At 45.2% G+C, this 282,417-nt stretch overlaps 2 protein-coding genes across 3 annotated transcripts; both read left to right on the top strand.

Moving 5' to 3' along the window:
* Positions 1-54,292: 54,292 nt before the first annotated feature.
* LOC8038764 (histidine triad nucleotide-binding protein 1) lies at positions 54,293-64,369 on the top strand. The gene is made up of 3 exons (XM_029967491.4): positions 54,293-54,484; positions 57,592-57,696; positions 64,056-64,369. The coding sequence occupies exons 1-3, from the start codon at positions 54,299-54,301 to the stop codon at positions 64,218-64,220; spliced, it is 456 nt and encodes a 151-aa protein (XP_029823351.3). The 5' UTR covers positions 54,293-54,298; the 3' UTR covers positions 64,221-64,369.
* A 26,746-nt stretch (positions 64,370-91,115) lies between these two features.
* Positions 91,116-271,251, top strand: LOC8039313 (ras-related protein Rab-8A). 2 transcript variants are annotated; one of them, XM_042289998.1, is made up of 7 exons: positions 91,116-91,296; positions 120,430-120,490; positions 203,826-203,886; positions 243,650-243,727; positions 253,745-253,834; positions 256,721-256,834; positions 269,702-271,251. In XM_042289998.1, the coding sequence occupies exons 1-7, from the start codon at positions 91,173-91,175 to the stop codon at positions 269,798-269,800; spliced, it is 627 nt and encodes a 208-aa protein (XP_042145932.1). In that variant the 5' UTR covers positions 91,116-91,172; the 3' UTR covers positions 269,801-271,251. The 2 variants fall into 2 exon arrangements, with proteins under 2 accessions (XP_042145932.1, XP_042145929.1); XM_042289995.1 differs by having other exon boundaries at positions 256,721-256,852.
* The last annotated feature ends 11,166 nt before the right edge of the window (positions 271,252-282,417 follow it).

The raw sequence follows: 282,417 nt of genomic DNA, 5'->3' as shown, positions 1-282,417 counted from the left end.
TTGCTGGTTAACCCCAGCATGTTGCGGTTCCCCCAGGCTTTTCTTGGAGACATTGATTGCAACAAGACATGTCAAATGTTGGTAAACTTGATGAAAATGTCACATTTTCACATCCTCCTACTCGCATCCCACACACGTGTTCCCAGAAAAAACAAACACCTATTGGTGTCACTAGCGATGGGGCGTTCTAACTTTGAAATCAAAACTAGAAGTAAAAAAAAAAAAAAAAAAAAGAATTGCAAACTTAAAAAGTTATAAGATTAATAATAAAGTATTTATTTATTTATTTATACATATATATATATATAGATAAAGAGAGAGAGAGAGAAAACGCAGAGAAAGGACAACAAAAAATGAATAAGAGTAATATGAGTTCGCCAGTGAGCAGATTCCTTTGTTGACGTTCCCCGTAGAGCACTATATAGCTCCTTCGGAGCAGAGTAGCGCAATCTAGAATGCCGCCTCTCGGCGACTAGCGGCGAACGCCCGGAGGTTCCAACTGCGGTCAGAAATGCATGGAGAACGTGAGAAAATCGTTGTTTCTTCAGTGTTGTGGGAATATACGGAATCGCAATCGTTTTTGACATAGTAACGGAACACTTTAGAATAATTCACGCTAAGTTTTGTGCCCCGCAAGGACCTGACTTTTTTTAAAAAATTGCCTGAGCGGCATCATGCAGCAGACGACACAACGACGTCACACCATTCACGTGACCCGCTCCGGCCAACCCGAAAAGCCCATCTCCGCTGCGAGCAAAAATCGTCTGCTTCAAACGCCATTGCCTTGGAAATTGCCTTCTCAAAATTTGCACACGCATCCGATATTATTAAAACTTTGATAAAGAGTTTAGTGCTTTACTAACTTCATGACAGACTAGTTTTGAAAAGTGTGAACTCGCCGTTCATTTTTTAATCAGCCGTGTTGTGTCGATCTCCATGTATTCTCCCATAGGGCGGGCCGCCTCCTGGAACCCTGAGTACCACGTGACTCGCGCCGAGCCGCTCTGTCGGCCATGTTGTCGGCAAAACACGGGGTTCAAAGGATTGCGCTACTCTGCTCCGTAGGAGCTATATAGTGCTCTAGTTCCCCGCACCCTTGAAAAAAATTCCATATTTTATCCTAGAGTTTATTTTTGATTCAGAAGAGTAAGCTCACAATCTTTCACTGCCAAATTATTCTAGAGCTCCAATCTCCAAGAATCCAATTGGGATAACTCTCCCAATTGGTTGCTTAATACCAATTGGAAAATTAATTTCCAATTGGAATGGCCAATTGGTTGATTAATACCAATTGGAATATATATTTCCAATTGGAGTGACCAATTGGAAAAATGCATTCCAAGTGGAATGGCCAATTGGTTGTTTAATACCAATTGGAATATATATTTCCCATTGGAGTGACCAATTGGAAAAATGCATTCCAATTGGAACGGCCAATTGGTTGTCTTCATACAATTGGATCCCACTCATACCAATTGGTACCAGTTGAAATTCCAATTGGACTCAATGGGAATTTTTAACTGGGGGTTAAATGAACTACTGAGTGGAAAAGAGGGAGCGGGAGTGAGGCTTCATCTCAACTGAAGTGTTGCGCTATGCTTCGTTTTTCAGCCATTTTTTATCATTGTAAATGGAAATCTACTTTGACCTGAGTCTTGTTTCTAATAAGAAGGCTGTGTAGTTTGTTGCATCCTATCCACTCTTATTGCAAAAGGAAATAGGATAAATAATGTGCTTCAGTATCATTATCAATAGATGACCTCATTTAGCGATGCAGTCACTTTTTAATTTTGAGATGTGTGCTAACTTGATGTTGGCATCTGCTCCAAAAGTGTCATTGACTGCTCCAAACCAATATTTTGCCTTCTACAAAACTGCTACAAATGATTAAGTTCTGTTTTCATCACTGAGATATGTGTTTGAGAGGGTTCTATGAGCATCTAGGCTTTTCATTTTTCAAACTAAAGAAAAAGGAAAACCAACTTAATGTTCAGTTGGGCTAGTTGGTTCCTGACTGGATAGAAGGACGGGGACAAAGTAAAGGAGGTAACGACAACACGGAGCGAACACGAACAGCAACTGGACTTTACATACAGAGAAAAGGGGCCATTTCAGCAAGTATTTGCAATGTCAGAGACCTGCTCGGCTTACTATGAATGATCTAAGAACGATGAACTACTAGTTGAACTATAAATGTTGCGTTCTTCTCCCAGATGATCAGCTACTAGCACCCTCAGATTGATCAAATACCGTTGGGATCCTGTATAATTTGCTGACCTCTATTGAAATTAGTAAACACAACAGATATAGTCACCCACCCATCCGTCTGCTTTGATGAATGTTTTGCTCGCAGATCAGTATAGAATGGCAATGCATAATAAATTGTAGATGTCTATTGGTGGCTCCAGGGAAACTTTTCTACCTCCTTTCACAGTTTCATGCTTTGGCCACCAGGGGCTCTGAATTGTCTATGCGGTCACAAATAAACGGCTCTGCTTGTTTGGCACCTTACACTTTGGTCACTTTGTTCCATTACAGCTTCATGCAAAAACCAAGAAGATGAAAGGCAGAAATGTGGCAATGTTGCTTCTGCGCACACCACACTGCGATGGCTGGTGATGGGCTGGTTCTGAATCATGATGTAAAGTCCGTGCTCCTGTAAATCTTGTAAAAATACTTTCCTCGAGTTTAGATCTTGGTCAAGAAACTGGTTTTCATATAAACCGGGTTTGAGCCAATTTTTAGAAAACATAGAGTAAGATTGGGTTTTAGCCACAAACAATGAACCCTATCAACCAGTTTAATAGCCATCTGCAAATGGTGGATTTTGAGTTTGAATCAAATTCAAAGCAAATAGTGGTTTTGGCCAAATATTTCCTCATTGGATATTGAATAGTTTCTTTAAGCCTTTCATTACTGTTGTACCATGTTTGAACAAAAATCCAGCTGAACTCATGAAGGTTGTTCCCAAGTTTCCACTTGTCCATTTCTTAGCTAAGTTGAGTTTAATCTACCGTAATATCCCGAGAAATAGCCCACCTAAAAGCGAAAGCAAATCAGGTGAAATATGGAGTAAACTAACTTTCGGTGTGTAACCAAAAAAAGTTGTGAAACAATGCCAGCTTTAGATTCTGTGACCCGCAAAACTTGTGATTGCAGGGAGGGGCAATGACCCAAAAACTACTGTCCTTCCCAGTCAGCAATGTTTGTTTATCTCCCGTCGTGGCTAAGGAACACCATTTCTGCTGACGTCACCATTGGTCAGGGCCCTGCAATTATTAGAAGTGGGTTGTCTTTCTATGTTTACAAAAAATAGCAAATCCTGCCAAAAATAGGGGTGGATTATCTTTTGGGGGTGGGGCATCTCTTGAGATATTACAGTAATTATATTTATGAAGTCTGGACCCAGAAAGTCCAATGCCCACATTGTGATGGCTAGGAAACGACAAATTTCAGATAAAATTAAACCTATAGGGATGCCCAGCTATACCTAATTGAGGTGTTTTTTTTTTTATCAATCTTGCTATAAACAAATATCCTTTCTCCAATCTTGAATTTTTAAAAAAAAAAAGAAAGAAGGTTCTCGTGTGGTGAGCACAAGTTATTTGACCATCTGCCCGTATTTGGCCATCTGCTTGCATAATAGCCACAGTTAAGTTCTTAAAATTTTACTGCGATGCAAGTATTAAGGTTTACAAAATTTCCGCTTATTTTAAATACACCAGGTGTGTGCATGCACCATCCCCGTTTGAAGTGTGCTTTCTCCTATGCACACAACTGCGATATTTATGCTTTTTGGAGTGTTGATTGTGGCTGATTAGCCCCGTTAAGCGTGCTTCTTACCAAGCACCGGTGCACTGCGGAGAAGCAACACTTGCGGGGCTACCTTTCGCGGATATTGCTTGTCCACAGTGCACCCGTTCTCGGCAAGAAGCGTGCTCAATGGGGCTAATCCTCCGCGATCAGCACACTTAGAAAAATATGAATATCTCAGTTAGCCTTGAATCGAATATTGAATATCGTATTATTCGAGACTGCTATTAGAAAGTTGGAATATTTGCACAACACTACAGTTCAATCATTAAACAACTAGATCCCTTTCACATTAAACTGGTTGTGTATTTCTGATGCCATATGGGTATGTCATTTTCATTTGAAAGGCTTCATCACATCCAGTATTGCCATTAATCGCATTGGGCTGAAATATGTAGGTTTATGCGACTGTTTTGTGCAATTGTCGTGTGAATCACTATAATATAACATTTTCCTTTATGATTTCAGGCTCCCCTTTATTACCGGAAAGCCAACGCAGCCATCATTGTGTATGACATCACATCACCTAACAGCTTTGAAGCAATGAAACATTGGGTGACAGGTATGTGTACAAAAATTCTTTGCTATCTTTTCAGCAGGGTGGAGAACAAAAATCAGGGCGATTTAAATCGTGATTTTAATCACACAAGTTTTACAGTGGTAATTAAAATCAAATTTTTTCCCGCCAAAGTAATTGCCAAAATATTATTTAATGTCTAGCATTTTCTGCTTTCTGTGTACATTTGTTTTGTATTTAAATCAAATAATCATGAATCAGGGAAGATTTTTAGCAGGCTGAAGAGAAGCAGAAAGTGGTGCTATCAAATCGGAGTGTTTAGTTTTCTTTATAAATTCCACTTCATTTGTCAGTTGCATACCGTCCTCTGCAAGCAAATCAGAACGCAAAAGAAAAAAAAAATAATGTCCTGTAAATCAGAACATGAAAGAAAAAGCAAACAAAGCTTTTTTATTGACTAGAAGTATCGAACTGCTTTTGTTTTGGTATAGTGCTGTTTACATCAGTAAATTTTGTTAATCAAATTGTAATTTAAAGGTTTACATTTTAAGTAATTCTTTATTCCTTATTGTTTTCAGTGATTGGATGGATTGATCATCAACTTGCCATGTTAAAAAAATACATCTAGTGATAAAGAATTACTTGTGCCAGCCTATAGTGCTTTAAATCAAATTAATCTTATTTAAATCAAAGAAATTTGATATTTTTATGGATTTCTTCATGTATTTTTCCATTCTGCTTTTCAGTGCTTAAATCAATATTTAACTTTCCTATTAGAGGTATAGAATCTTCGTGTATTTCCAATTTATTTTTGAATTTCTGTAACTTGTAAATGGGCATGTGAGACTCTAGTAACCAAATAAAGAAATGATGGTTCAGCAGTTGGAGCGATTCAGAATGCTATAAGTGAAACTAGTTCCGAATCCCAAGTAACTTTTTTTATGTTGCTGATGCGGTCATATTAGGCCAACAGCAAAACCAAATTGGCCATGGTCTGCAGTCACCATAACTGGTGTTCGTTATGAGAGCCCAGAAGTTTTATTCAGATATGAGATGGGAACAGTCTACAGATTTATGGGGAGTGTGAGTGAGGTTCATTTGCGCTGAAGTACCAGAATGAGTCGCTTGCTCTTTTTCTGCCAGTTTGGACTCCAGGTGTCAGTGCTCTCACTGCCCAACTCTTTGCCAACACCATCATTATGAAATGCTCTTGTTAGGTCACTGATTGGCACTTCCTTTGAAGCAGTCTCATAGGTGCTCTGAAGAGCTTCTTCGTCTTTTTGTGACTCCAGCATGATCCATCCCAGGGATGGCAAAGCTGCACCTCGCAAGCCGCATGCAGCTCTTTGCGTGTTAAAGTGCGGCTCTCAACTCCCTCCCCAACCCCCCCTCCCCCTCCCTCGCCTCCCCCCTGTTCACACGAGCACTTCCTTAAAAAGAGAACTGGAACGCGTTTTAAATCAAAAGACAGGTTGCGGTTTGGTAGTCTTGTGCTACTGCTACTTTACTTGCAGTTGGACTGCTTTTGACTTAGATAGATTGAAAGTAGTTAGAGTTTCATTTATTCTCTGAACAAAAGGTTTGTCCCCCTCCCCGCAGCTCTTGGAACTTTCGAGGTTTTGTTTGCGGCTCTTAGGCCAGGTAAGCCTGGCCACCCCTGATCGATCCATTTCATGAAGTTCTGAAACTACATATTATCTGAGGCAGTTGTTGCTTCTATATTCAAAATCACCCTTCTGCAGCAACGAAGAGAAAGCTTGGGGGTTGTGGGTTAAGCGGAGCTAACAGCTTTTTATTATTGCAGCAAGCAGTTGTGGACTTTTACAGCAGAGCTGTTAAGGGCTACTTTCCCAAGGATTGTGTCCGTCAGCAAACAAATAATGATGCAGAACTCTGGACAGGTACTGCCATCTATGAGTGACTGCGGCAACCAGACTACCGGCTTGCCGGTTGTTTTGTTGCCGCCGTCGAGAAGAGACCTCCTGCTTTATGCTTTTTTTGTAAACTAACCGTTAAGCCAGTGGCATCTTTAGATTTGATTTGTTTATGTGTCTACTTTGGGCCCTAACTTGACAGGATAACAATAATTCAAATGACATCGTCCCGCCTTACTGTAAAATACTGGGCGAGTGCCCACTCGAAATTCCGAGATATTCATGAAAAAATGGAGGATGAGCGCTTGTCCGGTCATCAATTCTACATACCGTATTTACTCGCACAATGAATGCACTCGCGTAATGAACACACCCCCCAAGTCGGCTATCAAAATTTCGACTTTTTTTTTTTCACTCGCGTAATAAACGCACCCCTAACTCGGATGTCAAAATTTTGACCCCCTCCCCCCCCCCCCCCCCCCCCGCGCACGAAATGAACGCACTTTTTTATCCTGGTGCAGCGAGGTTGCGAATGCATGGGCAGCGTGGGCGAACAAAACGCCTTGTAAAAGGCGTTAAAAAAATTCTAAAAGATCCAACGGAAGCAAGAAAAAAGAACATGGAGAGGAGCTTTTTCTTTTTGCACGGCGCAATCTAGACTTTGGTGTCGCGCGCCGCCGCGCGCAAGGAGGTAAGAGCTTTGCTCTAAGCGAACGAAACAGCTTGCGAAAGGCGGCAAAAAGAAAAACCCACGGAACTAAGAGAAAACAAACACAAAGAGGAGCTTTTTTTTCTTCTTTTTTTTTTGCACAGCGCAGTTTGGTTACGGGGGGGGGGGGGGGGGGGGGGGGGGGGGGTTTCGAGCGAAAATGGATCGACGAAGCGAGATCACTATGACGCATGCCATTTCTAGCGCGTACCAGTGAGTTGCGGGCCACGTGTTCGAGACCCCGTGTACTAAAGTGTGTAAAACCGTCATTAATGGTGTCCTCTGCACTGTGTACTGGAATGATCTGTCAGGATTCCTTCGTTATATGGGAACAGTCCCTGTAAAGTTTAAGTTTTGGTTTCATTGAACATTGTAGCCCCGACAGTCTTGGAACTGTCGGGACGTGACTCCCGTAATGAAGGAAGACAAAGCCATTTGTACACAAAAAAAAAAAACTCTTTATTAACAAAAATTACCTAAAAAGGAAATACACTGCAGTAGAGAGAAAAAAAGATATATTCAGCTGAAAAGGGTTCACAATAACGGCACGGAATTCTGAAAGACATCCCAAAAGGAAACTCGTCAGTTCAAGAAGAAAATTGTCAGTTCACTGTCTTGCCGAGTGCTTGGGTGGTGAGGTGGCGACAAGCCTAGGGACAAGGTTGATGCCTGTGGTCCTGGGGTGGAGGTTGAGCAGCATTGGCAGTCGGAGTGGTGAGACAGGAGGACGGTGCTACCTCGATCTTGACAGGTATCCGCGAGAACACACACACACCAGCCTACTGCAGAGGTTCGCTACTTGGAAGAGCCGTAGACCCAGGCCAAGGAAAAATCGGGAGTCGCTCCGGTCTGTTGCCCGACAACCTTTTACTTTCGCAGCCTGCTGTCTCCGTCATGGTCTCGCTTCCCAAATGCTCTGAATGTCTGCTTTCCTCTCCCGCCGTCGCCTTCGCACATGCCGACTTCGGGGGGCACGTGTGGCACGTGCGTATTCAAAGCCACACACGTGTGACTCTCGCATACATTCACTCGCACAAAGGCCCAGGTCTGCCTAGCGAAAGTCCTGCAGCTGCTTAACAGTGCTTGTCGTCTGACTTTTGCATCCTCTCGTGTCTCGTGGCAGAGCTGCGGAGGAACGTGGAGGAAGCCATAGGAATCTTTATCGTGGGGAACAAGTGCGACCTTAGCAGCCACCGGACTGTCTCCCAGGAGGCTGCGCGCAAGTTTGCCGAATCCATCGGAGGGAACTTTTTTGAGTGCTCAGCACTGAGCAACGAGGGTAAGGGTCTTCTTTTTTTCTTCTTTAAAGATTATAAATGGGCTGTTGTCCCTAGCAGTGTGTTCATAAAATGCGATAGATTATGGAAGAACTAATCATGTCTTAGTATGAAGGTTTTCAAACTTTTCAATGCCTTCTCTGATAGTCGAGGAACCCTTCCCAGCCTCAGCATTGATGCATTGAAGCAGTTCGGAAGCTTACAGATCTTGTAAACAATGACAGACATACTAGGAAGTGTATGGCTTGTAGTTATGCAGTGATGGTGGCTTAGGTCTGCTAGCTCAGTGCTGAAAGGGCAACTCCGCTTTATTTTTGTAAATACAATGCAGTCCTTTTCTGTACCGCCTAGGAAAACCACAGGTCAAATATTACGACCTAGTTCTGTCTAAACGTCTCTTAAACGGTCCGGAAAACTTTGGAACATGCCAAGTTGCCGAAATTGACTGACTCTAGCTAGTGAATTGAAGCTTCTCCAGGCAAGCGTGACAGGTGACGTCAGCCAGGGGCTCCGGAAGACAATTCTGATGGGGGGGGCAGGGGTCAAGGCTCACATCCTTGCAGTGCAGATTCCCCTCCCCCCAACTTTGAAGATCGTACGCGCGGAAAAACCGAAATGGAGGAAGCGACCTTTGTTTAGCCGAAATCTTTTCTGAGTAACAAAAAGAGATCTTCAAAATCTCTAGCACGCAAGAGCGTTTCCGTGGCCTCTCCTGTCACACCGAAAAAAAGTATGAAAATGATTGACGGATGACAGAAATGCTTTTCGGGTCTAGGCGTCGTGCAGAAACTTCAAGGGGCACCTCCCATGCTAGGCCAGCTCTGAACCCTCTCCGGCCATTATGGGATCAGTGCGCTTAATTGGCACAGTATTGGCATGGCTGAGCTTGAAAGAGCCGATCCCAAGCAAAACTCGTCAAAGAGAGTGTGCAGTCCCTCCAAGGACTTATGCTCCGGACTGCTGTTCGTCGAAGCGCACTGCCAGAGACCAATTTCCCGCGGCAAGAGGTTTTACGGTTGGGGAGGCTTATGCAGAGCCAGAGGGAGGCCTCCTCCTTCTTTCCGATGACAAGGAATGGTAGAAAGGTGCCTTTCCTAAGCTGCCCCCATCCCGCTGCCAGTGACTAAGATGTGACCAATACGCGCGCCTCAAGGCTGGCTCAGACGAAACGTTTACTCCAGCACTTAACAGGGGTATCAGCTTTACTACCAATTCTCGTCCTGACAAAACGTCGCTGTCCTTTCTTATTCCGCTTCAAGCTTGGGAGGCGCGGTAGCATGTTGCTCTGAGTACATTAAGGGAGGGTTGTGGGTCGGCCTTCAGCGTCGGGGGGGCATGACCCCTACGAAAAAAACATGAGGGGGGCGGACGCCCCCCCCGGTTCCGGAGCCCCTGACGTCAGCATTTCCTCTCGGAGCTCAGTGGTGTCCATGCTATTGGTGTACGGCACCTGCGCAGCGCGTTTCTTGGGAGCCGTCCGGCCGTCCCACCGTTACCGCCATTTCCCGCATCACAACTGCCGTCATTGTCTCACTGCTTGTAATAATTGTCTCTTGGAGTTTCGTTCACACTATGTGCACAGACTGATGTGACAGTTATGCTGGCATCGTTGAATGTCTTAGACGCCAAAACGTGGTGAAGAGTGCAGTGCAGACGACACTTGCACCTGTCACTCGTCTGCTCCAATCTTGTCCGTCGTTGCGTAGAGGATCACGTGACTTCTTGTGCCACGTGACAGCCATGTTGTTGGCAGCCCGAGGCCAATGTTGCCAAACGGTGCTGAAGTTTCGGTTTCAATTTCTGCTCATGTTTAAAGTAAGATCTAACAATACTGTCGAGACCGGTTATAACGAAGTCAACGAGAGGCGGAAATCGCTTTGCTATGTCCGCTTCTTTGTTATACAGAAACTCATAAAAATAACATGGCAAAAAAAAAAAGATAACATGGACTTTTACAAGCACATGTCTATCGAGCCTGCAGATAGTGGTCGAGGCTTGCCTGCACATGTCCTCTGCGAGATCAAAGCCGCTTCTCGCCAACTGCGAGAAGTTCCGATCAAAAAAGTTCCTGCTATGTACGGACCATGCCGACAGCTAGCTGTGACGACCCCGTGGAGGACGCCAGCGGTGGACGACATTCTTCACGTTTATGCGCACTCTGTCAAGGAGGGCACGCTTTTGATTCAAGGAGCCTTCATCTTCCCCGTCAAGGTGCCGGCGGTGCCGGGACTCTCCATTGTTGAGTGGTGATGATTGGCCGAATCGGTGCTTGAGCGAAGTAGAGTTTCGCGCAAGAGAGACCTCACCAACCAGACGCTAACACGGATCCCGAAGCAAACAAAGAAGTGCGCATGGCACCGAGTTTGCGCTCAACCTTGTCTGTCGTCGGTACGGAGAGCCTTGATTAAAGAGATAAGGCAACTGCTCGGTCGGAGTCACGTGGTTTGCGGGCCACGTTTGCAAAACGAGCAGCTGCAGCATGCAAGGAGTCAAAACTCGAAAGCTTCTACAAACGTGTCCACCTCTCCGCCCAGTTTCCTCTCCACACTGGTCACGCAACAATCAAATGCAGGCGTACTTACTGTTCCCTCTCTTAAATTTAGGCTCTCTCCGTTACTAGCGCTCCGAACGCCCCTATCGGCATGCCACGACGGCTTCTCCGCGTGCTATGTGGTAAAGCCACTTCCCAGATAAGGAGCGGGACGCAGACAACGTTACAGAGACTGCCGCCGATGACCTCTCCAGCATCTTCTGCAGCCTGTTCTGGGTGGCTTCTTGGCCGTGGCAGTAAAGTGCAGCGGCCAAGTAGACCAAAGTATGTACAATCTTCGGCCTTAGGAGACCGAAGATTGTACATATTAAGGGGGGACACTACCTGGGAATGTTAACTTTTTAACCACTCACTCAATTGGCGTGATATTTGGAGGAAGTGTTTGTAGCCATATAGAAGGAGGGCATGCAAAGTTTCAGCCCTGTGAACCAATTTTAAGGGGGACTATAACCCCGAAACAAAGTAAAGCAGAAGCTTTGCATAGAATCTGCTCAATGAATCTATCATTGAGAAGTGGTGTTGATAACCAGACATTTCTCTGGTGGGTAACATACTGGAATACCTGTTGCCAGTTACTATGAAACAAAATTTTAAAAAATATGCATCGTTCAAATAAAAAAGAAAAATTTATGAAAGCATTTTTTTTAAAACATTTATTAAGTTTTGCAAATTACAATTTTTCATAATAAAGGAACATGAAAATGTAAAATCTAAGTTCATAGTAACAGGCTCAATAAAATTGTGGCATACAAGCCGCAAATATTAAGTCTCGATAGTTTCATACTGAAACGATAGTTTTATTAAGGTGGGATTTGCTGCCAAAAAGCTGAACTGAGAAAAACGCGTTTGAAATTTCAAATCCACTTTACTTAATTTTTTCAATTTCTTTCCTCAAAAGAAATGTCTGGGGTGTCTTCATGTGACCTAGAACTCTCCAGCTCCATATGCTGGCAATCCTCCTCTGCTCATTTGCGATGGCTTCGAGTTTGCGTTATTTCTGGGCAGTCTTAGAGATGCCCAGTGCCTTCACCTTGGCCTTCAGGATGTTCTGCTGGGTTGCCTTTCTGGTGTGCTCCTCGTGGTGGCTTTTGGGGCACATGTCCATCTTGTTGAGGATCCTCTCAAAGCCCATGGGCTCCAAGTTGTATGCGAGAACAGCCATGGCCACAGCAATCTCCACTGTCCTCAGCGATGCAAATTCCATCTTGGGGCATCTCTTCCAGATGAGTGCGTTGAATGACTTATTCGAGTTCTGAATCTTCTTAGCACTTTTGAAGCATGACAGCTGGTTGTAGATGGGTACCAACTCCTCTTCCCTCGTGAAGGCTGGGTGATACGGTTGTGGCACAGACGGTTTCCCAGCAGCAACCAGTGCGTTGTGGCAGTTGTAGTGGCACCACGAGTCTTCTCTGCTACGGCAAGCCACATGCCATGGTGCTTCATTGATAAGAGTATGAGTGCAAGAGACTTGCGTACACACCTTCCTGCATTTTGGTGATGTCAGGAGCGTTGTCTTTTAGAGCAGTCGCATAATAGTTTGTTAGCTTTCTCATTGCGACGTTAGTCAACTTCCCCTTCTCTCCAAGGCCTTTCTTGCTCTTCAACTTTTAATGCGAAAGCATTAGCTGTCCCATAAAGTGAAGCCGGCAAACGGCACCTAAATTCCCATTGGCTGCAACGTGTCATATGTGGCTCCACAACATAAACTTCATCGTTGCTAAGGGGCCAGCCGAGCAGCTGGCAGCGCAGTGCAAAGAGTAAAACACGTGAAAAATTTCTCAGGGAGGTATCTGTAAAGAAAGTAAATTAATGGCTTTGAAAAGAAAATTTCGTACATTTCAATTTGGATAAGAATCGAACCTGGACCTTCGAGTTGCGAGACGAGCATGCTTTCTCGACGCCACGGCGGCTCCACAGTTCCGGCTGACTACAGCTGTGCCTAGTGCGTACGTCATGCTTTCGCATTTCCACACATAAGCAGTCTTAAGTGTCTCTGCCAAATACTTTCCATGCTACTGTACATCCTCTTGGCCATGTGGTTGACACAGTCTTCCTTCTGAATGTTTTTGTCATAGAGGCCAAGACCAGCAATGTGCATACACGCCTTGCTGTCACCATCATTTAGCATGGTGAAATCCTTCAGCTTTCGGAGCTCCAAAGATTTGCTGAAAATGACTCCTGCAGCTGCAACCTCCATAGCGTTTGACGATCCTCCGAAGTTCTTTTGACAAACATAACCTTCTGCACCCTCCTTTGAACCCATGTTGCATCCGTGACAGTACTTGCTGTGAACGGAGAAGTCAAGCACCAAACCGGTTGTCACTTCAATGACTACGCTAACCCCGAAGTTCGACGTGTGGCCGCACTTCTGCCAGGTAGTGTCATAACTGTCGCAGGTTTCGAGCAAGTCATCTGCATTGTTGACATGGTCTTCTCCATCCTCAGACACTGAGCTCCTGTCACTGCTGTCGTTGCCTCCTGCATCACATCGCACACTGCTGCCATGGACAAGCCTCCTCTGCAGCCTTCTGATAGGTCTCTAGATGCATTGGCGATGGAGCATTCATGCCCCTGAAAAGGTTGTTCAGCTTTGTGAAGCTGATGCTGCAGTTGGTTCTGACGACACAAAGGCACGCGGGAAGCTTGCTCTGCCGTGTCTCTCCAATGGCCGCCGGCTGTGGCGTCGTCAGAATGTCCTTGCAAGCTCCGCATACGACGACAAACTGAAGATTGGCTCCAACGTCTCTTTCCTTCAAGTCCAGTTTATTTTCACAGCAATTGGGACACAGCAACGCGCTCACCAATGTCTTCACGGCAGGCACATCCACGAAACGATGCCCATCGAGCACCACGTCGCGAACTTCGTCAGCTGGTTTTGGCTAGTCGGCAGGTCGGTCCAAAAGCGTGATCTTCCGCTCGAAGGTCGTTAACTCATCTGCTTCCATCGATGCTGAACCACTTTCGGGATGTGGCGTAGAAGAAGAAGCCTCCAGAAACGGTGACAGGCAGGACGGACCGGGCGACATCGCCGACGGGGCCGCTTCAGGAGCTTTAGAACGTCAGCCAACGGCTGTGATTCTCGATTTCGTGAACCGAAAGCGTTTACCGAAGCTTCCGTGCACGTAAGCTTTACTCAGCAACATTTTCAGAACGAAAAAAGATAAGAAAGATTAAAGCGAAACAGCGAGATGTAGCAGATTCGACGATAAAACGTGGTCCGAAGCGTGACCGTTGCTAAGATCACGTGATGGCTGAAAAGCAATCGTGGCTCTAGTTCCTGCTTTTCGGTCAATAGGAAAATGAGTTCCATTAAATTCTATATTATTTTTCCCAAGAAGAAGCTTTCGCGACGGGGATCTTTTCGTGCACACATACCCTCAACCCGTGTTTACTACTTTACTAAAAAGTCAGAAAAACAACCTTTCCAACGAGGGTATGAATGCCACGCTAGGCATCGTAGGCACAGCGCTGTACCGTACCAAAAACCGGAGAAATGGTGCTTTTCTCACGTCCTTTGCGAGCGCGCCACACCTCAGAGCATCGTGGAGGCATTGAAAATGTTTATTTTCTCGGTAATTACAGCACGGAAGTTTACCGAATTTCGCCTACTGCTCATTAACAGTTAGAGGTGCCAAGACTGCAACATTCGAAAAACACATTTTTTTTGCCAAAAAACGGGCATTTTAGGGCAGTGTCCCCTCTTAAAGTACTTGGGCACATCTGGACCCTAAAATAAGTATGAAACATCCACCCAAAGTTTGCTAAAAATTCGAGCAACTTAAAAGCTCAGGTGCTCGTTCGGTTGGGCGGCAAATAGTGAGATAGCGACCGACAGTGCAACTTACAAAGTTAGAGTAGGGCTTGTTTGTTAAGAAAGCATCACATGTGTGAACTGTGACATATCCAGCTGTGTCTCATGAACCCAAAAAATCTTTTCTGTGCTACAAATTAAATTTTTATGAATGTCATTTTCTCGATTGTGCATCCCGAAACTGCAGAAGTTTACTCGAAAAGCTACTCCAACAAGTGAAGGCGTCACGGTGATAGCCCAGTGAGTGCAGGTGTTTACGCTCTGCTTCGACACGGCGAACCTCGCATTCCCTCTTTTCGGAAGGTGTCCCAACCTTGTGTGAGCTCAACATGTACTCGCACCACAGCCAGGGAAGCACCATAAGCTTCTCCAGCTATGCCACTGGATGTAGATGACCGATTCTGTGTCTCCACATTTTTGTGGAATGCTTCATTCGATTGGTACAGCTTTTAAGGAATACGCACAACTTACTTGTAGCACTCAAGGCATTGCGATTAAAGATACATTGGCCTCCTATTAAGATAAACACGAATTGTCCTTCAAAACTTGCTCAGCCAATCAGATGCTCAGCTTGACAGCTGTGAACGAACCATTGCCGCGTGCGTGGTGGAGTTGGCAATGCACGTGGCTACTACGCTGAGGGATATGATTGAAATCCCACTCGGTCCGTATCTTTCTTTTGATAATTCTGTGCTCTTCTGTAAAGTTCCAGCCCATTCTCAGCTGTCATCGAGTGTTCTGGTTCGCAAGATTCCTGAACATAGCGCGTGTACAAAGGCAGCAATAACGAGCTGCGCCGGGACAGTTGCCCTTCCGCCGCAGAAGTGTGGTAACTTTTCTCTTTAAGTTTTTAGGCGCAGGTTTGCTTCATTAAACTTTTGTTTCCAGGTTTACACTTGCCTACTCGTTTTATTCGTGACACTGTCAAGCTGGGTATATCCTAATTATGGTTGCATGATAAAAGCAGACTGAAAAAGCCCTAAAATGAAGATATTCTGTCACGCCCACTTGTAACTAGTGATGGACCGAATCTGCCGAACTTTTGCAGGAAAGTTCGGCAAAGATTCGGCAAAATTCGGCAAATGTCTGTGCACGCGCGAGAACGCGACGGAGCCTTGGATTGCAAATGGACGCTGTGCAGTCGTGCGGTTACTAGGTTACCATCGTGCAGTGTAGTTCAACCAGCGGTTACGGCGCGGTGTGGGGTAGGCAACACGGTAACTGTGCGTTTCTGAGCCAGTGTGGTTCTCTTCAACATTTTCTGCCTCAAGAATAGAAGATCGACCAGTAATTTACGCAGTCCTGGCAAGTGGCAAATGATGCGGTGAATTCTGAAACATTGAGACATTGACCAACAATTACTTTAAAGCACTCCTCGCAATTATAACAATTCTGTTTTCGGCTCAGAAGTACTGTGTTCCAAAACAAAATAATATTGCTTTTTCAATTAGTGTTACTTGTATTTCGCGATGTTCATGTATCTGCATAAAACTAAACAGAACTATAATGCTCGACGTTGCACATCCCACATTTACTCTCTCTATCTTCCGAAACGTTCGTGTGTGTCCTAACACCAGAAACAGGCATTTTAAAGGTTAAAAACGAGACCTTGCGAATATGGGACGCATACTTTCATGCAAAGCTGACGTCAAGTGACTCAAATCGAATAAAAAGCATATTTGCAATATTATTATTCTCTTTTCTGGTGAAGGCTCAGCAACCGTTGCATTCGTTTTCGCGCACAAAACGGTGACTCTTAGGGAAAGCAAGAACGCAGCGTTATTGCCTTCATTTTAGCAATGTACGCACTCATATGCAGGTTTGCGCTGATGATGCCTCAAAACCGAAACTCTCGTAGCGTGATTCGTGACTGTGCCACGGTTGCTTCTACCCAACCTCGTTGTCACGCCACTTCTGCAAGGAGCACTAAAATTGCCAGTAAACACAACAAAAATGACACCGATACAATTACCTTGCAAAATATCACCTTATTTAGTAAACATGTTGCATTTAAGTTAAGAAAAAAAGAAACATAAAACCTTTTCTTTTCGCCAGACAAAAACGAAATATCAACGAGTCTGGTAACAATGTATTTTTGCCGAATCTTTGCCGAATCTTTAGAAAAGTTCGGCAAAAGTTCGGCTTTGCCGAATCCCAAGATTCGGCACCGAACTTTCGATTCGGCAAAAGTTCGGCCCATCACTACTTGTAACGAAGTCGGTTATAACGAAATAAACGCTATAGCAAAGCGACCACGATTTAGTGAAGGAAATTGAGCGGCTCCTGCAGATATAGCGAAGATAAATATTGTTATGCAGTCAAATCTCATCATATTGAACATGGATATATAGAATTATTGCTTATATTGAATCGTTGTCGAACTATCATAGGAATTATGTGCATTCTACATTATTTTATATCGAACTGTCGGCTAAAAAAAATGGATATACCAAACTCGTCGGAAAGCGTGCGCTCCGGAGACAGGCGGCATGGCAGGCTTTCCCGTAACACGTCGGAGGATAGCAGTGGCGCAGCAGGCCTTTGCAGCTCTTACAAGCGCATGCCTATGGTGCCGGAAGCACCATTCAGACCCTGCATCATATGCAGACGGCTCAATTTCTCCGCAGTTTGTTCCGCCTCGGACAGGCTCAGTCGTACCTCTCTTTTCGTGCGCTTACAGACTCGACTCCTGCAGTCTTGCAATTTTGTTCCTCTGATGCTGTGTCAGCCGCGCGTGGCGTAGTGATGCCAACAAACGTGTAGAAACTTACGTCCCTGACGTTTGCAACAGCTTGAGATCATCTGCCGCGTTAAAAAAGGAGAAAAGTTCAGCATTGCCAAAGCGTACAACACACCGCGAAGCACTTTGAGCATACTACTGAAGACGAAAAGCGACATCAGCGCAAAGATTGAACGAAGCAAGCACTCCTACGCACGGCATGTTCGGACACCGGTCTTCGAAAACGTGGAAAGGTCACTGCAGAAATGGTTTATGGACACGAAGGCTCAGAACGTTCCGGTGTCAGGGCCAATGCTTCAACTGAAAGCAAAGGACTTCGCATTCGTCCATCGAGCAGAAATATTTACCACAAGTAGCGGGTGGCTACAACGACATTGTTGGGAAGACGGTCTCGGGAGGAAGCGCGGACGCCAATGTGGAAAACATAAAGGAGTGGCTCAAAAAAATTCCAGGAGGACGCTTAAGAATGCTTTTGTGTAGGAAAGCGTAAGCATTATAGTCCCACAAGAGAAATGTTTTCGAGTAATCTTTCTACGTGTGTTAAAGTTTATGACGACGTATACGACATGTCCAGGACGATATCCTAGAGATCGAGGCCAAGTACGGCATCTCGGACGACGTCAAGGACAACGTGAAGGACGACCTCTCAGACGGCCTCAGGGACGACTTCTAGGGCAACCACTAGGACGGTCTCGAGAAGGATGCCTAGAGGACGACGTTTAAGACGACGTCGAGAACAGCGCCTAGAGGATAACCTCTAGGATGACCTCTAGGACAATGTCTAGGACGACGTCGAGAACGACACCTAGGGGACGACGTCTATACCTTGTTTCACCTTATGTCCGAGCGCGGACGATGTTACGAGCCAAAGGGCCAACCAAACAGCGCACAAAGCGCAACATCATTGCGTGCTCTCTGCGCTTGATAGGACTAGCCGGTGGAGGAGCACTCACAGCGAGACGGCGAATACCCGCTAATCCTATCAACTGCAGAGAGCACGCCATGACGTTGTGCCTCTTTCTCTGTTTGATTGGCCCTTCGGCTCATAACATCGGCCGCGCTCGGACCTAAGCTGAAACAAAGTATAGGACGACCTCAAGGACGACGCCTAGAGGATGACGTTTAGGACGACCTCTAGGACGATACTAAGGCGTCGTCCTTGAGCATACGATTGAGCGGCACATACTTGATGACATATTTTTAAGGCCATCTTTCGGGCACAACGATACCGCTCTCGTAATGGGACAAGTAAGGCTTTCGCCTTAACAAGAGAGGCCCAAAATTCTCGCAAGATATGAGCAATGCAGATCCTCAACGCTGATGAGACAGGCCTGTTCTGGCAAGTGGTTCCGTGACAAATGCTCGACACCCGTGGGAAGAAGTGTTATGGCGGTAAGCAAAACGGAGCCCATACCACAGTTTTCTTGGCTGCCAACATGGAGGGCAGCACTAAACTGCCGTCCCTTGTCATCAGCAATTTTCAGACCCTCAACTGCATGCGCAACCGCAACAATATTCCTGTGATGTACACACAGAACAAGAAGTCATGGACGACGCACGATACCTATCAAAAATGGCTCGAGGATTGGGACGCGGAGCTTGCAGACAAGCATTTCAAGGCGTGCCTAATTGTTCGGCAGACCACACGAACGTGCCGCTCAAAAACATAGAGTTCAAGTTCCCACCGCTGAACACTACATCAAAACTACAGCCATTGAATCAGGGTATAATTTGGACGTTCAAGGCTATTTATAAGCGAAGCCTGATCAAAACGTTGCTCCTCATGCTGCAGATGAGCCAAGACCTCAAGGTCAACCTCTTAGGTGCCATCCAATTGCTTAAGGGGGGGACACTACCCAAAATGTGAATGTTTGAACCGCTTGTCTGATTTAAATGACATTTAAGGGTTTGTTTCTGTTGATTTTGAGAACATTTGTGCCAAATTTTGTTAACCTGAGTGAAGTAGAAAAACAAATCCAAATGTTCAAAAGTGAAAGTGGGTGTGTCTGCATAAAAAAAACTATTGTTTTGAAATTACTTATAAATTTGTTGTTTTCATGTGTTATATTGCTTTACAACAATTCAGAGCAGATAGCTATGGAGCCATATTTCTATATTATACCATCTTTCATGAACAAAAACCACATAGACACAAATACTGTTTTTTAGATTTCCATCCTTTGTCCAAAATTTTAGTTCTTGAGCACGAAAAATGACAAAAATAAAATATACTTGCTCATAGCTATCTTCCCCTTTGAATTTCACCCCAGAAAAACACATAACATTGAATCCAAGTTACATAATAACAAAACAATAGTTTTCCTAAAGTGAAATTTATGCAAAAAGTGGAATGTAGAAAAATGTGGTTAAAGTGCTTCAACCTCTACCTTTTCTTTAGCATCAGTGGGCCGAAAATAGTTTATAAAAAATTAACTATGCAGTGTAAACTAATGAAACTTTCTGGGAAGACCCTTTAGATGTTGGTGGATGTTGGTGGTGACAAATGACATTTGTCAAAATCAACTTTGTTTGCAGAAATTGTTTTTTTTTTTTTGGTGGAGGGGTAGTGTCCCCCCTTAAAGCAATGGTGAACCGAAATTTGGATTTTAAAAAAAAATGATGCTGGAGATGTAGGCGGAACGCTACAATCCCTACAACACTACTAGTAAGGCGATATCTCAAATGGACGGCCGTATTTTTGGAAAAAGAAGTCGAGATTGAACCAGGCCGACGAGGCGCGTGATGCCAAGATACCTAGTTTCCTCCTCTCTTCGCTTCGCTCTCTCAAGGCAGTGAGGCGGAGAAGACACGAGGCCGCTCCCTCTCCTTCTCTGAGAAACATGACGGCAACATTCCTGCCAAATGTGCCTCTTTTTTTTTTAAAATATGGTTATCCCTTTGAGATATCGCTGTATGAGTGATGTTTTGGTGTTTGTAGCATCCCGTTGCACGCTTTTGCCACGTGTTTTGGGGAATCCAGATTTCGGTTTAGCATCCCTTTAAGGCTGCATGGAAGAATGTAAAGCAAAAGACAATTGCCAACTGCTTTCGGCATGCTCAACGAAACGTGGAGCGAATTTTTATGTTTTGTGGGTGCTGTACCGGAGAACATGACCATCAACGATTTTGTCGGTAATGATGACAAAGCGGGGATCACGGCCGAACTACGGACGTGGAAATCAACGCAGAGGTCACCCGCGAGCTGGCTTTAGAGGGGATGGCTACTGAACCTGGCGCTTCGAACGCCCAGGGCCTTTCTTCGCTCCCGACTTCGAGCGAAGCTATGGCCGCTGTGTCACTTTTACGCTGCTACTGCAGCGCAATAGACGGTGCTTGTAGACTGCTTGGAAGCCATGGAGCAGGCCGTAATAAAGCATGGAGCAGGCCGTAATAAAGCATGCGGTCAACTCCAAGAAGCAGTCTATGCTGCGGCAGTTGTTTTTTTTTCGCCGGAAAAAAATAACTCATCTTAACGCTTCATGTGAGTAGGCATTTTGGCCGTTTGCATTTTAGTGATTAAATCGCGCGGCACTTCGACGCGTTTTTTGGTGTGATTTTATATATTGAATTTTGGTTACATTGAATTATTTCACGGTTCTCGCACTGTTTGATATAAACGAGGTTCGACTGTAATTAAAAAAAAGTAATTGAATTCAGAAAAGTTCCAAGTCGTAGAGCGCCGCACTTTGCTGCTGCGACCGAGCAGCTATAACAGGCAGGAGACAAAGCTGAAAGACTGCCGGCAGCAGCCTCTGCGTCGTCGTCTGCTCCCCACTCCTCACCTGGGAAGCGACTTTTCCGTAATGCACACCGAGATGCCGTCATGGCATTCCGATAGAGGTATTTGGAGCGCTAGCGACACAAGGGGCCGACGTAAAGGGTCTAGATTTAAAAAAAGGGAGCAACTCTAACTATGGAGAGCACTTACAATTTAATGCCAGGCACCTCCTGGGCAGATTGACGCAAGTGTGCTCGCATTGGGTTGTCTGGTGGCAAGAAAACCGAGCGGAGAGGCGGAGACGTTTGCGAACGATCAACGCTTTTGACTTCTTGCACCTCGTTTTGAAAACGCAACCCATAAACTATGTGACCCCAGCCAAGCTGTTGTCCCCTTTAAATCGACACTTTATACCAAAGAAATGCGGACTTGAGAACAAACTTTCTGCCGTGCGCACGTCTTTGTTTGCTTTGTGTTGTGCGTCGGCGTCGCTGGTCGGCGTAGTCGCTCTCTGAGCGAAAGTTTCTCTGCTTAAGCACCTGTAAAGCCAATTGCCGTCACTCAATGGCGAGTGCACCAAGTCCTGGCATTGCCGGCATTACGCAGAATAGTAAGGCAATCTCCTTGAAACATAAGCGCGCCATCCCCGATGGGGTGCGCATGTATGTAAAAAATGCCACCCCACTGCCGATGTCCTCTGCGGCGGCCATCGCAGCTATCGGCACGGTCCGTACGTAGCTCACAGGATCTTCTTTCAGTCAGGGCTTCTTTTCACAGTTGGTGAGAAACAGCTCTGATCTAGCAGAAAGTGCGTGCAGGGAAGCCTCAACCGATTTTTATAGTAACCCGTTTTTCTTTTTCTTTGTGTGTGTGTGTGTGTGTTACTTTTATGGAGTTTGATATAGCAAAGTGATTTCCGATTCCCGTTGACTTCGCTATAACCGGTCTCGATGGGACTTATAAAGAAACATTTACTTGCCATGCGAGAAACAAAATTAATTTTGTGTTTCATATGACTTCATATATGTGCATGTCATCACACATGCATTCTTGAAACATCGCGCATATTTGGTCTTCATTGAACCGGGAGCCCGAGTTATGTGTTCCTTTACAAAAGTTCATGTTCAGTTGTCGTCTAATGTCTTCGGCCTTGACACAAAAAACAGCCCCATTCATCAGGAAGTTGGCCTTCACACTTGTCATGCAAAAATTGTGCACCGCTGTATGCATTGTTTTTCGCTATTGTGCATTGTCACAATTGTTAAGCGTGTCCAGTATCTAGTACTTTCCACCTTTTACAGTGCCTGTCAATGCTCTCCTGGCAATTCTGAACTTCCGTTTCAAACTTTACTTTCAAAAGGGAGAGGCTGACATGTGCATCTTGACATCCTAGGTTCAGCTGTTGAGCATAGTCACGTATATATTGTAAAGCACATTAGAGCTTTAGTTAAAGCCTGCTCAAGCAGCGGGCAGCCAAGCAGCCAAAGCTTTGTTGCTTTGTTCCAAGTCTTAATCGGGTAGATCAGCGGCAGGTCATATCCTGTGGTAGCACAGATAGAGCAAAATTCAACCAAACATTCAAGGTTTGTTCAGCATGTTTTAGAATTTGGGTTAAGCAAGTTTAGCAGGAGCCTACTGTAGACCCTTCTCCTCTTTACTTGAGTGTTACTTTTTACATCTTCATAGTTATGGGTCTCTTTGTCGCTACAGTCCTCCTGTTCACGAACACTTTATAGAATGTCATCAGTCGTCGACTTTAGGGGCAAAGCTCCTTAGGGTCTAGCCTTGTCCGGTGTCCGTGCTCACATCGATCTTGCTCGTGTTCATGTAGGGCAAAAAAACAAAAACAAAAAAAATGATGAAAAAAAAAATGTTTGCTTAGTCGACAGGATTCGAACCTGTGCGGGGAGACCCCAATGGATTTCTAGTCCATTGCCTTAACCACTCGGCCACGACTGCGGGTCGAGTAGGGGGCTCTGAGATGTGGTAGTAACTCAAGAGCTGGGGATGTCATGGACGAAACCTTGCATGTAGCTGCTCAACGTCTATACAGGAAAGGGCGCTGCGGTCAAATTCGTATATAATCGCGTTTAACTTTGCATGCATTGGCTCAACGTTTATAGACGAGAGGGCACTGCGGTCAAATGCTTAAATGCTTATATAACAACATTCCATACCACAACTTCTCTTACTGATATGGATGAAAACGAACAAAAGGCTCGGCATGCTGCGGCTCAGCGTCTACGCAGACAAGCACCACCAGAGCTTCACCCCAATCAACATCATTCACCACGTGGAGATGCAGTCATTTTTTGTTGATGTCCACACTGCACATAGACCTTGTACGTCATTGAAGGGACCACGGGAAGCTTCTCGACAACTTCACCCCACAGCTTGCCTGCATAGCTTTCCTTTGGATGCTTTTAAAGTGCAGCTCTTAGGGGCCCGTTCCCGGCTTGAGCGGCGTCGGCGTTGTTGTGTCCAGAAGTAGACACACGGAACGACGAGGAAGAAGCGAGCTCGAGCGACCGACGCGAGCCAGCGAGCCAGCCGAACGCTGCCGTCTGCCGATACCGGAATCACCTTGATTGTAAATAGTTGTTCTATATGTACTAAAGGTTTATTCGTAACGGCTGCGAGTACTCCATGGTCTTAGAAACACAACAAAGTGGCGACGAGGAATCAACCTAGACCTGATCTACCAGGGCAAGAATCGACCGAACCAGGTACTGTGCATCATGGACGACCTATCGCGTTCGATTGGACCTTATGAGGAAGGAACAAGCTGGGACGAGTACGAGGAACGCCTTCAAGAGTATTTCGAGTTGCAAAAAGAAAACATCAAGACCAATCGGATGAAAGTTTCTGTTTTGATCACTGCCATCGGACAGAAAACTTACTCCAGACTTCGGGATCTTTCGTCTCCTGAGCAACCGAGCAAGAGGACTTATGAAGAGCTCGTACAACTCCTAAGTCGATTCTACTCGCCTAAGCGGTTAGTGATAGCCGAGCGCTTCAAATTTGGAAAGCGGGATCAAAGATCAGGTGAACCTTCAACCACGTATTTGGCAGAACTAAGACGGCTGGCGGAGACCTGTCAATTTGGAGACAAACTCGAGGAGCAACTGCGCGACCGATTTGTTTGTGGTCTCAATCACACGATGGCCCAGAAGCAGTGCCTGACAATTGAAAATCTGACTCTGACACGAGCTGTGGAATTAGTAGCGGGATTGGAAGCGGCTGAGGATCAAATGAAAATTCTCAAGGATGCGCGCGCCACCGCTGAAGACGAGGTGAAACAACTAGCAAGTACAAGCGCTGCCTGCTGGCGTTGTCTCAAAACCAACCACACTCCTCAAGATTGCCGCTACAAGGGCTACGACTGTGACGCATGTGGACAAAAGGGTCACCTGCGGAAAGCCTGCAAAAACAGCAGCGTGCAACAAAGAGGGAAAACGTCAAATCAGCGTGGAAAAGGCAAACGCAAGGGACCAGCCAAGAAAGGAAAAGGAGCGGTGCAACAGTTGAAAAAGGAAGAGAGAGCGGACGAATATTTAGTCCTGCGAACAAACGCGGAAATACTGACTGTACCACCCCTCAAGAAAAGCGTCTTTATTAATGAAGTGACTCTGGAGATGGAGGTGGACACCGGAGCTACGGTGACAGTGATTCCAAAGCGGCTGCAAGGAAAACTGAAGATTCGCACGCTGGAGCCTTTCAGGACCAAGCTTCGCACTTGCTCAGGACAAAGCTTGAACGTCTGTGGTACTGCGGATGTCCAGGTCACAAGCAATCAGAAGACCTGGACGCTGCCACTAGTCGTGATTAATGCAGAGGTGCCACCACTGTTGGGAAGAAATTGGATACAAGTCCTGGACGAGACATGGATGCCAGCACTCCAGGTGAATACTGTGAAAGATGCGCATTGCTTAGAAGGCATCCTGGCCGAGTGTCAAGAACTTTTCAAAGAGGAACTAGGGTGCTTCAAAGGAGTTGAAGTCAATCTGCAGCTGAAGCCAGACGCCCAACCAAAGTTCATGAAAAGCCGGAAAGTTCCCTATGCACTCCAGCATCTGATCGAAACACAGTTAGATGACATGGTAAAAAGAGACGTCATCGAGCCAATAAACTACAGTGAATGGGCAACGCCTACAGTCAACATTCCAAAGGGAGAAAAAGAGGTCCGGATCTGTGGCGACTACAAGCTCACGGTAAATCCACAACTTGAAGTGGACCAGTACACTCTGCCAACAGCCAGTGACTTGTTCACGACTTTGAACGGTGGGCAGAAGTTCACTAAGTTGGATTTAAGACACGCCTACGAGCAACTGGTGTTGAATGAGAAGTCTCGCCAGTACGTCACCATACACACGCATAAGGGACTCTACAGATACAAGCGTCTACCTTATGGGATCGCCTCCGCCCCTGCTATCTTCCAGAAACAAATGGAGATACTATTGGGAGGGATTCCAGGTGTCTGCGTGTTCCTGGACGACGTTTTGGTAACCGCAGAGGACGATACAACGCACTTAGAGAGACTGCACGAAGTACTAACGCGCATGAAGGATCGTGGACTTCGGCTAGCGAAAAAGAAGTGCCTGTTCATGAAAGACAAGGTGGACTACCTGGGACATACAGTTAGCGGTTCTGGAATAAGCACAATGAGGAAAAAGGTCCAGGCTGTACAGGAAGCACCGGTTCCCAAGAATGTGAGCGAGCTACGATCGTTCTTGGGACTTGTAAACTACTACGGACGTTTCGTGCCCAAGTTGTCTACGATTCTAAAGCCGCTCACGCTTCTGCTGCATGAAGACATGCCGTGGAACTGGTCACCAGAGTGCGACAGGAGATTCCAGGAACTCAAGGGAATCTTGAGCAGAGCCCCAGTGTTGGCTCACTATGATCCAGAGCTACCACTGATTTTGTCTTGCGACGCTTCCCCAGTAGGAGTTGGAGCCGTGTTAGCGCACGTGTATCCGGACAAGACAGAGCGTCCTATTGCTTATGCATCAAGGACACTTGCTCGAGCAGAGGAAAATTATGCTCAACTGGAGAAGGAAGCTCTAGCGATCGTCTTTGGAGTGAAGAGATTCCATGACTACATATATGGACGTAACTTCATCTTGGTAACCGACAACAAGCCGTTGGCAACCATCCTTGGACCCAAGAAAGGCATTCCAACAATAGCAGCTGCAAGATTGCAACGTTGGGCAATGCTTTTGTCAGCATACCAATATACAATGGTCTGCAAGAAATCAGAAGACAATCTCAACGCCGATGCCCTATCTCGCCTGCCAATTGATGGACAAGAAGAAAAGGTGAACGACTATGCCACAAGTTTTTACATGGGACAGCTAGACCTGTGTCCAGTAGACACGAAGACCCTGCAGGAGGCAGGAGAGAAAGACCAACTGTACACCAAGGCACTGAAATTCACTCAAACCGGATGGCCTGAGAACGTAAGTCCAGATATGGAAGTATACTTCAAGAGGAAGTTGGAACTTACGGTGGAGGAAGAATGCTTATTGTGGGGCCGAAGAGTTGTTATTCCAGAGGCATGCCGAGAAAGAGTACTGCACGAGCTTCATGCGGTACATGACGGCATTGTGCGCATGAAGAGTCTGGCAAGACTGCATGCTTGGTGGCCCAACATAGACAATGACATTGTCAGAACAGTCGAAGAGTGTTCTCTGTGTCAGAAGTTTCAGAACCAACCAGTTCAAGAGTATTTCCACTGGCCGACACCCGAACAACCCTGGGAAAGACTGCATATTGATTTTGCTGGCCCGTTCCTAGGGGAAAGGTTTCTAGTTGTCACCGACGCCTTTTCTAAGTGGCTAGAAGTGGAAATAATGTCGAGCACGATTGCGGAGAAAGTCGTGGAAGCTTTGCGGAAGTTGTTCGCACTGCATGGACTACCGCGAACTATTGTCTCGGACAATGGACCACCCTTTCATTCTGAGGTTTTCGAAGAATTTTTGAGGGGAAATGGAATCCAACACAAGTTTTGTGCTCCGTTTCATCCCGCAACGAATGGTGCAGCCGAACGAGCAGTACAAGTGCTCAAGCAAGGACTGCGGAAACAGACCGAAGGGTCATTACAAACGAAGCTTTCCCGAGTTCTGATGGCTTATCGTTGCACACCACACACATCCACTGGTTTCGCACCATCAGAACTGTTGTTCAAGCGGAGATTTAGAACGAGATTGGATCTACTTCACCCAGAGAAGTTATCGGAGTTTCAAGCTCAGAAAGAACCGAAAAGGAAGTTTGAAGAGGGAGACGGGGTTTTGGTGCGAGACTACCGAAAGGCAAAGAGAAGTTGGATTCCAGGCACGATTCTGAAGTGTCTTGGGAGAGCGCACTACAAGGTCAAGGTGTCCAACGGAGTTTGGAAACGACACGTCAACCAACTTCTTCGCCGACTAAGCCAAGTTGCAGGCACCGGGGAATCCGAGTCAGATACTCTGTTCAATCCCGAACCGGAGGAAAGTACATCAGCGGAACGTGGGAAACCAGATTTAAAAGCAACTGTCCCTTCTCCGGGTGCCCGAACAACGTCTGAAAGCGCGGAACGCCGATACCCCTCGAGAGCACGCAAGCCGGTGTCTCGGTACGGACTGTGATTAGTCTGAGGGAGTGTTGTGTCCAGAAGTAGACACACGGAACGACGAGGAAGAAGCGAGCTCGAGCGACCGACGCGAGCCAGCGAGCCAGCCGAACGCTGCCGTCTGCCGATACCGGAATCACCTTGATTGTAAATAGTTGTTCTATATGTACTAAAGGTTTATTCGTAACGGCTGCGAGTACTCCATGGTCTTAGAAACACAACAGGCGTAACCAAGGTCATCCCAAGGTCATGTGGCCCCCAAGGTCACGTGGCCCCCAAGGTCACGTGGCCCCCAAGGTCACGTGACCCCCCTGAAGTCACGTGACCCCCCCCCCCCCCCAGTCACGTGACACCCCCCAGGTCACGTGACCACCCCCAGGGTCACGTGACCCCCGCCGAGGTCACGTGACCTCCCCGATGACGTCATCGTCACTGATGAAGTCACCGGCATCCACATCGTCATCGTCATCATCGCTGATGACGTCATCAGTGACGTCACTGATAACGTCACCGGCATCCGCATCGTCATCGTCATCATCGCTGATGACGTCATCAGTGACGTCACCGGCATTCGCATCGTCATCGTCATCATCACTGATGACGTCACCGGCATCCGCATCGTCATTGTCATCACTGATGACGTCATCGGTACCCGCATCGTCATCGTTACTGATGACGTCATCGGCATCGTCATCGTCACGTGACCCCCCCCAAGGTCACTTGACCCCCCCCCCCCCCAGTACCCTTCCCTCCTCCTCCTCAAGAGCTGCGCTCTAATTCGGCGTTACAGGGAGTTGTAAACGGCTTTCACTTTTTTTTTGTTGTTTTTTTTGTCTTGTGGTTGGACCTGAATTAATGTTAGGAATGTGAAAATAATTGGAAAATAATAGTCCTCGATAGGAGCTTTTTTTTTTCGGAAAAGCAGTCTTCCTCTAGCAGTCTTGGATAGTAGTTGGTGAGACACTCTTCCAAGTCTCATGAAGTATTTCTGCCCTATTGGACATTGATTACAGTCCATGGCTTCAGTTGCATTTTAATCAGCCGTTGCTGAACATAGTGCTTCCGAAATTGCAACATTGCACTCTAAAGCCACGATCACATGAAGGAAGGGGCTGGACATCTTTGTTCGTCAGTACACGGAAAACACGTTTTCAGCACGATTCTGTCATTGAGGCAACAGCAACTGTCGGGAAACATGTTCTTGTTGTCCGGTAACCATCTTCATCGACTCGTTCTCCGACAGTCGGAAAACACCCTGTCATCTGCATTGACGGCACGGCAAACACGAGAAACACTCCGCCATCTTTATTTTTACTTCGTTCATGTGCGGTACGGCATCACTGAAAATGTGCCTCCACAAAGTGCTAGTGCATTCGAATGGCCAGAAATGACTACAGGACGGCATCAACTTAGAAATCTCGGCAGGGGAAGTGTTGTTCACCCTCTATTTTATCAGCATGCTCTTTATTCGCTGACGAAGCAGCTAGTCCTAACTGAGTAAGATGACATCAGTTATTTTTATGATCTACGCCACCATATGAAGTGGTTCTGCGTGTCATGCAATTCCCATTTCTAGGAAGGATTAGCACTGGTTGTTCCCCAAACTGGTTTTTGGAGTGCAGCATTTAGCTGAACTGACATTGTTTAAAAGCTGCAACACTGACACGGTTTGGAGTTCACAACGATCAGTAGAATAAACCTTTTTTTCAATGCTGTCTATTTGCTTTTTCCGCCTTCTTTGGGTTTGTTTCATTTCCTAAAACATCTGAAGATTTTGGTACAATTGGGGTGCCTAGCACTGGCCATTTTCAAGCTCCAAGCATCGTCAGTTGTGATCGTCAATGGCCATTTTTATGCCCCAAGTTGTGTATCACTCGCTTTCGTCATTGAGTTATGTTAACTTTTTAAGCTAGTGACAAGGCACGTAATTTTATTATTTTAGCTATAAAGTCAACTGGTCTGTCAGCAGTTTTAATTCCCACGACCGTTTGAATGTTCACGCCGTAACTGTGACCCTGTAAACAATTATCTCAGCTGCACACCACCTTCGAATATGGTTAAATACCATTTGCCAGGCATTTAATTAGTCAATTCTTAGAGGAAAAAAAAAACGCTGCTCAGTGAGCATTTTGTTGTCGAAGCTATCTGTGTTGTCGTGTTGTTGGCACCAATTCGCTCATACGCCGATCCGAAAAATGCATGTTGTCTAGGGTTACCAACTCTTCAATTGAGGAAGTCGGGACAAGGGGGGGGTGCAGGGTGCAGCGCGCAGCGCGAGGGAGGGGAAGGGAGATACAAAGCGGTTTATACAAACACGCGCCCGCCGCGATTTACAGCTTGCCATTGCTCTTGCTTGCTAAAGTGGCTAAATCCTCACAGCCGACACTAGACACCGCAGCATTGCTTCGTGTGAACTTCGTGTTTTGCAGCGTGGCGCGCATTGTTGGGCGTATGTTGGATCACATAAGATTTCTAACTGGACCGTCTGGGCCAAATCAGGGACATATAGCTGTCCCGACAGGGACGATGCGGGACTCAGGACGTTTTATGAGTCGGGACAGTCCCGCAAAATCCGGCACGGTTGGTAACCCTAATGTTGTCCAATGCAAGTTACAGCTGTTTTTGTTACCTAAAGCTGTCTCATTGAGGCAGCATTGCCACTGTTGCCTGTGTTGTGGTGATATTCTCACAATGCAACAAGTTTGTTGGGCAACAGAGCAATGGAGAATCAAGTTGACCAACTGTCGATGAACATATGTTGTTTTGATGTCTCCTCCGTGTTCCCTCAGTGTGACAGGTTCTTAATTGAAAGCAAGAAAATGCAATTAGGTGGCGAGGACTGCAAATGTACATTTGTCAGACATTGTCTGACAAATGTCGGACAGATGTCTGACAATAACTCTAGTATTATCCAAGCATGTGTGATTGTTCAGCAGCCACATGGCAGTGACACTACAGGGTAGTGCAAAAGCCTCCATTCACAGGTGATGTCATGAGTTGACACCAAAAACTACAGGAAATATTTTATATGTGTATAATATTGTCCATAATTCACTTTGCCACATGCGCCGACTAGTCATGACATACCATATCTTCTGGGCTACAGTCCGCAGGCTATACACTTTTCCAAGAAACGCTCGACCCCAGAGGCAACAAACCGTTTTTGAGCCCAGTCACTGGGTTTGAGGCTAGACTCTCACCAGCGTCCCTGCTAACCCTAACCGAGTGGACTGTGATTTCGATGGGTGCAGCCTGCATAAGCACAGTTTCAATCACTGCTGGTGGCTAAATTTTTGTTTTTTCCCGCTGTATTTTGTGTTTCATGATGTATGTATTTTTCTGGGGACATTGAGAAAGCATTGTAACACATTTGAAAATAACAAAAAAGCAAAAAAAAAAACTAAACTATTCCTGTTGGGTATGCATGTGATAGAATGAATGCACCTGGAATGTTAGTTCTCTTCTTTCTTTTTTCACTATAAGTTCTGATGGCGCCGTCCGATTAGCCGCGTGTCAAACAACAATGTGATCAGCTGTCGAAAATTATTTACAACAAAAGATAGCCGAAAGGCATGCATCTTTCACACTCATAATGTGTTTACTGATGGACAGGACACGAACAAACAATTTAGCAAATGTTAACATTCAAACAAGATATGGTACGTACCACACGAGGCAGCGTTATCTGAAAAGAATTTATTTGAGTAAGGTCTCAAATAACACAGTCACAGTTGACGACAGTCACATCTTGACGATTGGACGGAATCCAAGATGGCTCCGTTTTGGGGCACATTTTGGCGAGAGCAAGTGGAAACTTTCAAGAGGGGCCAAAAAGCGTTGAATGCATAACCGCAAAATATGGGTAGAGGATCGCGCTGGGCGGGTTTCCACAGTCCAAGGTAGTGGCAGAAAATTTCTAGCTGATAGGGGGCGCGAGAGTCGCACAGCCGCATCAGCATCAGCAACATGGCAGCGGCCTAGGAGCGTTTTTTGGAAAGGTGTATACATGTTTAAAAGTTAAAATTTCAGGCTGTGCGGACTATCTATGCATGCGGACTTTACAAGAACTTTGTTTTTCAAGATCTTTCATTATGACGAGACGTGATATATTTTCTGAATGGAAGAGTATGTTAATGATGATTTATGTATATAAATCAAGCTTTGTGAGCTAAGAAAGCAGACATTTGTCAAGGTGTGCCCTGTATAAAAAGATTTTTGTGTCGACTAAGCACCAGGTGCAAACTATCTAGGCAAAAACTTTTATTTTTGACCCCAAATTTGTCTCTGCAGCCTTTTTCCCGGAAAATATGGTGTATTCATTAACTTTGTAGATATTGTTCATTTAAAGGCTTTTAAGTAAACAACCTAGCTTACCTGAAACAAAAAAGGAAGATCATTATCATCTTACCTGGAAAGACTTTTGTGCCTGCATGTACAGTTAAAGTGACCACTTGTAAAACTTGCGCTACTTAAACAACAGCGTCATGCTTTCTTGTTGGCTGGTGTTTGCTGTTTCAACCGATTTGTTTTTGTTGCAAACCGTGCCAAATTGTTCTGCAAAATCGCATGCCGACTAGTACCAATTGCCATCCCGGCCTTGCTCTGCCAATATGTTACCTTGTATTGATTTGGCTTGGGTAGGCCTGAGTCAATCCTGACGCAAAACAAGGTTTCTAATATTGCTTGCCTTTGCAGGGAGTTTGAAGGGTTTAGAGCTCTTATGGAAAACTTCGGTAGATTGTTATCACCATCAAACAATGTTTTCAGTCTCCATGCCGCATTTTGCAAGGCACCTATGTTTTTACTTTTGCCTGTTTTGCGAGATTGCAAGCTGCAATATTAAACAGGAAGGGCTTTTTTTTCTTCTTTTTTTTTTTTCCTAGGTTAGTTGATTGATTTCAGTTCTTCTTTATGAAAACTTTTGTTGAAACTAAGTAGCATTCAAAAAGTTGTTCGTTGTGGAGAGAATTCTTATGCATTACCTTTTATGACTCGCTCATGGAAAACTGAGAATATTTACTGTAAAATACCGAGAGATAGCCCACCTAAAATCGAGAGCAAATCAAGTGAAAATATGACGTGGGCTAGCTTTCGGTGTTCAGTGAAAAAAAGTTGAGAAATGTATTCAGTATTCATTTCACACTGCTGCTGCTATATTTTCAATTTAATTTTAGCCCACTTTTAACAAATGCACAACTGCCTTGTGAGTATAACAAAAATAATTGCCACAAAGCTCAAATAAAATCTTGGGGAAAATTACCTAAAATTGATAACTCGGAATTTCAGCATTGCACGGATCATTTCGTTATCGGATAACTTTCTCCCATAAAGTTTGCGCTGCTACGTTCTCAGTGGATTCGGGTTTGCTGCATCACACGCTATGAGCGCACTTTGCTTGCTGAGCTTGCTTATGTGTGATCTTAACAACATTGCGGTTGAAGGGCAGAATGTGAGGAAAAATGGAAAGCTGCCATGGCTGGGCAAGATGTTGTGCCTTGCACCATCTGAGGGAAGCTTATGAAAAAATGTTTTATGTTCTTTAATGGGTGTTGCCATTGTGGAGCCAGGCAATGCATCTTCAAATCTGCGAACCTTGTCTTGATACTTACGAATTAGGCTTGAGGCAACTGATCCTGCTTCATCTGTAGAGTGTTGACTTAGGAGAACCTCATTTCACTATAACATGGGAATGACTTGTGAGAGGGTTGGGTAGCTGTCTCTGAACAGGTTAGCCGTGGCTTGCTCCAGAGATTGCAAGATTTTCACTGCTGCTGTCATAAGCCTGCACTCACACTGATGGCAAATTTGCGTGGTTCTCTCTGCACGCTCTCCAGCGCTCTTTCCAGGGTTGCGAGATCGGGTGATGGAAACGGAGTGTGGTGGCCTGATCGGCTGCTTTTTCCGAGGGTGCCCCTCCTGCTTAGAGCGCTCTCTAGCCGTCGGGAGTACAGAGTAGCGCAGGGATCACGTGGTTTTCTAGAGACTCGGCAATACCGTATTTACTTGAGTAATAGCCGCACTGTTTTTGAAGAAAACCTAAGAGTTTGCTTTTCCGCAGAGCACTCGGATTGCCAATCACCGCGATCGACAGCCTGACTCCAGCAGTTTACAGGAGAGAGATAACGTATTCCCGCGAAGATACCATCTATGAAGATTGCCTTTGTATGGAGAATCGTGTTCTCAATCTGGTTATTCGCTATGCTATTTATGTGCAACGCGATGATTGGCTGTATATGTGCTTTGCGGAAAAGTAGAAGCAAGGTCCTTGTTCATAAATAGTGTGGTTATTACTCGAGTAAATGCGGTACTTGCGCTGAGAGTTTCTACTGTGTAAAATCTCTCAGCTCAAGTTTCTGAGAGTTTCTACTGTGTTGAAACTCTTAGTTCCATGCTAACAAGCATGCAAAGCTTCCGCCGTTGTAGCGTGCTAGCTGTTCCAGCGTTTTGGCATGTTGTGCACAATTTCAAGTGGACCTAGGTTCCCATTCTTCGGAATGTCTATAGGCGATCACTGGCCTTTGCACTCCTTTTGATCGAGCAATAAGTGCTCTGGCTCTCGCACAAAGCCACGAGAATCCTACTACTCATTTCTTAGGCATCGCTGTTACACAACTGGAGTGTGTGTTTAAAGCACCGCACACTAGACCAGGGCAATTGTGCGAACGAAGAGGTGAAGTTTCTGGCACTATCAGTGACGACGTAAATCAGCATGGTACCTGGTGTTGGCAGCTCCTAATCCTCAATGACACTTTCGATGAACTGTGCCAGGTTTTTGGTCATGTGAGAAGCCATCATCTAAGTGAAAGCCAAAGCATGCACGCTTTGCAGCGGCAGTCTGCGGATGGCTCATTACAAAATATTAACCCATCTTGGACCTCCTGTACATGCTAAAGCCCCTCTATCCTGGGAAAAGTGGCACCATTCTTTGAACAAGCCGCCACGCACACTATTGGCCAGTCGTCACATGACATCTTGCTTTCGGTTTTGGACCTCCGGTCGCCGTTACTTTCCCAAGCTCTTGCTACGCTGCAGCTAACAGGCTGCCGCGCCTGTGGAAAAGTCGGTCGGAAAGCTTTTTAGTCTTCCCTCTGGAATGGAAAATGAACCTCGGAGGAAAATCTTGCTTCACCGAATCGGTTAAAAAGATTTCAACCCGACGGGAGCCGCAAAGTTATGCGATGTAGGTGCTCTCTATAAAGCTCACCAGAATGCAAAAAGTCAGCTGTTTAGAGTGAGTTATGCACTCCATTCCACCGTAAGCGCGAGTGATATAATAGCGATAGCCGCCTCGGTGGCTCCGAAGCGAGAGCGCCGGCCTACGGATCCCCAGGTGGCGGGTTCGAATCCCGACCGAGGTGCCCGCAATATGACGGAGGCTTATTGCGGAGAAGGCGCCGTGTAACCGAGCTTTCGGTTGCACGTCAAAAGATCCCCAGGTGGTCCAAATTAATCCTCAGTCCTCCGCTGCGGCGTGCCAGATGCCCGTCGTAGGTTTGGCACGTAAAACCCCCAAATTTGACTTTTGATATAATAGCGATCACAACACTGCCGACTTGGCATGCACGGTCGCCCGTCCCATGGAAGAAGTGTCGTTCATAACAGCCTGCTCCTGCTCGTGCTTGGATCATCGGTGTCGCTCCCACTCTTACCAGTGTGTGGGGAGGTGTGGGCCTACTCCTGCTGGTGCTTGAAGCATTGGTGTCGCTCCCACTTACAGGTGCGTGCGGAGGTGCAGAGTACGCTCACTCATCAAGTGTGGCGTACCTGCTCGCGTACCATGATTTGTTTCGCACAAGCTTCATAAGTTTGCAACGCTCTCGCGGCTGCGGATGCAAGCATGGGGATTTATCTGTACCCCGATTCAATATAAGTGCGAGCAAAGCCAGTGCGACAAGCACGAGTATGCTTTCTCTCTAGTTATTAAAAATAAGTAGTGAGTCATCTGAAATCATGGAGAATATAATTGCAGTTTGGCGGTTTGATATGATAAATAAAAACAATTTGAGATTCCTCTGAAGCCGAAGGAGCGGACAGGTGGCCATTGGACACTGACCTATAATGTAACTCGGTAGGGACGATTGGGACGATTATCCAAAGCACTTGGGATCTACGGCTGAACGAACAGATCTAAAGTGGCTTCAGGCCGGTCTCCACACGACCGGCATTGCACCGCTCCAGCTGACTGAGACATTGAGATGCTTGGGAGCATCCAGACGCTTGGGAACATCCAGAGGGTGCGTCCTTCGCAAACTGGAAGTTAGAGGTGGGGTAGGGAGGGTTTTTTTGGAGGAGGAGGGAAGGGAATGCGCCACTTTTCTTGGATATAGGGGCTTTAGTACGTTCCGCCTCGCGGCGCCCCACCGGCGGCCCAAGTGCACCCTAGCCCCTCTTTCCCCCACTGCATTTCGGTTGCTTGATGGTACGTCATGCCGCCGCTTCCTATATCCAGCCAATCCTGTGTGGCCGCTGTCTTTTATGCAGACACTAAGTGACCTTATCTGCCCGTCACATCGGGGAAAAGGGGAGTTTTGGGAATGTTCACCTCGTAAAGAAGTGCCGAGACGCTGCATTCACCGTCCTTTATTATATATAACCGCTGCCAGAAACACACATTTCTTCAAGAATCAGCGTGGCGGCAGCAGCAATTTGGGCCCATTTGTTTTTTTACTCGTAGAGATCCGGAGTGACTGTACGCAAGAAGGTCGTCCACGACAGCACGCTGTAGTTGAGCATGGCAAACCTCATTGTGTCAAGAAATCTTCCCTCTTCAACGGTGCTCTGCGGGTGCACTTTTTGGGCATTGAAGATGGAAATCATCTGCACCATTTGTTTTGCTTTAGAGAACATTGGTTTTGTTTTCAGCTTGCAACTTGGCTACCGACAGTTGTTAAAACTCGGTTTGCCCTCGTTCTTGTTTTTGACGGCATATTCACATTCATGACGCTCGTCCTCGAGTGCTTTGCACAAATCCACGTGCCTTTTTAGGCACGTCACGAGGATCATTGTCGCACCCATTGCAGTCTTCAGTGCTGCCTTGCATTTGATGCATCAAACTTTGGTTCCCATTGGTAGTTTTAAAAAATAGTTCCGTATTGGATTCCGGTGCACAATGCCATTGTTTTCATCGTTCACTGCCGCTGCCGTTGACACACCTACTATGTGGTCAAACACGGAGCACGTGCACAGTGATGCAAGCTTTCAAAGTTGAAGCCTAGAGTACCTTGTGCAGCTCTTAAACAATCTGGGCTGTTTTGAACCTTTTTTTTATGCTACTTATATCATGACTACTGCAGCAAACTCATTGAAACTGAAACTACTAGAAACAATAAAGCCTTAACTCCACTATCTGTTGGTGCCGAATACTTATAAATTTTCGAATGTCAGAAATTGGGCCTTAGCAAATATTCAATACTTTAATAGTATTAAATTGAAAATTCGATAAAATCTAATATTTGCACATGCCTAGGGGCTGTACAAGTGCTCACTGCTCATCTCGGAACTCAAAGCAGGGTGAACACTCTGTCTCCTGTACAACACTGTCGGCACAAACACAACATTTTTGATTTTACTTTGAAACAGAATTGACAGGTACCCAACATTACCCCTAGGTTAGTGCCCCGAATGAATACTTTCCACTATGCTAGTACTTTTGATGACAGCCTTCCTATTCTAAGCGAAAAACGGAGAAAACTGGCGACCGCTTTTTCATGCTAACAGTGTCATACTGTGGTCTGTACCCTTCATTTGATTTTCTATAGTAGTAGAATATATGACACCAAGGTTTTGTTGATTGGTTTTGCAGGTATTGATGACATCTTCAGGGAGCTTGCTCTCAGTATTGCAGAGGCAGAAGATAAGGCCAACACCACTGGGCAACTGATGAAGTGCTATTCACTGCCTCAAGAAGCCATGCTGAGTGGCTCTACCAGCGACAGCTTTGCGCTTTTAAAGACTATCAGGATAGACAAGCTTCCTCCCGAGTCTTCTGAACCAAAAGTATCACGCTGCTCTTGCTAACTCTGCAAAACGGTTATCTCGTGGTTTGGTTTTCTTGGGGTACATTTATTCACCACTGCTGAAACATTGCCTACTACAGGATTTGCCAGAATTTAGACTGCAATTCGTTGCCATGTGTATGTGGATTCCAACAGAGTTGTGGCGTGCACTCGGCTAAAAATGGGAAGAAGCTCAGAGAGCATTTCTACTTACTGGCATGCTCAACTAAGTAAATATTCTTGTTATAGAGAATGCCATATAGTAGATGGGGTTTACCTTAGCCATGTTTGTTTCATAAATTTTGTCTTCTGGGGGCCCATTTTTTTTATTGCAGTTGTTTTCTGCAAGGTTATCATAAAATTTGTTTGAGGGGCTGAATAATGAAGCCTCTAACGGGAGTCAAATAGCCTCATCTTCAACTGTGTTTGAGTGCAAATGCTTTTTTTATAAAAAGACTTGTTGACTGTCCTTGTAACATGGTGATCTCGGTATGTGTAGGCTCTATGAGGAATGAGCCCAGTTTCTGTATTATAAAATCTGTGGCAGGTTTTATTTTTAATTGTGTAAAGCTTATCATCATTCATATATGCAAAGATTAATTATGCTGAGGATGTTTGGATGTTACATATCTACTAGTAACATTTCGAAGTGCCTTGTTTACTTTCAAGATATGTAGATAACATTCTACTCTTGTAATTGTTACCTCGGTGTTAAGAGTGTGAGGACTTAACAATCATTTCACTTAGGGTGCGCCTTAAGAAAAACAATACATGCATAGTCTTTTTTTTTTTGCTATATCCAGTAAACAGTGGCAAGCGCGTGAAGATGCATGTATTTTCAGTTCACATTCTGTGCCATATTGTTGGATGTGGGTGTGTGAGGTGTGCTAGAGCGAATGAGGTGCACCTTTATGCTACATGTCTTTATCATGTTGTGTGACATGTTACACAAGGACATGCTTATGACAAACTATTTTGGTAATAACTTACAGTTTTAAAATAAAACATTTACCGTGAGATGTGTCTTGCATTTATATGATGGCCTTCAGTTTTGTGCTTTGTTTGTACATAGGCACTTTCCAAGTCAAGCCATCACAGTTTGAACAGTGCCTATAGTCAAATTATGGGTCTGACAGCTTTCACAAAATTATATAGCCTTATAACTAAACGTGCTCACAGCTTAGTACACAGGTGATAGAAAGGATGGGATAAGTTAAACATCAAACAACTAAGACATTTTCTGTTTATCTTTTCTGGTTAGTGTCAGGCAATGTCAAACATTGCAGATCACAGTCATTACAGCTGGTTGTCAGGCCTAAGTAAGCATCAAGACAACTTGTTTCACATTATCTACTTGCAGTTAATTTTTCTTGCACCATCTTAGCTAGGCAGTTAGCCACACCTATTAAGTGATATTTAAAACTTGTGCAAGCTCTTGTGTGTAGGCCTTTCGATAAAGAGAAACAGGTGTGGTTGGCCTCAAAGTAGTCACTTGATTATCTGATACCCTGTTTTCTCATCTGAGCAGATGCTTCTCACTGTTTCCAATCACAAGTCTTTAGCAGTTGCCAGTACTGTTCATATTCTTAATATTTTGTCATTATGCTGGTATATCATACCGAGAAAACATGTTGAACAGCGCAAAAAAATCTTGTTTTGTACACTGCAGGCGTGTGGTGCAGGTTGGAAATTTCTGAATTGTGGTTTTACCCTAGCTCCCGAGATTTCTATTTCACCAGAGCATAAATCTAATAATTTTAACCAATTGCAACTGTCCACCAGAAAAATGACCTAAGCTACAAATGAATATCGAAACCATTCTTTTAGATTCTGATGCTATGACCTGTTAGCATCTATTTTCTTCTGTCCATGTCTTTAAGCTTTTTTCTTCGAAAACATTGTTTTCCCCCTAGGTCTGAGGACAAAAGTTTTGCTATGCAACTCTGTGACAAAGTCAAGATTATCCAACTTGGTGGCATCTGCCCCTGACATTTTGAGACATTTCTAGTATACAATTCAAGGGAAGGAAAAGGAAATCCCCTTTCCATCTGCCGTTGCTTACCCTCTTTCACAAGATGTGTGCATTGCTATGAAAGGTACTGGTGAGAGCATAGCACCTGCAGTTGAAAAGCACTGAAAGGAGGATTTTCTTTAGAACAACAAACAAGATAACCACATTAAAGTGCTCCTTATTGAGCACCCCAAGTGTTGCTTTTGTACCCATTGGGAATTCTCAGCTCCCCCAGAATTTGTGCTACTTGTTACTACAGTTTTGCAGTGTCTCATATGTTTAAACATAATTATAATTATTGTTTAGGAAAATTGCTTGTACCTAGAACATGAATACCTTTATAGCTTTTGGCAGCTGAGAATAGCCCGCCAAAGAACTCTCGAATGCAGTAAAATTTTGCCAGCTTTTCGACTCTATCAGAAGAAAACTTGCCTCTGAGTTGTAAGCATATTGTTACCTTTTATAACACGTACTGGGTTAAAATAATTACTACAGTCCTCTTGTCATGTCTCCTACACACGGCGACAACTACAGGCACGGGTTCCCTCTCCCATTTTGAACACTGCATAGAGCTGTGCGCGTGCTTCTCCTCTCCACTGCATTGCCAAGAAACGTCGCCAAGTATAGCTAGCTGTTGACCCAACAAAACTGCGTTTAAACTTGATGTCAAGAACTTTAAAATTGTTCAAAGCTGTCCTCAGTTCGTTTTTATTTTGTTAAGAAACGGGGGTGGGGGAGTTCTGAAAAGGATAATATGCTACTGTCGAGAGCGGTTGTAACGAAGTCGGTTATAACGAAATAGCGGCTACAGCGAAGCGATCACAGTTGCCCATTCCCTTTTGCACTTTGTTATAACCTATGTCGGTTATAACGAAATAGCGGATATAGCGAAGCGATTTCCGATTCCCGTCGACTTCGTTATAACCAGTCTCGACAGTACTTTCGGGACCAACAATTCATTCTGAAAGTTTTTCTGTATATAGCCACCATTCCATCCCATTTGAAACTACCCTTGCATACATACATAAGTGTCTAGTTGGTTACCAAGTTTGACAAGCCTGTGTTTTACTTTAATTTTGTATAAGATTTAACTGACCTTATAAGCCGACTCCCCAGAAAGTCCGCTCCTTCTGGTTTATGTACAAGGTGCCACACCATAAATGGCTTTTTGAGCTGCTCAAGATCTCCCTAAAGTTGGCACCTGCATCATAAACTATCCCTTTCCTGAAATTTCATCTTCTCTACTTTCCTTTGGCACCAATGAGCAAAAGTTATTGGTGCTATCATCCATATTGATGCTCATGAATGCTTGCTTTCTATTTCTTAAGTTCACCTGAAGAGTTTCCTCTCTTTCAGGAGCATCAATTACCAATTACTGCACATTGAAGATCGTTGTGTCTGACCGTGTTCCTGGGAGTGGGCTTCCAATATCCTTGATAATGTGGATGCTTGGGCTAGTTGGTAATTCATGCTTGGATGGAACAGCGCGGATGAACAGTCACACTCGCAGGCAAACATGACACCCTCAACCATTAGGGTTGAGGGTGTCATTTTGCGTGCAACGCTAAAGACATTCACGAATGGAAATCCTGCAAAAGCTCGAACTGGTCAGTGCTGAGAGTGCATGTTTTGAGCCAGTGGGATTTTCAATATTGCGCTGGTGGTTCGAAGCCAGAGTGACATTTATCAGCCGGCCTCTGCGTCTACTAAAAAGTAACTATATATTGCTGTCGATCAAAAAACAAAAGATTTTCAAAAAAGTGGGCCAGGGACCAGTGTCGTAAAAAGTTAGAAAAAAAAACACAGACAGCCAAGTACAGCACGAGCAACTCGCTGTGTGCCAAGTTTGTCGTAATTTGATTTTTAGCACCCTGCCACTGTCATCTGCTAATATTGAATGTGTCGATTTGTGAGAAATGTTTGACCAACGTTGTGAAAGGAACAGGACTCTTAGTGGCAACCACTGGTCACATCACGGCGACTTAACTGTTAAGAAAGTGAGAAATAGCAGGAACCACGGAAATTCTGAGAAACGAAGATTAGCATCTATAGAAATAAGACATATTTTGCTACAGCTTTATTTTGTGTTGACCGAAAAAGCAGCCCGCTCCAACTGTCCGCAAGGCATGGGGGGCGGGGGGGGGGGGGGGGGGGGGGGGGGGGCGGGCGGGCAGGCATTGAGAATAGAGGAGTGAGGGGGGGGGGGGGGGGGTGTAGGGAAATCACTGCCGCAAGGATGCCGATTTTTTCAGGAATCGCATGCTCATTTACTTCTCTTGCCATTTAGCTCCATTACTTCCTTCACTGCATTGCGCAGCCACAGGTGGGGTGGAGGACGGAAGGAAATGAGCTTCCCAGTCACTTTGCCCAGGTGTTCGGTAATTTTGATGTATTGATGTTTATTGAAGAGGCACATCTTTGCAAGTTTTGTTGTGTTTCATTTAGTAAAGATTTAGAATATGGGGGCTCCAACACTCCCCCCGCACAGCTTGGTGTGTTGCACTGCGCAAGTGCTGAAATTCTGAATGTGCGCAGTGCGACACCCCAAGGTGTTCGGAGGACCCAAGGGCCCAAAGCGGGACCCCCTAGTCTAAGACTCTATTATTGCCAATGGTAAGGGCAGCAACACCGAATCCAGCTGAAGAAATATAATTTGATACGCGAGTTGTTGGGAATTCACTCAATGCTCGTGTCCGGATGCTTGGACTTTAAGAAAATTTGAAGTCTAAAAAAAGCAAAATTAACTCATAAATTTTAAATTTTCAACAAAAAAACCTTTGAAATACATCTCTAAAATTTCGATGGTAATGTAAAGGAGCAAGCGAGCTGGACAAGCACAAGTCACCTTACTCGCTCGCCTAGCTGTGTTTGGAGCTTTATGGTTGTCATTTGTCCCCCTTTTTCCCATTCTTCGGGGGCTATTATCGTCATTCGATAGTGTCCAGCTCGCTTGCACCTTTGTATTAATTGCATTATCATCATAACCTACTACTACTCAGCGTTAATTGTTGATGATTATGGGGGGTAGGGGGGGAGGGAGGAGGAGAGGGCCAATTGTGGATGCGCACCGGTTAAAATGCAGGCCGTTCACCCTTGGTGTTATTTTTGGCGGCAGCTGATAAAGTCTGTGTGCTCTACTGACGTCGCGAATCCCACCATGCAACACTGCGCGCGTTGCACGCTGGGAACCAATTGGTCAAGGATAGTGGAATGGCGTGGTTTCGGTTTCGATCAGACAGCCGCTGTCTGTACTCCTGCAGCCCAGCACGAACTTCGAAACCTGCATAGCTTCTTTACGCGCATGCGAACGTGCTTGCACGACCGGGGAACCAGCAGGGACGTTGTAATTCATCTTTCTACATTTGCCTACCTTTGCCCAAACCACGACCAACTCCCAAACTCTGGCACATCGGGAACCATGACGTACGACATTTTTGAAAACCGGAGACGACAGACGAAAAAGGGGATGACACACAAAACGTCTCAAATATGAGACGTTTTGTTTGTTGTCCCCTTTCTCGTCCGTCGTCTCCGGTTTTCAAAAATGTGTAACATCAACCAGCTCGCCTGCCTACTTACTTTATCTTCAACCACGTACGAAACAGTTTTTCTTTCGGTATCTCTCGGCAACGCCTACTGTATGTCTACTGTACTCGTGTAGGAAGTCGCAGCAATGAAAACGTAAGCAGCGTGTTCCGTCGCATGACAAAAACAAAGAAAAATGAAAGCTATTTACAACTCCCTGTAACGCCGAATTGGAACGCAGCTCTTAAGGAGGAGGAGAGAAGGGTACTGAAGGGAGGGTATACACCTTCTCCCTCGTGATCCTAACTGCTACTCCTCCCCTCATCCTCCTCCTCCACCTACTCCTTCACCTCCTGATCCTTCAACCTCCTCCCCTCGGCTCCTCCCACTCCTCCAGCTCCCTCCTACTGGGGCAACGCGCAACGTGACCTGGGGGGTCACGTGACTTGGGGTGGTCACGTGACCTGGGCCTTACGGTTACGCCGACGGCGACGCCGCTCAAGCCGGAAACGGGCGCCTAAGAGCTGCGCTCTAAAATTAAGTGGCAGCTGGTACCCAGAATTCTGCAGCACTCTCGCTGCAGCGAACAAGCGGGGTGTCGCGATTGGGTAGATCGCTCCACCGGAAATGGCGAGGTCCGTGGCCTTGGTTCAAGGAGGTTAGAGTACTAGGAAGGGGCACGTTGCAATATTGGTGAAGCCTAGTCATAAAAAGTTTAAACGATATTGTGCCCAGCATGACCGCAGATCTCTCTAGCGATTGGTGCGTGACAGGGCCGTAACCAGGGGGGGGGGGGATAGGGGGTTCTGACCCCCCCCCCCCCCCCGAAATTTTTTTCTGGGTACGGCCCTGGTCGGTGCACTTGCAGCCAGCCGATTTTAATCTCCACCACTGCGCACGCGCAGTGGTGCCGGTCGGCTACCGGATACCAAACCGGGACCGGTTCTCCGGTTTGCTGTAACTCTCCATTATATGCCACCGATGCACATGATTCATAGGCGAAAATAAGACAATAGACACTTTCAAAATGGCCGCCGTTGTCCCCGAAACCCCCCCCCCCCCCCCCCCGAAATTTTTTTCTGGGTACGGCCCTGGTGCGTGACATATGTCACGTGCGAGAGGGATGGTTGATTGTAGGAGGATTCCTTGCAGGCTTGCGCGCGCTCCGTCCGGTAGGTTTTATCAAATCGAAGGCTAGACGAAGGCTAGCGACGGTCACGTGATGTGGTCATGTTGGGCTGATAAGTGAGGAGAGTAAGGAGGAAAATGAGAAAGAGGCGAGGCGTCAAGGGAGCATGGCTTGTGGAGGCTATGCAGCTGACGTCATGCCCTCCTACCCTTCTATTCTCCATGCCCTGGTTCGATATCAGGACCATAGAGTTATTATAATGTACGCTAGAGGTTCAAGTGGCGCTAGTGTGCTGACGCAAATTGAAGCAGACAGCAACCAGTCGAAAATGTACTTCCGGTAATGCATTCCTTTGGGAAAAAGTGAGTGCATTTTCTCCCTGCGCTCGATCATAAGAGCAAATTTAATATCCCAAATAATTCGTACGTACTAGGTAGCTTGGAGCATTTCTCAGTCAGGCCGACAAAATAATTGATCAGTTACGGCGTTTTTCTTTCGAGTTCGTCGCATTAAAAACGGTGCTAAAACGGCTTCGTACGTGTATTTATGTGCAGTGTCGGACACTGTTAGTGCGAACGCGGCGTTGGCGATTTCCAGCATGGGGGTTAGGCGAACGAAGGACATCTGGAAAATCAAGAGCGGCGGCAAGAACTACGCAGTCACACTGGATCAGTAACTCGCAGTGCATGTACGATCAAAATAAATTGAAGGCCAAGTAATTTATTCCGATTTTAAATAAGTAAGTACCGCTTTATTCTTTCTGCCTTGGGCGAAGCTGCTTGTTTTCTGTTCAAAATATCACCCGCGCGCTCGATAGCTTTGAGAACAAGTGCACGATGAAAGCTGCCCGGCAGAGAAAACAATACGAAGAAACACCTTTCATAGCCCACGGACTTTATTCTCTACGTTTTGAAGGTTTTTTTGCGCTTATGCACGACGGGATCATTTTCATATGGTGACAGGACTGGTATATTATCAATATACAAGCGTCACCGGAATGCTGGCGACCCTTGAACATACTCTATGTTCGTTTCGATTGTAATTTTGCTTTGAATCGTCGCTTGTTTTTACACACCTGCTGCGGAACACGCGTGTCGGACTGAAATGTGATGAAGAAAAATGCGCTAACTAAAGCAATTACACTTTTACAGTGTTAATCAAGGTACATGCTATTCGGTACGACCCAAATAACCAAAGAGTTCCGTGTTATTTTCCGGCGAAGAGACAAAATGCACGCGCGTTTTCCCATAGGAATGCACAGGAGCACCGCAAAAGTAGACTGGTTGCTGTCTGCTTCAATTTGCGTCACGGAAGTCGCATAGACACTAGCGCCAGTTGAACCTCTAGCGTACATTATAATAACTCTATGATCAGGACCATGTAGATCTTTCCGGTCGCGCACCAGTCACCTAGCTGTGTTTGGAGATTTGTGTTTGCCCTTCGCCCGCTTGTTCTTCTTCGGGGATTATTATCGTTGAATCTCACCCGCTGAAACCACGAAAAACGAGCTCCGAAAATACGGAATCCTGAAACGGGTTCCACATTTCCAAGTCTCAAAAACACTGTTCTCATATAATAGAGATCAGTCGATCAGTGCTCAAAAACTTCACTGTTGTTGTCTCTCCTTCTCTTCTTTTTTTCTTTTGCTTCAGTAGGCGCGTTGTATATTTTTGTGACGTCAAAACACGGTTGCGGTCCTGTCCGGTCTGCTGGGATTTCTTGAATGTCCTAGAGCACTATATAGCTCCTTCGGAGCAGAGTAGCGTAGAGTAACTGTATATGCTCCGCTTCAAGCAGAGCCTATACAGTTACTCTAGAGTAGCGTAGAGTGCCTTCATACACACGCGCGCTTTTGCTTGAGTGGTGACATCTCAGCCATTTTTCCGCCCAATCGTTTTTTTTTATGCATTTTGAAGTGCGCGCAATCCGGTGTCACTCAGCTCGAGCGCGTAGCTTTGGTATGCATAGACGCCATCTTACCGCCCAAGTCACGCACCGAGTGCGCGAGAGCGTCACGCGCTGGCACATTCCGGACAACAATGGATGTCTTCACCCTGATACAGACAGACATCTAGGCACCCTAGAGTAGCGCAGAGCCGTTTATCGAGAGAGTTTGGCCATACATTGGTTTGAATAGGCGAGCATCTCGGGGCCAACCACAGGCCGCGAAACAGCCCCTAGCGGTGGTCGTGAGCTCTAAATTTGTGACACGACTAATTCAAGCCGTTTTAGCGTCGCTAGAGTTAAAAGGTGTAACTCTCAGTGACTGAAAACTTTGTGCGTGCGAGGTTTTCGTCACGCAATATTCAAGTGTAGAATAAACGAACGTGCGCTCCAAACCAGGGCCAACTTGCTAGAAACAGCGTCTCAGCTGAGACGGTGAAAGAAAGCACTGCCAAAGCCAGCGCACAAGCCGAGCGGGACACCGCGTCTCCAGGACGCTGTTCTAACAAGCCAACATCAGCAGTGCAGAGAAAGGCATGGACACGAACGCGTGGCTTTGGAAACTGGCTCCTACGCACGAGTTCACATACAAACAAAAGCGTTTTGCTGAGCTAGGTTCACGCGCCTGTACCTTTGTCTTCACTGCCGACATTTGTGAGATGGAACAGAGAGGCCGAGATTGAACGCCTCTATTTCACGCTTTGAATGTCGTTTGCAATATTCTGACGTCGCGGTCTCCTGATTGGTCGACGCTGTGTCACAAATTTAGTTTCCGCTCTAAGCGCGGGGGGGATATTTGGCGCTGGCGGCGGCCTTTGCTCCGCCTGTTGGCCAAACTCTCCCAATACACGGCTCTGGAGTAGCGCAATCTAGAACGCCGCCTCTCGGCGACTAGTGGCGAACGCCCGGAGGTTCCAACTGCGGTCAGAAATGCATGGAGAACGTGAGAAAATTGTTGTTTCTTCAGTATTGTGGGGATGTACGGAATGGCAATCGTTTTTGACATAATAATGGAACATTTTAGAATAACTTTCGCTAAGTTTTGTGCCCCACAAGGACGTGACTTTTTTTTAAAAATTGCCTGAGCGGCATCATGCAGCAGACGACACGGCGACGTCACACCATTCACGTGACCCGCTCCGGCCAACCCGAAAAGCCCATCTCCGCTGCGAGCAAAAATCGTCTGCTTCAAACGCCATTGCCTTGGAAATTGCGTTCTCAAAATTTTCACACGCATTCGATATTATTAAAATTTTGATAAAATGTTTAGTGCTTTACTAACTTCACGACAGACTAGTTATGAAAAGTGTGAACTCGCCGCTCATTTTTTAATCAGCCGTGTTGTGTCGATCTCCATGTATTCTCCCATAGGGCGGGCCGCCGCCTGGAACCCCGAGTACCACGTGACTCGCGCCGATCCGCTCTGTCGGCCATGTTGTCGGCAAAACACGGAGTTCAAAGGATTGCGCTACTCTGCTCCGTAGGAGCTATATAGTGCTCTAAGATGATGATGATGATGATGATGATGATGATGATGATGCGGCTTTTCCCTTTATACCGGGCGAGCTCGAAAAGTCTTCGTGCCCTAGCCAAAAAAAAAAAAACTATAAGCTATCTGTTCTAAATTTTCTTCCACCAGTGTTCCAGACGCGCTTTCGTCCTTCGCACGCACTGCATGGTAGAAATCTCATGCCTGTCTTGTGGAGGGTCGTCTGCTTCGCCCGTGTAGGGTTTGTTTGAGTCAGCCGTCGTTTTAAAGCCCAGTGCATATGCTAGCATCGCCTCTGAGTGAAGCCGGCGATCTACCAGTGGGGTTGGCAGCAGGCACTCACAGTAGAGCACTATGTGTTCAACTGTCTCAGGTTCTTCTCTGCACGCGCGGCACATCGTGGAAACCACCTTGGGGTCAAACCGCGCCCGGTATACCAGAGTTCGTAGAGCGCCCGCTCGCGCCTCGAACAGAAGGCGGCTGCCCAAGCTGTTGTCATAGAGCAGGGTTTCAGCCGCGATCAGTTGCTTGTTTTTACTGTACACCAGCAGCGTTGGCTTCGCTTGAGCGGCTTCAAACCACTGGAAGACTTCCCTCTCACGTACTCTGCTTCTCACTTTCGACTCCAACCTCTCGCCCGTCACTACCTCTAAGGGTTCTGTAAAGAAGCCATACTTTTTTTGGAGTTGATAAAGGCGCTTCTGCCACCTTGTTCTTGTCCCAGTCATGTGAGTGTATACAAAAAGTTTTTTGGCCCATCGGTTTCGATCCATGTGGCGGAGTCGTGTATCATAACTTATCTTGCTGGTGGCTTCCCTGGCTTCGAAGCTAGACCATCCTAGGTCTCCCTGGACGGCTTCGTTAGCCACATTTCCGTGGCAGGCCAGAGCCTGTCGTCCCACTGCTCGTTGTCGTCGCTCCAGAAATTCTCGTAATTCACCAGGGACGCACACTACAGCATTCGCGAAAGTCAAGCCTGGAACCATTACTGCCTTCCACACTTCCCGTGTAACTAGGAACCTATTGCAGCTCCAGAGACTTCTTTTTCGGAGGACGTTGGCCCCTCGCCCTGCTGACTGGCGAAGATGAGCGTAATGATCTCGAAGGTATTCCGGCGTATTGGCAAGGATGACACCCAAGTATTTGTACGAGTCCTCAAGTGGCACAACCTCGTCACCCAACTTAAGTGTGCAGCAAAGCGTGTCTTCGACCCCTGAGAACTGTACAAGCGCAGATTTTTTTGCGTTGAAGCCTAGGTGTCGCACAGCAGCCTCCGCAGTGCATATATCCAATAGCCGCTGCATATCTTCCGCTGTCTCAGCCATTAAAACGATGTCGTCGGCGAACGTGAGCCCTGGAAGCACCCAGTTCACCTCCTCGCCGTCCTCTAGGTGGGTTAAAGAGAAGCCCACTCTTGACTGAATTAGCCTCTCCTCCATCCCAGCCACGTAAAGCATGTAGAGGAGCGGGGAGAGTGGACACCCCTGTCGAAGTCCCCTAGTCACTATCACGTCTTCGGATTCTACCCCTTTCATTTCTGCCCTCACCTTATTGCCCTCATAAAGAGATTGGACGAGAGAAACACACTGTTGTGGCAGGTCTAGTTGTTCCAAACACTGAATGAGCAGTGAATGAGGGACACTGTCATATGCTTTGGCAATATCCAGAAAGCAGCACAGTAATTGTCTTTTCTCCTTTCTGGCTACCTCAATGCACTGAGTTATTGTGAACAGATTGTCCTCAAGTCGGCGCCCTCGACGAAAGCCTCCCTGTAGCTCAGTAAGGTGCCCAGCCTCTTCTGCCCATGCAACCATCCTCTCCTTGAGCATGTATGCGAATACTCTGTATATTGTGCTCGTCACCGTCAGAGGCCTGTAGCTGCGGAGATGTTGGCGATCGTTCCCTTTTTTCGGGATCAAGACCACCTTGCCGAGCCTCCAATCATCTGGTATAGATGCTGTGCCACAAAGGATGTCGTTTAGTATAGACGCGAGGTGTTGTCGGGCGTCCTTTCCTAGGGCTTTGAGTACCGTTGCCGGGACACCATCCAGGCCTTGGGAGGTGTTCTTCTTAAGGTGGATTAGTGCACGCACTACACTCACTTCACCGATTTCCCACCGGCTGCCGTCGGATGAGGACTCGGCTGTCCATTCGGCTTTTGTGGCAGTGGGCATGCACTCGGGAGAAAACATCTCTTTCAGGTACGTCGTGAGGTGTGCACCCAGGTCTTCTACTTCTTGCCCTGTGCACTCATCGAGGACGGGAGTCGATTGGTCTCGACCCTCCAGTGTACCCATGTAGCTCCAAAACTTCCTCGAAGCATCTTTTCCACTGGAGCGAATGTCAAGAACAGTACGTAGGTCCGCCGTCCTCATTTTTTCCTGGATGATCTGTTTGGCGTATTGCTTCCGCGTTTGATAGAGCTTCCAGTTTTGTGCGACCATGTGCTCATGCCCCATTCGAAGGGACTGGCGATGTTCCCTGTTTGCGGCCTGCCTAGCTTGAATCGCTGTCTTTACTTCAGTGTCCCACCAACGTTTCCTTCTTCTGCGTCCGTTGGGGCGCATTCTCGAATGCCGCTTGATAAGACGCTTAAGCACATTGACGTATCCTATGTAGCCTCCAGCCTTAATTCTTTCTTTGCTCTTCTCAAAAAGTTCCGCCACCTTTGCTGCAGCATCCTCGGTAAGGTAGGGCCGCATGGAGCTTGGCGGTATCTCCCTCTCCTTCTTCCAGATTGCCCTGCTGAAGACCAGCTTTAGACGATTGTGGTCGCTACTAACGCTGTGCTCCCCATCCTCGTCTATATGCACCTGCACAAGAAAACGTCCAATGCCCTGTGACACCAGGCAATAATCTATACAAGTTCTACTGCCTCTAGCACACCAGGTATATTGTCCTTCGCACATTTCCCGGAGGTTCACCACTTCCAACTGCAGCTCCTCCGCTAGCTTTTGTAACCGCCGTCCGTTGCCATCTTCCCACCCATCAAGCTCATAAATATGTCCGTTAAAATCACCCATGATGAGCACATCCTTGTCTTTTCCGACCTCCCGCACATCCCTTGCAACACAGTCCATGAGAGTTTCGTTCTCTATGTCTCGCGCACTTCCTACAGAGAGATATACCACACATAGCGCTACTGGCTTCTGTACCAGCTCGCCTGTCAGCCAGATGTGGTCTTGACACTTTCTGGGATCCCTGTGCCAAGGGGCCGCGCGGCGCCACAATGCTCCTACACCTCCTCCACGTCGCTGCCCCTCTTCACGATTGCACCCCTCCCAACACCAGCCCTGGTGCATCGGCGGTTCTTCGAAGTCCCGGAGGTGTGTTTCAGCCACGCCAAAAATGGTAATGTCTTCAGACTCGAGTGCGCTATACAATTCCTCCCACTTTTGTTCCCTCCTTGCTCCTTGGAGGTTTAAGAACCCCACTCTAACAGGTGTATGTTCGTCACGCTTGCGTCTCCGTCGTCTGCGCCTTACTCTATGACCCCGCTCCGCCCATTCCGCGTCTTCAACCACTTTGGATCGGAGTGGGCCAATGCCCCCTACCACTGTTCCCTGTCCCTCAGCTGTTGACGCACAATCTCTGTCACCATTGCCTGCAGGGCAGATGGGGACAGCGTCGGTCCACAAACTTGCCTGGTATGTTGCGTTGGTGGCGCTTGTGGTAGCATCGGCGTGATAAACCCCGGGAATCCGCCAGCTTCTTGTCGCGGTATCCTCGGCGAACACACTGACACCAGTTGGTCCATCAGTCTGGCGTGCGAGAATCCTTCCGGAGGCGGAAGCCTCTCTCTGCCAAGAAAGTGAGCTCGTGGCGGCGCTGCGTACCCATGTCCCCGGGAACAATCTGCTGAGCCGATGTCCTGCATCTGATGTCTTGGCCGTGGAGGCGCTGGCAATGCGCCCGTTGTAGAGAGGAAGAGAGTGCCATCCGGAACCCTTTGTTCGTGTAATGGAACCGGAGGCGCCCACGACATCGGTGCGACTCCTTGATGCTGCCATCTTTGATGGTGAGGCATTGACTTCGACTGATCTTGTGCACTCATCCTGCCTCTCGGCGTCTCGCTGGTTCCCTGCTCTTTTCCTCTTTGTTTTCCCGTATCGGCGTACCATCTCCCCCTTCGTCTGTCTAAAAAAAGGCTCGCCATCTCCGCTATGCGATGGCTTACTAGACTAATAACCTTATGCCCATAGAGCAGTTTGTCTTTCTGTAAGCCGTCGTTAGCAGCTACGTCCCTGCTGAGATCCACGAACTTAGCATGAATCTTTTTGCATAATACTTTTAGCTTGACGTTTAGCAACATCACGCTCGCTTGCACCACCTTGCCTTTGCTGGTGACTTCTGGGACAGAACAGATAGCCAGGGATGCTTTACGCCTGCTCCACTTCCTTCTGATGATTTCCACAACATGGTCAGGTTGGTCTCCTCGCAGTACATCATTCAGGCCAACGTGCAAAATATACATGCGGGAGACCATCCGCGCCTGGCGTTCGTATCCGGCAATCATGCTATGGGCATCCTCAGTTGTCGCCTTTCTGTTGAGCAACACCTCAACGCTTCGCTTATCGTCCATCTTTTCGATAAAAGCTTGGGCAATTCTCTCCACATTGCTGTCCCCCACAAGCAGGACTTCTCGTTTAACTCCGCGAGGAGGTCTGTCCTTCACTTTTCCAGCATTTGTCGTTCCCTTTGTCGCCGGGCTGCTTTTACTGCGCGAGCATGAGTTATCCTGCACTTCCTCTGATTCTCCTTGTTCCGAAGTTGTGACGTTTTCTGCACTTAGTTTGCAGACAGTCTGACTGCAGTCATCCACTGCTTCTGAACGTGTCCTGTTCACTATGTCCTGCTGTTTTCCATCCTTCCTGAGCAACAGCAAGTCTTTGTACTGTGTCAAAAATGCAAGGTCCTCCTGATCCTTCTTTCTTCTATTGTCTCCGGCGTCATGTTCACGGTTCTTTTCACAATTCACTGGAGTTGTAGTCAAACTAACCCCATCAAGAAGGCTGTCCAAGGCTTTTTGAAGCTCTTCCACGCGATGTTCTAATTCGGCCACTCGGTCTTGAAGTTTTCGAATTGTGGTTGTTTCATTTGGTTCACCTTGAGGAGTTGCACCCTCTAACCTCTGGATAATCCCGTTCACACTGTCTGCCAGCGCATCCATCCTTGTCCTGTGTGAATTGTGTATCTCATCTAAGGCCTTGCATGTTCTGCAAACAAAATGAGCATCTTCAATCTCTTCATGAGTTTCAAACTCAGTCTCTGAAATGTAGGCCCACCGTCCGCACCTGTCACAGCTTATGAGAGGATCCCCTTTCGTCGCACCTTTCAGCCAATTTAGTTGTGAAGCCTGCTTGGGGATCTCGTCATTCAGTCGACGCTGCGTCACCTCGACCATCGCCCGTTCTGAAGTAGATGGAAGCGGTCTGTCCTGAATCCCAGCAGAGGTAGACATTGTCTCTAGGGGTGTTGCAAACGCTCCCTCACAGTCATTGATCATGCTAGCACCAGCTTTGCCGTCGGTTGAGGTAGGTAGAAGGCCCACCGGCACCACCGCTTCTGCGCTCAGCTCGCCGTCGCTGTCCCGTGATGTCTCCTCCCACTGTACAGCTGTTAGCAGATCGTTGGAGACTTCTGTGGCGGCTTGTAGTCGCTCTAATAGCTCGTTTTTAGAACCAACCGTTGAAAGTCCCCTTGCTTTAAGCTCCTGTTTAAGATCTGCGACCTTCATCTTCATCTTCATAAGCCATAAGCTCTAAGTAGCGCAATCATGAACGCCGCCTCTCGGCGACTAGCGGCGAACGCCCGGAGGTTCCAACTGCGGTCAGAAATGCATGGAGAACGTGAGAAAATCGTTGTTTCTTCAGCATTGTGGGAATATACGGAATGGCAATCGTTTGTGACATAATAATGGAACATTTTAGAATAATTTGCGCTAAGTTTTGTGACCCGCAAGAACCTGACTTTTTTTTAAAAATTGCTTGAGCGGCATCATGCAGCAGACGACACGGCGACGTCACACCATTCACGTGACCCGCTCCGGCCAACCCGAAAAGCCCATCTCCGCTGCGAGCAAAAATCGTCTGCTTCAAACGCCATTGCCTTGGAAATTGCCTTCTCAAAATTTGCACACGCATCCGATATTATTAAAACTTTGACAAAGTGTTTAGTGCTTTACTAACTTCACGACAGACTAGTTTTGAAAAGTGTGAACTCGCCGTTCATTTTTTAATCAGCCGTGTTGTACCGATCTCCATGTATTCTCCCATAGGGCGGGCCGCCTCCTGGAACCCTGAGTACCACGTGACTCGCGCCGAGCCGCTCTGTCGGCCATCTTGTCGGCAAAACACGAGGTTCAAAGGATTGCGCTACTCTGCTCCGTAGGAGCTATATAGTGCTCTAGAATGTCCAAGACCGGCTTGGACATATGAATGTCCCGCCTATCCGTCCATTTTTAAACTTGCTCCAACAAATTGACTGGTGAAATTTTCACCTATCAATAAACGTCAACAACACAACACGGTTCTTTTTTTAAAACATCATTTGCGATTGTAGCGCCACGTATGCGAAACGTCGACCATGGGTAATTTTCTCGCAAGCTGTGCCGTTAGCTTAGCTGCCTTAGCATACTTTTTCCACGTTTTGTCGGTAGCCATGGCGTCTGAAGTTGAGAAGGCTCAGCGTGCTTCGAATACCGGCGACACTATATTTGGAAAAATTATCCGAGGTGAAATCCCAACTAAATTTATATACGAAGATGAACAGGTAAGAGGGTTGCGGAAAGCACAGTGGCAAATGCTTCTTGATGCGGAAACCCGTGAACCCCCTGTGAACGGGTCACGAACCGGTCCCTTTTTGCTTCGGTAGCTCACAGCTATTCTTCGGTTTCTTCTATCGATACAAATGCGTGGGTTGCAAACTAGCTTTGCAATTTATCAGTTTTGATTTTTGTGTGTGAGCGGTCTAACGTTCCAGAACTGAAGGAATTTAATCCGACTGGACTTTATCATTTGTGGTTTTTCGTTCTGAGCTTGCGTCACTGTTTAAAATGTCTTTTTTATTGCGAGATTTAAGTGTACTTCTTTAAAACAACCGGCAGATAGCCCATACACGTCCGTCGTCCCCCCTTTTAGCGTTTTGCTGTCATTTCCTTAACAAATAGTTCCTCTCACTTTGGCATGCCTTAGCAAGACTTAAAACGAAAGAAACACAAGAGGACGAAACAAACGCTAGAGCCTCACCCTCGTTGGTTCTGAGGGCCGGTCACTCAACCAAGATCACTTGTAGCTGGGGCGGATGTTCTACATAAAACGCTTTACTACATCTGCCCGTGCTACAGCTGTTACAAGCATTGCAGTTTAATTCTGACTAGTTTACTTTGCACTTGCGGTATCGTTTACTTGCTCCTTTTTTTATTTGTTTAGTACAGTACCCTCGGGCCCAGTGGGCATTACAAAGACGGTGAGTAGAAAGTATTAACAAAAAAAAAAAAAAAAAGAAAGCATAATCAAAGAATACAATATTCGAAGAAAGGTGTCCACTTGTGTCAGCCTTGAAGGATGAGACGTCTTCAGTGGAGGCGATTGAGGAGGGGAAAGGCGGTTCCACTCTGAGCTGAATGGCAACTTTATACTAGTGATCAATACGGGATGAAAGATGATCAGTGCAGGATGAATATCTCTTGAAGGGTTAGTCAATTGCCCATATTGAAGGCAAAATAAACATATAAAGTGTCCACGAAAAAAAAAAAAAAAAAGTGAGTGCTTTAGTCATTGCAGCATCGCCAAGTAGTAACCTAATGAAACTTTTCTTTTCTCGAATTTTGCTTTATTTTAAAAGTTATAGTCAAATTAAAATTATAAAAACAAGCAAAAAATAACCTCCTTCATGACGTCCTTGGTTGCTTAAAGGCTTATTCACACGATGCATCTTTTCAACGCGCCACAGTTTAGTGAAACCAAGATTTCGCGAAATCAGCCAGTTCACACGTGGAGTATGACGCGCGAAACCTGTGGCGTATTGACTCACGAGAATTTCGCCAAACCTTGTCATCTGCACCGGGAATACCAAGCGTTTCTCATCAAAATGATATGAAGTACGCACAGTGTGAAGAGACAGCCTGTTTTATTAATACCACTCAATGAACTTTGTCAGATTCGGCTCACTGGGTTTACTAGTCCTGCCAAACCCGGAAAAGACCGCGAACGTCAAAGAACAGGCAGATGATCTCGAAGCATTTCGGACATTTTTGCGCCGCTAATAAAGAAAGTTATTCCCAGTCACCAGGTTTATATCCGGTGCTTGCACTCGTCGCGACTATTGATGAATCTGTACCGCGCCACCAACCCGCACTCTAGGCGCCGTTCACACACCTGACGCTGAGTAGGACGTCGCCCGTACGCCCGTACGCACCGCTTCTCCGCTTGTCGCTCGCCATGTTTGTTTATTTTCTTTCGGCTTTGGCTCGGATACGGAATCGGCCGAAAATCAGACTCCTCCAAAAGCTCGCTCCTCCTCGAAGGTCAGACGTCATAGCAAAGTCGAGCGGCCATTGGCAGCGCCCGTGTTTCTCCTTCGGGTGATGGACAGGCCTCGGTGAGGTTTCAGCGAAAAATTGCTCCAGAAGCGAGGAAGACGCGCCACTTTTTTCGGAGGCGCGCCACTTTTTCGGTGGCGTTCAGACGGGGAATCTGTTTCCCGAAACCTAGTTTCGCGACACAAGATTCGCCAACAAGATGCATCGTGTGAATAGACCTTTAGTGGCCGTGAACTACGGGAGGGGTAGTGAGCTCAGCGAGCGCTTGCAGCTGCCGCACTCAGTGTTGACGGCGCAAGAGGGTGCCACTAAAGCATGTTCTGGATAGGCTGTATGCAGCAGGCAGCCAGTGCGGCTATCATTGCATTTGCTGCGCGATTAAACACTAATTCGGCATAACATTTCATTGGCCACAAACGACAGCAAACATGGGGTAAAGATCAGTTCAGAATGGGAGCCACTTCGCGCTGCCATACCGCGGAGCGGCCAAACCGCAAGACAAAGCTGTTTGCCGAAGGCCTTTGGAACGCTCGGAGCCAGTCGGATCCTCCAGTCGATACGACTGCAGCGCCGCCGCATACACCTGGGACCTTTCAGTGTCGGCGCTATCAGCGCCTGATCCCACTACTCTTTTCTAGTATGTGCCCATTTTTCCACCGCTTGGTGGCGGGTATGTCGATGGGTCATTTTTTGTTCCCGTACTTTATAAACTGCATTTGTTTCTTTTCTGATCTAAAATAGTGAACAAAAACTACCTTTATAAATAATTGAGATGGTTTGCGCCACTTATATTTTGTATTTTGACTAAAAAGAAGCTTTTAGCGGCTCTGAGCTGTAGTAAGCCTAGGACCAAAGACGTCACATATCGCACGCTTTCGGCACCGCGGGTCACCCCCGTCGGTGGAGGAGGTTTTTGTGTCGTCCGGTTAAAATATGATGCACTGATATTTAGTTACTGTATCCGTGCCCGCTGGCTTGTCCGAGCCCCAAGAGACGTGGAAACCGCAGAAAAGGTGGACGCTTCAGTATGATTGCAGGGCCCCTTTAAAACGAAAGAAACAAATAACACAGCTTTCGTCTCGTTTGAACAAGAGATGTTGGCCGTTTCTTTCAAATGCCCTGTTTTCGGCACTAGCTCCTTGCCTTCCATCAAGCTTTGGCTACGCGTGCACGCTCGAAACTCACGAGATGCCAACTTGTTATGGAAAGTAGGAGCCTTGCTCTGTGAGGACAACTGGGATACCTTCCTGTCATTCTTATTATGCCGATGACTTGAGCAACTTGACCGTATTGTTATTGTTGCAGCAGACTGTAATTGTGCTCATTTGTATTGCAGTGTGTTGCATTCAATGACATCAATCCTCAAGCCCCTGTGCACTTCCTTGTCATTCCTAAGAAGGCCATTTCTCAGCTGTCAACAGCAGCCGAAGCTGACAAGCCTGTGAGACACATTATTATTTATTTTTCCTTGGTGTTTCAACAATATGAAATTCTTCCCCCTAATTTTCAAGAAGTGCTTTTTGAGTGGGAAGTTTATTGCTCTGAATCCCGAACAAAAGTTCACTGGGTAGAATCTCACCAGGCAAAGGCTTACCCATTTTCCGCTCGTTCTCATTCTCATTCTCATTTCTCATTAACTCGGACGATAGCTTACAGGCCTAATAATGCACTGAAACAAATGTTCACCAGGCAGAATTGTTTTTTTGTTTTTTTAAATAACTTTTTGACATATTTACTGATTGTCTGTTTGTGGGGTCCCAAATATTATGGCGCCAGAAGAATCTGTTTGAACCATAGATTCTACCTTTGTTCTTATATCCCTCATGAGTAGGGTGACCAGATGTCCGGTTTTGGCCGAGACAGTCCTGTGGTCCGCTTCTGCCGTCCTGTCTTTTTGTCCCAACAAAGAATCATGTCCCGTTTTTGCAGGAGTGGATAGTTTCAAAATTGGCACCAAGCAATTTGAAGAAAACCAAAACTATGCCTAATCGTTACAAGTAGGGGTGTGCGAATACCGAATAGTAGTTCTCGAATCGAATACTGAATCGAATCAAGAAAAAAAAGCCGAATATTGAATCAAATGTCGAATAGTGATTTTATTTGTTGGAATTTTTCAGTGTGCTGAGAATGAGATTATCATGTGCGGAGTATGCACCTGTTGCAGAATATGCATCTTGCATGAAACAAAAGCCCTTGAATATATATATATATATATATATATATATATATATATATATATATATATATATATATATATACGTTATATATATGACCGAAACACATGTGTGTGTTCAATGAAGATCTTTGCAGGGGAAATATATTTAAAAAAGATTCTGGCGAGCGAAAAAAAAATAAAATAAAAGCAGTTGCTGTCGGATGTTGGGCACTAAAGATCCAGTTTTATGGCACAAATATCTATCTACCCTAAACGTCACAAAAAACCCAAAGTTACAGCCACGCATGCCTTTTTTTCTTCTTAAAAGCACAACCTAACACCGTGCCTTTTTTATTTTTTATAAGTATTTGTACATCTCAGAAAAGGGGCATTTTGCGATATTTGATTTTCATTTTAAGGAAGAAAAAGGGCACCCGGGATTTTATTTCACATAAATAAACAGATAGGTGTTAAATCAGAGTAAACAGGCTTAAGCAATATAATCTGAAGTAAGAAAAAAAAAAAAAAAAAACGTGGTTAGGTGGCGCAAGACACCGTCCAACTGCCGCTATGCATCCATTTTTCCGTCTATCCATCCTGTTCTAGAGAGCCTTGATTTAAAAGAGGGAGCAAGCGAAACTGAAACCTCAGAGACTGCTCCAGCGCAGATCGGTCGTAACTCGTAAGTGTGCATGTGTTGTGTTGTCGCGTGGAAAAAGGCAAGCAAACATAAGGGCGACGACGCCTGCCCTCCCTGCCCTGCCTGCCCGATCCCGATCGACGCTTTCGTCTTTTTGTCACCTTCTCGCAGTTCGTAATTCAAACGCGGCTATCGAACGGCTGGAAACTCTCTCGAATCTAGGCACACTATTTTTCCGTTCCGTTTCGTTCCGAATGAGAATTCGCGGCTTGCGGTTCCAAAAGAACGACGACGATAATTCGGCCACTCGGCTGGTTTCATCGGCGTGGTTAACGTGGTTTTCTTTCTGTCATCGTGCAGTCGCCAATTTCTGTGAGTGCGGCAAGTGTGTTTTACATCGGTGCTTCAATTTGAAACGAGGGGCTTTATTCGTGAAATGAATTAGGCATGGCGCGGGATTCCGGTCTCCCAACAATTCCTCTCTGGAAGCGGCGCAAACGGGATGTTTCGATTGTGATTCAAGGGTAGATTGTGTCACGATCGTGAGTAAATCTGCGTGCTATAAAGTTTGTGGCGTTCGTTACTTTTTTCTAACCTGTGCGTTAGATCTTTGTAGAATGGTAGGACCAAGAACTGTTTTTCGCATGGTCTGTCTAACATCACGGCGCTTACATCGAACATCACGGCGCTTACATCGGGAGAAAAAGGGCTTTTTTGTCAGCTCCGCGCCGACCGTGCGTCTTTGGCCGAATATATTGAATATTCGAGTGACCGAATACTAGGAATTCGATTTGCGAATCGAATTATTCGGGAACTTTCTATTCGATTCGAATTCGTATATTCGAGTATTCGCAAACCCCTAGTTACAAGTATATATTACAAAAATAACTGTAAGTACTTTAAGATATTTACCCAGAGGGTAAGATTTAAAACTGTTCTTGCCCACAAACACCTTTTCTCTATCAAAGACGCGTGCATAAAAATATTTTTTTGAGTTACTGGATATAGCACGCATGTAGAATCTCGGTTGGCAACACTACACTATTTTTCGATAATGGCGAAGAAACGCATGTCTGTGTTCAATGAAGATCTTTGCAATGAGTGTACGTTTCTAAGTTCAACAGAGTGTAACAGCAGAGTTATTTGTGAAATCTGTGGAACGTCTTTTGCTCTTGCGCACGGAGGCCGTAGCGACATCGGCCAGCACATCAGAACTCGGAAGCACAAGAACGCGTAGAAGATCAGGTCCGTGAGCGCCAGTGTTTCTTCGTCTTTCTTTCAATACTCTGATGGTGACAAAGTGACCACTGCGGAGGGGTTGTACGCCTACCACACCATCAGACACTGGCAGACATTTTGGTCTAATGACTGTACGTCGCAACTGACTAGAGAACTCTTCTAGCCCAAGTTCTCTAGTGCACATACAAAGTGCGAAGCTATAATCTGCAATGTCTTGGCACCCTTGTCGTTGGAAGAACTGACAGCAAGTTTCAACAATTGTTCCTACGTCACACTGAGTGTGGACGCGTTGAACAGGAAAGAGCTAAAGGTGTTTCCTGTGCTGGTGAGGTACTTTGATCTAACAAGTGGGGTACAAACAAGAGTGCTGGAGTTCTTTTTTCTCAGTGGCGAAACATCCGACCTCCAAACTTGGTATCTCAATTTGGTCAATGAGAAGTATTCCCTGCAGACCAAGGTTGCGGGAAACATGAACACAAACTTCGGTGGCACCAAGCTATTGGGACAGAACAATGTGTGGCGAAAGCTGCAGAGAGCTCTGGGGAGGAACGTTATTAGCATTGGCTGTGGTGCCTACATAGTGCACAACTGCCTGCAGTCTGGGGTGGATTGCTTGCCCTTCGACGTGGAGAGCTTCGCCGTAAAGATTTACAAGTATTTCCACATATACACCGTGAGAGTGGAAAAACTCAAGGAGTTCTGTGCATTTGCTGGCTTAGTGTATGCAGCGTCAATGGCAGCTGTGTGTTGACGTAGTATAGGATCTGGTCAGCGAATGGCACTTACATACAGCAAATAGTGTGGCAACATCCACTGAATAGGGCACCTAACATTTCAAACTCGAGAGGGGGGAGCCAGCAGTAGATGTTTAATATGTTATTCATATTAATTTTGGTGGCATAGCTACTCTTTTCCAGATGCCTTTTTAATTTCCATTCTTTTTGTTGAAGGCATCATTCTATGAGTAAAAAGCTGTAGAAAGAAAGCTGGGGTGGCTTGCTCAGAATGTGCAAGGTTTCCAGTAGGGTGCCCTAATTTGCTCGCTGGCTTACAGGGAAACTGAAGTGGTTCTGTATTTAAGTAAAACCACTAAAATCGTCTTTATTTGGCCTCAAGGATCACAAATATCAATATTATTTTTTGATTTGGTGCACAAAGGCTGCAGAAAGTCATTTTTAAAGTATCGCTTTTCGAAGCGTTACATAAAAGGAGTTTTCGGAATCTCTGCATTTGTGCATCTTCAGCGCCTATCAAAGCTATGCAAGCGCACACTTGCTATATTCAAACACGTTAGAAAAAAATCTTCACGACGGATGTCAGTGCAGGGAATATACCTGGCAAGCTTGCGATTGCACGCACTGCCCTCAAGAGGCACACACGCTTGGTGGCCAAAAGATCCTTTTATGATGTAACGACTGGTCGGAATTTTTTTTTCTTTTCTCACATTAGTTACATCTTTGGGGAAAATGAATGTGATGTTCAGATTTACTCAAAAATACTCTAAAATTCACCTCCACCTCCAGCTCGATTTTTTTTCAACAGCTTTCCTTTTAATCCATGGGCATTTCCATGCTCATCTCTTGCTCGCAGCCTTAGCAATCTGACCTTCATCCTCTATTTGAGAAAGTAACGCCCTGTACGGAGAGCATTCCGGTTTGTTTCAAGACAAATAACATTATCATCATCATCTATTTGTAAAACTTCTGATAATCCTTTGAGCTGTCCAAGCTTAGGTTGGGGACATTATTTGCAAGGTAAGAGGGAAGCTGCTAGCCTCTGGTGTGTTGCATTTGTAAAGTGCAGTCCCATTAACATTTACAAACGATTGCCAATCTTTTTATTTTTTTTTTAACTGAAAGTTGGCCATTAAAATAGTGCATTGGAAGGTGCTTATCTATGGCAACACCTTCTACAGTAAAATTGGTGTCTGTCCCAGCCTTGTGAGCAAAAGGCAAAAAAAAATCTAATCCTGTGCTTACTCGTGTGTCATGCAATGCGGCATTTCCATGGGCTGTAGTTCCAAAAATCTCCGCACACGCCACTGCACGTGTTGCATCATAGGGCCTTGTTGGCCATTGAGAGGATTGGAACAGTTTTGGTGTCAATCACCCCATTGATGAATTAGAGCATATCAGCACCACATGAAAATGAAGTGGACACTCTTGCATTGCACCCATTCATCTTTGTGAGAGCCCTTGCTGAAACCCACACCTCCAGTAGCCATAAGGACCTGTTTAGGCTTAGAAATGAGTAGGAGTATTTCCTGCTGCATCCCACACCTTTTTGGCAGCCTGCCTACCACTCCAGAGTGCAACATGGCCCTCCCAGCATGGAAAATTTAAAAAGCCTAAGACATTGAGGAGATGATGGGGAGCCAATTCTTTCATGTGCAGTCGTCCCACGTTTACCTGTGCACAAACTCCCGCATGCTGGGAGCCTGAAAAAAAATGGGCCCCAGAGTTCCCTTCGTATCTGTAGGTAACACCTACAGTATTATCAATGTAAGGAAAGTGGCCGATTCGAGAATGCAAGCACTGTATTTGTTCGTGACGGCATGTCGCGAAGTGAGGTTGACAAATCGAAACCGAAACTTAGTGGTCAACCAGTACCCAAGATGCTTGGCGCAGCATCATGCCGCTAATATCGCTTCAATCCTGAATGGGGTCTATTGAAACTTCCACCTTCCAAAAACAGGTTCTGCCTTGCGGCTGTTGTCAAAACTTTGTACTGAAAACAAACATTAGTTTACTTATTCTGCCAGAAACTTGACCACTTGTGCTACGAGAAATTGTCACTTTCCTTGGCGTCATTAGGTTTCTCCTACATTGACATCATTTTATGTATGAAATAATGTCAATTTAGGAGGAACCTAGCAATGCCAAGCAAGTTGAGTGACCCTTGTATAAAATTGCATGACTTTTAAGCACATTACCTGATTCATTTTGGTTGTTTCTATTGGGAAGAGGAGGTTGATATCCTCCTTTTCTGGGGACAGTTGTTTTTAAATGTTTACAAGTATGTTTTAGTGATTGTTGAACATACTCTGGGGCATAAAGATTGAATGATCCTCCTTTTCCGACAATAATTAGTTGATTTTTTTAGAGCGCAGCTCTTAGGGGCCCGTTCCCGGCTTGAGCGGCGTCGGCGTAACCAAGGTCACGTGGCCCCCAGAGGTCACGTGACCCCCCCCCCCCGAAGTCACGTGACCACCCCCAGGGTCACGTGACCCCCCTCCCCCGCCGCCGAGGTCACGTGACCTCCCCGATGACGTAGTGGTCACTGATGACGTCACCGGCATCCGCATCGTCATCATCACGGATGACGTCATCAGTGACGTCACTGGTGACATCATCGGCATCGTCACGTGACCCCCCCCCCAGGTCACTTCACCCCCCCAGTACCCTTCCCTCCTCCTCCTCAAGAGCTGCGCTCTAATTCGGTGTTACAGGGAGTTGTAAACGGCTTTCACTTTTTCCTTTTCTTCCCCCCCCCCCCCAAAAAAAAAAAAAAGACAGGAGGTGAGATGACCCTCGGATTTTGTGTGCCTCGGTTTATTTTCTCCCCGCTAAATGAAAGAGAGTTTGAGAGAATCATGTAGTGTGCTCAAGAGTTGTGTAATTCGTAAACTTAAGAATACTTTTGGCGCTTGGCCAGGGCACATCCTCCAGTCAGTTTCTCCGTTTAGCAGTTAAAATTTAGCGAGGCATGGGGGTGTGCCAAAGTGGCTTTCTAGACAGTACAGCTTGGTTTACCGTATCTCTTGCAGCTCCTGGGTCACCTGATGTATGTTGCCCAGAAGGTGGCCAAGGAAGTGGGGCTGAAGAAGGGCTTCCGCGTTGTGGTCAACGATGGTCCTGACGGCTGCCAGTCCGTCTACCACGTCCATCTCCACGTGCTTGGGGGCAGGCAGCTGGGCTGGCCACCCGGCTAAGTCCCGTGCAGTGCTCTTGCACTTCCACTTGCTTGGCGGCGGCTTTGAGAGCCAGGTCAATTCTGAGGTTCATTTAGTGTGTGAACCTTGAATTGGAATGTAACCAAGAATGAAGAATAAATATTTTATTCTTTTTTTTTTTTCACTAACCTCTGTTATCAACTAACTATCCTTCGTAGGAATTCGGTTACAGTAATAAAAACTGCGGTTACTTTATGAGTAATTTCTGATTCACTGCTCTTGACTAAAAGTGGTTGTAATGACTTCTCACCATCAAGTACAAAATTTGTGTTCCGGGAATGTAACTAAAAATGGAGAATATGTTTCTCAGTTATGTTACAAGGCACCATGCTTTTTAGTAATTCGATTATGGTTACAACAGTGATCACATTATGAATACTTTGTACTTACTAATTCACTACTTTCGACTAAAAGTATTTATTTACTTTTCAGCATCAGTAAGTGTAAGATACCTCTTCCTATTCTGTAAAACCAGGGTGTGGGCTCCCGTTTTCACCGAATTCTTTCACATTAGACTGCAGTGAAAAAACAATGCTATGCTAATCTTGGTGATGTAGCAAATAAAACAACTGACTCGTACAGGGGAACAGGTCTCTGTCATATTAATGAATGTGTAGCAGAAACACTAAATACAAGATGTGTGCTGTAGTGATGCGCAACTCGGAAAATTGACTCTCGATAGTGTCGAAAACTTTCGATAGTCAACTGTCTATAGTACTATTGATAGTCAACTGTCGATAGTACTATCGAATCGATAGTCAGCTGTCTATAGTACTACCGATAGTCAACTGTCGATAGTACTATTGCTAGTCCACTGTTGATAGCTAGCTCTCGGTTGACGTCATCGAAAGTAAACTTTCATAAAACTATGGAGTGTTCCGAAAATAATAGCACAGCACAAAAAGGAGATGACGACCGATATGCAGACCATGCTAGGCTCTGTGCAAAGCATGAAATAGAAAGAAAACTAAACATAAGGTTGCATTTTCATAGAAAAAATTTAGATAAAAAGAATGGTGCTTAACGGATTTGTAAGACTAAAAAAATATATTCAAGTTTTTTTTTTAGTTTGTGAAAATATTTGTTGCTGAAGGTATTTAGCATAAGGATTTTTTCACTAGTTTCTTTCACGCCTTGATTCTTATTCAAATTTGACATTACTTTCCTTAGTCTTGAACACATACAGGTGAAAATGGGCACTCTGCCACGGGCTATACTTATTTTCTGCTGATGTCCATTCAAAGCTAATTTTTGAAAATTGTTGACATGGCTAGGCTTGTTCGCCGTGATGTTACTTTTTGTTTGATTCTGTTTTGGCATATTTTGATAATGGTGGCCGGTAATGGTTTGCTGTTTGGTTAGGTTAGGTTGGGGAGCCCTTAAAAAAAAAAAGGCTGGGAGAGAGTGCAATAGTTTGCCCTGACAGGTCGCACCATCTGGTGCGCGACTTCCTCAACGATGAGTCGTCATTTGCGCCGTTGAAGACGCTGTACTTTCGGTAGCATATGCACAACACAAACAAACCACCGCTTTTGTTTTTGTTACAGTTTGCTATTTAAACGATACTGTGTGTTATCCGAACGTGTAAAACATCAAAAGCAACAAGCGCGAGGTCTTTGCTTTCCGTACACGAGGGGGGTACGCGGTATGGTAACAATGACGTTTGGAGTTGAAATACTGAATTTTTTATCTTTTTTATTTCCCGAGTTTTAGCGATCACTACTATTCGGTGATGATTTGTTGTTGTGCTCAGTCGAAACCGTCAAGACTGCATTCGTAGCTGTGTTTTCTTTCATGAGAAAACTCAAGCCCCAGCCGGGCGTGCGGCCGGCGGAAGAAATGAGTAAAATGGTGGGTACATTTTTTTGCTTTAATTTATTCGAGATACCAGAATAGCGTTCTGACTGGACTGTCTTTGTGGCACTTGATATTGTTACTTGGCGAAGAGTTCCAGAGTGTTATTCGCAGATCTTCCGAGTTGCTGTTTGTCATTTGACCGGTGCTCCGGTGCTGACTAGTCTAATTTGAAGCTGAGACATTGGGTCATCACAGTACGCATATTTATGTAAGGGGTGCGTCGAATACTTAGTTCAAGTACCGTCATACATCTAAACAACACTCTTGTTAAAACAAAACAAAAACTATATACCTTGAAACATTAATAACGCGCTTTTGAAATACACCGCCAACTTCTGGTCTGTGGGCAACAGGTTTCGCACCATCTTATTGTTCTCGTAACGTCTTAAATTTAGTGTTCACGTTGTGATACGCCAACTTGGCAGTCAATAAATTTTAATTAGCTTCTGCTTCTGTCCAAACAAATCAGTGTTTAGATATTTTGAACCAGCCACATATCACGGTGAATAAAGCCTTCCGAATCGTAAACAATTCTAAAAGGTTGGTCATGCAAATATATATTAATCAGATAGAAAATAAACAAAAAAAAAGCTTGCAAATGTTTACCAACAATAAAATAATGGGAATAAAATTAATATTACCTCGAACATTTCCGAGTTACCACGAAATAAAGCATTCTGCATGCATATAAGGCAGACGATCGAATGTTAATCACGATTAGCACACCGAGACGGAAGTCAACCCTTGTTGCGTGAGTGCCTTCTGCGTCAGAGTGCATTCAATTAATTACCAAGAATATGCCCGAGAAATTATGTCCACAATACCAAAAAAAAAGAGCTGAGTTCTACCTTAAACCAGTCACTACGTTTTCAATATATGCGAAGACGTAACGCGGTCAAACAAGCCAGCGCCACGTTTGGAAGTTAGCAACGAGGAAGGCGGCATGAGAAGTAGACGGCGCGCCGGCGACTGCCCATCGTTGCGCTTCTTTGCCGGTGGAGGCGCTGACTATCGCCCAACTGCGGCGCCTCCTAGACATGTGCTGGAATCAAAATCATTTTTTGTTTTGACTCTCGAATAACGATTCCTGCGTCCGTTAAACCTTGTGATTAAAAAAAAAAAAAAAGGTGTTCTCAATTTACTGGGTAATTTAAACTAGAAAATCTCAAGGTCCCGATATATTACCGAATTCGTTTTTAAAGCTCCGTGAATAGCTGAATACTGGGCAGGGCGTCTGCCAGAAAACCGAACCCTGTTTTTCGCACCACAAAAATAAACTAGAAATCGCGGAGAGCTCGAACTCCGTGAGAACGTAGCCCCAGTCGTTCGAGCAAGATGCCAAAGTTCTATCACCAACCGCTATCTTATTCAAAAGTTATAAGTAATTTCTGAAATTTTCAATGGGAAAATGGGGCCCATTTATGCCCGTTTTCGGTTTCTGAAGCCAAAGAGCTCCATGCATTCGAGAGCTCCGTCGGCCGCCATTGTTCCATTGCAATTTCCAGAAAATCGCTTTTTATTTTTGAATAAGGTGACGGTTAGTGCTGAAACCTTGGCATCTTGCTCGAACGGCTGGGGCTACGTTCTCACGGAGTTTGAGCTGCCCGCGATGTTTGTTTTATTTTTGCGGTGCGAAAAACGGTTTGGTTTTCTCGCGGACGCCCGGTACTTATGTATAATTTTTGAAAATCACTTACCGATGCGGGTTGGCCAAATGACTGGAAAATTGCTAAAATACAACCAATTAATTAAAAGGGTAAAGAAAACGAGCTGTCAAACTACTGTCCGATTTTAATAACTTTTCAGTGCTGCAAAATTCTTGAACATGTAATTGCAAAGCGCAATTGCTGCTTTTCTAGAAAAGCATAACATGTTGAGTCCCCATCAGCACGGGTTTTAAAGGGGCTATTCCACTACAAACCAGCTATTGCTTACCGTTCACGACTTTGCTTGCGCACTCAATGAATATTGTATTTCTAGATCTGGCAAAGGCTTTCGATACTGGCTCACACAATAAGTGGTATACAAGCTTATTTTTAAGAAATACAAAATTCTATATTGGTTGCGGAGAGTTGCAATGTTACATCTGGTGTACCACAGGGTTCAAGTCTTTCTCCATTGTTGTTTCTATTGTTTACTAATGATTTATGTTTAGATATTGACGTCAGCATCAAGCTGTTTGCCGATGATTGTATATTGTTTCATGTTATTAACTCCTGACGGCCAACTTAAACTAAAAAAGTGCCTATCTAGAGTCGCTGGCTGGTGCAGGGTATGTCAGATGTTACTGTGTCAATCATTCGTAAAAAATATCCCTACATTTTTCAGTACAGCTGCGCGAACATACACTCAACAACGTCCTTGAATACAAATTCTTGGGTGTTACCCTTTCAATCTGTCCTGGGAATCGCACATGACCTCTATTACATCAAAAGCCACTAATAAATTATGGCAGCTGAAACGTTCACTCAAATTTTCCGCATACTCCCTTATAAAACATTCATGCGGCCCACAGTGGAATATGCGAACGTCATCTGGGATCCCCACACTGGGGTGCTATGTTGCGCTTTTTGGACTCCCAGGAGACTAGGAAGAGGGAAGTGACCTCAACGACACAGCAAACGCAGATTGGGTGTTGATTTCGTTTTCTTCTGTCAACATCCAATCTGCGTTTGCTGTGTCGTTGACGTCACTTCCCTCTTCCTAGTCTCCTGGGAGTCCAAAAAGCGCAACATAGCACCCCTGCTGTTGAAAATAGATCAAACATCAAACTGGTCGAGTACCAGCGAAGCAGTGTTGATCGTCACAATGGCAAGCCTGCACACGAGATCGGGGCCTGCGCTCGTGGACGGCGAGCGTGGAGCTCGTTCACTTTTTTTTACTACCATTTTTTTTTTTCGCATCGAACGCACGTCGGAATTAAAGCTCTTCAGTTTTGTGAAGCTGCCACTGTTCCTGGGCCTTCATATCAACAATTTAGTGCCGAAACCCGGGAGTCAAGGGGCATCACACGAGGAGACTCGGCAGCGCAGTGGATCCCCATGGAAAGGCTGAAGACTAAAAGAACGATCCGACGCGCGCAAATCACAAGACTCATCAACGAGGCAAGTGCTCTCTTACAAAATCAAGATTCAACGATTAGCCAGATTACCACCGTGGCCGAAAGATTGTGCGCCAATAACGATGAGCTCAGGAGGTTGAACGAAGAGTTTGAGGGACACATATCAGATGGTTCGTTCGAAACCGAATTTCAGGCAGTCGTCCAATACGAAGATGAAGCGACTGCCACCATCAGTGCCCTCCAATGCAGAAAAGATCTCCTAGTTCAGATATCGTCTCGAGGGGCCCCTAGGGAACCTAGTCGTCACCCAAACGACACCCAAGGGACAAGCTGGAACTAGGTTACCGAAGCTCACCATTACGCCATTCAAGGGTGAAATATCAAAGTGGTCAGCGTTCTGGGAACAGTTCGATGAAACAATTCACAAGAACGCCAGTCTGTCCACCAGCGAAAAGTTCGGCTACCTTCGAATGTACTTGGGCGGAGAAGCGGAAGCAGCTGTGGCTGGATTACCAAGGACAGAGACTTGCTACGCGGATGCAATTGAGATCCTCAATCGCCGTTTTGGAGACAAGAAATGCTTGGAGCAGGAATATTTCTCCAGTCTGAGGCTGATTTCACCTGTCAAGTCAGCCAACGATACCTCAGGTCTACGAACGATGTTCGACCAGGTGCAAATCAATATACGAGGCCTCCAGCCATTGGGTGTAAATAAGTCAAGTTTTTCGTCGATGCTCTGCGATATTTTGATGCGAGCTCTTCCACGTGACATCGTCGTGAACTACCACAGAACCGCTCATTTGTCTGCGGCAACTGCCATGCCTGGCCCAAGCAGTCAGCCTGACCGCTCAGAACTGGATCGACTACTTGATTTTCTATCTATCGAAGTCGAAAGGCGGGAGAAAAGCGAGTTTAAGATCACAAAAACGAAGAGCACAAAGACCACAAGCTATGAGGACAACATAACTCGACGTGAATCGTCTAGGCCGACCTCATCGGTGCTCTACAACAGACCCTCACCACATAAAACGAGATGCTGTTTCTGCAACGGAACAAGCCATAGTTCTGCAGACTGTTCTTCCTCTCTTCCCCTGGACCAGAAGAAACAGCGTTTGACAAAAGAGATGAGATGCTTCAGATGCACTCTCAGTGGTCATCGAGCAAGAGACTGCAGACGAAAGATCAGCTGTGCCACATGCGGTGGAAGACACGCTAAGTCCATGTGTAACCCGACGCGGATCATAGCTAAAGAAGGTAAATCGGACACACAAAACAGCATGACGGTTTGTACTACATCAATTCACCGAGAATTCAGAGTCCGGAGCGGTACTTGTGCAAACCTTCCGGGCATGGGCTGTCAGCGGTACCTCATGTAGGTATGTTAGAGGTGTTATCGACGGAGGCAGCCAACAGACGTTTGTCACCGAGGATCTGTCAAGACACCTTCAGCTTAAGTGCGTTGGCTACACCAAGATGGCGCTCAACACGTTTGCTTGTGCTTCAACTCAACAGTGCAAGAAGCGTTGTGTAGTGGAGCTTGAACTTAGAAGCCAATTCAACATGGACGGATGCAAGATCGAAGCGATCGAAATCCCAGTGATATGTCAAGACATAGCTCCCTTAACGACGGATTCAGTCTTCGTAGCTGACATGGAGAAAAATGCAAAGTTTATTGCCGATCGCCTTATGTTTCCAGCGGTTGCCGCACAACCAGGCATCAGTATTTTGATTGGCTCTGACCAAATGTGAGGCTTTATGACTGGTGAAGTCACTCAGAGTAAGACCTGCAGCACCCTTGTTGCATTAAGCACCAAGCTTGGTTGGACCTACCAAGGACGAACATCCATCCTGAAGTCGCAAAAAACCCACTCGAACTTGGTCGTCTGTGTCCTGCAGATCACCGGTACAGAACAGGTTGAAGGCGCTCTCCGATCATTCTGGGAGTTAGAAAGCCTGGGAATCACAGATTCAGAAGACCAGATGTCAGAAACAAGCCAAGTGATGCGCCATTTCGAGCAGAACATTCGCCGGTCTGGCACACAGTACGAACTGGCACTACCGTGGAAGGACAATATAGGTGTCCTTAAGGACAACAAGCAAGTAGCGATGACGAGACTTAGGAAACTAGTAGGTCGACTCTACAGAACTGACTCTCTAATACTTCATTACGACGAAGCAATCAGAGAGTATCTGATAGCGGGTCACGCTGAAGTGGTACCGAACGAGACGACTGGTGAAGAAGGCAAACTATTTTACATGCCACATCGCGAAGTCATCAGACAAAAAAGCGCTGACGACACGACTTCGAGTTGTTTTCGATGCATCCTCGCACGCAGCTGGGTGCAAGTCTCTAAACGAATGTTTAGACAAAGGAGACAACCTGTATCAAGACCTTCTTAGAATATTGCTGCGATTTCGGGTGAGCCGCTTCGCCATAACCTCCGACATCCAGAAGGCATTTCTGCAAATATCTGTAGCAGAAAAGGACAGAGATGCATTCCGTTTTCTCTGGTTTCAAGATCTACCATCTTCGACCTTTAAAGATGAAGAGGTACAGACATGGAAGATGACGAGGGTTCTTTTTGGTGCAACCTGTAGTCCATTTCTTCTGACGGCTACGATCCTCCAACACCTGAAAAATCTGCCGACTGAAAAGGAGGAAGTGGCTGACGTACTTCGTAACTCCCTCTACGTGGACCACTTGGTTACTGGCACAGCTACCGAGGAGGAAGCCATCAAGTTGTACCATGACGCCAAATCTATTATGCAGAACGCAGGAATGACTCTCCGAAAGTGGACGACGAATTCACAAGCGCTGAGAGATGTGCTACTTCGAGAAGAGGCAAATCCAGAAAACACTACGCCTATCCTTGAACAAAGACAATGAAGGTTCTGGGAATTGTCTGGGATCCAGAGAAGGATGTCTTGAAGTTTGCGTTGCCAATTTTACAAAATTTCCTAGAGCTGCATGATGGCACTAAGCGATTTGTTCTACAAGCAACATCTATAGGATTTTCGATCCCCTTGGAGTCTTGTCGCCCTTCACAATCCGTGTGAAGACACTGTTTCAGAAACTATGGGCGAGAGGAATCACTTGGGACAGTGCTCTACCCGAGGATCTGAACAACGAATGGCACGAATGGTTTTGTGACCTGCCAAAGATGGATGCACTCGTCATCCCCAGATTCGTATTCCAAGCAGGACAGGGCAAGGACACCCGGATTCATATTTTCTGCGACGCAAGCCCAACTGCCTATGGAGCTACAGTGTACGTAACAACGAAGTCCTCGCCACCTGAACAACCTACACTTTTATTGGCAAAAGCACGGGTTGCTCCAATCAAGAAACACACTCTTCCTCGCCTGGAACTTATGGGAGCCGTCATCGCATCGAGACTCCACAAATATCTTGAGAAGACCATCCCATGCATTCCGTATGACTATACGTTGTGGACGGATTCTCTCATCACACTGGCATAAATCAAGAGCGACCCCAACAAGTGGAAGACTTTCGTGCCCAACCGATCGAGTTGCAGAAATACAAAGGGACACCGATCCTTCTCATTGGAGGTACTGTCCGGGAAGTGACAATCCAGCGGATTTGCTTACCCGTGGCATCACAGGTTCTCGACTGGTGTCGAGTGATTTATGGTGGTCAGGACCAAAATGGGTTGATTGACTGAACACGAAAATGAATGGCCTGATTTGAGGTCGAGTAACGAAGCGGAGATTGACTTGTTGAAAGAAGAGAGAAAAGCAGTTCATGTGATATTGCAAACAACACCACCTCAACCGCTGTTGGATCTGACAAGGTACAGCGAACTTTATCGGGCTTTAAGAGTGACGGCGTGGTGCCTTCCATTTCTGAGGAACTGCCGAAATGGCAAACCGTCAAATGGACCGCTGAGTGCCGAGGAAACCACTGCGGCCGAACTATACTAGATCAACAACGTTCAGAACAGTACTTACTCAGACGAGATGAAATGTCTCTCGAAGAAAGAAAATGTTCACAAACAATCGTCTCTAGCAGAGATGAGTCCATTTTTGGATCAAGACAATATCATCCGGGTTGGAGGCCGGCTTCAAATGCTGCCAACATCGGACAATGTGAAACACCCAATCATATTGCCGAGTGAGCATTACTTCACAACCCTGGTCGTACAGAACGCCCACTGCAAGGTACTTCACGGAGGAGCACGAGACACGTTGGCGCAACTCCGACAACGATTTTGGATTATAGGAGGGTGAAGATTGGTGAAGAAAGTGATCTTCAGCTGCTGTTTATGCAAGAGGTTCCGCCTCACGGCTGACACTGCCCCAATGGCTCCACTTCCCCTTGACCGACTGAAGCAAGGCGCGCCCTTTGATGTTGTAGGCGTAGATTTTGCAGGTCCTTTGTATGTCAAGGCAGCAAGCGGCAGTGTGAAGTCCTACGTTGCACTTTTCACTTGTGCAGTCTCGCGCCGTTCATCTCGAACTTGTTTCTGCAATGTCTACAGAAGCTTTTCTAATGGCTTTTCGACGTTTCACAGCACGGAGAGGATTGCCAACAACGATCTATTCTGACAACGCACCAACATTCAAGAAGGCATCAGAGGACCTATATGCGTTGTTTAGAGCGATGCAAGAAGAAGATTTTACGTCTCATTTTGCCAAGAACCGAGTAACATGGAAGTTCATTGTTCCCGGTGCCTCATGGTGGGGAGGCTGGTGGGAGAAGCTCGTGCGAACGGTAAAGACCACCTTACGGAAAGTGCTAGGGAGGGCATGCCTAACCTCTGCAGAATTATCCACTGTTTTGACCGAGGTTGAAGGAATAGTCAACTCCCGACCTCTAACAATGGACAGCACAGACGCCACGGAGCCCAGGCCGATAACCCCAGGAGATATATTGCTTGGGAAAAGATTGGCGTGCTTGCCCGACCCAACAACGGAGACGGAGCACCAATCCAAAAGAACAGACCTACTCAAGAGGATCAAGTACCGACGGTGCTTAACGGACAACTTTTGGAAACGCTGGCAGCACGAATACTTGTTGCAGCTTCGATCGGCGCACCATATGCAACCAGCTTCTGCGTCAACCCTAAGTGTAGTCGACGTTGTTCTCGTGCACTATAGTAATGCACCGAGACAATTGTGGCAAATGGGAAGAGTGTTGAAGACCCACAGAGGAAGAGACGGTAACATACGGTCCTGTCAGGTAAAACTGCAAAACGATTACCGACCGACCAGCTCAACGCCTTTATCCCCTGGAGGTCAGCGCGTGACTCATCTCGCGGTAGGGATAGTGTTGAAAATAGATCAAACTGGTCGAGTACCAGCGAAGCAGTGTTGATCAGAACGCACGTCGCAATTAAAGCTCTTCAGTTTTGTGAAGCTGCCGCTGTTCCTGGGTCTTCATATCAACACTGCTGTTAATATACAGAGATTGGAAATGATTGAAAGGAAGGCTCTACGATTTATCTTGAACACATTTTGGCGATATGATAAACCATCGGTATTAATAAAGCAAACTGAATTGACACGTCTTTTTGACCGCGCAACAAATGAGATTAAAACGCTCTACCAAATCATCACGGGTGATTTTCACATCACTACAGACAACCTCATTAGCTTTCACACTGAACCTACACTAGGGCCTCCCACAGAAGAACTATAGATAACTTCCAGATTCGCCTTGGCTGCTTCACGTATTCATTTTCCCCTCGAACCATATCAGATTGGGATAACCTGCATGCTAGCATCACTCACGCGAGCTCACTTGACAGTTTCCTGCTCCAGCTGAACCTCGCTTTGTGAACAGTTTGCATTTCGTTTTCCTACTTTCGTTTCGTTTTATCAGTGATCTTTGTTTTTGAACTTTGATAGTTTTGCGATAGTCGACTAGTCACTGTCAGCATCGGTCGAGCGATAGTCGAAGGGAATGTGCGGAACGGCGTGTACAGGACCAGTTGTAGTAGACGTCGGAGGTAACGCCGGTGAGCAACTGCGTTTCTCTCTCCCTCTTTTTCTCTTTGTCACGTCGTAGATGTTGCAGAGGCGAGGAGAAGCGTGATGGACGTTCCTCTCGCGCGGGATTTGGGGATTTTTGCAAAACATTTATTGAGTTTTGTCTTGAAATCACCAGTAATCACATTGAATCCTTTTGCACAGCAGTAATTCTACTTATAATTAGCTACTTTTGGTGCTAGGTAACTCTAACTAAACTGCATTTCAAAGGCAGTTTATTCAAGTATGCAAGGCACAGGGCTCAAACCCTGGGTGGTCCCTTTGTCAGGAAATCCCTGTGGCCTTGTTAATTCTTATAGTCTTGGTTTCTTTGCATTGGGAAAGCCTTTATGTCATGCTTAGTCAGTGTTTACTTCTACACGACATTTTTGTAGTTTTCAGCTGTTTGGAAAGAGAAGGCATTTTAGTACTGGGATGCTGATTAAAAACCATTGCCTTACTCTCATGAACATGTTGCTTTTGTGACAAGACAAGCATAAAAATGTGACTCATTAAAACAAAACACGTTCTGAGAGCATGCATTCTCAAATTTGAAGAACAAACTAGCCATTCCAAACAACATTTTTAAATGTTGTTTGGAACAAACAACCATTTTTTAAAGGAAGTTTCGGGTACCGCGCGCTTCGGTCCAGATGTTTGGGAACGGATTTGTTTTGATACCGATAATATATGGCTCGCGGTAATTTTATTATATATATATATATATATATATATATATATATATATATATATATATATATATATATATATATATATATATATATATATATTCCTAGCTAACTTTGGACACCATATTGGAGGGCGATGTTTAGCGCGTGCTAAGAACGAGCTTACATTAATAGGCTCCTAAGACGGGCCTAAGACGGGTGGCACGTTGCAGAACTGTGGATGCTCGCCGTCAGCACGCGCTCAGCAGTAGCGCACACAGCTATGGCCCCCTAGGTTTTTACCTTCATTTTAAGGGGTTTAACTTGCTTATCGTTTGCTTGGTGGTTCTATTGGGAAGCCCTAATATATGCGATTGAATGGTTTTGAGCTCTATTTTTATTCAGTATGACAAAGCGCGCACCTTGTTGCCATTTTTATTTGCATCTCGTACCCAAAGCCGCCGAATAAAAGCTCGCGTCATTGTCATCGCCTAAGAGCTGTATAGCTCAGCCCCGCAAGCGACGGACAGGAAAGCAAACTAATGCATTATACTAAAACCCGAGACACAGCACGTTGTCAGCACGGATAGATGACCGTACTCACACAACCTTTCCCATATGGCACTTCTTCTGCTCTTCCACTCATATACCGCAACGATGCGCTTCGTTGATGACCATTGCTGGATCGCGCATCCCCGCTCCGCGAGTGCGGCCACCGTTCGGCCATCGTATACATCTGGCGAAACTTCATTTTCGCTAGTGTTGCACAGGCTGGCGGCAGCGTGCTGAAAACACGTTTTCTACTCATTTATCGTCTTTTGCCGAAGAAGTTTTTTTAAAACTCTGTGTAAGCGCTAAAACTTGCCATTGAAAACACATGAAAATTTTACGAAAGCATAGTGCCGCAGGAAAAAGCCACAACTCGTCGAAAGCAAGTTCCGCCGGGCTCGCGGCGTGATCAAAGCTCCCTTGCCACGGCGACGTGCTGTGTCTCTGTGCCTTTGCACGCTTTGAAACCGATCAAGAATCGACGCCGTGTGGATGTGTTTTGCGAGCGCAATGGGCGTGAAGCCGTATGTGCCTCTGAAGCATCGTTTTACTTTACTCTGACGACTGTGTTTGTAATTTGCGGCACTCGCGGGCCAGAAACGAGCTTGATTCAGTGTCCAGTGGCACTGCACTGCATAAAGGTCAGAAATAACAAATAACATGTCATTACAAAAAACATAAAAGAAAAAAAAGCTTGAAAAAAAGGAATGAAGGGGGAAGTATATATCAGTGGTTGCTATTATGCTGGATTATCCATGGCTATGTTACAATTCTACAGCATGGCAACGCTATGGAGCAAGGTAGGTTTTCGAACGCAAAAGTAAATTGCAAGATCGAAATTTTTTTAAACGCGGCCCATGTCGTGCATAAAGGAGCGACGACGCCGTGCGCTTACGGCCCGGCGACACGCATCAAGAACGTCGTGGCAGGCCGTAAAACGGCACCGCAGCCCGTGTGCGTCCACAGGTCTCCAAAGCCGGCGGCAGGAGCTTCCGACGGCGTCCAAAGGGCGCACCTGCACTCCAACCGCTTATTTCGAGAGGCTAGGCGATAGGACGCATAGAAACGGCGGCAATGGCGGCCGCACAGGATTGTCTGGTTTAGAGAATGCAACGGCGTGAAGTAACACCTAGAAACCGCGAGGTGCCGTGGGGGCAGAGGGGCTAGGGCGTATGGGCCGCCGGCGGGGCGCCGCGAAGCGGCGTGTAAGCGTGGGCCAAGGTGGGTTCGTAATTTGTAATAAACCATCTGCATTTTGTCACCGCGAAATGGCGTGAACAAGGGAACTGGGGTGGGTTTACACGCGCTCCAGTGATACACCCGCCGTCTCCCCATTGCGCGGCGCCGAAATTGGCGAAGGTGGACGTCACCGACGATATTCGGTTGCTAGGTGTTACGTCAGGGCGTCGCTCCCTATAACCAGTCAATTCAGTGCGGCCTCCGTTGATATGCGTCCTATCACCTAGCCTCTCGAAATATGCACCTAAGCTTGCTACCATCTGTCGGCGCTTGCAGGTCTGTCCTAGCCAGTTTCCACGGCCAGTGGGGCTGTGGCCCATCCCGTGGCGACGTTGCGAACTTTGAATATTCTAGATGCTCCAAACCACTGGCGCTTCCCCGCTTGGTCGCTGCAGCGCGAGTGAAGCCACCGGACGGAAATCTTGCACGTGGACGTTTTGCGGTTTTGCTAGCATTGCAGAGACTGGCGCCAGCGTGCTGACACGTTTTCTACTCGTTCGTCGTTATTCGCCGAAGAAGATTTTTTAGATGCTGAGTAAGCGTTGAGATTTGCCGTTGTGAACACGTGGAAATTTTTACGAAAGCGCAGTGCCGCAGGAAAAAGGCACAACACGTCTAAAGCAAGTTTCGCCGGTCTCGCAGCGTGATCAAAGCTCCATTGGCACGCCGAAGCGCTGCTTCTCTGTGCCTTCGCGCGCTTGGCTACCAATCAAGGTTAGACGCCGTGTGAGTGTTTTTGGAGTGCAATGTGCGCGAAGCCGTATGTGCCTCTGGAGCAGCGTTTTACTTCACTCTGACGACTGCATTTGCAACTTTCGGCACTCGCTGTCCAGAGACGAGCTTGATCCAGCGTCAAGTGGCGACGGAAGACAAGCCGGGGGGGGAGGGGGGGGGGGAGGTACGTCTTTTTTAGAGCGCAGCTCTTAGGGGCCCGTTTCCGGCTTGAGCGGCGTCGCCGTCGGCGTCGGCGTCGCCGTCGCCGTCGGCGTAACCGCGCGGTGCATCATGGGAAATGTCCCATAATGCACCGCGCGAGCCCCCCACCAAGGTCACGTGACCTCGTGGGGGGTCACGTGACCCCCCGAAGTCACGTGACTCCCCTGAGGTCACGTGGCCCCCTCCTCGAGGTCACGTGACCCCCGCCGATGTCGCGTGACCCCCCGATGACGTCATCGTCACTGATGACGTCACCGGCATCCACATCGTCATCGTCATCATCACTGATGACGTCACCGGCATCCACATCGTCATCGTCATCACTGATGACGTCACCGGCATCCACATCGTCATCGTCATCACTGATGACGTCACCGGCATCCGCATCGTCATCGTCATCATCACTGATGACGTCACCGGCATCCACATCGTCATCGTCATCATCACTGATGACGTCACCGGCATCCACATCGTCATCGTCATCATCACTGATGACGTCACCGGCATCCGCATCGTCATCGTCATCATCACTGATGACGTCACCGGCATCCACATCGTCATCGTCATCATCACTGCTGACGTCACCGGCATCCACATCGTCATCGTCATCATCACTGATGACGTCACCGGCATCCACATCGTCATCGTCATCATCACTGATGACGTCATCAGTGACGTCACTGATGTCGTCAACGGCATCCGCATCGTCATCGTCATCATCACTGATGACGTCGCCAGCGACGTCACTGATGACGTCACCGACATTCGCATCGTCATCGTCATCATCACTGGTGAAGTCATCAGTGACGTCACTAATGACGTCATCGGTACCCGCATCGTCATCGTCACTGATGACGTCATCAGTGACGTCAGTGATGACATCATCGGCATTGGGGGTCACGTGACCCCCAAGGTAACGTGGCCCCCCCTGGTTAGTTTAACCCCCCCAGTGCCCTTCCCTCCTCCTCCTCAAGAGCTGCGCTCTAATTCGGCGTTACAGGGAGTTGTAAGCGGCTTTCATTTTTTGATTCGTTAGATGGTTTACAGAATACCGCGCAACAGCTCCTCATCACAGATCAGTGGTCTGGCTCATTATTAAACATGACATCATTTGAGTGCGGCTCGCCTAATTGTGATTGGTTAACAGATTGCACGCGACCATATGGGCCGCGCTTCAATGATTTTCAATCTCGCCGTCTTGTACTTTTGCCTTCGAAAACCATGCTTGCTCCACAGCGCGTTTCTGTTTCTGTGCTGCCATGTAATACATTAGAGTCGATAGCCATGGTTAATAGTCCTTAAGGTTGTATGGATATTTATACAGCGAGTAGTTCGTCAGCCATTTCAAAGTTGCGACGGGCCACTCGCTGTAGATTAGCAATTTAGCCAGTGCAGTACAACCGCCAGCCTGGGGTCTTTAACGTGCACCACGCAGTAGTGATACACGACCGCATGCCAGTACGATGCTCATCCAGATCGAAACGGGCAGGGGTGGGGATTCTGCAGCGCGAGCTTTCGCTCCACGTGCTCCGAGCTGGTGTGAGGTAGAGCCACTCTATATGGCAGCGTAGCTGCCAGAGTAGCGACACGACGCAAAATTATCTAGATGCACGACGTCAGAAGCGCTGATAGTGATCTCCATTTTGGGCCTGGGAGGTTGCCATGGTAGCCGTGCTTCTAGCGACGCCGGGCGGCAACCTTTGTAGTCTTGTTGATATCTCCATTCGTTCATTGAAAAGTGGTATAAGACGCTTGGCATCGCGGTACGGCAAGAACCTCTGGAGGAACGGTGCCTGTTTTTTTCCGAAAAGTGAGACGATCTGCAGCCCAGGGACTGTCGGGCGACGAGAGCTGCTATGGTATCGTACGTGCACGGGCAAGGCGAGTGGTTTTCGGCGCCGCCGGGATGGCGGCCGCTTCGTGGGACGAACGTACCGTCATAGTACTTTCGGACTTCGCTCCGATGTAACAAAATCCGATTACGCCGGCCGTGACAGGACGATTGGCTCGGAGAATGACTGCTGCTCGACTGCCCTATAGTGAGCGAGAATATATGTTTAGCATCATACTTCTTCAAGACCCGATCATCCCTTCAAGATGAGATTGTCTCACCGACTGGTGAGGAGCGACGTCGACGGGGTTCAACCAAGAAGGACGTCATGGTGGTCTCTAGGGAATTGTTGACGCCATCAAAAGAGACGGACGCCGGATATGAAGTGTTCTTGCCGACAGGCCAATGGTCGTTCGGAAGTTTACCGGCATTCAAAAAGTCAATATTTTTATCTGGTGTAGCACACATATCTGTGTTAAAGGGGCCACGAAATTATTTTTAAACATCTTCTTCCTTACCTGTAATGCTCAACTCAGAAGAGAACTGTGAAATCACGCAGTCGTGACATGCTAGGGCGCCGGTGCGATGACTCCAAGCTTTCACCGTGCTTTTGAAGCACACCGTAGAACTTGGCATTCGCAAGTCATCATAAGTTCCGTCAGGGCACTCATTCGCTTGAAACGCGAATTCAAATATCCATAGACGAATTGATTGCTGACGAGCGCATACATCCGAGCGACGCAGTTTTCGTGTCCCATGCGTGAGTTGGGGTCGGCTGACGCCATTTTGGCCTTTGTAGGCATTGTAAAGAGGATATTTAGAACCATACACACATGATGATAACGTCATAGCACATTGACATTAAGGAGCACTAAACGGGCCCAGCTACAAAAAATAAATATTACACTCGTAAGAAATTAATACGTATGTAACTTCTTAAATACAAAGACGAATACACCTCTGAGCACCTAAGTTTAATAGTATGTGTTGATGCATTGTCATATAGCAGTCCATTTCATATACGTCACTTGAGCAAACGCCAGCTTTTCACTTGAAAAACAAACCAAAAAACACTGCGATCAAATGCAAGCTATTGCAACGAAAGCAAGTTATATCGAAATCTTCAGAACTGCCAATTCGTAAAATTGGCAATTAGTAAAAAAGGTTAGAAATCGCAGGAGCTTCCTCGCTAAAAAATGCTGTGATTATTCGGTGACCCAGGGCTGAAACAATTTACCCTAGGCCCCACACGCGCCGTATACCTTTCGTTATGATCCTCAGAAATTAGGACTTTCAAAGGAAGCTAGAAAAATGCGAAAATTTTATCCTAAAAGCTATGTGTAGCGCAAGTTCGTCTGCTTCTTTTTGCAGGGGTTGTGGTGACGTCATAACGCCGAGATCTGAGTGGCTCCGATTGAAGGAGAGTGGGTAGACCTAAAAGCAAGCTGCCTTGAGGTCTATACCCACTATTCTTTATTTAGAACCACTCAGAGCTCGGCGTTCTGACGTCACCACAACCCCTACTAAAAGAAGCAGACGAACTTGCGCTGCGCATATCGTAAAATCGTTGATTAGTATACTTGGGAGTTGTGTGAATATTTATGCAGCGTGTACTTGGACAGATATTTCAAAGTTGCGACGAGTCACTCGTTGTAGATTAGCAATTTAGCCAATGCAGTATAACCACTAGCTCTATAGGTCTTTAACGTGCACCACGCCGTAGGGATTCACAACCGCAGGCCGGTACGATGCTCATCCAGATCGAAACGGGCAGGGTTGGGGATTGAACCCAGGTTCCCTGGTTGATTATTACAAAACGTAAACATCGGAGGAGCTTCCTCGCTAAAAGTTTGTGATCATGCGGTTACCTGGGGCAAAAACAAATTCCCCAAGGCCCAACATGCGACGTATAGATTTCGCATCGATTCTCAGACACACCAACGTTCAAATAAAGCTAAGAGGATGCAAAAATTGCCTGCTAAATGTCTTATCAACCCTTAAACACACCCGGAAACCCGAGCACCGCTAAGGCGATATTAATGATGCTGTCGCACAGGTGCTAATATCCAGAGCGATCTCACACAGAAAGGGTATAAAGTATCATTCTTTCAGATCTTCACGTTATACCTACGTCAGAAAGCACAAAGAAGCCCTAAATCGTCGGCGAGCTGCGGCACATCACGACTCCGCATACCGAACAAACTCGCGTCCACCAGCCCTGGGCACTGCCATCTTACCGATGACATCACGGCTCTTGAGAGGTCACGTGACGAGTCGTCACTCGGTTGCTACGGAAACCGAGCCAGCTCAGCTCGTTGCTATGGTACCGCGTGTGACCAATCGCGGTGAGAGGCGGCACAGGGAAAAGCGTGGCGCTACTCTGGCAGCTACGCTGCCATATCGAGTGGCTCTAGTGTGAGGTAATCGCTCGGCCACCGATCCCCCTATTTCTTTTCTATTTTTAATATTGAGTGTGTGCCATCGATGACCCACAATTTTGAGCATATTTGGTGGTTGTGTCTAAACCATAGAAAACGGTACGTGACCACGGAGGAGAGATTGAGCGCGATTCGAACCGGCCAGTTCTCGACCGAGAGTTTTCAGGTAGAAAAAAAAAACAAAACGAATTTTCAGCTTTAAATTGTGTTCTTTGTAGTTAGGCTCCCATACGTCATGTACAAATAAAAACATTGGCGAGTATAAATACCCTGTCAGTGTCCCTTTAAGTGTGGTTCACAGATCTTCGTTGGTTACATATTCAACTGAAACGGCCGTAACAACAAAGTCACCGGGACAGGTGTTCGCCGTGCACAGTATGTCAAGCGATGCAAGGGGGGTAGCTTCGCGAAGCATTTCATGAGTCACGGTTGTTGCGGTGTTTTGTTCGTTACGGTCGTTTCGGTTTTATGCGAACGCAACCGTTGCAGATGTGTGAACGAGGCTTTGGGATCAATTTGACACTTTTCAACATAGTGCCGCGCGCAGGGCCGAGCAAGCAACGCTCGGCCACGGACTTCTAGAAGGTTCGTGTTTATTCTTACTCGGGTCGTAGCTCTTATCATTTCGTCCAACTTTCTTGTTCTAGAAAGTGCCTGTTCATTCTCACCGCGAACGCTCGACGCTCGAACCTTCTGGGCCGAATATTCGAAAGGCTGACTCACACTAAATAAGGAGCTGCGCGGGACCTTGTCGGGTCAGTCTCTCTCTCGCTTGCTGTTACGCCGCCGATTCGCCGCCCGCTTTTCTGCAGTCTTGACGCTAGTCCTTAAGGAGGCGAAAGCCTTATATGTCTCATCGTTAAGTCGATCTTCAAAGTCCTTCAGCAAAAACACGTCGGCAATACGAAAGGTACCAAAACGTTTACGTGAGCACTAAGGTGGCCGCTCAATCGTATGCTCAAGGACGACGCCGTCCTTGAGGCTGTCTTAAAGGTCGTTCTAGGCGTCGTCCTTGAGGTTGTCCTAGAGGTCGTCCTAGACGTCGTCCTCTAGGCGTCGTTTTTGGCGTCGTCCTTGGGGATGTCCTAGAGGTCGTCCTTGAGGATGTCTTAGGAAATCGGAAACAGCGCGCAAAAAGACGAAGACAACGAGAGAAGAGCACAGGACAAGCACAGGACAAGACCAACTCCACTCGAACCAAAAAAGGTCAAGAGTGCCGCCCTAAAACTGTGCAATAGCCTTGAGCTGTCACAGTTGGAAAACAGCATAAGAAAGTGTAAGACAGGTAACTTGGAGGTGTTCTTTTCGGCGAAGACCCATAAGCCTGACTCGCCTCTTCGGGCCATTGTCACAAAGAGAGGATCTTGGCAAAAAAAAAAAAAAAAAAAAACAGCGCTTGTCCTGTGCTCTTCTCTCGTTGTCTTCGTCTTTTTGCGCGCTGTTTCCAATTTCCTAAGTCATGAACCAACTCGCTTGCATCGCCACCTTAATTGAGGATGTCCTAGAGGTCGTCATTGACGTCGTCCTTTAGGCGTCATTCTCGACGTCGTCCTCTAGGCGTCGTTCTCTACGCCATCCTAGAGGCCATCCTAGAACTCGTCCTAGACATCGTTCTTGATGACGTCCGAGAGGTTGTCCTCGGCGTCATCCTAGACACCGTCCTGGACGTCATCCTCGACGTCGTCCTAGAGATCGTCCTAGACGCCGTACTTGGCGTCGATTTCTAGGACGTCGTCCTCGACGTCGTCCTATACGTGGTCCTAAGCTTTAATGCGTGTAGAAATATTAAACGAAAGCATTTCCCTGCGGGACTATTAGCGACGTGCGCGATCAAAAGTGTCGCTGTGGTCGGCCTTCCACGATTCGCCGAATGCTGGCTATGACGTCTGAAAAGGATTTTTCATCGAAGGCAATAAGAGGAATGTGAGAACTTCAATTTTGATGGTGTTGGCAGTGTTGGTTTGAGAGCGCCATGATTCCAAGCTTCCACCATGCTCGTTACAAACACCATCAAACTTGTTGTTGGCAAGGTAGTGACGTCACGAGATAGGAGGGCGCCACAAAAACATCTCGCCGCTAATAATGCTTTCGCCTTCCTATAATGGTACCAATTTGAAATGTATTAAACTGATAAGGATAGATAACTGGGCAAGTTGGTAATATTTCATGTTGAAAAACAGCGCGACTGGGACGAGGACAAAAAGACGAAGTTGGTAATAGTTCATGTTGAGAAACAGCGGTTGTCTTGTGTTCTCTTCGTCTTTTTGCCCTCGTCCCAATCGCGCTGTTTTTCAACGTGTTTTAAACAGTTTTTTTTTTCTTCGGGGGGGGGGGGGGGGGGGGGCACGAGGTTGTTCTTTTAAAAGTTTAGTTTGTTTCAGTATTCGTCAACTCATCAGTTGCCATTCGTGACAATAGTCCCATTCGCGTTCGACACATCTGCCCCAACGCTTCACCAACGCGTGGATTCCGCGGAAGAAAACTGGTAACTCCGAAGCAAGGGATGCACCGCCGCTTTCAGCTCATCCCCTGTTTTGAACTTCATTCCTCCGAGAACTGTTTTGAGGGGTGGTCCGAACAAATTAAAATCACTCGGTACCATGTCCTATGAGAATAGCGGATGCGAAATGCACTGAAAAGTAGACCCTTGATTTCCTTTTACTGTCGCACGGGTCGTGGGCGCGCACCGTCGTGCTGCAGCAACACACCAAAGGTCAGCAAACCACGGCGCTTCGACCTGATCACAAACTTCAAGTTGTTCACGAGCAGGTCACAATACGACGTGCTGTTGACACAGAAGCCCCGGGGGATGTAATGTTCGACTATTGGTTCTTTATGGTCCCAGAAGACCATGAGCATAACTTTGCCCTGCGTCAGAACTGTCTGGAACTTTTTTGGTGCTAGTGACGAAGTGTGTCTGTCCCCGCTCTTTGTTTGCCCGCTTGCTCTCTGACTGACAATTCGTTGAAAAAAAAAATCTTTCTCAGCTGCATAGCGTTGAAGCAGTGTCTCGTGGACATTCACATCCACATCCACTCAGCCTTGATATCTGGCGTATAGGTTGTCTTGTTACCCATTTGGAGGACACGTTTTGGTACTACAACGTACTGTGAATCATGTGGTGCGCCAAAATGACTTATGTTCAATTCTTCGGTCATTTCATTGATAGTGACTATAAGCCTCGCTTTTGTGTACATGCCGTTAAACTTCTGATATTAGGGAGTTTTCGTAGACCGAGTTTCCCCCTCCGCTAAGCCCTCCGCAACGAGGAAGCCGCTACTGCGTTTGCGCGCCCATGGCCTTGACTGTAGAGTTCCGGGTATCGTAGCGCGTTGCGGAGAGCGTTGCGGGACGGCCAAAAACTATCTACGAAAACTTCCTATTGGGTGCGACATCGTCGAAGTGTGAGCCTGGCTGTAATGAGGTGCGTCAGTCATACTTGACCCTACGCTTTTATAATGCTTGTTCTACTCGTACACCTGTTGAAGTGACGTGCAAGAGTCTTTATACTACTTCAACATCCTACAATGAATATGCGCGCGCTTTTCGCCCTCTGCGTCTAAACGCCGGATTACTGAGCGCTGCTCCTCTTTGGTGCGCGCTTCCAGACTTGTGCTCGTTACTTGAAAAATGTAATGGATTACAATTACAAATCGGCGAGCCTCAAATGTGATGGATTACCGCTACAAATTACTTTCGCTGAAAATTAACGAATTACTTTACTCGTTACGTTACAAATTACTTTCACGTTACTTTTTTTTCGTGGACTTATCCAGAAAACAATAGAAACAATATATATAAATATATTTTTCAAACATTTTCCGCAACACTACTTTTCATTTCTCATACGCCCATATTATGGTAGTCTTTGTAGAAATAAAATATTGCATTTAAGAGAAAGAGTGTAGGTGCGCTCCGTTCACCTGTAAGCTGACAAGGCACCGAAAGCGGCAACCACTCCCGCAATCCCGGTAGCTTATGGCCACCGGAAATGATTCCTGGAATTCTGCAGTCAAAACTAGCGGTGCGCATGCTCAGTAGCAGCGTCTACCTCCGCTACGAGATTCGGAGCTAAAGAAGAGATCTATGAAAGCTCCCTTTTGACTCGGGTGTTTCGCCTGTTATTCACAAGAGAAACTTGGTTCAAACGCTACAGTGTGTCAACCAATGCAGAATAAAAGTGTCCCAGCTTACCTTGCTGTGTTTCTGTACATTAGAGTTTGTTCTTACTAATGACAATGTGTGTGCTTTCTTGGCAAGCAAAGTTTGCGCTGAAACTTTAGGTTTATATTCTCCTTTAGGCCCTGAATCTTGAACATCTCATTAAGAGATGGCCATGGAGACGACGGACACACCATGACCGAAAAGTCGACCAGTCAGAGAAAAAGTGGCAGTTAGGGTTATCGATCGTTCATCGGTTCTCACTTTCATACCAATATTCGTGGAGGCCATGCGAGGGGAGGGCATAGAGAGCGAAAGAATCGGTGGCCATCGGTCTCACAAAACAATAGAGGATCACGCCACTTTTACGCGTTCTCTCTCTCTCTCTGTCGGCATTCCTTAAATGGCCTAACCCCCCCCCCCCCCCCCCTTCCTTTTATGTTGACAGTTGAGTGTAAAGTGAGAATTGGACTCGACCACCATGGGGGGCGCAGACAAGTAAACAAGAAGAAGTATCGTCCGTACCCTCGAGGACGATGCTCTTAGTTTCGCTTCGGGCGCTTTTCAGCCGTGCCTCAAGAGCGTACTAGAATACAGTAGCGCACATCAAAAACAAGGAGAATTCGACCCCCTCGCGCGAGGCTACATCGTTTGTTACGCGAGTTGTGAACCCGCGAATAGGGAGTATTCACTGGCGGCCATAACTGTGTGTGCGACTGCTGAGCGCGTGCTGTCGGCGAGCTTCCACAGTTCTTTTTCAGCGTGCATTCCACACCATCAAGATTGCCGGTCTTAGCAGCCTATTAATGTGACCTCGCTCTGAGCATGCGCTTTAAAGAGCACCCATAAATATGGCGTCCAGTGAATACTCCCTATAAAGGGGGTACGGACCCGCGTTTGATGTCTGTGCAGGTGGCGGGAGGTGTCGAAGAAGTTGGAAAGGGTGAAACGGTGTAAAAGACAAACAAATAAACACGAAGAGCTTTCTCCTTCCCGGGAGAAGAAGAAAAACACGATGGATGGCGACGGAGAGCCTACTTGGCGTTGTCTTGCTTGACTTTTGTCTTTCGTATATTTGTACATGCCTTACCCCCTTTTTTAGTGGTTCTAGTGACCGGTCATACAAAAAAATCGTGTTTTCTTTTCGGCTATTCTCCCCTTCCGGATGTTTTCTATATTGTTGAACTTGTTCTCTTTATGCCGCTGGATGTTCTGCTCCTATTGCTCCAGTTGCTTTATTATGCTCATATTTTAAAAGAAAGTAAAGGGGTATCCAGACGAAGGAGAACTCCGCGGACGGATGTCGTGACGTCAACAACCCGGGAAACTCCGTCCTCGGCTCCGCCGCCCACCTGCGGAGCTTTCGTGCTGACAGAACGAAGCCTCCGCACCTCCGCCACGGAGGAGAACGGGGCCGCGATGCGTCAAAAAGTGATGACGTATGTCTCACGTGGTGCGCGATCCGCGGAGGAAAGTGGCGGATTTCTCCTTCGTGTGGATAGCCCATTACGAGTAATTAAAGTATTCCCTTACCAATATTTTGTAACGAAATTACATTACAAATTACTTCCGAAAAAAAGTAACGTGGGAATTGCAAAATTACTTGAAAAAGTAACAGATTACAAATAATCCGTAACTTTTAACGAATTACTTCTCAAGTCGGCACGTTTCTAAGGGGGCGGTCATTTTGAAAGTGACGTGGTGACGTGACATTTTTCAGCCCAACGTTGGGCAAGGGTGTACATCTTTAGGCACAGCAGTATATTGTGGAATTTAGATTTTGTATAACTAAATTGCGGTTATATTTTTACTCTGCCTTGTAAAATGGAACATATGGGAAATCCTTCGAACGTCTGGAAACGCTCTGTGCGCGGCCATCTTTTTTGCGTCGAGATTCATCTGCTGCTTGTCAATTTCGTAGGGTTGTCGATAACAATCGAAGGCTACTGCTCACCGTCATCGATCTTTACCCGCAGATGTGAGCTAAGGGTTAGTATTGTTTTACGCTCTTGCGAATGTGCGACGTGCTCGTCGCCCCGCCGGTCGCTGGTTTCTCGCCGCAACCAACATGGCGGGCGTACACTTCAGCTCGATGTTTTGCTTTGAGTGCCTGCAAAGGCACGGGGGCGGGCGCCTGGTTTTCGAAAGCGCTTTTTCTTTGCGCGAGTGGTTGTGCGAGCGAAGGATTCTTCAGAACTACGCTTTCGCACCCTGGCCTTTGGCAGCGCCGAAGCCAACTGGTAAGACCATAGCCTCCGAGATCCCGAAGCGCGCGAACGCTTCGGGATCTTGGAGGCCATAATGAGACGGAGCGTGTTCTTCGGCGCCCCACTAGATGGCGGTGTGCATTTCGCATATCGTCTATTGCCAACAAAACCAACTCTGATTTTTTTCTCTTTAACACCTCCTTTCGCAGTTTTTCTTTTTAATTAACACATCTCTTTCTTTCTTCCGGAAAGTTCTTGTCACTCCTAGAAAGTTTCAGTTCATTCTTGTCACCGTATGTTCCGATTTAGAGTATCCATGAACACAGCGCACTGCTTAGGAAGTCGCCCCTTCGGCTATCGCAGTATGAACAGCACTGTCTGTTATAGTTACAGCCAAAAGTTAGCCTCATTAAACGTTTATTTCCTAGTTCTAGATTCATCTGCTCGTTTTTGGTTGTGAAAATATTTATCGCACTTACCTCAGTGTTTTTTAACGATATTTTTGATGGGATCTGAAAGGCACTAAAAATGTTGCCTTGGAAATTTACACGACTTTTACTTCGAAAGCGTTACATTATTTATGATGTAAAATTTAGTCTAATCTAATTAATCTAAAACTACAAAATGTATCATCTATATACTTTGTCTTTTGAGTAGTATTACGTACATTTGATCTAACGCTGGCTTTAGGGGAAACAATACTTCCAATGTGTATCACCGGTTTGATGTTCAGGAACTGTCAGCAGCCACCATGGCGCGGTCGGGTGGGCGATAGACAACACCCAGACTTAAATGTCTGCTGACGCGGTGCTGGTGTATCACAGTCCTACCCTGGGTTGACGCGGAGTTTGCGTCCAATCTGCGATCACGGCTGATGATGTTGACCAACAGCCTCATGTGCAATATGTTGCCTTTGAGCCACTAAATGAGCTACGCTTCAGAAAAACGACGCCTGACCATATAGGCGCTTAAAACCATGGTTGCCAGTTATCTGAAGCTTTCTACGGTGGAAATGCTGCTTTTGGTTTATTTGATTGCAGGTTAATGTGAAGCTTGTGTCACAGAACACGACATGGGCTGCGTTTCTATGAATGCCTGTCTTCCCACTTGTTTCTCCCAGCCAGCCATGACAGCCTGTCTTCCCACCTATTTCTCTTCTACCCATCTACTACCAGTCAAAATAGTCGAATCTCTATTGGATGCGTTACGGTCGTATCCGCGTAAACGCACGCACTTATTTCGTGTGTAGACTGTGTTTGCAACCATGGCGTCCCAATTCGTACCCCGTGCGTTAAAGCAGGTGCAGCATGCGTGTGAAAGTGGCTTTGGTAGGCTTGAAATTTCATGTGCTTCCTGACACGAGCAGGAACATGGCGGCTGCCAGGTGCCCTGTTTGCGATCGTCTATAGAGCGACATTTGTAATGTTCTCACGCACCAGTACTATTTCAGTTCCTTTATTCAAATAGGATCATTTGGTATTTGTATAAAGAAAATTGAACAGCTGTAAAAACATTCTTTCTCTTTTTTTATTTCTCAGTTCGATTTTATTTGTTTTATTTATCAATACTGTAGGAGTGTAGGTCATTGAAGACCCATAAAGAAGTGGACATTTGTGGACATCTGCTACACATTATGCCCGCCTCTGTGTGGAAAAGAATAATGTTGTAGCATCTGCTCCAGTCACAATTGCGAGTCAGTCCGATTCTTTCAAAATCCGCGAAAGCATCTCGCTGTGCTCAACTCCATGTGTTTTTTTTTTTCTCGAACGCACAGCTTACGGCGCGACTCAGAGGCTCGAACCAAGGGCTGCTCAAACGCTGCCGCCAGAACCGCGCGACAAAAACCCGCGGCTCGACGACGGAGCGGGCCACCACGGGCTCGGTGACGTCACATCCTGTTTCCCCCGGAAGCGACTCTTTCGTTCTCCCTTTCCCGCGCCACACACACACATCGATCCCACGCGCGTCAGCCGCTCTGGGCTGTCAGTTGGGCAAACATGGCGGTAGACTTCACGGCCACCTACAAAATCCTCGTTTTGGGCGACAGCAACGTAGGAAAAACCTGCATCGTGCACAGGTTCTGCGACGAACGCTTCTACGACACGTACATCTCCACCATCGGTAAGCAATTCTCAACTCTACGCTCGAAAACCGGGATTCGCGCGCGCGAGGAAAAAAAACTAGAATTTTCAAGGGGCTTTTACTTACCCTTCTGGTTGGGCTTCCCCCGATAGCCGCTTTGTAACGGGGGAAAACCAAACGTTCCGGGGAAACCGATTCATTGGGATATCTTGCGCCGCGTACGTCCGCGTTTGTCTCACCAACTTCCGCCGATAGCAACGCCCCGTAAAAAATATAAAATAAAAGATCTAGACCAACGGATGCTCGCCGTTAAGGAAAGGAATCGGCATGCGGTGTTTTTGATCAACTGTGTTGTTTGGAGTTGTAGCGTGCTCCTCAAACTCTCGAGTGTGGGGTAGCGTAACACTTTGGAAGGACAAATTTGAGTCTATTGTTAAAGAAATGAACGAGAACCGTGCTCTAAAGTACGAACCCGAATCGTTGTATTACGGAGCAACCGATGACTCATGTAGGTCGACTTTTTCGGGGCACTCGATAGAATGTACGTGCGCTTGTCTGGCTCCGAGAAAAGCATCGCCGTAGGTCCTTCTTCGTCGTACGCCTTGTTGCTGTACGCGGATCGGGCGATGTAGAGTTTGAACGGAATGGAGCTTGCCACGATGGATTACACTTGGGTTTCGCAGCGGGGTTGAACGTGCGGCTTATACCCATCCGGACGTTGCTCCGCCCGAATCTCGACATGCTGCAGTTAGATATAACCAAAATACGCGCCAAGTTTCGAGCCCCTTTGGGCAAAGTGGTTTGATGAGAGACTCATTACGCGTAACTCTAGGCGACAGGATGTAATTATCGAGGGGAATGCTGCTGCTGAAATATATAAAGTCGCGTTATTCGAGCGCGGCAGCTGTTCAGCTAAGCCCGCGACAACGAAGCTTGGCGTGAACAGCAGACAGAGATGACGGGAGAAACAGGAGCGAAATTCACACCATCTGTGCTAACAAACGAGAGAAGCCTCGCGCGACACCGGACCGGCTTTGCAGTCACCGCCCCCACGAGGTTTCACGCTCGCCCGCTCTCTGTCGTTCTCCCCAACCCCGGAACCCCCGAAAGGTTGGGAGCGGCTCTTTGTCGCTCCCTCGCTCCACGGTTCCAACGACGCGGGGTGACGGTGAAACAGCCAGCTGAAAATTAGACAACAAATGTAGAAAAAAAAAAAAACAGTATATAAAAGAAATGATAAAAAAAAAGTGCGACGCGGGGTTCTGACGGAGCGAAGCCGATCTTGTATCATCGCTCACCATATTCTGTTTATTATATCATGTCGTATATGCAAGGCGCAAGCGTCGACTATGTTCGCTTTTTTCAAGCTCGCTTTTTAAGTGACGTGGAAATGTTCCCGTCGCTGTGTGCGTAGTCGAGTTTCATAAACGAAAAAAAACGTGTTTTTTTTTTTTTTTTTTTTTTTTTTTACGATAAGACGGAGCAGTTGTGTGTTTTATAGTCACCGACGTCTTAAGAAGCTGAGGGTGTGGCTTATTATGTTAATGATTCTGGCTCTGTGATTGGTCCTTCGGCGTTGTTCTTATCACCTTATGGCGCAACCTCATTGGCTGCCAAGTGGTAACAAGCTGCTTGGAACTCGCAACGCCATGGGTCCCTTACGACATACCGTATTTGCCCGAATTATAGCCGCACTTCTTACGAACAAGGCCCTCGCATCTACTGTCTCGTAGAACAGCCAATCATCACGTTCTGCATGAAAAAAAAAAAAAAAAAAAAAAAAAAAAAGCTTAGCAATTATGGGGTCGAGAACATGATTCGTCGTAAATATGCGTTATCCCAGCAGATAATGATCTGGCGTGAAGGCGTTTTCTTTGTCCCGTAAACCGCCACCTTCTTTCTGCCGATCGCGGTGATTCGCTATCCCCGTGCTTCGCGGAAAAGCGGACCCACTAGCTTCGTTTGTATACAGCGCGGCCAATGCTTAAGCAAATATACGGTGCATTTTCTCGCAATCAGTAGACGAGGTGTGAACATATGGCTCAAATGTGCGCGCAAATAGGTGCCTATAGACGCCTTGCAGCATCTGTGCATGGGCGCCGCGCCATAACCGACTTTCAGTTTTTGTTTGCTCTTATTACGTTTGCTTCACTTCATCATTGCCACAACAGGACGGGTTATTCCCAGTTTAGGTGTGCTACTATGTCCTTCTCTCGAGCATAGGCCTTTGTAGAGGCACGTCAACGCCCGCTTGATTGGCTCGGCATTTCAGTAAAACAAGAGAATGTCGGCAATGCTGGCACAATCTGGCGCGTGTTTGAAGCGTCTGTAGAAGTTGCATATTTTACGCTTGCCAAGCAGGCTCACTCCAGGTACAAAAAAAAAAAAAGAAGGGCTACACTTTTTTGAGCGGTGTTCCCGATATTTCGAGTCGCGGAAATCCATTCATTATAAAACTTTCGCAACGTCAAATCTGCGCAAGAAGCTCCGTCTTCAAATTCGGGGAGAAAAATGATCTACTCAATAAGTACTCATAATTTTCCTGGCGCCATAGAATGGGCAATCGCAAAACGCGGGCCCTTCTGTAACCACGTACAGTTGCTTGAAAATTAATGATATAATATATTCTATGGAACTGTTTGACTGATTGTGTCTAGCACCGGCCACTTACTAGTAGTTTACCAGAGGATACTGGCGCACCAGCCCTCTTCGGTGTGGGCGGCGTCTCTTGTGCGGATCTTACGGTGAAACAGACTATAAAGTCCCATAACGCACAACACAATAACAAAAAAATACAGGTCTCGCGAAAGTGCTCATCGTGACGCTTCGCCGTGCAATTGCGATAAGCGATGCGTACAACGGAAAAAAAAGTAAGGCATATACAAACGTGTTTCGTGCTTTTCCTATTGTCGCATGGCCATTCTCTACCCTGGAAAGAAGCAATGCCGTTCATTATTCGCTCGTTGTGTTTTGTTTCATGCGCCATCGTATGTTTATGACAAAGTCTGGGTGTGATAACAGCTCACTCTTCGTTGCAGAGTACGCTTGTTTATATCTTCGACGCCTACCGGGAACAAAGTGTTGTTTAGTATGCAACTTTTCGTTATTCTTAAAAATTTTAAGGAAAACTGCCAAACGTTTTTTTTTATATTTTTTTATGAACATGGAATTTTACGTATACCCATCGTAAGCCCCGGTTACATACTCTACTACAACCCTCCTCATTATCTGCGTCTGACTGTCACCTTCTTCTCCTGTGCCTTGCGTCCTCGCTGACCTTTGGCCGACCTTACCAAATAAGGATTCGTAGGAACGATACATGGGCAGAGAGCACCGTCATAACGTACGTTCAATAAGCAGTGGATAAGAAGTAGTTAATTGTTGCGGAGGGAAAAACACGGTTATCTTTTTCTCCACAACACCCGGTACTTCTCATCCACTGCTTATTAAACGTACGTTATGACGGTGCTTTCTGAGTGTCCGGCGATGCGTATATATACGCATCGCCGGACACTCAGCCTCTGTCTAAATCTTGCTCCAGAGGTTGCAAACAGACGCCGAAGTTTCAGAACGTACTGTAATCTTATTCGAAAGTTAAAATCTATTTTTGAAACTTGTCAGTGGGAAAATGGCTGTCAACAAAGTCAGCGAATATAGAGACCCGGGTGACGTCTATAGCTATGGGAACGGGCTCCATTTTCTCATTAAGAAATTTCCGTAAATTTGCTAATAAACTTCAAATATAACAGTAATCTTGTGAAACTTTCACGTTTGGTCCCAAACGTCATCGTTACATTTAAGCAGAGGCTGAGCTAGCGTTCGGTGACGCGTAAATTATGTTTGCGGTGAAAAAAAAACAAAAAACACTTGTGTTCTTTTTTACACACCCGATGTAATGCTGATTTGTACGCTATTGTGTTTTTTTTTTTTTTCCAGGAGACGCTTCACTGTACCAAAAGTTCCGTAGCAGTCATTTTGTTTCTTTATTTTTTCTTTCTTTTGTATGTGCATAGAGATGTTAGTGGATGTTTCTGGTTTTTAGGACCGTGTCAGTACGTGAATAGGCAGAAGACGACAGTATCTGGAGCGGTACTGACGTCTTCTGCGTATTCGGTGGGCAGCGACCGAATTCTGCGTCGACTTCTTGGACAAAAGTACAATCGGAGAATGTTGAAAGTTTTAACACGGTCGGCTTTGGTCTTGACGATAAGACGTTCTTTCATATTACGAAAATCAGAACTAAGAGTTAAAACTAACAGCCAACATTTTGTAGACACGGAACAATACTTGACAGTGATTGTTTTAGCCTGTGGTTACTTAAGAATGTTCTACAGGAGTTTTGTTTTGTGTATTAAAAGTTTCTTATTCCTTGCTAAAATGTCAACATGCCAAAAAAAAAAAATCTGCAGACACCTTTGCACATGGAGATATATCTAAATAATTGACCCGAGTAGGTCTTTTGGGTTGAATTTGTTGTGTAAAAATTGCCGGAAAAGCTAAGCAAAGGCCGCTACAAAACGCCAGCGTGTCTCTCACACAATGACTCCAAACAAAGTAACCAAGGCTACCAAGCCCTCAAAGTTTTCTCCTAAAAACTAATCGGAAGAGTGAACATTAGTCGGTATATTGAAATTAAGAACAAAGACACGTTGTAAATGAAACGTACACATTCATAGCTGCTCCGTACGTAATATCGCTCTGAACAATTCCCGAATGCTTAATTACGTTCATTTGTTTTACCCTATAGAGTGCTCTTGTGATACCAAAGGATTAAAAAGAAACATCTCTTGATAATGAAAATAATTGAAACATCAGATTTATCTACATTAATAATGACGCGTGTTTATTTTGCAACATTTTAATTTTACTGCACTCCGTGTACACATATTTTGTGAGCCATATGTATTAAATTTTTATAGCGTCGTGGACGGTGTCTGGGGCCTTTATTTTGATAACACGTGGCTCGTGTACTCCTCCGGAGCGGATATGTCAGTCTGACAGCATGCCCTGAGACTGACACATTCGCTCACGCAAACATGTTTGGGTCTTTCTTTTCTTTTCGTTTTTTCTCTCCCCGTCTCTCTTTATTTTATTTTTTTAAATTTGTTGTTAAGGTGTTTGCTTTGTGGATATGGACAGACAGGCGTGTCAGCTGTCTGCGCTTCGTAAATGGGAGACCTCAATCATTTTCATTCACTTATTGAAAGAGGAGCAATGAAGCGATATTTTTACTTTCACTAATATTGACGATCTTCATCACGCATTTTTGAGCCTACTTTGAAGGCTTTTTCTTTTGACCGGCAGGCGCGGTGTATGTCTGATTTACTCTAAAATTCTGAAGTGCAAACCAGCCGTCACAGATTTTTGTCTTAGCCGCTAGGTGCCGTTAATTTCGCTGGAGTCGCAATTAGGTCGATCTTACTCAACGTTATACAGATTCAATTCTACTGAAACAATGTTTTTTTTTAACATTGTTTGTGACGTTGAATGCGCACATGTTACTGTCGATCGGGAAGGAACGTAGGGGGACAAATAATAGATAACAAGAGAAAAAGGAGGAAGGACAGAGAGAAAAAAGAAAAAAATTGCGCGACGATCGCACCACCTGGTACGTCTAGACAGCGACAGCTGTCCTGCCCGATATGACGACGACGTTCGATTGACATTGCGGGGATCGTGCGTCATTTGGTGATCTGGATAGTGAAATTAGGTTCCGTTGATTGAGCGTCGATACGTTGTTGATGAATAAAGCATTTTAAGGTCGTGATGTGTTTTCCCGCCAAATTTAGCGGGTAAACTGAATTGCTGCATAGGTGACGTGATGTAAATTTTTCCGCTAAAGTTAGCAGGGAATTTAAATTCTTCTGTAGGTCGCGTGACATTAGGTCACGTGACATCAATTTTCCCGCACAATATAGTGGGGAAACTGAATTTGTGCATAGATCACGTGACGTCAATTTTTCCCCTAGATTTAACGGGGAACCTGCATTTTCTAAGTCCTGTGTCCCGCCAAATCTGGCGGGGAAACTGCATTGGCGCATAGGTCACAGGACGTCCATTTTCCCGCTGAATTTAGCGGGGAAGCTGAATTGATGCTTAGGATAGCAGCTTTTGTCTCCACTGCACTCGTCGAACGCGGAACGCAGGCTTCCGGCTTTTGGCTGTCGTATTCGAACGCGTTCAAATGCGGAACACTGGCGTCCAGCGTTTGACTTTCGCCTTCGAACGCGTTCGACCAGTGCAGTGGAGAAGAAGGCAGCTATAGACCGACACGCGGAGCGGCTCTGTTTACCAACACGGCCGGAAGGCCGCGCATGCGCGGTAGCTATGTGGGCAAAAGCGACCCGGCTGTCCGTGTTTTCGCCATTGCGTTGTGTAGCGTGCGCTCGTTGTTGACGTTGTAGGGACGCTTCTAGCTTTATATGTGGGTCGTGTTTTCTGGCAACGTATGTCGTATGCTGTGCCCGACTATTTGAGCTCGCTCCGAGCCTGAACGGCGGCGGTATCGAGACAAACTGTGCGTGGACAGCGTTGCCTACGAGGATCCGTACGCCATAAAAAAGGCCTGCCGGGCCTCCGATGTGAACTTGCTGTCACCGAAGTCGACGGCTCACGTTGCCGTTTACTTAGTTTTTTCGCCCAGCCAGTTCACGGCTGACACGAAGCAGGCGTACAAGTCTCTCGAGGCCTACGATTACTTCGATTCGGTTTCCGCACTGCCGGCGGGATCAGCAGACTCTGGGTCTGCGGAAGTGCTTTATTAATGAAATAAGTACATACAGCGTCTTCAAGTAAAAGTATGCTATTCTTCTTACTCTCATGACCACAAGGCATGACAAGCAGTAACGCTTTGTCCGTTCTGCAGTTTTGGCGGTAATACGTTACAAGTAACGGTGTTACCAGGAACGCGTTACTTTTCAGTAACGTAGTAAACTACTCGCTCCTTGTTCGACGGAGTAACAGGTAACGTACTTACGTTACTATTTCAAGTAGCGTAGTTTCGTTACCTCGTTACTACAATTACACTTCAATTTTTTCCGTGTTTTTAGGCGTCAAGCCATGTTTTTCTTTCCGTTTTTTCTCATGACTATTTAGCTGAAACCGTAAAAAGAGGTAATGTAATTATGTTCAGTTTCTGCATGAACATAATGTTTCTTGATATATGAGCTTATGCACACCTTTATCGTCAAAACCGTAAAACGTGTTTAATCATAATTTAAAAAGTAACGCAGAAGTAACGTGCGTTACTTTTTATCAGTAGCGGTAACGCGTTCCTTTTATTTTTAGGCAACTTAGCTCAGTAACGCGTACCTTTGATTTGCAAGTCACGAGTAACGTATTTCGTTACTTTTTTTTCGGTAACGCCTACAACATTGCCGTTCTGCCGCCGATCAACTTCTGCTTGATAGCACGGGCGTAGCGAGCCTCCGACGGGCGCTTGGCCGGTGCTTTGTGCGCAAACACTGTGGCAACAAAATCCGGGTGGTCTCGATCAGACGACGGTTTCCCTGTACATAAGCAAGCCTCGGGACGGAGATTGAAATGGAAGCCGCACTTGCCTCCAAGAAAGTGCTTGCCGCACAAACGGTCGTTCGCGCGAGGAGACCATTCTTTTCGATCCACGGATATTATCCACCTTCTATGCATCTCAGAGTCTGCCGGGAACTTCTGGAAACTCATTCCGCGACTTTTCTTGCACATTTGGGTGCAATTAACGGCAGCACAGCTTTGCGGCATGCTGAAATGCCATGACGCCCATGCGAAACGTGCGCTCTTTTGCCCACACCCCCCGACTCCGGCGCGATCGCAGCGCCGCCGCAGCGCCGTGACGTCAAGCCCGCGTGTCGGTGTATACACCAACTCATGTTTACAAACAAACCGGAGCGCCCCTAGCGGATGCCACCGGTGCCGCGCATGCGCGGTGGACGGTGGGCAAGAAGCCCGCCGTCGCCGATAAACAAACCATTAAATTGCGTTGTTTTTGGCGTCGGTGGGAGTCCCCATGCCCTTTTTCGCGTTGGAATTGTTGATTCTACGTCCTCCTAACAATGTCTGACTACTTGAGCGGCTTCAGCAAAATTAACGAGGCAAAACTTTGAGTAAATAATGTGACTTGCGGCGATTCATTTCACGTGGACACCGCAGAATGGGCGCTAAAGCCTGACTCGCACGATGAGATTCTGCTAGCTATTTTCAGTCGCGACGTCGCTCGGGGTGCAAAAGCGTGGACCGTAGATGAGATGGTGGACGTCGATACTGAAAACCGCAAGTAGAATCGGACATTATAAATCGGTGATGGCCACTGGTAACAATGATCAACATTTTCTTGTATCTACTGTTTACACTTTTTATCCCAACCAACCTTCAAGAGTGTTTTGAGGCCTGCACTTAGTTCTTATCGCAATTACCGGGTCAACGTTTGGTTTACGGGCCGCTGTCGTTTGAACGAGCTGACGACAAAAAGCAGACAAGTTTGAAAGAGCAGACGACAGTTCGAACGCTTGCGCAACTGTGTGCGGGTAAGAAGCACCGCGTCCCGCGTCAACAAACCATTGGAATGACACGTTGTCGGCGTCTGCGTGAGTCTGCATACTGTTTTTGGCGATAGAATTGTCAATTCTACGTCCTCATAGCAATGTCTTACCATTTTAATCGCCTGAGCGAAATTATCAAGGCTCGTTAGACCGCTAAACTTTGCGGAAATAATTTGACGTGCGGCGATTCCTTCGCGTTTTCGGCGCAGAATGGACGCCGAAACCATGATGAGATTCTTCTAGATATTTTCGGTCGTGACGTCGCTCGTGCTGCAAAAGTGTAGAAGGTAGCGGCGATGATCGACGTCGATACTGAAATTCGAAAGCGGGAACAGACCAAGCGTAACAAGTCGGTGATGGCCACTGGTACCAATGATCAATATCTTGTATCTACTCTTTACACCGAGCGTGCATAAATCTTTTGAGTCCTGCAATTACTTCTTATTGCAATCACCGGGCCAAAGTTTGGTCTACGGGCCGCTTTTGTTTGAACGCGCAGACGACAAAAAGGAGGCTCGAAAGTGCAGACAAAAGTTGGAACGATCATGCGGCCGTGTGAATTTGAAGACGCACTAAACCCGCGGGTGGCCCGGACAACTTGGCGGTTTTCTCTCGTTCATGTTGGAACAAAACAAATACATCTACCGACCACAAAGTGTTGCCCGCACAAGGAATCGTAGTTTGACAGCGTCTGGTTTACCCTTTTCACGGCTACTATCTACGTACTCGGACGAACGGAGCGGGAAGAAACACATGAAAACTGATCTTCAAACCTCTCCAGACTTTTTTGGTACAGTCCCCGTCGCAGCATTTTGATGAGAACGCAGGTTTTTTGTCTGGTTTCTCCGAAAAGAACACAAGAATGCATGTCTCGCACGGCGACTTCTGCCCACCGCCCCAGACCGGAAGTGCGACCGACGCGCCACCACCGCGGCGTGACGTAGGAGAGTTGAGTTCGTTTACCCACTCATCTTTCCAATCAATGCTCGGCGTCCTGACGTCCCCGCGCTCTTTCGTCTCCTCCTCTCTCTCACTTTCTCACCGCATTGGAATGACCGGAATCGAGTGAGAATGCAATGGTCTCAGTTCCTATGCAAGCTGCGTTGATCTTCAGCTGGGGCCTGCGTCCTGCTAACGCGACGCTAGCGCAGATTCAAAGGGGCTCGTGAAACAGCATCGTCGCACTTTAGGTGACTGACGGCTTGAGTGTTTGACCGGTTCCAGTTTTTTCGAGGGTGAAAATGGCCCGCCCCCAGTGACAGAAGCAAAACTGAAAAGTTGTAGACGAACATGATGTCGTTCCTGGCGCCGTGAGACGCGACTGTAGTAACCATGCGCAATAAGCATGTAGCTTTTAACCTAGAAGTCCTGTTCGCGTAAAAAAATACAAATAAACAATTGGATTTAATGTGGTAAAAGATCGCGACAATCGCGCACCTAACGTAAAAGTATACTTTTTAAGGCTGGTTCCATAATATGGTCCTACAGTCCCTCGTGCTGGCACCATAGCGATTTTCACGTTGTCAGCGGTCTTGTGGGCTTGCAATATATAGCGCATGGAGGTAGGGGGCAAGTACACGCGGCGTCGGTTCTGACGGTGTACTGGCGGTGCTGTTGTGCAGGTACTCTAAGCAGAGAGCAAGATATATCTTCTTCTTGCACGATAAGACATTTTTAAGGCCTTATCAAACAAACAACTCGCTAGCCATGTATCTGTTGAGGGTATACGGTTTGTTTGAGAAAAAAAAATGGCTGGTTGTCATTTCTGGCGCCTCTTGCGAGCCTTTTACGCTTGATCGCGCTATCGGTGTCCGGAGTGTTGCCAAGTGTCATGAAGCGCTTTGTGCGACCACCTCTCGGCTTAGTAGAATGGGTGCTTTGGGGAAGCATTTTGCATACTTTTGATGTTGCCTGTACGTTTGATAACGTCAGCTTTTCTACTTTTTTCTGGTCAAGGGCCTTTTTTTACGCTTAAGAGTTAGAGAAATAGAATGGTATACAGTTCAGGCCATTCCAGGAGTCAGAATGGGTTCAGAGTCTGCATTCAGGAGTTGAAAGGTAGGGAATTATCGGAAACAGTTATTTCCCCGGAGTGAAGTGCCCATCCGCAACACTAACATCGACACCTCCGTTCCCCGCAGAAAACGTCCATAATGTGAGTTGTTCATCGAACAAACGCATTTACCCAGTTCGTCCCCGAAAATGTTGTTGATATAAAGCGGAATATTCATATTAACGGGGTGCGTAATAACGACACAGGACCAGAAAGGCCTGTTCACACATACAGCGGAGCGCTAAGTTAGCGCTATGTGAGCGCTCCAAGGGGCGCTCATGTGGCGCTTCCTGGCTCGTGACTTACCGCCGAATTCAGAAACCTCACTCAAACTACACTCAAACTCAAGGGCCCCTCAACTTCCTCGAGGAAGGCGCGAGGGCCGGCGCTGGCCAATCGCGAGGACGGATCCGCCGTCGCGATTGGCCAGCGCCGGCCCTTGAGCCTTCCTCGAGGAAGTGGAGGGGCCCTTCAGTTTGAGTGTAGTTTGAGTGAGGTTTCTGAATTCGGTGGTTAGTTCTAATATACACCGTTCCAAGTAGGTCGATGCAGAAAGAGAAAAACACTCTCGAACCAGAGCGCTGCGCCAACGCTCCGCTTACCCTTTCCGTCGAAAGCTCGTCTGCTTCACGGAGTGGAGTGTTAGAAAGCACGTGCGCAGTGTACGGAGGCAAGTTGGTTCGACAATATTAGGCGCCGCTTTGATATTATAGCGTGTTTTCTCGCGTGACGTCGCCTATGCAAGAAAAGAATAGACCGGGCAGCACTGTGCTGTAATTGGTTGTACAAATAACAAAAAACACGTAAAATAAACGCCGATTCAGTGTGCAAGGCCCACGCTGTCAAACAGGATGAATGTGGGTGCGGCATGTTTATGCTGCATCGGTTTCCCGCTGCTTTGGACCTACAACCCGGTGGCTGGCGAATTTAAACAGGAAAGATTTTTTGCCATCGAAGAGCAGTCGTGTGTGCTCTGACCATTTCTTGGACGGCCAGCGAACTGCGGAGAACCCTGTGCCGTTCATTCGCCTGGGCTACGACCGAAAGGTAAGCGGAGGGCGGCTTAGACATTGAAAAAAGAAAACAGTTGCGTGACTCCTGGTCTACTGATTTAATAGTACACGCCGCGACACAGTTTGCGCACAAATAATTCTCACGCGAGGCGATTACAGAGAGGCACATCAATGTGCCAATATTTTGACAGTAGATTCCAAATCAGAAAAAAAAAAAAAAACGGATCCGTCGCACTTGCTATTTGTACTCGGTATTTATATATCGATTCATATTTAAATTTGAGGTTTCTACTATTTCAATCAAAGCAGACGTGGCAACGCAGGTCTGAGCCGCTAACCGCGCAGTTAGTTCAAATGTTCCCGGCGCCCCCAAGCTGCGACAACTCGAGTTTAGCGCAAATTCACATGCCGTATTTCGTGCCATCCTGGCTTCGTTCAATCGTCAATTTCACTAGCTATCGTCAATTTCACTAGCGCTTCCCAATTTCACTAGCGATCGAAACGCCGAGTTCGGGTTGGGAGCGACGACTGCCCCAGAACCGCGCTAAAAATTACCCACAAAAAGATGCCAGGAAAGCGGGATGCACTAGTCTTTTCCCCATGCCTGACATACAAATTAGGATAGTGCTTTCCTCCATGGACGAAGGCGATGAGCCGAGGACGCCGAATACGACAGCCGTGCCGGCAGAAGCCGCTGCGATCGGTGTGGCTCGGTGAGCAGGGTAACAGTCCAGTAAGGAAAAACAACGGAGTCGCCGTGCACGCGCTGTTCCGCAGCAGCAAGCACGGCACAAAGGGCGTGAAAGCGCTAACACAGCGCTTCTGAAGCGCTAACAAAGCGCCTCTGAAGCGCTAATAGAGGGAGAAAGTAAACATTTATTCGCACCCAAAAATTCGTCCTGGGTCTATTTCTTTACCACTCATCGACCAGCACGTTCTTAGCGTGCTGAACTAAGAGCGGCCAGAGGATTAGTTCGGTACCTGCAGGGGGATTGGCCCACTCCTCCCAGCTCCCGGGCTTAAGTCTGGCTGGAAGTGTTTGTAGTGCTGTTTTAGTTGTGGCAGCTACGTTGGGGCAGTCCCATAGCTGATGGGCATTGCTGGGATACCGTCCGCAGATACTGCACTGTTGTGTGCCTTTTGAGCTGCTGATGTAGTGTCTGAGGTGTTCAGTCATGAGGCTTGTGGTCTGCGCTCTCCGCACTATAGTTGAGTCTTCTCTGTTTAGTAGGTAAGAGGGGCTGTTTAGTAATGTTTTCTTTTCTCCAAGCTCTTTAAGTGTCCTCTTTCTCTGTTTATGCATAGATGCCCTATGAATGTGGGGGTCGTAGGAATGGGGCCACGGGATGGGGACGCCCGGATTGATGATTCCGCGGGCGAGCTCATGAGCAAGCTCGGTCCCCTTTATGCCCTGATGCCCCGGTAACCACTCTATGGTCATCGTAGAGTGAGGATGGTTGATCATGGTGTCTCTTAGCATAGTTGTAATGTGTGGGGGAAGGGCGTGGGTCCCTGAAGTTGCGTATGGCCTCTTGGCTGTCGGTTCTGTTTGTGATATCTCCCTCGGTCGCGTGGCCCCTGATAGCCTCCGCCATTTCTAAGGTTTCCAGACTGGTGGGAGATGAAGTGTCTTTGTGTGTGTATGTGGTTTGCGTTTCTTGGCCCACTATAATAGTCGTGCCCGTCTTGTTTTGGAGGTCATAGCTGGCGTCCGTGTAATAGCAGGTTATATATTTTTGTTTATTGAGAATGTGCTGTGCGATTCGGGCTCTTCGTTCGTTGTCTTTTTCGGGGTTCATATTTTTGGGTATGGGCTTGGTGTTAATTCTGGGTATCCGATCCCATGGTGGGGCCAGATCTGGTATAGCTGGAATATCATGACTTTTGTGTCCTATTTCTTGGAGGAGTTTTCTGCCTTGTTTAGACGTCTGGAGTCTTTGATACTGCGCTGTATTGTGTAGATCTGTTAGCTCCCCTTAGGAGTTAAAGATGCCTGTCTCATATATATTGGTCAAAGGGTACCCACAGTGCTAGGCCGGTGCCCACAGTGCTAGGCCGGTGGCCTTTCTGAGATGCGTCTCAATTTTGTTTCTCTGGGTTTTTGTAATACTCATGTATGGGAACCCGTACATGAGTCTTGAGTTGACAAGTGCGGTGATTACCCTTCTTAACCCGTGTTCTTTCACTCCTTCTCTTTTCCGTGTCACCCGTTCTATCATGTGGGTGATCTGGTCTATTTGTGCTATTATTTTGGGGTCCATTTGTCCGCTTTCCCGCTTTGTTCCAGGTAGAACCCTAAGACCCGTATGGATTGCTTTCTGGGTATCACCTAATTGTCTAGCTAAAGGGTAGTTAGGTTGCGGGTTTGCTCAGCATGTTTGGTGATGTTTGCTGTTACTGTCTATCACAACGATGTACTCGGATTTGTCTGGTACACACTGTAGTATGACGTCGATGTCCCTTCTGTATTGTTTCTTCTTGTTGTGCTAGGGAGCCCCTCTGCACCAAAGAGTAATGCCAGCCGCATATAATCCAGACTTTAGATCCGATATCTTCTGGAGTTGACCCGGAAGGTCTTTGAGGGCCAGATTGAAGAGAGTCGGTGAAAGAATGGCTCCTTGTGGAACCCCGGCCTGTAGTGTGTATTTTGGGCTCATGTAGTCACCCACCTTGATAGTAATTGTCCAGTTTGAGAGGAAGTCTTTCACGTAATTGAACATTCGTTGCCCCGGTTTTGTTTCTGCTAGCTTTTTTAGTATGGCAGAATGGGCCACTTTACCGAATGCTTTGTGGATGTCCACAGCCGCCAGTAACCTGGTTTGCGCCGTGCTTTTGTGGTCAAAGAGGTTGTTTTTGAGTCTCAGCATGGTGTCCTGCGTGAACACGTGTCTTATGAAGCCCGTCATTGTGTGGTGTAGTACTTCTTTGGTTTCGAGACGCCAATCAAGCCTCTGCAGTACCATTTTTTCAGCCAGCTTCCCTACGCATGACGTTAAGAAGATTGGTGTTAGGTTGGTTATTTTGTCAGACGGTTTACCCGGTTTGGGTATGGGTACGATTACAGCTTCTTTCCATTCCATTGGTAGGTGACCTGTTTCCCAGGCTGTGTTTATTTGCTTGAGAAGGGCTTCAGATAGTTGTTTGGAAGGTTTCTTAAGAGCGTGTAGGTGATACCGTCTATTTTTGGAGTTGTGATTCTTTTGTTATCTGTATAGCCGGGAGCATTTCGTTTAAGCTAAAAGGGCTGTTAATGCCATCTTGTTTGTTTCCTTCTTCGTCTGGGGGTAGTCGGGGAGGGTGTCAGTTCCCGGTTGTGATGGATAAAAATGTCTTCTAATGTCTTCTGCCAGGTCATGTGGGTTTTTGTCCAGTTTGAGCTGTAACCTTTGTAGGCTGTGCTTATGTTTGGTTTCTCCCAGCAGGGATCGGAGGATTTGCCATACTCTAGGTCAGGGATAAGCAAAATACATGCAAATATGTATCGAAATACAAATACAAAATACTTCGTCAAAAATGTATTTAATTACAAATCTAATTACATTTCCAAAAAAGCATTTAAGTACAAGATACAAATACAACCAAATTTATTTGGTCTCCTCTAAATACTTTTCCAAATACATTCCTCAAACTTTGCGTCAGCGACTTCAGGGCACCTGCAACGGGTTTCTGGGCATCTCTTTTTAATTTTGCATTGCGCACTCGGGAGTTAGTGTGCGATGCTCTAGTAACGTAATAGAAATATGGTCACAAAAAATGTAATCAGCGTGGACATAATAGGTGAAAAAAAATACAGAGCTTCAAGCAGCTTTTTTTTGTCGATTACATTTTGGTATCGACCAACGAAGAACCGAGACAACCAACATGCGCAGCACTAGCTAGAGAATTTTTTAGTGTTGCAACTCGCACCAGTTACGAAAATCTGACGACCTGTGCATCTAGAATGTTCCAGGCAAAAATATGGATGGAAATCAGGCTGGAAAGCATCGCAAGTTGTCACAGGCACTTATTTAGCCAGTCTGCCTGTGAACGTCGATTTCGTCACTATTCTGGCCCTGGACTAGCACCGTAATCACAAAGTCACTAAACGCGTGTGCTTGATTGAGAGACACTGCATTCGGTGCAGAACGTAGTTTTCTTCCTGCTCTGGACAGTGCCTTTAAAATAAAGCCGGAGGAGAAAAAGAAAAAAAGTCCCATGGCCGAATAAAGGGTGGAGACTATATCTTACAACCACATGCATAAAAACAAGACTTGTAACTTTGGCAATAACATTTATTTAACGTAATAGAGGCAAGTGCCACGGGCGCCCGGCGTGCCCGGGCGCCTGCGGTGAGCGAGACGCGAACTGCCGCAGGACTGGTGTATGAAGAGATTAAGAGTTTCTTGGTTTGTTGTTGCCGTTGGCGTTGAGATGAAGAAAGAGCAGCTTTGGACACTTCTTAGGATGAGCAAAATGAGTCGTGACAATAAATTTGAGGGATGTATTTTCGCCCACAAAATTGTATTTAATTACAATGGTATTTGAAATACCCAGGTTTTAGTATTTAAATACACAGGTCAAACACATTATCCAATTTGTAATTAAATACAAATGCAAAATACACAAAGTATTTGAAATACGTATTTAAAATACTTGTATTTGAAATACTGCCCATCCCTGACTCTAGGTGTATTTAGGAGTCCGTTCAAACCGTCGCACAGCTGTAGGCAGTTTTCGTTTGCTAGCTTGCTGGCGTAGTCCTCTGCTTCTTCTGTAATGCTTCTTAATATTTTTATTAAGCGCGTGTTTATCTTGTTCTTTTTTTACCTCTTGGCCACTTCTTTTTTCCCGTAGCTCAAGGAGGTGCCGGTCTATAACCGGTGCTTTTTCGGTTTTCGTAACGTGCTTTGTGTGCTTCTGGTCTGCCGTCTTGATTTCTTCAGCCCAGGTGGAGGGGTCTTCGGAGGCGTCTTCCTTTTCTAAGTCTTTTCGAAGTTTTTCCCATTTGGTAATTCCTGATCGTGATCCTGATCCCCGTTTTTTTTTTTCTTTTGCTTTTGCTTGTGAGTTGTATTATTAAAATGTAGTGATCGCTACCCATGTTTTCTAATGTGTTGTCCCACCGAGTTATGTTGGGGCCGATGTGCCACGTGAGATCTGGATTTGTGTCTTTCTCTGGCGCTACTCCCAGTCCGCGTTGGGGTGTGGATGTCGTTTAGTAGGGAGAGGTTGTTGTTGCCCGTGGCTGCGCCTAACCTTCTGCCGTTTGGAGTGGTGTTAGAGTAGCCCCATGCCTTGTGATCGCTGTTGAAGTCGCCCCCTATGATCAGGTCCTTTCCCTTGTACTTGTCTTTGAAGTCTTTGATCCAGTTTGTTTTGCTATGATGGTATCCCGGGATCCAGTATGCGTTAATCGCTACCAGTTTGGTGTCGCTGTTTTGAAGCTGCAGCATTCTATTGATACCATTTCTTGTTTGTCTGAGTTGTACTGTTCGGTTTCTAGTTGTATTGTGAGGATACTATTTGCCACGTATGTTATAGTCATGGTTGGTGTTTGAGGTCCACTTGGGTTTTGATTCTTACGCGACCGTTTTTACAGGCATGTAATACTTGGCTCAGTGAATTTCTGATATCCAGAGAGACTGAAGTCTCCATTTGTTTTTTGTAATATTATTATATCTGGTTTACGTGCAGCGTGTTGGATGTAAAAAAGAAGTTGAACCTTTTTCCTTCTGAGGCCTCTACAATTCCACTGTCATATTACTGTGTCTGTTGTTTGCTTTTCTTTGCTCTGTTTATTCATGTTGGGGCTTGGAGGTTTCTGAGCGTGTTACTTTATTGGTGCCGGTTGGTTCTGCAATGATACTTCTTTTTCTGTTTAATAACATGTTGATCTTGGCGTCTAAACCTTTTATGTGTTCCTTTAGGAGAGTCATTTGGTTTTGCATGATTTCCGTCTGTTTCACAAGTTGCATTATGATTTCACTGGCTTGAGGGTTCAAGCCAGGTATGATTTCTCTACTCTGTGAGCAGTTGATTGTACTCAAGGGGGGTAGAGAGGGCGTTGACGGCGTGACAATCTCGTACTCCTCCATGTCCATAATTGTGGCCTGTGAAGCTTCAGCTTGAAGGTTTCGAACCCTTGCTTTGTCTGAATTCTCTGTCAATTGGCGGCGTCTAGCTTGTGTTAACGCTTCTTTATACGTTTGTGATATGCGTGCTGTGCGTGTTGGTGTGTTATTTGGAGCTGTGAGGTAGTGTAAAGGCCTACTCACGTTTCTGGCTGGGCCTATGCTAAGGCTCCTAGCACGTGGCCTCCTCGGTTTGGCAGGAGCTGTCTTGCTTTTTTTAGTGTTGTTGGATTTCCTCGTCTCTCGCGGCGCACAGGGAGTCAGATGCATTTCCGCGTCTTTCTTTCGGTTGGATTTGTCAGGCAGGAGTGAAAACTCATCGCCTTGAAGCAGCTAATACGGATTTGAGGCAGTTGGGCCGTAGGATGGGGCACTTTTTGGCGTGGTTCGTTGTGGTTGTCCGTTGTTCTTCCTTTGCGTAAGTTGCATCTGTCTTCTCATCTCCACGCTGTGATTCAGGTCTATGCCTGCCTTAAGCCTGGCCGGGCATTGAGGGTCTAGAGGAGAATGTTCGTCTCCACAATTGTGGCAGTAAGGGATGCATTGATGATCCTCTGCGAGTTCAGAGCCCAGGGGAAATTCCTGGCTGCATTGTTGGCAAGTGATGCTGTTTTTTTTTTTCTTAGGGCAAACTTCTGCTTTGTGCCCGATTTTCTGACAGCATAGGCAAAGAATGCTTCTTGGTCGGTAGGGGTAGATTTTGGTGACCACTCTGTCTCCCGTTATATATCTTGGAAAGTGAAGATCTGCGAAGGTGATGAGTACGGTCTTGCTCCTTCCCATCCTGTGTACTGATAGTATGGTGCGATCATGACTTTGGATACTGTTGTGTAGGCTGGCATCGTCTAGATTGTCCAGACCCTGAACAACCCCTCTGACCTAGTCTCTGCCCATGGCGAGGTAGGTTGATGTGGGTCTGTTGATGCCGTCGATGTTAATCGAGGTTAGTCGTAGTAGTTTACTTTTCGCCGGGGGGCGGTAGGTGTCGGCTGCTATCAGGTTAGGGCGTTCTCGTACTTTAAAAAAAGGTCTCGAGCCTCTCACTCGGTGTGAATTGGGCGGCAAGCGTGATCACTTGTCCGATCTTCGTTTTTTGAGGTGGTGCGGTAGCACGGTGATCCAGGGGTTTGGATTGCCGTAGTCGTCATTCGAGTATTGCTTCGCTGGCTCTGCCAGGGTGAGGTCTACTTGGTCGAGGTGTAGGGTTGCTTCACATTCCGTGTTGTTAAACTTCTGGGTGTTTTGGAGGCTCAAGCATCCCCTAAACCTTTTTGCAGAGTCGCAAATACTTCGGGATCAATTCGTTAGCGAGAAAATCTGAGAGCCACAGAAAACAGCGACTCGTCTGTTCGGCAACTTCTTTCCTTCCGCTGATAGAGTGCTGCTGAAGCGCTAACCGAGCGCTACGTCACGCGCTTGGAAACACCACATGAGCGCTTCTTCGAGCGCTCACGTAGCGCTAACTTAGCGCTCCGCTGTATATGTGAACCGGCCCTAATAGGGTGTCAAAAAAAAAAAAAGCTTTTCATGTCGAGTTTTTTTTTATGTTATACCATTATACTCCGTCTCATCCTACGATGGACTAAAAGCCAAAGCCACGGGCGGCAGGTCCAATCACGTTCCACGCTACACTATGACACGCTTAACATTGATTAGGAGTGGACGAATAATGCTCGAATCCAAAAGCGCCGCATCATTTCTATAGCTTCGACGCTGCAAAGAGCTATATGTCGTTGAATTCTTTGCGATGTAAAATTGTTGAGTCACTCGGTGCTCTTCGATTCGAACCATTGTCCACCCGTCCCTTATCAGTGATCCGAGACGCGGGCACCGATACGTGCACCGAAGCGAAATACCACAGAATTTCTAAGTGTCTCGTGATTGGATCTGGCGGTCCGTAGCTTCTGCCTTTAGTCCATCGTAGGGTGAGACGAAGTATAGAACGTTTGCTTTGACGTAAACCCGGCAATGTCTTTCGTTTGTCAGCGAGGAGAGAGGGGGAAAGGGTGACGCGTGGGACGCTCCCATTGGTCCGAAGTGCTAACGTCAGCACGCGTCAACCTCTTTCTTTTTCCCCCGCACTGACGAACTGACTGACATTGCCGCGTTTTCGTCAAAACGAGCCCTTTCGTTTTCGTCAAAGTCACGCGCACTGCTGGCGCGGAGTCAGAGAGGAGGAGGCGCAACACCTTCTAGATAACAAAGCCGTAGTACAGTGGCTATAGGGGTAGGTGTACCGAGCACTCCGCGTGCCGCCGCTTCATGACGAACAAGTGGCGCTGTAGGCAGGCTACCGGTGCATTTCTGCTGGAAGGGACGTGGCGTGAAGCGTCACGGGGCACGAGAGCGTCTCGTACTCTGCGTGCTCATGCAGGACACACTTTTACGTTTTGTGCCATTGTGCGTTGCCCGATGGCACCAGGCGCAGGGTACCAGTGCCACCGGCGTCATAATCAAGTGGCATGCTATCGAATTTCTGTTCGGTACACCTCCCCTTATAGCCGTAGTGCTGAATGAGATGGCGTCATCAGAAAAGGCCTACGCTGGACACAGATTGGAAACGAGTGCCGCGTCAGTGCTCGGCTTCGAGTCAAGTTTGAGCTGAACGTTGACGCAATCGTCGTGTCCATTCTGTGCTCGGCGTTGGCCTTCTCTGATGACGCCATCTCCTTCAGTACTACGGATTTGTTATCATCTAGGAGGTGTTGCGCCACGTTGGAACAATGGCGTGCTCAGTTGCCGCTCTGTCGTCGCCGGTTGTTCTTCGCCCTGGGTTTTCGCTGTAGCGGTGCGTGGGCCAGGCTACACAGATTTGTATGTGTGTAGCTAAAACGATGAATGTGGTTCTCTCCACGAGCGATATGGATCCGGTTCCTTCCATAAGTGGTATGGATGCGGTTCTTCCCAAGCGTGTTACCAGTATTACCTTGCATTGTTTGTGACTACCGCATCAATACAAACTTCACATCAAGTAGCTGTTGGATTTAATACTTTTTGGCGGTGTTTTTACTGAGGAGAACGTGTTTTCACATCCTACTGCTATTTCCTCCCTTACCGAAAATAAAATGAACGACATTGTCATTTCTATTTACAGAGTTGAGTGTGTCATTGATCGTTCGGAAACTAATACCCAATTCACACGGCAGCGTAAGGGTATTTTTAGCTTAGGTTCCTCAGCTGAAGGTACCTGTAGTAAACGGCGTTCTTGATCATACGATAAATAAACGGGGCACTTTAAGTTGATATTGATTCCATTCCTGCTAAACCGTGAGAGGAGCACGTGATAAACAATTATTCCTTGAAATTGGTTTGACGCGCAGCTTTTGACTAGTGTGTGTGAAATATTACATTTAAAACCTAAATATTACTTGTGCTTGCGTTTGCGGCACTTTATTTTTTTTTCTTCTCTAAGTCCAAGGGCGCACCTAAATGAGCCTTATTGCTTTAAAACGTCCGACCCGTCTGGCCACACTGGCCCTAAATCATCTGCTTTTACGAGTTTCCATCACAAGGGGGCGACCTTTTTCTGTTTTCCTTTTTTCATCAAAGTTCTTTTTGAAGTAGCTAAATAGTGTCCGGCAGAAACGAACCCCGTCGCAGTTTCACGGTTACGCCAGTCGCGCCATCAAAAGGGATGGACGACGACGATGATAAAAGGTCCTGGGCGGGAGAGTCGGACGGCTTGTCTACAACCTCCAAAAAGAGCTCGCAGTGGCCCATCGCTTTCGGGTTCGTAGCAGACATTGTTTTCCACGTGCCGCTGCTGCTACCTCCTAGCTGGACCATGCGTTCCTTGATTATGTATTATTCCATCACAATTGTGCTCACAATCATTTCATAATTTGCTACTGATATAGATTCAATTTGTTATAATGCATTAAACAAGATATATTTATATATCTAGGATTTTTATATTGAGTTCGTGGGTCCGAGGCTACTCCCTCTAGCTGTAAAAGGAGCTTGGCGAGCTCCGTTTAGCACAGGACCTCCCTTAGCGAAATGGACCTTTATGCGCCGTGTGATCACGATCTCCATCTCCCTTTACTACAGGTCCCTGTGCCAAAGGTACCTTTACGCTGCCGTGTGAATTGGGTATAACTCTAGCTTTTCCTGCCAATGCTATTTTTATTAATTTTTCTAAAGCTTTTGATCGGGTTACCTATAACTAACTAATATACAAATGAGAAACTATGAATATAAACGCATCTGTTATTCAGTGGATAACTGTTTTTTTTTTTTTTAACAAACCGCTGTCACTGTTGTAATTATCAAGTGTGTCTCTTTTTTTAATATCGGTGAAGTCCGGAATCCCTCAGGGCTCTGTCCTCGGTCCGGTCTTGTTTCTTTTATGTATAAATTACCTTCACTCTAACATTCAATCTACCATACTTATCTTGCGGATGGTTGCGTCATTTATCGGGTCATTTCTAACCCCTTGGATTATCGCATACTCCAGCGGGACCTAGACATAGTCCAGCAATGGTGCACCACATGGTTAATGCAAATAAACACTAACAAAACTAAAGCTGTAATTTTTACAACGACATTACACATTACTCATCACATTCACGTGTACATGGTTAAAGAGAACCGCATTGAAAAAGTTGCGTCAAATAAATACCTCGGCATCCACCTAACAGCTAACTTATCATTGAACCTTCATATGAACATGGGACCCGCAAAGCATCCAGAACTCTTGCTTTTCCTAAACGCTCTTTATTTCAAGCTAACAAAGAAACAAAACTCTACGTCTTTACTACCCTCGTCAGGTCGCAGTTGGAATAGGCATCCATCACATGGCGCCCTCATCAGCTCTATTTAACCAACCATATTGAAACATTTCAAAATAAAGCGCAACTTCTCCCGTAATTCCAGTGTGTCTAACATAAAACGTAACCTCAACCTAACCTAACTGCAGTACAAAAGTAGTATTGCCCGCATGCCATTTTTCCACAAGCACTATCATGGATCATTTCCCTTTAGGACCTCATTCATTTAGCCTGCTCATCATATTTCGTCTCGCTTAGATCATCACTGTAAAGTATCGCCCATCTTTGCCCATACGAACTTGTTCAAAAACTCCTCTGTCGTTCTTGCCACCTCCGAATGAAACTGCTTGCCCAGAGAAATTGCGTTAACCACTTCACCTGATATGTTCATTAGTTCTTTAATAATATTATCAACCTATATAGCACTGCTTTGTATTATGTGTGTCATGCAGTGTTCTTGTTATTTATATAGTTTATTACTTGTTTAACAGTGCTTATGCCGGCTATGTAATCTTTTTTTTTTGTCACTTAATCCTATTGCACCAAACTGTGTACCATCGCCCCCCCCCCCCCCCCCCCTATGTAATGCCCGCAGGGGCCTTTAGGGTAAATAAATAAATAAATAAATATTGATGGCCGTATCCAAGGGCGTCGAGGTACTCTGACAGGCAGCGTTCAGAAAAGGGGTGAAACAAATTACACGAAGATTCATTGGTGAATTCTTAGGGAATCCGTTAGCATGACCATTGGGAATTAGAGTGCCTTCATACACACGCGCGCTTTTGAGAAAGACAGACATGGAGGGCACCCTATTGGGAATCGCCGCACACGTACCCCTTTGAGAAAAGCTAGCACTGACTGACCCCGTATATGCCTGTTCACACGTGCAGGGAAGAGCTGCAAGCATAGCGCTGACCTCGCGATAAGCGCGTGCTGACGGGAGCATTCACCAGCTTTGTATCGCACCGTCATAACTGTCGCTCATGGTAGACGATAAGTAGTTGACGACACGTGAGCAGCGCTACATCAGCGCTTCGCTGCCGCAAAAATAGATGAAGCAAAAGAGAAAAATGAATGGGTAAACTCTAGTGTTTCCCAAAGGGAGACTTGCGGGGCGTTTCCAAGGGTCATGCTAACGCATTCCCAAAGAATATACCAAGGAATCTTTTTTATTAATATTCATTGATTTTGTTGGGTCAGCTAATTTTATCGATCGCGTATCTATAAGGATAAGGAGAAAAGTTATTCACGGGCAAATACATGTCACAGAACTGTATTCGAGCTGCGCCTAAGCGTGCTAGATAAATGTGCTGAGTATATGTCCAGGCATATGGAGCGCTAAAAGGACGTCGTCACGACGCTCGTTGTCATTGTCGGTGTCGCCGACTTTTGAACCAATCACACACACAAAAGAGCGCGCGATGGCGGTGCATTCCCTGCAGTATTTGGTTTAGTCGGAGAAAGCAAGCGCACAAAGGTGACGAGCGCCTTGACGACGGACTTTTGGCGCTGCTTGACTGGTTTCATCCGATTGCAGTGTCCGCTGCGGTCGGACATAAAGCGAAATGGAGTATAAATTGAATGCTCCAACGATACATTTTAATTAATAAAAAAAGAAAAGAGTTCTAACTGGAAATTGCTGTATGCATGGGCTCATGTCTTAGGACCGATACATATACGACGTCTTTCGACAGTGTGGGGTTGCTGTGAATAACATACACCGAGCGCTCCTCGTGTTTATTAAGGCCTGTTCACACATGCAGCGGAGCGCTACAAGCATAGCGCTGACCTCGCGCTAAGCACGTGCCGACGGGAGCGTTCACCAGCTTTGTATCGCACCGTCAAAACTGTTGCTCATGCCAGACAATAAGTAGCTGACGGCACGTGAGCAGCGCTACATCAGGGCTTCGCTGCATGTGGGAACCGGCCTTTAGTGTCCAGAGAGCCTAGATTCAACAGAGGGAGCAACTCGGACCATGAAGTCGAGTGTTTGATATCTAATGGTGGACGCCTCCTCCTGAGCAGATTGATCACAAGTGCGCATGCGCTGCACTGTCGCGGTGTGAAGAGGAAAGCGGACGGAGTGGCGGAGAACTTGCAGACGATTTTACGCCACGGATCTCTTATGACAATTTACTTGGCCTTGCTCCCCCGCCCTGCTAATACGGAAGTTCCGAATCGGCCATCTTGGGCCTGTGTAGATCAGTCGGTTGAAGCGTTGCAGAGGCTGGGCAGCTGCGTGCTGAAAGATATATTTTGCTGCTCGTTCGCCGTCATTCGCCCAAGAAGTCTTTGAAAACCCTCTGCAAACGCTAACGACTGCCTTCGAGGACGCGTATATATATATATATTTTTTTTTTTACGAAAGCGCGCAACACCGCAGGAAAAAGGTACAACACGTCGAACGCGTCTCGCTGTCAGGTGGCGTGATCGGAGGACAAGCCTTGGTACGCCGAAATACTGCTTCACTGGCGGGAAGGCCGAACGTTAGTTTCGGTTTCGTTATTTTATGTTATACAAAATGATAAGCTTCATACTGTATAAAAAAAAGAGCATATTGCCAGGTCCTTGAAAGACGGAAAAGACCTATTTTTTTAAAAAAAGAAAGAGTGCAGAATCGTCTTCATGCTCTCTTTGAGCAACAAGAGGACCGAAGGGTTTTCACCTTTCGGGGGCGTAGCTTTTTAAGTGACTCTAAACAAAGTCATGCGCTCACGCTATACAGAGTGACACTATATGCCAATAGGGGTTGTTATTTAGGGAGAGACTTATCGCGCACCGCGTGGGTAGCGCTTTTCAGCAGTGCACCCGGGGCGGCTTTATTACGGTACACCCTCGCCGTTGGAAGAGCGTACTCAACGAAGCGTGGCGGCTGTTTGCCCAGGCTGTCGTCTGGGGCCGTAGACCAGACGTCGCCGACACATGGATCCGGTCGAGTCCCTCGGTGGTCGCTAGGGGCGACCGCTGGTCTTGCGCCACCGTGGCCCGGCATAACAGTGGCGTGTGTTGACGGCGTGTAAGAGAGCTACGTGCTCGACGTCCCACGGGGAAGCCCTCTGAAAGTGACGCCGCGTGCTCGCGATAAAAGAGAGGTTCGTTCACACGATTCCCGGTGTTGTGTTCGGTTTTGTTATGTTCCTTACGCGGCGGAAACGGACCCTCATTAACCCTCACCGTCAAAGGGCGTTCGAGCTTTAGGATGTTTTGGACATCGTATGCTGCGGATTGCGGACTCTGCCGGCGCCCGCTCACTTTGCGCTCAGAGTGACGACACGAACTCTCTCTAGCAACGCAAAGCCTTTGCGTACGATCCACACACAAAAAAAGTCCTTTTTGTTAGGCCATGACGATCGGTCAGAAAAGAAAATATTCACGTCCGCATATACCATGCCTGACGTCGAGCGCCACTCAATCACGGACAAACGTTGCGTTACGTAGGCCATCGCCGTGTACGTCGCCCTTCTTTTCTGTTCATTTTTGTTTCTAGACGATTGTCAACGTCAAAAATGTAACCTGCTGACACATTTCGTAGCATTTTTTTCCCTTCAACAATATATGCTTTTAAGCGTGTTTTCAACATCGATCGATTGTTTTATGAAACATCACAATCTAAACCCCGAGACACAAAGAAATAAAATAATGAACAAGGCATGACACGAAATCTTAACAATATTTAGATTTTGTGTTGTCTTGTCCGTTATTTTATTTTTGCGTGTATTTGTTACTACATTGTTTCCTAACCAGCTCGGCTGCATACTTTCGCTTTTTGCATTTTAGGAAACCGGCTTTACCAGCCGCAACATTAATATTATCTAAACAAAAATGTTTAAAAAATATAAAAAAATAGTGCAGCGCGCTCGTTTCAGTACACGGTTGTGCAGCATCTTTTGACTAATCAAGGAAAGTCGGCGAGCTCTTACCGCGTATACGACTTCACCAGCCTACCACGCACTCTCGAGGATGCAATGCTTCCTTTATCGACGCTGATACAAGACGCTCATGCGACCCTTTGGGCAGCCCGAATAAACGACTTGAATGGACATGGTGGACCGTATTTTTGCGGCGTATTGATCTTGGTTGGGCGCGCGACTGCATGACACAACCCCTCGGGGTGACCGCGCCGAACGATCGACTGAACTAGACGGTGCGGTTCTTGGTATTTCGCTCGGGTCGTTATACTATTACAAAACTCACCCGGGGGCTTGTAGCCTTCGTATACCTATACTAGATTGTGTAATGTGTGCCCTTAGCCTGGTTTGCGCCTCGATGTAGTTAGTGGTGGCAGATGAAGTGTGGGTTACTAGCGTTCCCGCAGGCACCGTTTTCTCGCAGGAACAAGGCGTGTCTTGTTTGGTCTATAATCAAATTTTTACAATGGTGTTTTTCTGTGTTTATTGCGCAAACCGAACAATAAGAGGGCTGTGTTTCTGCGAGGCTTCGCTAGAGACTACGTCGAAATGCGTTAGCGTTTGTGGCGTTTCTTCTACGAAGGCCCCGTTTCGCTGACTATATTGAGGCGAACCTCGGTCCCTCTCTGAGTCCTTCGTACAATGAGCTGACCTTGCTTATCTGTCAATAGCCATGCACTGTTTGTTTGTTCTCTCTCTCTTTACCGCCATCTCATTGGCAGGATGAACATACTGAGTCCGAGTGCCGAACATACTGAGTGACACTTCCAGCAAGCGTATGTCTTCTATTATATCATGGATGAATGAATAGATTGTATTGGCCATAATACCCTTTGTATCGGGCGATACCTTACTCCAATAACCTAGAAACATTTACGCCCCCTCCGCTTTAAATTTCTCTGTAAATTTTGCCTCTCGTCAATTGATTTACCCAACCAATTTTGTGCTTGATCACGCTTTTATAAACCTTCTGTACCAAACTTAAAACCTCCTGCTTGTGACTGTGTTTTTTTTCCTCCGCTCTTCCATCATCGCCAGCCAAACCCAGTATACTTGCCAAATAAATTGTCCCTTCAGGGAGGGCAGGGCAAAGCCCCATGCACTTAAAAACCACATGTTCTAGTGTCTCGCTGACACTATGGCATGCGGCAAATATGTGTCTGTCTCTTGAAGTGTATCCCTAGTATACGTCTTTGTCTTTAACACTCCCGTTCTCGCCTCAAACGGTAAAGAGCTCCCCCGACTCATTATCAAACATCCGTTACTTTCCTGTGCCCTGTTTTTGTGACCTGTACATTGCTGAAGCTGGTTTCTTTTGAATACTTTCCTCTCGCATTTTTTTCTGCTTTATTTACTCTATTTTCCACTGAACTAGTCTGTTCAGTCCCACCACTATAGTGTAGATATACAATACAGCTTTCGGGTTCGGTTCGGTTGTTTTGTGTTTAAAATTTTGTTCACGCATAATTGGTTTAATACCGTTCCGTAGCTACCCCGTATTCTGCATTTCAACTCCGTATCCTCCATTTCAATGTAACCTCGTTAAAAAAAAAAAAAAAAAAAAAAAAAAACGCGTTAGTTTGAAACAAGGCAGACACGTAAATGCGCCTCTCACACGATCGAATCACGCACCGCAAATACAGAAATCGGCTCGAACATCGGACTCAAAAGCCAACGACGCCTGAAGAGGGAGCAAGCCCAATCTCTAAGGGGAGCTGGCGGGACAGAAAGCACGTCCGTGCTCATCTTCCTCTGATGTTGGTTGGCGAGCTCCCGCTACCAACAATCGTGGCGCTCAAATCGATTTTCGCTTAAAAACAAAAATGAAATAGTAAGAATCACAATGTCAAGCACACACATGTGAAAAAGAAGCGTGTGTTGCGGCAAATTGTCGTTTTTTTTTTTATCTTCTTCAGTTTGCGGTCGGTATTTCTTACGTATATACACGGGCCGGGGGCGGAAGCTTCTTGTCGGTGTGAGTGTGTTTGCTATTCTAGCTTCTTGCTGCGTTTGTGCCCGATAGTCGTTCAATCCGCTCTGATCGTCCCGAAGCGATATTTGCTCTTCGGGTCTCTTCAAACATCAGCTCGCTCTTGGAGCTATTTACGCAGGAAGAAAAGAGGTTGGCGCCGGGGGAGGAAAAGATGGGGCCCGGTTGTACGTGGTTTATCTCCCGCATGGGGTTTCACAAACGAGAGTTAGAAAATATTATGGTAAGACTCAGGAGTCAGTGTCTAGTAAAGAAAGATACATGTTAGCTCAAAAAAGGACGAGCTCGGAGTTTGGAGAGACGTGTAATGTCCATATTAAAAATTTAACCGCAGAGAGTTTGCCTTGAAAAGAACCGTCTTTACATACAGTTTTCACTCTTTTTTTATCTTTCTTTTATTCGTGCCCTCTCCTCCTTTTTGTCTCTTTACGAGAGTTAGTTACAACTTAAAATTTATCCGAAACTAATATAATTATTGTGACCTCTTTCATTGTGGTCCAACCTCCCAATCTCTTCGCTCATATTGCAATGTAAAGCCCGGGGTCACACTGCTTATACATCATACAAAAGAGTCTGGAACCAGATTCGAACGCGAGTCAACGTGAGATCCGTGCTTCGAATGCCGCATGGCAATGAGTTCAAGGAGAAAACTTAGCACGTGGCATTCGAACCGTGGATATTGCGGTGACTGGTATTTGCAGACCGTCGTTTATATGATGCATGAGCAGTGTGACCCCGGCTTAATATTCTTGTTGAAATGTCCTAATTTTGCATTTTCTTCTTTCTTTTCTCAAGGAATTGACTTCAAGCAGAAAATTATCAACCTGGACGGAGTGCCGGTCAAACTACAAATCTGGTAGGTCAAAGTTGAAACTAACTGCTCTTCAATATTAATAGAGAGTTTTAGTAATACGTATAGGAGCAAACGCAGACCCCATACGTTAGCGTTAACGTTGCGTCGTTCACACTGCGCATGCGCCATACGTACGTACTGCGGCGAGCCTTGCGTACGTACGCTCGCTATCGATTTTTGCGAACGTACGTAGCGGTCCCCTGCGTGCCATCTCGTTGCTCTCGTCGCGCACGGGAAAGCGCGAGACTAGCCCAGTTTGAAAAATGGCGGCGGTGAGGCAAACCAGCGGAAGTGCTACGCGCATTGTACGGGTTCGCTTTACCATTGAAGATGACATCAAGCTCCTCAAAGAAGTCAACGCGACGAACCCTTTCGAGCACCCACAAATATGGGTGTCGATAGCCAAGAACGTTGGCCACGCCGTCGAACCCAAAAAAGTGCTTACCGTGCAATCGGTAGAAAAAAAAAAAAAAAAAAGAAAGACAAAACACGCACACAACAGGCACACGGAAACACGCACTTCCGTAACAAAGCCAGGAGAATCGGGGCTTTTTAATTGGCTTGACCGAATACCCGCCTTGGATTGTTTGAAGCAGTTTACAGGAGCATATCTAGATGGCGCTACAAGTCCTTACGTATGCGTTCTTCTTCCGCTGTACTAAAAGTGCGTATTCGACGCGCTCCGTAACGTTCCGTCGACGCAACGTTAACGCTAATGTAGGGGGCTTGCGTTTGCCCCTATACGTATTACTAAAACTCTCTAATATTTCCGTGGATCACGCTTTTTCTTATCGTATCTTCGGAATAAGTGCCACTGCTGAAGCGGACGGGACTTTGCTGTGATCTTAAATGTATGTTTCATCATATAACGAGTACGACGAAATTCGCATGATTCTTTCTTTGCGTTCCATAAGGGCGTGCTTCCATGGATATCTATCGATTTTTAGGATACACTGAAAAGTAACAAACTGTGAACGCACGAGAATGTTGTGCGCCTATTATACTCCGTTCAGCACTAAGCTGAGACTGCGCTGGAAGCTACGTCCTCGTGGAACCAGTCATACGCCTCCCTTTCGCCACGTCATCACGCGCCCGGCCGTACCCGCCAACGCCATCTTTGAGAGGCCTGCGCGGATAACAGTTTGATTATCCGTATCCGATCTTCATCCGCATACTTTGTATCCGTATCCGAACCGCATCCGCACAATGTGGAACCACGTCCGGATTACAATCCAGGCATTCATTGTATATCATAACATCAAGAGTTTGCTTATCTCAGTACAAAGTAATCTTCGGGTCACCATTCAAAGGGGATATTTTATCGTTATCAGTTTCATTGTATTTATATTAAAGCGATTTGCCTTCCCGAGACGCTGCGTGTCGAAGGAAACATGATCTCAGTTATTTGATCGTCCTAAGAGTACACGACACTCTGCCCAAAAGAAGCGCAGAAAAATGATGTATATATTGTTTTGCTTTGTAACACTTATTTTACGCAGACGCATACTTTTGAAACATAAAAGTTAAAAAAAAAGGCATACTAAATTATGACATTTTAGTTCCGTCAAACAATTAAAAAGGACGAGAGGTTCATATTCGTCCGGCTATGGCGCCCTGGCGTCGTGGTGGGACGAACATGAGGTATTAGACTTTTGGGCTAGGACTTTAAGCATACAAAGAAGAAACACACAGGCAGTTTAGGGGCTGCATATATATGCGTGCGCTCTTGATTCCGAAATTTTACAAACGGTGGCGCCGCAGCGTCGCCTTCGCTGTCGAGGCACTTCTTTCGTGTTTGGAATCATGACCACACTACTCTTTGCGGAGAGAGGGGAGGTTTCTTCTACTTTCTTGTGACTTGTACGTTTGAGGTTTTCTTTGCCCGGAAAAAGTTTTCCGCGCTTTCCCTGCCAATGTACTAGCTTTTTCGGGACGATGTATGCCCTGCATTCTATTTTTTTTCTATAGATAGCATTTTTGACGAGATAAAACGCACTAACTGAAGCGATCTTCAGTGAGAACCAAATCTTTTTTAGGATCCCTCTCGTTTCTTCGAAACGCGTTTTGTGGAAATACGTGTCGTGGACAACTTTTCGTGGACATACATTTCATGGACAAACGGTTCGTCGACGCTGTACGTTTTTTGGGCACATTCCCCTGCGACGTTTTGTCGACAACGCATTTTTTCACTAAGCCGCTAAAAGCTAGCGCGCGATTCGCTAAGGCGTGCTTAACCATGTCCCCTTCCCCCCCTGTAATCCAGGCGAGACGCAAAATGTTTGTTACGAAAATAGCAGGGTTGTGTGCGACGAAGCGTCTCAGGTTTTTCGATGAGACGAACACGATAAGCCTTTCTATCAAACGTCGCATGTCGACGAAACGATCTGTAGACGAAACGTCAGTCCACCAACTCAAAGCCACCGGGCAAACATATAGATCCAGATCCGCGGATATCCGCATCCGCAGCCCCTGGCATCCGCATCCGATTCGCAATCCGCCAAAATGTGTCTAATTTTTATCCTCATTCGCCCGTTTAGTGCGGATATCCGCGGATATCCACGGATAATCCGCGGATATGCAGGGCTCTCACCATCTTGAATAACGAAGGCCTCCGAACGATCCACTCTTTCTCCGTGGAGCGTCATCAGAGTCGAATGGCGCCAGCTCAGCAATTGGTTCCGAGCCCGATGCCGAGCGTCCTTCGACGCGTTAATTGGACACGAGGCTCAGCCGAGCACTGACGCAGTACTCGTGTCCAATCAGTGCCTTCGCTCGATCTCACTGTGATGACGTCAACATTCCAGTGCACTCGCTTTTATTATTCTAGATGGTTCTGTACCTACGCGCGGAGAGCCGGATCAGGTGATAAGAAGGAGGCGGCTGACGGGTCCGGCAGACCCGTAGCTTCCAGTGTAGTCTCAGGGGAAACGGAGTATAGAACTATGCACGCGCACTCATCCTTCCACAGATTTCAGGCCAAGAGTTCTGCTCAGAGCTATAGGAGACATGGGCGCGAGAGCGACGCTTCATACAAGCGAACACTCGTACAAACTTAGTACATCTTAAACTGTCAAACCTGTGCACTGAACAGCGTGGTGCGTACCCTCATGAACGGAGCATGTACGCCGCGGAACGTCGACTATATTCCGTTCAAGGAAACGAAATGTATAGCAATTATTTCTTTGTTTCGATGTGGGCTATGTTGGGCCGGCAGCCCAGACACAACAGCTTAGACTAGTGTTTCTGGGCTGAAGGCGAAGAAATCAAGAGAACTAATTTTAAAACGAAGGAACAGATTTCGAAATTGCATCTGGGCCCGTTCGCTCGAAGCACTAACCGTGGCTAAAGTTAGCCGCAGTACCTAGGAGAGGGATTTTGAAGTCACGTGACTGGATCGGTAGGGATGCGGGGAAACATGGCGGCGTCCCAGCGAGTGAGCGCCGCTCGCTCTGGAAATAATATGTCGTTGTAGCTGCAATATCGAGCGCGTTAGTCAGCAACGAATGGTGCAGGAGGCTTTCGCTTTGCCTTACCTCACTTAAACCGCAAAGCATGGGCAATGACATCGCCGCATTTTTTAGATAGTGTTTCGTTTCTGGGCATTCCTAAGCCTAAATGAACGCGATAATTGTCGGCATCGCAACGTCTTTGGAAAGCGGATTGCCTTGACTCAATCGGCCGGGTATTGATAGCACACAAAAGCAGACAGCGTCCCAACAGACTTTCTACTAAATTATCCAAGCATCGCGAGGAGAACGCTGGAAGTGTAATTCTACGGTCCACGCGCGCTGGCCTTCCTCTTATAAAAAATTCGAAGTAAAAAATCATAATAAGGCTTTAACGAACGCGCGTGCAAGGCACAATTTCTTTTATACTTTTTGCTTTAGAACGGTTACTACTGCAGACGCCAGCACGTGCGACGCGTGCAACTACAGTCGTAGCATGCACCTCGGTACTTAGATAATTTATGGCGAATTCCACTGGGCGTTTTGGAGCGCGCCGGGATCAGTCGACCAGATCCGGATTGGAGCACAAGATCCGAACGGGGTCGCGCCGCCTAGGATCCCCAGTGGAACATGACCACTGCTCCGGGATCGGCGGATACCTTCCCACCTTCCCGTCATTCAACTGCCCGGGAAACCCCTTTTCACGGCCGCCGCGGTCGTTTCGAAGACGTCTTCGCTACGCGGTGCTAACACGTGTTCGACGCACTAGTGGCAGGAATGGCTCAGGCGCTTCTAGCAAAGATTGCCGGAATGCCCGTAGCGCGGCAAATACCTTCTCTTCTCCTTCCTGGAAAACGAACTGGCTGTGGAGCCAAGGGGTAAGCAAGCGGCCATTACGAATTCTTCTGATGTCGAGACAATCTAGGAGCCCAGCCCGCGACGTGCTTCGTCTTCTTCTGATGCGAGATGCCCCACGAGAAAAGAAGTCACGTGTGTGCGCCGAGGGCTGGCCCGGCTGGCTTCCGGTTAAATCTGCCGAAATCGTGGGAGCGACTTTTCTCGTGGCGAATTCCACGAGCCGTTTTGAAGATCGCCGGGATCGACTTTTCCGGAGCGAGCCTATTTCACAGGGCGATCGGGATCGAGACGAACGTGTTCCACTGGTCTTTTTGGATTACCTCCCGCTCCAGATCTGGATCTGGATCCGAGAAAAGTCGCTCCCCCGATTTTGGCGGATTCAACCGGAAGCCAGCCGGGTCAGCCCTCGGCGCACACACGTGACTTCCTTTCTCGCGGGCATCTCGCCTGATCACGCCTCAGAAGAAATGGTAATGGCCGCTTGCTTATCCCTTGCCTCGACAGTCGGTTCGTTTTCCAGGAAGGAAAAGAGAAGGTATTTGCCGCGCTACGGGCATTCCGGCAATATTTGCTAGCAGCGCCTGAGCCATTCCTGCCGCTCGTGCGTCGAACACGTGTTAGCGCCGCGATTGCGAAAACGTTGTTGCTTGGAACTTCGAACCAGCCGCTACCAGACACCTGATTCGTTTCAAAAATACCCAGGACGTTTTGGGGCAACGAATCGATCACATAGCAGGCGGTAGACGAGTAGACAGCATTGAAAAATATTTATTCCACCGATTGTTACGAAGGCCGATGGTGTCGGTGTCGTAGTTTTGAAGCACTTAGTGTTTGAACAGCGCAAAGACGACAGGAAGATAGAAGAGAAGAGGACAGGACGAGCACTGTCAGTTCAGGGGGGCTATGTTGCGCTTTTTGCACTCCCATGAGACTAGGGAGAGGGAAGTGACGTCAACGACACAGCAAACACAGATTGGGTGTTGATTTCGTTTTCTTCTGTCAACATCCAATCTGCGTTTGCTGTGTCGTTGACGTCACTTCCCTCTTACAAGTCTCCTGGAAGTGCAAAAAGCGCAACATAGCACCCCAGCTCAACACCACGTTACAAAAGACGGTTTGGTGTACTGCCGGTGCTAACGCAATTTCACAGTAGAAATAGGAATTGCATGAAAGAACCGGACAGAAACACTTTATACGGTGGCGTCAATGCCGAACATATATCAGCGATGTCACTTTCCTCGGTTAGGGCTATCTGCTTTGTCAGCGAATGAAGAACATCTTGATAAAATAAAGAGCGGAAAGTACTCCCCGTGTCAAGTTCTCTAATTACAGTCACTGGTTGATGTCGTACCGTGGTAATTCCCGGCCCTTCGAACGCACTAGCACTTTGTAGAGTAACATTTTCAGCGATTCCGCGCCGCACACGAACGAAGGTAAACAATCAAGATGGCGGAGTGTTCCCCGTGTTGTCCTCGCCGTCAGCGCGGTGTGACAGGGTTGTCGGACAACAAATCGGGCAACACTGTTGCCGGCGGCAGCAACATGTTGCCCCACTGTTGTTGTTGCCGCGATGTGACAGGGTCGCCGGCAACACGACTTCCCCGTGTTGCCGGATAGAGTTGTCCAACTGTCCCCTCAGTGTGACAGGGCCTTTACCCCTTGGCTCGACAGCCGGTTTGTTTTCCAGGAAGGAGAAGAGAAGGTTTTGCCGCGCTACGGGCATTCCGGCAATCTTTGCTAGAAGCTCCTGAGCCATTCCTGCCGCTCGTGCGTCGAACACGTGTTAGCGCCGCGATTGCGAAAACGTCTTCGAAACGACCGCGGCGGCCACGGAAAGAGGATTCCCCGGCAGTTGAATGACATGAAGGCAAATGCCGATCCCAGAGCAGTGGTCATGTTCCACGGGGGATCCATCGCCGGCGCGACCCCGTTCGGATTGTGAGCTCCATTTCGGATCTGGTCAACTGATCCCGGCGCGCTCCAAAACACCCAGTGGAATTCGCCATCGGATCCAGATCGAGATCTGGAGCAGGAGCTAATCCAAAACGACCAGTGAAACATGTCGGTCTCAATCCCGATCGCCCAGTGAAATAGGCTCGCTCCAGAAAAGTCGATCCCGGCGCGCTCCAAAACGACCAGTGGAATTCGCCATTAGAAAAAAGGTCTGTTGCGACGCAGTCTGCTTTTGTGTGCTATCAATAATCCGCTTTCCAAAAACGTTGCCATGCCGACAATTGTCGCGTTCATTTAGGCTTAGGAATGCCCAGAATCGAAAGACGATCTAAAAAATGCGGCGATGTCATTGCCCATGCTTTGCGGTTTATTTAGTGAGGTAAAGCAAAGCGAAAGCCTCCTGCACCATTCGTTGTTGACTAACGCGCCCGATATTGCAGCTACAACGACATATTAGTTCCAAAGCGAGCGGCGCTCACTCACTGGGGCACCGCCATGTTTCCCCGCATCCCTACCGAGCCAGTCACGTGATTTAAAAAAATCTCTCTCCTAGGTACTGCGGCTAACTTTAGCCGCGGTTAGCGTTTCGAGCAAACGGGCCCTGGTGGCGGTCTGTGAAGCTCCGTTGGAATGCCGCGACGTCATGAGTTCCTAAGATGCAGTGCCAGTCCGCGGCATTACGGCTCGCTCATGGAGTTACTTACTCCGCAATGCGACTTGGTGGAAAACGCTAACGCGTTATACTCTGTTCAACCATAGGCTGAGACTGCAAACAAAGCTACAAGCGCGAGCTAGCCCTATAATTCGTTTCACTTTATCTGCGAGCGAAGCCAAAGCTCGAAGCGCGAGACCAGCGCTTTTTGCGCTTCTCCCCGGCTCGCGCGCTCGGGCAAAGCCTGAACGCATGGAGCTTTCGTGCTCGCGCGTCCAGCTCTGCCTTCGCTCGCACATAAGGTGAAACGAAGCATAGCTCCTGGCTTTGAGACATGCATTCCTGGCGCGAACGCTCGTTCGGTGGAAGAACGCTTCAAAGCAGCGACCTCGAGCTCTCGCCCTCGGATATTACTACTACGCGAGATTGTTAAAGCCCCTCTATCCTGGGAAAAGTGGCGCCATTCATTGTTGTGGAAATGCTCGAGACACGTGCCGCGCGCCACTTCTGGGAAGAACAAAGCCTGGCAGATCGCCACGAGACGCGGCCGCTGAAAGTAAAAGCAAATATATTTACTAGGGAGAATACATTTCACTCCGCTCATTTGCATTAGACAGAACGCCTACAGCGCCGAATCCAGCGCTGACAAAAGAACAGTCCACGTCAGCCGAGTTATTTTTTTTTTTTTAGGCAAATATTTTTTTTTTTTATTATCAGTCGCAGACATTTCACGACTACGCGCTACGCTCCGCCGGCGGACGGTGCGTCAGTGCAAGCCAGTGTCTCGAAGTGTCAAACAGCGTCAAATGTGTCGCGTGGTGTTTTCGTTTGATACTTTTTCGAAAAGATGCACACAATGTATCCCGAGTTTCAGCAAACATTAGTTTAGTTTAGGTTTCTAAATTTTGGTTTGAGAAAACGGAAAATATTTTGCCGTTTTGCGTTCAAGACTTTATGGCTCCGTCGTCGAACTGCCAGCCTTTGTGAGCATAGAGGAGGCTATGGGAAGATCATAGCGTCTGAAATCTAGCTGAATGCTGCGCTCTGCCGCCGTAATCTTCCCAAGGGCTGCACGTTGCACGTATCTGGTGCCTCGACGCACCTTGCGCTATTTTAAAACGTGAAGGGGCTTTTGAGATTGTCACGCGTTGACTCCACCAAGCAGCAAGGCTCGCAACTACGGTACCGTTGACCGTGCAAGAACTATTGACGTCATGAGTGCGGTACTCATTGCGCTTCTCGCTGGCCGACTTCGAAGCGAGGCGCAGGGAGCTCGCGCTCACGTCATTTCGTTTCCGTACCCCTTTAAGCTAAGACTAGAAGCTCAGCCTTCAGCGCGAGCTCGCTGGCTTCCGCAGTGCTTTGGTTGCGCGTGCCTGCGCGTTCACGCTTGTGTTAGCTCGCGCTGAAGGCGGAGCTTCTAGTAGTGCCTCTTTGCCACACTACGCGAGTGCACAAAGATGAAGCCAGCTTCGCGTAGCAGCTAGTTTTTCCATGCTCCAACAGATGGCGAGGCATTCCCAGTTATCATCTCGCCACCGAATGGGGACGCTTCCGTCCATTGCTGCTTCCGTCTGCGACGCCCTCGATCTTGTTGTTTTCTTTTTTGCTGCGGATTGTTATCTTACATTGCCCCACTAACTGCAAGCGCCGAGAATTTTGCATTAGCGCGCGTGTTATCGCGTCGTAATTGGCAATTAAGTTTAATTGTTAGCACGAGGCATAGTGGGAAGTGAAAGCACCACGGAACTGGTGTGTCCATTACGCGATATGTTTATAAGTTCATTCTTTTGTTTTCAACAACCTACGTCGATAGAGACCATATGTTAGCTAACCGTCACGTCGAAACTTTGGACATTTATTCAATTATACTTTTGTGTATGATTATGTTTCATGTGTAAAATATTATGGTAGGCTCCCTTAATTATCTTTGTTAGGTTTTCATGTGCCCTCGCACCGCCCCAGTTTCGTCCCGTCCTAAGAAAATAAAATACTGTAATACCCCATCCACACGGCCAGCACAAAATTGGTATCTTCAAGGGAGATCGGTGGCCGAGTGGTCTAGCGCACACTAAAGTGCCTTCATGTGCGCTTTGCTTCGGGTGGAGACATCTGGCCATTTTGTTCCCCACTTTTACATTTATTTTTTATTCAGAAGCGCGTGAAAGAGCGTGTCCTCGCACGCGTCTGTGGCGCTGACTGTGCTATGGCGACATTTTGTTTTCGTCAATTTCTTTGTGTTTTCCCCGTGAGCGCGTGCTGTCGGCATCGGGTACTACAAAGCGTGGCATCACTCTAAACAGAAGGTCATTGAGGCACCCTAGCGCACACCAGCTCGGAACACATGGAGCGAAAGCTAGCGCTGCAGAACCCAGGCCCTTTCGATCTCCACCCCTGCCCGCTTCGATCTGGATGAGCATCGTACCGGCGTGCTGTCGTGTGTCACTACTGCGTGGGTTGTACTATGGTGGCTAAATTGGTCATCCACAGCCAAGTCGCCCGTTTGGGCTGTTACGATTGCTTTATACAAAAGCAAGCGCCACCGTTGACACACACGCGCGTTAGAAAATAGAGGTGCAATGCACGGGGCGCCGGTGGCGCGAGCAGTTCGGCATGCGCCTGGAACACCATCGGACGTGGCCTGTCTCGGTGTTTATTACTACCTCGTAACATGGGCAGACTAAGTTCTAGGCTGTATAAACATACACACACCAACTTTTTTTTTTTTTTACCTTTAAAGGGATATTAAACGGAATTTCGGCGCTTATTTCTTGGTCTATTCGTGTTCCAGAGAGCAGTATTAGAACAGACACACAAATCTCTTATTGAAAAAGACAGAAAAATGAATTTTAAAACGATATAAACGATTAGCAAAGAGTACCTGGTAGGTGTCGCTAAAACCTCGTTTGTAATAAACGAAAACATATCAAGGGGCTTTAGTTTGTAATAGAGTAACTGTATATGCTCCGCTTGCAAGCAGAGCCTATACAGTTACTCTAGTTTGTAATGCCCGTCTAGGAACCTGGACAGGCAGTGACGATACACGTCTCGCCTCCGGCCACCACGAGAGAAGACGGGACGTGGAAACTCGCCTCTTACAGGACTCTCTTTTGTGTGTCCCAGACGTCGTTATTATCCCTCTACAAGATTATGGAAGATTAACCCCTCACTCAAAATTCGTATGAAAGCAGCTTTGGGGTTAGTTGCGGTGGCTTGATCGCCGGCGTGCTTCGGCCGCTTCGGTGGCTGGAACGGCTAGGGCATCCTGACGACGTCACCCTCGCCGGAGCTTTGCTCATCCCGAGACAGACTACGTCACGATTGCGGCGGATGTGGCGTTCTCTCCGCTGACTGCTCTCCGGGCGCTCTCCAGTGTGGGCCGTTTATAACGAAAGATACAGCCATCAGTTTCAAAATACAAACGTGTGATTGTCATTTACGGATATTGTGGATCATATTCAGCCTATTTCTGAACACGACGGGCATATTTCGAATTTTGTTAAAGCATCCCTTTAACATAGGCTCCTTCGCGATCGGCGAATCAGCCCGTGCTCTTGGGTCGCGAGCACTTGCCACGCGCTGAGGATCGCGATCTAATTCGCCGCCGAAAATAAAGGCCCTTTTGCTAAAGGTACTTATTTGAACGTGTGAATGGGGTAGAAGAAATTTTTGTTGCCAGGAGATAGCTGATCGTGTTTGATTTCTGTGCGTTTGCCACACTGAAAGAAATTGATTAAAACTCCAGTTTAATTAATCAATCAATTGATCAATGAAATCAAATCACTTTATTTTGCCACAAATTGTACACTTGTGAAGAGGGCGTTGTGTAATGACAAATTCCAACGCCCCCATCATGGCATGAGGATGAACTGGCACTTTCGATAACAAGAAAGCAGGGCGAAATTTACGTCTGGTGCAAGAATGAACGCGAATCTTCTAAAGTCCGTGACCGAGCGTTGCTTTCTTGGCTCTGCGGTCGGCAATATGACGGGCCGGCCTTTTTTTCGTGCATGTGTTTGGCTTTTTGTGGATTTCCAGGAAAACGTGATGATGTGATAGACTTGGGTTTTTAAAATTTTAGCTTGAGGAATTAACTACCTAAAAAATCAAAACAAACGAACTATTTTTTTGGGCGGTCAGGCGTCTCATTTAGGTAGCTAGGTGTTTATTTTGACCAAAAACCACGAGACTGGAAAACACAAAAAAATGACACTCAGGTTTAAATGTTGAGTTTGGTAAACCCAAAGTAGGACTGGTGCGGGAGTCATAATAAAAAAATAATGCCGAGGTTAAAAATTAACTCACAGCAATAAATGATAAGAATTAATTTTAATACGAATCCAGTGATAAATGCAATGACTGGCCAGACAAAGATTCTGGGTCTGTGGATAGCTTTTGCACATAGTTTAAGCAAAGTTTTCTTTCTCTCTCTTTTTTTTTTTTTTACGACAAGAATAAATTAGGCATCGCCGAACGCTCATTCTCCGCCCAAAGGTAGCATTAGAGGTCACAACCAGATGTCAAAGTTTCAGCCCAATCCGATACCTTATTTAAAAGTTATAAGTGATTTTCTGGAAAGTTCAATGAGAAAATGGCGGCCGACGGAATTTTCGAATACATGGGGCTCTATAGCACCAGAAACCAAAAACGGGCAAAAATGGGCTCCATTTTCCCATTGAAATTTTCAGAAAATCACTTATAACTTTCGAATAAGGTGTCCGTTCGAGATGAAACTTTAATTGGCATCTGGCTGTGACCTAGCGCTACCTTTGGAAGGAGAATGAGCTTTATGGCGATGCGTAGTTTATTTTTGCAGTAAATTGTAAATTGTTTTGTGACATCCTGTACTAGTCTTAATTTGGTGATATATGCGCGCAAGTAGTGGTGTGCATAAATTAAAAAAAATGCAAACAGGTAGAGTTTGACGTTGTATAAAATATAGCGTGAGCACGCACATGGTACGCTGATTTAAAATCAGCATATCATGTGCGTTGAGCGAAAGTTAAGGGTGAACCAAAAGCTGAAGCTTGTATACATATACTGCTCAGGCCGTTATGTTTGAATGCTCATAGTACTTTATTACCCTGAAATTTGGTGTAAGTTGCCTCCTGATTGCTTACAACTGAAAAAAGAAAACATTCTAACTCTGCAGGTTGATAAAAAACTCCACCTGCTGATCCCGCGCCTGTGCCTTTAGTTCGCAGTTTTATCACTAGATGGATGGATAGCTGAATGTATACGATTGAACCTAACCCGTGAACCTAACTGAATCCTTTAATTTTCATGCTAGCATGATGTTACCTGTTCTAAAAGATACAAAAGAAAAACGAAATTTCTCTATGAGCCGATGCCCACTTAAGCCTAATATTAAAAGATACTTAGGTTGCTTTAAAAAAAAACCGCCTAATATCACCTTCTCGTGCAACGCAATAGATTCAAATTAGGGATCGGCATGCGAAATTACAAGTCGCATGACGTCGCGTCCTTGATTAGGGCTATACTGTTTTCCCCTTTGCTATTAGGCTAACAGCCATTATTGGCGAGGCTTTGCAGCAGATCCCGTGTATTTCAACTGTTAGTATTATAGCATACAAAACTTTGCAGCAATTTAGTTGCCAGCTCGCGGATATCTGGCGAAGTAATCTTTGAGGGCGTCGCGACGGGCACTCCAATGCAACGTGGCTTCTGGTTTTTCGTCGCTGTATACCTACTTTTTGACTGCTGCGAAAGATACAAAGATCATCAAAAACATTGCGTGTTTGCAAGCTCGAACTGAGCCGCGAAGGAAATACGCTACAAATGCGCAAATATCCGTGCTGCGTTCGTGCCCTGCAAGCTATTTGGCCCACGTGAAACCCCGCGCCTTTCGTTCGAACAGAAGAAAACCTTTCTTTGTTTACACGCGACGTGTCGTGCCCAGTTACACGACCTGAATGTGCCCCCGCGGAGATACCGGACAAGTCAGAGGGGGCTGCAGCTCCGATCTGAGATTCATCTCCCGTTTCTCCGCTCAAAAAAAGTACCGCTTTGGCGTGGCACGGTGCCTCTTCACATTTCTAACGCTGGCCACCAAAGCAAAAAGAAAGAAAGACGTTTACACTTATTTGTAACGCGAAATTAGAGCGGAGCTCTTGTGGTATTTCAGCGTCAAGTTTCACGGCAGGGGCAGGTTTTCCGTTAAATTTAGCAGGGAAGTTGGGTTTGTGTATAGGTCACGTAACATGAAGTCATGTGACATCATTTTCCCCGCTATATTTAGCGGGAAAACTGAGTTGTTGTTGGGGTCACGTGACGTTCATTTTCCCGCTAAATCTAGCGGAGAAACTGAATTTGTGTATAGGCTACGTGACGCGGTCGTGACGTGATATTTCCCGCTAAATCTACTGGGGAAACAAAATTGGCGTTGAAATCACGTGACGTCAATTTTCCCGCTAAATATAAGGGGCGTGAGGCCCTGAGTGGGAGCAGTTTCTCCGCTAAATTTAGCTGGGAATTGAATTGGTGTATAGGTATTTCCACGTCCCATAATGACACGCGCGGTAACGCCGATGCCGCTACATGCGGGAAAAGGCTACGACTACGTCCGTTCTGACCGGAGCGACCGGAACGACCGCTTTGCGCCACGCGTACACACATCTGCAACAAGCGCAGCGGGTCGTCAGCGACCGCTTCTCCGCTGCCGTCAGCTGTTTCAGAGACGCCTCTAAAAAGAAGGGGACGCGCTGCCACTCACTTGCGTAACACAAAATAGACGGACCGTTTTCTATAACCTCAAGCTTTTTGTTTTTTTTTTTCATTTTTTCAGGATAGGCTTGCAGGGTAGAGTGGATGAAAAAAAAAAGAAAAGAAAAAGATGCTTAACATTAAAAACGAGCGTGTTGGTAAATACATAAACAACCGGAAAGAATAAACACAAAGTTCGGGACGCAAACAGACGATACAACTCGATACAACTCAATGAAAGAGTTGTATCGTCTGTTTGCGTCCCGAACTTTGTGTTTATTCTTTCCGGTTGTTTATGTAAAAAGATGCAGTACGCCATCTTGGACGGTCACGACTTTGCCTATAGTACAAATCTCGCCACACGCTATGTCTACGATTACAAAACACAATGCAATCTTAGCAGCGATATAGGAGGCATTCACTGGACGCCATATTTGAGGTCAATGTTTAGAGCGCATGCTCAGAACGAGCTCACATTAATAGCCTGCTAAGACCAGCAACCTTGATGGTGTTAAACGCACGCTCCAAAAGGACTGCGGAAGATCGCCGTCAGCACGCGCTCAGCAGCAGCGCACACGCATATGGCCGCCAGGGGTATTCACACGAGAGAGAAATCCCGGGGATTTCTCCCCGGCACGCGCGCATCACGAGATGAAAACGCGAGGCTTTTGCACATCGCAAAGCCTGACGTTTTCGTCGTGGGATGCGCGTGCCGGGGAGAAATCCCCGGGATTTCTCCCTCATGTGAATACCCCTCAACGTTGAAATGTGATTTCGTTGCCGTTGCAAGCGTTCAGGATAGACCCTTTCCGGAATTCAGTGCCATCTGGTGACTGAAATGTCAGTTTAACATTTACTGTACTAATGGCGGCAATGAACTGGTGGTCTGCAGTATTTTATGGGGCACAGTCACTTTCGCAAGTCGACAGTAAAGGAGAATGCGCGCTTCACTGTACAGTTCGTTCCCAATCTCTTTCAGTGTCGATGGCGAAAAATATGCAACCAGTCAAAACGAAGCGCCAGCCCACACAGACACTTTGATAAAATTTTATGCAACAAGGGGCTTTGAAGCTGAGTTTGTGCTCTAACAGATTGACTGGGCTAGAGTTAGAAATGAATGCTTACGCAAATCTTGCATCCAATTCCTGGTTCACGTCGCGCTAACGTCAAGAATGTATAAGCCTCGAATCATCTGCTTAGGAGCACCCTCAACTTCTCCCTTCTTCAGTAAACAAAAGGCCGCCATTAGTGTAGCACATATGCCATTTTTTTCAGATGATGATAGTGATCAAAGTTGCCAGACTGAATTCCGGAAAGGGTCTATTGCTAACACTAATCACTTTTCTTGGGCGATGAAAACGCGTCAAAATTCGCATCCTTCATACGGTAGGCACTAGTAATACCTCAAAGTTGATCACACGCTTGGAATGCGCAAAATAAGAAATTCGGACGATGTTCAAGGACACAAATGCTAAGCACCGCTGTATTCGAAGTAAATCAAAGCCGAGGGCACTAGCGTTTCTGCTGTCTTGAGGGTGCCGCCACGACATCGCCGCACGAGTAGATATATCTTACCTTCTAGTACGTGCTGGGACTACCAGGGCTTTGACATCAAGTCCGTTACATCACCGTGTTAGCTGGACATGTATTACTGCTACTACTTCGTCCCACCACATGTCACGCGAGCATACTGCGGCCAATGGCGATGTCCTATAGGGTGACATGGAAAGGACCTCTTCAACAGACCCCATTAAAATGTCAGATGCTTCTCGTCGAAGCTCAAAGAACGTTAACATGTGGCGGTGCAGCCAAACATAGCACAACGTGCAATTTTATAACCGAATACATTTGCTTGGAAGTGATCTTTATATAAAAAGCTGTTCATGTGTTTCATGCTTTAAATAAAATAATAAAATTATCAACTTTACACCGTGTTTTCTTTATTTTTTTTACGCATGTTATTTTGTTGTTTTGAATTCTACCGGAAGAGGACGAGGATGTCTATCTTCGTATAGTGCAATGTTATGAGATAAAATTAGACGGAGTACGTGCTTCTGACAGAGGAGAAAAGTGGAAAACGCTCGGTCGGCTCGGTCTCGTGGCATCCTCCAGTTAGCGTCGAAACTGCGACGATCATCGTCCAAGTTGCCGCCGAAAACAATCGGAAATTACTGCCGGGCGGGTGGCGTATCAAGTCGCTCCGTTCCCGTGTAATGGCCTCTCCCGCTGCCGGGAACGACGAGTCGGTCCTTGGGCAGAAAAGTGGCGGAGCACGTCGGCGTCGCTTAAGGGCGGCGTCGTTACAAAACGTGCCCAGCGCCTTTATCCGCTTTGTACTTTCCAACTCGTGATTGCGCAACTCCCTTCCGGTCGCAAAACTTCAAACGGTGGATAGGCGTTGCCTCTTTTTTGCCAGCTCGTTCTCAGCAGCAGTGCTGAGCCCCTGCAACGTAAAAAAAAAAAAAAAGCAAAAAGAAACGTAAAAAAGTAAGTATTTTTTGCAGTTTGTTTTTGGCAGAAGCTTCCAGGCGTATTCCTAGAATAATGGATTACGAGGAACGCAGTGTTTCGGCACCCGTTCGATTCGAGTGTATGAGTCCTTAGCGATATAAATCTATGGAAATGAAGATTATAATGGATCTTACGCGTTCGTTTGCGTATGTGTGTGTCTGTGTGCGCGCGCGTCAGTTTGAGTTTGCGTTTGTGTGTACGTGTGAGAGTTTGTGCGAATTCATGTGTGTGTGCGCGTGCGTGTTCATTATGTGTGTTGGTGTGCTTGCGTGTGCATGTGCATACATGTGCGTGAGTTTGTGTTTGTGTGTGTGCGCTTGCGCATGTGTGTGTGCTTGAGTTTCTGTGCATGTGGGTGTGTGTGCCCCTTGCCCCCCCCCCCTTATGCCCCTTGCCCCCTCTTTTGAACCCACTGGGGGGGGGGGGGGATTCCCCTCCTTCCCGTCCTCCTGTTTCGACGACCCTGCTTAGAGGTGTTTCAACTGAGCGATGACGAGGAACAGCACAGCGTGCAATTTTCGCAATAATGGTTCTAAGAGATTCTGGAAAGAAAACGGTTCGCGTTCCATGAACTCAAGAGCGGCCATGACAGACTTTCAAGCGAGAGGCTCGTGCCAGGGCTTGTTGTATGCAGGCCCGTTCAGTGACGTGCTTTTATAGTTCATACATTTGACGTCAGGGTCAAGATTATCAGTTGTGAACAACGAACTCGATGGTGCGCTTTTGAATCGACGGTGACAAGTTTGATTGTGTGCGATGGAAGCTTGGTGTCATCGCGTTCTCAAAACATCACCATCAATATTGACAACTTGACATATTACTCTTATCCCCGTTATGAAAGCAGTATTAATCCCGGTTTGGCTAATCTTTGAAAGCCTACCATAAAATGATTTTATCCCTGGGATGGGTGGGGACAAGTGCTCGGAAGCGAAATCCGTACGAAAGTGAACAATGCTACTCGGCTGGTTGTGAACTAGCCTTTGGTCAAATTCAAAAGGCCGAGATAAATAAAAGGAACGACAAGGACGCTTTTTAGTAAATTCTGGTTTATCAGCGGAAATAAAAAGGATATCAGACTATCAACTTCGACGGTGTTGATTTTAGAATGCAATTACCCAAGCCTCCGTCGTGCTTCTTAGAGACCATCAAACATGTCGGTAGCGGCTGATAACCTTTGTCGTGACGTCACACGTATGAGCCTCGGCTATCTCCGCGCACTCTCCTGTGCTGCTCTTGTTCGGTGCCTAGGGAGTGGTAGAGATTTTTCGCCCCTTCATTGAAAAGCGTCACGAAAATACACGGATCTGTGGGTTCATGAGAAAAGACAACTTCGCGGTAATCTTTCGGCTCCTTCCCCCACTATGTCATAACACAAAGAATATTTGTGTTGACGAGTTTAGCGATCCTGGACTGTTAAGGCCGGTTCACACCAGAGCTGGCCAAATTACTCATATTTTGTAATTAAATTACATTACTAATTACTTTGCTGAAAATTGCTGAAATGTAATTAAATTACATTACAAATTACCACAGCCAGAAAGTAATTAATTACCATTACAAATTACTTTTAAAAGTAATGACATTACTTTCGCATTACTTTTGTATACTTTTAAATATAAAGGAGCTATTGATAACTTCCTTTTACAGATAACTTTATTTACATTATTTACACAGTTCATGGCACACAGCTAGAACTCTCTGTTGTATGTTTACCGATGGACAGAGGAACGCACGCGTCTGATCCGTTTGCCACCCCAACCAGGACAACTATTTTTGGGGATGACTGAGGACCCTACGCGGATTATCTCTGGGAGGGGGGAGAACGATTGTCATTGTTCGCAAAATCGCGTCGTGGGCAGTTCCACCAGGGGCCTTAGTTCGACCTACTTCCCCTCCTTCGTTTCCCGAGAATGTCGAGCAGAAAAAGCTCGAATGGAAGGCACTTACCAGCCCTATTTCTCACAGTGGACGGTAACACAGAGAGGGTACGCAGTATGCATCAGAAAAAGTAAGCGGAAACTTTTAAGAGGGGCCAGAAAACGTCGAATGCAAAACTGCAAAACATAGGTAGAGAATCGCGCTGAGCGGGTTTTCACAGTTCAAGAGAGTGGCAGAAAATGTCTAGCTGATAGCGGGCGCGAGAGTCGCACCAGCCGCATTAGCATCAGCAACATAGCGGAGGCCAAAGAGCGTTTTTTGGAAAGGTGTAGAGGAAAAAGAAAAAGTAAAATAAAAAGAAAAGCGCTCTTGTGTATTGTGGACACAAAAAATATGCCTGGTGCGAAAAAGTAATTAGGTAATTTAATTACAATTACCGTCGCTGGAGTAATTCATTACATTACTAAATTACCTGCTACAAAAAGTAATGAATTACATTACTAATTACTGGAACAAGTAATTAAATTACTGTAATTTCATTACAGTAATTGCATTACTGCCAGCTCTGGTCACACATACAGCGGAGCGCTAAGTTAGCGCCACGTGAGCGCTCCAAGGAGCGCTCATGTGGCGCTCCTTGGAGGTCTCTGACGTCATTTTGGTTGCGTGTGCTCGCGCACACCGGCAGCTGCTGGCTCGTGGAAAGAACGTGCGCCACTTATTATGGACATTAAATTCTTTGGCCTTTAACCCGTCTGCAGCAAATGATGAACAAAGAGCGACACCACCGTTTTGGGGGAAAAAAACTGATCGCCATCCAGAACTTCGGGGAGCTTATACTACCCAGATCAGCATGAAAAAGACCTTCTTTTCTAAAGTGTATATTATCGACAGATATGTCTTTTTTCCCCGGACACCTATACGTCGCCCGTCACATTATGACTCCCATGTCCCGATGTGCGCAGTCCAACACATGCCCATCGTTTCTGTCCAACACAATTTAGACTACAGCCACTTTACTCGCGCACCAGGTTGCAGCCGCCATTAGCTGACCGTCTCTTGTCTTACGGAGATAGCGAGTCGCTGAAACGGGCGTTGACAAGCCTCCACGAAGGCCAATGCTGGGGACGAGGACACGGTACAATCTAAAATGGCAATAACCTGGACTGCTATGACCACGATGAAGGGAAGTGAACGGAATAAGAGGAAACATAAACTGTATAGATCGCGGTTATGGCGGCGCCCAGTTTCTGCGAAGCGTCTATATGGTTACTGACAGCCACAAGAACCGCAGTCCTGGACATCTCAATATCGCTCCGCGGCCCATAATATTGCCGCATCAGCCTATCACCTATACTTGTCGTCACATAAAAAAAAAAAAAAGACTTCTGCGCATTATTTGTGCGTTGCGCGAAGTAGTTTTTAGAAGATTAGGTTATCGAAGTAAGAAACGATGCTTTTGGCGTTTGAAACGTGTACCTCTTCAGAAGATAATATAAAAACGATCTAAGATCCACTTACGTATATCTTAATTCAACGCAAAAAAAAGGAAAATTAAAAACATTCCGCAAAAAAACTGACTTTTTTTTTCTTTTTTTTTTTACTATGCTTTTTGTGCTGAATGCGAGATATAGCATCACGTGGCAAAATGTGTAACAAGCCACGTCCTGCGTTTCTTAAATTCACGGGGACTACAGTTCTTCTTTATTTATTTAACGTTTTGATAAGATAGTAAGCTTTGTTTTCGTTCCTTAGTAATACTTTTTTTTAACATGTGAATATGAACCAGTTCAAACTCTCACAAACCTGTAAACCGTGGTCACACGCACTGCTTATACGTCATACAAAAGACAGTCTGCACAGAGAGTTGATTGCAAGCTACCACGAGACCCCTGCTTCGAATTCCGCATGTGAACGAGTTCAAGGAGAAACTTGGCACGCGGAATTCGAACCACGGATATCGCGGTGACTGACGTTAGCAGACTGTCTTTTGTAGGATGTAGAAGCAGTGTGACCCGCGGTTTTAGTTTATTGGCGAAACTGCAGCTAAACCGTCGTCTTCAAACTGGAACGAAAGCCGGAACGAAGAACCGTTGGGTTCGGCACTCTGCTGCTGTCTGCATTGAAACTCCACCGATCCTGTACGTCCGAGGCAAACGCGTCCAAACTGCTTGGTACACACTTGCAGCGGTTTTAGAGACGAACACTGCCGGAGACAAGGCGATGTGACAACCGGCTCGCGCTATCTATCATGCACCGTACAGCAACGGCTCTCACTCCCGCGTACACAAACCAGCACTTGCCGACCAACAATAAGCTAGGATGTATAAGAAAACTAGATTAAAAGAAAAGACGGACGAAATGATGAAGACGAATCGTTCTTTATTGTCACGGTTCGCGCTCCTTTCTCGGGTCACAAGTAAGGGTCGCCATTCATCAGGCGTAAATTGCCTCGTATGTCACTCGGATCCAGAAGAAGAGAGAGAAAACAGGAAAAGCAAAGGCGCACAAAATAAATCTCACGAATATCGCATTCTCGAAGACAAGGAGCCTTTGTTGCTCGGCCCTTCCGTGCATATAGTAATGCAATACAGTGACGGGCTCTGCTCGCTGGGCGGTCTCTTCGTTTCACCGTAGCTTGACAAAGAGCAAACGCTACGCCTCTTTCAAGCCACTGAGAGCGACGGAGGCGAAGTACGTGACATCCCTTACCAAATGTGCAGGAGCGAGAGGTTAATCCAAGCAGTTGGAGAAGAGGGCAAGGAAGAACTCCCCTCTTACCTGGACCCTCTTTTGTGTGCCCCAGACGTCGCATTTATTTTCCTCGGAGATTAGCCCAAATTAGCCTGTCACTCAGAATACGTACAAAAGCGGCTTTCCTTTCTCTCCCGTTCGTGGCTTTGACAGCACTGCGCGCAACTGTAGTGAGGTAGAGAATAGTCACGTGTTTCCTTCCGACGCGCTGAATGGTTCCTTGTTCCGTAGCCTTCGCCGTTCGCCAAGTCTCGGTGAAAAAAAAAAGGGGGGGGGGGCATAGATAATATACGCGCAAAGGAACGCTATTGTCCCCCGCCCTAAAATGTGAGTTTTTTTCTCGCCGAAGCGCGCTCTTCCGGGCGCAGAAGAAGTCACCGGGCATGAGACCGCTGTCACAGTTACGAGGTGCTGTCTTATTCCTTGGAAGTGCCTTGTGTACTTATTGTAGCTGCGAGATATAAAAACAAACGGAGCATTTCTGAAGCTCAAGAAATGAAGAGGATTGGAAGAAGCCATAACACGATGTTGGGCTTCAAAAATAAGCATTTTACATCAGCAAATACTGATACGAGTGTGGCACAAGTATACTTGCACGCAACGCCATAGAAGCAGCAGGTCATATCACGTACTTTTGATCACCATTAGAGGAAGAGAGCGAGACGCGCCTTTTGCAGGAATTTTGAGTGACGGGTTAACCTTTTATAATCTTCTGCCTGGGAGACTAAAGTACGGTTCTGGCAAGAGGGGAGATCATTCTTCATCTCCTCTCTGGTGGCCATCGGAGAGCTCTTTGGATGACGTCATGTACAAACCATGTATATTCTTTTTTTTTTAAACTCACTGATGTGGTTGAGGAATTATGATGTTGGCGTTATCATGGAAGTCACCCAAGAGTTAAGCACTGCGTGAATGTTAGACTTGGTCGCGTTTAGAATCAATTAGATTAGCCACAATTGTCATTGATCGTCTGTTTAAAACTGCCGTCAATAATCTATACTGTTCCGACTGATTATCAAAGTGTACTGACCCCCACTCCCATCTGTAATACCGGTGGCCCTGCGGGTACTTTAAACAAATAAATTAATTAATAAATAAATATTTTGTCGAACATTAGGACTGCGGCTCGTGTCAAATCGCTGTGGTGACGGGAATGGCCGAACTCTAGCACGTGCCCTGTGTATTGTCGTTCTCAGTGCGCAGTTGTCATAAACGGCGCAAGGTCAGGTGGCCGCTTGTTCTTACTACGAGTAGAGGTGGTGATATCCTTGTACGCTACTCATTACAAGTAATGAAATTGCATGTAATCGATTACTTTCTGAAGCAATTTTGTAATCATCTGGTGACACTTCTGAGGAAGTAATCGAAATAGCAATCTGATTACTTTTGGAAGTTTTAAGATTACTTGTAGCCGTTACTATTTTACCTTCCCTTTTTAATGGCGCTCTTTGTTTGTAGAAGTTTTCTGTCAAGTAATTATCGAACCAAGCCTCCGACAGGAGGATGGTTTACAGACATCGGTGGATTAAGAAGATAAGTATACGTTTATAATTCGGTGATTATAATCTAAGAATGTACAATAGGAAAGGCCCACAGTTTTCAAACCGGCAGAAAAATCGGTCGTTTGGAACATCTGAAGTAATTGAAAACGTAACGGCATAATTTTTTTTTTCAAATAATCAATTAATCTCATTTAATACTCTTTAAGCAAGAGTAATTGTAATTCTTTCGAGTAACGTGTACAAGGCTGGGTGGTGAGCGTTGCTCGGTTTTCACCAACTTCTCTGAGAATACGAGCGGTGTGTGGAAATAAAAACGAATGTCAGTTTCTTAAACGATCTTAAGGGTTAATTCTAAACAGTGTATAATGTAGGTTAAAAAAAAGCGGAAGCTTTCAGTATTTTTTAGATGTGGAATCTACGAGAATGTCCGAAAAAATTCAAGTTGCAATAGCTCTCGCTTAGCAATAAAAAAAAAAAAGGCAGAAATTGTTGTTGCCGCTACGCTGATTCTTAAAGAAATGCGGTAAAATTTCGCGCAGCGATTATATATAAAAAAGCATGGTGAATGCAGCCTCTTAGCAATTTTCCGCGGGGTGAGCATTCCCGAACTCCCTCTTCTCCCTGGTTCAAGCAGATGAGTTCACTTAGCGTGTGCCTGAAGGACGTGCGCGCGATGCGCATAAAGCGAAAGAGCCATTTCGTTGTGCGTATTTATTCACCGCGCACGTGCGTTTAATCCTGCGGCGGATAGATCATGCACATGAGCGGCCTGTGAAACGTGAAGTACGTCACATATGCCGCCGTTTGAATTTTATGTACATGACGACTGAAGATCAAATCTACAGTGGTGCCGCTGCGCTACATGACTTCGTCAGTGTCCGTACACAGCGTCAGTCCGCACTGAGACCGCATGTGCTCTAGCAGCCACTGGCTGTGTCCGTCTCTAACGTTAACGTTGAAGTCCCCATCACTATGAGTGGCATCGTATGGTGTCCCACATCAGTTGGCCTGACACAGATGCGTTGAGGCGAAGAACGGAACCGCATCCCGTGTGCGTCCACAGGTCCCCAAAGCCAACGGCAGGAACTTCCGAGGACGTCCAAAATTGCCAAAGCACGGATGGATGGATGGATGAATACGGCTGAGCCCTTTGGATCGGGCGGTAGCTTACGCCACCTAGCCATTTTGTTTTACCATTTAAGCTTAGAATATTTAAATGTGAAATCTATATTCACTCCGCAGTGCAAAAAAAGTGAGGCTATGAAACCCCCTTGCCATCAGTGGATAAGAAAATACCTAGTTTTCTCTCGATTTCTGCCACCATTCACATAATCTTTGCTTGGTAATCTCTACAGTCTTGAAATCCACTCTCCCTTCGCTGTCTCTAAAACCCAATGACTTTATTAAATCTATGTTGTCTTCGGTAGGCATAGGGTGAAGCCTTTTACAGTAGAGTATCAAGTGCTCAGCCGTCTCGTCCTCCTCTCCACAAGCAGTGCACACTGTATCAATTTCCTGGTACTTCACTCTGTATGTTCTGGTTCGCAGAACACCCGTTCTTGCCTCAAACAGCAATGAGCTTCCCCTAGAATTGTCATAAATGCTTTCTTTGGCAATAACTCTTTTGTTTAATCTATAGCTTTCCAGAGCCGTCTATGTCTGCATTCCCTCTAGCCACCAATCTCTTTCTGTGGCCTTAACTTTCTTCTTAACTGAGACTTGCTCTTCCGTATCTTCGCTATAGCCCAAAAACTTTCCTCTTAATTTCCTAGTGCGCTGTCTCCACTTTGTGTCTACACTCCTCATGTATAAATAGCTGAAAACCTTTCGTGCCCATTGCTCCCCGTCCATTTGCCTCAACCTATCCTCAAATTCTACCTTGCTCACCGCTTCCCTGCTCTCAAATGATGCCCATCCCATGTCTCCTTGTACTCCCTGGTTTGGCGTTTTGCAATGTGCCCCCAAAGCCAGTCTACCTACTCCGCGCTGTTTTATTTCTAGTCTCGCATGCACTTCGGATTTCATGCATAGCACTGCGTTTCCAAAAGTCAAGCCAGGCACCATGACCCCTTTCCAAATCTCTCTCACCACCTCATACCTGTTGTAATTCCAAAGTGCTCTATTTTTCATTACAGCTGCATTTCTGTTGCCCTTACCTATTATATACTTTTCATGGTCTCTGAGATATTCTGCCCCATCACATATCCATACTCCTAGATACTTGTATTTACTAGCTCTCTCAACTGTAATATTCTGTATCTTCAGCCTCTCAACTTCATCCTCGTTAAAAATCATGACTGCCGATTTTTCGCTACTGAATTCTAAACATAATTCCTCTCCTTCCCTACCACAGATGCTCATTAATTCCTGCAACTCTGTCCTGTTGTTAGCCATTAGTACAATATCATCCGCATACATCAATCCCGGTAAGGATTGCTGAATTTTTTGGCCTAGCTTACTGTAAGAAAGGTTGAACCCAAGCCCACTCTTCTCTAGTCTATCCTCCAATCCTCTCAGATACAACATAAACAGCAAAGGCGATAACGGGCACCCCTGCCTAAGGCCTCGTCTTATCTCTATTTTCCCTGTCGCCTTTCCTTCCCATGTTATAATCACCTTGTTATCTTTGTAAATGTTCCTTAATAGTGCTGTTAGTCCTTCATCTAGGTTTAAGTTCTCCATTATGTCCCACAGGTTTCTTTGGTTCACATTTTCATAGGCACCCTTGATATCCAGAAATGCCAGCCAGAGCTGTCTGTTTTCTTTTTGCGCTATTTCTATACACTGCGTTAGAGAAAATAAATTGTCCTCCAACCTTCTTTGTTTTCGAAACCCGTTCTGTAATCCGCCCAGTATGCCCTCGCAATCTACCCATTCCTCCAGTCTGTTCTTTATAATCTGCATCACCAACCTGTAAATAACCGGTGTCACAGTTATAGGACGATAATTCCTAATATCAGACTTATCTCCCTTTCCCTTATATATCATACTCATCCTACTAAGCCTCCATTCATCTGGAATATTTCCTTTTGTTATCATGGTACTCACTACCTCCCTTAGTTTTGCCTTAGATTTAGGACCCAAATTCTTCACCAGCTTGATAGGGATACCATCTGTGCCTGTCGACGTGCCACTAGGGACTCTTCGTTCCGCCTTTTCCCATTCTCTTTGTCCAAAATCCGCGATGTCACAAACTGGACTGCTACTTCCTTCGGTTCTCCTATCTTCCACATGTAACCGTTCCCGAAATTTCTCCTCCATCACTGCTCCTATATATTGTATCGCATCATCTCCCTCTAATTGATCTCCCTGATGCGAGAGTATGAACCTCTGTCTAGCTTGCGTTGGTTCACCGAGTGAGTTCACGTGCTCCCAAAACTTCTTGGCAGCGTTTCTATCTTTCTTACTTACATTACTCATCCATTCCTCACCCTTTCTCTGAATTTTCGCATTGATCAAACTGGATGCCTCTCGGCGACATGTTATAAAATTGCCCCATTTTCTTTTTACTTCCGTTTCGGACTCCCCACTACGCTTGGAATACCTGTGTTCTCTAGAGGCTTCCTGACGTTTTTGTATCGCTTGCTTCACTTCTTTGTCCCACCAGCTTTTTGGTCTATGTCCTTGCTTCCCCTTTCGTTTACTCTTAACTTTGTCTAGTTCTAGAGCAAAAAGCCTAGTTAGGCTCTCATAGGTCCAATCTGTATGCCGTTGCCCTGAAACTGCTGCCTCTATTCTTTCAACAACTATTTCCAACTCTTTGTCGCTGCAGAAAGTTTGCTTTGAATTATGTTGTCTAGTTTCAGCATTTACTTCTCTGGCAAAATTCAGCTTAATACGTTTGTGATCACTACCAAGACTTTTGGAACCTTCTTCATCTATTTTCATTACTTGTAACTTACCATATATTTTGTGTGACATGAGTACGTAATCTATAGTTGAATGCAGATTGCCAGTTTCCCAAGTTATGTGCCCGTCACACTTCTGACTGGTATTACATAAAACTAAGTCATGTTTTTCCACCAGTTCTAGTAATATGCTTCCAGTTGAGTCCGTATACCCATCCAGACCCTCAATATGGGCATTCATGTCTCCCATAATAATTATTTCGGAGCCTTCCCCTAGTTCACTAATGTCTCTTGATATGCAATCAATCATTTTTCTGTTTTCCTCTTTAGCACCTGTCCCTGTCCATAAGTAAACCACTCCAAGGACTGTTGATTCCCCAGCGACTTTTCCTTTCAGCCACAAATGTTCGGCGCACTCCTTTCTGATCCTTTGAAAGTTCATATTCTTCTTAATAAATGCTCCAATTCCACCTCCCTTCCTCGTTCCCTCCATTCTGTTGCATTCTTCCCACACATAGTCAGGGTTGCAAGGTGGCTGCTCCATGTCTCTGAGATGTGTTTCCACAAACCCATACACCATTAAATCCTCCTTTCTTAGTTGCTCCTCTACCTCTTCCCATTTTAACCTATTTCTACCACCCTGCATGTTAATATATCCAATGTCTGATTGTGCTGTTTTTTTATACCTGTTCTTACGTTTTCTCCTCTTTTTAACCCTGGGTGCCTCTCCTGACTTCGTTGGGTTTTCAATTACTTCAGTGCCCCCAGGGCCCTCGGTCCCCCCAAAAAAGCAGTCACCGTGCGGCCCATCCTATCCCCCACCCTGTAACCCGTGGCCTCACTGTAGTGAATGCCATCTGCAAAAGGGCGGGAGCCAGCCTCGTACACCTCTCTGTTTACTTCCATTACGTCGTACCGAAGCTGTCGACTCATACCCTTAATTACTCCGCTGGCTTCGACAACCCTCCTCTCCGTTAACCCGGACTGCCCCCGAACTTCTGGAATGGTGCACACAACCACATGCACATTCTCAGACACGTCCCTCAGCTTACGTATTCCCACGTTTAGCTGCTTTCCGAGGTTCTGGCTCCTGCCCTTCAGCACATCATTAAGCCCCGCATGAACTATTACTAGGTTCCTTCCCTCCCGGTTATCCCACACCCCCTCACGTGCTGCGGTCATAACATCCACCATACACTTCCCTGGCTGGACCTCTACGGTTACCCTCTGGTCTCCCTTCACCCTGTTATGTACACCCCTCCTAACCCGTGCTACGTTAGAGCTCCCCACTACCAGAACCCTAGATCCCCCTGGTGCCTGCGCGCCTTTGTCCTGCGACTTATCTCCTGTCACCTGACTGCCCGACGCCTGCTGCTCGAAGGCGCCATTGAGCTGAGGTTCAATCAGCTCTCCAGCGTCGTCGAGCCCGCCTGCCAACAGGCCGGACTCCCGACCACCAGGGACCCCAGCCTGCAGACTGGTGGTTCGTCCCGCTAGAACTGACACTTCCTCCTTTCTTCCCTCGCTACTCTCACTCGCTCGAATTACCCCTTCCAGGCGCTCTACCCTACTGTCACACTCCCTCTTACGCTCCTCCAAACCCGCCTTCCATACTTCCCCCAGCTCTTCCGCCTGCTTCTCGAGGCCGACCCGCTGCTCCCTCTCATGATTAAGCTGCCTAGTCAGCTCCTCTACCTGGGCCTCGAGACCCACCCGCTTCTCTCCTTCTGCCTTAAGCTGGGCCTCAATCTCCCGAACTCTACCCTCCCATTCCCCAGTTACCTGCTGAAGCTTCACACAAAGCCGACACTCGAAACTCACCTCCGCCGCCACCTCCAGGCTCCCGAAACCCGTCTCCTCCAGGTAACACCACCTCCCACACCCCTCGCACTGCACCAACTCGTCCCCACCCTTGTCATGCCGACCCAAATCTAGACCCATGTCTAGACCGGGAACAAACCGTCCCTTCCCGCCAAAAATTCAAACAGAGCCTACTTTGCGAAACTAACGTTAACTGCTGCTGTTCAAACCTAATACTGCTACCGCATAGTCACTTCCAATCAACTCTCAAAAAGGGAGAGAGAAAAGAAGAAAAACTGGCACTTAGCTTCGGATGCTCGAGGAGAACCAGGAAACACGTCCGCTCACCGCAACTCAGTACGAGACGCATGACGACAGCGACACTTGTGTTCGCTGTCGCACCTGCACCCCGCCCGCCATCTGTCGGCGCCTGCAGAAGGTGTTTTCAAGCCAGTTTCCGCAACCAGTATGACTGTGGCGCCCTCCCTCGGTGGCCTTGCGAACTTTGGTTGGTCCATACCAGTCCAAGGTCAGCGCATGTACCCGTGTGCTAATGCATATATTAAAAAAAGAAGTAAAGGCCCGTTCACACACTTGTGCTTGACTACGACCGGCTTCGACACGACCGGTTCTTAAGCCTCTTGTAACGGCTTACTACCGGCTGCGCTGCTGCGGAGCCGGTCGTAAGCTGTCACGAAAAGACCGGTCCTAAGAAGTCGCAAGTGTGTGTCCGGCCTAAGTTATGATTTATGTTGACTCGAACACCTATGAATTTAAGTTCTGCTCATGTTTAGGTTTCGCTGACAGCATTTCCTTCTATTGTTTGTTAAGGCCCCTTCACACGCTTGAGTTTGACTACAACCGACTGCGACAAGACCGGTTTTTAAGCCTCTTGTGACGGCTGACTACCAGCTCCGCGGCGGCGTATCCGGTCGTAAGCAGTCGCAAGAGGCTTAAAAGCCGGTCTTGGTCGTACTGGGTTATAAGTGTGTGAATGGGCCTTTATTCTAGCGCGAGTTATACAAGCGCGATGTCATAGTTGTGGTGGGTGCTCCCAATGCACGAGAGTTCATGCCGTCGATGTGTGTACTGAAGCGAGAAACTCGCGTCGATAGCCTTCGCTGCAGTTCATGTTCAACTGAGGCATTCGCAGCGTTCAGTGATGACGGTGTGAGAATTTCTCCTTGCTCCTAGATGATTGGCTTCAGAATAAAGCTGCTTGCTTGAACCTTCGTGACGTGGAAGTGTGAGGTAAGGCTCTTAAATCGCTCGTATTTAACGAAATAAGAATTATTCGCGCTTAGCAGTTCCAACCTCGTACTACGACGATCATCCTGATGACAGCAATTTCGATAGGATCTAGTGCGCCCCCTACAGGCCGTGAAAGCTGCGAATAGTAAAATCACCTTTCCCCTCTTCTTCCCACCCCTCCCGGCCTAGTATAAGCTGTTTTGATAACTCCGACACCGATACCCAATAACCATATGATGCATGCGCAAAGGCGCCGGCGGAGGTTCGAGTATCGTTATCGGAGTTATCGGAACGGTCTACTAAAACTGCCTAGCCATTGATCGGGTTGCCCCATTCAATCTTACCATATTCGCTTTACTAACCTCAACAATCTCGGCTGGCAGATTGGTTAGAGCTGTCGCAAAGAGATCTATTGAAGACAAACACTTCAAAACTTAAAAAGCTACCCTCGAGATGTCCGGAAGTTCGAGGACCATCGTTTAGGCGTCCACTTTACCGCTCATCGAACACAACTTTTTTTTCTCTCTTACTTTTTTTTTGGAAACTGAGATGAAGGAGGGGAGCGCAGGGCACTTCCCAAATCACCGGATATGTCCACCTTCCCAGAGAGGTCGGGTGTCTGCGGACGCTCCAGGGGGCGCGCTGTATAATCCCATCCCGCGTTGCGCCGAGAGCTCCTCTCCAGCGAGGCTTTAGCGGGGGGTGCAGCTCGCGCGCAGGATGCTTTTTCGCTTTTCAGCCGACCCGCATGGCGTAATTGCACCTTTGGGAACCTTTGGGAATCGCCGGAAGATCAGCCGGCACTACCCGTCTACTCCCTCCCTTGCCGCTGTCTTCTCTCCATTCCTCCGTTGCAAAGAATCGAGCGACAGAGTGGGTCTCTTCGCCCCCGTGCGCTTCGCTTACCTTCTGCGTATACATTATTATAGTATACTGTAGACACGCGTAGACGACGAACGCAAAATCAGAAGCAAGCAGGTTGTTAGAATGATGCTTTTTCTTTCCTGCGCACGATTTCGACCATTTCTCTCTCTGTCTCTCTCTTTCTTTCTTTCGCCCAAGCATTCATTCTTAACCTCACGTTTTCTTGTTTTTTTGTGTTTTTTTTTGGCGCCCTTCATCGCTTTTTTTAGCATTTATTTGATGGTCATGATTTTCTTTGTTGTTTTTACTGTTGCTCGTTTCAATCCCAGCAATATGTCCCGAGCACCCGCTAACAAAAAGAGCCGTGAAATGTTTTGCGAAATACGATTGCTGTCTAATTCCCAACAAGTGTTTCTTCTTTCTGTCTGTCGCTGCATGAGTGTTTGCTTGTAAGTGCGTAAGTGCGTGCGTGCGTGCGTGTGCGCGTGTGTGTGTGTGTGCGCGCGCGCGCGCGCGCGCGCGTGTGTGTGTGAGGTACGCGGCACCATTAGAGCAATACAATCTTTGGATTTTGTTTCCGGATAACTTAAACGACAAAATATGATGAGCCATTCCACTGTGCGTAGGTGGATGATTTGCGAAGCTGTTCAGCACACGACACGGACGTGAACTTAGCGGGGAAATTCCCCTCTAAATTTAGCAGAGAAATTGACGTCACGTGACACGACTTCCTGATGTCAGGAAGACGTGTGACGTCATTTCTGTTTCCGCACAGGAAAGATCCACGGGACAATATCCATAAACAGACTTGCTGTAAAACTGCTATTGAAATGAGCAGTGTTGCAAAAGGTGATCATGTGCCGCACAAACCATGATATATAGTCGGTACACCAGTACGTGTGTGGTGGGCGTTCGCACGTGCTGTCTACTCCTCAGTTCAGTTTTATTTGCCTTGCTTGCGTTCATTTCCTTTGCCCGGTCCCTCTCTTCCCCCCCCCCCCCCCCCACACACACACACACACGCAAAAACACACACCCGGTAACGCCGACTCCTTGTTTATTTTTATTTTCTCTAAGGGCGTCATTCGTCGTTTTGTTTCCGACCGGAAGGCGGGGAATGTGGTTGATGCCACGGTGGTCGTTGCCTCCTCCCGCCCATCTGGCAGCGTTTCCGTCGATTAGCGAAATGAAGGCACCGCCATCGTCGTCGTCTGGGTCTTTTATTAGTCGAGCGGTTCGCCTCCCTAAGTAAGAATAGACTTCTCGCGAGGCAGCGAATGTCCTTCTACGCGCTCTTGCGAAATCTTTTTCTGCGAAAAGAAAAGAAAAAACACGTATCAATAATCAAAATGTTTTTTTTTTTGTAATAGCTTTAGAATTAATGAATAAGTTACCTTTCAAAGTAACGACACTTAATCGGCTCTCTTGGAACTTAAAAGCATTGTTGTCAGTTATCACTGCTCATACATTATACAAAAGACACAGTGTTTGCTGCATAGAGTTATTAAAATGTACGCTAGAGGGCTCAACTGGCACTAATGTGCTGCGGCAAATTGAAGCAGACAGGAACCGGTCAGGAAATTGACTTTCGGTAATGCATTTCTATGGGAAAAAGCGAGTGCATTTTCTCCCTACGCTGATTATTAGGGAAATATCACGAATAATTCGTACTTACTAGGCACATTGGAGCATTTCTCAGTCACGCAGACGAAATAATATGTCAGTTACGGTGTTTTTATTTGAAACTCGTGGCATAAAGAAACTGTGCTAAAACGGCTTCGTAGATGTATTTATGTGCACTGTCGGACACTGTGAGCGCGAACAAGGCGTCGGCACTTTCCAGCATGGGGGATATACGTGCCAAATGAACGAGAAACACGTGGAAAATTAAGAAAGACGGCAAGAACGACGCAGGAACACTGGATAGATAACTCCTTGTGCGTGAAGATGATCAAAATAAAAATAATTAAGTACTTCTTTATTCTTTCTGCTTATGAATATCTGATAAGATGCTTGTTCTGCGTTCAAAACATCACCCGCACCCTCGAAATCTTTAAAAGTAGGGAGAAGCCAGAGAACAAGCTCCCGATAAAAGCTGCCCGACAAAGGATATAATAAAACGACACACCTTTCATAGCCACGTACTTTATTTTTACATTTCGAATGTTTGTTTTTTAACCGCTTGTAAAGGTATATGACGAAGTCATTTTAAATAGTGACTGACATATGAGCTATAAGCACCGCCGGAATGTTGGCGAACCTTGAACACACTCTACACACCTTTCTAGTGTTATTTTGATTAAAATCGTCGCTTGTTTTTACATACCTGACATGGAACAAAGGTTTGAGCCTGAAATATAGCGAAGTTTAACATCGTTAAATGGTGAAGAAAGATACGCTAACTAAAGTAATTACACGTTTACAATGTTAGCAAAGGTATACACTGCATACTATTCGGTACGACACGAATAACAAAGGTGTTCCACGTTATTTTCCAGCGAAGAGACAAAATGCACTCGCGTTTTCTCACATGAATGCACAGGAGCATCGAAAAAGTAGACTGGTTGCTGTCTGCTTCAATTTTTAATATGATCAATGTGACCGTCAAACATGGAAGAAACACGCCTGAGACAGGGACTACAGATTGTCTTTTGTACAATGCCAGTGTTGGGAAGGGCACTACTTGAAGTAGGTCTGGATAACTTGTACTTTACTTGAAGTACATTCTCTGTGTACTTGTACTTTACTTAAAGGGGCGCGGGAACGAAATGACATAAGCGCGAGCTCTCTACCCTCCAATTCAAAGTCGGCCAGAGGTGCGCAATTAATGCAAAAATGTTCCAAAAGCCGGGATTCATGATGGAGACGAAACGTCTTATAAAATGTTGGTATTGTTATGCAAGTCGGAGGTATATGTTTTTAATTAGTGCGCAATGAGTATCGCGCTCGAGGCGTCAAAGGTCCATGCTCTGCCAATGGTACTGTGGTTGCGAGTCTTGCCGCTTGGTGGCGTCGACCCGTGACAATTTCGCCTTGTAGTAATATCCGAGGGCTGTACGCCTTATGGCCTATACATAGCTTGTCCTTAACGTCATTCGCGGCCATGTCGGTATTTTAGGTGCCGTGAGTGTTCGCTTCCGCGTTATTTTCACACCGCAGAAGCTCGAGGGAACCAGTAAGTAGAAATAACCGTCAGTACTCAGCAATGACGACACCTGCAAGCTGAGCGCGCTATTCACAGCGCATCTGTTTGGAGAGGGGGGGGGGGGGGGAAGGGGGGGGTATGGTTCTCCTACCTAACGTCTGTAAAGAACGACGATCTTGGTGGTGTGAAATGCAGTAGGCGGAAGCGCTGTTGAAGCTTTAACATATACAACATAGTGACCGCGTTAGCATTCTCCGAATAGTCACATTCAGGACTAAGTATAACTCCTCGAGCGAGCCGTACTGCCGCGAACTGGCGCTGCTGTTGAGGAACTCATGACGTGGCGGCATTCCAACGTAGATTCACAAACCAACACCAGACGCATTATTTTTAATTTATTATTTCGTTATATAATTAGTTTTCTTGACTTTTTTGCCGGCAGCCCAGAAACACTAGTCTAGACCAGACTTGTACAGGTTACTGAAAAAAGTAACCGATTACAATTACAATTACTTCACTGTAAAAAGTAACCGATTACAACTACAATTACAGCCTCAAAAAGTAATCGAAAAATTACTCTAAAGTAATCGATTACTTCTCAAGTTACTTTTCATTAAACTTTTTTTTTATTACGGTACCATAATCCTTGAAATCTCGCGCTCAGTTGTTCCGCAAAAAAATAAAAATAATAATAAATAAAAAAAGAAAGCCTTGTCTGTTTTTGCTTAGAGCCACGGTGTACTTAGAGCTAAGTGAGTGACGCCAACACACCCAAACCCTCTCGTAAAAAAATAATAAATAAATAGAAAGAGAGCTGTTTAAATACATTACTCACAAGAGGCTGGATAAGGTAATTTTTCATACCCGGTGTAGTCCCCTGTGTATCAGAAAAAAAAAAAAAAAAAGATGTACCCAGGAAACGAAGCACAGTGCAGTGGCCTAATAATCCTCGAAATCGCGTGCTTAACGGTTTCGAAAAAAAAAAAAAAAAAATGGACCGTTGCCCAGAGCTGATTTACTCCAGCTCATATAACCCCCCCCCCCCCCTCCCTCCCCCACCCCCCACCCCAAAAAGACAAAACAAAAAAGAAATTGACAAAATTTGTAATGGGTAATTTTGTAATCGATTACAGCAAAAGAGTAATTCAATTACAAGGATCGTTGCTCCTTAAAGGAAGTAATTAAAGCGTTAAAAAATTACAGTAAAATGTAAGCGGTTACAAGTATTCCACTACTTGTAACGCGTTACGTACAAGTCTGTTCTAGGCTAGTGTTTCTGAGCTGCCGGCACAACGTAGACCACATCTAAACGAAGAGAGAAGTGAAAGCACTTCGTTTTCGTACCCCTTTAAAGTTTTTTTTTTTCTGGTATTTTTTAGTACAGTATTACTGCCGGCCTCTAGGTAGATTCCCCAAGTTTGGTCTCGTTAAATTTGTATCACAAAATGATGCCCTGTCAACTCTGAAGAAGTACTAGGATGGATATTCATTCTACACTCACTAGAAGAAACGCGAGCAGACGGCGCATCACTTCGTTTGTACTTGGGGCTCCTTTTCCACAGCCATTTCGAAACCTTGCTACTCCTCGCTCGGTCAGCGCGAGCGAGGAGGCCAAAAATATCAGGAGAGGATACTCCTCCACGAGAGAATCGCTCGCAGAAGCTGTGGGGCTGACGTCATGTTCTCTCGTAGTACGTTCAACCCCCTTGGGTGCAAACTACTGCACGTCATCGGGTCATTTCCCTGGGTGAATAAATGGTGGCTATAAGACTGATAGAAATAAATGCCTCGTAAATTGATTGTGTTAAATAGTTCGTCAGCGAGAGTAAAACCACTACTCTGTGACCACTTGGCTTTATCCAATGTTCGCCGCCATTTCCGAAAATAAATGGTGCACCCCCGATTACCCCTGAAAGAGACAAAAAAAACAAAAAAAAAACACACTCTATAAGGGAATGAAAGGACATTGTAAATGTTAAAAAGTACTCATACTTTACTTTGACAGTGTACTTACTGTATTCGCAGCACTTTACTTGAGGTACATTGCTCCCGGTGCACTTACTAGTTTACTTCAAGTACGTATATAACCTCTAATTTACTTTGTACTTTACTTCAAGCACTTCTTAGATGTACAGGGTGTCACAAAAAAATTTACAGGGTTCTTTTTATCGTAAAAATATACTAGGCATCGCCGAACGCTTACTCTCTGTCCAAAGGTAGCGAGCGCTAGAAGTCACAACCAGATGCTAAAGTTTCAGTCCGAACGGACACCTCATTCAAAAGTTATAAGTGGTTTTCTCAGAAATTTCAATGGGAAAACGGCGGCCGACGCAGTTTTCAAATTCATAGGGCTCTATGATACCAGAAACCATAAACGAAAAAAAATGGGTTCTATTTTGCCATTGAAATTTTCAGAAAATCACTTATAACTTTTGAATAAGGTGTCCGTTCGCGCTGAAACTTTGGCATCTGGTTGTGACCTCTAGCGGTACCTTCGGGCGGAGAATGAGCGTTCAGAAATGCCTACTTTATTTTTGCGGTAAAAAAACAACAAAAAGAAACCGTGTAAATGTTTTTTTGTTTTTTTTTGTGACACCTTGTACTTTACCTAGGACCGTGTATTACCAATGTGACCGCGGCTTTATCTGGAATTGCAGGAAACACTTTTGTGTCTTTCTTCCAGAAACGTTAAGACAGATCGCGATATAGCAAAACGATATCGCCTGAGCTTCCTGACACAATACATATCTAGAACGAGGGAAGTCGCATTTTCGAATTGTCCGAGAAACTGAGGGAGAGGAGGCGACGAGGGTGCGCGGGCACGTCAGAACGACGAGCTCCGGCTGATATATGATTAGTGCGTAGACCTGCTAGCTGCCATTGTCTCTGGTGCATTCGTCGAACGCGTTAAACGCAGAAAGCCGGCATCCGGCGCATTCGCATGCAAACGCCATCGACGAGTGCTGTGGAAACAAAGGCTGCCTCTGTCTCCACTCGACTCGTTGAACGCGTTAGAACGTGGGACGCCGGCGTCCGGCGTTTGACTTTTGGATTGGAACGCTTTCGACAAGTGCAATGTAGACAATCTTTAGGTCTACCCACTATTGATTCCAATCGGTGCTCATGCGTTGTGATGTTCCCGCGCGCTCTTGTCTTCTCTACTCCCTCAGTTTTTTTCTGCGCGGCATAGCACCAAAATGGCGGCGCCCACAAGAAAGTCGGAGAATGAAGTGCCAATAGCGCTAAAGTAACTGGATCTTGGGAAAGTAGCGCCAAGTCTCGCGAATGGTCGCCATCTTGGTTCATGGAATAAACAATTTATTCTTGACCTCTCTATTCTCGGTGGGCCGATCCGAATTCGCTGGGGACGGATAGGCTTGATAGAGACGCTTCTTGTATACCGGGACTTTGATATCCAGATACCGGCGAAACAATGGTACATCTTCGTACCGCCACCATATGCGGCGCCGGTGCTTGGCGGCATTACAAATAACGTTCCTCTCTTTAAATTCGCAAGAACAAAAATACCGATAATTGTAAGAGATTTGGGGAGATAAGCATGATTGATAAGTGGATTGCATGCACAGCGCCAGAAAACGCTTGTATTGGCCAGGAACGCTTTCAGTACGATGAAGCTTCATAGCGAGCTTGGCGCGACTGGTTCATAACGACCCTTTGGAAGCTTCGAAGATTTGCATGGACCAAAATGGCGACCGCCATGGCAACTCTGACAAATGAGCCGATCACATTGCGAAGTTTGGTCGCCTGTATGTGGCTATTTGTTTGTGTGCGGTTAGCAGGCAGGGAAGGCAGTGCCGCTACTTTCTATAGGATCCAGTGAGACGCCTCGCGGGGCAACGAATATCCTTCAATTTGCCAGAATTAGAATAGGCACGCATGCGGAAGCGTTCTCCACGAGAGAGAAAAAAAAAGAAACGTAACTAATCTAGACGCTTTTTTTTTTTTTTTTTTGCTTTTTGCGAGTGAATATTTCAATTTAATCGCAAGATCTCTCATGGAGAGAGAACGGTATAATTAATACCCGAGAAAGATATCTAGCCCGTCCCATCTAAATCGGCCGCTTAGTCGTCGCCAATGGCGTGTTTCTTTTGTCCGCTTCTTCTCGCTTTCAGGGCGCGTTCCGCGCGACCCAGAAAATGGCTGCCGATCGTTCAAACCGTTGATAAGGAGTGGGGTCGCCCGCCGAATTCCAATCGCACTCGACGACTTGGCAATGCGGTCATTCGTGTTTCGATGCTTCATACATATGCGCTGCGTTTGCGTATCGTTGTTGTAGTTGTTGCGTTTCCTTAATTACTCTTCTGTATTTACTTCATCTAATTTCACTTACTTCCGCAAAATTTCTTGCCAATAAAATCCACTACAGTTCCGAGCGAGTTCCGAGCGTTTCATTATCGCTCCGCCGCGAATCACATTGCAGCATTGGCTGATAAGAATGCCGAAGTACCAATCAGGAAGCAAGTATGAAGACAAGAAGCCACGCCCTGCGCTTCCAGGGACTATGGGGAGCGCAAGTTCGTCTGCTTCTTTTGTAGAAGTTGCAGTGACGTCAGAACGACGAACCGTGATTGGCTCTGATGGAGGGATAGCGGGTAGACCTCAATTCTATAGCTTCCCTGAGGTCTGCCCACTATCCTTCCAATCGGAGCCAATGAGAGCTCGATGTTCTGACGTCACCACAACGTCTACAAAAGAAGCAGACGAACTTGCGCTCGGTATAGCCCTTCGTAGCACAACTTTTGAAAGGAGGATAGCGGTATTTTATAAGTAAATAAATAAAACCACGGAATGACTTGGTATCTAGTAGCGAAAGACGAAAACGTCGCGGCATTGCGTACTATATAGAATGCAACACTCCAACTGCGTGTTGTTTTCTCGTGGCAGAAACTATAAATCCTGGAAGAAGCTGAACAACGGCTCCTTGACGTAGCACTTCGAGATGGAGTGCTATGCGCCACGAACCCGTTGCTTACCGGCTGCCGCCACCAAGATATATCGCTTCCACAAAAAAAAAAAGAAGAAAGTTTAGTGTCCGTTTTTTTTTGTGTAAGTCTGGTGTGAGCGCTGTATACTTGACCGTTCTGGAGTTTCAAATCTTGCGGCGCGAAGACATTGCGTTTTTTTAGCAAGATTCCCGCCATGATAAGCTCTTCGATATATGCTGGTTCCTTGCAAGCCAATAATTGACGTTAGCCGCTCTGTGCAACGTTTCAAATCCAATTGCGAAATAGCTAATCAGCCCTAAGATGCCGGTTGACCTCTTCGTGTTTATAAATAATCGGTCCTTCTCTCTCCAGCAGCATAGTTCTCCTGCGGAAGTTATTACGCTTTGATCTTCAAATGTTACTCGAATATCTACGCTCACAGCAATTTATCCGCGGCAAGATCCTAAATATATATTACTCATCGTCCATAGCTTTTTTTTTCATCTAATTTTAACTGACTTGTTTTTCGTGACATGAAACTTACAATGTTTTTCTTATATCACTACAAAATGAAAATTATCGAGTAAAAAAATTCGAAAGCATGGCGCACGCACTATGTTTACTTTGTTTACCTCTTTGAGAAATTTTTGGTGTGTTTTTACTCTTCGCGCTGCGCCGTCAGCAGTTCGGCTGGCTCCTTAGCAACGATGACGCCGTTGCTATGGAGCCACATGACGCGTCGCTGCCAATGGGAATTTAGGTGCCGTTTACCGGCTTCAGTTAATGATTTCGCATTAAAAAGTTATAGTCGGCAACAGGTGGAAAATTCAGTACATTCTCCAACTCCAGCACGTCACGAAGTGATATCAAAGGCGGAAAGCTCGCAGGCCCAAGCAGGGTGGGACAAATTAATATTTATTTTTATTATTTATATACAATATACGGTGAACCATTTGCAGGCCCAAGCAGGGTGGGACAAATAAAGTGACACAGCAGACATTTCCACAACCATTAACGTTCATATCGCAACGAAATAAACCACAATATAAAGTAGCACAGTCACAGAGGTGATCAACAAATGACCGGCACTATAGCCACCGCGGAACCATAATAATAACCAAATAAAACACCACGGGATGACTCATGACAAGTTTTAAAGCACTAACAAAAACCAAAGAAGTTTATTCTATATAAACAATGACTTGTAGGAATTTGTGCGAGCGCATCACATTTATAACTGTAAAGAACAGGCATCTGCGTATTGTTCAACTGTAGCGTATTCAACTACCTGGCTTTGGAAAATGCTCCAATCATCTGCTGTGCTAGGAAAAAAAAACATTGGATGGCGATCGAAAGGCTCGGATGTTGCGCGAAATGTTTGTTCTTGTGGAGTGTTTAAACGGAGGGAGCAAGTACGTGGAAAGGTCGATACCACTCTGCCTGTTCGCGATACAAAACAAAAGCTTTAGTCTAGATAGCTTACGCCGGGAACGCAACGGCTCAATATTTGACAATGACAACATTTAAGAAAGAGTATCGGTCCTTTTGTATCGGCTATATATAGAAAAAAGTCAGCTCTGGTTTTGAATACCTTCATTTTTATGAGTCAATTTTGGTATACGGATCCCATACCGCAGTGGCGTATGTTTTGTTAACACTGGTCTAGACTCTAATAAGAGTTTTGTATGCAGTCAACCTTGTTGATGCTGCTGCCAGTTTAAGTTTTCTCCTTATAAAACAGTTTTCGAAAGGCAGATGAACATAGGTATATTATCTATGTGCATGCTCCAGCTTATACACTCTAAAAAGGTCTGTGCGTCTACTTTCCCGCAGAACACTTGGAGAGCCAATCACCGCAACTTACGGAGGCACCTCAGCGAATGACGATGCCGAAACATATGTTTACACCAAAAAACGCAGACTGAGTTGTCACATTAAGTAATGCAAGCGTGACGTCTTGCATTGCTTAACAACTCAGGCTGCGTTTTTTTTTTTTTTTTGGTCTAAACATATGTTTCGGCATCGTCATTCGCTGAGCTGCCTCCGTAAGTTGCGGTGATTGGCTCTCCAAGTGTTCTGCAGGAAAGTAGACGCACAGACCTTTCTTAGAGTGCAACCTAAGGATCAATTCAGTTGTAAATGGCATTCGAGTTGCCCGTGTGGCACGGGTATTAAACGACAGACCCTTATACGCCCGAGCGCAGCGGATGCTACGAGCGATCGGAGCCAATCCAAGGCTGTGTGAGAATCACGTGACCTTGGAGACGGAGCACAGCGACGCGCGGAAAGCATATCAGAGGCTACCTCCACAGAGCTGGACTGGATAGCTCGTAGCGTCTGCTGCGTCCAATTGCAAGGTGAAACGGAGTACAGGGGTAAGCATTACACCCAAATACTTTACGTGGTCAACGCAGGAAACTAGAGAGCTATTAAAAACATAGTCACAAATTAGGTGACTTTCTTTCTTAGTGAACTTAATACAGACCGTTTTATGAAGATTAAGTTTCATTTGCCACTTTTCGCACCAACCAGACAGTAGAGAAAGAGTGTTATCGACCATAGCTTGATCCTCAACATTTTACACTTTACACAAGTACAGAACGCAGTCATCGGCAAAAAAACTGATTTTAATCCTTTGATCGATTCCCTTAACATTATAATTTATATAGACAAAAATAACAACGGGTCTAAACTAATCTCTGGGGGACTCAAAAAAGAAAAAAACATTTATGTGGGGAGAGTGTGTTTATCACGTCGCTTTAACCTAGTAGTCTGGCAACAGTCTTCAAGACTGAAACTACAGCGACATGTAGTGAAAATATACGCAAATAGTTGACGAGAAAAAACCGCACGTTACTGAAAAAAGTAACTAATTACAACTACCATTACTTCCCTGTAAAAAGTAACCAATTACAATTACAATTACAGCCTCAAAAAGTAACCGAAAATTACTCTAAAATAATCTATTACTTGCCACGATACTTTTCATTCAACTTTTTTTTTTTATTACGGTGGCATAATCCTTAAAAACTCGCGCTCAGTTGTTCCGAAAAAAAAAAAAGAAAGCCTTGACCGTTTCTGTTTAGAGCTGAGTGAGTGACGCCAACACACCATATTCCGCTCGTAAAAAAAAAAATAAATTAAACGAACGCTGTTTAAATACATTATTTACTAGATGCTGGATAAGGTAATTTTTCATACCAAGTCTTGGGTGTACAAAAAAAAAAAAAAAAGTACCCAGGAAACGAAGCATAGTGAAGTGGCGTATTAATCCTCGAGGTCCCGTGCTTAGTGGTTATGAAAAAGAAAAAAAAAAAATTGACCGTTGTCATGACCTGAGTGACTCCAGCATATCTAACTCCTTCCCCCCTCCCCCCCCCCCCCCCCCCAAGCCCCAAGAAAAAGAGAGAAATTGAGAAAAATTGTAATGGGTAATTTCATTTCATTTCATTTCATTTCATTTATTGTTCCCTCAAAGCGCCCGGAGGCATTACATGAGGGGGGGAGAGACAAAAGAAAAAGTTCGCTGCAAAAACAAGAAAACACTAACATTGAAAACAGCACGCGACAGATCGCGCACATATACACAGCATACTATATACACAACAGCCACACACCAGAGAGCGTACAAAATTAAACTGACTTAAATAATTCTTCACATACACTCCTAAACTGTGCACAGTCTGAGATATCAACCACACTTTCAGGGAGGTCATTCCATTCATGAATAGCCAAGATCAAGGGCGACTCTGAAAAATGCTTAGTGCGACATAAGGGTAGCCTAATTTTATGACGGTGATCATGCTGAGGAAAAAACCTATGGGGCGGAAGTAAAAGTTGACTTTTAAGGTCAGCGTTGTAATAATACACGCGATGGAGAAAAGCCAGTCGTGATACTTTGCGTCTATTACATAAAGGAACAAGGTCAGCTCTTGTTTTTAGTGCTGTCACACTCGACGTAAAGGAATAAGCTCTAAGAATAAAACGTAAGGCTCTCTTCTGAACAGACTAAATTTTTTTAATTAAATAATCTTGCCATGGGCTCCAAATAATGCTCGCATATTCTAGTTTTTAAAGAATAAAATATTTGTAAGCTAACAATCGAACGTCACTTGGTGCTAAGAACAAGTTCCTCCTAGATACCCTAGAGATCGATTCGCTTTGCTCACAATATGATCAATATGCATTTTCCAGTCGAGATTATCCGTTAGAAATACTCCAAGGTATTTGTAATGAGTTACATTTTCAAGAATTGCACCATTAACTTTATAATCAAAGGCAGACTTAGACTTAATTGTAACAAAAGTAAGAAGCTTGGTCTTTGTAATATTGATATCCATTTGCCATTTAACGCACCATAACCATAGCGAATCAAGGTCACGCTGGAGGGCGAAGCTATCTTCGTTCGAGATAATGCGCCTATGTATTACGTAATCGTCAGCGTATAGCCGAATTTTTGAACAAATTAAGTTAGGTAGATCATTAATGTAAATTAAAAAGAGAAGAGGGCCGAGGACGGAGCCTTGCGGGACACCGGAGTTTACTGAGATACTTCGAGATGAGTCGTTATGGATCGAGACTGATTGAGTTCTTTCAGAAAGGAATTCTTTGACCCAGCCTACAAGAGACTGATTCATATTAAGTGACTTAAGCTTACTTATCAAACGCTGGTGCGGGACCCGATCAAACGCTTTCGAAAAATCGATAAAGATAGCGTCAGTTTTTGCGTTTGTGAATGAATGTTGTCATGGATATCAGTGATAAATTCAAATAACTGAGTTTCACATGAATTTACGGAAGCGGTGTTGGTTAGGAAAAAAGAAATTAATTTCTGTAAGGTAATTCACAATATGGCTGTAGATCACATGTTCCAGAAGTTTACAGGGTATGCTAGTTAGGGAAATGGCACGGTAGTTATTGGCGGACGTAGCATCACCGGATTTAAAAATAGGGGTAACTTTTGCATGTTTCCAGTCCTTAGGTAAGTATCCTTGGTCCAGACTTTGTTGAAATAAAAGTTGCAGAAGAATACTCGAGACCGGCAGCGCGAGTTTGAGCAGTTTAGACGTAATTCCGTCACTACCCGGGCTAGTTGAATTGGAAAGGTTGAGGATAAGCTGCCTTATCCCATCAGAATCAACAAAGATGCGATCAAGGAAAGAATTATTATAAATGTTATCACAGGCAGGTAAAGGAAATTACTCATCAGTGAAAACCCCTCCAAAGAATTGAATAAAAGTAATCGCTCTTTCTAAATCGGACAACGTATCTCCATGGATGTCAGAAAGACCGCTCGGGGTATTTTGACTTTTCGGAGGGCTAATGATTTTCCAAAATTTTTTAGGATTTGAACTTGGTAGTTGTTTAAGAGTGCCACCAAAGAATCGTTGTTTGGCATCTTCAATTGCCTGCTTACAGAGTTTAGAATGGTTTAAATATTTGTCCCAAGAGGTCGTACTATTATGCTTCTTTGCACTTAAAAAAAGTCGTTTTTTGGTGTTAAGGAGGCCTTTTAGATACCTCGAGAACCATGGCTTTTGTGTATTGGATGGTATTTTGATTTTAGGCACAAATAGATGCATAAGCTCTAAAAGCCTGTCCTTGATTAGAGTCCAGTTATCTTCAACTGATCTGAGATTAAAGGAACCCTGAAATTCGATAAGGAATGACTCGAGTGCTGAAGTAATCTCCGATAGGTTTGCCCTGGCATAATCAGAAATGACTTTATGTTCGCAACACTTTTTGTGAACAGCAATGTTAGCGTCGATCACCACCATTCGGTGATCACTGATAGCGTCAACGGCATTTACAGATAGAATTAACTCCGGAATAGACGTCAAGAATAAATCAAGAATCGTATTGTTTCGCGTAGGCTCCAACACAACCTGGTCAAGAGAACAAGATTTACAAATATCAATGAAGTCCCTACACTGCCAAAAACTTCTGCAACTACTCTCAGGCACGCAATCAATCCAGTCAATCCCGGGATAATTGAAATCCCCACCAAGAAATACAGGACACTGCGGGTAACGTAGTGTAACAAAATTCAAAATTTTATACAATTCCTGGAGAAACACAGCTTGCGAGTCTGGAGGCCTATAACAAACTCCAGCTAAGATATGAGAAAATGCACACTTAACTTTGACAAAGCATACCTCAATATCGGCATCTAGCTCCACAACTACCGAGGAGAAACACTTTTGGGTTGCAACGAGAACACCACCTACCCTAGACAATGAACGATCTTTTCTGTGGATGGTAAAATCACTGTGAATTAAATGTTCTTCATTAGGTATACTACTAGAGAGCCATGTTTCGCTTCCCAAAATGACGTGGGGGCGGCATGCTTCAATAGTGCTACTCAACTCATCTTGTTTTGACAACAAGCTTCTAAAATTAGCAACAAGGAAAGTTAACTGATTGACCTCACTTTCTGTGGTAGACCGTCATTCTCGTTCTTGAGAGATTGGAAGCTCAGGGTTGGAGGGAGCGTTTTGCAATTCAACCACCTGGTTCAAAGTGGAGTCGTAAACAAACACTTTGTCGTCGATGAACAGTTTGTCGAAACCAAATCGAACTTTTTTCTGCGCATCACGATGCGGTTTTCAAAATTCTCTGAGTTCCCTACGAGCCTCCTGAATATGTGGCGAGAAATCTACGTCAATCCATACTTTTAAGGATGGAACATTCCTTAAGGCCGGGGCCCTACTAAGCACTTCTTGTTTTTTCTTAAAACTTTGGAACTTTACAACAATCATACGGTGAAACCTCTCACGTTTCCTACCTATACGATGTGCCCTTTCAATTTCACCCGGGTCAACGTTTAGGTAAGTTTTAACAAAGTCTATCACTATCTGTTCAATACGATTCCAAGTCTCACCGTGTTCCTCCGGAATTCCTTTGAAAATAAAATTATTTCGTCGAGAGCGATTATCCAGAGCATCTACGTGCCGCGCTACCGCGTCAACATTATCACAGGTTAGAGATAATTTCCGTAAACTGCTTTCCAAGCTTATATCCTGTTTCATTGAAATCACGTCCTCCTGGCAGCTCGATTGAGCGTCCACTTTTTTTTCAAGTTCCGTCACCCTTCCTCTTAGGCTTCAAATTCCGGCCTGAATAGCATTTAATTTGTCCGTATTTTCTTTCTGATAGCTTTCGGTATTCTGCACAAGCCTGTCTAGAGTGGTCTGGAGCCTTTCGAGCTGCGTGGAATCGGTTTTAGGTCCAGGATTGGTCTCGACATCACCCGCAAGAATCAGTGGATCGCAAACGCACACTGAGACGAATACCAGGCGGAACTTTGGCAAAGACAAGTTCAGAGTAGGAACAACAATCGATGACGTCCTTTAGTGGAACGAGATCGAAAAGACGTCCAATGCGAGCACAATAGGCAGCAAGGCAGATAGATGCCCATGCTCACAAAGTAGACGTACACGATACACTCGCGCTGGGATTTGCGGCCAGAGTAACACAGCTAAGTGAAAACGGTGCAGTGTTCTTACCTGCGAGACGAAACAGACGAGCGATAAGCTTTACAGCCAAGAAGGCCGCAAATCCCAACGGAGTGCAGCTCAACCGCCCGTTTTATAGCGTCGACCAAAGCGAAGCTCGATAATCGTAATCGCTTACAGCAAAAAATAATTCAATTACAAGGATCGTTACTCCCTAAATGAAGTGATTGAAGCGTTACAAAATTACAGTAAAATGTAATCTATTACAAGTAATCCATTATTTGTAACGCGTTACGTACAGGTTTAGAAAAAAGTAGTAGGCGCGCAGATCCGCGCCCTCCCCAGAACGGCGCCGGCCAAAAATATGGATAAATGTTTTCCTCTTGCCACTAATATTTTACAATAGGTGACCGTTTTACTGGGGGCTATCGTGTGTGCAAATAATATTGACATTGAATGGTAAGCCATAGAGGTTTCGCAAGGAAGCCATTTTTGGACTTTCACCTGGTGTTGCCCAGCAACAGGCTACAAAGCTATTACTTGCAAGTTTACCTTACGATTTGTTTTTATTTCAGTTCTGTTCTTTTATTTGATCTCGTTAAACATTAATATCTTAAAAAATAAATGTATTCAGCAATTTTTTTTTTGTATATCTCGTCAAGAAAGGATTAAGTAAGGCATTATTCAGTGCGTTAAAATATCGTGGACTCCGGCTGCTAGCATGCGTCCTGGGGTACGGTACCGAAGACCCTTGAAAACTTTATAAGGACAGCATCGGCTTGCTCTTTATCATTATTAACGCTGGCCAAATTGTGCACAGCATAATGCATGTGCCGAAGTCTTAATTAAACTTCCTCTTACAATAGTAATAATCACAGTACAGGTCCAAAAACCTGTGTGTAACCTTTTGTGTGTGTGCACAGCACACCATAATGCATAACAGGCACAGTTTAAAACATGTGCAGAAGTTTCAATTAAACTGCCTCTGACAATAATAGTAATTACAGTAAAGGTCCAAAAACACCTACTGTGTAACTTTTTTTTTTTTACAACATATGCATTAACAAGAAAGCAATATTTACATTAGCTTACACTAGTGTAAATGTCAGCACACATTTACACTAGTGTGCTGACAAACACGACTTTAGCTGCTTCTCGGAAAACTGCGGGAGGGCATCGAAACCAAAAACGTTGCCTCATTATTTTTTTTTTAATTTTTTTTTCGTTTCGCATTGCGAATTACCATGTTTTTTTTTGTTTGTTTAACTAATCCGCACCCCGCGTACAGACTGCAACAACAAATTTAGGTTGAAAACAAAAATACCTTTTCCTTCAGTTTGCATTTGGTGCATAGTCCGCACGTAAAAAGTTCTTTTTATACAGAACACAGCGTACTTTGACATATGTCTTCTTTATTAACTCACCCGGAGGATCGTACCATATATACATTATTACCAACATACTACCCTAACGTTCCCAAAATACGCGATATCTCTTAACAATGAAAGGTAAAGAGAAAAAAAAATCGTGTTATTGTCTGCACCGCGTAAAATTTCAACATTTAATATAGCGTATGTATAGTTTGGGGACTCTCAGCACGATACTGAATGCGCCTAGGATGACTTCATTTCCAGTCCGCGCACCTGAAAACAAAAAGCGCGTGTGGGTTTGCGCATTGCTCGCTTTTCCACCACCCACGCAAATAACCCGAGCGTCGTTCACCCAGCATGAGTCACTGGATTGCGAAAGAGAGAAACGTTTCGCTTTTTGCTCTCGGTTCTTTTTGTGCCAAATGTCATCTGCCTTCCTCTTGGCCGTGCGCCGTCGACGACCAAGCATAGCGCGAGCAACACGACAGATTAGAGAGTTTTAAGAGTATGGGTCGCCCACGCTTTGCCTCCCCCCCTTCCCTCCCCACCAGCTGCTTGGGGTGTTGCATTGCGAACAGTGTTGTGCACGTTCCTCAAAAAAAGGAACGGAAGCTCGTTCCTCGTTCCTTGTGATTTTTGGAACGCGTTCCCGTTACAATTTCCATATGTAGAAAAGGAACTCGTTCCCGTTACAGTTGAAAAAATGGAACGGATCGTTACATTTACGTTACATTTGTAGTTGGTGATTACCATATTTAGTTCGATCAAGCAGTTTTCTTTTTTTATCTGTCCCATCAAATGGCAACAAACGAATTTGAATGCAGTGATGGAAGGGCACCAGAAGAATACAAGCGGAAACAGGGTTTCATTTCTTAATATATTTACCTTTAAAAATCTCAACTTTCAACCATTATTTGTGTTGGGCGATTCAGACGAGCCAAATGTACTGTTACTCCACAACGCGCGATCGTTTTACACTAACCTTTTACGTTTCAACCTAATAAAGACCCTTCTTCGAACTTAGCTGTTGCTTCTCGATGTTCCTGTCCGCAAGACGAGCAAGTGAAGAAGAGCTAGGGTGGGGCTTTTGGAAGGTCAGTTCTGAAAACTACAAGTCCTTCGTCAAGATTGGATTCGTTGTTCAGTTTGAAGTATGGGGAACGAGAAGAGAAGAAACAAAAAAAATCTTTTGTGTATCTCTTAAGTGACTAATATTCGGGATACAAGGGTGCGTTCAATGTAAGGTAACTGTTCTTTTGTTTTAACTCTTGGTCTTTTTGTGGAAGTTCAGTGATGGCCGTAGTCGGCCTTATATTTCTGGGTGCGTGGAAGCAAAGAAAATAGCTGAATTTGAGACGTCCCTCTTTCTTTGTTTTTTCCTTCGACTAAACGTTTTGCTTTTTATACCGCAGGTTCTGGCACTGAAAAAAATACATAAATGTCCACTAGCTCTCCTTCACCCGACTGTTACCAAGGGAGGACAACACAAAATAAACCATGTGATAAGTAATCAAAAAGTTAACGAGACCCTGCACTTCCTAAAGATATTGTTTTTTTGCTTATAGAATTTTCCTCTTAGAAATAAAATGCAAATTACCCCACCGAACGAAAAGAAAAAAACGCCGTTCCTTTTTCCGTTACAGTAAAAATGGAACGCGTTCCCGTTCCAGTTCCGCCGATAAAAAATGGAACGGCGGCGTTCCTTCGTTCCTCCTAAAAGGAACGCGTTCCAGGAACGCCGTTCCTTGGAACGCAGTTCCGTACAACACTGATTGCGAATGCGCAGAACTTCTGCTCTTGCGCAGTATTGGTCTTGTACACGTTACTCGCAAGAAAACACGTAATCGATTACAATTACAATTACTCTCGGTCAAAAAGGTATTTAATTAGGTCACTCGATTATTTGAGAAAGAACACTAACTGGCCGTTACATGAAAAAATAACCGCTACTTTTCTTCCCGATTACTTCGGATATTCAAAAAGACAGATTTTTCTGCCGGTTTAAAAACGGGTCTCTCGTACTGTCCATTCGTGAATTAGAATCACCAAACTATAAACTACTTTTCTTCTTAATCCACTATTTTTTTTTGTGAACCATGATCTTGTTCGATACTTCATTCGAGGATTCCTTGGTAGGAAACTTGCACAAACAAAGGACGCCATCAGGAAGGGGGAGGGATAATTAATAGCGAGTCTTAGAATAGGGGGCCCCACAGCATTGGGTGCCCCAAACAGCTTAGGGCGTCCAACTGCACATGCGCAGAACTTCTGCGCATGCCCATGGCGATGCCCCGAGCTGTTTGGGGCACCCAAACCTTTGAAGCCCCCTATTCTAAAACTCGCTAATAACACTTAGAAATAATTTTAATGCACCCAAAAGTAATTAATTATGTTACTCTTGCGATTACTTTCTAATAAATTTTTTTGAAGAGTTACAAAATTTACTTTAAAAAGTAATCGATTACAATGAGTACGAAGCCCCAAGGCGTTTCTAGGACGCCAATCGATTTCTCTTCTAAAACTCCCTATCTAGGCTGTCTGCTTAACCCGGAGTCACGCTGCTTATACTTGCATCGTACAAAAATTACAGTCTGCAAACAGATTCAAACGCTAGTCACCGCGAGATCCGTGCTTCGAATGCCGCATGACAAGGAGCCCAAGGAGAAACTTGGCACGCGGCGTTCGAACCACGGATATCGCAGTGACTGATGTCTAGCAGACTGTCTTTTGTAGGATATATAAATGCCCGAGTCCCGGTAGAGCGACAAACGGAAACAACCGACACCGACGAGCCCTCAAAACACTTGCAGCATGCACGTGATGGTATATGTTTTGGCAGGCTTAGAGCAAATACTTGCAGCTTCCCGGTGCTCGTGAAATAAGCACGAGGGTTTGCGAGCCTGGCAAGTCTATACCTTGGCGTGCATGCTTCGCGTGTTTGAGAGTTGTCTTTGTCGGCTGTTCATGTTTGTCGCTCTAGTGGGGCTCGGCCATAAGCAGTGTGACTTCGGCTTTAGTGTGCCTAGACTACAGAGAGTTTCCAACTGCTCTATCGAGGGTTGCGTGGTTTATGGGCCGCGTTTGCAATACAGGCTGCGAGGGAAAGTCAATAGCGTTGAATCGTCCGCAAGCGTCTCCGCCTTGCAATTAATTTTAATTAAATCTGCGCGGGAGGTGTCCGCCATTTAATTACAAACGCTCGCCCACAGTTTGGTTCGTGTCCCCTTTAAATCTAGGCTTTCTCTGTCTCCTTCATGATGTTAGATTTCATGCGGAAACAAATTGAGGCAGAAAGAAAAGATAACTTAAAGCAACAATATTTTAATTAACTACTCCTTCAGCGTCCGAAACGTTCGTAACGTGAAATCTAGACGAAGACGCTCGCCACAAATTCTAGGAGACGGGTCGCTACAGTTATGGCGGTGGTTATGCGTCGTTTTTGGGGGGAGTGACTTTTTTTAGGCTTATAAGAATAACGAAATTTATGAGACCCCGGGAGAATCGCCGAAAAGAAACGTTGAGATAGTAAATTATAATACAGAATATAAAAAAAAGAACTATATGCTTTTGGCGTTTGAAGCGTGTACGTTTCGGTTAAATAATGTAAAATTAATCTTAGAAGCACCTATATATATCTCAATTTAACGGACGAAGGGGAAGATTAGGAACGTTCCTTAAGAAGCCTGACTTTTTTTACGATGACGGTTCTTGAGGTCCATACGACTATAAGTTCGCAGCTAAAGGCATCGTGAATCGGTTTTGAGTTTGGCTGTCTTCAAACCCAACATTGACAGAGGTATATATCATCACATCAGCCACGAACAGGGTTAGAATGACAGAGAGATCCTTAAGTTGTCCTGCTTCCAGCGCGAGCCATGTACCTTCGATAATGCTTCGGTGCCTCGTGAGCCTCGAGCGGGCACGCGAAGCCAAAGCACGGCGGAAGGCAACGAGCGCGCGCTGGGGGCCAGGCATCGAAAGAGACGCCCTGTCGTTTTCACCCTGTCAGTGACTATAGATGTTAAGTAATCATAAGCTTTGTTTCTACAAAGCTTATGATTACTTAACATCTTACATGTTAAGATTACAGCTTAACATGTAATCTTAAAAATAAGAGTGAATTTTGTTTAATGTATTTAAAGTTTGACGTCACTTATTCCTAGAAGAGACCTGTCTAACTGCATACCTCTAGATTAGTACATATGCAGTCCATATAATATAACGCTTCCAGACACATTTACCCAACGAGAACCCTCGAGGAGTTTTTCAGAAACATAGGCTAACCACAAAGTTATCCTCCATCTTTTTTTCCGCCCTCTTATTTCTATTCTTTCGCTTTCTATCTTTCATTCCCATTTTATCGGTGTGGTTCATTCATCGGCATATTTTGAACAAATATTTACTCATTGATGACCGCGAAAAGATGACAAGATTGACCTATGATAAGCTAGCGTCCAGCGTTGACTGGTATCTGTTTCTGTTGCTAGCGTTGAAAGAAGAGAGGGGAAAATGGCGAACAGTACGACCTGACAGTTTCGGCTGAAGAGAACACTCCTCTTCACCCGAAACTTACACTCCTTCTTTGTAAATAAATTACGAGGGTACTTTACTTGTGTAAAACAAGTATATACCCCTCAAGCCGACGCAAGTACCACGAAAAGAAAAAGGAAAAAAAAAAGATAAAAAAGAACTATTTATTTTTGAACAAATTTCGGTGGTTGGAACCTAAGTTCCAAGCATAAAACTCAAAGAACTTTCGACGGCTTCGAAGCCTCGAGAAGAAGGAACGTAAATAAGTGGCGACACCAATTCCTCCCGCTACCTGTATCGTCGTCCGTCCGTTGACAAAGACCGGGGATTCACCGCGAATCTAGGTGACATCATTGGAACACCGTCTTGCTTACTTCTTCTTTCAGTTTGGGTTGCCGACACCCGTTTTTTTTTTTTTTTCTTCTTCTTTTCTTTGTGTTAAATTTTTGCATTTGTTTCGAACGCCCTCTTTCTTGCCCAACCGTACGTAATTTCGCAAGTTAGACTTGTCTGTTTTCAGTTTATAGGCGTCGCGACCTTCTTTTTTCATTGTTATTGTTGTTTCTTGTTCTGTTTCTTGCCGAATCGAGGCTCCTCGATCCGGTCGTCTAACCGCGCAATGCTCCAATTGCTAATGCAGTCACGTAAAAAAAAAAAAAAGAAGAAAATACAAGATTAACGCGGCGCGCAGTGAACCGCTTTTTAGCGATGCAACCCACGAATTCAGAGAGCACTAAAAAGAAAGGAGAGGTTATCTCGAGTTTACATCGGGTTTTATTTTTAGTCGAACCATATGCACCCACGTGTTCGCAATACGTCACTAGGAATCTTTATACTATAGCCATATACGTCAGGGACTGAAGTGGTTTCGTGGCGGTGAATAGCCGCAGCTTATTATTGCCGTTACCATCCTTTGGCATCACTAAAGCCCGATTCACATGGTGCGATATTGCTTGCGAATTCGCAGTTGCGACAACGGGCACCGCAGCTTCCCTTACACTCTAAGAAATGCCTGCGCGCCTACGTACCCACAAAACGCTCGAAGAGCCAATTTCTGCGAGCTTCCAAATGAACTCAGCGAATGATGAGGCGGAACATCTGTTTAGACCTCAAAATTAAGTCTTCGCTCTGGGATTACGCAATGCAAACATGACGCTTTGCATTGCGTAATGCCACAACGCAAACATAATTTTTAGAACTAAACGGATGTTCCGCCTCATCATTCGCTGAGCTGATTTCGTAGATTGCAGAGATTGGCTCTTCGCGTGTTTTGCCGGTAAGTAAACGCGCAGGCACTTCCTAAAGAGCAAGCTCTCTCTTTATTTTTTTTTAGCGATGTAAGATCGCACCATGTGGATCACGGTTGATTCGAGGACGCAGTTAATTAGTCAGCGGTTAAAGAGGAGTTTCTCACTCCTGGCGAATAGTGATGATCAGTAATACTGAGTTCTTGCCTTCGGCGATGACAATGTCAACCCTTCTTTTTCTGCAGCTGTTACACTAAAAAAAGTTTGTGCGTCTACTTTCACGCACAAGACTTGGAGAACCAATCAGCGCAACTTACGGAGGCAGCTCAGCGAATGACAATGCCGACACATATGTTTAAACCAAAAAACACAGTCTGAGTTGTGACATTAAGCAATGCAAAACGTCACGCTTGCATTGCTTAATGTCGCAACTCAGATTGCGTTTTTTGGTATAAACATATGTTTCGGCATTGTTATTCGCTGAGCTGCCTCTGTACGTTACGCTGATAGGCTCTCCCAGTGTTGTGCGGGAAAGCAGACGCACGGACTTTTTTAAGAGTGTATACTCTCCCTGAATTAGATAGTTACAAAGATGAATATTAAGGCCACGGTCCCACTGAATGTGGCAGTTCACATACTTTTTGGCAGGTCATTACTCATCTCCTTTTAAACACTGTTTTGTGGGATTGATGTCATTCGAAAGGCAATGCAATCCTCTATCGTTTGATATTATTTGTGTGTTGGTTTTTACTGTTCGTGCGCATTTGTAGCTTTGCGAATATGATGTCGCGGACCCTCACTTGCTCCGCTAGTTCATGTTTTATGAACTATCCATTAAAGATAACACGGTTCCAATATATCAGTTTTGTTAAGATGATGTTGGGGCAGAATGTGACGATACACTTTTTTGGTATTTGCACTACTTTGTTTTTTTCATCCCTCCAAATATTGCCCTAAAATTGACATTTTTCAGCACAAATATGTTTTTAATGACAAGTGCTAGGACAATGAGATGAGCTACGGATGTTGTGCTTATAATTGGTAATATGCAGACAAAAAAATTTAATGTTGTGTAAAATTTTTTTGTTTAGATATTTTATATCAAACGTAGCACTTTTTGGTGCTTCGAGTCATGGTACTTCAAATGCCGTTGAGGAACTAATTAAACTATGATAAAATCCTTTATAACATTTAGAGCTACAATGGTTGCCCAAGAGGTGGACGATGGATTTTTTTCATTTTCAAAGTCATAACGCTTCAGGAGCCCTTCAAACTTACCTGTTTTTGACGCATATCTTTTTTAGACATCAAACAGATTTATTGGCATCAGATAACATTTCTTGTTTGGAATGGATATACGTTGCAATGTATTAAATTGTCACAATGATCTTGCTTTGGTTTTTTAATAGGTGTAGAGCTTAGATAATTTTAAAAACAATTAAAAACTGTTTGGGTGTTTTGTTGCTCTACCTGGCGGATGGCAGACAAACTGCTGATTTCTAATGTTCAAAACATTTCCGAGGGCGGCGTTGGCGTCTGTATCATCATCAATCTCCGTGTCTTTTTACCTTCACATTAAAAAAATATATTGGAAGATTTACTATCGGTAAATGAATGATTTAAGTACTGAGTCAGGTTAATAAATCTAAGACAAATAATTGCACAAGCGTAGCGTGATGTAATGTGTTCATTATTCGATATGATTGAAATCAATAAACGATAAAGACGAAGAGGAAAAGAATACACCCGACTTCATTTCATGCCTATAAAAAAAAAACTTCGTTTCAGCTTCGGTCCAGACGCAGCCAAAGCTACAAGCGCGAGCTCAGGGCTTTCAGCATCCCTGCCAAGCACGCGCGCTCGTGCAGTGCAAGCACTGTTCAGGGCCACATGCTCGCGCTTGTAGCATCGGCTGCGTCTGGACTGAAGCTGAAACGAAGTATAGAGTCACTAAATGAGCTTTAAAGTATCCCCAAAATTCTTTTGGGCGCCGCCATTTTCGGTCTTGTTCAGAGAAAACGCAACGGCCGATCGTCATGATCCAAAAGTACGACTTCCTCAGCATTAGATGCGGTACTAGGAAGCTGATGCAATATTGCAATGCTCTGTCGCGGGTTGTTTAAACATTTCTGGGGGACGGAAAAGCGTTTCCTGTGATTTTAGGTGAAGCTTCAGATAACTGGCAACCATGATTTTAAGCCACAATATGGCCAAGTGTCGTTACTCTGAACCGTAGCTAATTTACTGGCACATGCGGGAACAATGAGGAAGAGGCAGGTGTCAAAAGGTAGTGTCTTGTGGAATCCACGGGGCTTACGTCATAACCCCTCCAGGTATTACAAGCCTGTTGAAAAAGAGCATGAATAATGTCATTAAATAAGCTACGCTTTAGAGTAGTGACACTTGGCCATATTGTGGCTTAAAATCATGGTTGCCAGTTACTTGAAGCTTTATCTGAAATCACAAGAAACACTTTTCCGTCCTCCACTTTAAACCGTTTACGACAAACAAAGCAACATTACATGAGCTTCCTAACACCGACTCTAATGTTGAGGATGCCGCACTTTTGGATCATGACGATCGGCAGTTTCAACTGCTCTGCACAAGCACCAAAATGGCGGCGTTCACGACACTCTCGGGGAAGAGAGTGCCGATACTCCAAGCGCCGCTCATTTATTGGCTCTAGTTCCCGCGAAACTCATTTTCCCTCACTGAAACTGAAACTAAATACGAATAATACACCATTATTATAGCTTATTTAGTTATAACCAACTACACATAATGAGAGGAGGAAGCGGCCGGGTAGGAGAAACGCGGGTTTTATGTGCGACCGTTCTAACCGTCTCAAAAGAGAGAACGCGCGAGCTTTCGCTGGTTTAAAAAAGGCATCCAAAGAAAAGAGGCGGAAAGCTGTGTTCTTTGTTATTATGCGTCTAATTGCAAACTGTTGTGTGTATGTTTATACAGCCGGAAGTTAGTCTGCCTTAGTGGGCGTCTGGTGTCTCAGCTGTAGATGAGCAATTTAGCCAGTGAGGTACAACCGCAAACCTGTGGTCTTTAACGTGCAGCACGCAGTAGGGATACACGACCGCACCAGAGCGACCACCCCCGCCATTGTAAAAACAGCGTCCCTTACAGCCAAGCCCACCGTTTCAAACGGATTTGCACGAAAGAGGAAGATTTTGATGCGAGCGCTCAGAACCTAAAGGCAATGCTGGGAAAACAAAAATATCCATTACGTGTAATTGACGACGCAATTCAAAAAGCTAAACAATTGAACCGCGAGGACTTGATTGCGAACCGGCCCTCCAAACCCGACCTACAACGCACGAATCTATGCCTAACTTACAGCACAAACTTTCCCAATGTAAACGGTATACTGAGACGCCACTATAATATTCTAGAACAAAGCGAACGTCTTAAACGTGCGTTTCCGTCCGCCCCCGGTGTGGTCTACAGACGATCACGTAACCTAAGAGACTCACTTGTAAACTCTCGACTGAATTCGTCATTGTCAAATGACGAATGCAAGCCGTGCAAGAAACCGGGATGTCTGGTCTGCAAACAAATGCAACATACTAGCACCGCTAGCAGCACACAATCGCAATTCTGCTTAAAAATTCGAGGGAACCTGACGTGTGACTCTTCAAATGTGGTTTATTTGCTTGAGTGCACTGTCTGCAAAATGCAATATATAGGGCAAACGAAGAGAGCATTCAGGGAACGCTTTAATAATCATAAATCTCATTCAAAATCGCTCCCAAGCCTACCTCTTTCAAAACACCTTAGCCTCCCACATCATTCGTTCGGGAAACTTTCGGTAACGATCCTTGAAACCGGATTTAAGTCAGACCGCGAACGGGAGCAGCGCGAATCGTATCTCATATACCGATTCAACACGATCGATAAAGGAATAAATGAAAATCCAGGGACACTTGCAGCGATTAAAAAGTTGTCCAAGAATTAACAGGGATCACCATTCTCACCCTGACCAAGTGGCACTGTATTAGCTGGTGGAATTGGACTATTATTTTGTTTGTGTGTGTGTGTGTGTGCGAAACAGCGAGCCTTCCACACGCGCTTCTGTGCACATTGCGTCCTTTTTCGTTGGTCTACCCACTCATATGCGAGATCCGCTAATATTCAATTTTCCTTTCTTTTCATTGAAAGGCGAAGGAAACCTGCGCCTTCCGCGCTATGCTGTCCTGCCGCACACAATGTTACTCGGTCTTGACCCGAGGCATGCGTATCTATTTGTATTTATCTTAAGTTTTACTTTAATGTTTTATCTTTTAAATTTGTAGTTTTAATTCTCTGTCCGGTACGACGACGGCTTTGCAACTATCCGGGGGTATTCGCCCCACCCTCCCCTGCGCCCCCCCCCTGCCCCGCGATCTGCTCCTTGCTCCCCTCTCCCCTCTCTTCCGCGGCGTGCGGCGCCCGAGGGGACGAGGGGTGACCGTCGCGGAGACGGACGCCCACATCGGCTTAGCCTTACGGACAATTAGTACCGAAGATGTCGTTCCAGAGCCAGTGCCGTCCGTTTATGACCTATTGTACCCACCGCAGTGTCGGAGATTTCATATACGCCTCTTTAGCTTTGAAACCCGCCGCCCTAACGTGGGAACGCGCTCAAATACAACTTTTTTTTTTATGTCTTTTTACTTTTATTTTTTGTGACGTCACGTCCTCCTCGCCCCATTGACCACTTACTGCTTTGCACAGTCTGATGCCCTCACATGTATGCCATCTCCTGACGAAGCCGAGCCTCTCGGCGAAACTGTCGAAATACATGCAATAAACTCCTAGCATAGCAACTCCGCAAGTACGGATCTCTGACTTATATATATATATATATATATATATATATATATATATCAAAACAATAGAACAATGGGCAGTCTGCGTTTCGGTTGTTAGAATTTTATACAATAACCATTCTTAAGCTCTCGCTGAGAGTTTAAGAATTGCGGAGCATGGCTTCTTGTATTCGCGCTTCGTTTCGGGATTAGTCCTCCGGCGTTCTTATCGAATAATGCAACAATCTCATTGGCTGCGGAGCCATATAATAATATGCCCGGGACTGACTGCGCCCTTCGATTTTTTTTTTATGCTCTCAGCTACTATACAAGCCAAAGCCAAAAGAGTCAATTAAGTTATCTCCTGCGGGCCGAACCAACACTAGTTAACTTTACTGCCGTTTCGAGCTATCTCCTCCCATTAGATGGAAAATGGCTCAAGCCGGCCCGATATCGTTTGAGGAAACGTTTTTGCGCGGACCAGAATCCCCAAGGCAGGCAGGCGTGCGGTCCCCGCCCGAGGGCCACCGATGGGCTCGATCGAGAGCGCCGCGCTCTGGATTTGACGGCGGCATCCAACTTCCGAGACTTCCGACGAGACAACTTTATATACGCGGTTCCGGTTCGGTTTCCGCCCCGGTGAACACTTGACAGCGCTGCAGATTACAACGCGGCTTGCCCGGACAAAAAGGCTTCCGGTATCCCGTGCCCACGCGCGCCCGCGTACTAAACGCGGGCAGGGAAGTCTGGCCGCTGGTTGACGACACAAACATGCAGCGAGAGTTCCTAGTGCGCTGCCCATTTTTGAATGTTTATTGAATGCTATATCATTTCTGTGCGTACCCTCCCCACTTTTGGTATCTGTCTGCGGGCTGTAGCTACTGCAAGCGGCACGCATCCTATGCGAAGAGAGAATACTGCGCCTAAAGAATGCGATAGGATGTATTAGCTTCTGAACGACAGTTTCCGGCGTTATTATTATGTTCATATACATATAAAAGTCCTTGGTTGGTCACAGGAGGCCCTGTCCGTGTGAAGTGGACGGCAGTTCCTAGGCAGTTTAATAAAGATACGTTTATGCAATACAATAGGTGCAAAATGCTATCGCATTTCAATGCCAATCTGCGTCAAAAATTGGGGTGACATTGTTTAAAAATTTTTGTCCGTTTTTTGGGGGGATTTATTTTGAGTAGAGTTATAACTAACTTTCAGAAAATAATAAAAAATCGGCAATTTAACCCGCCTAAAGAAAAAAACAACCTAATATAACGCTTCTATCTATTTTTTTTTTATATTTTCCCCTAATGTTTGTTACTTTCTGTTACAAGGTTAACGGCAATGTCAACTGGAGGTTTCGGAACCGACCAAACTTGTCCAGCAAGCTTGTGCAGCTGAGGGAATCCCAGTCATTTTGTTCTTTGGCTATTAGAATTTATTTTATAGCCATGATCTGGTTGCAAAGTCGCTGGCATAAGCAAGTTTTTGATTACTATTAGGGCTGTGGAAATGATCGAATAACTTACCGGTTAATCAATTAATGCTTTAAACGCGATTAATTTGTTTAGCCGGTTAATCGTTAAACTTGTTACGAACAATAATGAAGTGAAATATACACGCTTTCTCCCCGCAGACGTGGACAAGTACATCATGAAGGGCAAAATTTAGGCGAAATTTTTGCCCAAATTTAACTGTATAGGGTCAAGATTTGCAGCGCCGTTCGAGTGTTCGTCTAGCGCAGCAGAGGCCACTGTGAAAGCAGAACGCCCTTACCGGAGAATATCACAGAACCTTTTTGCCTCATGCCGCTGAAGTAATAATCTGTAGGTGTGAGTGTCCTTGAACTGTTCCCAAATGAACATCGGGTTTGATTCATAATCGAAATTGTGTATGGCGCCATTTATCACCTATTCAGCAAAGGCAGAAGACAAAAAGGAAGAAATAATATGATTTTTCTTCTTTTTAAGTATTATGTATGGAAATAAACCAGTCCGATTAATAGATTAATGTTTCGACTAAAGGGTGGCGATGCCAAAACATCTGTTTAGACCAGAAAACGCTGACTGAGTTGTGACATTAAGCAATGCAAACGTGACGTTTTGCATTGCTTAATGTCACAACTCAGACCGCGTTTATGGCTACAAACATATGTTTCGGCATCGTCATTTGCTGAGCTGCCTCCGTAAGTTGCGCTGATTGGTTCTCCGAGTGTTGTGCGTGAAAGTAGACGCACAGACTTTTTTTAGAGTGAAGTTTGTTCCTTGAGTGGGTGGGGTAGTATATTGTATTCCGCTGACGTGTAAGAAGGTATACATCGGCCAAACAGGCCGTTGTGTCAACGGCAGATTGCGGGAGCATGCGTGCTCGATGAAGTCACCGTCAGGAAACTTGGCGGCGCACTGTGATAGGTGCGTATGCACTCCTGTTTTAATCGATGCCGAGATTCTTGCAAAGCATCATCAGAAGACGACTAGAGAGGTTGCGAAGCATTCTTTATTTCAAAGTACAATGATAAGTGTGTCCGCTTTCCCTCGATTTGTGTATATGACTGCGAACTTGCGTTTATCAGCAGTTTTTGACGAAATACATGGTCAGTTGATAAGATGTGACGTACATGATATGTTGTGATTGGATGTATGTGGGCACGACGGTGGCCGTTTTTGTATTTTTTTTAGAAGTTAAACAGTTGAAAGTCAGCGCTTTGTGTGTGTACACCTTCTCTGTCCGTGTCTTTTTTTGTGCTGTTTTTACCCTTTTAAAATGAATGTATAGTAACTTGCGTGTGCACCGAGGGGGCAATTTGAGCAACACACTGCGACTGCTAACCCGATTAGACTTACACGAGTGCATGTATCTGTCAATACACGTGTCATCACGATCAAGGTAGGAGGCAACCGGATGAAAGAATGCATCTTTTTTCACGCGGCTTTTTTGGCTCGAGCACCGAGACAGACCCCTTCTTTAGAGCACCGAAATTTCTATGTAAGTAAAATATGCGCATCTTGCTTTTGTTGCAATCATTCCTTTAAACACACACGCATGTTTGATCGCAATAACTGTCGCTTTGAGACGCCCGCTTACGTCTTTATTTTGTTTAACGTGAAACGTTTTTATAGGCGTTCGGCTTTCCGTTGAGCCTGGACAAAGGTGAAGCCTGGTAAAAGCGTGGCTTATTGGGGGCCATCGCTGTAGAAAAGCGTTTGCACCGGGCGGGAATTTAACCCAGACCATTTATATAATTAGCGAGTGTCTTTTCAGCATGTCACAATGCTTTTTTTTTCTTTATTTCGCATGTCACGACGGATTACCGTGAGCTGTGCCTTTGGCGGGTAAGCCCTGCGAGGCATTCGCACTGCCTCCTGTAGATAGCAAGCTGATACCCTATCAAAGCCTGTCCGAACACGACACTCCAGAAATCGTGAGGCGACATAACTCCGGCAAAAATCGTAAAAGTTGAAGCGTACAGGTACAGCAGTCCTGCAGTCCGAAGTCTGTATGAACACCACCGCGCCAAAATCACGATTTCCCTCCTCGCTTCCTCCGCTTTTCGGTGACCTGGGTGCTCGTCAGACTTGACGTCACACACCACCTGCCAATGCTGTCCATCTGTTCTGCCGGGCCCTCGTATCCTTGGACGTGTTCCAAAATTCACTCGATCTTACTTCAGGGTAAGGGTTTTGCACCTTTGCGTTCGGAAACGTATACGCGCGTCCAGCGTCGCTCTATTTGTGTTATCACGTGACATGACCCGCCAGAGTAGCTAGGATCAATTTGGGTAAGATTCTGGACCTGATGCAAAACGAAGTCCTCGAGCGATTGACCGACAGCCAGATTTGTGCCTATCTGAAATACTCTACTCAAGATACTCTATTTTAAATACTTTTTGAAGTATCTTGGTATCTTGCAAATGCTTTTTATCGGGAGTATTTGATGCTCTGTTTTAATTACAATTCCGAGTGTCTTGTACTCATTACCCCAAATACATTTTTGAAATTCCGCCATTTTCCGAGTTTTTCGGTATGAAGTGGCCTGGGCTTAGCACGAGCAAACGTGAACATTCTTTCGAGCAACTGAATCCTGTTGCTAGCTCCGATTAGCTTCGGTGACTTTGATTGAGCTCGTGAAAACATCGCTTTTTTGCCAATTGTGACTCTTATTTCAGCCTAAATTTCGTACAATGAAGGTTTTTCCCTCGCTTTCCCAAAGCCGTCTTTTGTTTCCATACAGTTTCCCCCAAAAAAAGATCCTCAAACGAAAGGTGTGGTTTTAGGGAAGTAAAGATGCCTCCCTGAGTCGCAAAGCACACCGGGAAACGACCTACGACAACAATGCAGACTCGAGTGTCAAGAAAATAACGAATAGAAGAAGATGAAAACTAGTCACACACACACATATATACATAAAAAAGACATTGTTTTGCTTTTTGTATATTTGACCCCGCTAGGGCAAAACGTCAAGGTTTTCTTTTGTTTCTTTTCTTTTTGTCGTCAATCCGTCAAACTAATGCTCTCGCGAACACTGTTTGTAAGCGTACATTGATAAACAGGGAACAGTACAGGAAAGGAACTACGAGCTGGATGACCTCTCAAAGTGCCAACAAAGTGTTCCCCAACGTTGAGTGCCCTTCTGAACGCAACCTACTTGAAGACGGAGCGACCACTGCCGTGGCTATTATGTGGGTTCTCTTTGTTATCCATTCACTCATATCCGTATCCCAAGTTCGTTCACAGTGAACTCGCCATATAGGAAACATGAATTGTAATTAAACTATGCGTCTAAGGTGCGCCGTAGGACGTGATATTCAGTGATGTCACTATTGGCGAGGCGCTCTGACCCGTTTGTCACCCCCACACCTCGGTGTTTACCCAACACAAGACCTATGCACATGCCCACAGGCCTTGTGGGCATGTTCATGTCACCTTTTTTAATAGTCGTGTGTCGTGTGGGAGGCACTCTCTTGATCGAATTACGTTTTTAATAAAACGTAATTCGATCAAGAGAGTGCCTCCCACACGACACAGATATAGGGCTTGGCAGGCTCTCTTGGCCAACCAGAAGCCGAAAAGGACCTCTAGCGGTGGTAGTCCGAAACAGTTTTAATAAAAGCATAAGGGTTAAATGTGGTAACTCTTCATAGTTGAAAATATGGTGCACGTAATGTTTCGATCATGATCATGCAAACAGAACTGTAGAAACGAATGTGCCGCTGGAACTCCGTTTTGTTCGGACAAAGTGTAACCGCTCGGACGGCAGATTCCCGGCCCTCGGCACCTGGCGTTCGTATTATGTCGATCGTTGCGCTAGTCGCGCTCTTCCATTATGATTTTGGATGACCGTGATTGATACATCACGCGCACCATATTTTCAGTTACCGAGAGTTACTCTGACGCACTTATTAATTTAGTTTCTCGAGACAACCGCCAGGGTATTATTTCCGGCTTCTGGTTGGCCACATCCGAATGTGTGAAGACGCCCTGGCTCTGGCATCTGCTGCGCGCCCTGGCTCCGCTCGTGCCTTCCATTGTCCAAACTCTCTCTATACATGGCTCTGGCGCACACCAGCTCGGAGCACGAGGAGCGAAAGCTCGCGCTGCAGAACCCAGGGATCCTGGGTTCAATCCCGGCCCCTGTCCGTTTCGATCTGGAAGAGCATCGTACCGGCGTGCGGTCGTGTATCACTTCTGCGTGGTACTGCACTGGTTAAATTGCTTATCAACAGTGGGTAACAATGTCGCCATGTTCTGGCAGACTAACCTCCTACTGTATAAACATCTAACGACTAATTTGACTTTCTGACTCTTGAAGACACCCGAAATGAACGCAACGTCGCGCGTCCGCTTCAAAAAGAGGATTGGGTGCACAACACGACGCAAAAGTGTAAACAGAGAAATACACTGTTTACGAATTGCTTCTGTCTGCCGAACCCATATCTGTTGCCCTTGCTTGCTTCGTCGCAAGCAAAAAATAAAACTAAAACACGTGCGCAAAAAAAAAAAAAAGTCCTAAGCTACTATTTTTGTGCCGTTCGCTCCCTGGTTTCCCCAAATGTGGGATGAGTAGAACCTTCGGACTTGACAGAAACAGGATCTTCGGTGGTGGCCGAACCACGGCGAGGACGCGCGTTGTATTTTTGTTCGTTACCATTTTTTTTTTTTGCCGCCGCAGTTGGTTTGGAAACGAATGGGCAGTTTGACTTTTATATGCTGCGTTCATGTCTGTTATTATTATCGCCGTCCCGCACGGCACGTCGTTGATCCACGTGAGGCACTTCTCAGAACGTACGCACGAAGCAAACGTGACTTGTTGTTTCTGTAAAATCGCGACGTGGGGGAGATAAGCACGCCGTATACATACAGCCACAGTCGTCGTGCTCCACGCCGATCTGCCAGAGTGTAGAATGCGATTGCTTTTTTTATGGCTAGAGATGGTGGGGTCGACTTTTCTTTCTTCATTTGCTGCCATAGCTGTCTAGTGCGTCAATGTTGAACGCCTGCTAGCAGCGTGCAGTCACCCCGCCAATTCTGTGCAATGGAAGATGTTTTTGAGTTACCATAAGTAAGGGATCACATAATATTACATCTCATTGGACGCGAGGTGTAGCCACCGCGAACGCAGCGGCGAAAAGAGGGGCAATGCTCTGCTTTGCTTTCACGTGGAGCAAATCATGAGCTTGGGAAGTTAGTTTTGAAGGAACTTGGCTGTGTACCCAAAAAGTTACGAGTGAAAGCGGCTTCTAAGGCTAAAACCCCTCCTTCAATTATATATTTTTTTTATTTATTTTTATTAGAAGAGCGTGAATGCCTGGTCATCACTCACTGAGTGAGCAGCTTGTGATATCCAGTCAGAGAGACCTATCTGAATATCTTAATGGTCACCGAGTATAATCGGCAGTATAGTGATATTGTGTGTTTACGAAACACATAAAAGCGCACGAAAAAAAATTTTTTTTTTTCTCAACAGAATGGTTAAAGGCAGCCCAACCCCAATCCGGAACACAAAAGGCACATGGATGAAACCTAGTCAGTCACAGTCATGTTGGGTCGTTTACTGCAGCGAGCGTATATCTCCTACGCGAAAGGCTATCGCCCCCGATAGCTCTTCGTGTCGCGGCCCCTATGCGTTTGTAAGACCGATTGTCATCGTTCCACTTGTCGTAGGTTATCGGGAACAAACTTAGCAACAATTTCCTCAACATTTATCTTTTTTTTATTTCTTCTTTTGAACCGACGCAGCGTTTTGTACGGTATGCGGCGCGATGCCTCGATGCAACTATTACGTGCTCTGTCCGGGTCGGTTCGAACTTTCCGCTGGGCGGACTCTGAAACATCGTTACGGGGTCACGCACACGTACGCGTGCACGCACGGACGCACGCACGCGAGAGACGGTTCGGAAAACCCTGCGGTCGCATTAGAAGTTTCGGGACGAGTCCGCAGCCGTTCTCAAATTGAATCTCGACGGAGATCGGGGAATGGAATGGCGACGGGGTCTGATAAGCCGACCGCTTGCCAAGTTTCCTGGACGACACGTGCTGAGCGAACGTTCTCTTTGGAGTCACGGATGTCTACATTTAGACGGGAAACGGGACCGCGTTTACTGGAGTATTTGACGCGCTGTTTATGAACACAGCCCTGCAAGGCCTCTTTTCCGCAGACCACAAACATAGCCAATCATCACGTTTTACGTAGGAAACGTAGCGAATAACGAAATCGAGGAAACGAACTGCCTCACAACTGCGATATGCGCTGATTGCATTTTTGCGTGAAGATGTTATCTCTGTTCCAAAGTAGTCAACTGGGACAGATGGCAATAATTAAATATGGTTGATGAGCGTTCCTTTCTTCGTCCCCGTTCCTCGAAGCTAATTTTCATCAACAATGTTTAATTATCTCTGTCCAGTAGCTCGTTGGGCTCCATTTGTTGAAAGTGGCAGTTGAAAACCTACATGCTGTGTGGAAAAGTTCCCTACAGGTTTTGTTCCTAACAGTCTGTCGAGAAAACTGTCCAGTAAATACGGTGTACAGAATTTCAACATAAAATATGTGACAAATTGCTGAGCTGGGTTACTTACTGCTCCTAATATTGATAGCACTGGCCACCCGTGGATATTTTCCGCATAGTTGCAATTAGTGCCATTTGACCAGTTATGTTTCTCTAAAACTGCAGAGACCTCAAAAATAGTCGACAAAGAATCTGGTTTGGGCAAGTGTGCGGGCGAACTGGTTTATTATATACACGAGGCGGGGCTATTTAAAAACCGGACAGCGCATGGGGTTGAGAAACAAAGCGCGGGAGCGAGGTGTGGGGGAGGACGTCTTTGACCTTGAAAATTCCCGTGGGTCTATTTTTGTACCTCGTAGCTGGTCTAGTTTACGCTCATGCGTCAGGAAAAGAGTGCACCCAGTTTGCCGGAAACACGGTAAGCTTGAAACCCGAGCAGCGCGTAAACTTAACTGTTGTTTAAAGACAGGAAAAAAAAAAAAAGACACTGGGAAAGTTTTTGTGTGTTAGCTCATGTGTGCAAGGATGAGTGCATTTCGCGTACTCGAGTATTTGAGAGACACAAGAGGCTCACCGAGGGTCGCAAAATGGGCGACGACAATCCCGGGTCGCCCTAACAGGTCCAAATAGCCGATTAAACCATTTCGATATCAATGACATCATCCGGAATGATAGACCTGTTAGCATTAGGATTGTTGCAGGCACAATGATTATGTATAAAAATAAACAGTCATGCAGGCTTGGCTTGATTGATAAAATAAAGGTGTGCGCGAAATTGATCCCAAAAATAATTTTCCGTCAAGGCAACGCATCTGCTCACAAACGCCCGCCATTTTCGCCTTAATTTGTACAATAAAGCAATCCCGCACCCCCTAGAAAAACAGAAATGGAAGTCGTACTAAAAACAATTTATTTTCAGTCCGTCGACGAGGTTAAGAAGAAAACAGCAACATTCCTGAACATTCTGCCCCTAGACGACCGGCTGCTGTAATGCTTACAACGTTAAAAAAAGACATCAAAAAAAAAAAAAAAAAAAAAAAACAGCTTTATGGAAACTGGGAATTCCTACAGTAGGAGTCCCTAGCATCTCATTATCGCTCCACGGCCAATCAGATTGCAGCACTGGCCGATAAAAACGCCAAAGGACCAGTCAGGAAACAAGTATGAACAGATTTTCTACTTTGGATAGGGAGATTGGTTTGGGACGCTGAATTAGGTGGCTGCCGAATGTATTAGTGGCGTTTACAAAATTATCGGATGTTACAAATGCTTATTTAAAGCGGCGGTGCAATGATATTCAATTGGAATGTTTTTCACTTTACACGAGCTTACTGGCACTAGTGGGACTCAAGGATACTCGCACGCAACGCCACTGGCCAAGAAACTCCTTTGTTGCGATGTAATGTCAAGGACAAAAGCGAGCGTTTTCATTCAATCTCTCCTTCGCGAAACTCTTTGACATAACTGGGGGATCGCAGTCTCCAGTGTCGATATTTCAATGCGGCTCATAGACTGGACCGAGCATTGCGTGGGCGCTCGATTTCGACTTGTGATAATCGATAGCTCGAGAAGCTTTCGGGCAGTGTCCCTTGTCCAATCGCTGCAATGAGGACAATAGACGAACCATAACAATATCTGGAACCCAACGCGTGTCCTGTGCCTCGCCAACCCCAGCGCGTGGCTATAATCAACACTGGCGGCATATAATCGACTCCAGATCACGTGGCCGCTTGTTCTGGCTGCGAGTTGAGGGGGTGAACGCTGCTCGTTTTTCTTAAATCTTTTCTGCGACTTCGGTTACGTGCGGTGAAAAACGAACGGGTGTTTCACAGGTCACTGACGCCCGGGATCCGTTCTATACGGTAGTTGCGCAAAGTTGAAAAATGGTTGCATCGCCCCTTTAAAGATCGATGTGCCCTAGAGACGCATATATACCGATACTTATTCAACGTTGCAGAGGATCAATTCAGCCAGTGCATGTCGTGCAGGACGTGACCTGCGCGACTCCCCGGGACGTGGCCCCCAAGCGTCAAGTGGCTGCTAACCTTCGTTCCCATGTCTCAAGAGCTATGTGCATTATAAATATTATGTTGCCAGTTTACTTACGCTTAAAATGTAGCTCTGGGCGCTCACAACGTGGTCACATATTTTTTTTTCTGTTCTGTTTTCTTTGGACTCAGTATTGTTTTGCCTGAATTTTTGGTTTTTGAGCTGTTCCTCCGGTTGATCACCTGTACGACAATCCCACTACTGTGCCATAAGGGCGTCCTCCTTAGGACTCACCCCGGCTGCACGAACTCTTGCTCAGTACGAGCAACTTCAAAAGAGAGAGCTATGAGCTTGGGTTTCTAGAATTCGAAAAATATAATTACAACGCAAGATTCGCCTAATAATGTTGCTACAAAAATTGTCAGGAAAGTAAAAACCGTCGTATGAAGTTTTTTTTTTTTTTTCAAGAAATGTTGAATTTGATTATTTCCCGAAAAAATTTAGCAACACAAAAACGAGATTTATGTTTACACCCTTCTCTTTGCCATTGAAAAACGCAAACAAGTTAGCGGTGTGATGTAATGTTACATTTGTCGTAACATCATTGATGGGCCTAAAGTAGTCACATTAAGAAATCAGAGCTAAAATGCAGGTTTACGAAAAGCGGAAAGCACGAGGGCCCTTCTCTAGAAATTGCTGTTTTCTTTTTGTGTTTTTTCTTTTTTTGTCTTAAAACATTATTTTTTTATTTTATTTTTTACTTTCTTTGCGTTGGCCCTCAATCTTTGGGGAAGGGGGAAGGGGTTTGGCCAAAGCACCCGAATGAGTTTGATACCCTTGATGTAGTGCGACTGCTATCCTGCGGTCAGTGACGTGCTTCACGCTGTGGCGCTTGCACGACCTCACGCCGGTACAGTTCTTGTTCATGTCGAGAGTGACAGTGAAGATTTCTATGAGTTGGGCAGTGCGTGATCCGAACTGAGATGCGATGACACGCTCGGCCCCTGAACCTTCCAGCGTTGGCTGGCTTCTGCTCCGTTGAAACATTTCGTTGGAGCGAGATGAAAGGCTATCGATGGTGAGATATGTAAGCCTGAGCTGCGGGCCCGGGCCTTCAACTTATCTGGTGCATTATTTGCGCGAGCGCAGAACTGCAAAATTGTCTTCAAACGTATTTAAGATGGAACATTGGCATAACGCTGGTCGTATCCTGAGTAATGTGGTTATGCGTCCTTTTCTTCTCTGCGTTAGAAATTTGAAGTGCATTATCCGGAAAACCAAAAGGTTCTATCTCTTTACGTCTCAGTGGTAGAGGCATGCCCGCAAATTTTTCGGAAAACTAGTACACATATTTAAGCCGCTGAATTAGGTAGATTGGAAAACGATGGTTTAGAGCGGGGGTCTCAAACACGCGGCCCGCGGGCCGCTTGCGGCCTGCGACTCGCTGGGACGTGGCACGCAGGCAACGGGCTGCGAGCCCTCGTTCCCATGTCTTGAGCGCTAGAAATGTGCACTACAATGATCTCACGTTGCCGATTTATTTCCCCTGAAAACATAGCTCTGCTCTTATAACGTATTTCCATAGTTACTGTTTTGTTTTCATTTGACTCTTGTCTCCTTTCAATTTTTGCTTCCCCAATTTTTGTCATGTTAGTCACCTGTACCAGAATTTCGATTTTAGGCTGCAAGTGCGAGCATTTCGCTCAAAGACACGCTTCGGCTGCACAAACTCTCACTCAGCAGAGGAACTGCCAAAGCTAAAGCTAAGAGCTTAAGATTTTCGCTTTCAGAAGAAAATGCCATTCAGTTGCAAGTATTCTTTTTTTTTTTTTAGAATGCTGCTATCAAGAATCCCATGGAAACAAAGCACTGTCATATGAAAAAAATTCCTTTTTTTTTTTTTACGAATCTTGAGCTTGAATAATTCCAGAGTGAATTGGTTAACAGAAACGACAGTGTGCTTGCTCTCGTAAGAGCGATGCCACTAAACAGCGAGTTTACAAAAAAAAAAAAAAAAAAAAAAAAAGAGCATGAGGTTCTTTAAAATTTATCCGTCCCTCCAACCCCTCTGTTTGTTGGCCCTCAAACTTTCGGGGGTGGGCTATCTGGCCCCCGCACTCAAATGAGTTTGAAACCACTGGTTTAGAGAGAGCGCTTTTGCGCAAACACACAATCCAGGAGATAAAAGTGCATATCATAAAAAGAAAAACAAAATGTCTGCCATTATGTTGCATAAACGCTGGGGAATGCGACGGAAAATAAAATATATACAATGCATCAAAATAAAATAAGACGTCTTTTTTTTCCCCTCCTATTTTTCAATTATCTATTTTTCTCGACCCGAAGTCTCCGGTTATTATACCTCGCGACACATTTCACCAGCTGGCCTTCACCCAAAATGTTCCTCAGTATTCACAATTTGTCTTTTGTTTTTGCAGACAAGGAGAGTTCTACAATATAGAGAAGGTAATCCAGATATTAAAATTTTTTTATTAGTGTTCTCGCTTCACATAAAAAAGCACAAGTAAATTTTATATTTATACTTTTAAAAAAAGAAAAAAATGCGTTTCGGTATATTTTACGCCCGAAAAGCTAATAATATATCACAACAGTTTCGCAGTCTCCGAGTTTTATGGCTCCACAGAGCTCGGAATGACCCGGCAAAACTGAGCCTTGCGAAACGATAATTTATTACGAGGACCATATACAAATGACCTAAACGCACGAGCAAAGCGCGCAGTTTCAGATAGATGCCAAAAAAAGAAAAAGCATGTCAGAGTCTTGAGGCTTTCCCACGGGACCACACAGCGCTAAAGCTCATGTTTATGAACGGCGAAGAGGAGCGCTGACGCCACTGCATAACATATGAGCGCCGAATGCCATTCTCGCTTTCGCTCACATACTCCCGAATAAGATGCGTACGTACCGACTCGCGATTCGCCAGAGAGGATATCCTGCGGTGGCACCTTTCAATTTAGGCGCGGTTTTTTTCGCTTTCTTTTTGCTTAGTTTTACGCACGCTCATTAACATTGATTTGGAGGCCGCTATACTGTCATATCTCGTTAATCTGGACCCCGTTAATGTGGATACCCCTCTATACTATAGGTACATATGGGCAAAGGTTTCAGGGACAAGACGGGTAAATACATGAATTTCTCCCTCGTTATTATATACGACTCACATTATGGACAATTTTTGACGGAACGGGGGAGTTAATATTTACGAGGCATGACTGTATTCGTGCATATATTGCTAGCTGTATGTTTTTGCCCGCCTCTTTTGGAGCCACGTCTTCAGTTGAAGCACGCTAACTCTATCTCTTACGTGTCGCAGGCGGTAATGCTAGTCGTAAATTCCCTACCTAATTCACGGTTAAAAAAAAAAAAAAAAAAAGAAGAAAATGACCCAGGGATGGAAGTAGCAGTCTCGTTGTTTTCTTTATGCATTAAATTATTTTAAGTTTTGAGGTGTTTTAACTTTTCTTCTTGTTTCAATTGCCTCAATGACGGGCTGCATTTATAGTATCACGAGTCGCGGCTTACTCGCAGCTTGTCAAAAAGTTCTACAGATAAATGTTTTTTTTTGTCAAAAAAAAACAAAAAACGTGAAAGTTACACGAATGCCGTTTGTGCAGGCGATTTGCACGGTCAGAGAGGCAGAACGCAAGGGGCTCATTGTCACCAGAAGTCAGATAATAAACTAAAACATTTTATTTAACTTTAGAATTAGTAAAAGTAAACATGCGGTTTCAAATATAAAACTAGCTGACCGTCATCGAAAACCACGAGATCGGAAAACTTGAGGAAGATTTGCAGCGCGTGGGAAGCGCGGCGCTGTGCTCAAGCATAGAAACCACTCGTAAAACAGGCGCAAAGCTGGCGATGGGAAAAGGTGGATGATAAGATAATTATTCACGTTTTCTCATCTCCAGCCTTGCGGTTGTTGTACAACTGGGTGGTAACTTGAGCGCGTGACTGCGCTCTCCACGCGCTCCAAATATTTATAAAATTTACTAGCTTAGTGGTTTTCGATGACTCTCTGCAAGTCCAAAACTGGAATTGTAAGCTTAATTTTATCAACTAAAAAGGAGTTTCACAATCTTTAGTTGCTTATCTCGATTATCGTGACAATTATTCTCATATATTATGTCCTCCTGAGCGTGTAACTCTCCTATACACATACCGCATTCTTGTAGCTTTCACGGCTTTTTTTTTTATTTTAACAAAAAACAATTGAATTGATTTGTTAAACCTAAAAGAAAAAGAAAAAAGAAGGAAAGGCCACTCTGTCTATGCTTGCATGCACACTTTCTGTCTGTGGTATAGCTGTAACCTCGACGGCGACAAAGCAAAGTTGGAAAGAGACATTTCGCTCGTCCTGTCTTTATCATTCTTTTTTTCTGAGTTTGAACGTTTTGCACGCGGTTGTTCAGTCATACATTTCCAAGCCGCGGTATCTTTTTGAACCTTCATTGTTTTTTCGCGTCAACATCCTAGAACCTGTTGGGTGTAACAGGGGTCGGTGGCGGAGTGAGATAGCGCACAGCAGCTCGGAGCAGGTGGAGCGAAAGCTCGCGCTGCACAACCCAGGGATCCTGAGTTCAACCCCCACTCCTGTCCGTTTCGATCTGGATGAGCATCGTACCGGCGTGCGGTCGTGTATCACCACTGCGTGTTGCACGTTAAAAACGCCAGGCTGGCGGTTGTATTCTGCACTGGCTAAATTGATCATCTACGGCTGCCAGACACCGGACGCCCATTGAGGATGACTAACTTGCGGTGGTAAAAACGTACACACAACATAACATTGTGTGTAAGGTTTTTTGTGTAACCATGCCGAGCAACACTCGTTAAGTCATACGACTGAACGTTCAAGATACTTAACTGCTGAACGTTGTAAATGACGGAAAGGATAAAAGACAGCACGGAAACAGAGAGATAAGTTGTGTTGTTGCCAAACAAACTTCTGTCGACAGACAATAGCTGAAAATGCGCTTTTGGGACCTGGCAGAAGGATCATGAGAGTACAGCGAAGGAAGGAAAGGGGAAACGGAAGGACATGACTTCATCGTTGGCTTCTTGCGATTGCTTTACGGAGAGGAAAATATCAAACTCGTGGAAGGAAAGGAGTGGAGGAGAGGGGATCCGAGAGAGGACAAAGCGAACACTGTACGCCGACTATTTCACGCAGTTTAGACACAAAACAAAACGTTTCTGAAATGAAAGGGAGGATCGGTGCTTGGCGCACGCGCAAAGAAAAACTCAAGCTGAAAAATCCAGGGATCATGGACTCAGTCCCACCCCCGCCTGTATCGATCTGGATGAACATTGTATCGGCGTGCGGCTGTGTATCTGTTCTGTGTGGTGCACGCTAAAGACCCCAAACTAGTAATCGCGCTCTATTGGATAAACTTTTTTCTGGAGCGTGATGCAGTGTCCCCCTACCGTTGCAGACCGACTTCACATTATTTATATAGAAATAACATCTAACGTTTTTATTTGCAGGAATAAAATAAAACGTACATGTGCATGGTGTGCAGTTTGTTTAATTTTAATTCTACAGCTGAAGCTGTATATGTTGCGTCAATCGGCGATTTGTAAAGTCAGTCGCTCTATAGGTCAATATTTCTTTCTCGCCGTGCCAAGTGGCTTTAATAAAGAGTTAAGCATGGTATTGTGACTATGATATTCAGTATTATATAAAAAAAAAAAAGAAACTGATATGTATTTTAAGAAGAAGAAGTACGCGCAGACGAGCGGGTTCGGAAACTTCATAATTTTTGTTCTATCAGGGCGGGGTTTATAAGAATCATATTAATTAAACCCTGCTTTAACTTTACTGTAATTTTTTCTTCCTCGAAGTTTTCAGTAATCGGACGGATTGACCAATCAATCTCTATAATGAAGACTTGCTATTTCCTTTTTCCTAGCTATAGTAATTCAAAATCAAATTAATCCGATTTAAATATGTAAATATGATCTAAATAAAATAAATCCGATTTAAATCCAATACATTTGTATTCAATTAAATAAATCTGATTTAAATCAAATCTATTTACTTGATTTTTTCCCCACTCTTGTTTGAAAACTCACATAAGGAAAACAAAAGAAATATAACTCTGACTTTTTTTTTGCAGGTTTTAAATTTTAGGATATTAGTTATATATTCAAATGAAATTAAAGTTGAATTAGGTGAATTTTTTTATCGAATCATGCTTTTTTAATATGATACTTATTGAAAATATTGAGCGTGAAGCTTTTCGACTGGTATTTTTGGAAAAATCCACGGGATGCATTGTTTATGATAACCTCCAACACACATTTGTGACATTTCAAATATAAAGAAGTGTCTTCACAAATGCACTAAAACTATCTTAATCTGAAAAATAAATATAAAAAAAGGTTACCGAAAACGCGCTATATAGCGTAAAAAGGAGACACGTAAACATTATCCCACCTATGCATAAAGCATCTGTGCCTGCAGATGATCCCAAGTAATCCGCCTCCACTCCTCTAAGTGGTATGATATCTTGAAATGAGACTTTCTGGAGCTCAGGAAGGCTCCCAAGGATAAACTGCTTTATAATACCCAACGTGCTTTATAATACCCAACGTGTTTACTTTATAATACCCAACGTGTTTACTTTCACGATTCACTCTATTTTGCGACCACCGCATCACTTATTCTAACTCAGCAAAAGCGCAGTATAGAATGACTACAACGACACACGCCAAAAACAGTGCTGTGTTTAGAATTTCTTTACCTTTTATTTTCTTTTATGGTTAAAGCGATGTTTTGTCGGTCTTGCTCGTCGCTTCCATCTTCCAACCGAATCAGCTGCCTGTCGCGGTCCAAATGGAGACCGGTGACTCCGTCCTCTGGCGATGCCAACGCGGGCAAAGAGAAGAACCGGCCGGCCGACCCGCACTGGCGTCCACTTCGCTTGGTTATATGCGTGCAGCTGATTAGGTTTTATGGCTCCGACGGCAACGGAAATGGAAATACACTCCCCGCAGTAGGCTTTGAGTCGTTGCCGTATGTAGGCAGCAACGCATAGCGGAGGGGCCGTCGGCGTAACGCACGTGGGACCGGGGTTGGTTTAACCGCGTCCTACCCATGCCTGATCACCCGCGCCGGCGGTGCTTGAATTCATATTTCAATAATTTGTATTGAACTTAGAATGAGATCTCAGGAATAGTTTGCCGAGTACAAAACTTAATAAACGGAATGTGTGAGAAAAAACATTAGAAGCACCATTTTCGTCCATTAATTACTCTGACAGTTATTTTCTTTCTTCGTGATCAATTTACTGATTTTCACCAAATACATCTGTTTCTTTTGGGGATATGATAACGTTCACAGAAATGTAGTACTAAAATCGCTCTAATGTAAATAGGAGATTATCCGAATATACGTTTTTGTTGTTATGGTCACCATTCTACAGCTTCTCGTGAAACTCCTTGTATGAAGTTGATAAAGCATGCTTTAATTCGTTGAAGTAGTAGCCCGTTAGCTAGAAAAATGATTCCATAATGAGCCACCATAATGTATGTCACCTTAAATGGGTCATGGCGTAAAATATAAATAGAAACATCGAATTTCTAAAAATAAAATATTAAGACTTTGAATTGTTTTACGTCTACCAGGCAACCAGCTCTCATTCAACTGGACGTAGATGACTAGTGTCCCGGCCCGCGCACTCGCTGCTCTTCGTCCATCATTTTATCTTTGTTAAAAACATAAGCAACTTCATGGCTCTGCAGCCATGAAGTTGCTTATGTTTTTCTTCCTCCCGCAGGTTAGTAAACAAAAACCTTGCCATTGTTTTAAATCAGACAATGTTTGCCTTGTTATGCTTCCATGCCCCGAAGCTTGTATTGAGTCTTTTAGAGTTCTGCTGCTGTTGTTGTCTGGTGATGTTGAGCGGAACCCAGGTCCCATGTCAAAACCCCAAGAAGAACAATTACTTAGCTTACAAGAAACAGTCGATAAACTTAAAAACAGTCATGCTATACTTCAACAAGAAGTAAACCTTCTAAAAGAAAAACAAAGACAAAGTGAACAGACAGTTTCAACACTTGAAGAGCGACTTAACAAACTCGCGAGTGAACTCGACGCACTAAAGCAGAAGGATACTAGTAGCGCCGCGACTACTGAACCCCAGCTTACTGCTGCCTTAAACGAGCTATCTCAGCTAAAAACACGTTGCGATGATGCAGAGGGCAGATCCCGTCGCTGTAATCTTTTATTTTTTGGCATCACCGACGCAGACAAGGAAACGTGGGCTCAGTCAGAGTGCTTAGTCACTAGCTTGTGCTCCGAAAAACTAAACGTGCAAGTTGAATCATCTAGGATTGAAAGGGCGCATCGCCTAGGAGGATTCGACCCTCAGAAATGTCGCCCAATAATAGTAAAGTTTTCTTCGTTTAAAGATAAAGATAGCGTTCTTTCATCAGCCCACAAGCTTAAAGGAACTCGCGTAGCCATCAGCGAAGACTTCCCAATTTCTGTCCGGCTCGCACGCCGTCACCTTCTTGATTTTGCAAGGCCAAAAGGCACCCCCTACAGACTGCGTCATGATAAACTTTTTATAAATGATAAGTGCTATGTATTCGATGCCGCTCTTGGCGCCGTTAAAGAAAAAGACACATAGCCACGCCAGCGCTTCTTCTCGTCGCCCTCTAGGAGTCGACCGGCAAAGCACCATGTTATCACTAACAAATCTTCAAGTCATTCTATCCTATTTACTAACATTAGAAGCCTAATACCAAAGAGAGACGCAATAATTTCAGTAATCGAAGCGTGTAATGCCGCTTTTGTTGTACTTACAGAGACGTGGCTAAGCCCTGATATATCTGACGTTGAGCTATTTCCCTCGCAACTAAACTTTCGAGTGTATAGGTCTGATAGAAAAACTAGAAAAGGAGGGGGCGTACTTTTGGCCATAAAAGACCATATACCATCACGGCTAATACCGCTTACCACTGACCTAGAAGTTGTTTGGGTGTATCTTTGCACAACGCCTTCCGTAATAATGGGTGTGTGTTACAGGCCGCCGGATAATAAAAGAGATTTTGTTATTGAGCTGTATAAATGCCTTTCTGAACTCGCATGTAAATATCCTAACGCTTTAGTTACCCTTTTTGGTGATTTCAATTACCCAAATATTGACTGGTCTACTATTTGTTCTAGCTGTGCATTTTCTCAAGAGTTTATTGACCTTTGTTTAGATTTTAACCTATCTAATGTTATCACTCAACCCACTAGAATTACCAATCGCTGCAGCAACGTACTCGACCTATGTTTAAGCAATGACCTTTCTCTCTTCAGCAACGTCACATACTTACCCAGCATTAGCGACCACCTCGTCATTGAGCTAACATTCTCCATCACTACTCCTATGAAATCACGTTATTGCAAATTCATTCACGATTATGCGAGAGCCGACTACGCATCTATCAACACCAACCTCGAAGAATTTTATCACGTATTCTCAGTAAACTTCGCAGAAAGGACGGTCAATGAAAACTGGATTCTTTTCAAAGATAGACTAACATCCCTAATCAAACGTTTCGTTCCACTCACTCGAATTATATCCGATAACACTAACCCTTGGTACGATAAAACAGTTCATTGTCACTCCAACAGGAAAAAAAGAGCTTATACGAGGGCAAAGGCTCATAACACTAACGCATCTTGGAACGCCTATCACGAATGCGCTAGGGCCTACAAATCCGCGATTCATGATGCCAAATTCAAATTTTATACTCATGACCTCCCCAACATTTTAACCAATAAACCTAAAAAGTTTTGGAAAGTAATTAACCCAGCACTCTCGCTTCCATTACAATTCGTTGACGAGTACGGCCTTCCACTTTCTGACGAACATAGTGCTCTTGAAACTAACAACTTTTTTAGCTCGATCTTTACCAATGAAGACTTGTCAAGTATGCCCAACTTGTGCCAACCCCTTCATCCTCCTATGAATCCTATCATGATCGACCGCTCTGGTGTACTGAAGGCCATTGATCAGCTGAAGGTGTCTTCTAGCTCTGGCGACGACCAAATAAACTCGAAAATATTAATAAATACTAAACACGTCTCTTCAACTTTCCTCTGCGACATTTTCTCGCAGTCTCTTCAACTTTCTGAAATTCCATGCGATTGGAAAATCGCTAACGTCATCCCCGTTTACAAAGCAGGTGATCGCCAACTAATCAACAACTATCGCCCGATCTCGCTCACCAGTGTGTCGTCTAAACTCTTAGAGCATATACTCTATTCTAACATAATAAACTTTCTAGACTCCCACAGCCTTCTTTTCGAGCATCAGCACGGCTTTCGCAAGTCATACTCATGCGAAACGCAACTAACAGCTTTTCTTACTGACGTTTACTCAAACCTTGATTCTAATAAGCAAACTGACGCCATATTTATTGATTTCTCCAAGGCATTTGACAGGGTCCCTCATCAACGTCTCTTACTGAAACTTAGAAATATTAATATCCATCCCTCAGTCGTCAAATGGATCTCCGAATTCCTCACAAATCGCACCCAGTACTCATCTATTAACAACACCAAATCTACCATCTGCACTGTAACCTCGGGCGTCCCCCAGGGAACCGTTCTTGGCCCCCTTCTATTTTTAATATACATTAATGATCTCTACCTCAACATCTCCTCTTCAATACGTCTCTTCGCCGACGACTGTGTAATTTATAGACCTATTAATTCAAACCACGATAATCAAATTTTGCAGAATGACCTCGCACTTATAACTCAGTGGTGCCACAAATGGCAAATGACTTTAAACTTTAATAAATGTAAATCTCTATCATTCACCCGCAGTTCACATGTTTCATCCTTTTCTTATCACCTTTCCACTATCCCAGTAGCTACCTGTTCCTCATATAAATACCTAGGCGTTCACCTGACCTCTGATCTGTCATGGACTACTCACATAAATGCTGTCACTGCCGATGCTAACCGTACTCTCGGATTTCTTCGCCGTAACCTCAGACTAGCTACACCTTCAGTAAAACTACTAGCTTATACGACCTTGGTCAGATCTAAACTTGAATTTGCTTCATCCATATGGTCACCATGGCAATCATATCTAACTAACAACCTTGAATCCGTTCAAAACAGAGGTCTTCGTTTTATTCACTCTGACTACTCCCCATACACTAGCATATCAGGATTACGCAAATCAGCTAACCTTGACTTACTTTCTTTACGTCGAAGGGTGTCACGTCTCACTCTTCTTCACAAAATCTTTTACCACAACAACCATCTAAAAGATTCTCTACTATCACCTCCCTACCGTATTTTCCCTCGTTTTGACCACTCATGTAAACTGCGCTCAATTACTTCGTCATCTGTCTCCTATAAAATGGCGACTTTACCATCTGCTATTGACGATTGGAACTCATTACCTGACCTCATTGTAAACATGACTGATACTAACAAGTTTGCTGCAGCCGTTAACCTCTTTCTTTCTGAAATACAAGTATAGATTACAGCGTGTTTTTTTATTAACTATTCTTGTTGATGTTTTTAGTGTGTTCACTCCCTTGTATAATGCCCCCTGGGGCCCTCAAGGAAAATAAATGATGGGTTAGTCCGAGCGTTGCTCTAGAACTCACTCGCCGTACATCTAGAACGCTGTACATCTAGAACTCACTTGCGAGCAGCTGAGTAAGAAACAAGAAGCTGAAATCAGTTTTTTTATTAATATATTATTTATTGTGACAAACAGAAAGCTGAGAAAGTGACTTGGTAGGTTGACTTTGTTAGTGAATGATTACGTATGAACGAAAGATACCTATCATAGACAAGAAATAGTTGAAAACAAAAACAAAAAAACATTAAAATAAACTTTCCTTTGGCTGTCTCAGCCGGACACCAGAGAGAGTGAAATGTGGCAAGAGGAACGTTAATCCAGACAATACTGTTGGCTTCCTCAGACCACCGGTCTAAAAGCTGGGTTGTAGAAAAACACAGAAAGATGCAAACATAGTGGAAAACTGCAGTGTGCTCTCGCTATCCGTAATTAGTTGCCCTTCATTTGCTTAACACTTTCTTTCATATTTTATTTCATTAATTTTTTTATCTGGCTTCCTCTTGGGACTGAGACAACACCAGGTTAAAATGAGCAACACTAAAGTCATGCAGACTTTCTTGGTCTTCAAAGATAACTACTAATTTCTTTCTTGTTATGACTGCTGCCCAAATTGTACTCCTCCAGCAACGAGTGCAAGGCTGTCCCTGTCTCCAAAATACGACTGCGTCGTTACGGCAGTCCATACACAGGCATTTCTGGAGAAGACTACTTTGTAGGCACGTTTAGTAACGTGTGATAGCTGATTTCACAATGTTTACTCTTAAATTTGGACTGGAAATTCGGTGCAGCCGTTTCAAAAGGAAGAAGTACGGCTATGCATTTTCACCCAATCGCACGCAACGCGTAATTTCCGTCACCATCATTGTTTTCGATGTGGCCCTCGTCGTTGTCATTTTTACACGTCGCGCTAGGCAACATTATCACAATTTGACCCGTGATGATGGTCTCTTATACATATAGTATAAGAATATCCGCACAATCCAAACCTCTCAGCACAGCTGAGTGTTGATTCTACCGCCTGCGCAGACTGTTTTCATGTTTGTTTTGCTAGCACGCATTGCTGTGCAGAATTAACTTTTTGACTACATCTTCGACGCTTTTACCCAATTTAATCGTTACAGGACTCATAATCCGTATAGCGTTTTCCAGAAGTTATTACCATCAACTCGTTGTTTTTAAAATAGTTAAAACTACCCCAAAACCAGGTGAAAATAAAACAACACCAACCACGTCTGGCTGCGATCATTAGCCCAAAAAGAAGCGATTCTTAAAAAAAAGTATAATCAAAAGTGTTTTTGAAGTGCTAACAAAACAACCTGCTTTTCACCATGACCGACCATCACTGTCATACCCTCTTTCCTTTCCGGTTTTTTTCTTTGTTTTTCTATTTCTTGTTTGTAAGATGCGGTAGAGGGTGCGTGTTCACCTGGCTCATTCTGTCTCAGGAAGGAGCTGGCTCCCTTATAAAAGCCACGGCGAAGAAGTCGCTTCAGCAGCTGTTCTGACTGCCTTAGGCGCCGTCTCCGTAGTGCTAATGGGCCCTGCGCAGCCCCCGTACCAATAATCATTTCATTTCTCTTTTTAAAACTTTGTCGGGCACCCGCGGTGGCCTCACCCAGGGCCAGTGATGACCAATAGTCGTGCGCCAGGCACGCGTGACCTTCTGGGCCGCAGAGCACAGATGTTCGCGCCGTCCTTGAACGGGGCTGCTTGCCCGCCCCCTCTCACTCTGCCCAATGCCAGCTTCTACTTCGTTCACCCCTAAGCTGACAGTGCGGTGGAACCTACGGGCTCGTTGGACCAGTCGTGCGTCCCTACCCACGCCCATTTCCAGCCGCAGAAAGCGGGGTCATGCGATGAAAGGGAAGCAGTTGATTGGTCTGACGAGTGCGTAGCTGCCACCAAACTGTCAGCTTATGGCCGAACCGAGAGCAGTCATAGAGCGATGCCGAGAAATCTTCGTGGTTGAGTGGTAGCTAGAGTTTCACGAGATAACTCGCCAAAACGTGGAACTCCTGTAGAAAAAAAGACAAAAAAAAAAAAAGTCCAAACGAGGACAGTTGTTTGAAGGAGAATTTCGAGAAGTAGTGCAAAGACTAAGGACAGAATCTTGTCGTGCTGACTTGGACCTTGACGTTTTAGGCGCTTCCACGTCGAATTGACCTACAGCGGAAGTATAAATGTGATAAAAAAACGGCGTCGGTAGCCGTTTCTTTGATCCAACGTTTCTTTTGAAGAAGCTGTATTGACGGCTCACTCGGACTACCAAGATACTGAATAAAATTTCAAAATGTTTATGATTAACGTGTTTTATGATTGCGAGAAATATTAGAAAACAATAGTTTCTATCTTTTTTTTTCTTTAGTAATAGTGAGACGAGTGTGTTTCCTTAGTTTTTATCAAAAAAGGTACTTCTAATGCCTAAATTCAAACGGTTTGCATCTCTATACTCATCTCCCGTACAGCGACATTCCAAACATCATTTAATAATAACGACACAGCGAAGTGATTGTCATATGTCTAGAACATTTTCGAACAGCAAAGAACACATCTAAGCCTTTGAGAGAGCACTGCTCAATGTTAGTAGAAGAAAAAACGAAAGAAAAAGAAAAAAGGGGGCATTGTGAAGTGGGATTTGACAGCTACAAAATTCGGGAGAACCTTCGAGACGTTAGCAGAGCCACAGAACAGAGTATCTTCGCTGTGTTCCCGCAGTGGGGGATCTCACTCACAGAAAAGATAATTGACTGTCTGTAATAGGTCACAGCCTATTAGAGAAATGACAATGTAATAAGATTGTGACTGCAATGCTGGTTTCGTGAATTGCCTGTAATTTGCACGAAGTTTTGTTTTTTCTTCATTTGAGCTCTGTATTCTGGGTATTTTGTCTTTTCTGTATGTTGTCTATATACTGTAGGCCTTGTAAGATCTTATTCGCTGCGCTAATATTTTGGTCTTTGATAGGAATCGGTCATTTGTGATTTTTCGGAGGACGTTGTTTATTAATTCGCGTCTCGTCATGTCACATCGTTCTTCGCAAAATTATTTTTCTATCTGTTATTTCTGTAACAACCCAAATATGAGCATACAACATTTAAAAAAAAAAAAACGCAACGTAAGTATTTGCGTATGATTTAAGTCATATGACATAGTATGAACACTTCTTGGATTTGAAATGGAGAAATAACTCTTGCTTAGGCAATCAAATAAAATACGTGTTTCTTGCCTATTTGTTTCGAAAACCTCCGGGTCAAACTAAACTTCCTGGAAATCAGAAGCCCGTAAGGCCACGAACCTAACCTTCAAACACGTATGAAAATGCGTCTTACAAAGCGGGAAAGTGCAACCTCAGATGGCTATTCGCGGAAGTTGCCGAGAAAAGTTACTTCCGGGGGGGCTGATCGGTCAGCGCACCTTTCTTCGTTGCTTCGTCGAAAGAAAAAACCAACACTAAAATAGCTTCAGCAACAAAACTAGACAAGAGGAAGGAACGTGTAGACCCACCGAGGCCTCCGCCTCAGTTGATCGAGCAAGCGAAGCGTCCGTCTTCTCTGAAATCCACAATCGATTCGATGCAGTCGCCTCCGACTATCCATTTCCATCGTCCCCTTCGAACATAGTGCAGTATACAAAGTCCGTAAATCTTCTAATAAAAATAGTATATATATATATATATATATATATATATATATATATATATATATATATATATATATATATATATATATATATTCCAGTGTGGCAATATCCGACGTGACTTCGGACTGTATTCACGTTCCGTTTGATAGACCACACGGGACACAACGGCCCATCACGTAACCGCGCGTCCAACTCTTGAATAACCATAGCTTGCACACTAGAATATTTACGTCATCATCGCAGTGAGGGCGAGCGAACGCCCTGCTTGGACACGAGTGTTGCGTAAGCGTTCGGCTGGGCTTCGTGTCCAATCAACGGGCCGAATGACGCTCGGCATCGGGTTCGGGTCCACTTGCTGACTTGGCGCCATCCGACTGCCCTAAGATCACACTCCAGTAACGTCGGATTGGCTCCGACGGCTCGTGGCTTCCTTCCCCTCGGTCCATCGTAAGATGAAACGGGGTACAGCGCATCTGTGTACGCCCCGTTAGCTGCACTCACTGAGCGCGCTCGAATTCGTTTACTTGTGTTTTTATTTGTCTCTTCGTCTTCTTCGCAGGGACACAGCGGGTCAAGAGAGGTTCCGCACCCTGACCACGGCCTACTATCGCGGAGCCATGGTGAGTTCCGTTCCGCTTCGCAGTCCAACTTGTCGCAGCCGTGTGTGTTTCTTTTTCTTTTTTTGTTTTGTCGCCAACACGACGCCGACTCCAGACCGGGTTGGATGACCTTCCCAGAAAAGAAACAAGCCGGCGGGCGGGTCGCTGGTATCTTTTTCGCCTAAACGGCTAATCCTGTTATCTCGCGTTTGAGCCGTGCCGCTCCGAAGCCGAATCAACGGGAAGCGAAGTTGGTATCCAGTCTACATTCACTCTCGTCGTCCAAGACGGGCCGATCTCCTGGTCGGCGAGAGCGGTAGACTATATGACCGTGGTTGCTCCGAAACTTCAAAGGACCGATCTGTAAGTTGCGTTGGATGTGTTGCTCATGCACGCGTAAAAACGCACACACACAAGAAAGAGCTGAAACGTTGATTTAAGTGATGCGACAAAGGGTATAAAATGCAAAATACGGTAGCAAGTTTCGACCATTGTGTCAGTGTTCACTTACTTTAATAACCGAGAAAAATATAAATAAAAAAAGGAGACACTGGTTGCCGCTTTGACGGTACCGGCTACGCCTTTCCACTTGAGAAATAATAGGTAAGCATAAGACCGCTCAGAGCACCCTACAACACACTCCAAGGTATAGAATTGCACTGTATGTGTGTATTAAGATACAATTATTTGTCAGCGTAGGGCGTGACAAACAATTGTACAATAAGGCGCCCTATTGTTTGAAAACCAGCGGCTTCGCTGCGTTTCCATAGGAGTTAAGCCTTTGTCTTTTTTTTACTTTTTCCTCGAGTAAGTTCGCTCTTTGCAAATTGTATGGGAAAAATGCACCACCTGTGGGCAACGCTGCACAAAATCGTAGCGCGGTAGGCTACGAAACCGAATTTTGCAGTCGATTTAAAGACCCTGGCTGCTATACTTGGGACACCCGGTACAACTATGATTTTCGACAGATCATTATGAGCTGCTGAAAATTTAATTTAATTAAATCATTTGAAAACGAAAAATACTACTACGGGTTCGTTGCCTTTGCACTGGAGGATATTATTTTTGTGTGCCATGATTGATACGAAAGAGATCATCATCCTTCGATACTTTCACAAGCGTACTCCATAAACTAAACGAATATATTTTGTCAATTACAATGCCATACTTGGCAAAGCTAATTAAGTTACGGTGTCCGCTGTTATTTTTTAAGAATAATTTCTGCTTTCTGTAAGTAGGATTAATTGTCTCTGCAAGTTTTCACGCAAGTTGGGTCGCGCGTCTTGGCTTGAAGTTACAGGGTTGCATTAGTGGGATCCCGGAGAAAAGCTCACCGGAGAAAATCTCACCGGAGATAAGCTCACCGGAGAAAAGCTCACCGGCCATTGAGCGTATGAAGAGAAAAGCTCACCAATTTTTCTTCCTCTTTTTATATGGAGGCTGTTGGACCATGCGTAACATATATCAATTTATTATCATTAAAATTCGCCAGCTTTGTAAAAAATAAAATGTTCTTTTTGTAATATTTGTTAAGCTTATTGGGTATATTGCTCCGAAATCAATAATTGCGGGAGAGTGTTTTCGGTGGTTTACTCCCTAAGCAACGAAAGCCTAGCTGAAAATTTTATAAACTTGAAGAACAGGAACAAGTTCGAAAACTTAATAATGTCTGCCTAAAACCTAAAAAAAAAACTGCAAATGACGAAAATCCGAAAGTGTATGCGCAACATCGCGGGGCCTGAAATTCTCTTTGAAGCTTTTGTTAACCTTTGAAAACAGGATAAAACAGTCAGCAATATATCGAGGCTCATTTCTTCCACGCACCTGCACGTTTTCTAGCCGTTCGTGCTGGTGTTTCGACACGTTTCCTTTTTGTGATAGTGCCCTTCTACGGTTAGCCACCTATGATTTTCAGAGCTGCAGACTGGCACCATTGTTACTCGTGACCTATATAAGAAGTCGTCTTCTGTAAGGTAGCGAATAGGGCGAGTTGGTAAATTTTACAGAAGATGAAAACCGCTCAAACGACGACGATGGAGTGAAGACAACAAACTCGACAGGACGGAGCTGTTCTCGCAACTAAAGGTTTGTTAGTGAAATTAACCGAAAGAAAACAGCGTAGCCTTCAGCTGTCAATAAAATGTTGCGAAGTTCTGATTTTAGACTTGCGGCTTCATTAATAAACAAAATGGGTGATTACTAATTCCCGAAGAATTAGCAAATATGCCCAATGGACTTCAAGAATATTACAAAAAAGAAGACATATTTTAATGAAGCGATGAATGCGAATTGTTTTAAATTGGCACGTTTGACGCAGAATCCGCTAAGTAAAAAAAAAAAAAAAGAAATCAATGAGCTTTCCTTTGCATCCGCCGGTTTTGCGGTGAGCTTTTCTCCGGTGAGCTTTTCTCCGCCGCCCCCATTAGTGCACGTGTCGTACTGTTTGTTCCAGCTCTGATATGAGAACCGGAAGTTTAGAGACCTAGCCATTATCTCGCCCAAAACATCGCCGATGAATCGTATAAGCTTATCTGGTGGCGTAAATGTACCCAGTGAAAAACGAGCCTTGGAAAGCTGAGGTAATCTTTCCTGTAAACATCGCCGCGGAATTGCCTTTTCGTCTAAAATTGCGCACAAAACATCACGCTAGTTGTTTTTCTTTTGTAGTTTTATTGCTTCTTTAAATTTTCCAACTGCCTGAAACTATATCGCTATACCGTGAGAAACTGAGGAAGAGAAGACGAGGACGTACCGTGACGTCACCTCACTTTCTTATCTTCTTTTCTCCCCCAGTTTCTCACCTATTAGATTTTCTTGTCAACTGTTGAACCTAGAGTTCCAAGATATTTGTACGCTTATATATATCTATATATGGGTGTTTTCATCTCAAATCATGCAGGCAGGCATAAAAGGTAAAATTTTCAATTTCGCTGCAAAAAATATATGTTATGGTGTCGTCTCTAAAAACGCAGTAGCCATAAACCGCAAGTTCGTCGGATATTTTGTTCTCGACTTACGAATTTTAAAAGAGGCCGCGGCGGAAAGCAGTGTTTTTCACATTCGTCGTGGGTCGGATGTTTCGCTCGATCTCCCGCCGTGGATTTTCAGTCCACGTTATAATAACTTTTCTCAAGCACTCTCTCAGCACAGGTGAAAAGCTCCAATACCATGAAATAATTTTAGGCGTTTTGCTTTTTTTCTGTAAAAACGTCAAAAACGCCCCCTCGGTTAATTGTTGATGAACTTCGACAATTAAATACTGGCGATTTACTTGGGTTACGCGATATTTTTTTATGTATATGGGGAGCTCAAAAGCACGCTATTTATATGTCTTATAAAATTACTCAGCTGTATGAAATTTTTTTTTTTGCGTAATGTTTTACGTTAATATTAAGCGAAAACCAAAAAGTACCAAATTTGAAATCCAAAATGTAGATATGATAGTGTCTACTCGAAAAGCAAGTGGATAGAGCGTTCATTTTGTTTTTATATTCTATATTCAAGCCTCAATTTCGGAAAAAGGCGTTTTGTTTTGCGAGACGTAAGTCAGACAGAGACCCGTGCGTTTCTATGAATTGTGAAAAAGTTTTCTTGGATTTTTCGCTGCGTTTTGTAATCAATTATAACCGCATGTTGTGGTGCTGAATAGTTATTTATGTTTTGATAAGAGCGGGAAACCACGAGAAACATATCTAATCAAATCAGCAGGCCTAGTAGATCTTCAATATCGAAGAGGCGCAGACGTTGTATTGTTTCGATTTATAAAACTTTCACTGTAAACTACCACGACTAGCTCTTAGCTCTCATATTACTAAAACATAGAAAGTCACCCACATCATTAATATATTATATACAATTCTTTCCGAAACCAAACGCTAGGGTTTGTTCACCGCACATCGCACAGATCAACAGGGAATGGCCTTTCACTTCCGTAATACACAAAAGTGATGACACAGAAACGGTCCGAAACACACGGAGAGATCGTAACGAAGAGGGATAGAGAATAAAAATAAATAAATAAGAATAAAATTGCCCAACTCCGATCTTAACAAAAATTTCATTAAAAAATAAAAAATTTAGGTTTGAGCGGTGGCAAGTCGATAGGTCCACTCCTGGTGGAGAGTCAGACAAAGAAGTCGACGACACGTAAAGGTAAAAAAAAAAAAAAAATTAATCAAGACGGAAAAACTCAGCCGCACACGGCAAGAACAAAAGCAACTCCTCCGGGCATTCCCTAAACGGGACACAACCAAATGCGTGCAAACACGCTCTCTACAGCACCGTCAGTCCGCCACGCCATGACGAAATAAACCTAACTAAACAATGCTAACAAACAGTTATTAAAAAACATAAAAAAAAACGTCCAACAGAACCGCACCTGAGAAACAAAGTTCAGCGGGGAGAACTTTGTTTCTCACACACGAAATTAAAAAAAGTCCTAACTGACCGACGCCGAGTCCAGTCCCACGACACTGAAGCCTGGCACGATGACGGCGTCCAGATGATGCTCGAATCTATTCTTCACTTTGTTCTGCACAGCCCCGACGGCCGTGCGGAACAGTGGCTGCGCGGAGCAAGGTGAAAAATAGATTCGAGCATCAATACGTGAGAAGGAAACCGACACGTAACATGCCTAGACCTTCATCTCGGGAGAGGAGCTTTCGAGGTAGTTATGCAGTTACTCAAACTTTCTCTTTCCCCTTCCCTTTTTCAAAAGAACTCGTCAGCCGGCGCTAACTTTTCATCTCGGGAGAAGACCACTCTTCACAAACGGTTATAGTTGACAAGGAGGCCGACTTCGACCCAACTAGTCTCCGGGCAGAATAAACACAAGTATATTTGCCAATTAAACTTGAGAAAAAAAAAAGAGAGGGGAAAACGAGGAAGAAAACGAGAAACGTTTTCTTCCTCAAATTTAATTATCCCCACCAACCCGCTCGTTCTGTCCTTATATTTACCAACACGCTCGTTTTTAACGTTAGTCTCCGGGCTTTGCTGTTTTTAAAAAAGATAACCCTTCGGTGCTAACGGATCTCTGCGGAGATAGATAGAGCACGGCCGTTTCAAGGATAGGGCGCTCGAAGCAGGGACAAATACGCGCTATCGTTTATTTGCAAATACACGGCAATAACGCGGTATCACGGATGGCTGGTTTAAAAATTTTTCCACATCCCTAACGAAACCGGCCCATCTTCGTATGTGCGTCTGCGGAATTTTTGTCCCGTGCAACCGGTTTTAGCGCGCACACGGCGTTGTTTTGGCCGGCTGAACTGTTGTTGACCGTCGATATTGTAAGGCCGTGGTGTCCTCATCCTCCCAGGCAACAGTTCCTTTGCTTTCCCTTCTGAAATACTCTGACTGACTGACTCCTCCTGCGTGGCCGTCACTGTTCGCCGCGTCAACGACACATTCGTACCATTTCACTCCTCGTGACACATGCAGGGTGCGCTAGCTGCTCGCTTTACTGTCACGGGACCTCATATATCTATCACAACGAGCGCGAAAGGTCGTGGTCATCTGCTGGTTTTGAAAGGGCGGGACGTTCATATAGACCAATGAAGGCCCCGAATCAATACGACGGCTGCCGATTTCTACACATTAAAAATTTACGACGCCTGCTGGTCTCTTAAGAAGTGTTGCTTTCTCGTTTGAACTCCTCTAATGTAACTTGCCGCCTATAATAAAATTTAAATAATCAATAAATATAATGCGGTGGAACTATTGTATTTCACTTTTATGTGGGAACGTTGCAAAAAGGCAAAAATATTTCCAAGTTTGTGAAGACGAGCAATTCGCAAGTCCGTTTTGAGCCGTGTAAAAACACTTTTTTGTACGATATTGATGCTTCAATATAGAACATACAAACAAAATACACACTTTCTCAACTTGCTTTTCGAGTAGACAACTATTATATCTACAATTTAACAAAAAACAAATTTTTTTTTTTTTTAAGAAAGTTGTTTTTAAAATTGGTTCTTTTTTGGTTTTCGCATACTATTAACGTAAACGTACCGCAAAGGCAATTTCGTACAGCTGAATGATTTTATAATATATATAAAGGGCGTGTTTTGGGCTCTCCATAGACATAAAAAAAATATTGATACTTTTTTCAGCGAAATTAAAACTTCGACCCTTTTCGCCTACACGTTTTTGAGATGAAATCACCCATATATATATATATATATATATATATATATATATATATATATATATATATATATATATATATATATATATATATATATATATATATATATATATATAAGGTAGGATGGGAAAATGAGGAACGAAGGTCCGCTACCGGATTAATTACACAGCGTCGCAAAGCCTCGTCGTCCGCGCTGATGTGAATATAGAGCGGCAACCAAAGGACCCCTCTTTTCCATATTGATAGCCGCCCCGGGCGTGACGGAGCGCCACATAGTGTTCGAATTCCTGCATGAAAGTATTTCGTTGTATCCTTTTCGCCGCCCACTACACGTATACATTGTACGTACTCGATTTTGCATTTCATAAATTTAGTAGCTAGAGTGAGATTATATTCAACGTTTACTTTTTGCAAGATGCTTCGACTCGTTCCTCGTTGCCCATCGCAATGCAATACAGTTTTTCGTGCTGGTCGCCGTACACCCGTGTGGCTTTCGTAATCCCTTAGATGGCACCAAATGCGAAGTGAAGTGCTCAGCACTGTATTTTATCACGCCCCACTTTTGACTGCTGAATAATAATAAAAAAAAAAATAACTTGCGAACTTTTATGGACAGAATTCAAAGTAACTATGCCTCACTAAAAGAATCTAGCTCATTCTGGCTGAATCCTGTACATTGCATGACATATGTTCTCTAATAACTTCCTCTTACAAATCGGTATTTAGTCACATTAGGTCACACACGTGCCCTGACATTCCCGATTGATAATGTTATTCTCAAGGAATGGTATTTATTCATCTCAAGCTTTTTTTATTGGTCTTTTTAACATTTTTAAAAAACGCTATTAAAACAAAAGCATGTCGCCAAGAAGCCGCAACATGCGCACTAAATGTCTAGAACAGCAAAGGTGTTCCAAAAATTAATCTTCAGATACTCTTTTTCTTAATTAACAGAGCGAGATTGTAATGAAGTCCCACCTATTTCGTTAAGCGGAGAAGTGAAAAAGTTTCTTTTTTCTTCTTCTTGATATTGGACATGTGTTTTACATTCCCATTTTGTTATTAAACTGTTTAATCCTCAATTCAGCTGTCTAAACGACTATAGTCCGTTTCACTTTAAGTGTTGGCGTGGCAGAGGCTACAGGAGAAAGCTCCGCGCTTATAGAACCACACATTTTTATTTTTATTGTAAAATTATGTGCAATATAGTGTAGTAAAATTCAATCATTTTCTTCGTGTCTTTTTCTTTTTTACTTTTTATTTTACTTTGATGCTGTGTATAGGGACCGATAATACCATCCTAAAGAAACAAACAAAGAAAAAGCGAGAATATCTGCAGAGAGTGACTCAGGGTCGTTCCAGTGTTCACGCCAATATTAAACGCTCACTTCGCAGTGTTGCAAGGTCACACATCATGACGCAAACGAAACAGTAATATCGTCGCACTGAATACTAAGACCATCTAAGACGAATCAAATAAGAATCTGAAGTTGTTACACGAATCACAGCTTTGACCATGGCACGTAGCAAGGTGTGTGTGTGTGGGGGGGGGGGGGGGTAGCATCAATTAGTGGGGCACGATTCCACCCCCTCCCCCCCCCCCTTCTTCTCCCGAATTTTTTTTTTAAGCTACCGGCTTGATTTTTACATCGAGCATTTGCTAATAATGTCAAGATTAACGGGACTTTAGTACGAAGCTGCGCGTTTACCTTGCTGGCTAAGTTCTTTGGAGAAGGAAGTGAGTACATCTGTTGATGACCAGCTGCAGTATTAGAAAAAAGCCCACCACCCAACAACTAGAGTTGGGAAACCTAACGGCATATCAAGCTTTTTTTCTGCTATCGCCCTCAAAAGAAGTGATGGCACCACCGGTGAAATAAGGCGAGACGTTGACGCAAGTTTCAATTACCGACGCCGATGCAAGTTTCTGTTCAAGACATAGTTCAGACTCGGTAAAAATAAAAGGCTAAGATGGCACACTCGATGAAGGAGAGCGTGGTGGTTACGCTACAAGACTAAAGAGAAAGCAAAAAAAGAAAAAAAAAAGAAGAAAGGACAAAGGCAGGAGGAAATACCTCGTCCTTCATGTTTGTTTTCAAGCATTATGTGTACATGTATTTCTTCCGCTGCAGTGGCAAGCCAAACCAGCTCCCGGGCACCTGCATAGACCGGTCTGCCTCATTCTAGTTCTATTGGAGCCAATCTCGTTGACAGTCCAAGCATACTAGTCCTGTCCGAGACGACCTTGTTGACAGCCAAAGGCTAGCTGGTGACCGTTCCCCGACCCCGAAACCGCCCAGGCAGTTAGTGAGTGAATAAACCCCTTTGTCGAGAGCGAAGTATTACCGTGCCATGTTCATCCGGGGACAGGGTCTGACGGAATCGGAGCTATAGAAGCCCGCAAGAATTAAATGCGGATGACACGTATGATGTATCACATTATCCAGTCAAAAAAAAAAGTTTTTGTTAGAAAAGTAAATACACTGATGGTGTTCCTTCGTTATATTTCTAATTTGTAGATTCTAAACAATAAAAGGTAATCACGAATAGCCTTCGAAGTATGACGTTTAAAAGAAAAACTTCTTGTACGATATGTGGCCTCCTATGCGAAGCGAAAGTTTGTCTGCTTCTTTCACAGAGCTGTCGAGGATGCCAGAACGCCGAGATTTCATGGGCTAATTAAAGACAAAAAAATAGTGAATAGACCTCAAGGCATCTAGCATTGAGGTCTATCCTTTCAGTCAGAACCAATCAGAGCTCGGCGTCGTTCTGACGTCACCGCAATTCCTGCGAAAGAAGCAGACGACTAGCTCTCCGCATTCGTTTCTTTGTCAGCACTCGAGGGTACCTTGGCCCGGAATAAAAACCTCTGTGTGGTTAGCGGTTCGTCAACCGTCAGAAAAGTGCCGGACGTTCACTACTTGCGTGATGTAAGCCATGGAAATAGCTAAATATGGAAACGAATAATGAAAATCCTATCCCCATTTTTACTCATCCTTTTCAACCAATCAGACAGGCCTTCGGCCTTGTAACCGGTTGAATTGATAGAAGTGTAGGAGGTATCCCGAATTATTCGAAAACGCAGAACCTTGGGGATACGTGTTACTTGCGTTCGAACGCGAATACAATGATGCGAACGGGGAGAAACTGTCAATCAAATAGTTGCTTCTATAGCGCCTTGATCTAACGAATTTCGAAGTTGAGGCAAATAAACGATAAGATAATATAGATGCCTCCTGAAACAGTCGCGCATACTGGGAATAATTCATCTGCGTATCGTGCTTCGACGGAAGAAAAACAAAAGGCGATTTTAATCGCGCCGTTTTTTCCACCGCTTTCCGCTAGTCTCCACTCCGAGCGACGTCACTCTTCCACCGCTATTCTCGAAAAGTGTTAACAGTCCAGACGACTATATCTTGAGAGGTCGTTTCCCTCACCCAGATGTCAAACATGCATCCCTGCTGAGATTACCTCCATCGATCCTTGCGAGAAAAACAAAAAAAAACAAAACAAGTTGAATAGGGCATTCCCTTGTTTCACGCACCATATCCTTTGCCGACGACTCGACAGATATGAATCACGAGTGCGTTGGCGTCGAATCGAGTGTCCAGGTGACCATGCGCTTCCAGTGATTCCGTCGTCGTCTCCTCTTAAATCAGCGACCGTCGCCCCCGCACAAGATGATGCTCTCAGAAATTGTGAGCGGGTACATGTATATGCGTGACTCAGAAAACAAACGTACTGTTAACGCGTTGTAAAACGTTGTAAGAAAGTTGACGTAGAGTCGCCTTGAATTATGAACGCCTTGCTTTAAATCAAGATGTACAATGCGAAGAGCTCTTAGCGACATCAAAGGATGTTGCAATAGAGGGCTGTCCTGCGTCTGCTGGTGTTTTAGTTTCAGTTCATTTTCTATCCGATATCTTTTTTTCTCCATTTTCCTGCCACACGCACACTCATACAATCATGGTCACGCGTACAGACACACGCGTTCAACAATTACGCGCGCGGGCACAGACAGACACACACACACAAACGAGCGCGCGCATGGACACACACAAACACACACAAACGCGCACGCACGCACACAGCTATACACACAAACATGAGTGCACAAACGCACTAACAAACAAAAACAAGCGCGCATTTGCGCGCGCATGGCTTTTTGATCGTGCATTGTAAGATTACTGCACTTCATCGCAGCGGCGTATCCGTCAGCAACGCGCCTTCGTCTTCTCCGTCAAGTTCAAATGGAGAAAACAAAAAAGAAAAGTTCCACGCGCTCTTGCCAAGTGAAATCAAACAACACTCAACAGCGAGGTGCAAAATCGGAAAGGTCGTCGGCAACATTAGCGAGCTTCCTCGGGCGCGCCCACCAAGCGGCGTCGAGACGCTTCGGAGCGATAGCGTGGGCGACTACCGTCATTTCCGCTGATAAAGGCAGCGCGCCTCGAAAACACGGAAGCCCAACCTGCGCCGCCCGAGAGCGAAATCTACTCTGCCCTGACTCAGAACGCGTGCGGTAGATATAGTGCGTGTCGGCGAGCGCAGCAGTTTCTGCTCTACGCACTGGGGTTACTTGTATCTGTTACTATAAATAACAACTTTGTTCCTTTTTCTTTCGAATACAGGAACGCGGATCGTACTGTCATTACTTTTTGTGTGGGCATCTGGTGTGCCCACTGTCGATGAGAAATTAGGCCAGAGCAGTACCACTGCTAGCCTGGGGTCTTTAGCGTGCATCGCGATACACAACCGCTTGCCGGGCATACGATGCTCATCCAGGTCGAAACGGGCAGCGATCCTGGGTTCCGCAACGCGATTTAGCGCTGCACGTGCTCCGAGCTGCAGTCCAGTAACACTCTCGGCCACCGAGCCCCAGTTACGCCCACCCCGGTTGCAGTGAAGTCAAGTCAAAGAAGACGCAATTTTAGGGAGAAACGCGAAGGCGACGTTGCACCGGAATCACCAATAATCGGTTTATTTAAGTATCTCTTATGACTCCATGAAGGTATGATAGGCAAGATGGAGGTATGATAATGTGACGTAATTGTTTTTGTAATTATCTGCACTCTTAGCGTCGCCGGTTGTACCAGTTGTACCACTCGGCTATCAATCCGCTCGTGAAAGTTGAAACTTTCGGTTCCACGACAGTGCGCTGTACGGCGAACTGAAGTTTTGGGGTGTATTTATGAGACAAGGGGGGTGTAAGTACTACGCCCCCTATTTCTGAGAGTGTGGTTCGAATGCCGCGTGCGCAAGTTTCACTTTGAACTCATGGCCATGCGGCATTCGAAGCGTGTATCTCGCGGTGACTCGCGTTCAAATCTTCTTTTGTACGATGTAAAGACCCAAGACCGACACGCGGGCTTGACGTCACGGAGCTGCGGCGGCGCTGCGATCGCGCCGAAGCCGGGTGGTGTGGGCAGAAGGGCGCACGTTTCGCATGGGCGTCATAGCATTTGAGCATGCCGCGAAGCTGTGCAGCCGTTAATTGCACCGAAAAGTACAAAAAAAGTGATGCAGTGAGTTTCGCGGACTTTGAAAAGCACAGAAGATCGATAATATCCGTGAATCGAAAAGAATGGCCGCCTCGCGCGAACGATCTTTGTGCGGCAAGCACTTTCTTGAAGGCAAGGGCTGCTTCCATTTCAATCTCCGTCCCAAGGCTTGCTTATGTGCAGGGAAACCGTCGTCTGATCGAGGGCGCCCGGATTTAGTTCCCACGGTATTCGCGCACAAAGCACCGGCCAAGCGCTCGTCGGAGGCTCGCTACGCCCGTGCTATAGAAGCGTAAGGAGTTGGGCGACAGAACGGCAGTGTTGTAGGCGTTACCGAAAAAAAGACACGAAATACGTTACCCACTACTTGCGAATAAAAAGAACACGTTACCGACCTACGTTACCTCAAAATAAAAGGAACGCGTTACCGCTACCGATAAAAAATAGGGCACGTTACTTCTGCGTTACTTTTTAAATTATGATTTTACACATTTTATTGTTTTGACGGTACAGGTATGCATAAGCTCATATATCAAGAAACATTTGGTTCATGTAGAAACTGAACATAGTTATTTTGTCTTTTTTTATGGTATCACCTAAATACTCACGAGAAAAAACGCAGAAAACTTAGTAATTCACATGGTTTGACGCCTATAGAAACACGGAAAAAGTTGAAGTGTAATTTCTTTAAGACTTAGAAAGAAGTAGAACGAGTGACGTCACTCCGTTACTTGAAATAGTGACGTAAGTACGTTACCCGTCACTGAAAAAAGTAACGCTTTACCGGCAACGTTGTTACTTGTAACGTGTTACCACCAAGACTGCAGAACGGACAAAGCGTTACCGTTTGTCATGCCTTGTGGTCATCAGGGTAGGGGAAGTATGGTACTTGAAGACTCTGTGTGAATTTAATCAATTAATAAATACACTTCCGCAGACCCACAGTCCGCTCATCCTCGAGATACGTGTACGCCTGCATCGTGTTGGCCGTGAACTGGCTTGGCGAAAAAAACAACTAAATAAACGACGACGTGAGCCATCGACGTCGGTGGCAGCAACCTCACGTCGGGAGTCCAGCAGGCCTTGTTTACGGCAAATGGTTCGTCGAAGGCAACACCGTCCACGCACAGTTTGTTTCGATACCGCTACCGTTCAGGCTCGGGTAGCGAGCTCAAATTGTCGGGCATAACATACGACATATGTTATCAGGAAATACGACGCACAAATACAGCTAAAAGCGTCTCTACAACGTTAACAACGAGTGCACGCCACACAACCCAATGGCGAAAACAATGAGAGCCTGACCGCTTTTGCCCGCACAGCTTCCGCGCATGCGCGGACTTCCGACCGCGTTGGACAGCAGAGCCGCGCTCCGCGTGTCGGTTTGTAAGCACTGTGACCCCGACTTAGCAGTTCAAAGTTCGTGTTTTTATTTTTGAGTAAAATGCCCCCATGAATCTTCTCTTCAAGGGCTAATGCTAAAGTTGCATCACGATTCATAAACGTTGCATGAACAAGGCTGGAACAGACTACGGCAACGTCGTTCGAATTCGTACGTTCGAACACCCACCAACTGCTTGAACTTGAGCTGTAACCAGAAGTAAAACTTTATTTCTAAGACTCAGTAATGACTGACGTACGTCCTTTTGAGCGAGTCATGACCAGCCGTCACTTTTCGAATTGCGGGTGGTTGATTTTGCCCGAACATGATGTTCTCCACAAAGACCCACTGTATTAAAGCACTTTTTCCGTTGTCTGTTTCTGAACAATTTTTTCTTTGACGACGACGAAAGATGATAGGAGCGAAAACTCGTTTTATCGATGTGCGATGCATTACTTTTTTCTTAAGAAGAAAATTAATTGTATGGCCTGAAACACATTATTTTTAACAAAACACTGTGTACAATTGTTTTTAAAAGAAAATTTTTCTTTTAAATATAAGGAGTATCTTTCTTTTTCCCACTCTAAATTACTCAAATCAGAAACGTTTTCACGTCTTCCGTCGCGGTTTATTGATTAATTTTTTTTTCGTTTTCTTCTTATTGAGCATATTGTGTAACTCCTTTAACAAGCCATGAAAATTATGTTCTATAGTTTTAAAACAACTTCTAAAACAAATTTTAAAAAAAACCCGAAGGTGGTAAGGGGTTTCGGAACCCTCTAAGAATATTTAACAAACTTTCTTCCTTTTTTTTTTTGCGGGAATTATTTTGCAAGTCATCATCGATCCAACGGCGATCATCCAACGGCGGTCAGGTAAATGTCGATTGATGAAATATCGCTCGCTGATAATATCTGAGTAAGCTCTTTTCAAATTGATCGATAGTCCGTATCACATCAACTCCGATCGCAGCCAATGCTACAATCTGAAGGAATCAATCAAGCACGGTCTTGTACGCGTTAATGGAAAAAATGTAACCGATTACGATTTAAATCACTCTATTGAAGAAAGAAAGTGATTTAAGAATCACCAGAAAGTAATTGATTACTTTTCACGTTACTTCTTTTACTTTTCATTACGAAATGCGAACAGCATATATGTGAAAAGTGGTTACATTTTGTTTCTTTGATGTCATCCAAACCTTGTTAAGCTTTAACAGCGGTTTTCGGTCGAAGTTCTCGTCAGTCATCTTCCCACATTTCGACGCAAAACGAGGGACCGTAGACAAGCGCCGAAAGAAGAGACAGGGTCAGGAAGTTGACATAAACACTGGCGCACTCGCAGGTAACATTTATTGAAAAACCCATCCCTTATATAGCCCTGAAAAAAATTCAGCCCTATATAAAGAAATTCATATTATTTTGCCGATAAGGTTATGGATGTGTCACTTGTACACCTCGTACCTTTATCTGGGTTTCTGGCCAAACATTTAGTGTCGTCAAATGACGGGGAGCAGGGCTGTAGTGCGTGGTCAGATGTCCCAATGGGACTGGTCGTGTTGCCGCGTCAGGTTCGCGTGTGCGATCATTGAAACATCGCCCTGTCTGACCAATCTATACACACCCGCATAACAATGGAATTTCATACACAGCACCCGTCGTGCATTCTGTGAAATTTTTGCAGTATTTTTGTTTTCCATCTGTCTGCACCATCTGCGGGAGAGTTGATTTAGCGGCACAGTCTGGTCAGCTTGTCGCGTGCCGAAAAAACACAGGTACACGTCGTACCGGTCTGCCATCTTTTTAAGGTTGTAGGTTAGGGAGTTTTTTTTTTTATATACGGAATTCCAACTGGCCTTAGTGGGCTTCTATCACGAGGTTGCCTATGTGTCCCTTTAATCTTCTTGACTAGGCATTCCGCCACCTCCACTTGAACACTTACCGCTCATTCACACTGGAAGCGGATCCGCGTTCGCAAAGCGGTTGCGAACGCGGTTGTATAAAGATCCAGTGCAATTGCACGCGCACTTGATGTCATCGAGTGCGCGTGCAATTGTACTGGATCTTTATACAACCGCGTTCGCAACCGCTTTGCGAACGCGAATCCGCTTCCAGTGTGAATGAGCGGTTAGAGGGAAATCAGCCCTCTGCAAACGCGCTGCTTGTTTCTCAGGCTTTCTTGCGCATTGTGCTCATGATACTTTTTCAGAGACGCCTCAAGACACATAAGAACAACCCGTCGTTTCACAACCTTAGACTTCTTTAAGAAGGCGAAAACGTCCAGGAAGTGGTCCACGGTTATACCACAGGAGCTCTGTAACGGTACAACGCCGTTATATTAGATGCATGCTCTGGCGGACTTAAACAGGGGTTCATGCTTAGCTGAATAAAAAAAGGTCCTCTACGTCTACCGTGAATGCACTTCGCATTCCGTGATTCCCTTCTGTTAGCAAATCTATAACGCACTCTGAGGTTTGCATGACGAACGGGTCACATAGCTCTGGAGTGCTCAAATGCTTGCAAAGATATATCTAGCTACCTGAAACTGCCAAGAGTGCCTCTCGGTCACAATAGCCCCGAAGGGGACATCAGTTTTTGTGTATTTTTACGGCAATGAATATGTCCTATTCGAGTTTCTTGCTGGACTTGACACTTTTTTACAGCGCCGTCAGTTCCATAGCTCCCACACATCTCAAGAGCGCGGGGTTTTACCCTCGTCAGTGGGCGAGGACTGGCTTGCTTGAAATGCTTCTGAATTGCTTCTCTTGCCTTGGTTTTGTAGATGGCATCCGGAGCGATTACGAAGCCTCCCTCCTTCTCCGAGATGAGCAGATTCAGGTTGTGGGTCAGAAAGTAGTCCACGATGTAACTGGTTTTGAAGCTCCTCGTTGTTTGAACAACGAGCGTTGGAGGACTTCCACGCCGTCGCCGACGCAACGTTCTCTGTCCTCAAGTTTCGCTTTGCTCCCCGTCCATCTCACCAGTGACTGCTGTGTGACTGGGCGCATGCCGTATACGGAAGCGTCCTTCGAATCAAATGCTATGCCAGTGGAGTGGAAGATAGCACTGCTGAGAGAGACTACAGACGACATTTCCAAACAGCAGCCCAGTACATTGAGTTCTTCTGGCAGCAGACAAGAACAGCGCTGGTGAAGAAAACCAGCAGCCGCGGAGGAGGTCAAGAGGAAGTTACTGTGCTGGGAGAAGTGACGTGGCCACCGAAAATCAAGGATTGCCTGAAATACGGACCGAAGTATAGCCAGGAACAGCGCATGCTTCCATTCACACAGCTGTCAGTGCTGAGATGGATGGAAGTCTTGTGGCGAATGCTCGAAATTTACGCATGGAGAGCCGAAAAAGGGCAGTTGCAGTTTTTAGATTTCGGGCTGAGCCTTACAGGGGATCATATACTGTAAACGTCTAAATTTTCACGAGGACCTCTCGCGTATTTCGCAAATCGTCTGCAATTCGCGAAAAATACGCCCCGCGAACAATTCGGGCAATGTGTGAACGCTACGGAAACTTCACTCGATTCGCGAAAATTAGAACCCGCGAATGATTTCAAATTTACAGCTTTCGCCCGATTCGCGAAAATTTAAGCCCGCAGAAATTAAGGCGTTTATACAGTATGCTGGACTTACGAGCAACGCTCCAAGAAGGACATTCTCCCATTCAGCACTGTCCAGTCTAGGGTTGTGAAACAAGGGGTTGCCTCTATGTGTCTTCAGGCGTCTCTGAAGAAGTATTGTGAGCACAGTGCGCAAGAAAGCTCCGAGAAACTAGCAGAGCGTTTGCAGAGGGCTGGTGCCGGAGCGCCTAGTCAAGAAGATTAAAGGGACACATAGGCAACTTCGTTATAAAAGCACCGTAAGGCCAGTTTTAACTCTGTTTATGCACTCCATAACATACAACCTTTAAAAGGTGGCTGACCGGTACGACGTACCAGTGGTTTTTGCGGCACGTAACAAGCTCTCCAGACTGTGCCGTAAAATCAACTCCTCCACAGATGATGCAGAAGAATGCAAAACAAAACACTGCGAAAAAAATTCACAAAATACACGGCGGGCATTTCGTGTGAAATTCCAATGTCATGGGGTTCTGTATATATACGTTCCTCAGTCAGGCCGATGTTCAACGATCGCGCACGTGAGGATTACGCGGCAACACGACCAACCCCATCGGGGCATCTGGCCACGCACTGCAGCCGCTGTCCTTGCTCTCCGTCATTTGACGACTGAAAATTTTTGGCCAGATACGCAGATAAAATATCAAGAGAGCTACACGAGGCACTCGAAATCAAATCCCAAAGCACGAAGTGCACAAGTGACACGACACATCCACAACATTATCAGCTAAAGAATACGAATTTCTTGATAGAGTCCTGCACCGCTTGTAGCCATGACTGACATTTTTTCCACTGCTATATAAGGGATTAGTTTTTCAACAAATGTTAGTGGGCCAATGTTCACGTCAACCTCTTGTCCCTGTCTCTTCTTTCGGCGCTGGTCTATGATCATGAACCGATTGGCACAAATTGCCACATTAAAACGAGGGACGGTGTGACTGTTGAACTCGACAGACAAAACGTCGTTGAGCGCGTTGACATTCTAATCCTTCTGGTATGTTGGTATCTTTTTTAGTTGTCTAGAAATCAAATAAAAAGTGCCCAACGTTCGTGCAACATGGCGAGTGACGACGGGCAGACAGAGCGGTTTTGTATGCTAAACAACTGCATAATTTTAGCTCTCTGGGAAACATATAATTGATTACTTATAGTTGATTACAGAAAAATGTTAATTAAATTACAGCGAACGTTTCTGCAGAAAAGAAAGTGAAGCGTTAAAAAGTTACAACTACAAGTAATCAGTTGCAATTGTGACTCGTTATGTATACAAGTCTGATGAAGCAGCGCTAAAAGCGTATCGTCACAACGCTCGTCGTTTCTTTTTTTTTTTTCTTCTGTTTTTACAATTAGCGGGTGAACCAATCACGCCGAGTGAATGCGGCGTGATCCTGCGTTTTTTTTTTTTTTTTGTGCGTGCATGATTGGCGTAGCCGGTAGTAAGAAACGCACAAAGCCGATGAGCGTGCCATGACAATGCACTTTTGTTGCACTCCGTGGCTGGCTCTATCGGATCGTAGCGTTTTTCCGATATTTCCAATAACGATGTTCGAAATACTCCGCCGGCGCCTATGCGCATAGCATCATAGTTATCGGGACGCTTATCGGAGTTTTTCGAACGATCTGTTATAACTCTGTGAAAGGAAGTATGCCACCTGTGCTGGAGGCACTTGCTTGGGAGACCTCGAATCTATATTATTTGTAACCTTTGCGCGAGAATTAATTCTACGCACACACGCACGCTGTGTTTTTCACTGAACTAGTTTGTTAGAACGCAGAAATGTAGAAAGAACATTCCTGAACTATTTAATTAGAAATAAATCTGGAATTGGAAGCATTCGGAAAGTTGCGAACGTCTTGAAAACCAGCCATTTTTGCTACTTTGATTCACTTTTGTCTCGTTGGGTTCTCTCTCTGTCTCTCTACCCGTCTTTCCCGATACGTCGCTTCGGGGGGTTTGGAAGATCAACACACACACACACAAACAGATGCAATTTTGTGTAATGGCTGACGTGTGCGCGCGGCTGCGTGTTTCGCTGACTGACGGGGTCGGATCTCCGCGTCAGCGCCGCCTTTCTCGAAACGTCGGGACGAACGGAAGGAGGTTTCTCTCTCGGGCGTCCTCTTTTCGCGCTCTCAGCTTCTTTTTCCCAGAAGTGCAGCGAGACCAACGAACTTGAAAACAGCGGCAGCTTCGCGCCTCGAGACGAGCTCAACTCGGCAGCCCCTTATATCGAAAAAGCACCGCGCTTGCTCACCCTTACTTCCCTCGCCTATCCACTTGCCTTTTCGCTCTGTGTATCTTTTTCTATCCACGATTTTTCTCAATTTTTTCACTCTAGCTTCGAAGAAATGTGTGAAGGCGTGTTAACCGATGCGGAACGATTTCTGTAAACAAGCCGCTGCGCTCGTCATGGGACTTTTCCGCACACATGTAAAAAAAGTAGAAAAAACAACAAAAAAAAAACACGAAAAACGCATTAAAATGAGAAATTAATTTAATAAATAGTTCTACACCCATTAGTCACAAAACGAACTACAGGAGAGTATTTGCGATGCAGAAATTGTGAATATTTAATATATATATGGCGAGAGAATATTTTTGGAGGCGTCTGTAATAAATACGCTCGTTCTTTGCTTGTTTTTTTTTTTTTAATTTCATTTTTCCACGTAGAATGAAACGTATTTCTCATGTTTCGATGTTTGTGTAATTATTGCATGGTTTTTTCGCATATGTGTCCTTTAGGGGTGGAGTCGAAAATCGGATGATGCGATGGATTTATAATTTAAGACATAAGCGCTTTGGAGAAAAAAAATTATAAGAAAGGATTTTTATACAATCGTTGTGTTATTTATTTATTTACAAAGTACGTATATTGCCCTAAAGCATTATTGTAGGATTCTCTTTTTTTTTTACAATAGACTATGATAAGTGTGAAAAGAATAAGTTGTTATCTTTAACTGACACAATCTCTTTCGGAACGTCGTTCCACTTAATCGCGGTTTTAACATCGAATGAATTGGCAAAACTGTCAGTTATCTACCTTGGTACAGCAACCTTTGTAAAATTATCGGAACAGGAGGAGACGTAGGATGGGCTCCAAAAGATAGGCGGCTTTATCAATTCCTGTTTTGTTATGAAATACACGATGGAAGAATTTAAATCTTAGTTGTTTTTTTTCCCTCTACATCCGAGCGTTTCCCACTCCAGCACAGCTTTCATTTCTGTGTGTTACAGAAATTAAAGCTGTGCTGGGATGGAAAAGAACTAAGATTTAAATTCTTCCACCGTGTATTTCATAACAAAACAGGAATTGTCTTGTTAAGGATCATATTTGTTAAGTACAAAGCGCGCTGCCGGATTCTGAATTTTTTCGAGTTTGTTTTAAGAAAGTCGTGATATGGGTGTCATATACGACACACATGTAATGTAGGATCGTTCTTACTAAAGAAAAGTAGATTGTTTCTTTAACTTTGCTTGACATGGATCTGAAATTTTGACAGATAAAACAAAATACCTAACTTTTCGTATTGTTCGTTCTATATGAATGTTCCATTTTAGGGAATGTCCAAATGGCACTGCTAAGTAAACTTACTCAGATACAGTACTTAGGACGAAACTGTTAGGTAGCTATGGAAGACTAGGCGGCTGATTTCTCAAAAAATGTATATGACTACATTTATTCAGATTTATACCCAGTAGTAGGTTTACACCCAGTAGATTTACACCCAGTAGATAAAATGCTTATGTCGGTTTGCAATTTGGCAAGGTCGTCTGACGAGTTTATCTTCCTGCCTAATCCGCAGTCGTCGGCGAATAGTTTGATATGAAACTGTATTTTTTCGGTGATACCATTTATGTTCATAAGAAAAAAATAAAGGCCCTTCGATACTTCCTTGTGGCATTCCCGAAATAACCAGAGCTGGAGTGGATGTACTACCATTTAGAAGAACACGCTGTTCTCAGCCTTCTAAATAATCTCGTACCCAGTTCAGAACGTCGCGATCTATCTTCAGCATAGTTAATTTGTGCAATCTGATTTGGGACCGTGTCGAAAGCTTTGCGAATATCTAAGAACACACCGTCAACGTATTCCCTGCTGTCTAATGATCTGGATATCTGATGATAAAATTCTACCAACTGTATATTGCAATAATACCCGCTACGAGAACCGCGCTGTGAGGGGTAAACGAAATGTCTCGAATCCAAGGAGTAAATGCTCCTACAAAAAATGTGTTCAAACTGTTTGCATGATATCGATGTTAATGATAACGATAATTTTGAACATTGGCTATAGATCCGGATTTAAAAACAGCTAGTGGGACGTTTGCAATCTTCAAACTCATTAAAACCATCCCCGCCCTCGAAGATTCGCCGAATATAACAAAACAGATACCGGGATATAACAAAAAGATACCGGAAGGAGAAGTACCATCAGGTCCAACGGCCTTGATAGCATCAATTCCGCACATCAACTTCACAATACCGTTCATGTCAGTTGTAATTTTGGTCATTACTCTCTGCCCTGTAAAGTAAGCCAATGGAGCTGCTGGATGAGGAAACTCTCTGAAAAGCCCCCCCCCCCCCCACCCCCCCCCAAGAAATCTTTCATTTTGCTGGGGCCTCCTCTTCCCCCTCCCCATCGTACAGCATTTTGCCATAAGCGCCCCCCGGTCCCCCCCCCCCCCCCCCCCCCCCCGCCAAACAAAATCCTGGCTACGTGCCTGTCTGGAATAGAGGTACATTCTTTTCTGTGTGCATTTACGAACTTCCAAAATTCTTTTGGACCTCGTTTCAGATTTTTTATTAAAGGTGTAAAAGAACACTTTCTTGTTTCGTTTAATATGTATTTTAAGAAGCTTATTATTCTTTTTGTACCTCTGCTCATGTAGCACTGACCCGCTTTTGGAAACTCATCTTGCTTTCGCTATAAGTTTACAAATATCTGCATTAAACCAAGGTTTTTTTGCGCTGTTTTAGTTTTGTTTGATGGAATGTATACCTCCGCGAGTCCAAATACTTTTGTTTCTAAAAATCCACCACATAGCTTCGACGCCACTATTTTCTGATAAACAACGAAACGTATAGTATTAGAATTACAGCTCTGCAGGGATCGCGTCGTAATTGCCTTGGTCAAATACAGAAATACTTACCGTGAACGTTCCTCTTCCTTAAACATTCCGGGCTCTGTGAGTGCGGCAACGACCGCGCAATGATCTCATTTTTGGCTGGAGGAATCGTGACATCGGATACAATACGAGGAAAATTGCATTGAATAAAATCCAAGACAGCATTTACTCCTGTCGGTTTTTTAACATATTGTTCAAATCCAAATGCACCAATCATGTCAGCCAACATTGAGTAACTTTGGTTGGTGGCGTCAGCCTTGTCGTTTCGTTTTAGTGGTGACGACCTTCGTTTAGACAATATAATGAGGTGGACTAAATAAACGAGTAAACTGAGTTTGAGACATCGTCATATTTTCTGTTCTTTCTACGTTTTTTTTTTTATGTTTCTCTTCTTCCCCAGTCTCAGGTTAATTCAACATGGATAATATTCACCAGCTCGCCTAGCTCCAGCCTTGCTATATTTACTATATTTCCTATATAAGAATGTTTATCAGTTCATATTTTCCGAGCGACCGAAGCTTTGCACAACGATAGCAGTGGTGGAATTCATTTATGCTGCTTCAACACAACGCGCGATTGCTTACCGTTATGAAACGCGTCATTTCGATACATCAGTGTCAGTCGGAAGGGATCAAGGCCGTACGGTATACGATATACGTCGAACTTTTTTCTTAATGACAAGCAAAATAAAGGCATTGGTGTTTTGATAAGTTGAAATGTCTCTTAGCGTATATCTATTCATTAGTAACTTATTAAGGTCTCTGGAAGAAAGATGATAGAAATAAAAAAAAGATAATTAATTACGGACCTCAAATAGTTCAACTGCTTGGGAATGCTTTCGAGACAGTCTAGGACCTTGAAAAATGTCACAATTCCCCGCTGCCTAGCTGCAACAGCTCTATCCGCTCGTAGTACAGTTCTTGCTGAAAGCAGAAAAAAGAGACGGCTTCTGGAATTCGCCTGTCGATCAACACTGATTATCTCAGTATTTTCTTTTCCCATGGCAGGTTGCCAGCTGTGCAGAAATGCTCGGATTGAAAGATATCTCGACACATTCAATCGGTATGGCCGTCGAAGGGTTGGGTCAATAGTAACAAACATTACAGTGTTTGACCGTGACGCCTGATTGATCGATTTATGACATCGATGAAACTAACAAAATGGGCTCACGTTGGGCCATCAGCTCTGACTTGCTCCACTTTTTGACAACCGCAGTTGACTTCTAGTATCAGTTTAGCTTTTTTTGTTTTGCGCCCTGCTCTTGACCGCTTGCTCCAATGCCTTCAAATCCGCCAGTTGATTGAGACGTCACAAATCATCAATTCAAATCTCGTTCTTTTCGATTACTTACACACGAACGTCGTATCGACGTGTATCGTGTAATCACCTTACCGCGTGATGCACGACAAAGCATTCCAAGTCGTACTTCGCTTCCAAATTTACCCCCTGCAGCTAAAACAGAATGTTGCCGAACGAGGCCCACTCTCGTTGTCCACAAAACGAACTTCACTTTGTGTGTTTCTGTTTTATGAACGAAACTTAAGCCGGGTTTACCCTGCTTATACATCATACAAAAGACAGTCTGCATGCAGATTCGAATGCGAGTCACCGCGAGATCCGTGTTTCGAATGACAATGAGTTCAAGCAGAAAACTTGGCACGCGGCATTCGAACCACGGATATTGCGGTGACTCGTGTTTGCAGACTGTCTTTTGTAGGATGGATGAGCAGTGTAAACCCTTCTTTAGAGAGTGCTTTCCTTGCTTGAGCGCTCGTTCGAACAGAACGTTTTTCAGATCTTCCCGAATGTGGTATTGCGACTGCGCTGCACACAATGGGAAACACCTCGATGGGCGCTTTTCTTAGCAGCTTCCAAAGACCTGCATTTGGTCCGTGTGTGTAGCTCCTTTTTTTTTTACGAAAAACTGCCGCGCGCTTGGTCAAGCTCGTTTCATCGGGCTCGGCGGCGATCCGTCCAGTGGACTTGGAAGCCGCTGGCGAACCTCCCTGCTCCTGTATAATCGCGACTCTTCATCAATCTTGGGCCCTCACTTCCGCGTCGATGTGCGCTCAGGAGTCGGCACATTTGAACGCTCCTTTTATACAAAGGGTGTCGCCTAACGGCCTCCGATTGAGATTAACGTTTTGCTCGCAGTGCAGAACTCCACGTGATAAGCGTTATTTTTGCTTTTCTGACGGATCGAAATAAATAGATTATGGGTGTGCGAATATCGCTTGGAATAGATTAGCGCAGTGTCACAACTATATAAAAAATGATGGCGATTTTCTAGGCAATTGTGTTCATCAGATAGTTTAACGCGTACCATGTGTACACTTGATAGTTGTTCCCAGAATGAAGCGGTACTATAGCATCAGTGGTCTCAAACTCATTTGAGTGTGGGGGACATATCCCACATCGAAGAGGTCGAGGGCCAACGTAAGATGGGGAGAGGGGGGGGGGGGGGAGAGAGACAGACTTCGTGCTTTATGGTTTGTGTAAACTCAACGCCTTTCCAGTGATATTTTTAGATTTGGCGTGTTTATAAGACTACTTTCGGCCCTGACCTGATGCGATAAAAATTAAAATGACACGCCCCGCCAACGAGCTGGCATTTTTATTAGACGTACAATATTTTTAATAGAACAAGTATAGCATTTTAATAACAAATACACTGTCGTTCCAGCTGATCAATTCACCCAGGAATATGAACCAAGCTCAACATGTCGCTAAAAAAAGACAATCAGTTAATATGACAGTTGTAGCTATCCTGGTGATTTTTACTACAACACTCGAACAAATACTTCTGTTTTAATGGTGATATATATTTTTGAAGACATATTCCTGAGCTCGTAGCTTTACAGCCGAGATACATCCTTCAACAAATAGCTTGCGCTTGCAACCTAGTAGCGGGATTGTCGTACATTACGAAAAGACTGGGAAGCAAAATTTAAATCGAAACAAAAGGCAAATGAACTCAGATAAGTATAAACTATGTGAATACGTTAAAAGAGCAGAGTTATGGATGAAGAAAGAATCAACAATTAACACTGGGACAAAACAACCACATCTTTCACATGAAAGATGTGGTTGTTTTGCCCCAGCGTTAATTATTTATTCTTTCTTCATCCATCACCTGAACCAACACGCTCTTCTCCCAAGCAGAGTTTCTTTTGGAGAGAAAAGTAAGCGACGCGATGAGATCACCATGGCGCATGCCATTTCTAGCGCTCGAGACATGGGAGCCGGGGCTCGTAACCGCTTGCCTGCGGGCCGCCTCCCAGCGAGTCGCAAGTCGCGTGTTTCAGAGCCCTGCGGTACAGCTGATCGGACTGATGAACCTGGTGATCTTCCAGAGCCTTCCTTACACTGGAGCTCCTCTCCAGCTCAGTGCGCACAGGTGGTCGAGCTCCTCCTCGCCTACCCCTATGGTCACGTGACCTCCCCGTAAACCAAGCAGCGTCGAGCACCTCACTACTCCTCTCCCAACCGTCAACCAATCAGTTAGGAGCCTCGCGGTCACGCTTTTATTCGGGCGTCACGAAATGCCGAACAGCTACGCAAAGAACGTGTCAGGTTAAAAAAGCCGGTATTCAGTGGCTCTTCCTTTCACTGCGAAGGCTCTAAATAATGCAGTGCAATTCGATACGAACCAGTATTCTCACTCCCCTATGAATATATTATTAATTTAAAAGCGTAAACATTTGCATTATATATATATATATATATATATATATATATATATATATATATATATATTTTTTAATGAGGGTATAGTTGTGGTGTGCTGCTATTCTTCTGCGCCTCGTAAAGGGGACGTCTGCGATAGGATGTGTATGTCTGTGTGTGTGGGGGGGGGGGGGGACTCCACTAGCCGATGTGAAGATGTTCAGGGGATCATAATATTGTTGCGAAAGTACAGCTATCAATGCCACGTTATACTAGGAGACAGAACTTTCTATTTGGCGACATCCTTCTCGTCAGGCAGCTTCCAGAATGCACGATATTTCTTTTGTTTCGTCCGACCACCGAATCGTTTTATGTGACGGGCTATTTACACATCGCGGAGGAACACTAGCTGCCAGTAATGATTGTGTGGGAGGAACTTCTTGAGAATTCTTAACTGCTGTCTGACTGAAATAAGATTTGCTTGGCATGTGTAGAAAGCATCCACCCCCGGTTTCACTGGTCTGTATAATTAAAGGCCTGTTCACACATGCAGCGGAACGCTACAAGCATAGCGCTTACCCCGCGCTAAGCGTGTGCTGACGGGAGCGTTCACCAGCTTTGTATCGCACCGTCAAAATTGTTGCTCTTGGCAGACGATAAGCTGACGACACGTGAGCACGGCCAGAATGTTCAAGATACCCCAAAAAAATAAAAAAAATAAAGCTTTTTTTTTTTTTTTTTGCTCTATTCAGTTGTGTGTAGACTTATTTAGCTGGACGGCGCGTTTCTTCCGGGCGGAAAGTGTTTGAACCAACCTATTACATCTTCAAGAGAAATAAGTGCCCCGCCGTTTCTCTCCACTTTTATCTCGTTGTGCTCTTCGGGGGAAAGAACACATATGAGAGCGGAGTAATTTTGTATTTTAATTAGGCGCGCGTGCGTCGCTAAACGAACTTCCTGTACGGACCCGGTGCTTCGTTGTTTGCTTTTCGCGTCCATGTGGAAAAAGATCAGCGCGCTGTGTACAGCAAGCTCCCCGCCCGCGTTTTATTTTTTATTTTTTTCTACGTTCGCTTTCGCTTGGAGCCAGTGACTCTCGATGCATGGAGGCGCTTATCCGGATGGCTTCGCATCCTCTAGAGCGTTTCGAGGACACTATATACCGGATGAAATTAAACTCCCCTGTTGTCTCTTTTTTTTATAATATTTTATATTAGTATTATCATTATTTTAGCACATTGTCAGCTCTAATTGCAAGTGAGTGAATGCCTGCTTTTTGTTTTACATTGTATGTGCGTGTGTGTTGTGTACATGTGCACATTTGTAGGTGCATGCGTGGCGTGCGCGTCTGTGTTCTGTTTGTGTCTATGCGAGTTTTTTTTTTTTCCTTAGACAGGAAGCTTGTTGAAACTTTGAAGAATTAATTGACTTTGAAACTTTAAGTAGCAAAGACGGGATAAGATAAAGTGTTTCTTGCTGAGTTAACATATTAGTTCTCAAATCAGGCTGAGATGTTTTATGCTTGTTGCTACTTTCACCTCGTCGGTTTTAATTCTCTATTTTTAGAGTACAACTGAGTAACTTCCAAGAAGAAGCGAACTTTTTTTTTCTTTTAATTTCAGTCATCTTTAAACCTTTTTTTACGCGCATTTTATTTTTTATTTTTTTATTGTTCCGATTTTGTTTTTTAGTTGCCTGCGGAGTGTTTTTTTTTAAATAAATAAGGCCAGAAAAGTGCCGAGCCACGTTGCATGCATAATGCGTTGCTCCTATGCTAAAGGGGCACTGACAGAGTACTTATGCTCGCCGAGTTTTTTTCTACCCAGAACACAATTTTCGGCTTGATATGAGTTTTCTTTCCGCCCGAAAACAGCCGGTCGAGAATCGGCCGGTTTTAGTCGCGCTCACTCCTCTCTTTTCCGTGGTCACGTGGCGTTCATATGTGTGCCAAATATATTCAAAGTCGTGGGTCATCTAAGGCACACATATTCAATTTTAAAAACCGAAAAGAATGCGAACCACATTTTTGTGGCATCCAAGAAGCTGCAAATACGTTGATCGAAAAAAGATATTGCACAGATCAGATTAAGTACATGCACACGTCATTCTCAATACGGCGACGTACCGCGGGTATAGACCTTTTCATCCTCCTCCGCATGGGCGCTGCCATCTTGGAATCACGTGACGCGGCAGCCATTAGGTTGCTTCAACTTGCTGCTCCGCTCTCCCCTCCGCGCCTTGGCGGATCCGTTGTATTCGTGTTTTTCGGCGGGCTTCACCGTGCTTTCTTGTCTTACTTCGGAAACTTTAGTCCGATACGTCTACTCGACGACTCCTGAGGTTTGTTTACTAATAAAGGCGGAGTATTCTCAGTAACAAGCGCGTATATTTATATAGCGCATTTAGAATCGCAAGGCGTCAAGAATAGTCAGCACAGGGAGACTATCTGCATTCCCTGAAAGTATCGTTCTTTGTATTCATAATATATCGAAAACAGCTTCTTTTGATTATGTGAGGAAACTCGCGGAGGAGATAGACAACGAACGTTTAACTTGTATTATATCTTAGGCTAAAAGTAAAGGTACGTCAACATCAAGCGATTTGTTTGTTCAAAATATCACACCTACATGTGTATGAGGTTCTCAATCTCCTTTTTGCGGCGTAGACATTCGGTTGGTCGGTTTACTTATGAAGTTTAAAAAATTGTATATCATGCTCGCTCCCATTTCGGCAGTCATTTAAATGATTTATTGATTACATTAAGATAACCAATGCCCTCCACTTAATTTATTTAACAGAAAGGTTGGGACCTCCAGCGTAAGAAACTCTCACGTACACTTAACAGTAGCGAGTTTTAGAACAGCGTGCACAAAGAAATAACGTCGTTTCTATTTACAATGTCAAAACGCGGTTTCGGTTCGGCGCATGCGCAATAATGACGACGCTTTTTTAATTTTTGCTTACGTTGTTTTATCTTTTGCCAGCATCTAAAATCCGCAATAATTAAGCCCCCCCCCCCCCCCCCCCAAAAAAAAAAGGAAAAAAAGAAAAAGAAGAACCGTCTTAATAGTATTTGAGTCCAGGATTGTCGATCGCGAATAGATGTTTACTTTTTGTGGCTGGCTACACCGAAATTTATAAAGCGAATTTGTGCTAAGAAATAAATATTTGTTCACACTGGTTCGTGAAGTGGTGCCTAGCGCTAGAATTCAGGCAAACTTTCCGAAGTATTTCTCCTCCTGCGCCCTTTAATTTTATTTGGCCAATTTTACGGAAGACAAATGCCAGATTTAATTTGAAGGGCCTGTCACTTATATCATATCCCGAGTAAGCAAATGTTCATATAAAAAATGTATTTCCTAGGGCGAATATCGCGAAATGCTGCTTATGAGTACTTTAGCAGGATTGATAATTTAAGAAATTTCCTACTCAGCCTGTCAACACATGCTTGAGTACTGAATTAAAAAAAAAAAAGACCGAGACGATATTATTTGTTTATATCAATTATCTGCGTCATTACACGATACGTTTTTATTCTGCGAAGTTCACTAAAGGCTGGGTGCCCACGAAAACCAAACAGTGAGTTGTAAACTCGCGAGTTCATCTGTTCTGGCCGATTCAGAATATTGCTAATAAAGCTGTCGATATGCTTCCCCCTTCTACATTCACATGTTAATTTCTTTATTAGTTTGTTTTTCTGGAAACTGGTGTCATCGGGTACGGTTATACACGGTGGTAATCTTCCCTGCACATCAGTCAGGCGTTTCGCAACCGACCATAATCAGATATATCAATGGAGTTGGTAAAAAGAGCCCACAATTTAAGCTAAAATACACCTCGTAGTCATCAAAGTGGATCCATACTACTGTTTCATTGGTTGTGTGCTACCAGGAAAATAATCGTATTGAAAAGCTAAGCAAAAACAGCGCAAAACAGCAACATAGCCGCGCTCACGTTGAAACCGAAACCAACCAAATTGAAGCAACCTAATGGCGCCGAGTGCGTCAGCGCCCTCTGTCCGCCGGTGGGGCAACTACTAAAATGAAAAGGTCTATACCGCGGGCTGGACGACGCGATGGTGGCGCACGACACAGATTAACGTTGCGACCGGGCGTGGGGCCGCTACTTCGGTACTGTCGTTCGTGGTACCGGACAATCGATCTTCAAACGCAGAACATCGAACGGAAGGGATATAAGTGCGAAACATCGCACGGATAACGGTGCCCGCAACTTCGCCGTCTGCTTCAGACGCCGGAGAAGCGGGAAAAAAAATCAGGTCGGGTTCAGCCACGTGACTTCCGGCCATGAGCTTCCGTGCTCATGTTTCGGTATCGAGCATTTGAGTCTTTTTGGCTTTATAAAAATATACGTGACTCTGTAGCAAAATATTAAGTAGTCTCCTGACATCATATTAAATCGCCTGGCAAAAAATAAACATAAATATTTGGGGGTTGTCATTGTCCCTTTCGGTTGAGATCGCAGCAAAATACTACAAGCGTGAGATAGTCGGCGCTCCAAGTTCTGGCTCTTGCTTTTCTAGCGCGAGCGCTCCTTCTGCGGAAGAACGTTTCAAAGCAGCGATGTCGTGCTCTCACACTTGTGGTATTGGCCGCAGTCTCAACTTACAGGTGCCTGAGGAGGTTTCCGAAATCCCCTAAATATGGCGATAGCTCACTCTACTGGCTCTAAGCTTCCTAAAAATCCCTAAATCATGACGATACGGGTCTATTTCCCTATTAAAAAAGCAATCAAAGATCGAACACACCGAGGTTTTCTCCGGCGATGGGAGGAGCATGTTCCAAAACCAGGACCACTGTCAGCCAATAGCAAGCGAAGGATCCTCTCGCCTCCGAGCAGTGGAACCGCGGTGTGATATCTCGAATGCGTACAAGGCGTTGCCCACACCAGCCCAGACTACACTCTAAAAAAAGTATGTGCGTCTGCTTTCACGCACAACACTCGGAGAACCAATCAGCGCAACTTACGGAGGCAGCTCAGCGAATGACACTGCCGAAACATATGTTTAGACCAAAAAGCCCAGTCTGAGTTGGGACATTAAGCAATGCAAAACGTCACGCTTGCATTGCTTATTGTCACAACTCAGTCTGCGTTTTTTGGTCTACACATATGTTTCCGCATCGTCATTCGCTGAGCTGCCTGCGTAAGTTGCGCTGATTGGCTCTCTGAGTGTTGTGCGGGAAAGTAGATGCACAGGCGTTTTTAAGAGTGTACGATTCAACCCAGCAAGCGCGCTCGAAAGCTGACAACCACACACGTCACCTCTCTCAAAAAAAAAAGTTATGTTTTTGTACGATTATTGCAGTATTATGTTCCCTCCAAAAAAAAAACATTTTTTGACTACTTTTATGTGGATGTATCATCTACAAAAGCGTGCATACTTTTTAATTGCAGCGTTTGCAATCCCGAGGAAATGTCGCGTTTTCATTGCGTTTTCATTGGTCACATGTCGTCCTGGTTGCCGGAACAATGCCGGTGATGACCTCAATGTGTTCGATCTTTGATTGCTTTTTTAATAAGAAAATCGACCCATGGTCGATTTTCCTATTTTTGTGACTCATGGATTTCTAGCTTAGAGCCCGCAGAGTAAGTTATCGCCATATTTAGGCGATTTCAGAAACCTACTCCGGGCACCTTTAAGGGTGAACGGAGTATAGCAACAACCCAATACTGTTTCCTATTATATAGCATTTCTGAGTGCGCAGCAAATACGTTTTAGTTTTATTTTATCAGCTGAGCAAGCGCGGGAACTTATTTTCTTAAATTTAAAGTTCACGCTCATTACTAATATTGACTCCCCGTACTAATTTAAAGGGTGTAATTATGTTTAGTGCATGCTTAGCTTGACGATGTAATCACATTACATGCTTACGTTTGCGGAAATCATAAGGCATGTACGAAGCGAAGTGTCTTGCCGAGGCCGACTACAAATTGAATCGGTATAGACAATTTTTACCGTAAAAAGTTAAACGGGACGTGTAAACATCTGATGGGCACAGTTAATTAGACAAGCATTAGGCTTTTAATAATAATAATAATATTAACAGTAATAATAATAATAATAATAATAATACATTTATTCACACATGTAGAATCAACAATGGAATTACGGGTCCGGTCAAAGCCAGCATGGGCTTGTGGGACCAGGCCCTGCAGTAAAAGAATTCGGAAGTGCACATTGTCACGAGGAAGAGAAAAGAAAAAAGACAGTTGCACGAGACAGTGGCAGTGGCACAAGACAAAACAAAGGCACGAGATAAAAGGCATAGTTTCATGAATCCAAACCATCACATGTTGTAGGATGAGCACTATGCACACGATGCGTTGACCCCGTTGTCTGAAGGATTGTAGCTCGAAGTGATCGAACGACGAGGGATCACTGACACTCATGGACACGAAAGCTTGCACATACCGTAGATTGTAACTGTGTCGCTGTTAAGGTGGCATCGCACACACACACCAAAGTACCGAAGTAAAGTGAAAGAAAAAACAACCATGAGCATGTGGAGACTATTGTCTATGTCCTTGATGGGTGCAGGCCTGTGTCAGACGTCTATTTTTGGTATTGATAGCCATCATAAAAGACAACATAGTACAAGGTGCCGGTGCATATCTGAAATTAGGGTTGTGTTGGATGCGCGCTGGCCAAGAAGTATGGGGTCAAAATTTGATACCAATTCCGCGTGCTTTATATCATTGCATCGATACGGCAGAATACATCTTTCTCAAGCTCTTCGTCAATGTTTTGTTGGAAGTAATTGCCAAAACCGACTCAGGGATGCTATTGAAGACATTAGGCACATAGAATATACGCAAACTTTCACCATAATGGGTCCTTACATGAGGAATTTGGAAACGAAGATAATTTCTTAGGTCACGAGATGGTAAGGATGGTATAATAAACTCACTGTCCCAAAAATGTCTTCGTATTACAGTCTGAAGGAACAGGGAGTGAAACGTAGGCAATTCCAAGAACGAGAAAAGGTTGACATTTTTTGAACATTCTGTGTTGTATGCAATGCTCTTTAGAGTATTTCGTAGACTTCTGTCAATTCTTGACTGCCATAGAAGGGGGCAATTAAAAAAAATGGTGATGCCATACCTCAGGACACTGTAAGTAAGAGCATGCATTATACATTTTCTTATAGTTAGCGGCACATATGCCTTAATATGGTACATCATACAAGCGACTGTTCTCAGCCGTTGACATAGGTATGACATGTGGGTGTTCCAAGATAGGTCGCAATCGAAGTGAATGCCCAGGTACTTAATCGTGTTAACATAATGAACAGGCTCACAGGTAGAACATGAGCAGCATGAGTTATGAAGAAAGAGTGGGGCGGTTAAACTCACGCTTTTTAAAGGGTTGCGGAAACAAATAAGCTTTGTTTTGGTAGTATTTACTCGAAGTTTGTTTGCCTGGAACCAGTCCATTGCCTTATTGGCATCTACTAGCAGCATGTTAACCGCATGGTGATATGAAATATGTTGAGACAATAAAACTGTGTCATCTGCATATTGTAGTATCACACAGTTCGTCGTAACGGATGACATATCATTCACGTAGATGTTAAAAAATAAAGGAGAAAGAATTTAACCCTGCGGGACACCAGATGTTAAAGAAACTTGAGAGCTGTGGAAATTATCTATTGACACAATCTGAGAGCGATTAGACAAGTAATTCTCCAAAATGGCATGAAAGGGACCACGAAAGCCGATCCTATACAACTTGTCCAACAGAAGCTTGTGATTCACAGTGTCAAAAGCCTTAGCAACATCGATGAAAAGAGCACATGCGTACATATTTTTGTCAAAAGTTAAGTGTAGTATGTTCGAAAAATGTTCAAGTAGGTTAGTAGTACCTCGACCAGATATAAATCCGTATTGATTTGGTGTGAATATTGCGTGTTTTTCAAGGAAACTGGACATTGCAACAAAAATATGCTTCTCTAATATCTGGGAAATGGATGACAATATTGATATTGGTCGGTACGAGGAGACTTGGTTTGGCGCACCACCTTTAAACAGAGGCACTACTAAAGCGCTTTTTAATTCATCAGGAATATAGCCCGTTTCCAAAAAGTCATTAATCAAAGTGAGAAGTACATTTTTTAGAGACTCGGAATTTCGGCATAAGTCGTGTACAGTAATGTCGTCGACACCAGCAGATCTAAATCGCTTGAATCCGAACAGATACGACCGTAATTCGAAATCTGTCAGAGGAGGAAGAAAGGCAGATTCTTTGTTGAACGGCATTCGCGGTGTGGGAATCCTATCGCTGCTAGACGGTACCGTGGCAGAGTCTGAGAAAAAACGATTGAAAGTGTTCACAGTTGCTAACATATAGCTCCAAAATGTTTCCTTAGTGTCTCATAAATGTTATTCTTCAAATGACCTCGAGCCTCATTTATTAGAGCCCAGGTTTTTCTTGAGTCGAATCTGGCATCCGAAATCTTTTTTGCGAAGTATGTTCGCTTCGCTGATCGAATAAGTGCAGTGACAAAATTTCTATGAATCTTGCTTTCAAGTTTGAGAGCAGCATTATTAGGGTAGCGGCGACTCTTCTTCCAAAATTTCTCTTTGAGATCAATGGCGTTAAGAATGTTAGAGTTCAGCCAAGGGAGCTTAGGGTTGCGTTTTTTGACGTAGACAGTTTTTCTGGCGTTGTTCCGGAAGTGTACAACAACATCGATAAACTTTCTATATAAATTCCCACGGTGTACAGAAAATAAAAAACCTTCCCAGTCGTAATCTTTGATGAACCGATCAAACATTTTCAGATCAAGTCTCTCCAGACGACACATTCTGTTAACATCAGTTGATTTTCTAGAAAAGAAAGCAAATTGACAGGCCACAAAATAATGGTCTGCAAGCTTTTGCGAAATGACAGCGGAATGGACAGTACTATCTGACGTTCGAATGTTAATATGGTCGAGGCAGGCTGAAACCAGATTCTTATTAAGCACTTCTTCCCTCGTGGGGCCTTGAATAGTAGAAGTTATCCCCGTCTCACAAAGTACTGACAAATAATCACAAACGATTTACTTAGAAGGGGATAGAGTGTCGATGTTAATGTCCCCTACCAGGCATAAATGTGTTTCATTAGATAATCGCTCCAAGTTTCTTTTCAACTCTGCTATAAAGTTGGTGCAGCTGAATGAGGGAGGTCTGTACAATGCCAGCAGACAAACAGTGTGAATGGCATTCGAGATATTAAGGATTAAGCTCTCAGAATACATAAACGACACATCGACTTTGGAGGTGGACCAGGAATCTTTTGTGAAAACGCCAATGCCGCCTCCACGAGTGGTTTGTCGAGTGCAAAAATAATCATGGAAGCCCGATAATTTATACGGTGACAGAGATTCAGCACTAGCATTTATCTCTGTTAAAACTATCGCATCAATTCGGCCACTCACATCTTCAAGGATAACCGTAAGTTCGTCCCAGTATTTTCGAATACTACGAATGTTTACGTGCAAAACAGTAAATGAATCAGGAGAGGTTGCTAACGATTCATTAAACAAATTAAAATTGGCATACTTGGAAAAAGAAAACGTAGCCATTACACGATGAGGTCTATGTCGTTACGGTGCAAGATCTTTATCAGTGGAGCGCCTTCTTCCTTTCTAGCAAATATTCGCGCATTTTTGACCCAAACAAATTTAAAACCGTATTCCTTGCCACGAGAACGAGCCATCCAAAAAAGTTCTCTGTTGGGCTGAGTCAAGTTGTCATTAAAGTACACTCGTTCAGATGTTCTGGAGCCAAACGATTGCCTCAACCTGCTGCGTGATTGCATCCAGCGTTCCTTGATGTCAACGGAAGCGAACCTGACCAAAATGACTGGAGTTTCGGCACGTTTGTTTGGTATCTTGTATGCTGTTACGACGTCCGATGGTTGATGCCCCGCCAACTCAAGCTTGAGTGCCAGCCCAGTCAAGGCTGAGTCAAGACTTTCGTTAGGAGCAACTTTCAGGCCATGTACTTCCATGTTTTGAAGGCGAGTGTGTTGTTCACTCTCGTTGATTTCACTTTTTAAGCGCTGAATAACTTGCTCCTGTTCAGAGACCGTAGCTTTCAGCGTTCCCATCTCCTTCCTCAGATCCTTCATTTCTTCTGCATGGGAAGTTGTCATGCTTAAAAGGTCCTCGTACTTTTTGCCTAATGCCGTGATCGAAATCTGCACTTCTTCAACGGTGGTTTTCAGCAGTTCTATGGCTGGCTTGAGAAGCAGAAGTTCGCTCACTTTAGCGGGCAGCTCAAGGAGTGAATCAACGCTGACCTTGAGGGAAGGGAAGGAGTCTAGCTTCCGATTCATCAGTTGTATTTGTGCTCCGAGCAGGCCGGGATCGTCTAATGACCTCACTTCGGAGTTCACGTCGACTGCTTCCTCACCGGAGCGAGCACCCTTAGTGCGGCAGATTTTGCATGTCCACTTTATCTTCTTCTCGGCGTTCATGGCAGCAAACGTGGACTCCGCGATACCGGAGCAGGATTTTCCTAGGTGCAGGTTATGCCCACAAGATGAACACGTCATGTGACGTCCGTCGGGCAGAATGGCTTTTAAGCAAGCGTCGCAGGTTAGGGACATGACGGGAGCCTTGTACTAAGTGAGAGACAGTGTTAGGCCTAGTCAGGTCGGTCGGGTCAGCAATCGCACTCAGGCTCAGCGGTACGTTGGTCAACGCAAGATGCTATCTATTACGGACGAGGGATCCTTTAGAGCTGTCGTAGGGCTGGGCGTAGGCAGAATAAACCCATATAGCAATATTTACAAGAAAAAATAGCAGAGCTCACCGATGGAATGTGCACTCCCGATCGTCGTCGTCGTCGTCTTCCAATAATAGTAGTAATAATAATAATAGGATCAATATTAATAGTAATAATCAATAATAATAGTAATAAGAACAAACTTTTTATCTAAAGTGCCCCCCCCCCCAAAAAAAAAAAAGCCCAAATATTTAGATTGGTACACTTTCACGAAAACACTTTAACTAAGAAACAAATATATACAGGATCACACTTGAGACACGCTAATACAAATATATAGTATCAAATATAAAATATATAAATTTGTTAGTAATGAGCGAATTACTCAGAGGAAGTGGAACTCAGAAGCCACAGATGTGGAGATTCGGAGTGGCGACACTGTTAGAATGCGACTGGACCCGAAAAAGGGGTAAAATTTTGCATGACAAAAAGAAATGAACTTATATATATATATATATATATATATGCAACCTTATGTAGAAAACCTAACTCACGAGCCTCCCTTCTCTTGGACTAAAGTGAAGGAGAACATTTTTCTATCTGATATCTATAGTTTCAGTGTAAATACGCCATTCAAAATACCTGTCATAAACTACACGGATTATTATTTTTTTCCTAAATGTGGTAAAAAAATTGGGTTGTGTGTACGTTTATACAACCTACAACTTAGTCTGCCTCAACGGGCGACTTCTCTCCCAGGTGTAAATGAGCAATTTAGCCTGTGCAGTACCACCGCTAGCCTGGGGTCTTTAACGTGCATCAGGCCTAAATGAGTTCAATATATATGCACTCTGTTTTTGTTAACAAATTTAATTTCACGGACCTAAATTCAAGTCACAACCTTACTAAAGAGTTGAAGAGATGAATCAAGCTATACAACTTAAGCGCCGTTCACACATACGCAATCGAGTAAGACCGAGAGAGACCAGACCGGTCTTTAAGCCTCTTGCGACGTTTTAGAAACAGCGCCGCTGCAGCGCATCTGGTCGTAGGTCGCAAGAGGCTTAAAAACCGGTCTGGTCTCTCTCGGTCTTACTCGATTGCGTGTGTGAACGGCGCTTTACTCATCCGCAAAAAGAAGCAACTCGAAACTTTCAACACACGACACCATATTATTTATAAATACAAAAAAATAAAAGAGGGCCCTGAACCTGTCCCTGAGGAATGACAGGCGTTGAAAGAAAGCTGTGAAAAAAAAAAAAAAAAAAAACTGTCTACAACACGAACAGGGTTCGTGAAAAGTAACAAAAAGCTCTTAAACCAATTACATAACTCTGGATAAATACCATGTAGGAATAGCTGGTACAAAAGTAATTTGTGACAGCCTTTTCCAAACGCTTTGTTCATATAAAAATGTATGGCATCAGCTTGTCCTATATTCGTGACAAATGGCGCGCAGGAATAATAAAAAAGTACACCGATTGGTCTCCACAGACCGACCACTCAAGTATACATGCTGTAAAACTGTTAATTTTTGATGAATGTAAAAAAGAAACCGCGTATGAACAACAATCTCAAAAACCTTAAAAAATCCACAAAGTAAGGAAACAAGACGATAATTTGTAACAACGGAGGGAATTACACTTGAACTAAGCGAAAGGTTAAAAAAGTGTTTCAAGACAGGAATGAGTGACCGCCGCATCTTTAATGATAAAGTTGGGTACGCCATCAACACCACTCAAAATCTTTGGTTTCCGTTCTCATACAGCATCAGTTTTTTCGTCAAAATATAACGCACAGAGACAGGACAGTTAACTAAACCGACTTTTAGGAAAAATTGAAAGTCACCGGAGCAACATCTGCTAAACTAGTCGGCGAAAATATCTCCAACTTTATCGGGCAATGAACGGTAATGAGTGTCATCTATCCCATCACGAAAGAAAATTCCTTGTCTGGATATGCAACATAGCAAACTGCCAAAAACGTTTTGGTTGGCGATTCACTATTATCAAAACTGTTAATGTACGATAATTACTAATTTAAGTAAAGCAAAAGTCGAACCAATTTTTTCTTACTTTTTTTAACTCGGTGAAAAAAAAATTGTTGCAGGTAAGATTTTAAACTTTTTTTAGAACCAATTAGGTTAGATGGACGATCAAAAGGTACAAAAACAAAACTTCGAGCTATTTATAATCTGTCCAACTACATATTATCTGTTCAAAAGCAGGGTAAATCGTGTTTCTACACAAAATTGCACATAAATCATCCCTCTATTGTTCAACCAACTTGTGCTCTTCAGTAAGTCATTATTTATTTTTTATCTATTTATTTCAGTACCTTCAAGGCCCAGGGGGCGTTACAGGAGGGAGTGGTGGAAAACATAAAAACAAACAACAGGTAGTAAATACAGAAATTGAAACAGAGAATGAAAAATGCAGACAACGCCGGTTATTAAGAAAGTACATAACACTCAATGGCGGATCTGAAAGTGAAATCGTCGGTAATCATTGCGATGGAGGCGGGCAGGTGGTTCCATTCGTTACTAGTCCTTGGGATAAATTAATCGAAAAACAAGTAAGTGCGACAATGTGGCACGCCTACTTTGTTATGGTGGTCTGAACGAGATGAGACGTATGATGGCTCTGAAAAAAGTTCAGCTTTGAGGTGCGGGTTGTAATAATATGTTTTATGAAATAGCGTGAGTCGCGATATTTTTCTGCGCAGAGAGAGGTTCGGAAGGTTCAAGGTTTCCTTCATAGAGGATACACTAGGTGAACGGGAGTAGTTCGACAAGACAAAACGCGCGCTGCGATTCTGTATCGATTCTAAGTTATTAGTAAGAAATTCCAGGCCTGGGTCTCACACCGAAGTTGCGTACTCCAGTTTAGAGCGGACGAGAGTTTTGTAGAGGAGAAGCTTTAAAAATGATGGTGCCATAGAAAAGTTACGACGCAAATATCCAAGCATGCGGTTAGCGTTATTTACTATATGTTTAACATGCATTTGCCAAGGCAGATTAGCTGTTATGTGAACCCCTAGGTATTTGTATGACGTTACTTGTTCAAGTGCACTGCCTGAAAGTTGATAATCGTAAATGTTGCCACAAACGGTCTGACGCGCAATCCTCATTACTTTACACTTGTTAGTATTTAGACGCATTTCCCAGATATCACACCAATTAGAGATTTTGTTAAGGTCAGACTGAAGCACATAGGAATCGGAACTAGTAGAAATGACTCGAAAAATGACGCAGTCGTCAGCAAACAACTTGATGGATGAGTTGATAGAGTTAGGAAGGTAATTAATGTAGATGAGAAAGAGAAGAGGGCCAAGCACAGACCCTTGCGGCATATCTGAAGTGACGGGGGACGAGGATGATTTGAAGTCGTTAGCAACTACAAATCAGCAATATTCGCCCAATGCGGAAGAGCCAGAGAGATAAAATAGCCCTTCCGTGGAAGTTTCGAAGAGTGTACAAACAGCTCTGGGCGTGCTGCTTGTCGATATTTTCTGGCACGTTCGTGGGAAATATTTTTATTTCCTAAGCTAACGCCTCGTCGTTTTTCTCTCTCTTCCCCCCCCCCCCCCCCTTTTCTATCATTTCAGGGGATCCTGATTATGTACGACGTTACCAACATGGACTCCTTCAACCACCTCTCTTACTGGTTTAGGAACGTCGAGGAGGTAGGTCTACGGTATATATATATATTTTTCTTTTCAGTTAAACCCACGCCTTCGCCCCCACCACCATGTCCGTTATATATATATATATATATATATATATATATATATATTGTGAGACAGAGACAGGTCGGTCAGATGACGGTTTTTTTATCAGAGTCTGATAGCTATAGAACGTTTCAAAAAAAGGTGCCACTAATCAGCTGACGATGCCGATCGCGCCACCCACAGCCAAAAGTGACGACGACGATGTCCTTGGGCAGTGCTACGCAGAAGCGCCCTCACAATATATATATATACCATGTCCGTTATATATATATATATATATATATATATATATATATATATATATATATTGTGAGACAGAGACAGGTCGGTCAGATGACGGTTTTTTTATCAGAGTCTGATAGCTATAGAACGTTTCAAAAAAAGGTGCCACTAATCAGCTGACGATGCCGATCGCGCCACCCACAGCCAAAAGTGACGACGACGATGTCCTTGGGCAGTGCTACGCAGAAGCGCCCTCACAATATATATATATACCATGTCCGTTATATATATATATATATATATATATATATATATATATATATATATTGTGAGACAGAGACAGGTCGGTCAGATGACGGTTTTTTTATCAGAGTCTGATAGCTATAGAACGTTTCAAAAAAAGGTGCCACTAATCAGCTGACGATGCCGATCGCGCCACCCACAGCCAAAAGTGACGACGACGATGTCCTTGGGCAGTGCTACGCAGAAGCGCCCTCACAGTTTTCCCCCGGTTGCGGAAAGGTGGCCACCTGGCCACAGAGGGAAGGAAGGGGTGGCGTTGAGCGGGGAGTGAAAGGTTTGAGTCGGGAGACGTGAATCTGTTCGCGGCTGCGGTAGCGGCGATCGGTGGGTGTTTGTACTGGTTCCACGAGAAAGTTGACAGGAGTTGTTTGAGCGATGACGCGGTAGGGACCGATGTAATGAGGCATTAACTTTTCAGAGAGGCCGGCCTTGCGTGTTGGCAACGAGACGAGAACAAGGTCTCCAGGTTGAAAGCTGACGTTCTTGTGGATGGAGTCGTGTCGGGTTTTCCGTTCCTGTTGGTGTTGAACAGTGCGAAGTCGCGCAAGTTGACGGGAGTCTTCAGCACGGGATACGAGGTCATCGAGGAGAGTTGTATGGGGCTCAGTTGGAGTATTCTCGAGTACTGTGTCGAGCAGTGATGTCGGTTGTCTTGCGTGGACGAGCTCAAATGGCGAGTACCCAGTTGTACTTTGAATGGCCGTATTATATGCGTATGTTACGAATGGTAAAATTGCATCCCAGTTGGTATGATCTGATGATACGTACGTTGCGATCATGTGCGCAAGGGTACGATGAAAGCGTTCAGTGAGCCCGTTGGTCTGTGGGTGGTAAGCGGATGTTGTTTTGTGGATGACTGCACAAGCAGCTAAGACCTCTTGCACTGTTTGTGACAAGAAGGTACGGCCTCTGTCGCTGAGCAGCACGCGGGGTGCTCCATGTCGGAGGAGTAGCTGGTGGACGAAAAAATCCGCAACCTCGGTGGCGGAGCCAGTTGGAAGAGCCGCTGTTTCTGCGTATCGTGTAAGGTGGTCGACAGCGGTTACAACCCATCGTTTTCCATTGACTGTGCGTGGTAGTGATCCAAACAAGTAAATTCCTAAGATCTCGAAAGGTTGTGAAGGGCAGCGGGGTGGCAGTAATTGGCCGGTGGGTGCAGATGTGCGACACTTATGTTTTTGGCATACGAGACAAGAAGATACATACTTTGTCACCGCGGTGTACATTCCGGGCCAGAAATATCGTTCTCTGACACGACAGTAAGTTTTGAAGAGCCCTAAGTGGCCGGCTGTAGGATCGTCGTGCAGAGATTCAAGGACCAAGGCATGTAAAGTACGGGGAATAACCAAAAGCCAACGATGTCCGTGGGGCGAGTAGTTTCGACGGTACAAAATATCATTTTGAAGCTGATAATGCAAGAGCTGGCGTCGGGAGCGAGCGTTTGTCGTAGGTGAGGTTCCTTCCATTTGGGCAATGATATTACGTAGCTGGGGGTCTTGGCGTTGTTGGGTGGCGATCCCTATTCCATCAAATAGTTCTGTCGGGGATGGACTCGTCTCAATATTTAATATAGTCGTAATTGTCGAGGGTTGAGGTAGCGGGCATCGTGAGAGGGCGTCGGCATCTTGGTTTTTTCGGCCAGTTTTATAAACAATTGTATAATCGTATTCCTGCAGGCGCAACGCCCAGCGTCCGAGACGACCTGAAAGATTTTTTTAGGGAGGCTAGCCAACAGAGCGCATGATGATCAGTGACGACTGAAAAATGACGGCCGTATAAGTAAGGACGAAACTTTGCGATCGCCCAAACCACCGCAAGACATTCCTTCTCTGTTATTGTATAATTTTGCTCTGGCTTGCTCAAAGATCGACTCGCATAAGCAATGACGTGCTCTACGCACGAGTCGTCGGGTTGTAGAAGAATTGCTCCAAGGCCGTAGCCGCTAGCGTCTGTGTGGAGAACGGTGGCGGAGTTGTTGTTGAAGTGTCGAAGGACAGGATCGGAAGTCAGGGCTGCTTTTAAGGATGTGAAGGCAGATTCGCACTCAGGAGACCAGGTAAAGGTGTAATTGTTCTTAAGAAGGTTGTTAAGTGGAGCGGCAATGGTTGCAAAGCCGCGAATAAAACGACGGAAGTACGACGACAGACCTAGAAAGCTTCGCAATTCCTTTTGGCGTTGTGGTCGAGGGAAGTCTGAAACCGCTTTTATTTTGTCGGGGTCAGGTCTGATACCGTGTTTGCTGATGACATGCCCTAAGATCTTAATTGTTTTTGCCGCAAACGTGCATTTCTTAGTATTAAGCTGGAGGTTGGCGGCAGATAAACAGGACAGGACTTGGGAAAGCCGTTCAAGGTGTTCCTCAAAGTTGGAAGAAGAGATTATAATGTCATCTAAGTAACATAGGCATGTTTTCCATTTTAAGCCTCGAAGGATGTTGTCGATCATGCGTTCGAAAGTCGCTGGCGTGTTGCAGAGTCCGAAGGGCATGACGTTGAACTCATATAAGCCATCCGGTGTGACGAACGCAGTTTTTTCTTTGTCCTCTTCATTAACCGGGATCTGCCAATAACCGGACCGTAAATCAAGAGATGAAAAATATTCAGCTCCCTGCAAGGAGTCCAGTGCGTCGTCAATGCGTGGCATAGGGTAAAGGTCTTTACGAGTGACTTTGTTCAGTTGGCGGTAATCGATACAAAAGCGAATGCCTCCATCCTTCTTTTTGACCAGGACTACCGGTGACGAGAATGAACTGCGTGAAGGACGAATTACACCCTTTTTCACCATTTCAGTTACATGGTCCTCGATTATGGAACGCTCTGATGGGGAAACCCTGTACGGACGACGATGAACAATAGCAGAATCTTCAATGTGGATCCGATGCTCTGTCGTGTGGGTTTGACCAAGGGCAGGTGATACGATGTCGAATATTTTTCTGTTCTGCTCTAGCAAAGATAGAAGTTGACGTTTTTTTGATTCGTCAAGATCTTGGCTAATTGTTGTATGCAGAGACAATGTTTTACAGTTCTGGGTAAGCAAAGATTTCGTTTGAGGGACGGATATAGAACACAGAGAAACGGGTGAGTGTGGTGTCGCAGTCACGACAACTGTACCCTGTGGAATGAGAACGGCTAAACGGCACTCCACCACGTTGTGAGACAGAGACAGGTTGGTCAGATGACGGTTTTTTTATCAGAGTCTGATAGCTATAGAACGTTTCAAAAAAAGGTGCCACTAATCAGCTGACGATGCCGATCGCGCCACCCACAGCCAAAAGTGACGACGACGATGTCCTTGGGCAGTGCTACGCAGAAGCGCCCTCACAATATATATATATACCATGTCCGTTATATATATATATATATATATAAATTCAATAATCACCTTCTCCCCTCTTCGTTCACAATATTACCACGGCTGCACTTGTCGATCTTCACTCATTCCCATTATATATATATATATATATATATATATATATGGTTACGAAGGAGGGTGACAGTTGAAGGATGGAAGAATAAAAGAAATGTGTATTTGGTAATATTAGTAGGAAGAAAGTAAAGCACGAGGTGAAACATTGAAAGTATTTTTTTAAATATTATATACACTAGAATTCGAGATAAACAAAGAAATTTAAACGCATGTAAACGAATACAAACAAATAAAACAAGTTTACATGCAAGACGTCATTAGTGCAAAATATTAGTGGAAAAATGAAAAAAGGGGATTTACGCTTCGAAGATATCTGCAGACGGTTCTTGTATGACTAACGTGACGAGTCGTGCAAGGAAGAAAAACGCCTCAGATGGCGTCTGCAGGCTTATATGCGGTCCAACACTGTCCAACACTGAAATTTGCTGAGAGTGTAAGAGGAGGTCTTGCGCTTGCGAGTTAATTATTTGCGTGCAATAATCTTATCTGTCATTGACTATGCCTATTAATCTCGCTTTCAGCGAGTATGCGAGTTTACTCTCTGCGGTTGGTCGCTAGTGAATATAATTGTAGGGTGCGAAACATCTTGACGTTACATTACACTTTAGGACTGCAGGTTCACTAAAAACAACTAGCGTAGCTCAGAAAATGTTTGCACGTCTACTTTCTTTTAGACTTGTCGGAGAGCCAATGTGTGGGACCTACAGACAATTCACTGCTTGGCTCTCCGAGCGTTTTGGTTAACATCAAACGCAAGTTCATTTTTTTCCTGTTTACATTAAATTAATTAAATGCTCAATAGGATAGAATCATCTGCAGAGAACTTGAAGCTTTCGTGATTGGCTAAATGTTAAATAAGTTTAGCCATCCCGCCGAGCAATTTTTCGAACAAACAGAACATTTCTGGTTCAATGAATCCTTCAAAATGGTAGCGATTTGTAGCTATGGGAGCTTCGCTGTTGCTTCACCGTTTCAGCACTTTCATGGTTAGTCCATGCGATTCCTTTGCTCAGTTTGTTTTTGCCGCTTAAAATTTGTTTCGATGAGCAAAGCTAATGTCCCTTTGACCCCCCCCCCCCCCCCCCCCCTCCCCTCCCTCCGATCCCTCTCTGATGAGAGCGTGCCTTCGGTGAGGCTCTCGCGGACAGCAAGGTCTCTGGAATTCGCTCATCAATCTCCATCGATCTCTTTATACTTTCACAATCAGCTCTCCGCTCTTATATATATATATATATATATATATATATATATATATATATATATATATATATATATATATATATATATATATATATATAGTTCAGGCAGCTGCCCAAAGGTTAGCTGCCTGAACCTAAACGTATTCATCTTCTTAGTTCTCCAAAATTTGCAGGTTTCTCAGTCTCTAAACCTTTTCAATTTATTTTGCTTGTATCCTTTTTTGAGTCGGCCCCTGTAATAGGAAACTAAATCATGCGTTCCGCGCGAACCATATATCAGCCGGCATTTCAGAGAACAATATAGAAGCGTTAATATAACGTGCAGCCTGACCAACCGGTGTGCCAGTTGATCCGGCAAGTCAGCCAAGCTTTGCCTGCATTATAGTCGCTTACGGGCTAAGAACCAAGTGGATTTTCCGTCTAGTGCGCGAGCTCTCTGCCTTTGTTACCACTTATCACTTTGTTATCACTCGCTCGTTGCACGTATACTCCAGTAAGGGCAACGAACCCGTACTGGAGGCGGAGCATATTCTGGGTTTTTAATGCTCCAGTCCCACGGCGGTCATCTTGGATGGGAACAAAATGTTTTTATTTTTTAGAATGAATACAAACACGCACACTCAAAAGTAGTTTGCTAACATAATCCTTGTGTTCTTGGAGAATCTTGGGCAGGCTATTAAAGCTATGTAGGTTAATCAGTTGACTAGAAGCAACAAATAAATTTTGCCACGGGATTCTCACTCTTCTCCTCCAATATTAAAATTTGAAAGGTGATAGTTTTGCACCACGTGCTCAGTATTGTAATAAAGGAGTGGAGGAGAGCTTCCGAAACCTTTTGTGTTCAAGTATTCTTTTTTTTCTAATAAAAATGTTTTGCGGTACAAATAAGGTTGATTAACGTTGAAGTTTGGGCTAGTTGATATTTTATGGTATTGCAGCGTTGTTGGTATTACAGTTATTATAGTTGGTATTACAGCGCTGTAATTCGTCTATACTTCTCGTTGGCGTCCGTGTATTTGCGTTGTTTTTAATTTTTAGCCATGGTACAAACAACTTATCTTTAAAAAACGATTAAAAAACCATAAAAGCCCTCGTCTACTTAATTAATATATTTCTTAGTACGCGGTGTAAAATTATCACTCACCTAACATTAACATCCAAGGAGAAAAACGTGCAGCACGTCGAGATCTTTATTCGTTCATTATTCAAATAAATATTTAATCTATGAAAATAGATTGCTTAGCCCAATGACACTGGAAATACGCTAGAAAATTTATTTTCAGTATGTATTTTTAAATTTACTTAACTAAATTATAAACTGTTTTGTACCCATTCAGGATGGCCGCCGTAGGACCGGTGTCTGAGCCTGTCGCCGACGGCTAAAGTCGTTTAAAAGTGCATTTTCTCCACCCGCTGAGCGCGGTGCTGCTGTTCATTGTTTTCAGCGTTTACATCCATTAAAAATATAGGTACAATCGGTACATGACACTAGGGTAGTTTTCTTGTGCACACTAAACACCAGTCATCAATACTCTTAATTATAATTAATTATAACCTCACAGCAAGAATAAAATGTTCATAATATTGTCAGGTTCACTTACAACAGGCCCGCTTTTATTGTTTTAATTAATTAACAACTTCTTCAATTCGCAGATTTATCTAAATGGGAAAAGGTGGGTCTAAGCGCTGGTGCAAAACGAAAATGTTAATACTTGTATCAGTAATTTATTTATTTGTTTAGTTTTCTCCCTTTAATTAAGACGTTTTGTTAAAACGCAAGACTGAAATAAAAAGTTGGAGCGTACGTTGCCAGTTTTTCTGCAGACTCTTTTCATTTGCGAGACTGATATAGGAAGTGTCCTATTTTCAGTCTATGCTGCTCCCTTATTCTAGTATCGAGAGCAGGTCTGCCTCAATTTTCGTGCATGTGGCTCGCCGAATGTACCCTGAAAGCAAGAGTCTGAAATTGCGCGGTAAAATTGTATTCTCCGCAATAAAGAGACTAGGAAAGCACGAAGAGAAGTTGAGGAAGAGCTCGGTCCTGGAAGACATTTTCTATTACAGGCTGAGGGGCGAGTAGCAAAAATGAGTGGAAGAAAATGAGTCGAAGGAAAGCATCGATACGCATCTTCTTTGTCTTGAATCCTTTGTTGTTTTGCTCCTACGATGTGAATGCGTTGTTTCGGACAATGGAGAGTCTGCATTGCTTGGAAAAGGGATTTATCCAGGATGTTTGGCCTGGTGAGATGTAGCAAATATCTGGGAGCTCTCGGAGCGGGGGGGGGGGGGGGGGGGGGTATATTCTAGGCTTGTGTATTTTGTATAGGAAAGTATTTGGGGGGGGGGGGGGGGGTGGCTGAAATTACTGAAAAGGGTACAAGGAATACCCGATTCAAAATGACAGTGTTTGCATGTTTAGCTTTGGATGTTTGCCAGCCCGTCACCACCGAGACCAAGGGTTTCTCTCATGTACAAATTGCACGAAATATGCACTATGAAGAACGTGACTTTAAATGTAAAAATTAAAGAAAAAGAAATAACCATGTTGAATTTACCTGAAACTGGGGTAGAGAGGAAACATCAAAACGTAGAAGGGAGAGAAAAAAGACAGAATGACGTTGTACTGTTTTTGTCTGTCCCTTGTTCGTGTTAATGTTTCTTCTCTACCCCAGTCTCAGGCTAATTCAACATGGTTAATATTCACCAGCTCGCCTGCACCCTTATGATGTTTTTCAAGAAATAACCAGTTCAATTTTTGTGTATAAGAAATCGTGGATCCATCCAGGCAGTAAAAGGTACTAAAAAGAGTCGAGAGAAATAAAAGACTAAATGAGAAATTGTTGACTACTCCTTTTTGCTCCACTAATAAGTTGTTCATGTACCCCGCTGCATACCATCTGAGAAAATAGTAAAATACAAAACTGAAAAAAAAAACTGGAGGAATTTTAAAATGCTTATGAAAACATTTTCTGAAAGGGTATATATACACTCAACTACATACTGAAAATGTGAACTTTTTATGCTTTTATCTAGAATTACAGTATAAATTTCACTCCTTGACTGCGCCTGTTTCTTATTGTTTGTCATTTTGAGGCGACCTGGATGACTGTTAGCCATTTTTTCTCCAGATCTTCGTGACCAACCAAACGCACATCTCGTATTGAATGGCTTATTTATACTGTCGTTTTCCTACAGCCTCAAAAATAAGTTGACGTCGTGGGCGTTGGTTTGTTCCCCCTGTCAGCCTATGGCGTTCACACTACTCGAACATCATAGAAGAGACGGTGTCTGCACACATGACGACAGAATCATCCCGCCTCAAGCATATCTTGGAAGCGTGCTTGCATCATATATGCTTCGAAAGCAGACAGATTTTGCATGACCAACGGGACAGTCATACGAGAAAGAGGAGGCCTTGTCAGGCTTCGTGCCTTTGGCCTTAGGCCCCCTCTGTGAACCGAATCCGCTGAAACAAAGGAAGGAAGAAAAAGGAGAAAGACACCTCAGACCGTGTCTGCAAACTGTCTTTTGTAGCAGTGTGACCTCGGCTTTGTGTTTGTCATTGTGTTTTGCCTTCAGGTACATGTTTTCTATCGGGCTATTTTTTGGGTTCTTCATTCTGATTCGAAAGCCCTGTCCTACGAGGCCTTCTACGAAAGTGTCGCAGTATTTGTAAATAAATTCATAACCGCGTAAATATTCGCGCAGGCAGCACGACACTCTCCTTAGTTTGCCCATGAACCAATTACAGACTACGTGCTGCTTATGTATTTATTTTGACGCTACATGACGCTACCTAGGGATCGAACCACCGCTCGTGTACAGGAAATTAAACGCATATCGACCTCACCAAGCGGTTAATAACGTTCATTGTCCCTTAAGCAATGGCTGTCAGTTAAAGGAAGCTGGAATCGAAAATAGCTCTGATCTCCTCGTCGTGTTCCATTTACCTGTCTACGAAAAAAGTACTAAACCTGATTCGGATTTCTTTCTTTCTTTTTTTCCATCCTCGGATTACAAGTTTCGTAGTTTTCGCACTTTCTTGGGACTGAGTGGGTTCCACAGCGTCAATTTCTTACAGCAGCAGCCTAAATATAGTTTCAGATATGCCAATCCTGTGTGAAAGGCGAGACATTGTATTGCGTGTGTCGGAGAGTTGAACGTTGAAACACGAACACCTGCGCGCAAATACTTGCATATTGAGGTCCACGGAGGAAACTGAACCGCGAGGTCAAAGACGATTTTGAAATATATTGTAAAACTTTATTTAAATTGTTTCGTGCATTTTTATTTATTTATTTATTTATTTTAATTTTCTGATCCGCCGGTGAAGTAAGAGGTGGATGGATCCTCGAAGGGGGCAAACGTACAGCCCAGAAACTTGCGTGTGCACTTTCGTTATGGCACGTGCTTTGTGTGCTTTGCGCGCTTTTCCAACACGACCTAGAGTAATCAAAGCCTCGTGCACTAGAATCTTTACGTCGACGTCATCGCAGTAAAATTGAGCGAAGACACAGATTAGACACGAGTGCTGCGAATCAACAAGTCGAAGGACACGCTCGGCACCGATGCTCAAGTCCAGTTGCTGAGTTGGCGCCATCCTACTGTGATGGTGTTTCCCGGACGAAGAGGAGCATGATGGTCGCAGGCATAGGGGGAAAGCTTACAATTTTCCGGGTGCGGGTCTTGATTATTCTAGCTTCGTGTCGGTATACAGCCCAGAATGTCGCGTTTGCACTTCCCGTGCTTTGCGGGCATTGCGCGCTTTTGCAACGTGCTTTGCGTTTTGAGATACCAACGCATGTCACTCTATTGAATGCAGAACGCGTCCCCGGAGGTGGTCAAGGTGTTGGTGGGGAACAAGTGCGACGCCACGCACATTAGGCAGATCGAGAAAGAGCGGGGGGAAAAGGTGCGTTCATTTTTCTCTCCCGTGCACTTATCTCATGCGAGCCTTTTGAGTGTCGCGCTTATTCATGAAAATCTTTTCATTGCCAGAATTTGCACCGTGCAATTTCTTGCACACGGTGTCCAACGAAATATGGGACGATCGAAACACTTTATTATAAGATCTTCATAAATGTTGCTGCTTTTAACAATTTTTACGTAAATTCAACGTAACTTATAATGTTATTGTTGTTTTGAAATCTAATAACAACGAACACGTACGACTAATATGCCCACTACCGTTAAAACACACTCTTGCAATACTACAATCATAAAAACTGCAAGACGAACTGCTGCCAAATGGGGGAACATAAAAACAGACACCGACGCAAGTTAAAAATTATACGGTCTAAATAAAGTGTAGACGGTTCGGTCGGTCCTTGTTTGAATTCGGGGCTGGGGACGAAAATATAACTAAACTAAAAAGAGCAAGAATCTTTTCAGCCTTTGTTGTGTTTTTGGTATGCCATTAGCGAGTGCTACAAGAGGTTATGCATATAAATTGTCAATACAAAAAAAAAAAAAAACGTTTGACGCTCCCTTTTTGCTTTAGCTTATCTATGACCTCCTAAATACCCTTGATAACCAATAGATAACTATAGTCGGTGACAGGTTAAAAGTTCAAGGGGATTCTCTTTCCATCCCCTTCCACTTTAGCAGAGCGAACGCTGGGAAGGAGGTCGCCTCTTCTTCTGCGTACGCTCTGCTAAAGTGGAAAGAAGTGGGAGAAGCTTTCCCTGAACTCTTCAGCGCATTCACACAGTTGCGTTCGAGTGCGACCGCAACCACTTGCGCCTCGTCAAGACTGCTTGCGTCGAACTGTTCCAATGGCGCCCCTTTCTGCGAGCCAGTGGGAAGGCGCTGTGCAGCGCGTCGGATGAAGCGCAACGCTGTCGACACAACTGTGTGAACGAACCTTTGACCTGTCACCGACAATGCGGGATTCTAACGAAGAAAGCGTCGGTCAGAAAGAATACATCACTAACAGCTTAAGAAACAAAGGCCGTGACTACCATTACTATGTTCTTGATTTCGTGATTGGTTCTTCGACGTTTTTATCGACCAACGCCGCAATCTGATTGGCTGTGGAGCGTTAATGAGATACACGGGTCGCCACGCCCTACGTATTTTAAGCTGTCAGTGGCTATATATAGACCAACGTTGATATAGACCAATTCAACCCTCTGACGTCATGCCACTGCGGTGGCGCTGCTATCGTCACTGCGCATGCGCGGATGCTTCACCTCAAGCGAATCTGGTGTGTACGCACTCGGAATGCCCATACCCAGAGCCCCTTCCCATACCCGGTGTGCGGGCAAAGGCAGGTTTGTTTGCGGACAGTGTGTTCGTTGGTCGATAGTTCGGAGGAAAGGCTAATCTGTTTCCTACCCACATCATCGCGCGTGCCTCAACAGCACGTGTCAAAAGGAAAGGTCGACACCGTACGTGTGCATAACCAGAGTCACGATTGTCAAATAAAGCCAGCCGGCTTATCGCGATGACAGAATCAACGCCTCACGCGTTCCGTGCACGATACACGACAGCAACAAACCTGCTTCAAGTACGGCCTTATCATTTCATTCTGCTCACGCTGTTTGTCGACGACATCACTGGACGCGATTAACGCTGTTTCGGGACAGGAAGCACTTTAGCTGTCGGTATCCCCTTTCTGATATCGAACACGGGCTTTCGTTGTCTCCCAACACATTTGTCCTGACGAGAACTTCCTCTAGTGGACACCCACACCTCCTATCCGCCTCGGCGGCTCTGAGCCAGAGTTCGTGCTTGCGAATCCCTCGTTCAGTGATCAAATTCCGGCCGTGAGGCTGATTTTGCCTGCACGTCTGGCGAAGGCCCAATGCTGGCAAGGTATCGTGTAAAGGATGTTTCGATTGCATGTTCAGCGAGTCCAGGCGGCCTAAATAAATCCTAGGTTTTTCGCTCGGGAGTCTCCAGATCATCAGCTTGAAGTCATCAAGCGTCCGCATTTAGAGAGAGAGAGAGAATTCCAGCACACTCAGTAGTACCTAACGCGAATGACACTTTGAATTACCAAATTTTCCCCAGAATGAAAAAAAAAAAAAGGTAAACAAAACGCTACTTTACGCTCGTCGATAGTAAATAAAAGAGGCTCACAATTTCGGTTTCCGAAAAATCTTAAAGTAAGAAGTAAACAAAAAGCAATTTACAACGTTCGTGTTTAGAGAGCGTAAAGTCGGGCTGCCTTTTGAGATATTGCGACACTGGTTCACGCAGCAGACGAGAGATTTAGCGAGTGCTGCACGACTTTTAACCCGGGGTCTTTATTGTGCACAATGTAATAGCAACAGAGTACGAAATAACAAGCAGAAATGTAAAGCACAATCCCCAATCACGGCAGAAAACTTCACGGGAAAGTCGACTTCTTGCATTAACAACAATGGGTGTGATATCTCGAAGTATAAAGTAAAATTTCGTGCCCCTGGCACGAAGGATAAAAAACAAAAACGAACAAAGCACATGGCCCAAAAAAAAATCACGTAGTTAATAATATTTCACCACACGTAACAACGCATACATAGGTAGCACGCTTAAAGGCCACACAGCGCAACGACACGAAGAAAGTAAGAGGAGACTGACAACGCTGTCTGTCAGTCCTCTTTTAGTTCGTCCTTGTTGTTGCGCTGCTTGTACTTTTAAGAACGAACTACCAACTGTAAGCCATCTGAGCGCTGCGTTTACTGTCGAAGTTTAACTTCTCTTTAGCTTGGGTCTGGTCGGCTTCGACCGATGATTGCTCTGATATCGAGGGTCGGTGCGCAGCACTCCGTGTCATTAAACGCTTGTCATCTTCGCACCTGCCCCTGTTCAGATGGCGGAGAGCTTCGACATCCCGTTCTTCGAGTGCAGCTGCAAGCAGAACATCAACATCCAGGAGGCCTTCGTCACCCTCGCCAGGAAGATCCGAGAGCAGAGGGAACAGAGGGTGATCATCTCTCCGCTAGTACCGTATTCCTCTTTTCGTTTTTTTATCCTTGTCTTTCATTTGCATTCCTCGCTCGCCCTTTCTTTCTTTCTTTTAGCGCATACCATGTTTTATCAGCCAAGCTACCCGAGAAAACTGTCAGGAAGAACCGTCACGAAGGATTGTAACGTCAGCGTAACGTCACGTGACACCATATGACGTCGGGTGACGTCATGTAAAGCCACACACATACATAGCATGTGCCCAACTCTCTCCGGTTTTTGCCAGCATAATCAAATTATATGATTTTATTTCATGCTTTTTTATGGTACAATAAATGTTGTTTTGCAAGCTTGGGGGAAAATGCATACGCCACAAGCTAAGGTCCGTCCGCTGCAACTAATGCGTCTGGTGTTGTTATTTTACTTTTTTTTATGTCAACCGTTAGGCAGTGTAGGTAGACTAGAACCAGAAATAATCAGAAAATCAGATAGAATCAGACGGGGGATCGAATAATGAAAGAGAGAATCATAGAGTGAACCATAAAATCAGAGGGAACAAAACCAGAATAAAATCAAAATAGAATCAGAATGAGCGAATAAAATAGAATCAGAACAGGTAAGGACGAAACATGAGTTCGCTATTCAACGTTTTGTGATATCAACTTCTGACAACTTTTTTATGTTGTTTTTATTTTTGGTCTAACTATTCTTGAAACACATGGGCAGACAAGTAAGCCATTTAAGTTCATACTACGTCACGCACAAAACAGAAATTTCGTTTCATCTGTGTCAGTCCAAGAAACATATTTACTCGTTTCTTGTGCCCCGCTGTTTGCTTTTTTCCACGCGAAACGTTCTTTGGCTCGGTGTTCGGCATTTTGTAAAACCCAAAAGTAAAGCATAGATAAAAGCGTGGCCGCGAGGCCCGACATTGATTGGTTGACGAGTGGGAGAGGAGGAGTGAGGTTCTCGACGCGAATTGGTTAACGGGGAGGTCATGTGACCAGAGGTGGAGTGACGAGAAGAGGAAGGCGAAAAGGTGAGGTGGGAGAGGAGGACGGGATTAGAAGATTCTGGAAGATCAGCAGGTTGATAATTTCAAGTGCACATATTCCACGCGTTTATTTGTCTGATGAAGAGCGCTGTGAACGTAGGCGTCTGACTGAACAGGCTAGACGTGCTGCTGGACGATGATATAAACGTTTGGCATGCTGGGACGTTCCACATATGCCACACAATTGCCTAGTGATTTGCCACTAATTGGTTTACGCATTGTATTGTCAATTTTACGCGAGAATAAACTTCTAAACGTCGATGTAAAGTTGAAAAAATAAACGATGATTTAAGTCGAATCGTGAGACAAGATAAACGCCAGAAACCAAAAATTGTAAATAGAGCGTGTCGTTCTACTTAGTTGCGCCATTTCGAGTTTCAAACTCCGATGAAAAAGAAACATTACTTCATGTTAGAAATTGCAACAAAGCATGCCTCGCATAATCAAAATTGTCACGCGAGCTGGTTTATATGCATTCGACGTATGGGAAGGGAAGTGCTCGAAAAGCGAAGTATATCCAAGGAAGGCATGTTTCGTTCTGAGCGTTCGTTTGCGTTCGTCCTTGCTTTTCAGGTGTTGCTGTCTTACCAAGTTTTTTCGTCGGTTTACGTCGCTTCCAGACGCTGGCGCAGGCTGAGGTTTTTCTTGGCGTTAAAAATTCCCCCAGCTCCCTTGTTTTATAATACGGAATAGACTTTTCTCAAAAGTCCGCGCAACGAACGTCCATTTCTCGCGTGTCCTCGGTCCGAGGTTTTTCTTGACGTTGAAAATTCCCCCAGCTCTTCTGGTTTAATGCGGAATATAACCTTTTCAAAAGTCAGCGTTAGCGCCTGTCTGGCATAGCTTGATCACATGTACTAGCATGTGTTGGACATGAGCGCTGCGTCAGCGATCGGCGAGGACTGGGATCCAATCACGCGCTTCATGTCCAAGCAATGGCGACCGCCGATGCTGCTAGATGGCCTTTTGAAAAGGATCTATTGCATTCTTATTTACTGAAGCTGACATTGACTCAGCCTTGAAAAGAGAGTTGGCCGACTGACAAACACCCCTGCCGAGAGCTTGCCGACCACGCAATGCAACTGTAAACAAAAGGAGAAAAAAAAAAAGGAAAGACCTTTACAAATCTTTGTAACGCCAAATTAGAGCGCAGCTCTTGAGGAGGAGGAGGAGGAGGGGAGGGGAGGGTATGCCCGTGTGACGTCACGCGGTTACGCCGACGACGATGGCGATGTCGCTCAACCCGGAAACGGGCGTCTAAAAACTGCGCTATGAAAAAAAAAAAAAAAAAAAGAAACAACAGAAGAGGCAGGAGAGAAAACTTCGAGACCGTTCGAAAATATTATGCCAGCTGTGAAAGTTCTAAAAAGAAGAACGAAAAGAAGAAAAAAATATTCCGAGGACACCTAAGCACTTTTAACGAGTTGTGAATGCGAAAGCATGAATGTCGTTCTTCACGGCATTCATGGAACTATACCGCGTACCAGCCGATTGGAGGTTATCCATCAATTCGCTGCTAAAATTAGAAGCTTTTCTTTATAAAACAGGGGAATTTAGGTGCCATTTGGAGCGGCTTCAAAAGCTGATAACCATAATAGAAAAACCCAGGAACAAGGACCTAAAAAGGACAAAAACAGCACCGTCTCAGACGGTGTTGTTCTTGTCCTTTTTAGCTCCTTGTCTCTGGGTTTTTCTACTATCATTCGTCGCCAGCTCGCCCGCGTTTTTACTCTAATTTTTCTAAAAGCTGATAGCGCCGGTTTGCTCCATGGGACACTTAATGCTTTCGCCTTAAAAACAGTACAAAGGTATAGAACGCGGTGACGCTAGACACGGCGTCGTATGGCTAAAAGTCTGAAACTGGAGTTAGGGGTTGTGCGTTCTTCTTAAAATGCAGTTCTGCATATGAGGGTTTGACCAATAGATCGAAATATTACTGATATATACATATATTGTTTTATATAAATCGGTTTATAGTAAGTTCGAGCGCAGCCAATGCTATATACGAGTCGACGAGACCAATCAAGTTATGTCCAAAGCGCAACGCGTTCGTCGTTTTCTAGACATTTGCTAACGCCGGCGAAGCCAATCCGCGTCAGTACATGCTCCCTGACCTGGCGCTTTTCGCCTGTGCGTCTGTGTTGGTAGCACGTCTTCTCGCCGTTGGCTGCGCTCGGACTCGTGGTGAAACGAAATAGGGTGTTCCTTCAATGTTCTGTGATGATGGTGGCACAAGAGGCCCTGCGCCTTAAACGAAACCTCGTTTCTTTTTTTTTCTTTTTTTTTCTTTTCTTTTTTTTATTCAGAAAAAGCACACCCACAGAAAAAAGGAAATAAGTGCATGAGCACAGTGATATTGCACTTTTGGCGCTGTTCGATTGGCTCGTAAGCTCCGAGCGTTGGCCACTCTTCGACATTCGCTATCTTATAGAATGACTTGCACTTTCCACGATGTCAGTTGTTCCGCCATTGTGCAGGGGTTCCGACCTTCGAATAATCGGCACGCGATTTCTGAAAGTGGTATTTTACTTCGTGTCCTCTTCGTTTGCGCGCTGCGTTCAATTTTTGCGAAACAATTGTTTTGTTGTGGTATCTCAATGCAATGAGTGCTAGATTGCAAATACGAATTTTTGTGAACTCGCCCACTAGACAAATAAAAAAATAACTTACTCTTAATTCGTTTTACGTTGCGTAAGCAATCTTATGAGGAATGACACGGCAAGTATGCCAAAGAAACAAAATAGGGGCTTTTGAAGTCACAATTTTGATCGTGCTAGTTCGCTAGCTTGTTGTGAGATTTCCCACAACGGATTCGAACAAACTTGGCGACCTGTTCAGTAAGTTGACACAATTTTCTAACCGCGCTCTGCGTGTTCGATAATGTAAAGCCGAAAAAAAGAAAAACAGTAGGTTAGCCAGATCATTGGAGTTTTTCTTTCACTTATAGGACTCTTCAGTTGATGTTGCAACGTAAACGTCCCTTGACATTTAAGTTTTTTATTTTTTATTTTAATTTTAGAATGTATCAACTAACACTCAAAAAAGACGACTCACGCCGACATTCTTCTCATTCCAGTTCGACTCTCGCGACGAGATTTCGCTCGGTTATTTCTCTGCTCGTCATCTGAGATGGGCGCGGTCCGCCAGGAAGGTACGAGAAAACCTTGTTTCCATTCAAACGCGATCGGCCTCGGTGGCTCCACCAAACACCACGTGAGAAACAAGATGATCACTTAATCCCAGCTCAACGTCGCAATCGCTCTGAAGTACGAAATCCGAGCTAAGGGACGGCAAGTAAAACCCGGCGTATAATCCTCGAACAATCGCGCCGCTCCCTCGTATACCAATGATTTGGAGCGACGAGAGATTAGCGGGGAGCGAGCGGCGAGGAATCACAAGCGCGCCGAGTTGGCGATGGAGGCCGCAGCGGCAAAAAAACAGGAATTCGTCGTCAAGTCGACCTCACCGCGGGGAAAAAGGAACAGCCCGAATTCCTCCGGCAGACAGATTAAGTGCGGACAAAAGAAAGGAGCCGGAGGCCTGTAGGGTCTCGAAGTGGAAGGTCGTGTTTCTGATTGGGCTGGGACGACATGCCGCAATCACGCCAGAATCACCCCCGTAATCGTTCTACCACAGACTGCGTCTTGTTTGATGTCTGCCCTTAGTGAGCTTTGCCACCGGAGAATGTTGTCGAGGTATTGTGTTGTTGGCGGTTGCTGTTTCTCTTTCTCTAGATCTTGGTTGCGGCCGGATTTTGCCGTTTTGACAGACGACGGTAGTACGTCAATGTAGTGACGAGAAGTTCGCTTATTTCTGCTTGGCATTGCGTTATGGTCTCTTTGGTTTTACTCAGATTTTGTCTCAGAATTCGCCTCGGGTATAATGTCCGATGCGCGGACTCCCGCCAGGAGCAAGCATAAAATGGAGTATTCACATTATGTGTGTATTGGGACTCGTGTGAGGCACCCACTCCATCGATCAGTCTTCTTTTCTGTGTTTATTTTTAGTTCCTTGCCAGCGTATATACTTTTGTCTCAGCAATATGTGTAACTTATCGGAGGTACTAAGGAATATTCCATTTTTACAGCTGACACTAACATGAGCAGAAACCCCGAACTTCGTTTTTCAGGCTCGTAGTATGAGTGTGTTTTGTACCTGCCTTGTAATCATAAAAATGAAAAAAAAAAAAATCCTACTGATTCTTTAGTTTTAAGTAAGACTCCAAGCGTGCATGACTGGGAAGGAACGCTTCTCCGTGCCTCTAGAAGGTTCGAGTTTACTCTTATCCCGAGTGTGAAAGATAAGGAGGCCAAAATGCACTTGCTTATAGTCCGTTGCACCTCAAGAAGGTAGGGCGAGGGTAAGACGGGCCGGGGAGGAAGAAGCAGGCGGAACTCCGAAGAAGGGAGGGGGAAAACCTCTTTCTCTCTGTAGTGTTCCGTCTGCTTCCTCCTCCCCGGCCCGTCTTACCCTCGCCCTACCTTCTTGACTTGGAACGGACTATAGTCAGTTTCGTCTAGCTAATTATACGAATATTCTAGGTCGAATGCTCGAGATGGTGAGTGTAGCTATAGTCCGTTACAACCTAAGAACGAAGGGCGAGGGAAAGAGGGGCCGGGGAGGAGGAAGCAGACGGAACGCTAAACAGAGAAGGAGGCTTCCCCCTCTCTTCTCCAGCGTTCCGTCTGCTTTCTCCTTTCCGGCCCGTCTTGCCCTCGCCCTTCGTTCTTAGGTTACAACGGACTATAGATAAGGAGCCGACCGCGGCTTCGTCGACTCACACTCACAGCCAGCTATAGCTGTCACGCCGACGCATCGTCGCTCGCTGCTGCCGCCGTCGACGCTCATCCTTTCTTTTGTTTCTAGGCACCAATTCGCCTATTCAATCTTTATTTTTTTGTATCACGTTTGCCGATTTGCTTTCATCTGCGGCAATATATATATATATATGTGTGTGTGTGTGCGTGTGTGTGTGTGTGTGTGTGTGTGTGTGTGTGTGTGTGTGTGTTACGGACAGTTCGTTGGATACCACAGATGTGCACTGAAGCAACTGTGCTGTCAGAAATCCTTGAAACGTGTGCTGGCCTGTACTTCGACCTTTAAAGACCTCTCGTCGTCGTCGTCGTATGTGGTCGTACGTTATTCGGCTTCACATTGTTTTCATCTTCTCAAAATGTTACGGAAGCGAGCTCCGCGGGTAGGTGTTCGCACGCTCGCGCAGCTCGAGCGTCGATCAAAGCTGCGCACGGGCACTCTTCGCTTGCGAAATCCCACAGAAAGTTGACTCCGAGAATAGAATTTCCGTCGATCATCAACAACCCCACTCAGCGTAGTCGTGTACTCCCTCAGAGAGCCACTGAACCCGCGCGAGGCCATTGCGCCGTCTTCTAGCGAGGCAAACCGTTTGTGAAACTTTATTACGGGCTTTTGTCATCGCGTTATGGTAGTGAGACGATGAAAAGTATTCGTGATTAGATATTGAGAAGTCACAACGCTTACAAAAAAAATTCTTGACTTTCTTATCGGACAATTTTTGACCTCACGCCGAGCCTCAATGTGTGTCTCCATAACAGCGTCCCTAACAACGGTTCGTTCGGAGCTGAGCGCCACGTTGTGGCGTCATTACTCACAGGGTCCGGGTCTATTCCTGCCCTCCGCAGAAGGCACCGAGCGAGTCGTCATTCAGACTATCTATCTAATCTGTATTTGTGGTATGCTCGCATGTAAACAATGGGGTCAGAGGAGCCGCAATTGCCTCGGAATACGTCGCCTACGTTCCAACGGAGCCAATCGAGCAGCGTTAAAAGTGCATCATCACGGCGCTCGTGATTTGTGCACGTTCACTATCACCGACTAAACCGATCACGCACAATGAGTCCACCGCGATCCTGCGCTTTTGCTTTGTACGCGAGTGGTGTAGCCGCTGATAAGGAACGCACAGAGACGACGAGCGCGGTAACGAAGCACTTGTGGTGCTGCTTGATTCGCTCCATTGGATCCTAGCGTGAGCTGCGTCCGGACTTAAAAAGAAACAGGGTATAGCACCCCGTTACTCGTAAGGGTGCGCGTCAGTAATAATAAACAATAGTCGACTTGCGCTCTCCAAGCTGCACTCGATGAAATGCTCTCGAGAGGCACTATTCTCCGTTTCGCCTTTCGATGGACCTCGGAGGACGCTACGAGCCACAGAAACCCATCCCATGCCGCCTGAGTGCCACGGGACATAGGGGAGCGCGCGGCGACTCGCGGGGTTGGCGCGGTCACGTGGTGTTACGCTCGCGGGGCTTGATTGGCTCTCGTGGCTCATGCACGGTTTACTGCGGTTCACCTTAAGATGAGGCTGTGTAGAGCCGCCTCTCCGTGGTGCCCCTTTTCTGCCGTTGCCGCAGCTATAGGAACTGTTCGGCCCTCTGTTTGTTCCTCCCATCTCCCTCCTGCAACGAGCCGGCCTCGCTCTCCGGGTAACGCTGGTCGGCCGCTACTCTTACTCCCTCCCAATTTGCCGCGTGATGGGAATTTAGCAATTGCGTTCAAGGAGTCTCCCCTCCGGTGAAAGGTCACCGGGGGCGGTTAGTGCGGCGGGGAAGCGCGGCTGTACAAACTTCCTCGGGCATCATTTTTCTTTTTGTGCGTGTGCGTTACCCTGCCCAACTCCTTTCAAAGAAATGGCATCGAGGGGTGCCGCCATCACCGGACGAATTGGGCTGTCGTTGCCCCGACAAACGTTCGCTCCGAACTGGTCCTCGTGGGCGCGAGAAAGAACGGGCTCCGCGTTTCTGCGCAGCTTCGCTGCAAGCTACGTCGAAATGCCTCAGCATTTCGGGCGTTTCTTCTATGAAAGCCATATTGGGCCGAACCTCGTTGCCTCGCTCGGCCCTAAATTGGTCGTAGCAGAAGGAGCCTGCAGCTGGCTTCTTCTGCCACACGCTGTTCCCTTTTTTCCGGTATCTCATTAGCACGACGAAAACTAACGGCCTCGGTGGAACGCCGCTTCTGTATTGCGATGTCCAGTCCGCCTCCCTTTTTATTGCGCGACATCGTAAAGACGGCCGGAGCACTTCCAGCGAGCGTATATGGCTTCCGTCACATACACCTCTCGAAAGTCTGTCCGCTCTTGGAAACAGTGCTATCGCGTTTCGAAGTACGCCTCGTGGCACGTGCCTTCAACCACGGATATTTGGATCTCTCTCGTTGGCCCTCATTCCTAACAATTTCGATCAGCCTCTTTTTAATTCAACACGTTGGCAGGAGGTGGCAAAACCGTGTATATCTTCGTGTCGTGTGTACCAGGGTCCTACGGCATCGCGTTATTGCTCCAAAAACGTGTAAGCACAAACGGAGACGGACACGGAGAAGAGGACACGCTGCGCTTACAAGCTTTTTGAGCACCGTGCGCTAATTAGTCAAACAAAAAAAGTGTCGTTAAAGAACGTTATTGTCTGCAATGATCGGTAAAATCTTTGTTCCTCGATTTACTATATAGTAGTTCTCGCTTCGCGATGCTTTGAACATAAAGAGAGAAGAAGATAAGAGCAGAAGGAGAAAAACATGGCGGCCTGCCTCGATTGGCTACTCTGAGTTGGTGAAGGAGATAGGGAAAATAAAAGAAGTTGCAAGGAGAGAAAATAGCCGAGACACGTATAATTAACAGCCGCGTTAAAGGGGCACTACAACGAAATTTCGGCGCTCATTTTTTGGTCTATATGTGTTCAAAAGAGCAGTATCACATGGAACATACCAATATCTTGTTAAAAAAGTCTCGAAAAGGAATTTTAAAACGAATTAAACGATTAGCAAAGAGCACCTGGTGGATGTCGCTAAAGCCTCGTTTGTAATGCTCGTCTAGGAACCTTGACTGCTAGTGACGGAGGTTGTCTCGCCTCCGGCCACGACGAGAGAAGAGGTGGAAGGGGGAACTCCCCTCTTCCCGAGAATGCCTTTTGTGTGTCGCAGAACTCGCTATTGTCCCCCTAGAAGATTATAGAAGATTAACCCGTCACTCAAAATTCGTACAAAAGCAGCCGCTTCGGTGGCTGGAACGACTAGGCCATCCTCTCGACGTCAGCCTCGCCGTAGCTTTGCTCGTCTTGAGACGACCTACGTCACGATTGCGTTGGATGTCACGTGCTCTAAGCTGGGCCTTCTCCGAGCGCTTGCCAGAGTGGGCCGTTTATAACGAAAAATACAGCCACCAGGATCAAAATACAAACGTGCGATTGTCATTTACGGATATTATGGATCATATTCAACCTATTTTTGAACACGACGGGAATATTTCAAATTTCGTTGAAGTATCCCTTTAATACTGTTAGAGCGGAATCCTACTTGTACACAATCATGAGTGTGTCGAAGTATTGCGAGTTGTGCTTGCCAGCACGAGGTTCAGTTGAGCGGATAATCGCTTAACAAAATCGCAGAACTATCAATCTTGTACATAAACACAAATAATGAGTAATAAAGCACTTTTTACAACCACAACTCTAGGCGAATTTCTTATAAGAAACGGAGAAGAGCGTTTGCGGCCTTCTCCTCAGTCTAATGCCCCTAGCATTTTGGACGTCTAGACGTGTAAGGGTGTCCTTTAGGAGTTACCTTTTTGTAACGTAAAAACTACATTCATATTATAAATGGTATATATTTCCTACACAATCACACCCCGGACAGTTCGTTTTGTGCGTTTTTCCAATTCGGAGCAGGAATTCTTGTGTGTAGGAAACACCCAGGCGTAATCAGTGTTTCTTACACCGATTACTCATTGCTTTATTTTATGCTCAAATTGGTTGCTTGCCATGCCTAACAAATCGTACGTGCGGATCGGGTGGCCTCAAAACTAACGAATTGCCGCGCCGAATGGCCCACCTTAAGAATGATTGGTTGCGTGGCTGGCTATGGCTCCTTACAAATTAGATCGGTGTTGCCCTGTTCGGGCGCGGTAAAGAACATAACAACGACACACCGTACAACATACTTATGGCCTGCGGCTGAAATGATCTAAGTTTTAACGCACCAAAAAAAGTTGTCGCGTATTTTTTTTTTTTTTTTTTATGGGCGTTTTTGTATATTTTGCAGAGTTACAAAGCCATCCTGACCTCTAGCGCCAGAGTAAAGTCACACCATAATCATAAAAGGTATCTTTCGAAATACGTTCAACTAAACTTTAATTAGTATTTAGAGGAATCAAATCGTCCATACGAACTTTCATTGAAGCTCCACGACGATTTGGCAGGGATATATTTTGTGCTTTTGTTTTTCTCCATGAAATATGCGAGTATACATAGCTCCTGAGCCTGAGGTTATTAGAGTAATTCAGCAAATAGGTATTTGATCCCGTGAATTCAGTTATCGAGATTATCTCGAGCAGATGTAAACGTAAACTGCCTTTATTTCGAAAAATACGGGCAGCAATTGCCGCCGGGCATGCGGCGATCCTCTCTGCCGCCCAGGGGTTTCCCCGAGAGAGATATTGAAATCAGGGGGGGGGGGGGGGGGGGGGGGGGGCATTGATGAGAATAGAGGAGTTGTTGCGAATTAAGGGGGTGCCTTCAGAAAAACAAGGAGGGGGGGGGGGGTGTAGGGAAATCACTGCTGCCGCCTCTTGTCTGTCCAGAGCGTCGTGACGGCATTGACAGCGAGCAAGGATTCACGTTTTCCTACCCTTGGCGCTCCGCAACGGGTGCATCTACGTCGAAATTTTAATTGGCTATTACGGCGCTCCTATTAATAAAATAAAAAAAAAAGCTTAAGACATCTTTATAAGGTGTTTACACACAACATTTACTGTTTGTTCGGATTCAAAGACTTCTTCAGCTTCCATTTAAAGATTCTTTTATTTTCAAGATTTAATAACATTTGAGATTTTTAACAACGGCCCGTCACACGTGGCCAGAATAGCAAACTTGTTTGCAGCAGATCATTAAAAATTTTGTAAAATGCATTGCAAGCGCAAACTTTTTTTTAAATTTTTAATAGACCGACACAAAGGCATGTACTATGTATGCAGACAGAAACCGGTCCCAACAATATGATGAACCAAAAACATAATATGCCAATAGTTATAGTATAATGCAATTAAATGCAAAGGTGCAAGCGAGCTGGACAAGACAAGACTTGTAATGGAGAGGTCCCGGGTTCGATACCCGGACCAGGCGGATTTTTTCGGTCGCTCACCAGTCACCTAGCTGTTGTTTGGAGATTTATGTTTGTCCTTTGTCCCCCTTGCTCCCCTTCTCCAGGGATTAATTTCGTCATGCCAATAATTGTTCAGCATAGTTTCAGGAGATCAATGTGGCTCACCGCTAATAAAAATTTCCAATTGCTTTTTTTTCTTTTTTCTTTTTTCATTTCGCAACGGCGAAACCAGATTGGGTAATCATTTACGGTTCAGAATCGAGACCAACACGTCACTTCCGCGGGTCGCTCGACAACTGCCGACGTGCGCGATCGGAAGCGTCACTGTGATCGGCCTTCTACGATTGGCCGAATGCTGGCTATGACGTTAGCAAAGGATTTCTCTTCGACGGAAATAAAAATAATGAAAAAACCTCAGTTTTGGCGGTGTTGGAAGCATTGGTTTCAGAGCGCAATGATTTCAAGCCTTCGCCATTCTCATTACAAACACCGTCAGACTTGTTGCTCGCGAGGTACTGACGTCATGAGAGAAAACCATAGGAGGGCGCGCCTCACTGTGTGCAAGCATGTGCAGCGTGCGCGTGAACGTATAGATAACATTGGCAATCTTTCAATTGCACGTACTTTCACGCACGAGCAGAGACATGGTGGTAGCCAGAGGCCGTGCATAATTGTAATCGCCTACACTCTCAGAAATAGGGGTGTATATGGGGCACACCCTTTGTCCCATATGTAACACCCCAAAACAGCAATTCGACGTTCAGTCCACAAACTACGAACCGACGATACCAACTTTCAAGAGCGGCTTGATAGTCGACCGATACAACTCATTAAAATAGCGAATGTACGCATTAAAGGCTACAGTAAGACAATCAAGGTTTTTTTGGCCCTGCTGCCAAAACCTCAGTTGTTTTTTTCTAGTCTTTGATACGCACATTAGATATTCAGTTACTTATATCGATCAGCTATGAAGCCGCTCGTAATAGTTGGTATCGCCAGCTCGACGTCAGTGCACCGAACGTCCAAATGTAGTTTTGTGGTGTTATATATGGGACAAGGGATGTACCTTTACACACACCCTGTTTCTAAGAGTGCATATAGCTCGCATCTGCGCCGTGCGTCGAACGTTGCATGCATACTCGAGCTTCGACCCCGCTTTGTTTTGCTCGATACTTGCGTTGTCCCTCGGCTTCCCCTCACGTTCCAGTGTGTACGCCCTGACCGCACCCTCACCTTAACGCGCGCGCGCACTATATAATTGCCGCATTGCAGGAACCCAACGAGCGAAGTAAAGTCAGACCCCTCTTTCACCCCTAAGCTGACAGTGCGGTGGGAGCTACGCGCTATACGGACCAATCAACCGCCTCCCTTTCGTCACGTGACCCTACTCTAGGCGCATGAATGAAGTCACACTGCTAGTATACGTCGTACAAAAGAAACGGTGTTCGCAGCAGAAATGTAGATAGAACTATTTGGCGGACGCGCCCCCAGCACGTTCGGAGCAGGCTTGCTTCCTACATGTCTGCAGACTGTTGTTTTATGACCAATGTCATACAGGGAAGAAACACACATCAAACAGTGTCCGCGGACTGTGAAGAGACATGTGAAGGGTCCGCATAGCTTGCACCGCGCTGTCAACTGGGGCGCGCAACAATGGCGGCCTTCTTCTTGTCGTGTTTTCATCTTCTTCTTCTCCGCTTACAGCCAGGAAAATTCGACGAGGGCGAGCGCCTACAATGGGAAAAAGCTGACCTCAACCAAAACAAGCAAACGGCCTCGGGACAATATCGCTGCAACTGCTGAGACGCGCATCTTTGCATCGCTCTTCTCCTCTTTCTCCTTCCCCGTGTTTTTGCCCCGGACTGTTCCCGTCTGTTCCCATTTTTTTTTTTTTCGAGTAAACTTTAATCTTTTTACGACACCGAGAGTTCGGCGGGAGAGCATCCGATAATAGTGCACGGGAGACGAGAAGTCAGCGCGGGTCGACGGGTGGCACGACGCCAACGTGGTCTACAACATGGCGGATCACGATGCCACCAACGGACACCTGCAGTCTGTCTGCAACACGGGCGGCGCCAAACTTTTTACGGCGGAACTGACTTTGAATCGAGACAACGAACCTGTCTCTCTTTCTAATGCTTCGCGACCTATATAACACTGGCTTTCGTTGTTTGCATGTGGTTTGTATCGAGAATGAATCACGCAATGGTGCATGCGGCCAATTCCGCGAAGTAGCATTTTGACTTCACGGGTTTCTTTGTTTTTAGTTTTCGGCATGCACTCAGATGGAAGTTGAGGCTGCCGCTTCGTGGATAGCTAATGTAAATCGTAACCCTCCTTATGTCCTTACAGAAAAAAAAAAAAAGAATATTTTGTTTAGCATGCACGTGACTATCTATTTAGTACAATATTACCGTTTCCTTTAAATGCGAGCGGATGAACGAAACAATATACTTCTTTTTTTATGAATAAAGAGCGCGGTTACGTCGCGTTGTGTTGTCGTTACAGACATTAACATTCCCCGTGTAACTGAGGTGTATACGTACCACAAAGCCAGTGTGCTAAAGTTGCGATTGTACAAATGTAGCCTGTAATCTTTTTCTTTTTTTTTAACCTTTAATTTTAGTTTAAACGCCGCTTTCGCGTCATGTGCTCTTTGGACACCTTGTAAATATGTCTAGGCAAGTACGTACGTATTATAAGCGAGAACAGGCGGACATACTTTGCGAACGTATACTTACTAGGAACTAAGTTCCCGCCTGGCTTCTTCTAGCCGATTTTGTTTTATATAACGGTGCTCAGAGACAGCGGGCAAGGAACCAAAAAGGGTGTCTTGCCGCTTTTAAAGCACACCACCCAAATAAGAAAAAAAAAAATAGAAGTTTTGCTACAGACACGAGGCACCGACTTAAGAGTTGTCATTCCTTCGTTAGTCGATCGGGGGCTTCGATAAACATTTGCGTGCCTCATAAAGAAAAAATTCGTTCGACCTAAAAAAAAAAAAAAAAGAAGAGGAAAACCTAATACGCTAGTCGGCATATAACACGTAGAGGGACCCTTTCAGCAACGCTGTTTCTTGTAATGTGCCGGTCAGTACGATACACTGGCGTGTTCGTGAATTTTGAATGGCAGATCTCGCGAAATGAATCCAGTAATATGCGGGTCTGCACATTCAGTGTGCAGGCACGCATGAAGGCAGCCTCTTCCGTAACAGCTGCGGGAATGTTGACGAATAAAATGTTTTTTTCCCACTGTGTTGCTTTTCCACTCTGGCATCCATTTATTTGCACGCGCATCTTAGCTATAGGCGGCGACGAGGGGTCAGCCCAGAAGCGCCGAAAATAAATACAAACTCGAATGCGTCATAGACTCAGCCACTCCTCTAGACTCCCATATGAAATGATTAAGGTGATGATACTACTGACTATAGTCTTGTGCAACTCAAGAAGGTAGGGCGACGGAAAGGAAGGCCAGGGAGGAGGAAGCAGACGAACGCTGGAGAGAGGAGGAGGTTTCTCCGTCTTTCCTCCAGCGTTCCGTCTGCTTCCTCCCCGACCTTTGTTCCCCTCGCCCCACCTTCTTGAGTTGCAACAGACTATAGTACTACGTCTTTACAACGGTAACAACTGCTACTCGTAATACTATTACAAATAAAACGTACTAGCTACTACTTTGCTATTTACACGAACAGTAAAAGTATTAATAAAACTATTAATTTATTCATTTACGTTTAATAGAACTCAGCCACTTCGTCCTACGCTATAGTATAGCTCATCTGTTGAACGTAACGGCGCGCAAAGGACAAGAATAAAGAAAAAAAAAAAAAACAAGCACTGTTGTGTTCTTTCCATTGTCCTTGTCCTTTGTGTGCTGTTATATGTGTTCAACATGTCATGCCAACTAGCCCGGCTCATCACCCTTCTATAGCTGTCCCTTCCACCGAATAACTTGGCAGTAAATATACACATGAGCCTCAAGAACCTCAAGTGGTATCGTACGTATGTAAAATTTACAAAACTGCTTTTCCTACAACCGTCTGTGACGTATAAGGGTATGACAATGTTTGCCTCGTTTTTTTTTTGTTTTTTTTTTTTATCAATCTGTACTTTAGGGCGACCTGCTTGCCGTGAATTGTTTGTGGTTCCTTACCTATTCTCCTCCTTCCTGTGCTCGTGACGTTGAAAGCATGGTTCACATGTCCAATTGTATGTGAGTATGATCGAGCGCGTTGAAAGCTCTTTTGACAGCTGACGCCGAAAGAACACACTAACACACTGGAGCGCGATCGGCATATAAATGTGATTGTGTTACGTGTTTGTTTAGACAGAGTGAAGTTAGTGTGCCCCAATCGGCTCCATGGTGTCTCCACTGTAGAGAAATTTAGCCTGGTATCTTCAACGTGCATCGCGCGGTAGTGACACAATACCGCAAGCCGGTATACGATGCTCGTTGAGATTGAAACGGCAGAGATGGGCCTTGAACCTTGGAGTAGGACACGGTGTAAGAAAGTCTGTTTAGATAAAGAGACTGCAGGCGGCTCCCTGTCGGAAAGGGCGCCCAAATAATGCCCCCCTCTCTTGTGTGTTTGCTTTAACATCCCTTATACGGCGCTTCAAGATGTGACTCTTTGCAGGGGCAGGGGACAGAGTTTAAGAACCCCGAATAGTTGCCAGACAAAGGTCATATATGCAAAATTGGAGTTGGGAAGGTCAAAGAGCGGTGATCAGTTGAAAAGTGATCAAGATAAAGTCGTGGACGATCCTCACATTTAACAGCTCAGATGAATTGAAGAGGGCTGGGCCGGCAGAACACGTGCCCAAACATTCCAATCTGCCAGGTCTAACCAAACAATATAAGGACAGTAAGGGACTTCCGAATGAAAAGACCTCCTCCTTGTGTTACACGAGAGGTCTTGATTGTTGTGGACAGTACCATCATGCACACTGCCCAACCATTTGTATCTGTAGTGAATATCCCACAAAGTGTCGAGGCAATATTCAACAGAAAGGCGACAGTACAAGTCCGCGCAATGATTGACGAATGCGAGAAACAGGCCTGGAGAATTCCTAGTATGTACTTCCTCCATGTCGGGATTAATGACATATTGAAAGGAGATCAGCCAGAGTCTGTTGTGGAAACTATTCGGAAAAAGATGGCGCTCGTACGTAAATCGTCTTTAACCCTCTGTTTGGTGCCGGAGGTCGCGAGAAAAGGCAAGGGGCATCTGAATGCGAGGGTCAAGGGTTTGTGCAATAAGCTTCGAGCCAGGCACGTACGATCTAAATGCGGAGCTAGATGGCTACCACACCACAGATAGCCATGACGTACACGGAAAAGTGGGCGACCAGCTGGTTTCCCATCGTCGAAAAAATATTGCAAAACCTTTTTTTTTCTTTTTTTTTTAAGCGATGGTAAAAAAAAAACGGTCGGATTGGGAGGTTAGCCGTGGAAAGATGCGGAAAACCTGGAACGGCGGTACCTTTTGAAGCACGACAATGAGAGAACGAAAACACTACTCGGCCTAAGCATCGCTAACTTAAATAACCAGCAGACGTACGCTTCCCATCTAAACAAGCCAGCACGTCATTTCTACCAGACAGGTACCACAGAGCAGCAAATCTCGGGGAGACTCGTGGAGCTCGTACCGCACGTGCAGCCTTTCGGGACCACAAGGACGAGTACTTCTTTTGCACACCAGCGGGTCTTGAATGTGAGGCAACAGCTTCCGTACCCTGCTGTGATGATCCACACTCCGACCCTCGGGCTCAGACAGTGAGCTTTTTGCGTAGATCAGAAACTGCAACTGCCAACGGGGGCGGAGCTTCAAGTTTCTCTCCAATGATGTCTACACATGGCATTTAAAACAGTCATGAAACACTATTATGGAATTCATAAATAAACACGCTACAACCTCAGTACCAGATGCCATCAAAGGGGGGATTCCGGTACTCTCTTCACAACCCTGAACACCCAACGCCAGCGCGAGTCGAACATGTGTACCCACCTGTGCTGCTGCCGCCTCACGACCTGCGTGTCATCGTGGCCGAGATAGTGAGCCTGCAGCTAGACTACTAGTGACGCAGGGTGTAAGGATGCATTCAGTGGAGGTGATCAAAGTCAAGAGGGGCAAGGTCAAAAACGGGTGTGAAAAAAGAAAACAAGAAAGGAAACGGCGGCGACGTAAACGAAGCAAGCGACCAATTGAAGTAGCAGGATTTTTCAACCTCCAAGGAGCGCGGCGGGAACAGAAATGTGAACAGTTATTCAGCGAATTGGAGACTATAAAAATGACACTGTTTGAGGTAGCCGAGACACATCCATACGCAATATCGAGGAACCTCCGACCAACGCCAACTGGAGTTGGGCTCGACGCAATCTTGCGGAGGATCAGCGCCGAGGCGGGGGAGGGGGGGATGTGGCGCAGCATATCAGTTTGGCACAAAGAGCCACGAGAGTGTTAGGACACCTTTTGGTAACAGGGGCGGTCATTAATATCCCTGTAGCTGTTTGCATCCTCTACATGTTTGTAGGAACGGCGCACAGAGAGAATACTATTTAAATAACCTGTGTGGCAAATGGTGCTAAGGCCTTGGCTGCGACAAACGATATTTTTTATCGTTGGTGTCTTTAACGAACACATGGATGGACTGTACCAATGGGAGGATGAGAATGGAAGAGCGATGCTACAGATGGCCGAAGATAATGACCTTGAGATAGTAAATCTCAGAGTCACATATGAGGGTAAATATGCATGAACTGCCCGCAAGAGCAAAACATGTATTGTCATCTGACCCGTTCTCTTGTTGAAGCACAGATCGGTGAAGCTGGTTCATGCAGTGTTGGGAGGGACCACAACCGAATGAGTTTAATGTTCTCGAAGGCAACACAGAAAATGATAGCACGAAAGCCTCACCCGACACGCCGCTCCCGGATATTCCCAGGTGCAGCAGGGAAGGTTGTGGAGTAGTTTGAGAACAGCACCAAGGAGGAGGAGTGCATCTGGATACACGGAATATGCAAAAGCGTTAAAGCGACTCATCCGACAACATTCCACAAAGGACCGTGGTTGACGCCGCAAAGAAACCGCTAGTGGGATGCGGAAGTACAAGCCGCAATTCGATTATGACAGGATCTGAACAGAGAGCACCGCATGGCCCTCCATGGCGGCATCAGCGACAAACTTTCAATGGAGTGCCACAAGTACCATCTGAAGAAGCAGGCAGCAAAACACCTGGCGGCAGGAAAAAATGGCCCAGGCTGACATGGAGACAACGAGAGACATTAGTTCAACCGAAAGAGGAGGGAGGTTACTTCGGAACTGTCAATGGAAACGACTACATTCATAGGGCATTTATGCGTAAACAGAGGAGGACACTTAAAGAGTTCCGAGAAAACTAAACATTACTAAACAGCCCCTCTTACCTGCTAAACAGAGAAGACTCCACTATAGTCCGGAGAGCGCAGACTACAAGCCTCATGGCTGAACGCCTTAGAAACTACATCAGCAGCATAAAAGGCACACCACAGTGCAGCACCTGCGGGTGGTACCCCAGCAATGCCCATCAGCTATGGGACCGCCCCAACGTAGCTGCCACAGCTAAAACAGCACTCCAAACACTTCCAGCCAGACTTAAGCCCGGGAGCTGAGAGGAGTGGGCCAATTAATCCCCCCGCCGGGACCGAGCTAATCCTCTGGCCGCTCTTAGTTCAGCACGTTAAGAACGTGATGGGCGATGAGTGGTAAGGAAAGTGACCCAGGACGAATTTTCGGGTGCGAATAAATGTTTACTCTCTCCCTCTCTCTCTCAATAGAAACGATCACCATCTGGGCATCCTGAGCGAGGACACTGCCCACGGGGAAGATGGGCCAATGCCTCACAAATCATCTGATAAATCTATTTTCGCTACCGGGAGCAGCAACGCTACACGATCCATGCCAGCAAGCAAGACCTGGGATATACATCAAATTACATTAATAGCGTGTATATTGGTAGAGTGTCAGTTATATGTGCACTAGCTGGCGCATATCAGGAGCAACACCGCCGAGGGATTGGACGAGATTCTGATAAGTGTGCTCAGTGCACTGCGGAAAGACTCCCGGGATTAACTTACAGAAATCTTCAATAATATTTCATCTGGTAGAGAAAAAACACCTCGGGAATGGAAGTGCAGCAGGGCGGTTCTAATCCCCCAAAAGAGGAATGTAACCATAAGTATAGACCCCTTACGGTGACAAGCACGGTGTATATGACTTTTGCCCGCATCATTCAAGAGTACATGGCCGCATGTGCGGAGGATGAGAGTCTCTTGACAGAACTCCAAGCAGGCTTTCGACGAAGGCGCCGGTTGGAGGAACACCGTTTTAGCCTAACACGATGTACTGAGGTGACACGAAAATATATGAGTCTGATATGTTGTTTTCTAGATATCGTGAAGGCCTACGACAATGTCCCTCGTGCACGGTTTGTTTGCGAACTAGAACAGCTTAACATGCATCGGAGTGGATATATCTCATCCGCCGCTTATTTCAGGATTCAGGGCAACACTGTTAGCATTCAGCTCGGTGAAACCAATTCTGAGGAAGTGCTGGTGACAAGGGGTCTACGCGGATGGCCATTATTTTCCCTCTTGTATATATGCTCTATGTAACCACCCTGAAGAACCGTCTCAATCGATCGGGGTTAGGCTTTTCGCTTGCCCATTTAGAGCATTGGGTTAGCGTCAACTGGGTATTGCCAGGATTGACTTACGCAGAAGACATAGTACTTACCGCATCATCAGTGTGCGAAATGCACACTGATGATTCGGTAACATCATCAACGCTCAACGCTCACCGCAGTGGCATGTAGCGGAGCGCTACAAGCGTAGCGCTGACCTCGCGCTAAGCGCGTGCTGACGGGAGTGTTCACCAGCTTTGTGTCGCACCGTCAATTCTGTTGTTCATAGCAGACAACAAGTAGCAGACGACACGTGAGCAGCGCTACATTAGCGCTTCGCTGCATGTGTGAACCGGCCTTTACTCGCTGCAGCTCAGCACCCCCTTGTTTGCGTGCATCTGCCGGCAGCGGCCGGGGATAGGCTCGACACCATCCATTTTCAGGGCTAGTTGCTTCGGCAGGTGAGTTGTTACACACTCCTTAGCGGGTTCCGACCGACTTCCATGGCATTCTTGACATATTCACCGAGTGGGCTATGGGCCTTGGCCTGAAATTCAACACCAGCAAGTCAGCAGCGGTGGTATTTTCGGGACTCCTTGAGACGGCACTCGACATCCTTCAACTGGGTAAGTGCGGTATATCAGTCTGTAACTCGCACAAGTACCTGGGCATCGCACTGTCAAACTGGGCAGACTATCTGCAAGATCACCACTCTGTACCTCCGTAAAGGAGCTATACGAGGAGCCAATATTCTTCGCAAACAAAGCTTCTGGTGTTGCAACATATTCATCATTTCGCGGGAGCCTTGGAAAGCCGTAGTGGTACCAGGGCTGACGTTTGCAAATGCAGTGGTGTGTGTCCCCGGGGATGTCCGCGCCCTTATGGAGTGTAGGCAGCGAGAGGTTGGACGCAAAGCACTAGGCTGCAACGGAGCGATCGCCAATACTCAGCTGGCTCTATTTTGAGGCTCGGGAGGCGCGGACCAGCAAGATTCCGTACGACGGATCGACGCCTTCGCCTTATGGCAAGCTACCGAATTGGGCCAAGAGGTTGTTTACCTACGGTACGTTAACTTGACTGGACTACGGACCTTCTGGCAGAACCATTTTTATCAACTTGAACAAAAGTACTGCTTCTTTTCGGAAGCGTCAACGGAAACGAAATGGGCGACAGAGGTAAAATAGAAAACCCGCAACCAGAGGTCCCGACGTTCTCCATGACGCACAAAGTCGACGTTAGGGATGTATACTTGAGCTACAAACAAATCATCGCTTCGGAGGCATGGCTGTACGATAGGCTGGGCAGTCGCTTATTGTTCGAGGCACACGCCAAGGCCCTTCGGACACTTGCTGTCAGTGATGGTTCCAGTACTAACAAAACAATTTGGAAGCAGCTCGGAGTCAGCGGGGAACTGAACCAACTGAATAACTTTTTCGAGCACCCAACTGACCCACAAAGAAAGGTATATATGTTCCCCGATGCACCTCAACTCTTCAAAAACCTCTCTTCAAAGGGATTAGGAACCGTTTGCATAAGCAGAAATACCTTAAACCTAATTGGGCATGAATCAACTGCTCTGGTTATGCGGCTCTATATAAAGTGCACAGCCTGAATGCCGGGGATATTAAGCGTGCTCTAAGATTACTCATCGCCACATTTACCTGCCGAATTTGGTCAAGATGCAAGTCAAACATGCCACGGACGTTTTCAGCAAGTCAATGGCTGCAGGGTTAAAATATTACCATGAAAGGAAGCTGAACAGCCTGTGGAATCGTGAATGCACAATCGAGTTCACCCTGCGACTGAGTCACCTTAATCGACGGTATCTGGAAGAGGGAATCCACCCGGAAAGCCCGATTTACAAATATTAGCAGGGGGAATTGACTCGCTCGATAGCTGGGAACGTGAGCTGCAGGATGCCACCATCTCAAAATATGTGTTTCTCCACAGGGTACCGCACAGGGACTTCGCGTCACACTGAAGTCATCGCTTTGAATCTCCTCGGTAAGTGCAACTGCAGCTTCAATATGAGCTGCACATTTAACCAAGCAAATTTTGAAATATTTGTTTAGTAATGTGCGATTTTGAGCGATTTTTTGGTGAGAAGAAAATGATCAGGCTGACATTCCAACATCCCTGCAGCTGTATCGTACGTTGACGCTTTAAGGCCTGTTCACACATGCAGCGGAGCGCTACAAGCATAGCGCTTACCTCGCGCTAAGCGCGTGCCGACGGGAGCGTTCACCAGCTTTGTATCGCACCGTCAAAACTGTTGCTCATGGCAGACGATAAGTAGCTGACGGCACGTGAGGAGCGCTACATCAGCGCTTCGCTGCATGTGAGAACCGGCCTTTACAGCCTATTGAAACCACCGAAGCTCGGTAACTAGCCAAGTAGATGAGGCACACCTTTTAAATTTTGCTGTCTTTAAAGTTTTTTTTTCCCTCGAATTAAGACTGCAAACATTGTATGCAACATCTTGAAAACTTGAAAGCAAAAATGGATGGACTGATTGCGACAGAGAAGTGGAGTGCGAGCATGTTCTGCCAACGTATAACACTATCCCTGATATAGAGGACTATATAATTTACTACGTCATCGGCTTTCTGTTAAGAAAGATGACAATGATGCTCAGCTGCAGTTTCTGCATGAACTCCCTATCGATGGAAGCAAGTAATGCCAGTGAAGCAGCCTTGACTAGCTCAGGCTCAAGCAGGTAGTCTTGTGCACCCTAACTACAACCTCTTCCGGATATTAAGGGTCGCTGAAAAATATTTTAATATTTTTCAAAGCACTGTGACCAACCTGATATCTTCTGGGACACAACTTATCACGCGATCGAGTGTGGTGACGGGTCGTTTCCCTGCAACTACCATAAGACTGAAACAATGAATAGGATTCTGCACCTCGTGATGCGAACACGTCAGTACCGCAGGGGAAAATGAGGGACGCCAGGAAGCAGTGTCGAGAAAAGGAGTCTCGACTGTGCCAATCATAGTGTGCACCAAGAAAGCAGTTAGACTTGCACTCCATTGGAAAGTGTTTTAAGGACAACTAAATTACAATTACAATGAAACACTGCCAAGCATGTACAGTATAGTAATTAAAATGTAACTTTTCATTCTTTTTTTTTTTAGAGCGCAGGTTTTAGGCACCCGTTTTCGCGTATAGCGGTGTCGCCGTCGCCGTTGGCGTAACCGCGCGCGCTGCATTATGGGACGTCACAGACCTATACACCAATTCAATTCCCCGCTAAATTTAGCGAAGAAACTGAATTGGTGTGAATGTCTCTGATTTCCCATAAATCAACACTGCGCATTCTGTTTCCCCGCTTAATTTAGCGCCAAAACTGACGTCGCATGACCTCAACACCGATTCAATTTTCCGGCTAACTTCAGCGAGGAATTGAATTGGTGTTGTGGTCAAGCAGCGTCATTTTTCCCGCTAAATTTCGAGGGTAAACCGACATCGTGTATAAGTCACTTGACATGAATCCATATGGCATCATTTTCCCCGCTAAACTTAGCGGGAAAACTAAATTGGTGTTGAGGTCACGTAACGTCAATTTTTCCTCTATATCTAGCCGGGAAACTGAATTAGTGTTGGGGTCACGTAACGTCAATTTTCCAGCTAAATTTAGCAGAAAAACTGTGCTGTCATGTGACGTCACAGGCCACGGCTTTACGAAATCTGGAGCAACTAGCCAAAAATGTTTCACGTCGAAAGAAACACCGCGCGCGTTGCATTGTGGGGCTCCCTCTCACCGTTCTCTCCTCATCCTCCCTGGTCTACCCTGGAACAGAACAAAACAGATGAATGACACACACACAAACACACACACATACACACACACACGCGCACACACACGCACACACACACACACACACACACACACACACACATATATATATATATATATATATATATATATATATATATATATATTTATTTATAAATAGACGCATTGCAGCAGCTGTTCATGAGAGCCGCCATAAGCGACCTTCAGTTTTTGTTTCCTCTTATACTGTTCACTTCATCATTACCATAGCAGGCCAGGTTACTGCCATTTTAGGTTCTATTCTGTTCTTCCCAGCATTGGCCTTTGTGGAGGGTCGTCAGCGCCCGTTTCAGTGGCTCGGTATCTCGGCAAAACAAGAGAAGGTCAGCAATGGCGACTGCAATCTGGCGCGTGTGTAAAGCGTCTCTATATTTCGCTTTCAAAGTCTTTTACATGGCATATCACAGCATCAACATACCTCAAGAGCTGCGCTCTAATTTCGCAATACAGAGAAGCGTAAACATCTGTAATTTTGTAAAGCCTCTAGGATATTGAGTGATTCTCTGACTAGAGTGCCACGTTTTCGCTTTGTCTTAAAAATATTGCTTTCAGCCATGTTAATATTTTAGTGGTTTAGTGACTTGATGGATATTGTACCTTATTTAATAGTATTTGAAGTACGCTTGCGCCTGTTTTATTAGTATTATTATGCTGATGAGTGTTCCATAAAAATGATTTATTTTAAACTTTGAGCTATGAGGAGACGATCGGATTACCGAGGACTGGCCCAGTCTACTTCTTCCACGTGCCTATACTTCGCCTCAGTTTAAGTCCAAACGCATCCGGACGCTACCAGCTCATGGGAACAATCAATCAGCGTCGAAAACGCAAGTAACTGTGCCTTATCTGTTCATGATTGGTTCAGCGATGATAGAACAAACACAGAAACATGACAAACACCATGATGGTGCGCTGCGGACGCTGCTTGACTGGTTCCATTATCTCGTAAGTCCAGATGCGTCCAGATGCAGCGATTAAGTCCAGATACAGCGTCGGCTGCATCTGGACTTCAATTGAAACGAAGTATAGCAGCACCGCTGCATCGTCAACCCCCCCCCCCCCCCCCCCTTTTTCCCCCCTCTGAAGCAATGGAGCACAAAAGTTGAGAAAGAATCGACAAGTGTAGCACGAGGGATGTTACACAATAAGTCATGTTATGTCCCCCCCCCCCCCTTTTTCCCCTCTCTGAAGCAATGGAGCACAAAAGTTGAGAAAGAATCGACAAGTGTAGCACGAGGGATGTTACACAATAAGTCATGTTATGTCCCCCCCCCCCCCTTTTTCCCCTCTCTGAAGCAATGGAGCACAAAAGTTGAGAAAGAATCGACAAGTGTAGCACGAGGGATGTTACACAATAAGTCATGTTATGTTCGTGTATTACGCTGGATAAAAAAACGAAACATCATCGAGTAATGTGCGTGCCCCATTTCCCCATTTCCGTCGCACGAATCGCAGTCCTATAGACAAAGGAATAATCGTTTGGGCCCCGACACGTGACCACAGGATGCCCGGGAGCGTTCGTTCTGTTTTGCATGAGGAACGTAAACAGTGACATAATCCAATTACCACGAGGAAAAACCCCGGTGAACCAAATAGGTATACTACAGACCTAATGAATAAATGTATCTATATCGACGTTTTCGTGTTTCTGTAAGCCCGGCTGACCAAACTTGATATTTTATATGTTTAAGTGTACGTGTCTTTTTTTGTTTTTTCTTGTGTGTGGTCTTTTTCTGTTTTTTGCGTTGTTCCAACAGGTTGAACGCAGTAAAGCTGTGTATATAAAACAAGGAAATAAATTTCGTTCATTCTCATTCCTCCCAAATTGGATGGATGAAGCGTGCAACTCGAGCGAGCGCTTACCTGTTATTGCGCGTTACCAGGTGACGCAGAGCGATCAGAGGGCGGTCTACAACCGAGGGCAA

The sequence above is a fragment of the Ixodes scapularis genome, unplaced genomic scaffold (assembly GCF_016920785.2).
Source record: "Ixodes scapularis isolate PalLabHiFi unplaced genomic scaffold, ASM1692078v2 PGA_scaffold0__279_contigs__length_252992795, whole genome shotgun sequence".
Classification (NCBI taxonomy): Eukaryota; Metazoa; Arthropoda; class Arachnida; order Ixodida; family Ixodidae; genus Ixodes; species Ixodes scapularis.
The sequence above is the reverse complement of the archived record's forward strand: the minus strand, read 5'-3'. Positions and strand labels throughout refer to the sequence as shown.

Excerpts from the sequence above, each read along its gene's own strand:
- LOC8039313 (XM_042289995.1), top strand. The coding sequence starts at position 91,173 with ATGGCGGTAGACTTCACGGCCACCTACAAAATCCTCGTTTTGGGCGAC. Across the intron at positions 243,728-253,744 it reads GGTTTAGGAACGTCGAGGAG|AACGCGTCCCCGGAGGTGGT; the intron begins GTAGGTCTACGG and ends TATTGAATGCAG. Across the intron at positions 256,853-269,701 it reads GGGTGATCATCTCTCCGCTA|CCAGGAAAATTCGACGAGGG; the intron begins GTACCGTATTCC and ends CTCCGCTTACAG.
- LOC8038764 (XM_029967491.4), top strand. The coding sequence starts at position 54,299 with ATGGGTAATTTTCTCGCAAGCTGTGCCGTTAGCTTAGCTGCCTTAGCA. Across the intron at positions 54,485-57,591 it reads TTATATACGAAGATGAACAG|TGTGTTGCATTCAATGACAT; the intron begins GTAAGAGGGTTG and ends TTTGTATTGCAG. Across the intron at positions 57,697-64,055 it reads CAGCCGAAGCTGACAAGCCT|CTCCTGGGTCACCTGATGTA; the intron begins GTGAGACACATT and ends TATCTCTTGCAG.